Genomic DNA, 288,358 nt, shown 5'->3' on the forward strand with positions numbered 1-288,358 from the left:
CTCAGGGGCACTGTGGGGTTAATGGCAATTCCCCAGGCTCAGTTCAACTCCCATGTGCATCACCACATCACCCAATACAATAAGGATAAGGGAGGGGCTGAAACACAAATCCAGTCCCTACAGGTACAACTTTTGAAACTACAATTGAAAGAGGCCCAGAAAGGAGAGAAACCCAAGAAACAGATGGTGGCTGAAGACCAACGAGAAATCTCACAAATTATTGAAAAAACTGTTTCCCGAATGATACAGCAACAACAACTACCCATCTTCACCCAGCAGGGACCACCTATACACCCACCCCAGGAGCAGCCATTCCAACTGCCGTATGCCTACCCGCTTCAGCCATACCCTTCGTCGGAACCACCACTACAACCCTACTACCCACTACCACAATCAAACTATTCACCCACATGGGGACAGCCCCAGAGGTACTCTGGATCTTATGGAAGCTGTCATAATTGTAAACAAGCTGGGCATATGGTGCGACAGTGTCAGCACCCAATAACCCCGGCCCAAAGCCAGTTTCTGGCCAAAAGGGGACGAGGATACGCCCCTAGACCAAGGGGGAGTCAGGCCAATGATGTATCAACCATGTGCGGCCCTTCAACCCGCATACAATCACCCCAATCCAGACCCGAATCAGCAATCACCTCCCCCTTTTCAGGGCATGGCTGACGAATATGCCCCATGGCCCTGAAGCTGCTCACCACTAACCTACACTCATCATTGACCTGGACTACTGAAGCATCAAAGGCTTTTGCACTCTTGAAAACAGATCTCTAAGTGGCAGTAGCCCTAACAGCACCTGACTAAAAAAAAACAAGTTCCATCTGGATGTTTCTGAAAAAGAAGGATTTACATCATCCATCCTTTTCCAGAACCTAGAGGGGGAGAGTAGAGTGTTGAGGTATCACTCCTCCAAACTGGACCACATTGAAGAAGGGCAAACCACATGCTCCAGGTATGTGGCTGCAGTGGCAAAAGCTATTGGAAAAACAGCCCACATGATAATGTGCCATCCATTGGAAATCCACACCCACCATGGGGTTGCAGCATATCTGATGAGCAAAGAATTCACGTTCAGCGCTGAAAGGAAAACGAAAATCCAGAATAAATGCACACAATCACACATCACATTTGTCAACACTGACAAAAACATGGCAGACGCACTCAATGCTGAAGGTCTACCCCACTCCTGTGCAGAAAGAGCTGCACAGGAACTGAAACGGAGACCTGACCTGGGGAACGAACCACTCACCAACACACACAGATATGGGGAAAGACAATGTGACAAATGGAAAAAGGTACCTGTTAGTTATGGTAGACAGGTTCTCTAAATGGGTTGAGGCAATACCAACAGCAAGGGAGGATGCAAAATAGGTCATTAAGTGGCTGCAAACCGAACTCATGTGTATTGTTTAATGACAAACGCTCCATGTACCAATAGGGTCGGATGTGTAAATGTCAACTGATTGTTGTTTAATGATGGGGTTAGTGTACAGGCCACAATCTCATAAGTCTCGTGGAACGCGCCAATCAAATGTATGTGCAGGTTTGAAGTTGATTTGGGTTGAAGTCCTGCCCCTGGCGTTGCTGGCCATGAGAGCCTCTCCAGGTGCAGGCACCCATCTCTCTCCTCATGAGACAATGGCTGGAGGAGTCATGCTTGGTCCACCAAGGAAGGGAGGTCATATGCCCGCCCTTGATGTACAACAAATTGTAATGTCTGATAATTGACGGAACTTTCTGCAGCTCTCTTCACACAGATTCACAAGGTCCAACAGGGAAGCTGACGAGAGATCCGGCACCACTGAGGGAAAATTGGTGACTGGGTGGGGTTAATGTCCACAAGAGAAAGTGGCTAGAACCCAGGTGGACTGGACTGTACGAAGTGAGGGAGGTTACTTCACACTCAGTCCAGGTCAAAGGTAAATCAGGCGCACCTTGGCACCACCTCACACATTGCACTCCAGCCCCAATCCCTTCTAGAACACTGACAGAAGTCAGAGCTGATTTAAACAGCTTAAATTCGATTCCAAATGAAGACATTTCTGACTCAGGTGATGCGGAATCAAACTCCGCCTCCCCTGATAAAGGAACCTCGCCCAGTTAGAGGGATATTTCTCCCTCCCTGGGCAAGGCTAGGGATATCTGGCCCCTTATTTGTGATATTCCTACTGATATTTGGGGTGTCCCTGGGCACTTTCACATGGTTAATAGAATAACTATAACCGGATCCCCATGGATGTATGTCACGGACACTCTAGTCTAACTAGATAATAATAGATTTAAAAAATTAAAAAAATTAAAAATTTGGAAAACAATAGTCAAAATAAGGAACTAACATTGCTCAAATTGAGAAGGTTGAATAAGAGTGGGTGGAGAGCTGTGCAGAGAATGGACAGAAGATGGCAGTATTGCAGCACCCAATGGTCTCCCAGCCGACGGGGGGGGCCTGGTTGAATGCTGGTGACATAATTTTGTTTTTTGGAGTAAACATTAAGGTTAAGGGTTTCCGTGTACCCAGAGATAAGATATCTTAAAAGAATACACTCATATGGGAATAGGAGTTTTACTTTCTGAGTGTTATTTAGGCAAGGGACTTTGAGAAGATAAAGGGTTCTTTTGGTATGTCTAGATATGGAACACGAATGTAGGGGTAACATTTTGACCTGTTTTCTGTTTCCATTGCATTTTCCGGCGACTTGATCACTCGCGGGGAAATGTAGTGAGAATAATGAGATTGTGTCATTTGGGATACTAGTTTTGAGGTAAATTGATTATAATAGAGTTTATAACTCTTGACCATAAGGTAAGCATTTGTATTGGCCATTAGAAGATAGAGATAGGTTAATTAAGGTTATGTTAGGACTTTAAAGATTGACACTATAAGACCTGTTGTTATTTTTAAATCCATGCAGATAAAGTCAAAACAGTGAGACACTTAGTTAATATTGTAAAGGAACATATAGAAAAAGGCAGACAGATGGGTCTACCCCGCACTGTTGAGACCTTGAAGGTTTGAGAGCAGGTTAGGGAGGGTGGACCAGGAAATGAGCAAGGTAGGCTGTGAAATAAGATAGGAGAGAAAAGGGTTAACATATATAAGCAGCACAGATACATTTCAAAGTAGATAAGTCACTTGACAGAGAATTGGAAAAGAATAGATATGAATGTACGCCCAAGGGAGAATTGGATATGCGGGGAATAAAAGGGACATTCTTATAATATGATGTACTAAGTCATTATTTAGAGTAGGTAAGGTTGATACCTGGCCAGAGCCAGGTATCAAACGAAGGAGGGTACATTGTGGTCTAGGAAAGGATGGGGCCTATTGGATAATAAACGTATTTAAAATTAAACATTTCTAGTTAACCAAACCTGTATGTCCAAGAGTTTATGCATTGCAGGTGAATTAAGGGAGAAGGTGAATCACTCGACCTGGGGGCATATCGCACTTGGAGGGTGAGACACACTGACACTGCCGAATGATCACAGAGTTAAGGAGAAGAACCGTTGCTAATAGAGCTCGGGGATCAACTCCTTAATGAAGAATCCCTGACCCCGACCTTTCCTCACTGTGTTCGTTCATAGAAGTGAAAGTGTTGCTTGATCTCTGGCTGATGATGTGTTCTCTGGGAGAGGGTGGGGTTTTACAGGACTGCTTGTAGTCCTGAGCTGTCTGATCAGGATACGATGGGGATGTTACCATCGCAGTGCTGCCAGAACCACCACCAGTTCCAACGGACCAGGGTTCAGCCGGCCTCCTCCACCACTTCAAGACCAAGTCCCACGCCATCACCTAAGCTCTCCAATCTGGTACAGATAATAAATATAAAAGACATCTCAGATAGTGAACATTTGGGGACTGAAACTGGTTATGAGGAAAGGGAGAATATGTGGTTGGCCTACAAAACACTTAATAGAAAGGACTGTGTCGTATGTGGACATGCCAGACCTATTCTGGCTGCTCACCCATTTGTCCTAAGTAATGGGGAAGGTTGGATGTGCATATTGGAAAAGTTCAAGCCAAATTCAACCCTGTGTAAAACTCCGAGTCTTGTGTTCCCAGTGGTCCCTCCCCAGAAGGTACCGTGGGGAGTTAAGGCATATGGGGGATATAACAGCTGTATCACTGGTACAGGTAGAGGTATAGACTATGGAAGGCTCCCTGCTACTACCTGCATCACTAATACCACTAGGAACTAGAGGTGTTGCTGATGTATGGTGGATGTGTGGACCTGCCAGGCGGTTGACCCCATTTTTGAAAGGAAATTGTCGTTGCTCATGTGTTTTGGCCAGTCTGATACCACCATTGCCTATTATTATAGCTAATCAACTTCTGGGAGCTACACAGGACACAGAGGCTTGGGACCAACCCAGGAGACGGCAGAAACGTGACGCTCCTTGGTCCGAGGGTACAGATAACATGCACACCAACCTGTTGGGGGTCCCAATAGGGGTCCCCCACGAATTCCAGACATTAACCAGGAATGATGGCCTGTGGCATCTGATGCCCATCATTGGCCCAGCTATTGTTGATGCTAAAACAAAAGGTCTGGATCAATTATATCTACTATAATTAATGATGATTTGTTAAACACACCCACACAGGACTTACAGGGATGGCTGAACAATTGGATGCTACCTCACAAACCAGTAGACACAATAGACTAACACTGGACATAAGTCTGGCCAACTAGGGAGGTGTAACAGTGTTGCACGTTTGTTCCTAACAATACTAGTCCGGATGGGAGCATTTCAAAAGCTCTGAGTGGGTTGGCAAGGTTATCAGTGGAGATGAAGGGTCTTGCAGGTGTGGAGGAGAGTGGACTGTTCCCCTGGCTGGGTGGTTGTTTTGGTAAGTACACTGCAATGATGATTACTGGATTTCTGACACTAGTTGTTGTTTTTCATTTCTGTGTAGCCTGTATCGTACCTTGTTTGAAGAAGTTTGTTACAGATGTGTAAGGGGCCTCTGGTATGATGCCGCTGCTTGATGCTCCAGTTGGAGAGGCTGATACGAAAACGAGCTTCCGCAGGAGAGTGGGCTGACAGAGGAGGACCCTTGGTTTGCTGTAGATGATGTTGTTGAATGAATAAAAAGTGATGTTTGTCCTCCCTGTTGTGAAGGTTTGAAGTTCCCGGGTGGCGACGAGCCCACCTGGTACAGGTTGTATAGAGGGATGGACCGGAGGGTTTAACATATTCTCGTTTTTTGGTTTACTAATGTGTGGTTGGCCACTCCAGGTGTAGTTATTGGAGTGGTCTCCTTTTTGGTCCTTGCTCAGTTACGACTCAACTTACATTGATGCTATTGGTGTCCCTAGGGGGTGCCAGATGAATATAAACTGGTGGACCAAGTGACAGCTGGGTTTGAATCATCATTTTGTTGGTGGTGTACAGTTAATAAAAATGTGGACAGAATTAACTACATTCATTTTAATGTCCAGAAACTGGGCAATTGGACTCAACAAGGCTTCGAGGCGGTCCATGGACAATTGGCAGCTACGTCCCTGATGGCATTTCAAAATAGAATCGCGGTTGATATGTTATTGGCTGAACGGGGGGGGGGTCTGTGCAATGTTTGGTGAACAGTGTTGTACTTTCATTCCCAATAACACAGCTACGGATGGGAGTCTGACTGTAGCATTGGAGGGACTTCGTACCCTTAATGGTAAGATGAAGCAGCATTCTGGAGTGGACACTACTATGTGGGACTCATGGATGGATGCTTTTGGTAAATATAAGACGCTGGTTTCCTCCATCCTAGTATCAATTTCTGTTTTTGCGGCCATTCTTGTACTTTGTGGATGCTGTTGTATTCCATGTGCGCGCACGCTTGCTAGTCGTGTTATAACTGCCGCTATAGACCCTAATCAGGAAAGGGCCCAAATGTTCCCATTGCTTGATGATGGGGAAGCTGGACCTGTCTATCTATTTGAGGACTAAGATACTTTTATGTCACGTCTCTTGTGAGACGTGAAGAGAGGGAATTAAAAATTTGTCTTCTGACAAATTTTATCCTTTAGTTTTGTCTTTTTATACTTTTATGTCACGTCTCTTGTGAGACGTGAAGAGAGGGAATTAAAAATTTGTCTTCTGACAAATTTTATCTTTTAGTTTTGTCTTTTTATATACTTTTATGTCACGTCTCTTGTGAGACGTGAAGAGGGGGATTTGTAAGAAATTGTATTAGATATTGGTAACTTGTTTTAACAACTTCTCAACATTAGCTATAGTTGACACAACATACACACCCCCTCTTTTTCTTGGACATATGCTGGACTCATTAGACATATACACGATACCCACAACTCCCCTCCCCCATGACAATCACACAGACACACACAACTCATGCTTGGAGCTCAGGACAAAGAACTATCTCAGGAACCAATGGAACGTGGACACCAGGCCTGTTCAGGACTACCCAAGACCCAGATCGACCAATCGGAAGGCCAGACTCGCAGATCTACCTACTTTGCTTGTTGTCTATATAATACTGTACGGTTCTTGGAACTACCTCTTTTCCCGGACGATTCAATAGGAATCAGACAGAAAGAGCCTTGCTGCAAGATTTTACTAAGATATCTTTACATGTGATTAAACGGCCTTATTATAAAATTATCCACCTCGTCCTATTGTCTCCTCTTGTTCTCCTGTCAACAGTAAACGTTTTACTAACAGTACCCAAAATCATACCATCTTTTGTGGTTAATTGTTCATCTGACGATCTCTCCATTTCTTTCCTTTTGGTTCTGGTCGTGGAAGTTTCCATGTACGTTCGACAAGCTAGTTTTTGAGCTAGCTGGCTATCTAGTGTTGTCGCATACTTAGTTTTAGAGGTGAATAACTTGCAGAAAGTAATCAATTACTTTGGTAAATAAACTAAACCATACTCATACGGGGTTTTATGACCGTAGAAATAATCCAATGGTCATAATTGGGTAAGGAAATCCAATAATTCCTTCAGCTACCAAAACAAATTAACTGCATCTCCCTCTGTCATTGTTTTGTCTCAAGATTCACACCATTAATGGTGTTTTCTATTCCATTCCGGGTTATGAGCACCATTAGACCAAGAGCATATGCTCATACTTCACCTGGGTTAAGCTTGATTAGGTTCTCATTTAGGCTTACTTACCTTACTCCAGGACTCCATAGTCTCCGACTAACTAAACCAAATTTAAGCCACGTTCATGAAAGCTACTTAAAATGTCCTAGTTTAACTAGTACACATTAAGGCCTACTCCTGGCTTAATCTAAGCCCTGTCTGCTCAAAATTTGAGAAATTACTTTCTCTCCTCCCAACTATTCCCACATAATGTGATCGTATACAAATGTCAGCAAGGTTTGAAATTGCTTTAGTCAAACATATTTGTTTGGGCTTCTTGAGGTCAATTTGTAGTCTACAAATTATTTGTAATTATGTTCCGGCCCCCGACCATCCGCTCAAGAAAAAAATTGGCCCACGACTGAATCTAGTTGATTATCCCTGGCCTACATGATGAGATTATTATGGACAAAAGAGCAAAACAATTTGTATTTGTCAAAGGGCAGCCAAGCATTGATGATCATGTCACCAGAATAAGACCCTCAATATTTATTGGAAAGGAGCATCAAGCTCATTACCTTGAATTTCACCCACCCTGTGAAGTTCATCATAACTTATTTTCATCTGAAGCCTAATAAACTGCATTCTTACCTGACAAGTCATAGTGGCAGGACCACACATGTCATCGCGTGACTCTAAAAGTCCTTCGATATGGTTATTATATCAATATTTGCGCATAAAAGCATCTGACATTTATTGCATAATACATTTTACCGATATAAAAAGGCCCCACCTGGTCGAAATTTCTGTTTATCAGGCCTGTCATGACATTTATCTGACGTACTTTACGCACATAAAGTTTGGATGGAAACCTGGTTAATGATATAAAAATCTTTGTCATAGATGAATAGTGTATACAATTAATTATATTTGCCGACACGGTTTAATTTTGGCACCAGTAGAGTAGCTATCAAGCTATATAAACCACGACCCCTCCGCAAACACTCCAATGTTGGTTACAAGGTGGTACTCATTTAAATTAAGCGAATATCATGCTACCATTGGTGCATTAAAATAAGCGTTAGGGTGATGTCATCCTATCCCCTTAATAATCCCGCCTCCTTAATCCAAGTGTTTGGCATGGCATACTTTGGTCATCACACTTTAATCTGGTTTCATCCAATTTCATGAAAAACATGATTTTGACTGTTCATGACCTTTAAGTTTAGCAACCACCATTGCTGTTAGTATGACAAGCATATGCAACGTATGATAAGGAAACAGGATGGGTGAAGAGCAATGATTATTATATTTATATTTCCTGACCCTGTTTCACCTTTAATTCACAGCTCTTCTGATGAGAGCCATGTTATTGGTTACTCTCTGAGGCTCTGACAAAACTGTCCAATCGCATTAACCTTGAGTTTATTGCGTTTGAGCTCGCTGCAAAATAGAGTTGTTTGGTAAAGAAATGAAATGCAAACAGGGTTAAAGTAATACATATGAAAATAGTAAATGTTGACTTCAAAAGGTTTTATAGTTTGCTGTGTTTTAGTGACTGGAAATGCAATTTCTTCCACACAGGTTCAGTGAACTTGTAATAGGGTGACACATAGTAGACCCTCTCATTTATCTGGCTTCCTTACTTGTTTGCACTATTTCAATATGTAAATAATATTACTGAGAACAACCAGATTCAATAAAGTAGATTATGTTGCAACGTTGAGGTGTGTACAGTACTTCCTTCTCAAGCCTTCACATGACAGCTGGATAATGTTATGGAAGATATTAGTAGATCAGTGTTTTGTTTCCCAACCCTCTAAGGTCAGAAATTCATAAGATCAAAAAACAGGCGTTACTACAGAATGACAATGACTTGATGTAAGATTTGGTTTGTCTTTGGTAAAAAAAAAAAAAGTTGGGAGCCACTGCATTAGATGACTGGAGCAGGAGATCAATGGATACTGTGACTTTATTAGCCTGAAGGCCATAATGTACTCAAATACAGCAGCAACACAAATTAACTACAGTATGAGACGCTTGAATACAGCATTAACAGTGACTGATTCTCAATGAAAAACAAGTCAAATAAAAAACAAACAACTTGACTCCAGCTGTGCTACATTATATGGTTAGTCTAAAGACCTGCTTGAAAAGTTTTATCATGCCCACAAATTGACATTAGGCAGTGGGGGAGACACAACTGACCAAAAAATAAAGTTCAATGCCACTTGCTGAGTAGCCTGTCCAGTGCTGCCTCTAGCCTTTTAGAACAGTTGCAGTTTCAAAGGTAATATCCTGGAATTCTACACAGTTCACCATGAGGTGGAGAGGACATATTTCAGTTACATTTTGCCATGACTTATGCCATGTTCATATGATACACTATATGACCAAAAGTATGTGGACACCTGCTCGTCAAACATCTCATTCCAAAATCAGGGGTATTAATATGGAGTTGGTTCCCCCATTGCTGCTATCACAACCTCCACTCTTCTGGGAAGGCTTTCCACTAGATTTTGGAACATTGCTGCAGAGACTTGCTACCAGTCGGCCACAAGAGCATTTGTGAGGTCAGGCACTGATGTTGGGTGATTAGGCCTGGCGTACCAATTAATTCCGAAGGTGTTCGATGGGGTTGAGGTCAGGGCTCTGCAGGCCAATCAAGTTCTTCCAAACCATTTTTGTATGGACCTTGCTTTGTGCACAGGGGCATTGTCATGTTCAAACAGGAAAGGACCTTCCCCAAACTGTTGCCACGAAGTTAGAAGCACAGAATCATCTAGAATGTCATTGTATGCTGTAGTGTTAAGATTTCCCTTCACTGGAACTAAGGGGCCTAGCCCTAACCATGTAAAAAACAGCCCAAGGCCATTATTCCCCCACCACCAAACTTGACACAAAGCATTGGGGCAGGTAGCATTCTCCTGGCATCCGCCAAACCTAGATTCGTCCGTCGGACTGCCAGATGGTGAAGCATGATTCAGTACTCCAGAAAAACGCCTTTTCAATGCTCCAGAGTTTAATTGCGGCGAGCTTCACACCACTCCAGCCGACGCTTGGCATTGCACATGGTGATCTTAGGCTTGTGTGCAGCTGCTCGTTCATGGAAACCCATTTCATGACGCTCCCGACAAACAGTTCTTGTGCGGACGTTCCTTCCAGGGGCAGTTTGGAACTCGGTAGTGAGTGTTGCAACAGCGAACAGACGATCTTTCCGCTCTACAGCACTCGGCGGTCCCGTTCTGTGAGCTTGTGTGGCCTACCACTTCACAGCTGAGCTGTTGTTTCTCCAAGACATTTCCACTTCACAATAACAGCAATTACAGTTGACCGAGTAGCTCTAGACGAACTGACTTGTTGGAGAATGTGGAATCCTATGACAGTGCCCCGTTGAAAGTAACTGAGCTCTTCAGTAAGCCCATTCTACTGCCAATGTTTGTCTATGGAGATTGCATGGCTGTGTGCTCAATTTTATACCTGTCAGCAACGGGTGTGGCTGAAATAGCCAAATCCACATACACAAAGTTATCTGTAAAAGAGTGACAAAAATCAATGGAGGCCCCCCTGGGAGGTCAGGGCCCCTGGCTCAACTACCTTACCTAGCAATCTTAACATGTTTTGCTGACATGGGCTCATTGAGCGACTGTCATAAGTGGGAAACTGCTGATACACAACAAAATCTCAAAATTGCACGTGGTGTATTCTTTTTTTTTAAGGAACTGTCGGGTCTCAACTCACTTTTGAAAAATAGAAAAGTGCAGCGCGTAGTCTGCCTATAGGAAGAGGCGGCTCTGAGTCTGTCGTATCTGCTACACATAAACATTTTTGGGGAATAATCTTCAAATTAACACTAATAATTCAATAAATCTACTCAGTTAAGCCAATGTAAAGGTGTGTGAACCAAAGTCAAAATATAACACTGGCCAAAGCTGTTGTCACACTGAAATAAACCCAACTTTGAGGCAAGCACACATGGCAAGTGTGAAAAACATTTGAAAATAAAACTGTTTACTTTAACAAGTGCTGTGTTTCTGAACCTTCTGAACTTATTCAGCTCTGCTTCCCTCAGCTGGTCGAACTGAAAACTAATACAGCGACTCCTTCTGGACAGTTCTGGAAAGATCCATGTTGAACCCCTAATTGATCCCCCTTAATTGTGTAAAATAAACCTTAGGTTATATTTACATTCAGATTTTTTTTTGCATTAACCAAAATATTTGTTGTTGAAAAATTGATTATTTTCCTTCTTCATAATGTCTAAGTAGTTGGTCGCTGATGCAGCGTTTCACAAACTGAGTTCATAATATTATCAAATTTAGCCAGTGTTCAACGTGTTGTCTATTTATCCATCTCAGCTCCATCTTGACTCGACGGCAGCAGACAAACAACTTAAAACAAACAAGTCTTGTATAAATCAGAATCGGGAACAGAATTGAATCGTTGACAGTTGTATGATGTCATGAAATCACGTTGACAGGGAAAGTACCTAAAATCAGCACTTATACAATGGATGGGATTCTGTTGGTTTAAGACAGCTATAAAAACAATAGACCACAGTGTATAAAACAAATGCACAAAACACCTGTCTATTTAAAACAACAAACTGTCTAAAGTGCCACAAATAACTATCCTGGTGGATTTATGTATGATGTGTGGTAGTTAGACCCAGGGAGGTCCTGGTCCTGGAGGTGCCCAGGGACTCCGGGCAGGGCTGTGGCCCAAGTAGGCTCCTCTGTAGTGGGGAGGGCTGTGGGGGGAAGTCTGGGCCGTGCCGGGGGGACAGAAACCCTCCATGTCCTGGAAAGAAGGGCTGGGGGTGGCAGGGTCTAGACACCATAACAAATGGGGGGCTGGGGAGCCTTCTGTACTCCTGTGGCTGCACGCCCCCGATCTTCATGGGAAAGGGACCAGAGTGGGGATGGGGTCCAATCCCCTGGGGCAGTGTATTGTGGGGGTACGGGAGGACCTGGGGTGTAAACTCGTCAGGGTTAGAGTGAACAAAGTGCGGACCAGGGGTGGTTCTAAACCAATCAGAAACCACTTGGTAGGGGTCACAGTTCATTCTGTGGCCCTCTGGGAATGGCAGGTAGTGGCCAGGGTCAGTCTCGTACCCCTGCGGACCTGATCTATAGGTGTCTGGGGTCAGCTGTGTGCCTCCGTAGGCCCATGCTTCTCTGTACTCAGCCTCACATAACTGCACCTGCTGCATGGCTGCTATGTCACCCATACAACTGCTCATCTCTTCTCGGTGAAGGGCTGGCCCTGCCTGATCTCTATGAAGGGCTATGTCATGTCTGAGATCTGCTGTGTCAACCATATGAAGCCCTACGGCGCCCCTATGAGTTCCTGTGAACCCCTGCGCCTGGTGCCGTTGTGGAGGCTGGCCTTGCAAATACTGTTGGCAGTAAAAGTCTGAGTTCTCCTCCCTCTCTCCATCCTTTCCTCCCCATCTCTCCCCCTCCTCCACCATGACCTCCACGATGAGCCCAACTCCATTCTGAATTTCAGCTCTGCATTGCTCCTCTTCCTCCATCAACTGACGGTCAGTTAGCTCCTCTCCTGTAGCATACCAACGGTCAGTTGTCACTTCTGTTGTAAAAGACTGATTGTCAGTTGATCGTTCTCCTGTTTGGTACATTTTGTCAGTTGACCTGCTTCCTGTGGAAAACCCACTGTCAGTTATCCTCTCTCCAGTAGAGTACAGACTGTCAGTTGTCCTGTCATCCTCTGCAAGCCTCTGTGCCCCAGAATGACACTCATTCCCCCTCTCCTCCTCCTGTTCTTCTTCCATTAGAGGAGTGTCTGTCAAGCTCTCCTTCGAGAGACGGCCAGTAGTAAAGAGAATCGGCCCGGCAACAGACGCTGTGTCAGTGATGTCTCTGGCACAGGCTAGACCGGGGTAAATACTGCCTTGTCGGTTGTTCTGCCCCACTCGGAAATGGAACTTTGTGTCAGTGAGTCGGTTATTTTCTGAATACAGATGGGCAGTTCGGTCCTGCTCTCTCCTGAGATAAACCATGTCAGTACTGTTTTGCTCGTTGACTGAGTAGAGACCGTCAGTTGTGTTTTTCTCTCTGCCATAGTACAAAGCATAGTCAGTGAACCTCTGTTCCCCTCCGAGATACAGACGGTCTGTGTCGGTGTCCTCGTCTCCCATAGTCAGCTGCTGATCAGGTATGGCTGGGCCCAGTCTCATAGTCGAAGTGAGTACATGTCCCGGAGTGTGTGTCCGTCCCGGAGTGTGTGTCCGTCCTGGAGTGTGTGTATTTTCATGCGTGTTTCCGAGTCTTGCGGCAACTGAGTTTCCCGGCTGGCCAAGCAATCGTGAGGGAGCGGGAGAGGGTTGGAGTGAGGCATTTACGGTGGGGGAGTGAAGGGGTGAGGCGTGTCTGAGGGAGGAGGGGGAGGTTTCCAGGCTGAAGGAGTTCCTCTCCAACAGCCAGGGGCCGTCCGTCATAGACAGACTGACCTTGAACACCGGCTCACAGCGAATCAGCTTTGCAGGAACTCCCTGTAGTCCCGCCCCCTTGCCCTCAGGCCCGCCCAGAGACGTCTGACTTCCAGCTGTGACATTTGGGGTTGGGGAAAGAGAGGGGTCATGCTGCCATGATGAGGCAGGACGCTTCAGTGAAGAACCTTAAGTGAGAGACAAAAGGAGACGAAGAGAGCGAGGGAGAGAGAAAAAGAGGCGACGAGAGAAAGACACTCACAAAGAAGAGGAGTGATAAATGTCAGTAAAAAGTGAGATTATTTTTCTATGGGCAAAATAAAGAAAACACACACCACAACGTGTGTAGCAGGGAATGATTCAGAGGACGCAAATACTAAAAAATGAATTAAAGGGCCAGTGCAGTCAAAAATGTGACTTTCCTGTGTTTTATGTACATTTCCACACTAGGAGTTGGAATACTACTGTGAAAATTATGATAATGCCCTTTTAGTGCCTGGTGACGTCACCATCCGGTAAATTAGTTAATAGACCAATAAGAAAGAGTTCCAAACCAGTCTGCCAATAACAGCTAGTTTTCGTTTTTCCCCTCCCCCACTTAAACCACTCCCAGACAGTCCTAGCAAAATGACTGCTCTTGCTTGAGAAATTGCTCTTGCTAAGAAGCTGTTTTTGTATGTTTTTTCAATTTTGATTGAAAACAAATCACAGTGAGGTACTTAATTGTTATCCAGAAATTTGACATGGGGATGAAAACAGCTGCATTGTGCCTTTAAACAAACTGTCAAAAGGGTATTTCCAACACAGTGGTACCCAATGTCTTTAACCACCCATTAACAAAGTTGGCGCATCATCCCATGAGGTCATACACTCACCAATCAGTGGCTTGCTTCCATGGAGAAACCCCTCCTCCTCCCACGAACTAAGCCGTGATTGGATAGAGACACTCTGCTGCAACACAGGGGACTTCTCAGATTGGCTAGATGAGTTCCGACTCTGGGTGGTCGGACTCCTCCATAGGACGGTTCGGTTGTCAAGCTGGACAACAGGCTTCTCTGGTTGGATGGAGAACCTCCGAGGCGATATCACGGTTCTCTGTGACTGGATGGTAAGATACTCCGACTGGACTGATTGCTTCACTGATTGGCTCTGAAGATCTCTCTGCTCCCTCCCAGTCCTGATGGCATGCAAGAGGATGAGAGCTGGAGGAGAGACAGAACGATAAGTCGGGGGGGCGGACAGCGTGAGTGACACCGACTGGTACAAAGAAAGAAAAAAACTGATGGATGAAGGAGAAGAGAGAATATGGACTGACCATCGCTCTCGCTGTGTGTTGTCATATCGTCATACATGGCAGCATCCAACTTCAGCACCTAACAGAAAGACAGAACAGAGGAGATTTGCACACACACACACTCACATCACCCCAGCATGCACAGACACACACATACCTGTACGTCCCCGGTTCCTTCTCTCTTCTCTAGTATTTGAGCCATCTCCATAAGAGGCCGGGCCAGCTTGGACAGGTCAGGAGGACTCTGCTTCCACTCTGACACAAAATGAGGGTGATGGACTTTCTATACAACAACAGCCACAGGAGAGAGGAAACACACAAGTGGTATGTATACATGCAGCTGTATTAGGCTAGTTGTAGGTCAGTGATTGTGTAAAGCAGTGTTTCGCAATCCTGGTGCTAAGGCCCCAATGGGGTGCGTATTTTTGTTTTTGTCCTTGCACTAACACACCAGACTTTAAAAATACTCATCAAGCCTTTGATAAGAATGTGGTGTGTTAATGCTAGGGCACAAAAAAAAAGCACCCCTTTGGGTCCCTGGGACCAGGATTGAGAAACCCTGGTGTAAAGAGGTGTGGTTTAACTGTACAGGTATTACAATAACACATCAGAATCATTAAGTAGCTTGTGAGTAAAGAGCACAGATCCAGAAACACACGTCTCACTCTCACAATGTAGTTGTATCTGTGGAGACTCCCCATGATGTGGCTCCTGACATCAGCCTTACTGAGACGACACACACACACCTCACACAGGTACACCGCCTCAGAGTCCCTGCCGAGTGTCACACACTCTGTCACGCAGCCCAGACCTAAAACACACACACGCACACGTGAAGTACACACAGGTCTAAAGTACACACATTGGTCAAAAACACAGACGTATCATTTACAAAAACACAGAGTTGTTCCTGACCGATTATGGGCTGAAGTCTGTTCTTGTTGTTCAGATACACCCTAAGGGAGTTGGACAGCAGGCTCTGGCCACACACAGCTACATGAGGATGAGAGAATGAATGAATGACAATGAAAGGAAGAAAGAGAGGATGCTGAATGGATGAATAAAGAGCTGATAACCCATTGCCTACCATTGTGTGCTCCTCCAGGCTGCATAGTGACAGACCTCAGGAGTCAAACACCCTAACAACTGAGAAAGACTGAGAAAGAAAGAGCGACAGAGAGTAGATAGAGAAACAGAGAGGGAGGCAGGGGGGGAAAACACACTGTGTGCAAACACCACAGGGTGGCACAACAACACCAGTCACTGCAAATATGGGGCTGCAAGGGAGAGATAATGCATTAGCTAGCTGCCATACCACACTCTACATCTGTCAGTTTGACTTTACAGCACCCATTTGAGTCAAGACTCAAGCTCATCTTGCCATGCTCGATTGACAATTGGCATTGATCCCAATCAATTCCATAAACTAGACTCCTGCTCACGTTTAATGGTGCAAAATTTCACAATATCATATTTCACATACTGTTTGACCATACAAATATATTGCCAAATCCATTCTTACCAACAGAACACTATAAAAGGAAGCCGACTATCAGTCACACCATTCGTCTTTGTTGATGATGCACGAGCATGTGAAAGGTGATGTAGCTGATTGACTGGCGTCACCGAGGTGTGCTGATAAAAAGTAAAATATAACTCAACTACAGGACTCGATCTATATTTGCTAGATAGAACATACAAATCCTTAATGTAGATATAATAATTTATATCGGCAGGAACAGAGCGCATGTGTTAAAATTGAAAAAACGAAAGTGGCTAGCCAATAGCCAAGAAACGAAACTGAAATGTCAGGATAAAAACATTCGACAAGCTACCAAGTCAAGGCTCGTATGAAAACTGAAGTATAAATGTCACTCTCGCCAAGCTATCGTTAACAATCAAATGTGTGCTAATGAAACTCTTAACAGAACGTTTGAGTTGCTGTGGAGATAGCCAAATTACATTAATGCTAGCTAGCCAGCAACTACCTAGTAAAAAAAAAAGTTATCCATATGGCTAATTAACATATAACAATAGAATGTCCTACCGGTCTGTACTCCACGTCGGGGGAAATGGTGTGTTTGATCTGTCTGTCTGAAATAAATTGTTAAAAGAGATTACTGACACGGATTATCAACTCGACGACCGCACTGCGTAAAGCACGAGGTCAGATACAGCGGGGGAAACTCAAGAGTGCGGAACTAAAGAGGGGTGAGGAATTTATTACAGCCTGTTAATCACACGTCTTCCTTTCCTAAATCAGAGTTTGAGCGGTGATAAAATGATTATAATTGAATGGGTCAAACTGATCCACAATAAAATAGATGATCTAGTTTACTTTCATCTCCACAGGAAATCTTTGAAGAACAATGTGAGAGCTCAAAAAGTGTACATTATATTGTCCTGCATGACATGACGTTGTCTATGAAACACTAAAGAACAAAACAGCCATAAAGATAGTGTTGCTGTATGAAGAGTTCCTGGTCTGTGTAATGTCACCATCAACTGAACATACAAAACCCTCTGCCAGTCAAACGTGGACTGCCATGTGAAAAGATGCCTTCCAAGTTACCATCCTCAGTGAGCTGTCTGCCATTCTCTGTCTCCTGCAGTGATAGCAGACATGCTCTCTCTGGCTTTACTCAGGAGCTAATGAATCTTGAACAGCTTCCTTTTCTCACCTCCACAGTCTTAATCTTTTATCCTGTTCAAGAGTTATACATTTGTCTATTGACATAGTGTTTTCATTTTATTCAATGTATGGTAATTGATTGTATTCATCATACTACATCTATTATAATGAGGGTGTGTATTGTTAGTGTCCTTTTAGAGTCTCAGAGAATTCGATTTAAATATGTTTAGGTAATTTTGAAGGTGTGGGCGTAAAGAGGAGTTATGGGTTGTAGAAATGCACATAAGAGATGGGAACAAAGAGGGTGTACAGAAGGATGTTATGTGGAGAGATCCCCCAAGGGTGTATAGATACATATGATGTTGCTTGAAATTTAGTTGTAGTCTTGTCTCTGCTTATAATGAGAAGAGAAACAAAATAAAAACTTTAGGACTGGTAGACTTGTGCCAGCAGTATTATGAGAATAGGCTACTATCAGTATCATGTGTGAAGGTTGTTGGGAAATGTTGATAGGAATTATAATTTGATTTAAAATTGCAGATATTAAATACACCTTGTGTTAAGGGAAATGTGAATACTTTTGGTAAAGGGTCTGTTGTTGCAACAGGAAATGTGGTGGAAAATCATCTTAGAATTATAACACTTACAAGAACTTGTGGCTTTTAATACAAAATATCAGAAGCCATGCTGGTCCGCGGAACAACCAACTTCCCTGAGCACTGGCTCTGCTTTTATACACATACAGCATATGAGTCCATCCTACATGCAAATGAAGTTACTTCCCTCAGTTCATCTGCCACCATTATCTTTTAGTTTAAGCTTCCTGTTTGTTCATGCCCAATAACGCCCATATCTGCTTTCGGTTAGGTAATAATGGTGGCGGGACCCTTTCATGTCCTAAAAATAACATATGTCCAGCTGTCCTATGGGCCTATGTCTTTGGCCTTTGTACTTATGTTTAGCTTGGTGTGCTCTTTGGTATGTTGCCCTTATTAGGAGTAGTAGATTGTGTGTTCCTCTGACATTGGTATGTCCAGCTTATCCTAAGCACTTATGGCCTTGGCCATTATACTTATGTTTGTTCCGCTCCATCTAATCTTTGGTATGCTGCCCTTTCCAGAATAGCAAATGCACTTAAGTGTCGCCTTCTCCTCCTGTGGTCTGATGTACACATGTCCTTGCTACTTTTAGTATTACATCTGTCCCTATATGTAACATTAACTCCCACAGAAATCACACTTACCTTTCTCTCTCCCTCAAGATGAAAAAGCTCTCAGAGCTAAGGAAAAATCCCTAGAAACGACTCAAAAACTATCAATAAGGTAACCTTTAAAAGTTATTTTTATACAAAAATAGAAAAGTTAAACAGTCCAATTTAAACAGTAATACAAAATCTAAAAACTACTTTAAAATAAAAAGGCTCAAAAGCATTATAGCAAAACAGGGTTTCCCAACTAGCGGCCCGCGGGAGGTTTTATTTAGCCCCCCCAAGCTTTCTGAGCAATTTTTTAAAAACGATTATTATTGTTGGGCATAATAGCACCAGAATAAACACCAGAAAAAAGTTGATTGTTTATTATTGTTTGAACTGTATCGATTTTATATAGGACTATTGAAATTTGTCCAAGAAGAATTTTGGACATTTTAAGTCCTTTTTTTGTTTTTCGTTTATACACACATCTTCGTGCCCTACTCACTCCTCCACTGGGAGGGAATACAGATGATTGCAAATCCTTTAATGTTGATGACTGGGTTCTTTGTTGTCAGATGTTTCTTTTGAAGTTGCCACGGAGTTGCTCGTCATTATTATTGTATGAGGTATTATTGATTGGTTTTCCCGTGCTGTGACTTTTATTCATATGTTGTGTGTTAAAACTTAGGGATAGCCCCCTTTTTTCAATTTTCGCCTAAAATGACATATCCAAAACTAACTGCCTGTAGCTCAGGCCCTGAAGCAAGGATATGCATATTCTTGGTATCATTTGAAAGGAAACACTTTGAAGTTTGTGGAAATGTGAATTGAATGTAGGAGAATATAACACAATGGATCTGGTAGAAGAAAATACAAAGAAAAAGTATTGAGATAAACTTTTGTTATTGACCAAATACTTATTTTCCACCATAATTTGCTAATAAATTCATTAAAAATCCTACAATGTGATTTTCTGGATTTTTTTTTCTCATTTTTGTCTGTCATAGTTGAAGTGTACCTATGTACAGGCCTCTCTCATATTTTTAAGTGGGAGAACTTGCACAATTGGTGGCTGACTAAATACTTTTTTGCCCCACTGTATATTACCACATTTACCTTTGTGATTCACAATCATTCCTTTATCAAATTTACTAACTCCTGCAGTTTCTAACACACAAATAGTTTATTCAATTAACTATAGTGTTTCCCACATCCATCCCATTATCTCCATAGCTGTAGAAACATTCATATTCGCTTTTTACAATAGTAAACCTATCATTATGAGGATCATTCAATTCAGTTCTTATTTTTGTACATTCATATTTTCCCAACATATTTTTATTTATTCACTTCTGCCTTTAGTGTTACCTAATGCCAACCTGCATCCATGTGACACAAAGGAATGTAGTATTTTCTCTGAATACATTGAACATTTTACATTTAACACATTCTTCAAATGATGCAAGTTCAGGTACTATCAAAAGATCAGACAAAGGTGATTTTCTACACAAAATACAATTGTCCATTCTGTGTTTGTTTGCCGTATACTTAGCCCATTCGTACCACTCGTTTTTCACTACTTCTTCTTGTGTGCTGTCCTTGAGTGTTTCTGATTCTGAGATATCTGTCGCTTTTACAATGTTTTTTGTCTTGAGGTAGATCATTAGAGTTTGTCAAAAAGTTCCAAATGTCAGTAAAAAACCCTTCTGGTTCTATTGTCTCAGGTTTCTTTGTGGGTACAGTGGACTGCTTGGTAAGGGCAGTTGATGTTATCTTAGTGGTAGCTACTGTAGTCTTCACAGCAGCTGCCACCGTTGTTGTTGTCGTTGTTCTAGTTGTCACAGGTTCTTCCTGTTCAGGTGCAGGGGTGGGTTCAATCTTAATGACCGTGGTGCTACTCCCTTCGGTCACTGTTGTTCTTGTTATTTCAATTATATGTTCTTCACTTTCCACTGGTTCAATCTTGTTCATGATGAGCACCCACTCGTCTTTTTCTTTGGTTAATGTCAGGTCACATCCTTTTGGGTCCCAACGACTTCTCCCTTTGTCTGGTGATGTGTCCATCCACAGAGTGCAATCTCCGGTAAGGGTTTGATCCTTATGATTGAGATAGACTTCAGTTCTCCTGCTTCTGTTTTGAGGTGGAACAGAGATTCTAACTTTGTCCGTTTTTTTTTTTTTAGGATTGTTCGGCTGGTTCCTCTCTTCTCTTCCTGTTTCCACCATACATCTTGATTGTGCGTGAGTCTGTTGTTTCTATACTAGCGTTCACTGTTACTTTCTGTTATGTCAATGTCATTATTATTTTGTTGTTCTAACTTCAATTGTCTGTTAAGGGGACCATTCAAGAGTTGAAAAGTCAATTGTGGGGAAATCCCCATTTTCTTCAGCTTGCGGGACTTTTCCTCCTCTTTCTTCCCCTGAGGCTCCCTCCTCAGGCCGGACTGGGCTTCCATCTGGAAGGGTGTCAATTTTAGGGAAGTGATGTTCTCATTCTGTAGGTGGTACTTCGGAGTCCCTCTGTGGGCTTCCTTCAAGGAGGTCTGCCACAACAGGTATGTCATCAAGAGTAGCAGGCAGGTTACTTCCTCCCATCCCTGGACTCTCTGGCCCCATAGGAGAGAATACTGGTTGTTTGCAGGTTCTCTCTCCAGTGTTGTCTCTCCTTCGTCTTCTTCTGGGTGCCTTAGGTGATGCACCTGTCGTATTTCGGCTTTCACTAGGTCTGCTGTTCTTTTGGCTCCTCCCTGGCGTCTCGATTGTTTTCGCTGTTCCTGCTCCTTCCGGGCTCCTGCCTGGTGAATCAGCATCCTCTGTGTCCTCATCTCTATATGGCTGTGTCCTTGTCTCTGTTGGGACTCAGGTGCAGTGGTTCAGATGGTACCACGTCTGGCTTCCTTTCACTTGGACGGCCGTTCTTGTTGCTTTGGCCACCTCATAGGGTCCTTCTCTCCTCGGTTGATCCCACTTCCTCCGGAACACTCGAACGCAGACTAGATCTCCTGGTATCACTGGGAGAGGTCCTTCTGTTTCCCTTGGATCATCAGACGCGGAACCTCTTGTCCTGGTTCAGGTTTCTGCCTTCTTTCTGTGAGGCATTCAGACTTAGAGACTTATGGCCTCTGTTCTATGATTACACCATACATCCTCTTACTTCCATCACTCATCACACAACAAACTGACATTCCAGCTGAAGCTGGCGAACCCCTCTCCTTCTGGTTTCCTAAACATAAGACTTGGAAAGCAAAAACAAAACATAACAGTATTGACAATGTTATGTGTTATGCATAAATATATTCATGAAAACTGAAATCTGAGACCATGACAATTCCCACTCTCTCTTCACCTGACTCTATGCCTCCAGGATACTTTTCTGCTGGACTCCACAAAAATAAAAGCCCTAAAAAGCTTCCTCATGCTTCCACCCAGTCTTCCCCTTTCGGCCCCAGGTTCTGAGAGGTGTTCCCAAATCATGTCATTTTTTACTTAGTTTCCCATCTGCTCCATTTCAACTGATAATCACGTGCATAACCTTAATCAACATTATCTCTTCTTGAAGTAATACAACACTGTATATGCTTTCACATCAATCCCTTCAACATGTTGTTTAGAGTACAATTACCCTAACATCTATCCTTTTTCACATGATGCATTAACAAATAAAACAAGTAGCCCCCAAACTCAACCCAGTATGTCTACAGTGGAATCTAGTCTTTCTCTCTCTCTCTCTCTCCACGTCCTCTGTCATGGTGTTTTCAAGCTCACCCATTATTCAGCTGGACCTTACTTCTTGTGAGAATTATGCACCCACCACAGAGAGACATGACGATTTTTACCACTGCAGGTGCTGTAAGAAGTATACCCCCAGCCTGGTGTATCTTGATGTACACTCAGTCTCCAGAATTCAGCCCAAGCCCTTCCATTTCTGGCTTATGTGCTGTTTTTTTCCTGAGGACATACACACTAACACATGGGTTATTTCCTGACAACAGACTTTCTTCTTATAGCAAGATCACTCAATTTTAATTTTTAAATAACAGCCCTATGTAAACATTCTGTCTCAAATACCTGGCCTCCTGCCACAGAAATATTCATAATGATAGCCAAAAGATGGTCCCTACAGCAACTGCTGTAAGAATAACATGTAATCAGTCAAGTGTCTTCCAGTTGGAAGAATATCCAATCCTAACAAAACTAAGTCATAAGTTTCTTAAACTTTTGCTCTAGTGTTCAAAATGCCACCACTTATTACTTTTACCATAATCTAGGTATGTGTAATGTTCTATTTACTTTAGAATTGTCCCTATTTTTTATATCCCTATATTTTACAAGGCTAACTGTCCTTCCTTTTCTGTGAGTTCTCTTCTAATATTATACATCGTTTCTAGAAATAACACCCCTTCACTACCATAAACTTCATTTATGAGCCCCCTCATATCCCCAATGTAGTCACAGTTTTTCTAACCCATTTCACACGAGTCACTACTCCTAATTTCCTTCCATAGTTTGATACATACTTAAATATTCTCAAATCAATTTTAGTCAATTTATATCATTCCCTCCTCAGGAACAATATACAACCTTATGTTCCTCAAAACAAAAAATAAATTGACCAAACAAGAAAAAATAGAAAAATAAATTATAATAACTGCATATTTGCAATAAATTACCACTATTTGTAATGTAATTAAACCTGGGGAAAACGTCCATCCGTTTCATTCTATGCCCATGTTATGTTGGTGTCATCGCACAACAGACTATACCTTTTTATTCAATTACTTATATTATTACAATTTATCATTACAATTCCAATGACATTATAAAACAAAAGAAACAAAAACCTTTAATCTAATATTCTGTAAGTTTTGTCAACCACCCTGTCTCAGGATTAGTTTCCAGAGCTTCCCTAGGCCTAGTAAATTTAAACAGTTCTATATCCAAATCATAACTAAACGTTGTTTATAAATTGTCCAACCCAATATTCAGGATAACAGTCCTTAGTGCTTACTTTAACTCAAATTTGACCTTATCTATTCAATACACATCATCCCTTTAATAATTAACATTTATACTAAAAACTTTTAGTACCAGTAATATCTATTTTCCAATTAGCCCTTTTGTCTCAGTTTTTCTCTCATGAGTGGCCTGGTAATAAAAGGTCAGTACCCCAATCCCCTTTAGTCTTTCTCCTCCCTGGCACATATCATTCCAGCATGTCTATTTTTAGATACAGTTCACAGGTCATCAGCCACAGTTGTCCCTCACTATTCAGCCGGTTAGGGTGGGTTTGAGCTCCACACACACTTGTTGTGGTGATAATGTCTCCCATGCATTAAAGCATTCTGACGTCACCTTCCATGATAACTCCCTTATTGTACTGGTGATCTCTCAGACGAGTTACAGATGATGTAGTTATCAACATAACCCTCGCAGAGACCCACACTCCAATAAACCCTTTGGAGTAACTTTCATCCCTTTTTAACATATATTTCCCTTTTATATGCAGAATGAACAAAGCCCATTTGTGTATTTACCCAAAGACCATAACCCCAGGGAACTGATAATTTTACCTATGAACCCATGTTAAATCAAAAAATAAACCTATTTGAGTAACTAGTCATTTTAAGCTTACAACTCTTCATAGTTTTCCCAGGGAAATAATAGATTTTCAAAGTAATTATACACTTTGAATAGAGACTGGTGTTTCTTAATCATTTTATAATTAAATCCCACCTGTTCCAACAATTTCTAGTGAAGGTGATCAGTCTTTCACGGGAAATTCTTAAGATTCAGGGCATTTTGACACCATTAAAATGTTTCCACTCCCCTTTCTTTAGAAACAACTTAAATACATTTTTTCAAAAACATTTACATCCTTCTGCATACCCAATTTGGCCTCACTTATCCGGAACTCCATTTTTTTAGCCTTATCCAGATATTTTTATTTTTAAAGCGGCTGACTTTAACTAACTGCTTTCCCCAGTATCGCAGTCTCCAATGACATTTTGACCAGAGAAGATTAAACCCCTTTTTTCTGGAAAAGAAAGTGTACATATCGTTAATATTCACAATGTTACCTTTTAATCAGCAAACCAATAGTATTACTTATACATTGATTTTATTCTATAAGCGTCTTAGCAGTTTCAGAGAATGACGGTATAGAATGTCCAATACAATTAAAATCCCATCGGTACTCTACTAGAAGTCAGGTAAAACGTGATCTAATACTTCTTTCATCACATATAAACTGTAATCTCTATGAACCACTCATTGATCGATCAGAGACTATACACCGCTAGGTGAAAATTCTATTCTTACTAACCTCAAAACGATTAGTTGTTTGTTCTTTTGACAAAGATGCAAACTCTTGTATAGCGGCATTTCCTGCCACCGCACTACGTTCCAGTGTCACCTGACACTCATTTTTCCCATACCCGATATTCCCATATCCAAAACAGGGAGTCATCTTCTTATGCTTTAGATATTTTCTATAGCCCTGCTAACCACTCGCACGTCTGCGAGGATGAGCAGAATCATATTTGTCCTTCATCGTAATGTATTTTCTGATGATAGAATGTTGACATCAGAACGCCTGCAAATCGAGCTTCCCATTATGGTCCCATGCGACTGTTCCAATTCCCAATTGCCTCCCTGAATTGTTTATTTTATTTATCCTGTTTACCGGGTAATGGCGTCCTCCATTATCCAGTTTTTTTCATATTCAATCCGAATTTGGTAGAATTAATGTGCGCTTCTTTCAGTGACTCCATGGCTTTATTAAATCCCTCATCTCTCTATGCTAGGGAGAAACAGTCATTTTGTTTTCATGCCACTATTTATTTATTTTTCCCTAAACACTCCCATCGTATTATACACCTTTTATTTACTATTTTCCAAGGTAGAGCTAATCCCCCTTTCCCAGATAATAATTCATTAGTTACATCACTTAATTTATCCTATCAAAGCCTCTTTATAATGTCTGTACTATATTTCTGAATACTACAGATGACTTAATGTCTTATTCTAGTACAGTACCTCAAATATCGCTGTGTTTTTTCCCTTTACAGACATCATTACTATTCATTTTATTAGTTCGCTAATTCTTTAACTTTATTCAGTGTATTAAATCCAATTTAATACATTTTTCCTTCTAATTCAGCTATTTATAATGTCTACACTTTCTTATCTCTTTATTTATCCGCTTGCTATATTCTCTTTTAGCCTATTTTACTGTTTAATTCCTGATTCACGGTTTTAGTGAAACAATGTCTCTCCTGTCCTTCAGGCTATTTTTAAACTGCAGCCTCTGTTGCTACAGAGTGCCTGGTCGCCTGCTGTTTTCCTCCTATTTCGTTACAGGGCTCGTGATATTATAATATGTGTTCTAGACTTCTGTTATGGTGTTTCTTGTGTATTTTTTTCACTATTTATTCTAGACAGCCTAGATTTATTTTAACCTCATAGTATAATTTCAGTTTATTTTTAAATTCTTTCTTTCTACTTCGCTTATATACTATTCGTGCCTTGTTTAATACCTCTTTAACACCTATTGTATTTTTACAATGGTCTTTTAACACATTATCACGTCAATTTTTAAAAAATCCTTATTTATAACTTATTTTGCCCAATTTCTATCGATTTCGTTCCCTTTGTCTCAGTGAGAGTTAAATGCACTCTCCTTCTCACATTACTCTCAGTTAACTGTCAGAGAGGCTTGCGCATTCCTCTTCCTACCAGTTGGTCACAGACACACAGCCTGTTCTTCCTCTTTTTTCTAATCTGCTCATTCATCACAAAGAATTGTCATTCATTAGTTTATTTTTCATTCATTCGTTCATACACACCCTTTGTTTTACCTAAAACAACCTATAGTTGTTCCTACTAACTTATTTCACCTCCTCAACATAAACCGGAATTATACTATAGGATTTTTCACGATATGACGAGACTACTGCCTAAACGGGTCAGCCTGTCTTCATACCCTATTCACCCACCCAATACTGGCCTCTATTCCGTATTAGAGCAATATCGTGGCGTGACCTACCGATTTACAGACCCCCGTTTAGCTATACGGAGCGTTTTTTTATCCGCAGGATTTATTTTGCAGTTGAACGCCGCCAAATCGGGCCAGCGTTCTTCCACGTCCTATATATTCACCCGAACAGACCCTCCTGTCGTGAATATCCCACCCAAGCAGACCCCTTTCTATTTTTAAAGGGCGGTATCGTGGGCTTTCTAACTACTTATTTATGCAGTCCTCTATTCTTTAGAGCTGTATTCATAAGTAACCTGTCCAAGCTTTCCTTCTACTAATTTTATCGAAGAGGTAATACAGGATTTTCTACCTACTTTATCTGTTTTGACCGTATGGGCAGACAGCCACAGCCCCTACTCACTTAGTCCCTACACATGCACATATATATTTACATTTCACAACCCCCAAAATCTCACATGCATGCAATTTCATTGAATTCAAAAGTTCTTAGCATTTACTGGGTTTTTAGGAAATTTAAAGAGAGACATACGTGACGCCCTTCTCGCTGAGACAGGATCTCTGAAGCAATCTATACAAACATTTCAACTACGTAAGAACAAGCTTACCTTTTTATAGTTGTGTGGCCACATTTGTTTGCAAGATTGTCCAAAGAAACTATCACCAGCCTGGAACATCACTCCGTAGTCCCTGTCCCTCCTGGCAAAGCTCGCCAAGTTATGTCGTGGATAATCGTCTCAGAAATATAACACTCTTACAAGAACTTGTGAATTCAATATAGGCTTTTAATACAAAATATCAGAAGCCGTGTCAGTCCGCGGAAAAGACCAACTTCCATAAGCACTGGCTCTGTTCTTATACAAATACATCAAATGAGTCCATCCCACATGCAAATGAAGTTCCTTCCCTTAGTCCGTCTGTCACCATTATCTTTCATTTCAAACTTCCTGCTTGTTCATGCCCAATAACGCCTGTATCCGCTCTTGATTAAATTACAATGGTGCCAGGACCCTCTCGTGTCCTAAAATGAATATGTATTATGCCTATAGTCCATCTGTTGGTCATTTGGCTGGCACCCTCTTTTGTGTGTCTCTCTGACCTCGGTATGTCCAGCTATCCTATGCACTCATGGCCTTGCTTTAGTTTCCTGTCCTCTACAATAGACAATGTACTTTACGTGTCGCCTCTTCCTTTTTACCCTAAGCCTTTATGCTTTTTATGGCTTTGGCCATTATGTCTGTTATGTCTTAGTTTCCTGTTTTTACCAGAATGGCAAATGAAAATTGCTCCCAAGGATGAACCAGACTTGTGGAGGTCTACAAATCTTTTTCTGAGGTCTTGGCTGATTTCTTTTGATTTTCCCATGATGTCAAGCAAAGAGGCACTGAGTTTGAAGGTAGGCCTTGAAATACATCCACAGGTACACCTCCAATTGACTCAAATTATGTCAATTAGTCTATCAGAAGCTTCTAAAGCATGACATCATTTTCTGGAATTTTCCAAGCTGTTTAAAGGCACAATCAACTTAGTGTATGTAAACTTTTGACCCACTTGAATTGTGATACAGTGAATTATAAGTGAAATGATCTGTCTCTAAACAATTGTTGGAAAAATTACTTGTGTCATGCACAAAGTAGATGTCCTAACCGACTTGCCAAAATTATAGTTTGTTAACAAGAAATTTGTGGAGTGGTTGAAAAATTTGTTTTAATGACTTCAACCTAAGTGTATGTAAACTTCTGACATCAACTGTACATAAAGTGGAGTGAGTATGTATGTTATGTAAGGGGAAAACTATATAGAAGGAGAGTGCTGAGACTGGAAAGATCAGTTGGTCTCTGGGCCAGCTCGGTTTGTTACTTTGTAATAAAGTCTATTTGAATTCACAAGTTCCGGTATCTGAGAAATATTATTGGCCGAATATTTCCATGACAGCAGTTACCTAATGGAAACACTTGAGTAAATTAGGGTTCTGGTGGCTCCGTTATGGTGAGGGGTGCATTGTCCTGGCATGGTTTAGTTCCTCTCAACCCCTTAAACAACAAAAAATACACAGCCATTCTGAGTGATCACCTTCAACCTATGGTGAATCATTTCTATCCTAATGGGAGTGGTCTCTTCCACTATGAAAATGCCCCATTCACAGCGCACGAGTGGTCAATGAATGGTTTGATGAGCATGAAAATTATGTATGCTATATGAATGGCTGTCTCAGTCACCAGATCTCAACCCAATTGAACACTTATGGGAGATTCTGGAGCGGTGTCTGAGACACAATCTGATTTGTGTTTTTTTAATAAAATGTTTACTCAATCTCATTGCCAATGAAATATGAAATATTGTACATATTCAAAGACATTTCTGGGTATTCACATTAAAAACTAGTCATATTTCTTTACAAAAACCGTGTGCCCGAGCATGCATTTCTCATTACCATAGCATTTCTTCAAGTTCCTGTACAAAGTACAGTGTTTTCTTTCAATCTTTGTTTCAACAGACCAGATAATCTTTTCTCATGGTCTGAGAGTCCTTTAGGTGCCTTTTGGCAAACTTCAAGCGGGCTGTCATGTGCCTTTTACTGAGGAGTGGCTTCTGTCTGGCCACTCTACCATAAATGTCTGATTGGTGGAGTGCTGCAGAGATGGTTGTCCTTCTGGAAGATTCTCCCATCTCCACAGAGGAACTCTGGAGCTCTGTCAGAGTGACCATCGGGTTCTTGGTCACCTCCCTGACCGAGGCCCTTCTTTCCGATTGCTCAGTTTGGCCAGGGGGCCAACTCTAGGAAAAGTCTTGGTGGTTCAAAACTTCTTCCATTTAAGAATGATGGAGGCCACTGTGTTCTTGGGGACCTTCAATGCTGCAGACGTTTTTTGTTACCCTTCCCCAGATCTGTGCCTCGACACAATCCTGTAGAAATACAAGCCTTTGGTCATTAATATGGTCAAATCCGGAAACTATCATTTCGAAAACAAAACATTTATGTAACGTCTGCGTCCAACTCACACTCCCAAACACTTAGATCCCCGGAACGCAGCCCACTTTCCAGCTCTCTCTCCAGATCCCAATCACCGGAATTCTCATCACCTGTTCACACACCTGCATGTCATCATCCCACACTATTTAGTTCAGTTCCTTGCACCCCATCACTGTGAGGTATTGTTTGTTTTGAGACACTTTTTCGGAGCTCTGTTTTTTCCCGTCCTTCTCTCCTCCTGTGTATGATAGTTTTTGCCTGCCTCACTCACCACTTTTGGACCTACCGTGTATGACCTTATGCCTGCCCCTGGACCCAGCTACCTGCCTCCTCCTATGGTCCCTTTCATTAAACACCTGCTGCGCTCTGCACTTGAAACCAGCTCTCTGTCTCCCTCGTGTTCACTACAGTTTATTCTTTCAGTGAAATACGGAACCGTTCTGTATTTTATCGAACGGGTGGCAACCCCAAGTCTAAATATTGCTGTTACATTGCACAACCTTCAATGTTATGTCATAATTTTGTAAAATTATGGCAAATTAATTACGGTCTTTGTTAGGAAGAAATGGTCTTCACACAGTTCGCAACTAGCCAGGCAGCCCAATCTGCTGCATATACCCTGACTCTGCTTGCACATAATGCAAGAGAAGTGACACAATTTCTCTTGTTAATATTGCCTGCTAACATGAATTTATTTTAACTAATTATGCAGGATTAAAAAATATATACTTCTGTGTATTGATTTTAAGAAAGGCATTGATGTTTATGGTTAAGTACATTTGTGCAACGATTGTGCTTTTTTCGAGAATGCACATTTGTTAAATCATCACCTGTTTGGCGAAGTTGAAGTAGGCTGTGTATCAATGATAAATTAACATTCACAGCTTTGATTATATGCAACGCAGGACAAGCTAGTTAACCTAGTAATATCATCAACCATGTGTAGTTAATTAGTGATTATGTGAAGATTGATTGTTTTTATAAGATAAGTTTAATGCTAGCTAGCAACTTACCTTGGCTCTTTATGTCGTAGAAATATTTGCTCAATAATATTTCTTAGACACCGGAACTTGTGAATTCAAATAGACTTTATTGCAAAGTAACAAGCCGAGCTGGCCCATGGACCAACTGTCTTCACAGGTTTGGACACACTCTTTTTACACAGTTTTCATCCTTACGTCACACACATAGTATCTCCTCTTTATGTTAATGATTCATCCCCATTGGTTTTAGCCACCATTATCTTTTTGCCTTGCACTAATTTTAGCTTAGTTTCCATTTTCTTATTGGCACAGACATTAGGGCATAGATTCTATTGGTGGTGTAAACATAGCAATGACACAAAAATTAACAGACATGCACACTCCTAATGCAGGTGCATGTCTAATGGTGCTTAAAACTTCTTATGGCTGGGGGGGCAGTATTGAGTAGCTTGGATGAACAAGGTGCCCAGAGTAAACTGCCTGCTACTCAGGCCCAGAAGCTAAGATATGCATATTATTAGTAGATTTGGATAGAAAACACTCTGAAGTTTCTAAAACGGTTTGAATGATGTCTGTGAGTATAACAGAACTCATATGGCAGGCAAAAACCTGAGAAAAAATCTAAACCAGGAAGTGAGAAATCTGAGGTTTGTAGGTTTTCGAGTCTTTGCCTATCCAATACACAGTGTAAAATTTGGTCCGATTGCACTTCCTAAGGCTTCCACTACATGTCAACAGTCTTTAGAACCTTGTTTCAGGCTTCTACTCTGAAGGGGGAGAGAATAAGAGCTGATTTACTAAGAGGTCTGGCAGAATGCCATGAGCTCAATCTCGCGCGCGCCCGTGAGAGTTAGCTGCGTTCCATTGCATTTCTAAAGACAAAGGAATTCTCCGGTTGGAACATTATTGAAGATTTATGTTAAAAACATCCTAAAGATTGATTCTATACATCGTTTGAGATGTTTCTACGAACTGTAACGGAACTTTTTTACTCTTCGTCTGGACCTAGTGCTCGCGCCTCCTGAGTTTGGATTTGTGAACTAAACGCGCGAACAAAAATGAGGCATTTGGACATAAATGATGGACTTTATCGAACAAAACAAACATTTATTGTGGAACTGGGATTCCTGGGAGTGCATTCTGATGAAGATCATCAAAGGTAAGTGAATATTTATAATGCTATTTCTGACTTCTGTTGATGTAAGGACTGGGTGTCGGAGTGCGAAGTCAGGCGCAGGAAGACAGAGGATTCAATGATAACGTTCATTTAATGAACCACGGAGAAACAACGGCCACCCCACTTGACACTGGGTGCTCACAATAAACTGCCCCAGACACGGGGAACGAAAACAGTTCAGAAATGTACTCCAACATACACAAACACAAAACAGGTGTAACCAATGAACACATAAGGAGGGGGAGAAAAGGATCAGTGGCAGCTAATAGGCCGGTGACGACGACCGCCGAGCGCCACCCGAACGGGAAGGAGAGCCTGCCTCGGTCAGAGTCGTGACAGTTGACATGATGGGTATCTGAATTGCTTGTTTTGGTCTCTGAGCGCTGTACTCAGATTATTGCATGGTGTGCTTTTTCCGTAAAGCTTTTTTGAAATCTGACACAGCGGTGGCATTAAGGAGAAGTTTATCTATAATTCCATGCATTACACTTGTATCCTTTATCAATGTTTATTATGAGTTTCTGTAAATTGATGTGGCTCTCTGCAAAATCACCGGATGTTTTGGAAGCAAAACATTACTGAACATAATGCGCCAATGTAAACTGAGATTTTTGGATATAAATATGAACTTTATCGAACAAAACATACATGTATTGTGTAACATGAAGTCCTATGAGTGTCATCTGATAAAGATCATCAAAGATTAGTGATTCATTTTATCTCTATTTCTGCTTTTTGTGACTCCTCTCTTTGGCTGGAAAAATAGCTATGTTTTTCTGTGACTAGGTGCTGACCTAACATAATCGCATGGTATGCTTTCGTCGTAAAGCCTCTTTGAAATCGAACACTGTGGTGGGATTAACAAGCATCTTTAAAATTGTGTATAATACTTGTATGTTTGAGGAATTTGAATTATGAGATTTCTGTTGTTTGAATTTGGCGCCCTGCACTTTCACTGGCTGTTGTCATATCGATCCCGTTAACGGGATTTCAGCCGTTAAGTAATAAGTAATACAAACCTATGCTCCTAATGCACGTACATGTCTTATGGTGCCTATAAATGATTCACTAATGTGTTTGTACAATGGCCTTCACAAGACCAGGCATGACCCAGAATGGTTAGGCCTGTGTTGATCCAGCTTTGCACATTCACATGGATTCTGCTTCCATTCTACTTACACATGTCTAATGGTTAACCCTATATTGATTCTGCATACCAGCTTTGGACATTCACATGGATTCTGCTTACTATTCTAAGATGCATAACACATGTACTGGAAAATCCCCAATACTTGCAGCCACAAGGTCCTTTTGATGCTGCACTCGCATAACAGGTGGTCTGCCTGCCACGCAGTCTCCTCGAGGATTGCAATGTAATCGGCCATAATCGGCATCCAAAAAGGCCTGTTACCGATTGTTATGAAAACTTGAAATCTGCCCTAATTAATTGGCCATGCCGATTAATCGGTCAACCTCTAATATAGACAGATGTGTGCCTTTCCAAATCATGTCAAATCAATTGAATTTACCACAGGTGGACTACAATCAAGTTGTAGAAACATCTCAAGGATGATCAATGGAAACAGGATGCACCTGAGCTCAATTTCGAGTCTCATAGCAAAGGGTCTGAATACTTATGTAAATAAGGTATTTCTAAAACCTGTTTTCACTTTGTCTTTATGGGGTATTGTGTGTAGATTGATGAGGGAATAAAAATGATTTAATCCATTTTAGAATAAGGATGTAACGAAATGTGGAAAAAGGGAAGGGATCTGAATACTTTCCGAATGCACTGGTAGGTTGGTTGGTAGGTTACGCTATATTTAGATACTTCAAATACTGCCTGAGACACCTTTGCTATTTGACTCTGTACTCAATAAATGGTGAAACAATATTTGTGATGGTGTTCTTTGCTCATATGCATATGCATGAAACGTACATTATGGAAAACATGTCTCACACTAGGGCTGGGCAATATGGCAAATAAATTATCACGATATCTATATATTTGTTCAGATGTTGAAAAAGGTTTGTCGTATTACCAGACTTCGTACCCACCTGTCTACGGCACAATTTGCACTGAACATTGCTCTGCTCTTTGTCGGACTTCAAAAAGCCAAATCACTTCTAAATTACTGAAACAGTTTAACCCTTTTCATCAATAATTTCTTCGTTGGACGCTGCTCCTTCTCAGCGGCTATCACTGCCACTGTTTTCGCCTACATCACTTATTTTTCGTGGTTAATAGTGGCTACTCTATCACTCGAGGTACTAAATGGTTTTTAGTGGGCGTATACCTCTCCACGTGCATATTGTCACTTCTCCGCACGTTCCTGCTGCGTCAGAGGTGAAATGGACTGCTGTACCTAATTATTCTATATCGACATTATCGAAAATGAATCTAAAAGTTTTTGTATCGTTATTGAGGGAAGTAATTACCTCGATAATTATTGATATTGATTTATCGCCCAGCCCTATCTCACAGCCAGTCATAGTTAGTAAAATAATTAATGGATTGGCACTGTTAACTTTTAGAAGGTAGTAGTGTTAGATTCTAATTATCAGAGTAAGAACTCGACGGACACTATAAAAGCATAAACCAAGTTTATTCTTCCCAGAGGATCGAACAGCTGAATCAACAAAGACATGGTTCCACCCGTGGCAGTATACATACCCAGCTTTGGGTGGAGTTTCCTACTTATCGCTAAACATTGCATGTTTAATGCTAGGCAGGAAGCTAAGTGATTTGGGCAATAAACGGTTCCTCCCCTTATCAGTACTGCCACGTGACTGTTTTTCCCTGCACTCAGCCCATCCCAAGCTTCATTATGGCACCCCTCATTTCTCTATTATAACTTATGTGGGTGAAAAATCCAGCTCTTTGGTAATTTTCCAGTACCCATGATGGAGAGTCTCTGGTCGCCTAGTAATTTTCCAGTGCCCATACTATTTCCTTTGGAAGTAGGAAGAAGAAGCAGTATAAGGTTAAACATAAGACAAATGTAAACAGAATGAAGGTGGAAAGACTATGGAAGCGCAGGAGTGGTCCAACACAGAGTTAAGCATTAGACATAAAGAAACAGAACTAAGTGGTATCTATGTGAATATGCTAAGATGAGCCAACAAAGACCAGACTGTTTGGAGCCATATAGAATCTAGTCAAGGCAACCACAGGGTACATGGGTTAATCATTTCCAAGTGACACAGACCTGAACTGGTGTGGGACAGTGACTATGCATTTTTACCAACCAATAGAGGAGCCACAACCTATGTATATGTATTGGGAAGACATGGTTGTGTTCATTCAAATCTATTTGAAATGTACTTATAATGGGAACATATATATGTAATACATTTATTATTTTTTATAGTGAACCTGTTGTTGCACCACCAATATAATCTAACCTGAGCCAGATGTGGGCGTACACAAGCCATAATTAAGTCATAAAGATAATAGTGGCGCATGGCCAAGGGGAGTTAATCGTCTACATAGAAGGGAGGGAACATGTCTGGTGGAAATGTATAAATACTGATGTTCTGAACAAGAAGAGTCATTTCTTCCATGGAATTGCTCAGCTTTGTTACTGTTTGTAAAAAAGTCTATTTGAATTCACAAGCTCCGGTATCTGAGAAATATTTGATTCAGTATTTCCACGACACTAATGATTAATAATATAACTAATGATTAATAATAGTTAAAGCTCAGAAATCCAAACCCATCAGTAGGAAAGTTTATAATTTAAACCACCTACATATTCTCACATTCATTGAACATTTAGTATTTGAAACTCAAACATTCCTTTCCCAAATACTTTTTATTTAATCCTACAGTCTCTTTATCATTCTCCATACCTTATATTGTCGTGGAAATATTTGGTCAATCATATTTCACAAATACCGGAGCATGTGAGTTCAAATATACTTTTTATTATTTCATAATAAAAGCAGAGCTGGATGATGAAAACAACTGCCTTCCAGTCTTGGCACACACATTTTATACACTTGTCCTCCTTACGTCACATTCATAGTAACTGCTCATCACCTCTGGCATTTAGCCACTGTTATCATATTGCCTTCATATTAGGACATGCAACCTGTAGAGTCACAGAAATAGTTTCATGCATGTAGGACCATAGCAACAGACCTTGGCACTCTACAGGAATAACCAATACATGACATCCTGCTGACTCCACTGAAAGGGGAACCCCTGTTCTGGAAAAGACCCAAGAGGTGTAACCATAGTTGGCCAAAACAGCTACAAGAATAACCGACAGGTGCATATCTAATGGTGTCCAATGACCTAGAGCACATATAGAGTACTAGTTTTGCTGACTCCTTCTGAAATAAATAATTGCCACATATGTACTGAAAAATTCACAATAATATTCCACTGCATCCAACATCATGCATGCCCACCATGGTATTGGGGAGCTGCTGTTTGAGAACTCATCTGGTTGAGAAATCATACTCTGGTTATATTATTGCAGAGCACATTGTACAACTGTTTTTAGCAGTAGCAGTGCGTGGGTAATATCACCAGGGAAGCCAAGCCCCCCCCCCCCCCCCCCCACGTGTTGTGATAATTGCGTTGTTTGCTCTATAACCTGTCTTGCGACCGTGATATATAGGCCTAAAGGCAGAGTGTCGTGGAAAATTGTCTCAGAAATATAACACTCTTACAAGAACTTGTTAGTTCAATATAGACTTTAATACAGAGTAGCAAAGCCAAGCCCTTCCATGGAAGGACCCTATTACACACGTAACAGAGCCGAGCCCTTCCATGAAAAATACTAAATTCTCATATTACAGAGTCCTGCCTTTATAGGATTCTGTCTTTGCATAACGTATAGAGTCACCTCCCTCTATATGAAAATAGCTTCCCTTGACCTTTCTCCATTATTATCTTTTCATCTCAGAGCTTGCTTGTTAACGCCCACATCTGACAGCTGTATAGGCTATAATGGTGGCGGGACCCTTTTCACGTCCTAAAAATAATGCATGCATTGCATGCTTATGTTTCACCTATTGGTCATCAGTAATTTTGCTTCCATCCTCCTTCCTGTATCCTTCTGACCATAGTATGTCCAGCTGTCATAAATGTACGTATGGCCTTGGTTAATGTACTCTTTGGCATGTTACCCTTTCAGAAATAGAGAATGGCCTGGGTGTCATCTTCTCTTAATCTCTTAACGTGCGTGTCCTTGCTACTTCAGCATGGCAACTACACCTATTTATATTTAATGCTTAGCTCCCACAAGAGACATTAAGAAGACACAGTGGCAGAAATAAATTCAACCACACCTTTGTTTAATCACAAAACCGGATAGCAACCTCTGTCCAGAAAGTCCACAAAGCATATTGCATGTACAGTAACAGACAGTTACTATGGCTAACCCATGTATCAATATTACTGAGTTATCAAATATCGTTCTTCTAAATGCTCCTAACTTTTCCCATTTTGAAATCTCTTTCACTGGTGCTCTTAGACTGACAATCTTTCAATATAGTTATGTCTATGTTTAACTTCCTCTTTTAACAACTGCTGCTTTAATGGCTGTGGTTTAAAACCGGCCTTTTTCGCTTCCGCATCTGCTTCCTGTTGCCGCAGCTAATACTGTCAGTGCCCTTAGTGTGGGTGTCACGTTCCTGACCTTATTTCCTTTGTTTAGTCTTGTTTAGTTGGTCAGGACGTGAGCTGGGTGGGCATTCTATGTTATGTGTTTCTATGTTTGGTTTAGGGTTGTCAACTAGCCTGATATGGTTCTCAATCAGGGGCAGGTGTTTTACGTTTCCTCTGATTGAGAACCATATTAAGGTAGGCTGTTCTCACTGTTTGTTTGTGGGTGATTGTTGCTGTGTCTGTGTTTGTTCGCCACACGGTACTGTTTCGTTTCGTTCGTTCGTTCCTTCCTGTTCGTGCGTTCATGTTTTATGTTCTCAAGTTCAGGTCTGTTCACGTCGTTTTGTTATTTTGTATTTTGTCAGTGTTCTGTTTTGTTGGATATCATTAAAATTCGACATCATGAACATTCACCACGCTGTGCCTTGCTCCTCCTCAGACGAGGAGGAAGACGAACGTTACAGTGGGCCTCACACTTACAAATAGACTTACAAATAGCTAACTTTTCTAGCCAATTCCTTAATGGGGGCTCTAAGCCGACTTTCCTTCAGTATCTCTGTATCAATACTAACTTCCTCCTTTTAAGTGTGAGTCTGTGTGTGAGTGTGGTTTTCCACCATCTCTCTTAGCTTCCTCATCTGCCCGTCTATTACCAATGCTGACGCTGTCCGTGCCTTTAGTATGTACTTCGCATTTACAAATTGCTACCTTTTTGGTAATAAAACTGCCTCTAGTAAATTCAAGATGAGCTACGCATGGGTAATGGGTTTACCCGCTGTGGTAACCATGCCCCTGTTTCTCCACTGAGCTGCAAATACATGGACTGTGTTAAAAGCATAAGCACTATCAGTATGTATCGTAATGCATTTACCCTTTCCCAACTCACAAGCCCTGGTAAGGGCAACAATTTCAGCTTGTTGAGCAGAGTAATCTTTTTTTTTAAAGCTTCAGCTTCCAATACCTCAGTGAGAGTCACTACTGCATAACCAGTGGCATTTGAGCCATCTGGGTTCTTTCTGGAAGACCCATCTACAAACATAGTTATTTCAGCATCTGGCAAAGGCAAATCAGTTTGATCTGGTCAGGGGAAAACTACTTTCTCCATCTCTCTTGTTCATACAATTTTGTATTTTTCTGTCATAGCCTTACCATAGATCAAATCACTAAGTGACCCTGTATACAATGCAAAGTGTGGGACCCACGCCCTACACGAGATAATCATTCCCAAGAAACTCATCATCTGCTTTTTGTTAAGTGGTTTGGGTGCTTCTAGAATGGCTGTCTTTCTGGTCCAATAAGTTAGTTATATTGTATCCTAAATAGATAACTTGTTCCTGCCAGAGCTGTCCTCTTATTAACTTTGTGACCTTGGTCTGCTAAAAAGAGGAAATAAGCAAGAGTATCAACTTTACAGCCCTCCTGTGAGGGATTTGACAACAGAATATCATCCACATATATAAAAATTTTGCTTACACATGGAAGATCAAATTTAATTTTCTTTCCCATTACTGTCAATACCAGATATGGTTTCTGTTTCCAAATATTGACTAACTGTCTCACTGTCTCCCTGTTTGCACTAATGAATTTTATAGAACTCAACATTTCTATGTAGTAATCTATAAGATAATTATATAGTTCAACTTAATTATCCCGATACTCTCAATGATCCTGGATCACAACAGATGCCATATATCCTTGTCATCTTTCTACTATTTAAATACAAATCTTCAAATGATTAGATAAAGCCAAAATACTGCTAAACATTGCATATGTTTTCTGTACTAATGAAATCTCTCCTTCGGGAGTCCACTGTATTTTATCTAACAATAACCTGGGTTAATCTTAAATCAGTCTCATCAATAATTTAATATATGTTGCATAGTATGGGATCCATTATCTACAGTAATTTACCATCCCTAAGAACTGCAACATATTTATTTTCATAATTAAATTTAACGCTTATAAAATCACAATTTTTCTACCTTCATCTTTTTTCCTGCCCTGTTGGTTTAAAATATGTCCTAAATACTTAACATGAGTCTACCATAATTAAAACGTATCCTAACTAATTTTCTCACCGTATTCATCTAAGAAAATATAATAACACTATAATATTAATTTCACCGCCTTGTTGTATTAAATTACCTTAAGCTCAGTATTACCAATGACCTTAGATTCTCTATCCAAATGGCTTTCCAATGAGGCTGATCAGACCACAATGGAAAGTTATGATAGAAGTCATAAGTCATACCACCACTTCAAAGAAGTGTTCCTTACTATATATTAAACACTTTTTTTAGTCAAACATTTTCTGCATGTTGTATCCCAGGTTCCCAGAACATCCTTTATCAAAAGAATTCCTGTATTTAATTTAAACTCAGAAAATAAAAACTTCAAAAAGTCCATGTAACTCACTCACTCTCTGCTCTCGCTCTCGTTGCCTCTGTCTCTCTCTTTACACTTGCCTTCCTGCTGCTACTACTTCTCTCCTGCTTTCTCCTTCTTACCTCCGTTCCCTTTTCTGTCTTTGTCTACTATTCCTTGGCGGGACCTTACAATCCTCTGCCATGTGTCCTGTTTTATTGCCGTTGTAGCATTTTCTGTCCTCTGGTTCTATGCACTTTCTTTTTAAAATCTTTCCTGCTCTTTCCTGCAATTTCCCCCAGAGTAGCAATCAAATATTTGACTCCTCTCTATCTACAGCCCACTGTAAAACAACCGTTGCCCCCTGTCCTGGGGTCCAGTCTCCTTTTACAGCCACCCAATCCTTTCCTACTACCTGTCTGACCTTTTTCTGTCTCATCTCCATATCTTTGTCCCCAGACAACCACACCCTAGCGGTGTTCAGCCCCTCTACCCGCTGCTTCCCTATACTATCTCTGCATGCCTTATGTATCAACTTTATCATTAATTCTAATTTCTCTACATCTAGACTTCTCTCAAATTTGTACATCTTTCTCCATTTTGGGCATTAGATTTACCTCTCATCCCCGGTTAATTCCGGGACCTCCTTTGGGGATTTACTACCCATGTTTGATAAATCCTTGCAGTTACTATGGTATTTATCACTATCTATGTGTATGTATTTCTATGGTCTATGTATGTACTATTTAAAACTCTGATCTCTTCTCACACTCTATGGTGTGTGTATCTATGACTGGCCTCTATGATCGATGTGTGTGCTAGAAAGAGGAACAGACCTTCCTACTGTTATCTGATTACTATAGCTATGTTCTATGGTATTTTCTACACACTCTATGTGTATGTAATGTTTAATGTGTGTTTCTCCTTTCTAGAAACTTTATCTATAGCGTTGACTGTCGATCGGACATAGGGTCTTACCTATACAACCATAAGTTATTACCTAGGAGTCATAAATCCCTAGTTAACCTCTTATTTCGGGTTGTGTCCGAGGGCTTTTAAAGTACACCAATATCTCGTATCTCATTCCGCTACTTTAGGCTTCTCTCTCCGCCTTTTTTGGACTTTATTTCAGTACTGCCTGTTGAATCGGACCGATGGTCAATTCACCGCCCTATCTCACAGCACCTATTTAATATCCCCGCTATAGGCACCGTGCTATGCGGTGGAGCGCACGGTGTCTCCAGTACGTGTTCATAGCCCGGTGCGTTACATCACAGCTCCTCGCATCTGCCGGGCTAGAGTGGGCATCGAGCCAGGAGGGATGATGCCGGCTCAGCGCATCATCGCCAGCTTTGCGCACTGTGTCTCCAGTGCGTCTGCACAGCCCAGTGCGTCCTGTGCCTGCACCCCGCAGGTGCAGGGCCAAAGTCACCATACAGCCAGGACGGGTTGTGCAGGCTTTTTTCTCGAGACCTCCAGTGCGCCTCCATGGCCCAGTGTATCCGGTGCCTCGGCCAAGGACGAGGCCTCCTGCATGTCTCCCCAGCCTGGTGAGTCATGTGCCTTCTCCCAGAGTCAAGCCTCCAGTGATGATACATGGCACGAAGCCTCCAGTGATGATCCATGGCACGAAGCCTCCAGTGATGATCCATGGCAAGAAGCCTCCAGTGAGGATCCATGGCACGAAGCCTCCAGTGAGGATCCATGGCACGAAGCCTCCAGTGAGGATCCATGGCACGAAGACTCCAGTGATGATCCATGGCAAGAAGCCTCCAGTGATGATCCATGGCAAGAAGCCTCCAGTGATGATCCATGGCACGAAGCCTCCAGTGATGATCCATGGCACGAAGCCTCCAGTGAGGATCCATGGCACGAAGCCTCCAGGGAGGATCCATGGCACGAAACCTCCAGTGAGGATCCATGGCACGAAGCCTCCAGTGAGGATCAATGGCACGAAACCTCCAGTGAGGAGTTATGGCACCAGGCCCCCAAGGAAGGACGCTAGTACGGAGCCTCCAGCGACACCCTCTAGTACGGAGCCTCCAGCGACGCCCTCTAGTCCGGAGCCTCCAGCGACGCCCTCTAGTCCGGAGCCTCCAGCGACGCCCTCTAGTCCGGAGCCTCCAGCGACGGGCTTCAGTCAGGAGCAGCCAGAGTCTCCCTCCTGTCCGGAGCAGCCAGAGTCTCCCTCCTGTCCGGAGCAGCCAGAGTCTCCCTCCTGTCTGGAGCAGCCAGAGTCGCCCTCCTGTCCGGGGCCCGCTGCGAGGGTCCCCGGTCCGGGGTCGGCGGTAAGGGTCCCCGCTCCAGAGGCGCCACCTAAGTGGGCGCCACCAGAGCCGCCACCGCGGTGAAATGTCCACCCAGACCCTCCCCTATAGGTTCAGGTTTTGCGGCCGGAGTCCGCACCTTTGGGGGGGGGGGGGTACTCTCACGCAGGGCGTGAGTTTGGGTGGGCATTCTATCTATGTCTGGTGTTCTATGTTGTCCTAGTTTTGTATTACTGTGTGTTTGGCCTGGTATGGTTCTCAATCAGAGGCAGCTGTCTATCGTTGTTTCTGATTGAGAATCATACTTAGGTAGCCTGTTCCCACCTGTCTTTGTGGGTGGTTGTTTTCTGTTTAGTGTATGTCACCTTGCAGAACTGTTCGTTTATCGTTTTTGTTGTTTTGTTCTAGTATTCGTATTCATTAAAAGGAATTATGAATACTTACCACGCTGCACCTTGGTCTTCTCCTTCTCCTCTATACGACGATCGTTACAGCTCTCAATGGGATTTGATAGGAGTGACGCCAAAATCCAAGCTGACTTCCCTTGACACTTTTTTCTGGTGCTCCAGGACCATTCACAGTTGAGCTCGCTCAGTTTAACTCAATGCTGATTGGCTAATTTTGCACACTTTTTTTGTCAAGAGGCCAGATGCTCTAGTATTCGTATTCATTAAAAGGAATTATGAATACTTACCACGCTGCACCTTGGTCTTCTCCTTCTCCTCTATACGACGATCGTTACAGCTCTCAATGGGATTTGATAGGAGTGACGCCAAAATCCAAGCTGACTTCCCTTGACACTTTTTTCTGGTGCTCCAGGACCATTCACAGTTGAGCTCGCTCAGTTTAACTCAATGCTGATTGGCTAATTTTGCACACTTTTTTTGTCAGGAGGCCAGATGCTCTCCCTTGTCTTCAATGCTTTGCGGCAACAATGTCATACTCGTTTGAACCAGACAGCATCAGATAGATGGCCTACCCGTAGAGAGACAGAGGGGCGCTGTTTCGCTCGCTCGGATGTTTTCTCCTGTGAGATACATTCAGACTCTTGGGAATTTAAGGAAAAGTATGAAACACAGAGAGACGAAAGATAAGTTATATATTTATTATTATTATTTTTTACATTTGGCATCCATGAATACATCCCCACTGGTTTTTAGAGAAGATTGCATTGCAAGGTATGCTATATGTGTAGGCTATGCCATACAGTATGTATTGGCTAATATGCATATGCAGCTGTCGTTTTTAAACCTACATTCTAGCAACATGACACATCTTTCTATGTATTTACATGCTTTTATTTGCGAGTTTGCATTGACAAAGAAGAAAACCGAGTTTACCAAAAATCTTTACAAAAATAAATGAATCTTCGGTGCTGCTCGTGGCAACGTCATGTCGTCAAGTCTACCGTTAAGAACATTTAATCATGTGACAATTTTTGTTTCAGATGTGACAAAGTCCAAAATCCATTGTCTTGATTTTGATGGTAAATTAATATACTTGTAACGTTCGTCTTGTGGTGAATGAACGGACCAAGGCGCAGCGGGTGATGAATACATCATATAGACGAAGAACGCACGAACAGGAACAGACTACCTAAAACGAACGAACAAACGAAACAGTCCCATGTGGTATACACAGACACAGGAACAATCACCCACAAACAAACAGTGAGAACAACCTACCGTAATATGGTTCTCAATCAGAGGAAACGTCAAACACCTGCCTCTAATTGAGAACCATACCAGGCAACACATTAACCCAACATAGAAAACACATAACATAGACTACCCACCCCAACTCACGCCCTGACCAACTAAACACATACAAAACAACAGAAAACAGGTCAGGAACGTGACAGAACCCCCCCCTCAAGGTGCGAACTCCGGGCGCACCCCTAAAACTCAAGGGGAGGGTCTGGGTGGGCATCTGTCCGCGGTGGCGGCTCCGGCGGTGGACGAGGACACCACTCCACCACTGTCTTTGTCCCCCTCCTTAGCGTCCCTTGAGTGGCGACCCTCGCCCCCGACCATGGTCCAGGAACCTTCACCAACGCCCCTCCTAAATAGAGGAGACAACTCAGGACAGAGAGGTAGCTCAGGACAAAGAGGTAGCTCAGGACAGAGGGGTAGCTCAGGACAGAGGGGTAGCTCAGGACAGAGAGATCGCTCCGGACAGAGAGGTAGCTTAGGACAGAGGGACAACTCTGGACTACTGGCAGCTCCGGACTGAGTGGCAGCTCCGGACTGAGTGGCAGCTCCGGACTGTAGGGCAGCTCCGGACTGTAGGGCAGCTCCGGACTGTAGGGCAGCTCATGACTGGAGGGCAGCTCATGACTGAAGGGCAGCTCATGACTGGAGGGCAGCTCATGACTGAAGGGCAGCTCATGACTGGCGGGCAGCTCATGACTGGCGGGCAGCTCATGACTGGAGGGCAGCTCATGACTGGAGGGCAGCTCATGACTGGAGGGCAGCTCATGACTGGAGGGCAGCTCATGACTGGAGGGCAGCTCATGACTGGAGGGCGGCTCTGGCAGCTCCTGACTGGCTGGCGGCTCTGGCAGCTCCTGACTGGCTGGCGGCTCTGGCAGCTCCTGACTGGCTGGCGGCTCTGGCAGCTCCTGACTGGCTGGCGGCTCTGGCAGCTCCTGACTGGCTGGCGGCTCTGGCAGCTCCTGACTGGCTGGCGGCTCTGGCAGCTCCTGACTGACGGACGGCTCTAGCGGCTCCTGACTGACGGACGGCTCTAGCGGCTCCTGACTGACGGACGGCTCTAATGCTCGGGACAGACGGGCGGCTCTAATGGCTCGTGGCAGACGGATGGCTCTAATGGCTCGTGGCAGACGGATGGCTCAGAAGGCGCTGGGCAGACGGATGGCTCAGACGGCGCTGGGCAGACGGATGGCGCAGACGGATGGCTCAGACGGCGCTGGGCAGACGGATGGCTCAGACGGCGCTGGGCAGACAGATGGCTCAGACGGCGCTGGGCAGACGAGCAGTGCAGGCAGCTCAGACGGCGCTGGGCAGACGAGCAGTGCAGACGGCGTTGGGCAGACGGCCGACTCTGACCTGCTGAGGCGCACAGTAGGCCTGGTGCGTGGTGCCGGAACTGGTGGTACCGGACTGAGGGCACGCACCTCAGGGCGAGTGCGGGGAGAAGGAACAGTGCGTACAGGGCTCTGGAGAAGCACAGGAGGCTTGGTGCGTGGTGCCGGAACTGGTGGTACCGGACTGAGGGCACGCACCTCAGGGCGAGTGCGGGGAGAAGGAACAGTGCGTACAGGGCTCTGGAGACGCACAGGAGGCTTGATGCGTGGTGCCGGAACTGGAGGCACTGGGCTGGAGACACGCACCACAGGGAGAGTGCGTGGAGGAGGAACAGGGCTCTGGAGACGCACTGGAAGCCTGGTGCGTGGTGTAGGCTCTGGTGGTAATGGGCAGGAGACACGCACCATAGGGCTAGTGCGTGGAGCAGTAACAGGACGCACAGGACTCTGGAGAACCACAGGAGGCTTGGTGCGTGATGTAGGCACTGTCTTAACCAGACGGCTAGCACGCACCTCAGGACGAGTATGGAGAGCTGTTCCCGGTGACATCAACTCACCGACACGTTCAGTTGGACGGATGCCGTGCCTCATGCACCAAACCAGTACATCCCTCATAACTCTCTCCTCCAATTTCCCCATTAACTCCTTCACTGTCTCTGTGTCACTCACCTCCAATACCGCCCTCACCGGCTCCTTACGGTAAGCAGGGGGAGTTGGCTCAAGTCTACAACTTGACCCAGCTACACTCCCTTTTAGCCCCCCCCCAAGAAATTTTTGGGTGAGCCTCTCGGGCTTCCAGCCGCTCTGCCTTGCTAGCGCCTCATAATGCCGCCTCTCCGCTTTCGCTGCCTCCAGCTCCGCTTTGGGGCGGCGACACTCCTCTGGCTCTGCCCAGGGTCCTTCTCCGTCCAGAATCTCCTCCCATGTCCATTCCTCCTTGTACCACTGCTGCCCGTTAACCCGCTGCTTGATCCGGGTTTGGTGGGTGATTCTGTAACGTTCGTCTTGTGGTGAATGAACGGACCAAGGCGCAGCGGGTGATGAATACATAATATAGACGAAGAACGCACGAACAGGAACAGACTACCTAAAACGAACGAACAAACGAAACAGTCCCATGTGGTATACACAGACACAGGAACAATCACCCACAAACAAACAGTGAGAACAACCTACCTTAATATGGTTCTCAAACAGAGGAAACGTCAAACACCTGCCTCTAATTGAGAACCATACCAGGCAACACATTAACCCAACATAGAAAACACATAACATAGACTACCCACCCCAACTCACGCCCTGACCAACTAAACACATACAAAACAACAGAAAACAGGTCAGGAACGTGACAATACTTTTACATATAAGACAAAATAAATGTATAATCTCAACAAACATGATGCTTGAGACAATTGATTTTGAGTATATTAATTAAAGAGCCACTGAACACGTCGATTGGCACGTGTTTTTCTATTGCTCATATATTTTTGGAGGTGTGTTTCCTGACAGATTTGGCGTTTGGTTAATGATGTTCATCCCCCATGAGACACTGTTGACGCGGAAGCCTATTTCACTTCCTCAAAGTCCCCAGAATGAATCTAAGAAATCTGTATATAATTTGGTCATTTTTGCCGTGGATGTTTTCAAACTTTATTTGTCACATGCGCCGTATACAACAAGTGTAGACCTTACCGTGAAATGCTTACTTACAAGCCCATAACCAACAGTGCAGTTCAAGAAGAGTTCAGAAAATATTTACCAAATAAACTAAAGTAAAAAATTATAAAAAAGAACACAATAAAAGAACAATAACGAGGCTATATACAAGGGGTACCGAGTCAATGTGCAGGGCTACAGGTTAGTCGAGGTAATTTGTACATGTATGTAGGGGTGAAGTGACTATGCATAGATAATAAACAGCGAGTAGCTGCAGTGTACAAAACAAATGGAGGGGGCGGGGGTGTCAATGTAAATAGTCTGGTGGCCATTTGACTAATTGTTCAGCAGTCTTATGGCTTGGGGGTAGAAGCTGTTAAGGAGCCTTTTGGTCCTAGACTTGACGCTCCGGTACCGCTTGCCGTGCGGTAGCAGAGAAAACAGTCTATTTGTATTTGTATTTATTATGGACCCCCATTAGTTGCTGCCAAAGCAGCAGCTACTCTTCTTGGGGTCCAGCAAAATTAAGGCTGTTTATACAATTTTAAAACATTACAATACACTCACAACACAATGTGTGCCCTCTGGCCCCTACAACACCACTACCACATAGCTACAGTACTAAATCCATGTGCATGTATAGTGTGTGTGTGTGTGTGTGTGTGTGTGTGTGTGTGTGTGTGTGTGTGTGTGTGTGTGTGTGTGTGTGTGTGTGTGTGTGTGTGTGTGTGTGTGTGTGTGTATGCATGTCTCTGTGCCAATGTTTGTGTTGCTTCACAGTCCCCGCTGTTCCATAAGGTGTTTTTTTATCTGTTTTTTAAATCTAATTTTACTGCTTGCGTCAGTTACTTGATGTGGAATAGTTCCATGTAATCATGGCTCTATGTAGTACTGTGTGCCTCCCATAGTCTGTTCTGGACTTGGGGAATGTGAAGAGACCTCTTGTGGCATGTCTTATGGGGTATGCATGGGTGTCCGAGCTGTGTGCCAGTAGTTTAGACAGACAGCTCGGTGCATTCAACATGTCAATACCTCTCATAAATAAAAGTAGTAATGAAGTCAATCTCTCCTCCACTTTCAGCCAGGAGAGATTGGCATGCATATTATTAATATTAGCTCTCTGTGTACATCCAAGGGCCAGCCATGCTGCCCTGCTCTGAGCCAAATGCAATTTTTCTAAGTCCTTTTTTGTGGCACCTGACCACACAACTGAACAGTAGTCAAGGTGCGACAAAACTAGGGCCTGTAGGACCTGTCTTGTTATTAGTGTTGTTAAGAAGGCAGAGCATCGCTTTATTATAGACAGACTTCTCCTCATCTTAGCTAATACTGCATCAATATGTTTTGACCATGACAGTTTACAATCTAGTGTTACTCCAAGCAGTTTAGTCATCTCAACTTGCTCAATTTCCACATTATTTATTACAAGATTTAGTTGAGGTTTAGGGTTTAGTGAGTGTTTTGTTCCAAATACAATGCTTTTAGTTTTAGCCCTAAATATTTCTAACTTATTCCTTGCCACCCACTCTGAAACTAACTGCAGTTATTTGTTGAGTGTTGCAGTAATTTCAGTCACTGTAGTAGCTGACATGTATAGTGTTGAGTCATCCGCATACATAGAAACTCTGGCTTTACTCAAAGTCAGTGGCATGTCGTTAGTAAAAATGTAAAAAAGGAATCAAATCAAAATCAAATCAAGTTTATTTTATATAGCCCTTCGTACATCAGCTAATATCTCGAAGTGCTGTACAGAAACCCAGCCTAAAACCCCAAACAGCAAGCAATGCCGGTGTAGAAGCACGGTGGCTAGGAAAAACTCCCTAGAAAGGCCAAAACCTAGGAAGAAACCTAGAGAGGAACCAGGCTATGAGGGGTGGCCAGTCCTCTTCTGGCTGTGCCGGGTGGAGATTATAACAGAACATGGCCAAGATGTTCAAAATGTTCATAAGTGACAAGCATGGTCAAATAATAATCAGGAATAAATGTCAGTTGGCTTTTCATAGCCGGTCATTAAGAGTTGAAAACAGCAGGTCTGGGACAGGTAGGGGTTCCATAACCGCAGGCAGAACAGTTGAAACTGGAATAGCAGCAAGGCCAGGTGGACTGGGGACAGCAAGGAATCATCATGCACGGTAGTCCTGACGTATGGTCCTAGGGCTCAGGTCCTCCGAGAGAGAGAAAGAAAGAGAGAAGGGGAGAATTAGAGAGAGCCAAGATTTTCTAAATGTTCATAAATGACAAGCATGGTCAAATAATAATCAGGAATAAATGTCAGTTGGATTTTCATAGCCGATCATTAAGAGTTGAAAGCAGCAGGTCTGGGACAGGTAGGGGTTCCATAACCGCAGGCAGAACAGTTGAAACTGGAACAGCAGCAAGGCCAGGTGAACTGGGGACAGCAAGGAGTCATCATGCCCGGTAGTCCTGACGTATGGTCCTAGGGCTCAGGTTCTCCGAGAGAGAGAAAGAAAGAGAGAAGGAGAGAATTAGAGAGAGCATACTTAAATTCACACAGGATACTGGATAAGACAGGAGAGGTACTCCAGATATAACCAACTGACCCTGTTTAGGAAGGGGCCTAAACAGCTACCCTGGGGAATTCCTGATTCTAACTGGATTATATTTGATAGGCTTCCATTAAAGAACACCCTCTGTGTTCTGTTAGACAAGTAACTCTTTATCCACATTATAGCAGGGGGTGTAAAGCCATAACAAGTTTTTCCAGCAGCAGACTATGATCAATAATGTCAAAAGCTGCACTGAAGTCTAACAAGACAGACCCCACAATCATTTTATCATCAATTTATTTCAACAAATCAGTCATTTGTGTAAGTGCTGTGCTTGTTGAGTGTCCTTCCTTATAAGCATGCTGAAATTCTGTTGTCAATTTGTTTTCTGTAAAATAGCATTATATCTGATCAAACACAATTTTTTCCAGAAGTTTACTAAGGGTTGGTAACAGGCTGATTGGTGGGCTATTTGAACCAGTAAAGGAGGCTTTACTATTCTTGGGTAGCGGAATGACTTTTGCTTCCCTTCAGACCTGAGGGCAAACGCTCTTTAGTAGGCTTAAATTGAAGATGTGGGAAATACGAGTGGCAATATCGTCTGCTATTATCCTCAGTAATTTTCCATCTAGATTGTCAGACCCTGGTAGCTTGTCATTGTTGATAGACAACAATAATTTTGTCACCTGTTCCACACTGACTTTATGGAATTCAAAAGTACAATTCTTGTCTTTCATAATTTGGTCCGTTATACTTGGATGTGTAGTGTCAGCGTTTGTTGCTGGCATGTCATCCCTAAGTTTGCTTATCTTGCCAATGAAAAAGTCATTAAAGTACACTGCTCAAAAAAATAAAGGGAACACTTAAACAACACAATGTAACTCCAAGTCAATCACACTTCTGTGAAATCAAACTGTCCACTTAGGAAGCAACAGTGATTGACAATAAATTTCACATGCTGTTGTGCAAATGGAATAGACAAAAGGTGGAAATTATAGGCAATTAGCAAGACACCCCCAAAAAAGGAGTGATTCTGCAGGTGGTGACCACAGACCACTTCTCAGTTCCTATGCTTCCTGGCTGATGTTTTGGTCACTTTTGAATGCTGGCGGTGCTCTCACTCTAGTGGTAGCATGAGACGGAGTCTGCAACCCACACAAGTGGCTCAGGTAGTGCAGTTCATCCAGGATGGCACATCAATGCGAGCTGTGGCAAAAAGGTTTGCTGTGTCTGTCAGCGTAGTGTCCAGAGCATGGAGGCGCTACCAGGAGACAGGCCAGTACATCAGGAGACGTGGAGGCGGCCGTAGGAGGGCAACAACCCAGCAGCAGGACCGCTACCTCCGCCTTTGTGCAAGGAGGTGCACTGCCAGAGCCCTGCAAAATGACCTCCAGCAGGCCACAAATGTGCATGTGTCAGCATATGGTCTCACAAGGGGTCTGAGGATCTCATCTCGGTACCTAATGGCAGTCAGGCTACCTCTGGCGAGCACATGGAGGGCTGTGCGGCCCCACAAAGAAATGCCATCCCACACCATGACTGACCCATCGCCAAACCGGTCATGCTGGAGGATGTTGCAGGCAGCAGAACGTTCTCCACGGCGTCTCCAGACTCTGTCACGTCTGTCACATGTGCTCATGTGCTCAGTGTGAACCTGCTTTCATCTGTGAAGAGCACAGGGCGCCAGTGGCGAATTTGCCAATCTTGGTGTTCTTTGGCAAATGCCAAACGTCCTGCACGGTGTTGGGCTGTAAGCACAACCCCCACCTGTGGACGTCGGGCCCTCATACCACCCTCATGGAGTCTGTTTCTGACCGTTTGAGCAGACACATGCACATTTGTGGCCTGCTGGAGGTCATTTTACAGGGCTCTGGCAGTGCACCTCCTTGCACAAAGGCGGAGGTAGCGGTCCTGCTGCTGGGTTGTTGCCCTCCTACGGCCGCCTCCACGTCTCCTGATGTACTGGCCTGTCTCCTGGTAGCGCCTCCATGCTCTGGACACTACGCTGACAGACACAGCAAACCTTTTTGCCACAGCTCGCATTGATGTGCCATCCTGGATGAACTGCACTACCTGAGCCACTTGTGTGGGTTGCAGACTCCGTCTCATGCTACCACTAGAGTGAGAGCACCGCCAGCATTCAAAAGTGACCAAAACATCAGCCAGGAAGCATAGGAACTGAGAAGTGGTCTGTGGTCACCACCTGCAGAATCACTCCTTTTTTGGGGGTGTCTTGCTAATTGCCTATAATTTCCACCTTTTGTCTATTCCATTTGCACAACAGCATGTGAAATTTATTGTCAATCACTGTTGCTTCCTAAGTGGACAGTTTGATTTCACAGAAGTGTGATTGACTTGGAGTTACATTGTGTTGTTTAAGTGTTCCCTTTATTTTTTTGAGCAGTGTAGTTTGCAATATCAGTGGGATTTGTGATGAATGAGCCATCTGATTCCATAAATGAAGGAGCCGAGTTGGCTTTTTCCCCAAAAAATTTCATTTAAGGTGCCCCAAAGCTTTTTACTATCATTCTTTATATTATTTATCTTTGTATCATAGTGTAGGTTCTTTTTTCTTTATTTTATTCACATGATTTCTTAATTTGCGGTACATTTGCCAATCAGTTGGGCTGCCAGACTTAATTGCCATACCTTTTGCCTTGTCCTTCTCAACCATACAATTTTTGAATTCCTCATCAATCCATCATTGAACAGTTTTTACAGTCATTTTCTTAATGGGTGCGTGCTTATTAGTAACTGGAATAAGTAGTTTCATAAATGCGTCAAGTGCAGCGTCTGGTTGCTCCTCATTACACACCACAGACCAGCAAATATTTTTTACAACATCAACATATGAATCACTACAAAACTTATTGTATGACGTCTTATACACTATATTAGGCCCAGCCTTTGGAACTTTGGTTTTCCTAGATATGGCTATTATATTGTGATCTCTACATCCTGTGGATTTGGATACTGCTTTAAAGCAAATATCTGCAGCGTTAGTAAAAATGTGATCAATACATGTTGATGATTTAATTCCTGTGCTCTTCGTAACTACCCTGATAGGTTGACTGACAACCTGATCCAGGTTGCAGGCACTGGTTACAGTTTGAAGTTTTTTCTTGAGTGGGCAGCTTGATGATAGCCAGTCAATATTTAAAATCACCCAGAAAATATACTTCTCTGTTGATATCACATACATTATCAAGCATTTCCCAAATATAGCAGCTTCCCACAAGAATGGGCTTTAGGTGAGGCAGATGAACCTGTAGCCATATTACTTCAACAGTATTTAACATTAGATTGTCTCTCAGCTTTACAGGAATGTGGTTCTGAATAAAGACCGCAACACCGCCTCCGCATTTCTGTCTTTTTGGTAGATGTTATAACCATGTATTGCTACCACTGTATCATCAAAAGTATTATCTGAGTGAGTTTCAGAGATAGTCAGAATATGAATGCCATCTGTTACAAGCAAGTTATTGACTTCAATGACCTTGTTTCTTAGGCTACATATGCTCATATGGGCTATTTTTAGCACTTTTCTGTTTCGCTTGATTGTTTTTAATGCTTTACTGGGAAGCTTATCATTAACTGAGCTGGTCTTGGATCATTTGCCAGTCATTCTTTCAACGCAACCTTGAAATGCGTGGACAGAGTCCAGGAGCCAAGATGATTTGGATGGACTCCGTCATTCCTGTAGAGTATCTTCTGTTTCCAGAAGGTGTCAAAGTTATCAATAAAAGTGACTCCAGCAGAGCTATAGTAGTCTTTTAGCCAGATGTGTAATGCCAGCAGTCTGCTGAATCTTTCACACCCGTGGCCCAAAGATGGTACTGGACCTGAAATTATTGGCTGTTTTTTGGAGTCTTTTAATGCTAAAATCAGTTCTTTAAAATCCATTTTTAAATGTTCCGAGCTAGCCCTCCTGATGTCGTTTGACCCCACATGGACTACGACAGTGTCAGCTCCAGGCATCTGTGGTAGAACAGTCGGAAGCAGCCTTGTTATGTCCTGTACTCGTGCTCCTGGGTAGCACAGGGTTTTTGCCTTGGGGACTGAGATGTTTCTCACCACCTATGATGACAGCTGGTGATGTTGAATGGGCCGGTCTCTCAGGCAGCCTCTATGACTTGGCTTACTGGAGTGTCTGACAATTGAGAGTCTCTGGGCTTTACTCTGACACCGCCTATTATATAGGTCCTGGATGGTGTCAGGATTTACCTAGGGGTCATGATTGGGGCTGTAAAAATGTTTGGTGTATTAGAATAATTGATAATGCTTATGTTATATTAATAGAAGGGGAGGGGTTATAAGACCCCTCCCTCCTTACATTTATAGGGTCATAGACTACAGATTAACAATACAAATTCATTGTAGAGGTTTACTATTCCACAATTATTTTTAGTTCTCTCTCTATTTCATTATTGTCACGTTCTGACCTTAGTTCCTTTTTTATGTCTTTATTTTAGTTTGGTCAGGGCGTGAGTTGGGGTGGGCATTCTATGTTGTTTTTCTATGTTTTGTTCTATACGTTATATTTCTATGTGTTTGGCCTAGTATGGTTCTCAATCAGAGGCAGGTGTCGATCGTTGTCTCTGATTGAGAATCATACTTAGGTAGCCTGTTTTCCCACTATGGGTTGTGGGTAGTTGTTTTCCGTTTGAGTGTTTTCACCATTCGGGACTGTTTCGGTTTTCATTTTGATTCTCTTGTTCTTTTTGTATTTTGTATTCGTTCTCATTAAAAGTTATTATGGATACGTAGCACGCTGCATTTTGGTCCTCCTCTCCTTCCACCAACGAAAGCCGTTACAATTATGAAGAGGCCCCTCTGAGTAATGTGTGACTGTGAAGAAGGAGCTCTGCAGGGTAGTGGAGGAGATAAGACTAGTCAAACATTCCACAATAAATCAGCTTTGGGGAGTGGACGTTTACTGCTAAGTTTAAGATAACACTAAAAGCCATTGTTTATATAGGGTTTTGGTCTCAGAAGTAAAAAGGTAATGACTAGTTAGTGACATCACTAAGGCGGGACTTCGGTTTAATAAAACAACTTGAGACCTTTTGTTTGATGCAGAACTTACTCAGAAACATGCGTGCTATGTTCCTGTTTGTCAACTTCTGTCTGCAATTGCATTAATAAAGGTTTTTGAATGATTTAATTAAAGATAGTCATAATGCTAATTTCACCAATGAACCAATGATTGACAAAGAAGGACGTAAAGAACGAACCCTAACAATGGCAGGAAGCTTGTGGGTGATGCAACCGGTCAGGATGCTCTCGATGATGCAGCTGAAGAACTTTTTGAGGATCTGCGGACCCATGCCAAAACTTTTCAGTCTCCTGAGGGGGAAAAGGTTTTGTCGTGCCCTCTTCACAACTGTCTTGGTGTGTTTGGACCATGATAGTTCGATGGTGATGTGGACACCAAGGAACTTGAAACTCTCAACCCGCTCCACTACAGCCCCGTCAATGTTAATGGGGGCCTGTTCGGCCCGCATTTTCCTGTAGTCCATGATCAGCTCCTTTGTCTTGCTCACATTGAGGGAGAGGTTGTTGTCCTGGCACCACACTGTCCAGGTGGGAAAGGAAGGAAAGGGTAGTGTGGAGTGCGACTGAGATTGCATCATCTGTGGATCTGTTGGGGCGGAATGCGAAATGGAGTGGGTCTAGGATATCTGGGAGGATGCTGTTGATGTGAGCCATGACTAGCCTTTCAAAGCACTTCATAGCTACCAACGTGAGTGCTACGGGGCAGTAATCATTTAGGCAGGTTACCTTCGCTTCCTTGGGCACAGGGACTATGGTGGTCTGCTTGAAACATGTAGGTATTACAGACTCGGTCAGGGAGATGTTGAAAATGTCAGTGAAAACACTTGCCAGTTGGTCCGCGCATGCTTTGAGTACACGTCCTAGTAATCCGTCTGGCCCCACAGCTTTGTGAATGTTGACCTGTTTAAAGGTCTTGCTTACATCGGCTACCAAGAGCATTATCACACAGTCGTCCAGAACAGCTGGTGCTCTTGTGCATGCTTCAGTGTTGCTTGCCTCCAAGCGAGCATAAAAGGTATCTAGCTCGTCTGGTGGGATCGCATCACTGTGCAGCTCGCGTCTGGGTTTCCCTTTGTAGTCGGTGTAGTAGGAGTCAATCTTAATCCTGTATTGACGCGTTGCTTGTTTGATGGTTCTTCTGAGGACATAGCGGGATTTCTTATAAGCGTCCAGATTAGTGTCCTGCTCCTTGAAAGCGGCAGCTCTAGCCTTTAGTTCGATGCGGATGTTACTTGTAATCCTTGGCTTCTGGTTTGGATATGTACGTATGGTCACTATGGGGACAACGTCGTCGATGCACTTATTGATGAAGTCGATGACTGAGGTGGTATACTCCTCAATGCCATTGGATGAATCCCGGAACATATTCCAGTCTGTGCTAGCAAAACAGTCCTGTAGCGTAGCATCCGCATCATCTGACCACTTCCGTATTGAGCGAGTCACTGGCACTTCCTGCTTTACATGCTGACCACATCCCTCATGTCGCGTGCGCGAACATTGCAAAATAAATTTAAACATACATGTTATTCAACTGTTGCAACAACACTGCTTGTGCGCGCCAACGAGCGTCTGCGTTGCCAAGCGCTAAAATAGAAGTCAGTTCTATTTGTGATGCTGAACTCGCTGAAAGTCTTGCCTCTCCCATCTCCTCATTGGTTTATAGAAGCAGATACCCATGTGCCATTTCCTCATTGGTTATACCCATGTGGGTGAATGAAAGATGAACTGAGTTTGTTCGGTCGTCATGGTAACTATGAAAGTTAGATGCCAATCGCCATATAAAGTCCAAAGAAGAAAAAGCCTGGAAGGAGGAGAGATGACGAGAAACGATTTGATTGACCGTTTTATTGTGGATTAATTGTGAGTAGAGGACCTTGTGCATTAAAGGTAAAATAACAACTCAACGTTTATATCCCAGGACAAATTAGCTAGCAACAACAAGCTAGCTAAATAGGACAAATTAGCTAGCAACTGCAAGCTAGCTAGCTACATTTCCATAAATGTTTAATGCTTTTCGACCTGTCCCCAAATTAATACAATTGGTTCAGAGTTTGTTTTGATATTTCAACCTGCGTGTCGTGATCGCGTTTGGTGTGGGGGTACAAAAAAATTATGGCGCACGTGCGTGGCCGGTGTGGGTTCGGTTTTTGCTTGTAAGCAGGAATCAGGATGATATAATTATGGTCAGATTTGCTAAATGGAGGGCAGGGGAGAGCTTTGTATGCATCTCTGTCTGTGGAGTAAAGGTGGTCTAGAGTTTTTTTCTCTTCTGGTTGCACATGTGACATGCTGGTAGAAATGAGGTAAAACAGATTTAAGTTTGCCTGCATTAAAGTCCCCGGCCACTAGGAGCGCCGCTTCTGGATGAGCATTTTCTTGTTTGCTTATGGCCTTATAGAGTAGGTTGTGTGCGGTCTTAGTGCCAGCATCGGTTTGTGGTGGTAAATAAACGGCTACGAATAATTTAGATGAGAACTCTCTTGGTAGATAGTGTGGTCTACAGCTTATCATAAGGTACTCTACCTAAGGCGAGAAATACCTCAAGACTTCTTTAATATTAGACATTATACATTGCACACCAGCTGTTATTGACAAACAGACACACACCCCCACCCCTCGTCTTACCAGACGTAGCTTCTCTGTTCTGCCGGTGCATGGAAAATCCCGCCAGCTCTATATTATCTGTGTCGTCGTTCAGCCACGACTCAGTGAAACATAAGATATTACAGTTTTTAATGTCCCGTTGGTAGGATAATCTTGATCGTAGGTCATCAATTTTATTTTCCAATTATTGCACGTTGGCCAATAGAACGGATTGCAGTGGGAGTTTACTCGCTCACCTACGAATTCTCAGAAGGCAGTCCGACCTCTGCCCCCTTTTTCTCCATATTTTTTTCATGCAAATGATGGGGATTTGGGCCTGTTCCCGGGAAAGCAGTGTATCCTTCGCGTCTATAGAATAACTATCTTCAAAGTAATGACTCGGGACGTCGGGTTTGATATGAAAGCTTCTTTTAGTAATAATACTTCTCGTTACATTTAACAACTTTAGATTCTATAGAGTAATGCAAGCAAGATGCTAGCGGAAAGGTCAGTTTAACTTCTACTTCATCACAATCCCGGATCCGGGAGCACCCCCATCAGTAAAAAAGCTGACTAGCATAGCCTAGCATAGCGTCACAAGTAAATACTAGCATCTAAATATCATTAAATCACAAGTCCAAGACACCAGATGAAAGATACACATCTTGTGAATCCAGCCATCATTTCTGATTTTTAAAATGTTTTACAGGGAAGACACAATATGTAAATCTATTAGCTAACCACGATAGCAAAAGACACAACTTTTTTTTCCCACCATTTTATTCCTGCATAGGTAGCTATCACAATTTCGACCAAATAAAGATATAAATAGCCACTAACCAAGAAACAACTTCATCAGATGACAGTCTGATAACATATTTATTGTATAGCATATGTTTTGTTACAAAAATGTGCATATTTCAGGTATAAATCATAGTTTACCATTGCAGCCACCATCACAACTCTCACCAAAGCAACTAGAATAACTACAGAGACCAACGTGAATTACCTAAATACTCATCATAAAACATTTCTGAAAAATACACAGCGTACAGCAAATGAAAGACAAAGATCTTGTGAATCCAGCCAATATTTCAGATTTTTTAAGTGTTTTACAGCGAAAACACAATATAGCATTATATTAGCTTACTACAATAGCCAACCACACAACAGCATTGATTCAAGCCAACAATAGCGATAACGTATAAACCAGCAAAAGATATTATTTTTTTCACTAACCTTCTCAGAATTCTTCAGATGACAGTCCTATAACATCATATTACACAATACATAGAGTTTGTTCGAAAATGTGCATATTTAGCGGCACAAATCGTGGTTATACAATGAGAATAGTAGCCAAGCGGCCAACAATATGTCGGGAGAAATCTTGGGAGAGGCACCTATTCTAATCAGTAACTAATCATAAACTTGACTAAAAAATACAGGTTGGACAGCAAATGAAAGATATATTAGTTCTTAATGCAACCGCTGTGTTAGATTTTTAAAATTAACGTTACTACGACATACAGCGTGCGTTAAAGCGAGACCGTACCGAAATGAATGGCGGAATATGAGTTTTACATTTTTCAACAGAACAACGAATTAACATCATAAATAGTTCTTACTTTTTGATGAACTCCCATCAGAATCTTGGGCAAGTTGTCCTTTGTCCAAAAGAATCGTTGCTCGGTTGTAGATTGTCGCCTTCAACTTTGGAATTAGCAGTAAACATTAGCCATGTGGGCAAGACGTACCCAACTCCCTAGAACGCAGCACAAATAAATACCCGAAAATCGCAATATACTGATATAAACTGATATAACTTGGTTTAAAATAACAACATTATGATGTCTTTAACACCTATATCGAATAAAAACAGAGCCGGATATATCTAAGGGCTATAACCGGAGCTTTCTAGAACGACATCCTGAGGTCCTTTTTGCGTCATGGCGAAGAGAAGAAAGGGAGGACACCACGTTGCCAGCCTATTTATAAGCCCTCAGATCTGCCTAGCAACTCCATTTCAATTCTCACTATTCACTGACATCCAGGGGAAGGCGTATGCAGTGCATCTCAACCAATAGAATACATGCAAATTAATAAACCGACCTCAGAACAGCTTGCAGATTTCAGCATTCTCACATCCTCATAGGAAAATTGCTCCAACTCGAGTTCTGTTTTACTCACAGATATAATTCAAACGGTTTTAGAAACTAGAGAGTGTTTTCTATCCAATAGTAATAATAATATGCATATTGTACGAGCAAGAATTGATTACGAGGCAGTTTAATTTGGGAATGAAATTATTACAAAGTGCAAACAGCACTTGCACATAACTATCTCTCTCATTCCTGTCGCAAGGCATTCTGGAACTTGCAGTCAAAAGCGTAATTCAATACTAACCAATACAATTACATATGTAAATAACTGTAAAGAAATATCTTTAGATACAGCTCAATGAATTAACTTAAACATTAACTCTGTAACACATTAAAGTTACAACAGCGTCGGACTCGTTAAAGGAAAAAGCTTCTTCCAGTTCGAGGTGAGTAATCGCTGTTCTGATGTCCAGAAGTTATTTTCGGTCATAAGAGACGGTAGCAGCAACATGTAACTAAAGCCTTGTTCACATTACCCATAAGCACTCTGTTACGTTGCAGCGAATGTCATGCATTTCAATAGGGATGTCCACAACGGAGTGAAATCGTAATGCCTCCTTGCGGTTGAAGTTAGTTGCGAGGTGGACGCAGCATACTTTGACATTTTCCAAACTTTGCTTCGTCTTCAGTCCATCCAGAGTCCTTCGAAGAACAGGAAGTTACCAAACCACAGAAGATGAAAATAATATGTGGTTTTCGGTGATGGCTTTATGGGATAGCTAGCAACTTGTAAACAACAATTACCCATTCCTATAAGTGAGTTAATATTTCAATAGTAATGTTAAATAATACACATTGGCTGTTAAGCCAATTATATTATTACTGTTGCCTCCCGTTTAAGTTTATTGTGATGGTAATGATGTTTGTTTTTGATTATAATTATTAGGTCACTACACTGGTATCTTCAAGCTAGCCTAGCTTTTAGCTAAGTTAGCTAGCTGCTCTGCAGGGAAAGCTAGCTTGACTTGCTATAAAGTTAGAGAAACAAGTTGAGGAAAAAGTAACTAAACAAAACATGTTTTATTATCACCTGAAACAATATATTTATCCTGTTTTGAATGAAAAGGTCATATTTATTTTGTGAAACTGCAAAATAAGAACTCAATGAGAGACAGGCTCTCCTCCATCTTGCATTAGAAACACTACAATTGTCCTTTCAGTAGCAGGACTCCGTGAAGATGACGTATAGCGTAATGAAATACGTCAGGATGTGTATGGGCATAATACTGCGTTCAAAACAACTGGGAACCCAGAAAAATATGAGGCCAAATCATGACGCCAGTGATTTTCAGCTCGGAAAGTCAGAACTATATAGAGGCTCGAGTTCCCGAGCTGGAATTCCGCGTCGGATGACCGTTCAAATTATTTTCCCAGTCTGAGCTCATTCCCAGTTGATTTGAACGCACTGAAGTCAGAAGTCGGAGATTTCAGCATTTCCAGCGCCCAGTTTTTTTTGAACGAGGCATAAGGTGTTTGATGCAGTATTTCGCAAGTAACAAAATGTGCGACGTGTTATACACAAAGTCCGGCTTCTGAGCAGGTCTGTCTCACTGTTTATGCTATTGGATAGAGAGCACAAACCACATCGGTTAACCCTGTGTTAGTGAGCAGATGTACATCATCAAATCAAAACCTGCACTTCATTTACATGTTGTGACGCACGGATGTTCCAAACTCCGTTTTAGACAAGACCAAAATTATCCTATTTACCTTTGTTGCCATTTTTGACACTAGAATAATGCCATGTTCCAAACAACTCGGAACTCTCCGACTTCAGTGCTTTCAAGGCCACTGGGAACTCGAAAAAAATGTTATGAACTGTCCTCCAACTCAAAATTCAAATTTGCGAACTCGGACATCTTTCAAGAGCTCCGACATTCTGACCTGAAGATATGGGTAATTTTCCAGTAACATGTTATGAAGTATTAAGATGGCAAAACAGAATCATTAAGAATTTCAAGTAAATCTGTAAACACACCTATATACTGTAGTATGAGAAAAACAGGCATACAAAGAAAAAACACACCTTGTAATCCAGATGCATGTCTGGATGCCTAATAACATTTGATTTGATAGTTGTATCATAATCACTGTAGTGAATATACTCATGATTGTAACTAAGTATGTGTTCATATAATTTTTTAAAGAAACAGTCACTGTCACGCCACCAATATAATTGGTTCAAGGAATTAGAGGGGAGGGGAAACCTCGCCTAGAGCAAAGAGTTTAGATTTGGGAATAATAGTGGCGTAAAGCCACAAGGAGTTGGCTATTAGCATAAAAGAGGAGGGACTGTGAAACGGTGTAAAAACGAAACAGTATATATGATGATGCCGAGGCTGAATTCAGCAGTTGCTCCATGGACCAGCTCGGCTTGTTACTTTCTAATAAAGTATATTTTGAATTCACAAGCTCTGGTGTCTAAGATATATTTTTAAGGAGTATTTCCACAACAAAGATCACTGACGTCATGATTTGACCTCGTATTTTCCGAGTTCCCAGTTATCTTGAACGCACCATAACTGTTTCCGACTCATGTCGCTGATTCAGGCGGTTTTCAAAGGGATTCGTTAAAGGTAGTCGCTGTTTAAACTGGAGAAGTCATTTGCGCAACTGCAGTGAAGACTTCGCGCGCCGTTTCGCATAAATTGTTGAGACACACCTCTAAACAAAAGAACGGAAAGTTTTCAGCTCTTCACGGTCGAAGACGGGATGTTTTAGCAGAAATATTCTAGGTAAAATTAGGCTATTTTGTGGAGGATGGTTAGTCATTTTTTTTATCGATTGTGCATGGTGTAGAAGGCATCACATTCCACAGCGAATTTCGCTGCTAAGCAAATCACGTCTCATTTTATAGCTTCGTTTGACCGTTATTAGTTGGCTTGAAGTTTGTAGGTATTGCAAAGTTAACCTCCATGCGACCATCCTTCTAGCTAACCGTATATTCTTAATAACAGAAAGTGCTGCTTTTTGTTTGGGGCAATGACTGTTTGGTTGGGGGTCTAATATGATGCTTCAACTTATCTCACGTTTTCGTCTACCACGCTGCAGAGGCAACTTCTTTACCATCAAGATCAAACATTTTCTCCTAGCCGGAAATGTACAGCTTCCATTGTGTTGCGTTACAGATTCACACGGCAGAGAACACAGCAATTTTGACGGACTGGGTTGAGGAAAAGAAACGCAAACCAAGCAAGATAAATGTTGCCTTATCGGCTCGCTTGTCAGGTGGGTTTGTCTTGCTGGGTTTGTCATGCCACAACTGTTGAATGGTCGGGGTGTATGGAGGATGATCAGTGCCTGTTTTAAAATTGCAACACTTAAATGCTCAATTAAAATGCTAAAATGCATGTATATTTTCATATCAGTGTGCATGATTCATGCCACAATGAAATTGCAATGTTAAAATGAAAATAGCTGATTGGAAAAGGTAAATAGTAATTCTATATGAAAATGGATAACAGACTTTTATAAATGGAAAGTGGCTTTTTTATTTTACAACTTCCCAATTTAGCATTTTCTCTAGTGTATGCATTGATTTTTAGACTACTGTAACTGACAGGGTTCAAACTGCTCTCCTATACACCAGAATAGCATCTTAACCTGCTAAACCTAGGCAATTTAGCTTAGGGAGCCAATGCATTTTTTCTGGTCTCAGGCATAGTGACACAACACTAGTCAAACTTACTCATCTCCTATGCGTGTTTAGTTGTTTGCATGACGAGTAACCACTCTGACACCTGAAGAGTTGCATTGGCTATATAGCTTTGGTTTCGTGGGCTAATGTGCTCTTCTGATGTGCAGAAGACTCTTGTTTGAACCCTGTCAGTCATTTGTGCCATGGCTCAGATTGGTATCAAATCACATTTTGTTGGTCACATACACATGGTTAGCAGATGTTTTTGCAAGTGTAGCAAAATGCTTGTGCTTCTAGTTATGACAGTGCAGCAATATCTAACATGTAATCTAACAATTCTGCAACAACTACCTAATACACACAAATCTAAGTAAGGAATAAAATAAGAATATATATGAATGAGCAATGGCAGAGTGATATGCAAAATGCAATAGATGGCGGAGGTCAAATGATGTTTAATTGTAACTGAGGTGGTTCAGTTACAACATATTCATGATGAGTAGGGGTTTAAATGAAATTGGGAGCCCTAATTTTAAGTCAAATCCCTAGCTGAAAAACCTATTTTTATAATGTAGATCCATAAAGTAAACGACATAGTTGTTACGGAAACTGACGCATTAAGAGCGTTGAAGCACAGGGCTCAACTTCTCTGCTGTTTTGGTGCCCTTTGGCCTCATTTAAAACTGTTGTGTAAATTTTACACTGAATATATGTGTGCCATTTCTGAAACGACTGTGCACACAAATATTCAGATTTATAAACTTGGCACACATACTCATATTTCTCATTTTATAAATCAGACCAGTCATAACTGTTTGTGAATAACTCTGCCTAAACACTTTTTATGGCAACAATAACGCCCTTTATTTGTTGTATAATTTGGAACTATTGACATTAGGCCATGGCATGTGAAAGATTTCAATATTTTAGTTTATCAATAGATCATTGGGATTCAATGTCCTGCCTTTGTATAGGCTCAGAGATTAAATAGGCAATGATGTCGCACTGGTATTGCACAGCAATACTGTAGCCTAAGCCTAAACATACTGTGAAATATTTTACATAAGCTACCAGTCTATTTACTGTGTTGGCAAGATGTTTTAATCTTTAGCAGTAATTTATGCTGTATCTGGAAAAGGACTGTCAGTTTCTGAAAGAGAACAGTGGCAAATTATTGTGAACGTGTCAGCAGAACGTTTTAATTCAACAATGTTTTGCATCAACTATGATTGATTACCAGCGAATTCTGAAACATTGTCTAAGGCAGGCTACAAAAAATGCAATTATAGTACTTACACTAGGTCCTACTTCAATGTCAAATATAAACTGTTCGCTTGTTAAACTCGACTATATACCGGTATAATAACTCACGCTGCCTATGATATTGCGAAACTTGAAATACATATAGCCTATATTTACTAGCCTACTAGGTCCAATTAAACGAGATGCGCATTATCAATTGTTGTATGGCTCCTTCAGGAATATGAACCCGGTCTTCTGATTTTCGCTCTACTCACTAACACATGGTCTAAAGTTTGCGGGGAGGTGAGCCCATTCTCAAACTTAAAAAAAATAAATAACTTTTTAAAAGCCAACTTTTGCGTGAACGGGCGCACGCACATTTTGGGGTATATTTTGTACATTCGCGCGGTTTATACATTTTTTGGGAGTCGACTCGCCACCACTACGTCATTGTCGTTAACAGTTGAAAAATAGCAGAGAAAGGCTAGCGAAGAAACAGCAGCGAAGTCCTGAATGGCAGTACCTTGAGAACGAAATGCAAACTTTGCAATTTGGAATTGAGATACAATATTTGTGGTTGTGGTACATGGTTAACCATCTGAAAGGGATGCTCAGTGAGACCCAAACTGTTGCTGGCAGCAGCACCGCTGCATTGTGAATTCACGTGGCATTAGATCTCTCTATGCAAAAAAAAAAAACTAGATAATTTGTAAAAATCCATTGTAAAGGGTTTAAACACCGTTTCCCATGCTTGTTTAATGAACCATAAACAATTAATGAACATCCACCTGTGGAACGGTCGTTAAGACACTAACAGCCTACAGGGGCGGCAGGGTAGCCTAGTGGTTAGAGCGTTGGACTAGTAACCGAAAGGTTGCAAGTTCAAATCCCCGAGCTGACAAGGTACAAATCTGTCGTTCTGCCCCTGAACAGGCAGTTAACCCACTGTTCCTAGGCCGTCATTGAAAAATAAGAATTTGTTCTTAACTGACTTGCCTAGTTAAATATAAAAAGGTAAATTTGTAAGTCGCTCTGGATAAGAGCGTCTGCTAAATGACTTAAATGTAAATGTACAGACGGTAGGCAATTAAGGTCACAGTTATGAAAACTTAGGACACTAAAGAGGCCTTTCTACTGGCTCTGAAAAGCACGAAAAGAAAGATGCCCAGGGTCCCTGCTCATCTGTGTGAACGTGCCTTTGGCGTGCTGCAAGGAGGCATGAGGACTGCCGATGTGGCCAGCGCAATAAATTGCAATGTCCGTACTGTGAGACGCTTAAGACAGCGCTACAGGGAGACATGACGGACAGCTGATCGTCCTCGCAGTGGCAGGCCACGTGTAACACCTGCACAGGATCGGTACTTCTGAACATCACACCTGCGGGACAGGTACAGGATGGCAACAACGACTGCCCGAATTACACCAGGAACGCACAATCACTGCTCAGACTGTCCGCAATAGGCTGAGAGAGGCTGGACTGAGGGCCTGTTGTAAGGCAGGTCCTCACCAGACATCACCGGCAACGACGTCGCCTATGGGCACAAACCCACCGTCGCTGGCGAGTCGCGGTTTGGTCTCACCGGGGGTGATGGTTGGAGTTGCGTTTATCGTCGAAGGAATGAGCGTTACACTGAGGCCTGTACTCTGGAGCGGGTTCGATGTGGAGGGTCCATCATGGTCTGGGGCGGTGTGTCACAGCATCATCGGACTGAACTTGTTGTCATTGCAGGCAATCTCAACGCTGTGCGTTACAGGGAAGACATCCTCCTCCCTCATGTGGTACCCTTCCTGCAGGCTCATCCTGACATGACCCTCCAGCATGACAATGCCAACAGCCATACAGCTCTTTCTGTGCGTGATTTCCTGCAAGTCAGTGTTCTGCCATGGCCAGCGAAGAGCCCGGATCTCAATCCCATTGAGCACGTCTGGGACCTGTTGGATCGGAGGGTGAGGGATAGGGCCATTCCCCCCCCCCCCCCCCCCCCCAGAAGTGTCCGGGAACTTGCATGTGCCTTGGTGGAAGAGTGGGGTAACATCTCACAGCAAGAACTGGCAAATCTGGTGCAGTCCATGAGGAGGAGATGCACTGCAGTACTTAATGCAGCTGGTGGCCACACCAGATACTGACTGTTACTTTTGATTTTGACCCCCCCCCCCCCCTTTTGTTCAGGGACACAGTATTCAATTTCTGTTAGTCACATGTCTGTGGAACTTGTTCAGTATGTCTCAGTTGTTGAATCTTGTTATGTTCATACAAATATTTACACATGTTAAATTTGCTGAAAATAAACGCAGTCGACAGTGAGGATGTTTTTTATTTTATTTTTGCAGTTTTTTAATTGATTTAATTAAAAAATATATTTTATTCATTTTAAAAGGCAGTTTTAAACGTAAAGAGAAATTGTCCATTTGGTACATCCTGTAATGATGAGTAGGCCTATCCTTGCCTGAGACCTGAATAGTTGCATTTGTTCCCGAGTCAATTTCCATACACTGAAAATGAACATGGAAGTTGTTACGTGATAATGTTTAATTGGTTATTTGAAAAATGAAAACGTTCACTTTGCATTTAGGATTTTCTGTTTACCATTTGGTTTCTTCCAATGACCATTTAGAATTTCTGAACCATTTTCTAGTTTTATTTAAACTTTGTAATTTAATTGTGGTATGAATCATGCACACTGATAGAAGAATGCATTTATAATTTTCACATTCCTATTTAGTATTGCATTTTCAAACGGGCCCTGATCACGCTCCATATGGGTGACTGGTGTCTGAAATGTGAATGTGTTTTGACACATTTTTTGTCATGGCGGTTAGGTGATTATTCTATCCATATATGACTTGTATGCAGTTCTTGTAAGTCATGGCTATGATAAATTATGATTTTCGGCTGTAGGACTGTGGTGTGAAGTTTGACACCATCGGCAGCTTCAAGCAGCATGTCCGCAGGAAGCAACATCAACAGGTGGGATGTCATGCAGCTCATAATTGTTCAAGATGTGTTTTGTACAAACTGCATTTCTAAGCCATGGCAGGCCAACCCTCCTAGAGCGCTACTGGGGGTGCTGACTTTTGCTCCAGTCCTGCTTTAATACACCTGTTTCAGTTCATAATGGCCCCATGGAGCAGGATATTTATCTTGTGTACTAGTGCAGGGCTGGAGCAATAGCCAGTAGCTCTGCAGGAAGACTGTTTGCTGCCCCTGCCATAGGAACACTGCCTGTACAAACCACAGCAGGAAATCAAGGTCTTGTGATAAGAGGACTGAAACTCGGTGCACCTTTTGTTCAAGGATGTGCTTAAGTTTGAGACATTAGTATTTTCATATTGCTGTGTTTTTAAATTGGCATTAAAACCACTACATGTTTTGTCTGTCCCATCAACTACAGCAAGTGGCAGAGCTCTTCCAGACAGGTAGGGTGTGTCTATTGGTCTCTTGTTGCAGAATGCTTGGAATAGTTTTGATAGATTTTTATCCAAAATGTGAAAAACGGATATAGAAAGGTTGCAGTATAACACAAAGTAACAGTCCAGTGAAAATCTCACTTTTAAAAAGTTCATATTTTTACAGATACTGAAGATGTTGACTCGCCCTATACTTGTATTTGTTGCCAAAGCATTATTCGGAGAAAAACACTTAAACCTCAAACTTGTATCTCATGCGGACCGTTTAAAAAATGCTTGTTGTTTCCTCATCGAACATGTTATCTCCTTGAGGATGAGCTGGCCAATCAACGAGCTACTTGTGTGAATCTTTTTTAATTACCGGTATACGCCCACACCATTCCAGCACAGAAAAGCTTCCTTTTAGCAAATATGATTACAATTTCTTGGAAGGATAACTATTTCACTGTTATTGTAAGTAATTATAGATCATATTTCATATAAATCTGGAAACACTGGGTAGTTTAAGTGCCTTGCTGAAGGACACATCGGCAGATTTTTCACCTTGTTGTTTAGGGGATTCGAACTACCGACCTATTGGTTACCAGCCCAACGCTCAAACCGCTAGAGTACCTCGGGTATGGTCTGTGCACTGTGCCAGGTTACCAGCATTGGGTTGCTTTCTGTCAACCCAGTCAGTATTCTGTGTCTCTGAGACAACTCTTAAATCTTAATTTAAAAAGTAACAGTTTGGGAGAAGGGCTAACTGTTTTCCCTTTTATCTCTATGGGGGTTTTCTATTAGGAGAATGTGTTTCTTGTTAAAAGGCTGAATGGCACTAAAGGAAGTAAGCAAAGGCAATATGTGTAATCCTGGGATTAAGTGGATTTATTGGTGTAATTCTATAATGGCCTATAGTTATCTGTAATTAATCCTATAATGGCCCGTAGTAATATTATGGTCCGATAATGGCATATAGCAATCTTATAATTGCCTATAGTAATCTGTACTTATTAGTTTTTGGAAATTATTTATAGGCCAATATAATTGATCCAAGGAACTAGAGGGAGGGGAAACTCACGCTGGTATAAAGGATTTGGAGACAGACATAAGAATACTTAATTGGGGTTTAATACACCCAAAACAAACACAAAAACACTTGGATGTACCCAAACAAAAGAGCGAGGGTAAACCTTGTTGAACGACACGGGACGATAGACATGTGAACAATGACGGAGGGAACAGAGGGCACATGTGTATGATACTAATCAGGGGAAATGGGAACCAGGTGTGTGTCATCAGACAAGACAGTCCCAGGGTTGACGATGATGAGTCCTGTTCAGTGAAGCATAGAAAGCCGGTGACGTAGACCTCCAGAACTGGTGGACAGAATGTGCAGCAGTACCGGGGGGATCCGTGACAGAAACCCCGCCTAGAGGGAAGAACTTAGATTTGGAAACAATGGTGGAGTAAAGCTGAGGGGATATGGTTATTAGCATAACGTGGAGGGACTATGAAACTTGTATAAAAGGATTGGACTGAGACTGAGTCCGGCAGTTGCTCCATGAACCAACTCGGCTTGTTACTTTGTAATAAAGTCTATTTGAATTCACAGTATCTGAGATGTTATTTAACCAATATTTCCTACTTCCACGACATCTCTCACTCTCCCACTTTATCTCTCCCTCCGCTCCCACTTTCTCTTCCCCTCTCTCTCTCAGATGAGTACAAAGGTCAAGGTAAGCCAATTCTGCTGTCTTCAGTTAACAAAGTAGTTAACAGTGGACTTTAAGTGTAAACACTGGTAGACAAGTCTGAATCTGTTCTGTTATGGCCCTATTCCATTTCGATCCCTAGCCCGTTCTCCTAGCCCCTACCTCTTCAATGTTCACAATGTGAATGGACTAGATTGATCTCTCTCGCTCTCTGCTCTTTTTTGTTGTTGTGTAGTCTACTTTGCCGCTATCTCGGTTCTGGAGCATCTGGCCAGGAAACCCACAAACACCCAATATCCCATCATCGGTAAGTGTGTGTTTCTTTCTGACTTCTTCATTTGTGTCTGTGCCTGGTGACGTGTGTTTCTTTCTGACTTCTTCATTTGTGTATGTCCCAGGTATGTGCCTGGTGACATTGTGTGTGTGTCCAGAGGGGAGGGATACTTTCTACCTTTGTCACAGTTGTGAGGAGAAGTGTGGCCCAGGACAGATCATAGACCACCTCCTCTCCGCTGACCACCTCTCCAACTACTATGTAAATACACACACACACACAAATGAAACAAAACAAATGACAGACTACACTGGCTGCAGTTTAATTGAAGTGTGTGTGTGTGTGTGTGTATCAGAGCTACACAGACCCTGATGTGTTGAGTTTCTCCTGGATGCCTAACATGGATATGTTGAACCTCATACGGCCGCTAGCTGTCAAAGAGATGGACAAGAATGGACCTGGAGTGCTACGGGTAACTGTACTGGTTTTCTCATTGTGATGGGTGTGTGTGCCGTGTCGGGCCTACTCACGTGTGTGTGTTTGTGTGTAGGTGCTGGACATGCCTAAGAGTGTGTTTGTGAAGTTGAAGAGAAGTGGCTACTCTAAAGGTACAACTGTCACATTACTGCTATTCATTGGTACAGTAAGAAGTTATATTCCACACGATTAACTAACTTTCTCTCTGTCTCTCAGTCATGCAGGCCCTGACTCAGACTGACAGGCTGGCTGAGTGTATCAGAGGTGAGTGAGCATGTCCTTTTCTCTTCAATCACTACTTTATCTCTTAGTCAACACATCCATGTTAAACTAATCTCTCCCTTTTTTCCTCTCACTCCATCCCTCTTCCTCTCTAGCTGACAGACCAGAGAGGATGACTATACAAGAGTACCACAGAGACCCCAACAGGAAACACCCTCTGCTGGGTAGGAACCATTACCATCAACACTGTAGCAGGGGGGAAGAGGAAGGCTGTGACACAGTATGTCAGTGACCTCAAAATGGCATGTGCACATCGCAGTAGGCTCTGGTTCTAGAGACCCATAACCACTAGTATTGCACGGTGTACTGAGACTTTTTCTATACTCTAACGTGAAAAACGGTTCACTATTAGCATTTGTTACTTTGTCAAATGTGTCGCATGTTTGAAAAGAAACTAAATGTATTGAACCTGTTAAATGTATTCATTTGCCCAAGCTTATCGTTAGACATGAGCAGAAGGCATCAGTGATTTTGTATTCCCAGCAACTTTCTGAAGGAATGCCCCTGTCTGTGTGTGCCGTGCGTGTTTATCTAACAATTTGTGTAGCCGTTAGTGATGCTAATAGGGTGGCGCAGAATTGGCCCAGCGTCGTCCGGGTTATGGGAGGGTTTGGCCGGGGTAGGCCGTCATTGTAAATATATATATATTTTTCTTAACTGACTTGCCTAGTTAAATAATAAGTATTCAGGTAGATGGAAAGGCTTTCCCAAAAACCTTTTAAATTAGCCTATGCCTACCTGGCAAAATAATTATTTTTTGCATCAATCCAGTGGGCATTTGTTTTGCATACTCCATCACATGTGCGCTACAGAAACACTGCTAACCAAACAGTGCTAGGCTCATGCCACTTAAATTTAAAGGTAACTACACTCAAACATAATTTTATTTATTTTTTCCCCCAGAAGTCTCCTGATGTGGTTTAACCTCTCTTGGGTACGTGAGACGTTAGTGTCCCACCTCTTCAACAGCCAGTGAAACTGCTGGGCGCCAAATTCAAATACAGAAATACTCATTATAAAAATTCAGAAAACAAAAATATTTTACATAGGTTTAAAGATGAACTTCTTGTGAATCCAACCACGGTGTCAGATTTAAAAAATACTTTACGGCGAAAGCATACCCTACAATTATTTGAGAACATAGCCCAGTAGACAAATCATTACAAACAGTAACCAGCCAAGTAGAAGAGTTACACAAGTCAGAAATAGAGATAAAATTAATCCCTTACCGTTGATCTTCATATGGTTGCACTCAGCAGACATTCATTTACTCAATAAATGTACCTTTTGTTCGATAAAGTCTCTTTATATCCAAAAACCTCCGTTTTGTTCGCGTTTTCTTCCGTAATCCACAGGCTCAAACGCAATCAAAACAGGTAGACAAAAAATCTAAATTGTATCCGTAAAGTTCATAGAAACATGTCAAACTGTTTTTTTTCAATCCTCAGGTTGTTTTTAGCCTAAATAATCGATAATATTTCAACCGGACAATAACGTCGTCAATATAAAAGGTAAACAAGAAAGGCACTCTCTCGGTCACGCGCATGAAAAAGCTCTGTGACACTTTAGGGTCCACTCATTCAGACTGCTCTTACTTCCTAATTTTTCAGAATACAAGCCTGAAACAATTTCTAAAGACTGTTGACATCTAGTGGAAGGCATAGGAACTGTAATGGCATTGAATAGAAAACTACAAAACCCCCCCTACAAAACTACTTCCCGACTGGATTTCTCAGGTTTTCGACTGCCAAATCAGTTCTGTTATACTCAGACACTATTTTAACATTTTGGAAACTTTAGAGTGTTTTCTATCCAAATCTACCAGTTATATGCATATCATATCTTCTGGGCCCGAGAAGCAGGCAGTTTAATTTGGGCATGCTTTTCATCCAAAATTCCAAATGCTGCCCCCTACCCTAGAGAAGTTAAGCGTTGTTGTGGACATAACACATTTATTGTTTTTTCTATAAAAAATAAATAAATAATTGAGGGAAAACCTAAAAGAAGTGAGAAAAATCTGTCATTTCTGCAGTGGTATCATGATACTAAATATTTTGTAGGGTTGTGATGGTAATTAAAATATTGAACAAGTTTACGACAAATGCTTGAATCCAATTAGTTTTTATTTACCAAACCTAAGTTTTACATCTCCTTATATACTGTCAACTTACACATGTACATTCTCATTGGTCAGCACAGAAACATCAGGTCAGTTATATGATCCCTTTGTGACTTTATCAGCATAGCTTCTAGATAATGACGGTCATGCATGTTGTCGTCTTTGTTTTCCATGACCAGTGCAACGAGGCTTGTAATTCCCGAGAAGAGTTGCCTAACACCCACACAATGAACATAATACTATATGATGTGCCCAAACAGATATTTGAGGGAGAAGTGTTTTTTTTTTTTTTGTTACAGAGATGCACATATAGTGAAACTGTCACTAGATTTTCTATCTCAATGTTTTAACTGAACTATTTTAGAACTATCTGTATCCTGGAGGTTGTAAGGCTCCAGTTTTAAGAAACAGACTGAGTCCCAGCATACAATGATCAGTTCTTTATTCAGAGAGCGCTCTGCCCCTCTAGTGCAGAGTCAATCTTTTTATACACACACATGCAAGTTAGGCTACTCCCTTCTCAGGCAGGCAGTATTTTTCCTCTACACCCATACATAGTTATCACATTTCACCACACTCTACAAGCCTATTTGTTTCTCCACTCCCTGGATGGGGACAAAATTTCCTTTATTGGTTTCACAACTGCTCCCTGCTTACATAGCTAAAAGGAACACAATGTTCTAATTCTGACTAAACTACACATCAGCTTAGTCTTATGATTCTAATACATTTCACACAGTTATACAGTTTCGGGGTGGAATACTTTAGTCATTATTTTAAACATTCAAATTCTTCTATCAGAAACCTAGTCAGTTCCCATCAACCTGGTATCGATGTAAACATTCTGGTATAGTGACAACACTAATAACCACTGCTACATAGTGTAGGAAATGGCCATCCCCCAGCTATTGGGTTGCCAAATGGAGATAAAGGATCAGTCGACGACTTCCTAGTTTAGTTCAGAAGTCTCTTTATTCACAGCACACTAACACGGCCTCTGCACATATCAGCATGGCTAGAACATGTTCGAACCCAGTCAAAACAAGTCATACTATTGTTTCATTTTCATAACATCAAATACAATAACTATTGATGTAAACATGATTGATAACATCTCAGATTGACATCAATAAAGTAGTGAGTGTCCGACGCAGGTTAGCGTTTTTCGTCATGAATCTTGTTCTGGAGGCAGCTCACTAGCTGGTACAGCCAGAGTCATAAAATCAGATTTTAAACCTAAACTTAACCACACTCCTAACCTTGAATTAAACATATTTTTGTTTTCATGAATGTTTACAGTGTAGACAATTTTGACTTTGCAGCTGGCATTTCTAAGGGGAAATCCCTCAGTTCTACCTCCAGGACAAGACTCATTACACTAAATGTCAACCTGCATCCAAGACTCCCCTATTTATGTCAATTCTAGAGTAGTTCTAGTACATTCTGGTTCTGGAACATTCTGAACAACATGTTTACAAATCTAAACATTACATCAGCATTATATACTTAAAGTTCTGTTACTCCTAACGAGTAGGCTTTCTTCCTTCTCTATCAAAACAAACAAGCAGGGGTGAGATGGCACTCTGACCTCGCCAGGTGCCTTTGCTTACGTCATGCTGACAAAGGCTCACAGGCTTGAGTATAATTACAGTATACATTTTTTAATTCACAGTGCAAATAAGTGACATTTCATCTCTCTGGTTCCCGTCAATATCCATAGAAAATGTTGGTTCCACTTTTCTGGGCTCAGTTATTTAATTAACAAATAAGGAATACTCAATGTGCACTTATTAATAAAAATACAGCTGTAGACAGAAGTCAAAGATCAAACATACAACTGATGTCTCTCCTGAGTTCTGCCCCGAACAAAAGACAGGATCTTATATATCTGAGATAAGGTGTGATCTATGTCAAAACCTGCATGTGCAGCTAAAATAGCAAATTATTCTTAACACAAGGTTTCTGAGAACCTGTCTCAGCGGTATGCAAATCTGCCCTTGTTTCAGAGAAAAACAGACGCTGTCTCGCTATCACCCACAGTCCCTTTTCTCACAGACGTGGGGCTGCTGGTTTTGGCAGAGAGCTAGACACAGAGGCCTCAATATTCAGCTATACAGTGAGCATAAGTACAATGGCACGTAAGCAAATTAATAACAACATAATCAATGGTGGGGACCACCAAAATCAACTTTAACCTTTCACTTGGCAGAGCATAAACCTGGGGCGAGTTCAAAAAAAATTCTGTTTGCAGTGAACATGTAGCCAGAGTAACAATTTCAGTTGAACGATTTTTGAATGGACATTCTGAAATGTTACAGTGAAACATCAAACAGCTACATTTTCTAAGGATTACTGTTGCTTTTTAGCGACAATATTCAAACTGACAACTACTTCGCTAAAAATCTACATGGCCACTTGATTATTTTTAGTGGTAGTTTAGACCCGAAACAGATACGTTCGCCGTACAGTATCTTCTCCGACTGTTAGCTAACGTTAGCCAATATTCACAAACTATTTCCCTTGTTGAACGCACCTGTGTGTCAGTGACTCCCCCTAACTTCTGACCCTTTACCTGTGACCTGTAGGTCTACAGCACCTGGTGGAGTACTGCTGTGAAGGGCATGGCCAAAGGAGATCCTACCTCTGTCAGCTCTGTCGCCTCCCCGTCCCCTCACGGAGGGTCATCCAACACACACTCAGCTTCGACCACCTCTACTGGTACTTCGTAAGTAACTGTGTTGTGTGTATCCGGGGACTCACACTTGGTAAGATAATCTGCTACCAGCAACCAGTCATTTTCAATGGAAGGAGATGAGGACAGACGCATATCGACTTAAAACTCGACCACAAGAGAGCCAGCAACCAATATTCTGCATTTCCAATGTTATGCAAATTGCAGAGAAGCGACCGCACAATAGCCAATCGGAAGAGGGCAAGCTCTTGCAAGCAAGCTTCGACGTTAGCTAACCACAATCTCTTTTCATACATGCTTTTTGAAGGATACACCCGTGAGGTGGTGTATCACCTACTTCATCGCTCATTACCTCTCCAAGTGTGAGTCTGGCGTGTGTGTTACACCCTCTACTGGTATTTCTTGACTATCTCTGTATGTGTAGAAGGTGTGTCACCCCTTCACCCTCCTGATGAAGGACTGTTATAAAGAGTACAGCTGCAGGTTCATCTCCATGATCCTGGACCTGGCCAATCAGGCGCAAGACATCAGTCAGTCAGCCAATAAGGAGATACAGGTGAACAATACCACACCCCTATCTGTTGACTGCACCCCCAAACCAATAATTTAATAATTCTGACTGATAACCTGGTCTGTCTGTTTGTTACAGCAAGTTGTGTTGGAACCAGCAGTGTTCTCCTCAGTTGAGTTTTCTGTCTACACAGAGGGTGAGTAGACACGCATACAAACACACTCTTTAAAATAATTAATAGATGTGGTCTAGAGGTCTAAGCCTCTGCCTCCGGAACACGTATACTGCTGCAGCATGGAGTTGAATCCAGCCAACTGCTATTTCAGCAACTGTTTCAGCAACCCACACCTTTTGAGAAAATTTAAATCATACATACATATTTTGATTCTCAAATGTGTGTACACACTGCAGGGTCTCTATCTCACACACACACACACACACACACACACACACACACACTAACATGTGTTTGATGTGTGTAGCTCTGAGGAAGTTGCAGACCATTAGAAGAGATCATGAGGGCAGCCTTAAGACCAGCATTACACCTGGAGACAAACTGGGTACGTACTGGGAAGGAATGGTTTCACATGCTGCCTTGTTGAAAAGCACATCTCGAACTCTGTTCCATTTCTATTCCTCCCTCTGTTTGGATAACTTCTGCCTCTTGCTCAGTCACCCTCAAATCAAAGTTTATTGGTCACGTACACAGTTTTGCAGATGTTATTGCAGGTCCAATTCAGTACACACATAATCTAAAAATAAAACAAAAAGAACAACAAATTTTAAGACCTATCAGAACGAGCAATGACTGAGTCCAGAATATAAATGTATACACTACATGACCACATACTTTTGGCCATCTGCTTGCCGAACATTTGTAAATAAGAATTTGCATTAATATGGATGAGTCGTCCCCCCCCCCTCTTTGCTGCTGTAACAGCCTCCTCTCTTCTGGGAAGGCTTTCCACTAGATGTTGGAACGTTGCTGTGGGGACTTGCTTCCATTCATCCACAAGCATTAGTGAGGTCGGGCACTGATGTTGGACGATTATGCCTGGCTCAAAGTTGCCATTCTAATTCATCCCAAAGGTGTTCGATGGGGTTGAAGTCAGGGCTCTGTGCAGGCCAGTCAAGTTCTTCCACACCAATCTCAACAAACTATTTCTTTATGCATCTTGCTTTATGCATGGGGCATTGTCATGCTAAAACAGGAAGGTCCTTCCACAAACTGTTGGCAAAAAACGGAAGCACAGAATTGTCTAAAATCCAATGGCGGCAAGCTTTACACCACTCCAGCCTACGCATGGCATTGCGCATGGTGACCTTAGGCTTGTATGCTGTAGCGTTAAGATTTCCCTTCACTGGAACTAAGGGCCCTAGCCCGAACCATATAAATTATCCCCAGACCATTATTCATACCCACCAAACTTTACAGTTGGCACAATGCATTGGGGCAAGTTGCGTTCTCCTGGCATCCGCCAAACCCAGATTCGTCCATCGGACTATCAGATGGTGAAGCGTGATTCATAATCTCCAGAGAACGCGTTTCCACTGCTCCAGGGTCCAATGCTGGCAAGCTTTACACCACTCCAGCCGACGCTTGGCATTGCGCATGGTGATCTGCGGCTGCTTGGCCATGGAAACCCATTTCATGATGCTCCCGACAAACAGTTCTTGTGCTGACGTTGCTACCAGAGGCAGTTTGAAACTCGATAGTGAGTGTTGCAACCGAGGACATACGATTGTTACGCGGTTCAGCACTCGGTGGTCCCATTTCTGTGAGCTTGTGTGGCCTACCACTTCGCGGTTGTTGCTCCTAGACATTTCCACTTCACAATAACAACACTTACAGTTGACTGGGGAAGCTCTAGCAGGGCAGAAATTTGATGACCTGACTTGTTGGAAAGGTGGCATCCTATAACTGTGCCACGTTGAAAGTCACTGAGCTCATCAGTACGGGCCATTATACTGCCAATGTTTGTCTATGGCGATTTGCATGGCTGTGTGCTCGGTTTTATACACCTGTCAGCAACAGGGGTGGCTGAAATAGCCTAATCCGCTAATTTGAAGGGTTGTCCACATACTTTTGGCCATGTAGTATATGAATATAAAAGGTGTAACTATGCCTTTTTCAAAAGGTAGAAGCACAGAATCGTCAGAACCCCCTTGACTTTTCCCCAATTTTTGTACAGCCTGAATTTTTAAAAATTGATTAAATTGATTGTCACTGGCCTACACACTACCCCATAATATTAAAGTGGAATTAGGTTTTTTGAAACTTTTACAAATTTAATTAAATGAGAAGCTGAAATGTCTTGAGTCAATAAGTATTCAAACCCTTTTGTTATGCAAGCCTAAATAAGTTCAGGAGTAAAAATGTGCTTAATTTTTGAAAAAATATTTAACCTTTTATTTAACTAGGCAAGTCTGTTAAGAACAAATTCTTATTTACAACGAAGGCCTAGGAACAGTGGGTTAACTGCCTTATTCAGGGGCAGAACTTTACCTTGTCAGCTCTGGGATTCTATCTAGCAACCTTTCGGTTACTGGCCCAACCACTAGGCTACCTGCTGCCCCACTTAACTTTACAAGTCAAATAAGTTGCATGGACTCTGTGCAATAATAGGGTTTACATTTTTTTTTTTTTATTGCCAGCTCATCTCTGTACCCCACATGTACATTTATCTGTAAGGTCCCTCAGTTGAGCAGTGAATTTTAAACACATATTCAACCACAAAGACCAGGGAGGTTTTCCAATGCCTCGCAAAGAAGGGCAGCTATTGTTAGATGCGTAAAAATTGAAAAAAGCAGACGTTGAATATCCCTTTGAGATGAAGCTATTAATTACACTTTTGATAGTGTATCAATACACACCCAGTCACTACAAAGATACAGGCGTCCTTTCTAACGCTGTTGATGGAGAGGAAGAAAACCGCTCAGGGATTTTTATCATGATGCCAATGGTGACTTTAAAACAGTTAGTTTAATGGCTTTGATAGACTTGAGGAAGGATCAACAACATTATAGTTACTCTACAATACTAACCTAATTGAGAGTGAAAAGAAGGAAGCATGTACAGATAAAACATTTTCTGAAACATGCATTCTGTTTGCAACAAGGTACTAAAGTAATACTGCAAAAAATGTGGCAAAGCAATTCACTTTTTGTCCTGACTACTAAGTGTTATGTTTGGGGATAATCCAATACAACACATTACTGAGTACCACTCTCCATATTTTTAAGCATAGTGGTGGTTTTCAAAGTACAGAGATCCTTGGTGAAAACCTGCTCCAGAGTGCTCAGGACCTCAGACGGGGGCGAAGGTTCACCTTCCAATAGGACAATGACCTTAAGCACACAGCCAAGACAACACAGAAGTGGTTTCTGGACAAGTCTTTGAATGTCCCAGCCAGAGCCCGGAGTTGAACCTGATCTAACATCTGGAGAGACCTGAAAATAGCTGTGCAGCAATGCTCCCCATCCAACCTGACAGAGCTTGAGAGGATCTGCAGAGAAGAATGGGAGAAACTCCCAAAATACAGGTGTGCCAAGCTTGTAGCGTCATACCCAAGAATACTCGAGGCTGTAATCGCTGCCGTAGGTGCTTCAACAAAGTACTGAGTAAAGGGTCTGAATATTTATGTAATTAAAAAAATATATATATATATACACTTGCAAAAATTTCTAAACCTGTTTTTGCTTTGTCTTTATGGGGTATTGTGTGTAGATTGAGAAACTTTTTTTGTAACGAAATGTGGAAAAAGTAATTGGGTCTGAAGAATTTCCGAATGCACTGTTTAAACGGTTCGTAAACATTTTGTTAAAGTGACCAGTGTACAATGACTATGTACATAGAGCAGCAGTCTAAGGTTCAGGGCAGGGTACCGGGTGGTAGGTGGTAGGTGGTAGAGGTCGACCGATTAATCGGAATGGCCGATTTTAATTAGGGAAGATTTCAAGTTTTCATAACAATCGGAAATCGGTATTTTTGGACACCGATTTAAGAAAGAAAAAAAAAGAATTACACCTTTATTTAATCTTTAACTAGGCAAGTCCGTTAAGAACACATTCTTATTTTCAATGACGGCCTAGGAATGGTGGGTTAACTGCCTCGTTCAGGGGCAGAACGACAGATTTTTACCTTGTCAGCTCGGGGGATTCAATCTTGCAACCTTACAGTTAACTAGTCCAATGCTCTAACCACCTGATTACATTGCACTCCACGAGGAGCCTGCCTGTTACGCGAATGCAGTAGAAGCCAGGGTAAGTTGCTAGCTAGCATTAAACTTATCTTATAAAAAACAATCAATCATAATCACTAGTTAACTACACATGGTTGATGATATTACTAGTTTATCTAGCGTGTCCTGCGTTGCATATAATCGATGCGGTGCGTATCGTTGCTCCAATGTGTACCTAACCATAAACATCAATGCCTTTCTTAAAATCAATACACAGAAGTATATATTTTTAAACATGCATATTTAGCTAAAAGAAATCCAGGTTAGCAGGCACTATTAACCAGGTGAAATTGTGTCACTTCTCTTGCGTTCATTGCACGCAGAGTCAGTGTATATGCAACAGTTTGTGCCGCCTAATTTGCCAGAATTTTACGTAATAATGACATAACATTGAAGGTTGTGCAATGTAACAGGAATATTTAGACTTAAGGATGCCACCCGTTAGATAAAATACGGAACGGTTCCGTATTTCACTGAAAGAATAAACGTCTTGTTTTCGAGATGATAATTTCCGGTTTCGACCATATTAATGGTCACGTATTTCTGTGTGATATGTTATAACTAAGTCTATGATTTGATAGAGCAGTCTGACTGAGCGGTGGTAGGCAGCAGCAGGCTCGTAAGCATTCATTCAAACAGCACTTTCCTGCGTTTTGCTAGAAGCTCTTCGCTGTGCTTCAAGCCTATCAACTCCCGAGATTAGGCTGGTGTAACCGATGTGAAATGGCTAGCTAGTTAGCGGGGTGCGCCCTAATAGCGTTTCATACGTCACTCGCTCAGACTTGGAGTAGTTGTTCCCCTTGCTCTGCATGGGTAACGCTGCTTCGAGGGTGGCTGTTGTCGATGTGTTCCTGGTTCGAGCCCAGGTAGGAGCGAGGAGAGGGATGGAAGCTATACTGTTACACTGGCAATACTAAAGTGCCTATAAGAACATCCAATAGTCAAAGGTTAATGAAATACAAATGGTATAGAGGGAAATAGTCCTATAATTCCTATAATAACTACAACCTAAAACTTCTTACCTGAGAATATTGAAGACTCATGTTAAAAGGAACCACCAGCTTTCATATGTTCTGAGCAAGGAACTGAAACGTTAGCTTTCTTACATAGCACATATTGCACTTTTACTTTCTTCTCCAACACTTTTTTGCATTATTTAAACCAAATTGAACATGTTTCATTATTTTATTTGAGGCTAAATTGATTTTATTGATGTATTATGTTAAGTTAAAATAAGTGTTCATTCAGTATTGTTGTAATTGTCATTATTACAAATACATTTCAAAATTGTCAGATGTATCGGCTTTTTTGGTCCTCCAATAAATAATCGGTATCAGTATCGGCGTTGAAAAATCATAATCGGTCGACATTTAGTAGGTGGGTCATGGCACTGTCTAAGGTTCATGGCAGGGTACTGTGCGAATGCTGACTAGTGATGACTGTTTAACAGTCTGATGGCCTGGGGATGGAAGCTGTTTATTAGTCTCTCACACCCTGGGGTGTATTCAGGATCTTTGGATGTTACTGGAGTGCTTTGTAAACAAAGTTCTGCTAAATTTGCTGGGTTGCAGAAGGTAGTCGTGGTGTTATCTAACTAGTCTCTGTTAATGGTATTCCATAACTTGTCTCTCCCCCTGACGTTGGCCTCAATGTATTTTCAACCCTTTACGTGGCATCTAAAAGCACTATGAAACATAAATAAGGCTTTAGGTTTTAACTACCTGCAGAGTACTATGTCACAGGATCTCCTGTGAGCTGGTTCAGGGTACGTGGCTCTGGACGAATGTGCCGTACACACTACCTGACTAGCTCACTGGGCGAGAAGAGGAACAGCTCCAAAATAACTTTTCCAATTGAAAGCTGCCTATGTGGCATCTATAGTAGTCATATACATAAATGATAGTTCAATCGAGTACAGGCTTATATGACAACCGAATGACAACCGAGACAGAATATAATAAGACATTTTATTTAATAGTTTGGGGTAGACCTCGTCTCTGAGGATTGCTAGTCATAGCCAGATGCTGATGACTTGTGTGGTAACAATTCTATAGGAAGAGAGACTGCAGTTTCTTTCAAACACTTATAAGATTTGCCAAAAAAGCTCAACGAACAGTGTTCTCTGCTTTTATAGAGAAGCACAGCCTTTTTGTATACGTGGCAGTCAGCAGATGGTGTGTAAAAAGGCAATTCGTTGTCCGTGCAGATTTAAGATAGATGGTTGAGCCCTCGGGCTAACTGCATTCACAACAGCAAAACACTATAGTGCTCCTTTCTGCAAGTTTCCATACATGTGACTTTCTGTAGATAGTAAACACACGGGATGTCACATGCTGCGGTCGCACCGAAGTGGACCTTACCTATACGCCCAGTCTAATGACCCAGTCCCACAAAGACAAGTTTGTATTAAGTTAGAAAAAACTCTAGCATATAACGAGACAATTCTTTAAACAGTAAAACATGGGATAGCATGACTAATTATGTAATTTTCCAAGTATTTTATCAAACGGGTGGCAACCCTAAGTCTAAATATTGCTGTTACATTGCAAAACCTTCAATGTTATATCATAATTATGTAAAATTCTGGCAAATTAGTTCGCAACGAGCCAGGCGGCCCAAACTGTTGCATATACCCTGACTCTGCGTGCAATGAATGCAAGAGAAGTGACACAATTTCACCTGGTTAATATTGCCTGCTAACCTGGATTTCTTTTAGCTAAATATGCAGGATTAAAAATATATACTTCTGTGTATTGATTTTTAAGAAAGGCATTGATGTTTATGGTTAGGTACATTCGTGTAACAATTGAGCATTTTTTTTTTTTTCAGCGAATGCGCTTTTGTTAAATCATCCCCCGTTTGGCGAAGTAGGCTGTGATTCAATGATAAATTAACAGGCACCGTATTGATTATATGCAACGCAGGACAAGCTAGTTAATCTAGTAACATCATCAACCATGTGTAGTTAACTAGTGATTATGTGAAGATTGATTTTATTTTTTTATAAGATTAGTTTAATGCAAGCTAGCAACTTACCTTGACTCCTTGCTGCACTCGCGTAGCAGGTGGTCAGCCTGCCACAGTTTCCTCATGGAATGCAATGTAATCGGCCTCCAAAAATGCAGATTACCGATTTTGTTATGAAAACTTGAAATTGGCCCTAATTAATCGGCCATGCCGATTTTATTCGGTTGACCTCTAATCTAAACCAGATGTTCCCTGCCTATATAAGCTAAACTGTAATTGTGTCTAAGAGTCCAATGCTGGCTGCGTCCAGAAAAGGTCTCCCCTGCGCAGGTCACTTAAGCAATAAGGCACGAGGGAGTGTGGTGTATATGGCCAATATACTACGGCTAAGGGTTGTTCTTACGCACAATGCAACATGGAGTGCCTGGATACAGCCCTTAGCCGTGGTATATTGGTCATATACTACTAACCCCCGAGGTGCATTATTGCTATTATAAACTGGTTACCAATGTAGTTAGAGCAGGAAAAATACATATTTTGTCATACCCGTGGTTTATGGTCTGATAAACCACGGCTGTCAGCCAATCATCAGCATTCAGGGCTCGAACGACCCAGTTTATAATATTGAATAAACCCTGGGTGAATGCTTAAGTTTTCTCTCAGAGCTCACACCGACCGTGGTAACGTTGGATATTCAACAGAAATGCAGCTCTATTGGTCTAGTTGGGGACCGTCAATAACTAACACAATGTAAATGGGACAATATTTTCTAAATTCGTTAGCGCCAAATTTCACTTACTTAGAAACCTCACCAACTGTAAATTGTATAAATTAGTAATCAAATATTGAAATAATTTCATTAGAACTGAAAGGTGTGAAAATATTGTCCCATGTACATTGTGTAATTGATTGATGGTCCCTAACTATCCTCCAATAGAGCTGCAAGTCTGAATATTCAACCTCTAACTTTATTGCGGTCGCACATCGGAAGCTCCGGTTAGTGGTTAGAGCGTTGGGCCAGTAACCAGAAGGCTGCTGGATCGAATCCCCGAGCTGACAAGGTAAAAATCTGTCATTCTGAGAGAGGCTGTTAACCCACTGTTCCCCGTGCACCGAAGACGTGGATGTTGATTTAAGGCACCTCTGATTCAGAGGGGTTGGGTTAAATGCGGAAGACACATTTCAGTTGAATCCATTGTTGGACAACTGACTAGGTATCTCCCTTTCCCTAAAGAGTAGCGGTCTGATCTCACCTCAGTCAAGCACTGACGCTAATTGGCTAAAGTTGGCTAAAAGTGAGGCGAAATCAGCCCGTACAACCCCTCTTTAAGACTTCCCAGACACAACACACTCACATCCTATCTGAATACCTGGTTTACTTAAGGCTGAGGCTTAAAGCACCCCAGGTTTGCTAGAGCAGAGGTCATCGGAGTGGTCCTATACAGGACATGCCATGTATAGCAGAATGAGTTGGAGGTGGTTTCCATATCTGGAAGGGGGCATGTGGAGGAGTTTATGGAGAGTGGAATGTGCTGATGTAGAATAGTCAAAGTAAAGTATGATGCTGTATAGAAAATAAGGTATTGCCCTCAATCAGTTTAAGTGACTGTTTCAGATTGGCAGGACTCCTGATCCTCTCTCTCCCTCTGTTCTTACTTCTGCTCTGAGATCACTTGGCCAAACACCAACCACAATGTCCCCTCTCCCACTTCGGTAACACTTTATTTGGATAGTCCAGCTAACCCTTATCCTAACCGTATACTTAACGCTTAGCCTAGCCCTAACCCTTATTCTTAACTGTAACCTTACCAGGCAGTTGCTTATCAACAGATTGTTTGTTGATAGTAAGTCCATCTAGATGCTCTGCAGATGGCCAATCAGGACTATCCAAATCAAGTGTTACCCCCTTTCTCTCTGTTTAGAGTTGTGCCAGTCAGGGACTCTGGAACTCTCTCTGATGATCTCTGTCTGGATCTTCTTTAGTTCCTTTCTCAGAAGGGTCAAAGATTACCAAAGATGTTACCATGACTACCGTTGCTGAGGCTGTTCCTATGGAGACCAAGTCAAGCCCAGAGAAGACCAATGTCACACCTACAGCTGTTGAGACTGTAGCTACAGCAAGTACTGCTCCAGTTGTTACCACAGCTACTAGCCAGAGAGGGACCTGTCGACTGCACTGTCAGGTGAGGAATACTGTTCCTCACACCACACTGTAGCCACCATTTCTAATTTTCCTGGGGTTAAGTGCCATTCAGTACTTAATCCCAGGTAAAGGTCCTGCTCCAGCACTGGTGACATGCCTCCTCTCTAATGTTGGCATGGTGGCTGCTCAACATGCTTACTTTACATCTCTACATCTGGAAATACTTAAACCCTCTCCCACACACTCTGAGGAACAGGAGGCTCATCAATTGTGTGTGTGCATCCCTGTCATCTCTGTATCCACTTCAGGACTGCAACGTGGTATGTGAGTCTGTGTCGCAGTACAAGTTACATGTGCGTCACTGGGAACACAAGAAGATGCTAGGAGATATCTTTGGACCAGGTACTAGTGATGTTGACCACCAACCATAAAAAATCAACTACTGCATCGTTTCCCCATCATACGATACATCTTTTGAGAGTTACATTGTTTATAAAACATAAGAGTGACTAGATGAACTAACTTTTTCTCTTTTTTTCTTCTTTCTCAGGGGACGAGGACAGTAAAGGTGAGTTTTCTGACTCCAATGAAAAGTATATGTTTAATACGTTCATCTCATTGTCCAGTTCTACTGGCCATCAAGATCACTGACAACATTCTTACTTCCCTTCTCTCTGCTGTTGGTATAGCCTGCATCCCATCGTTTACCTTGTATGAGTACCTCCGGAACCCAGAAAGAACCGAACCAATTATTGGTAAAGGGGTGCCCTCTTTTCAGAAAAATATCAGATGTTAATATTATTATGCTGTTTTGTCCCAGTTGCGCTACCATACATACTGTACTCTGACGGACTCAATTTCCTAGGTGTCTATCTGTTGGTGATGTGTGTGAGTACTGAGTGTTGGAAAATGCCCTTCTACCTGTGTCACACCTGTCAGGAGATAATCCCCGCCAATCTCGTCATGACTCACCTCACCTCCACACTCCACCTTCGAAGCACTCTGGTCAGTGTGTATGTGTGTTGCTTTTTATATCACCCTTTATGGCTATGGCTGCTTCAAAATGATTTTTCAAACATCTATGTTTGAAGCATTATGAATGTTTTCTAAAGTCTGTATACATTGTAGTTAGTTGAAAGTGGGTGCCCTATCTCTCTATCAGATGTACCAGAGTCCGCAGTGTCTGCCATTCGGGTGGGGGACAGAGATGGGCCTGGAGGTCCTGAAGACTCTGGCCTGTGAGGAGGAGAGAGTCCGAGGAGAGAGAGAAAATGTACTGAAGGTAGGGAAGTATGGGGGGAGAAGGGGAAGTTGCTCTGGAGATGTGAAGGTTTATGGTCTCATGCCTTTTCTTGCCCTCTCTCCCCCAGGTGTTTGATATTCCTGACAGTGTTTTCCACAGCATTAAGATGTCCTCCTACTCCTCTGGTAAGTCATCTCCCCACTAAAAATAATAATAGATTTATTTTATATAGCGCATTTCATTACAAAGGGAATCTCAGACACTTTTAAAAACATGTAGGGTTGTGGCAGGTTCAGTCTTAGGTGCTGGTCTTCCACAGCTTATAATGTTGATGCTCATAGCGTTGATGCAGTTAAGAGTTGTAGTGGAGGGTGCGTAGACGGTACAGGGAGGGAGAAGTGTCAGTCGGATAGATAGGCCCGACGCTCTTCATTGGGCACCTCGCAGTCTCTTCCTCCGTAGGTAGGCTGGATCATCAACTGCCGAAAGTCTAGCACCCCCTGCATTCATGTCCTCTGTCTGTTCTCTCTTGCGCTCGTCTCACTCTCATCCTCAAGCCATGAAGAGACTCAAGAACTTCCATCGTTATCTAAAAGGTTAGTAGACGTTCATCATAAAGTTTCTCTGGTGTCATAAGAGGAGCAATCAGGGCTCTAAGAATGTTTCTGTGTGTTATCCTGTAGTTGACAGGCCACTGACGTTTTCCGCCCATCTGAAAAACAAAGACCGGAGGATTCCTTTGCTGGGTGAGTGCAGACCAAATGAAAACAGAATCGAAAGAGTAGCAGACAGAAAGCAGGCATACAAAAATTAGACAAAGTGGACATATAGGAAGTGGACATACAGAAGCACAAATGCTATACAAACAGTAAGTGTTTATTGTGGAGGTTCTTACCTTACCCTCTGATGGGTATTAACCACTATAGCTTTGTGGAAATATCCGTTTTACCATCTGTGCCTCTGTATCCTTTTTGTGTTACTGATGTATGTAACAATAAGGCCTCTGAATCCTCTTGGACCACTCACATACTGCACAGTACAGTCTGTCCTCTGAATGACTTCAGTGTTAGAACATCCTGTGTCCAAGGGAATATGTGGTTTACATATGCATTTAGTTTCCTTACCTTTTTATATGGTGCTCTGTCCCTTAGATGTATTAGTATTAATTGCATGGATTCCATAGGTTGAGGACACTCAGTTTGTATGCTACTTCTATACTACTCTTCCTGGCTGGCCATTAAGAAAATCTTGAATTGGATTCAAGTGTTTGTCGTTTTGTTCTCGGTATCTGAGTCTTGATGGTTATGAAGATACCGAGAACAAACGACAAACACTATTCGAGACTACTTAAAGACGCATACACATAGCATATAACTTCGACATCTCAAACACCCTTTTATACGTTAAAGAGAGGGGAGTCTCTTTTGTCCTAAACCTATGGAATACAAACAACAGTGTTCATAATAAATCATGTTCCAAAAAGATAGTAAATACATTATGGAAACCAGTTGTCCATTGGAAGAGATTTTCTAATCACAAGTCTTAAACCATATTTATTATTTAATTACTTAAGCCATTAACAAGACCATGACACCCTCTATTTAAGCATAAAACAAAGGGGAAGCATGTTTTACCCGTGTTAGAGATACACAGTTAGCCCTAGAGAAAAGTAGTTCCCATCAGAAATACCCCTCACCTCTGTTCAGGTCAATAACTCTATTTTTATTTCTCTCTCAGGTCTGCAGTTCCTGGTTCAGTACAGCGTTACTAGGGCCGGGGCCTCGTCTCCAGGCTGGGGTTTCATGTGTTTGCTGTGTGAGAGGAAGTTGTCAGACGGACTCAGCATCGCTCACATACACAGCCATGAACACGTCACCACGTTCCTGGTAAATATACACACAAAGATTTACCAATTTGTTGCTCCAACACAATATCAAAAAAGCCTATTACAGCCCTCTTATACAAGTCTGTGTGTGTGTAGGAGCGTGCCCATCCAGGCTCTGTGAAAGAGGTAAAGGAGTCTGATGAGAGGAGGAGCGAAATACTGCTGGACCTGGCACAACAGGCTGAGAAAATACATGCCATGGGGCGTCTACAGGTATCACACACACACACACTCCACCAGACGTGTCCAGGTAAAACACTCCAAACCACCACAAAAAACCCACAGTTATACCCTGTAGTGATGCATTGTCCTCATCCCTCTTCCCTCGCTCTCTCTCTATCTCTTTAAGTTCATGATGTTGCAACGCTACATCAGGGAGTCAGTCAGCTACGAGAGAGGTGTGTGTGTGTGTGTGTGTGTGTGTGTGTGTGTGTGTCTACATTTGTTTGGTCACCTTTGTTAGTGTGAGTGTTTAACTCTGTATTCTGTAGCCTTAGTGATCTTGAAGGCGATCAAGAAGAGATTGAACATGGGAGAACTGATGCCCCTGCTACCACCTGGCAAGAAACTGGGTGAGTTAGAGGGGAGGGAGAGGTGGGAGGGAGAGGGTAACACATCAACTAGACATTTAACATTGGAGGCAGTGATGAAGGTGGTGATGATGTTGCTGTTTCTTAGTTCCCACCAGTTCGATCAGAGACCAGAGCCAGACTACCCCAGAACCTGCCCCTGCATCTGTAGGAGAGGAGAAACAGACCAGGAAAGAGACTGACAATGAGACCGAGATGGACAGGGAGGACACCCCAGAAACCATTCAAATGACTCAGGAGACTGGGGTGGAAGTGGACAAACGCATTGGCAAAGAAACCTGCAGTGACCCCAGTAAAGACACTGGCAGAGAGACCAGTAAAGACACTGGCAGAGAGACCAGTAAAGACACTGGCAGAGAGACCAGTAAAGACACTGGCAGAGAGACCAGTAAAGACACTGGCAGAGAGACCAGTAAAGACACTGGCAGAGAGACCAGTAAAGACACTGGCAGAGAGACCAGTAAAGACACTGGCAGAGAGACCAGTAAAGACACTGGCAGAGAGACCAGTAAAGACACTGGCAGAGAGACCAGTAAAGACACTGGCAGAGAGACCAGTAAAGACACTGGCAGAGAGACCAGTAAAGACACTGGCAGAGAGACCAGTAAAGACACTGGCAGAGAGACCAGTAAAGACACTGGCAGAGAGACCAGTAAAGACACTGGCAGAGAGACCAGTAAAGACACTGGCAGAGGCACAATAACTAAAGCTAGTCAAGAAACCAGAAAGGACAGCAGGAGCAGAGGGAAAGATGAGGCAGAAAAGATAATCAAGGAGAAAGAGATGGAGAGAAATGTTGAGAAAGAGACTGACAAAAAAGAGACCAGTACAGAGACTGTCAAAAAGTTAGGGAGTAAGACTAGAAACATGACAGTCCATGAGACCAGCAAAGAGACTGGGAAAACGACCAGTACAGAGACTGTTAAGGAGACTGAGAGAGAGACCTGTAGAGCTGTTAGTATAGTGGCCAGTAGAGCCAGCAATAGAGAGACTAAAAGAAAGCATGCTAAAAAGCCAGAGACTTGTAAAACACCTGAAAAGAAGACCTATACTCAGACTGTGAAAGAAAAAACTAAAGGTGTGTTCATGTTTTGAGTTTGTGGTACATGTGAGTGTGTGTGTGGCGTAGTCGGTAGTTTTCAGTGTTTATTTGGATCCTTGTTTGCTGTTACAATTAGCTGTGTATGTTTGTGCATACTCGCAATGAGTGCGAGGTAAGTGGCATAGTCAGCATTGTTGACTCTGTTTGTCTTCTAGTGACTCCTCCCCCCATCTCCCTTCCAACCACTGATCTGTGGGATTTCCTGAAGAAGCAGAACCGAGAGGCTGTGATTGGTCAGTATCTCTGCAGTGTGTTTTAATGTATTCTGACACATTATTGTTTAGCTGAACAGATGTATTATTTGACCTAAGCAGGGCTGATTTGAGATGAGCAAAATCCAAGTCAGTCCTATCCAACGAAGAGATAATGAGCAATGACACGCTATCAGACTGAGTATTGTGTTGAACTAGCCAGAGAGCAAATTATCTGGTGGAGGTCCTAGCCTCTCACCCACACCATTCAGTTAGCAGATCAACCTGGGTTTGGAGCTCATTGTCACTGATAAAAAAAAATAGGTTTGAGAATGAGGTCAATGGAAGACTTGTGTGAAAATGTGTGGTGATCTCAAGTCTGAATACCACACTTAGTGTAGGCGTGAAGACACTGCCTGTTTACTAATGTGAATGGGATGGAGTTTGTGGATATGTGAAGGTCCGATGAGCTCTTAGTCGTGCCAATTTTACATCTAACTAAGATGTTTGGTGTAGTATTTATCAGGTGAAAAGTGTTCATGAACAAACATTTAATTGAAGAATCCTTAGTGCTAACCGAATACGTCATAAAATGTCGTAATATATGCACAAACTCTTCCGACCAGTTTCGGATGGGAAGCATGCGGAAGCCTTTAGTCTGACGTGGCAAGTCTTCCCAAAATCCTGTCTCGTTCACTCGACTAATGAAAGTCTGGCAGAGTTGATGTTTGTATTTATAGTTTGAACGGTCACAGAGGCGTTGGCATTCAGCACTCGTATTTTATTGGCTCTGAGTAGAAATTATATTTCCTTGATTGTTCCTTGTACGATTTGGGCAAATCTAATAGAATGTTTTTTTTTTATACCAAATATTGTGATTTGCAATTTTACTTGTGATATAGGTCAAAACACTTGGGTGAACTGTTGGAATCATGGGAATATAATTATTATTCAAATTCTTTGGTTGGAATGCAGTGGGAACTTTGAATACTGTGTTTGGATTTATTTATTTTTTTTAAGCCAGGGAGGAGTTATTGTGACGGGGGGAGCCAAAGGGTTGGTCAGTGACGTCGAATAGATGTTACATTTTTCTCTAATGTCTCTGATTCATGTAACATATTCATGCTTAGCCTATTTCTCTCTGATGAATAACATGCATACTGTTGCACAAACAACATGCTGATCTAGGCCTACAGCACCAGTGGTATCAGACTGTATTAGATAGCTTAGCTATGTTTCCTCTGGCTCAGGGTATTTGGCTAACTAGCAATTACCATTTAGTGACTATTCTTGTGCCACAACTTGCTAATAAAATGCTGACTAACTAGATATTTACAGAGGGTAAAATGCACAAACTAGCCTAATAGTGTAATTATAGAGTGTATGTGGATTTATATTAAGAAGCAAAGTGGAAAGCAGCATTGTCACCAACATCTGTTGCATTGACAATGCAATGACCATGCAGAGCGAACTTGGAACTGCAAGTCTGCGCTCCTTGAGTGACGGGGCGGGGCTTGTTTGTGGGAAGCAGTGTGCCGAGAGGGACAACTCAAGTAGCAAATGAAGTCAACTATATAAAGTGGAGTTTCAAAATATTGCAGATTTGCAGACTGTTGTCAATTTGTAAAGCATACTTCAGCATATGGAGATGTTCTCCAAAATCTAAGTTATCATGCCCTTTTTATACTTTTAAAACTGGGGAGGTCCCTAAGAGATCCTCCCTCTGCTGCCATACCAGATTGTTACTTGATTGGTTGATATAGCTAGCGCTGACAAGTTATTATGCACAGAACGGTGGGTATGCAATATATCAAATGAAATTGTATTTGTCACGTGCACCGAATACAACAGGTGTAGACCTTACAGTGAAATGCTTAATTACAGGCTCTAACCAATAGTTCAAAAAAGGTATTTGGTGAACAATGGGTAGGTAGAGAAATAAAACAACAGTAAAAAGACAGGCTATATACAGTAGCGAGGTTACATACAGATACCGGTTAGTCAAGATGATTGAGGTAGTATGTACATGAATGTATAGTTATAATGACTATGCATATATGATAAACCGAGAGTAGCAGCAGCGTAAAAAGGGGGGGTTGGGGGGGCACACAACGCAAATAGTCCGGGTAGCCATTTGATTACCTGTTCAGGAGTCTCATGGCTTGGGGGTAAACACTGTTGAGAAGCCTTTTTGTCCTAGACTTGGCACTCCGGTACCGCTTGCCATGTGGTAGTAGAGAGAACAGTCTGTGGCTGGGGTCTTTGACAATTTTCAGGGCCTTCCTCTGACACTGCCTGGTGTAGAGCTCCTGGATGGAAAGCAGTTTAGCCCCAGTGATGTACTGGGCCGTACGCACTACTCTCTGTAGTGCCTTGCGGTCAGAGGCCGAGCAAATGCCGTACCAGGCAGTGATGCAACCAGTCAGGATGCTCTCGATGTTGCAGCTGTAGAACCTTTTGAGGATCTCAGGACCCATGCCAAATCTTTTTAGTTTCCTGAGGGAGAATAGGCTTTGTTGTGCCCTCTTCACGACTGTCTTGGTGTGTTTTGGACCATTCTAGTTTGTTGGTGATGTGGACACCAAGGAACTTGAAGCTCTCAACCTGCTCAACTACAGCCCCGTCGATGAGATTGGGGGCGTACTCGGTCCTCCTTTTCCTCTAGTCCACAATCATCTCCTTAGTCTTGGTTACGTTGAGTGATAGATTATTATTCTGGCACCACCCGGCCAGGTCTCTGACCTCCTCCCTATAGGCTGTCTCGTCGTTGATCAGGCCTACCACTGTGTCGTCTGCAAACTTAATGATGGTGTTGGAGTCGTGCATGCGTGTTTGTGTAAGCCTGTTTTGTGTAAGCATGTACAAAATATGACAAAGGGTCAAAGGAAAGCCAAAATTCCCTCTTCCTTTAGTTTGGCTGTCCTGACAGTTTTGATAGTTGAAAAAATAATCTGAATTTACCTTTGTTTTAGTCTTCCCTTTTCTTAAAACCTCAGCTGTGACCTTCTCATGTTAATAGGCTGAACCCTTCACTAGTTTCCATCTAGACTTTAACAAACTCCACCTTGCAGACTATTTTCTCTGAGGCGTTACTTCCCCAGGCACTCAAACTACTGTTAGGAGCCTGGGTTTCCGAGGCTACAGCAGACTAGAGGAATATCCTGCTGAAATAGGTAGAAGAAGCAGTGATATTGTTGACGTCAGTGAAGGATCTACTAACATGAAGTCATCTTCTGACCTGAGCGGATAAAGAGTCCTGACGAAAGAAGAACGAAACATAAGAAAACAGAGATGAGAGGATGGGAAGGATGATGTCAACATGCAGAGTTACAGACCTTAACCAGGGATCACCTTAGTTTGAGTCTGCCTGATGCAACCTGTGTGTTCCATCTTTTAGATACTTTATTGGCATAGCGTTATTGGGATCATATCTGTGTATCATATCTGTAATCTAACAAGGCAATCAAATACAGAACGTTGTCAGGTCAAAAGCATTGTAGTGTGTGAATGTGATGTATGCAATTGATATTGTGTGGATTAATGTTTTTATGTTAACCTGTATGAAAACTGCACAAATGTTCTGAGTGTATAGAGATACTCTTAGTCTAGAGCAGAAATAATCTTGACATGACGGGGGGTTTTGTGATTACTTTTTGGGGGGGGGGTCTTTAAAAAATATATTGTGGTGGATTACAGGTACAATATAGAAAATCATATTTCAGATTTAGTTTATATTCACCTGTGGGCTGCCACTCAAAAGTAACAAACATTTGAGAAAAGGTACATGAATAAAGTATTGATCATTGTGATCATATTACAGAGTTAAAAAATAATATAAAATGTAGTATGTAAAGGAAAATAAATTAAAGTGAGTGAGCCCCCACCCACAACCTCCCATCCCATTTCCCCAACCCCACCCATCCAAAATGTCTCTGTCTAACCACCTCCCATTTAGGCCTGGCTCGTGGTCAGCGTTCCAATTCATCCCAAATGTGTTCGATGGGGTTGTGCTCTGTGCAGGCCAGTCAAGTTCTTCCACACCGATCTCGACAAACCATTTATGTATGAACCTCGACTTGTGCACGGGGGCATTGTCATGCTGAAACAGGAAAGGGCCTTCCTCAAACTGTTGCCACAAAGTTGGAAGCACAGAATCATCTAGAATGTCATTGTATGCTGTAGCGTTTAGATTTCTCTTCGCTGGAACTAAGGGGCCTACCCGACCCATTATTCCTCCTCCACCAAACTTTACAGTTGGCACTATGCATTGGGGCAGGTAGCGTTCTCCTGGCATCCATTGGAAAACCTCCCTGTTCTTTGTGATTGTGTTTGAAATTCACTGCGCAACTGCGGGACCTTACAGATAGATAATTGTGTGGGGTACAGAGATCATGTTAATGTACAAAATCATGTTAAACACTATTGCACACAGTGAGTCCGTGCAACTTGATTAACAACTGTGACTTGTTTACTTAGGCTTAACAAAGAGGTTGAATAATTCTTGACTCAGTACATTTCAGCTTTTCAGTTTTTAATTAATTAGATTTTTTTCCAAAAACATAATTCCACTTGGACATTATGGGGTATTATTGTGTGTAGGCCAGTGACAAAAAAATCTCAATTTAATACATTTTAATTTCAGGCTGTAACACCACAATGTGGACAAAGTCAATGGGTGTGAATACTTTCTGAAGGCACTGTATATGTTTTGGATGTATGTGTTGGGCTTTATAGGTTGTTTATTGGTATGAGTTGGGCTTTCGCTGAGATTATTTCTTTACAAAGTCAAGTGTATTTGTCCAGGCCTCAATTGCTCCTTCGCTAGTACCATTCATTATCGCTGTCGATTTAATTCTAACTTTATCACTTGGAATAGTAACTGTATCTGCAGGTGAATTGGAAGAGTGACGTAATTGCCATCTAAGAGCCAACATATGTTTGATAGTCTCTGATTTAAATTAGCTGTAATTGTCTCTAATTAATTGAGAGATTTGAGGAGCTATCATTGTTAAGTAACATAGTAGATGTTAGTAACATAGTAAATTAATTTTGTAACTTTGTCCCAAAAGCATTTAGTTGCAGGGCAGTTCATCATCTGAAAGAATGTGTCTAACTGATTTTGGGGATAAAGTTGGGAGTTGTGGGCCAAAACATTTCCTTGGTATTTAATACAGTCTGAACGAATTTAAAAATCTATAAATTGATGGTTTGGATTACGGGATGCCAGGGTCATATTGTTTAGTATTCTGTTCCAATTAAAGGGTTGTTACGATTCACTTAGATCTGTAGACCATATTTTTTTAATGGCTAGCTCAGAATATGAGCTTTCCAAAAGTTGTTTATATATTATAGAGATCAGTCCTTTCAGGAGCCAAAATAATGTATTTCTAAACTCCATCATTGGATGGTTCAGTAGGTGAGTTTCCAAAGGGACTCCATAGGCCAGTATAGCTGACCCAAATTGTAAATATTGAAAAAGGGAGTTGTAAAATTCAAACCATTACTGTCCATGATTTCGGCAAGGGTACAGATTCCACATTTGGGCCATTGCGGGGATGCAAAAAGCCACCCTCCAGATCACAAGGCATTATTGTGACATATTGGTATATGAGCATGCCATTTTGATTCCCATTTACATTGTTTTTCAATTTTGTACCAAATAGAGATTGTGTGAGCAGTAATAGGACCAAGGTGTAGTTTACATTTGTTTATAGGATATATCAGTAAAGACCACCTCTTCCAGGGCAATAGGAGACACCATATTTCTCTTTTAAAGTAATAAATAATCCTACGTCTTTCTCTCTTTTGTAAGTTTGAAACCGCACTATTTTATCCCAATGGCCAGGAGGAGGACACATGGGAAGCATTGAACTACAGAAATGTCACCGTGGCAATTTATTCATTTTGACAATGGGTATTCTGCTGGTTAAAGCAACTGGGATGTTAGTCCATCTACTGAGGTCAGATTTAACCTCTTGAGCCTATGGGGGCGCCATTTTGACTTTGTTAAAATGAGTTCCCAAATTAAACTGCCTCGTACTCAATTCTTGCTCGTACAATATGCATATTATTATTACTATTGGATAGAAAACACTCTCTAGTTTCTAAAACCGTTTGAATTATTTCTCTGAGTGAAACAGAACTCATTCTGCAGCACATTTCCTGTCAGGGAGTGAGATTTCAGAAATCGAGGTCCCTGTTCTGAGGTCAGTTTATAAGTCCCCATGTAAGCCATCGGGCTACATGCACTGCATACGTCTTCCTCTAGATGTCAGTATGCGGGGAGAATTTGAATGGAGTGGATTGCGCAATCTGGGACCTTATATAAGACCGTGGAACGGAAGTACCGTCCTTTTCAACGGTGCGCCTGGCGCAAGAAGACATCACAATGGCGTCCAGGGCAAACGCTTTCGGTTTAGTAGTTCTATATCTCCGGTCATGTTTTTATTCGTTATAGGTGTTAAAGACATCATAAGGTAGTTAATTTAAACCGACTTATAGCAGTTTATAGCAGTTTATTGCGATTTTTCTGGGATTTCTTTGTCATGCGCTTTCACGAGTTGGACACGTCTCCAGTGGGTGGCTATCGTTAGCTGCTATTTCGACAGGAGAAGAGGACATCTTTCAACCCAAAGACGATTGTTCTGGAGAAAGGACACCTTGCCCAAGATTCTGATGGAAGCTCAGCTAATAGTAAGCAGTCTTTATGCTGTTAATTCGTACTTATGTTGACAAATGTAAGATAATAATTCCGCCATGAATTATGGTGCGGTCTCGCTTTGTCGCACGCTGTATTGCGCAGTAACGTTAATTTTAAAAATCTAACACAGCGATTGCATTAAGAACTAATTTATCTTTCATTTGCTGTCCAACTTGTATTTTTTAGTCAAGTTTATGAATAGTTTTCGATTAGAATAGGTGCCTCTTCAAGATGGCGCCGGACAGATTGCTTGAGGTTTTGGACACTATTCTCATTGTATAAGCACGATTTGTGCCGCTAAATATGCACATTTTCGAACAAACTCTATATGCATTGTGTAATATGATGTTATAGGTCTGTCATCTGAAGAATTCTGAGAAGGTTAGGGAAAAAATTAATATATTTTGGTGGTTTATACGTTATCGCTATTTTTGCCTTGAATCAATGCTGTTGTGATGTTTGCTATTGTGGTAAGCTAATATAACGCTATATTGTGTTTTCGCTGTAAAACACATAGAAAATCTGAAATATTGTCTGGATTCACAAGATCTGTGTCTTTCAATTGCTGTACGCTGTGTATTTTTAAGAAATGTTTTATGATGAGTAATTAGGTAATACACGTTGCTCTCTGTAGTTATTCTAGTCGCTTTGGTGAGAGTTGTGATGGTGGCTGCAATGGTAAACTATGATTTATACCTGAAATATGCACATTTTTCTAACAAAACATATGCTATACAATAAATATGTTATCAGACTGTCATCTGATGAAGTTGTTTCTTGGTTAGTGGCTATTTATATCTTTATTTGGTCGAATTTGTGATAGCTACTGATGGAGTAAAAAAATGGTGGAGTAAGAAAGTGGTGTCTTTTGCTAACGTGGTTAGCTAATAGATTTACATATTGTGTCTTCCCTGTAAAACATTTAAAAAATCAGAAATGATGGCTGGATTCACAAGATGTGTATCTTTCATCTGGTGTCTTGGACTTGTGATTTAATGATATTTAGATGCTAGTATTTACTTGTGACGCTATGCTAGGCTATGCTAGTCAGCTTTTTTACTGATGGGGGTGCTCCCGGATCCGGGTTTGGGAGGAACTAGAAGTTAATTGAGTTGAGCGTTCTGTTAAAGTTTCTGCCATTGGTTTTATAATTGGAAATATATCTACTCCCAAATATTTAAGACGAGAAACGATTGGGATTCCATAAGTAGAGATGGAGTCCTCCATCTGGGTCTTGAGAGGCAGTAGTGTTGATTTGGTTAGATTCATTTTATAACATGATATTAAACTGAATTGATCTATGGCAGGGGTGATCAGACTTTAGTTACATAGGATCTATTTTTTCCACCCTCTTCCTAATGTGGTCTACCCCCCGCCAATATTAAATAACATTTCAACTTATTGATTGGATGAATTGCACTGCATGCTGAAAGCTACGTTTTGAATGGCAAATCAGATACAAATATTTTGAATTTATTGTGGTGAAAAAATAATCTTCCTCCCACTCACTGTGAAAGTGGTAGATTTTTGGTTTGCTGCTTGGTCCAGCAGTCATTAAAAACATAAACACAACTTCATTAAAAAAAACTACCACTGGAACAATGAAGAATATTCTGGTACAGGTCTGTTACAGGTCTCGCAAGCATGGAAATGTAAATGTACTAACTGCAGACGGTTGCTATGGTAGTGACAGTTTGGAAAATAAATGTAGCAACTATAGTGCCACGGGTTGGTTCAATTTTATGTAAATCAAGCAGTTTTTTAAAATATAGTTTGGCTACGCAGAAATATTCGAGAGAAAAAAGCTAACCTGTAAGCAAAACATACGGTGCTTCAGAACTGTGGACCTCATTATTTTTAAGCGGACTCGATGGCAATGCTTTGAATACATTTTGAAAACTACTAGACCCTATTGGTCCTGGGCACCAATGATTTATGGTCTTCAATGCGATTGAGATACATTGTCTAGATATAGTAAAATATTGTCTGTGTATAATGAGATGAAGTGTTCAATAGATATAAGGGAAATTGGTTTTATTTCCTTTGATGGGTTCCATGGATAATAAAAAATGCAAAGGAGAAATCGGATCGCCTTGTCTACTACTTCTAGTGATTCTGAAAGGAGCAGAGAAAATATTTCCTGTTATAACTATGACTGAGGGATTGGCATATCGTATTTGAATCATATTAACCTGTCTAGTACAGAGGTTCCGCTACCGGCACCCCGTTCCGCTAGCGGCACCCCTCGCCAACAGCCAATGAAATAGCAGGGCGCCAAATACTGATTTCAAAAATGCTTTACAGCGAAAGCTCCACAAACAATTGTTAGGTCACCACCAAGTCACAGAAAAACCCAGCCATTTTTCCCGCCAAAGAGATGAGTCACAAAAAGCACAAATAGAGAGAAAATGAATCACTAACCTTTGATCTTCATCAGATGACACTCATAGGACTTCATGTTACACAATACATTTATGTTTTGTTCGGTAAAGTTCATATTTATATCCAAAAGTCTTATTTTACATTGGCGTGTTACGTTCAGTCGTTCCAAAACACGCAGTGATATTGCAGAGAGCCACATGAATTCACAGAAATACTCATAATAAATGTTGATGAAAATACAACTATTATACATGGAACTTTAGATACACTTCTCCTTATTGAAATTGGAGCCAATTCCCTTATGTTCCAAGACCGACCATAGATATGACCGTTGTAGTCTATCAAACGTTTTTTTTATGCATCGAAAGATAAAACAGCCCAAGGAGCTGTTGTTTCTGATGAAGCATTTAAGATATGTAATAGTCCACGGAGGTTATCCAAGGATTTTTTTTTAAATAAATTAACAAGCCCATTTGTTGCATGTGGACCAATTTGGGTAAGTAAATCTCGAGGCGGGATGACAACATTTTGGAAAACTGTTTATCAAAGATAGGGGGCGATAGTGAGAACACTGGGTAGCACCCTTAATTTTTTTAATAAAAGCTAAATTAGTGCTATGTGTTATTCATTTTGAGCAATAGCAAAAGTTTGCCTAAATGATTTCAACATTTTAAATACCTTCCCACCCATGTGATTTGCCTTTATTCATGCTATCCAATGCTCTTTTGAGTTCATTGATAGAGCTTTGGGTTCCCAGTGAGGCGGCTTCCTCTTGAGAGAGAATTTGTTCTTAATTCCTTTACAAAGGACTTAGTCTGGCTTGCTTTAGATTTAGAATGGTGTAAAGTTCTTTATAGAAGCGGGAGAATCTTTGATTTAATTTGGGTTCTGATAGTAATTCCTCTGTTTCTATTTCAGCTAATTGATCATTACTGTGTAGCTTGTTGGTCAACAAATGACTGAGACGATTACCATGGAAGTAATGGTTGAGTCTAACTCGATGAATGGCCAGTTCTGCTCTCTGTCTTATCAATAAATTAAGTTCTGTCTTGACTTTGGAAAAGTTTATTTATTCATTTAACCTTTATTTAGAATAAATGTCACACTAGAATGTGACAGAAATTAGGAAATTATACAAAATTGTAGCTGCTTTCTAATGAAGTTTGAATATGAATCTTCCAGCTGCTTTCTGTGACAACACCATTAGTGTTGTGGCTGTATCTATATGGTTTAATCCCAACAGGACAGATGGTGGCCCTCCCTTCAGACAGACGTAAGGAGCTCTGGGTCCCTGGGACTCAAATCCCAGCATGTGTAGACAGGACAACTTCAACGATATTCCAAGATGGCAGCATGTCAAGTCGTTTGTCTGTGACTAGTACATTTTAACCTACTAATAACCTATTTATTTATGGTTGCGTAACTTCGTTGTTGTGTAGTGCAAACTATTTTATTTTTGCTGGTGTAAAGATCACGGGTCCTCCTCAACTCGGCACTTCATTACTTGAAGTTTACCAAAGTAACCCTATCTCTGGCTGGCCTGAGTTCCTCCTTCGTCCGCGGAGTGTCTTGTCCAAGCTGCTCCTTTTTGCTCTTCGCCTGGCTGTCAGTGGCAGCTCAACAATCCCCAACCCGTTCTCTCTATCGCCCTCAACACCCAATCTACTCACACGCGCAAACACTCACATTGACTCACATACACGCTGTCCCTCTCTCCCCTTACCTTCGTTGGCCTCTTATTTTTTTGTCAGAGAAAATGTCAATTTACGTAGTATTGCTTTGTGCACTGACTACTGAACTCTGGAGAAAACGAACATTGTCGCAGGGTGAGTACATCTGACAATGTGCTCCCGTCCAATAGACATTTTGTCTGCAGGAACTCGCTCTTTTTTACTCGGTCCACTCGTCCAAGTGCCGATGCATTTGGGGCATGATGTGAACAGTACGAATTTGTGTCACTACCAAAGTCTAATGGTTTTAAATGACTGTTTTGTATTGTCTGGAAACTCACTTGTAGAATTCGCTTGCAGTAGGTCTCTTAAAAAAGAGAAGCCGTGCAAGGTTATTAAACAGAGGTGCCTAGTTATTCTTCTGTTGTTGATATCAGGTAACGTGCAACCTAACCCTGGCCCTGATATGCAATGTCTCCAAACCCCCTCTGATTTTAAATCAAGATCTGGTTTTGGTATTTTTCATTTAAATGTGCGCAGCCTGTTGTCAAAAATTGATGGGGTTAGGATTTGGGCCAAATCAACGGATGCTGATGTAATTGTGTTTTCTGAAACCTGGCTCAGCAAGTCTATTTTTGATAAGGATATTTGTATAAGTGGTTACAATGTTTATCGCACTGATCGGGTTAAGAAAGGTGGGGGTGTGGCTATATATGTAAAATCTAAATTCCATGTAAGTGTGGCAAAGTCTGAAACTATTTGTAAACAGTTGGAATTTCTTGCTTTGAATATTGAGGTTTCAAAGGGCCTCTATAACTGTGATTGGCTGTTATAGACCCCCCTCTGCTCTCGGTGATGCATTTTCTTCTTTGACGCACCTTATGACTAAACTTCTTTACAGTGAAATGATCTTGATTGGTGATCTCAACTGGTGTTGGTTAAAGCCGGTGTCTGATGATTTAAAAATGTTTTGTAATTCTATGAATCTTACCCAGTTGATTAACTCACCCACTCGCCCAAATCTTAAATGCCCAGATAAATCTACCCTGATTGATTTGATATTGACAAATGTTCCACATAAATATTCTGCGGTTGGTGTTTTTTGTAATGATTTAAGTGACCATTGTGCTGTTGTTGCTGTTAGAAATACTAAGGTTCCAAAGACAAATCCACGTTTTATTCGTAAGAGAAATTTGAAGTGTTTTAATGAGCAGGCTTTCTTTCATGATTTGTTTTATTTTGACTGGAGCAAGATTGAGCTTATCCCTGATGTGGAAACTGCCTGGATATTCTTTCATGATGTTTTTTTCCAAATAGTAAACAAACATGCCCCATTCCGCAGGTTCAGGGTTAAAGGGCGGGATAATCCATGGTTTTCTTCTGAGCTGTCTTGTATTATTCACGACCGTAATCTAGCCTGGGCTAAAGCAAGGAAATCTTGTTCTGATGCTGATTGGCTTATTTTTAGGCAGTTAAGAAACAAGTGTTCTTTTCTTCTCAGGAAGGCCAAGTCTGAATATTTTATGTCTGTTACCACTGATCATCAAATCAAATTTATTTTATATAGCCCTTCGTACATCAGCTAATATCTCGAAGTGCTGTACAGAAACCCAGCCTAAAACCCCAAACAGCAAGCAATGCAGGTGTAGAAGCACGGTGGCTAGGAAAAACTCCCTAGAAAAGCCAAAACCTAGGAAGAAACCTAGAGAGGAACCAGGCTATGAGGGGTGGCCAGTCCTCTTCTGGCTGTGGAGATTATAACAGAACATGGCCAAGATGTTCAAATGTTCATAAATGACCAGCATGGTCAAATAATAATAATCACAGAAGTTAGAGGGTGTAGCAAGTCAGCACCTCAGGAGTAAATGTCAGTTGGCTTTTCATAGCCGATCATTAAGAGTATTTCTACCGTTCCTGCGGTCTCTAGAGAGTTGAAAACAGCAGGCCTGGGACAGGTAGCTCGTCCGGTGGACAGGTCAGGGTTCCATAGCCGCAGGCAGAACAGTTGAAACTGGAACAGCAGCAAGGCCAGGTGGACTGGGGACAGCAAGGAGTCATCATGCCCGGTAGTCCTGACACATGGTCCTAGGGCTCAGGTCCTCCGAGAGAGAGAAAGAAGGAGAGAATTAGAGAGAGCATACTTAAATTCACACAGGACACCGGATAAGACAGGAGAAGTACTCCAGATATAACAAACTGACCCTAGCCCCCCGACACATAAACTACTGCAGCATAAATACTGGAGGCTGAGACAGGAGGGGTCAGGAGACACTGTGGCCCTATCCGATGATACCCCCGGACAGGGCCAAACAGGAAGGATGTAACCCCACCCACTTTGCCAAAGCACAGCCCCCGCACCACTAGAGGGATATCTTCAACCACCAACTTACAATCCTGAGACAAGGCCGAGTATAGTCCACAAAGATCTCCGCCACGGCACAAACCAAGGGGGGGGCTCCAACCCAGACAGGAAGATCACGTCAGTGACTCAACCCACTCAAGTGATGCACCCCTCCTAGGGACGGCATGAAAGAGCACCAGTAAGCCAGTGACTCAGCCCCTGTAAGAGGCAGAGAATCCCAGTGGAGAGAGGGGAACCGGCCAGGCAGAGACAGCAGGGGCGGTTCGTTGTTCCAGAGCCTTTCCGTTCACCTTTACACTCCTGGGCCAGACTACACTCAATCATATGACCTACTGAAGAGATGAGTCTTCAGTAAAGACTTAAAAGTTGAGACAGAGTCTGCGTCTCTCACATGGGTAGGCAGACCATTCCATAAAAATGGAGCTCTATAGGAGAAAGCCCTGCCTCCAGCTGTTTGCTTAGAAATTCTAGGGACAATTAGGAGGCCTGCGTCTTGTGACCGTAGCGTACGTGTAGGTATGTACGGCAGGACTAACTCGGAAAGATAGGTAGGAGCAAGCCCATGTAACGCTTTGTAGGTTAACAGTAAAACCTTGAAATCAGCCCTTGCCTCAACAGGAAGCCAGTGTAGGGAAGCTAGCACTGGAGTAATATGATCAAATTTTTGGGGTCTAGTCAGGATTCTAGCAGCTGTATTTAGCACTAACTGAAGTTTATTTAGTGCTTTAGCCGGAAAGTAGAGCATTGCAGTAGTCTAACCTAGAAGTAACAAAAGCATGGATACATTTTTCTGCATCATTTTTGGACAGAAAATTTCAGATTTTTGCAATGTTACGTAGATGGAAATAAGCTGTCCTTGAAACAGTCTTGATATGTTCGTCAAAAGAGAGATCAGGGTCCAGAGTAACGCCGAGGTCCTTCACAGTTTTGTTTGAGACGACTTTACAACCATCAAGATTAATTGTCAGATTTAACAGAAGATCTCTTTGTTTCTTGGGACCTAGAACAAGCATCTCTGTTTTGTCCGAGTTTAAAAGTAGAAAGTTTTCAGCCATCCACTTCCTTATGTCTGAAACACAGGCTTCTAGCGAGGGCAATTTTGGGGCTTCACCATGTTTCATTGAAATGTATAGCTGTGTGTCGTCCGCATAGCAGTGAAAGTTAACATTATGTTTTCGAATGACATCCCCAAGAGGTAAAATATATAGTGAAAACAATAGTGGTCCTAAAACGGAACCTTGAGGAACACTGAAATATACAGTTGATTTGTCAGAGGACAAACCATTCACAGAGACAAACTGATATCTTTCCGACAGATAAGATCTAAACCAGGCCAGAACTTGTCCGTGTAGACCAATTTGGGTTTCCAATCTCTCCAAAAGAATGTGGTGATCGATGGTATCAAAGGCAGCACTAAGGTCTAGTAGCACGAGGACAGATGCAGAGCCTCGGTCTGACGCCATTAAAAGGTAATTTACCACCTTCACAAGTGCAGTCTCAGTGCTATGATGGGGTCTAAAACCAGACTGAAGCATTTTGTATACATTGTTTGTCTTCAGGAAGGCAGTGAGTTGCTGCGCAACAGCTTTTTCTAAAAAATTTGAGAGGAATGGAAGATTTGATATAGGCCGATAGTTTTTTTTATATTTTCTGGGTCAAGGTTTGGCTTTTTCAAGAGAGGCTTTATTACTGCCACTTTTAGTGAGTTTGGTACACATCCGGTGGATAGAGAGCCGTTTATTATGTTCAACATAGGAGGGCCAAGCACATGAAGCAGCTCTTTCAGTAGTTTAGTTGGAACAGGATCCAGTATGCAGCTTGAAGGTTTAGAGGCCATGATTATTTTCATCATTGTGTCAAGAGATATAGTACTAAAACACTTAAGTGTCTCTCTTGATCCTAGGTCCTGGCAGAGTTGTGCAGACTCAGGACAGCTGAGCTTTGGAGGAATACGCAGATTTAAAGAGGAGTCCGTAATTTGCTTTCTAATGATCATGATCTTTTCCTCAAAGAAGTTCGTAAATTTATTACTGCTGAAGTGAAAGCCATCCTCACTTGGGGAATGCTGCTTTTTAGTTAGCTTTGCGACAGTATCAAAAATACATTTTGGATTGTTCTTATTTTCCTCAATTAAGTTGGAAAAGTAGGATGATCGAGCAGCAGTGAGGGCTCTTCGATACTGCACGGTACTGTCTTTCCAAGCTAGTCGGAAGACTTCCAGTTCGGTGTGGCGCCATTACCGTTCCAATTTTCTGGAAGCTTGCTTCAGAGCCCGGGTATTTTCTGTATACCAGGGAGCTAGTTTCTTATGACAAATGTTTTTAGTTTTTAGGGGTGCAACTGCATCTAGGGTATTGCGCAAGGTTAAATTGAGTTCCTCAGTTAGGTGGTTAACTGATTTTTGTCCTCTGACGTCCTTGGGTAGGCAGAAGGAGTCTGGAAGGGCATCAAGGAATCTTTGTGTTGTCTGAGAATTTTGATGCTCCTTGGTTGGGGTCTGAGCAGATTATTTGTTGCGATTGCAAACGTAATAAAATGGTGGTCCGATAGTCCAGGATTATGAGGAAAAACATTAAGATCTACAACATTTATTCCATGGGACAAAACTACACTGCTCAAAAAAATAAAGGGAACACTTAAACAACACAATGTAACTCCAAGTCGATCACACTTCTGTGAAATCAAACTGTCCACTTAGGAAGCAACACTGATTGACAATACATTTCACATGCTGTTGTGCAAATGGAATAGACAAAAGGTGGAAATTATAGGCAATTAGCAAGACACCCCCAAAAAAGGAGTGATTCTGCAGTTGGTGACCACAGACCACTTCTCAGTTCCTATGCTTCCTGGCTGATGTTTTGGTCACTTTTGAATGCTGGCGGTGCTTTTACTCTAGTGGTAGCATGAGACGGAGTCTACAACCCACACAAGTGGCTCAGGTAGTGCAGCTCATCCAGGATGGCACATCAATGCGAGCTGTGGCAAGAAGGTTTGCTGTGTCTGTCAGCGTAGTGTCCAGAGCATGGAGGCGCTACCAGGAGACAGGCCAGTACATCAGGAGACGTGGAGGAGGCCGTAGGAGGGCAACAACCCAGCAGCAGGACCGCTACCTCCGCCTTTGTGCAAGGAGGAGGAGGAGCACTGCCAGAGCCCTGCAAAATGACCTCCAGCAGGCCACAAATGTGCATGTGTCTGCTCAAACAGTCAGAAACAGACTCCATGAGGGTGGTATGAGGGCCCGACGTCCACAGGTGGGGGTTGTGCTTACAGCCCAACACCGTGCAGGACGTTTGGCATTTGCCAGAGAACACCAAGATTGGCAAATTCGCCACTGGCGCCCTGTGCTCTTCACAGATGAAAGCTGGTTCACACTGAGCACATGTGACAGACGTGACAGAGTCTGGAGACGCCGTGGAGAACGTTCTGCTGCCTGCAACATCCTCCAGCATGACCGGTTTGGCGGTGGGTCAGTCATGGTGTGGGGTGGCATTTCTTTGGGGGGCCGCACAGCCCTCCATGTGCTTGCCAGAGGTAGCCTGACTGCCATTAGGTACCGAGATGAGATCCTCAGACCCCTTGTGAGACCATATGCTGATGCGGTTGGCCCTGGGTTCCTCCTAATGCAAGACAATGCTAGACCTCATGTGGCTGGAGTGTCAGCAGTTCCTGCAAGAGGAAGGCATGCTATGGACTGGCCCGCCCGTTCCCCAGACCTGAATCCAATTGATCACATCTGGGACATCATGTCTCGCTCCATCCACCAACGCCACGTTGCACCACAGACTGTCCAGGAGTTGGCGGATGCTTTAGTCCAGGTCTGGGAGGAGATCCCTCAGGAGACCATCCGGCACCTCATCAGGAGCATACCCAGGCGTTGTAGGGAGGTCATACAGGCACGTGGAGGCCACACACACTACTGAGCCTCATTTGGACTTGTTTTAAGGACATTACATCAAAGTTGGATCAGCCTGTAGTGTGGTTTTCCACTTTAATTTTGAGTGTGACTCCAAATCCAGACCTCCATGGGTTGATAAATTTGATTTCCATTGATAATTTTTGTGTGATTTTGTTGTCAGCACATTCAACTATGTAAAGAAAAAAGTATTTAATAAAAATATTTCATTCATTCAGATCTAGGATGTGTTATTTTAGTGTTCCCTTTATTTTTTTGAGCAGTGTAGGTCCAGAGTATGACTGTGGCAGTGAGTAGGTCCAGAGACATGTTGGACAAAACCCACTGAGTCGATGATGGCTCCAAAAGCCTTTTGGAGTGGGTCTGTGGACTTTTCCATGTGAATATTAAAATCACCAAAAATTAGAATATTATCTGCTATGACTACAAGGTCCGATAGGAATTCAGGGAACTCAGTGAGGAACGCTGTATATGGCCCAGGAGGCCTGTAAACAGTAGCTATACAAAGTGATTGAGTAGGCTGCATAGATTTCATGACTAGAAGATCAAAAGACGAAAACGTCATTTTTTGGGGGGATAAATTGAAATTTGCTATCGTAAATGTTAGCAACACCTCCGCCTTTGCGGGATGCACGGGGGATATGGTCACTAGTGTAACCAGGAGGTGAGGCCTCATTTAACACAGTAAATTCATCAGGCTTAAGCCATGTTTCAGTCAGGCCAATCACATCAAGATTATGATCAGTGATTAGTTCATTGACTATAACTGCCTTTGAAGTGAGGGATCTAACATTAAGTAGCCCTATTTTGAGATGTGAGGTATCACAATCTTTTTCAATAATGGCAGGAATGGAGGAGGTCTTTATCCTAGTGAGATTGCTAAGGCGAACACCGCCATGTTTAGTTTTGCCCAACCTAGGTCGAGGCACAGACACAGTCTCAATGGGGATAGCTGAGCTGACTACACTGACTATGCTAGTGGCAGACTCCACTAAGCTGGCAGGCTGGCTAACAGCCTGCTGCCTGGCCTGCACCCTATTTCATTGTGGAGCTAGAGGAGTTAGAGCCCTGTCTATGTTGGTAGATAAGATGAGAGCACCCCTCCAGCTAGGATGGAGTCCATCACTCCTCAGCAGGTCAGGCTTGGTCCTGTTTGTGGGTGAGTCCAAGAAAGAGGGCCAATTATCTACAAATTCAATCTTTTGGGAGGGTCAGAAAACAGTTTTCAACCAGCGATTGAGTTGTGAGACTCTGCTGTAGAGCTCATCACTCCCCCTAACTGGGAGGGGGCCAGAGACAATTACTCAATGCCGACACATCTTTCTAGCTGATTTACACGCTGAAGCTATGTTGCGTTTGGTGACCTCTGACTGTTTCATCTTAACATCGTTTGTGCCGACGTGGATAACAATATCTCTATACTCTCTACACTCGCCAGTTTTAGCTTTAGCCAGCACCATCTTCAGATTAGCCTTAACGTCGGTAGCCCTGCCCCCTAGTAAACAGTGTATGATCACTGGGTGATTCGTTTTAAGTCTAATACTGCGGGTAATGGAGTCGCCAATGACTAGGGTTTTCAATTTGTCAGAGCTAATGGTGGGAAGCTTCGGCGTCTCTGACCCCGTAACGGGAGGAGTAGAGACAAGAGAAGACTCGGCCTCAGACTCCGACTCGCTACTTAATGGGGAAAACCGGTTGAAAGTTTCTGTCGGCTGAATGAGCGACACCAGTTGAGCATTCCTACAGCATTTCCCTCCAGAAGCCATGAGAAAGTTGTCCGGCTGCGGGGACCGTGCGGGGGGATTTATACTACTATCTGTACTTACTGGTGGCACAGACGCTGTTTCATCCTTTCCTACACTGAAATTACCCTTGCCTAACGATTGCGTCTGAAGCTGGGCTTGCAGCACAGCTATCCTCGCCGTAAGGCGATCGTTCTCCTGTATATTATGAGTACAGCGACTGCAATTAGAAGGCATCATGTTAATGTTACTACTTAGCTTCGGCTGTTGAAGGTGCTGACGAACCATGTCCAGATAAAGCGTCCGGAGTGAAAAAGTTGAATGAGGGAAAAACTAAAAATATAAACGGTAATTAAAAAGTAAAAACCGTGAAGTTGTCAGCTAGCAACAAAACGCACAGCAACACGTCTGCAAGTTCAAACTGATAACCTGAATGACCCTAGAAAGTTTTGGAATGCTATTAAGTCTATGTCTGGTAACAGTAATGTTAATGAATTACCGTCATGTGTTTTGAAGGACTCTGTTGCTATATATGACAAAACTGAAATGCTGAATTGTTTCAATGAGCACTTTGTATCATCTGGTAGGCTGTTTGATTCAGTGTCCTCTGTCTCTGTACAACCCTGTGTGGATGAACCAGTGTCCTCTGTCTCTGTACAACCCTGTGTGGATGAACCAGTGAGAGCTGGTCAAACTTTTAGCTTTTTGCCATTTTCAGTGCAGGTGGTACATAAAGCCCTGAAATCCTTAGTTCAAAGAAAGCCTGCAGGTCCTGATCTTTTGGATCCCTGCTTTTTAAATCTGGCAGCTGATTTCATTGCTGAACCACTTACATATCTGTTCAATCTAACCCTGGAATGTAATGAAATTCCAAAGATCTGGAAATCAGCATTTGTCCTACCACTTTTAAAAGGGGAAGATCCAACTCTTTTAAATAATTATAGGCCAATCTCAAAGCTGTCACCCCTGGTGAAAATACTTGAAACCCTTGTAAGTGAACAGCTAAAAGAGTTTTTATTTACTAACTCTATTTTATCAATGTACCAATCGGGCTTCAGGAAGAAGCATAGCACAATTACAGCAGCCATGAAGGTTTTAAATGATATCACTGAGCCCTTGACAAAAAACAGCACTGTGTCTCACTTTTTATTGATCTCTCTAAGGCTTTTGATACAGTTGATCATGCTATACTAAGGCAGAGATTGTTGAGTGTCGGTCTTTCGGAGCATGCAGTTGCATGGTTTGCTAACTATCTGTCTGATAGAACTCAGTGCACTCAATTTGATGGGCTTATGTCTGTTAAATTGTCTGTCCTGAATGGTGTGCCCCAAGGCTCTGTACTTGGTCCTCTCTTATTCACTATTTATATAAATGATTTAGACAAAAATGTCCAAAATGCACAACTTCATTTTTATGCTGATGATACTGTTATTTACTGTTGTGCCTCGTCTCTTACAAAAGCTTTCCAGAACTTGCAAACTGCTTTTTATACTGTTCAACATACCTTGTGTCAATTGAAGTTTATCCTCAATACTGACAACTAAACTAATGGTGTTTTCTACTGCAAGAAATAGACCTCTGAACCTTTCACCTATTACTACCTGTCAGGGCAAGGAGATTGAGGTTGTAACCTCATATAAATATCTTGGAATTCTAATTGATGACGGCCTCTCTTTTAAATTGCATATTCAACAACTTACAAAAAAATTGAAGCTGAAATTGGGTTTTTATTTTAGGAATAAGGCCTGTTTTTCTTTTGAAGCCAGAAGGAGGCTAGTATCAGCTACATTTATGCCTTTACTAGACTATGGGGATATTTTATATATGAATGCTTCCGCTCAGTGTTTGAGATCAATTGACACTCTTTACCATGGCACTTTGAGATTTATTTTAAACTGCAAAACCCTTACGCACCACTGCACTTTGTATACCAGGGTTGGCTGGCCTTCTCTAGTCACTCGTAGGCTCAGTCACTGGTATACTTTTATTTACAAAGCCATTTTGGGTTTACTACCTTTTTATTTGGGCATTTTTATTGTTCAGAAATGTGGTGGGTACTCTCTTCGTTCGCTAGACTTTATCCTGCTAACTGTTCCAAATGTCCGAACTGAATTTGGTAAAAGGTATTTTATGTACTCTGCGCCATCGTCTTGGAAAAATATTAAAATAATTTTAAACTGGAAGAACTTGTCCCGATTGGTGTTTTTAAATCACTGATGAAGGATTTTGAGGCTGATTCCCTGACCTGTCAATGTTTTTAATTTGCTGTTTTTGATTTTGTTATACTCTTGTGAATTCAATGGTTTTTACTAGATTACTTGTAGTTTTTCATGTCTGTCTGTAATTTTTGTAATGACTTGGTGCTGCCTATCTTGGCCAGGACACTCTTGAAATAGAGATTTTAAATCTCAATGAGCCCTTCCTGGTTAAATAAAGGTTAAATTTAACTAGGCAAGTCAGTTAAGAACAAATTCTTATTTACAATGACGGCCTACCAAAAGGCAAAAGGCCTCCTGCGGGGACGGGGGCCTGGGATTTAAAAAAATAAATACAATCTAAATATAGGACAAAACACACGTCACAACAAGAGAGACACAACACTACATAAAGAGAAACCTAAGACAACACCATAACAAGGCAGCAACACATGACAACACAGCATGGTAGCAACACAACATGGTAGCAACACAAAAACATGGTACAAACATTATTGGGCAAAGTCAACAGTACAAAGGTCAAGAAGGTAGAGACAACATTACATCATACAAAGCAGCCACAACTGTCAGTGAGTGTCCATGATTGAGTCTTTGAATGAAGATATTGAGATGTCCAGTTTGAGTGTTTGTTGCAACTCGTTCCAGTCGCTAGCTGCAGCGAACTGAAAAGAGGAGCGACCCATGGATGTGTGTGCTAATAGCTACCTGGTATGAAAAAAGTGTTTGTTGAGAAAGCTCTAACGCAGTTAAGATTTCCAATTCTGATTATTTTCTTTTTAATTGTGATTTATTCAACCCAGATGCAAATGCGGTTGCATTATTTTTTATCAAACCTTTGGTGGCCTCCCATACAATCTGGGGGTCATCGACGGAATTTGTATTGATCAGTATAAATGTATTTAGTTCTATTTCAAATTGATCACAGAATGTAGGATTTTGTAGAAATGTAAACGTTGAAACGCAATCTTGTGGCTCTTTTAGGAGATTCTGACATTTTGTAATTGGTGGTAGTAGTAGGCGTGGTGATCGGACAAGTTCATATGTCAAATTTCATTTTTTTTTTTGTTGAGAAAATAGAGGTGTAGATAATATAAAATCGATGCAGGAGAATGTTTTAAGCCTATTTGAGTAGAAAGTGTATTCGTTTGCTTTTGGATTATGTGCTCGCCAGGCATCAATGAGGTTGTAATCAGAGGGTATATGTTGGAGAGCCTGGATTGTAGTTGGTTATATTAGATTTGTCCCGCGTGTTCAAAATGGCATTCCTGTCTGTCCCAATATCCAGATGGAATTCAGTTAATTCTAACATTATGCTGTTCAGAGAATGAAAATAAATAGGATCATATGAATTTGGAGCATACACAGTACAGTAATAAAGTCAGTTTCTGCTTTCTAGGTCTTCACCTTAACCCAATATGGTGATTTTGAGCTTCTTATTCATCATTATGATTACACAATCAGTTTTGTTTGGGGCTGATGAAAAAGCAGTCATTTTGTACAAATGGTTCTGCTTTCTATCTGCGTCCTAATGGAGCAGGTCCTAATCGTCCTAATGGAGCAGGTGTGTTTTTGGAGCATTGCTATATCAATATAGTTTCTTGCTTGGATGTCACGACAGTGGTAGGACAATTTAGGCCTTTCAAATTCCAAAAGAGAACAGCTAGTGTTGCCATTGTTTTTCAGAAAGAAATGTTATATTAATGATATAATTGTTATCTTTAGTGTTGATAAGCCCATGGATGTGTAACAAAAAGCAGGACCCACAGGGAAACTCACCCATTGGTCTTTCCCACCCAGAAAACCGTCCCTGTAAACCCCCCCCCTCCCTAACCTCCCCAGTTCCCCCTGCCCTATCATTACACAGTTACTGCATGTGGCAGCCTTACACATGGAGTCTCTTAACGGGATTGCAGCCATAAGAAGTTGACGGGATGATATGACAACAGCCAGTGAAAGTGCAGGGTGCCAAATTCAAAAAACAGAAATCTCATAATTAAAATTCCTCAGACATACATGTGTCTTATACCATTTTAAAGGTAATCTTGTTAACTTCGTATGGCTGCAGGGGCAGTATTGAGTAGCTTGGATGAAAGGTGCACAGAGGTGCCCATATTAAACGGCCTGCTCCTCAGTCCCAGTTGCTAATATATGCATAGTATTATTCATATTGGATAGAAAACACTCTGAAGTTTCTAAAACTGTTTGAATTATGTCTGTGAGTATAACAGAACTCATATGGCAGGCAAAAACCGGAGAAAAAATCCGAAGTGGAAATTCTGAGGCTGGTCGAGTTTCATCCAAGATCCCATTGAAATCACAGCGAGATATGAATGAGTATTCACTTCCTACGGCTTCCACTTCCTACGGCTTCCACTAGATGTCAACAGTCTATCACCTGTGGGTCTGAAAAGATGCTTCTCTTCCCCAAAAGTGTGCTGTGAATTCTACTACATTGAAAGCCAAAAGGAGTTTAACATCCTGTCATTTTTAAGCATATCCCCCCAAAAAAATCCCGATCCCAGGCTGTGTCATTACCGGCCGTGACCGGGAGTCCCATAGGGTGATACACAATTGGCCCAGTGTCGTCCGGGTTAGGGGATGGTTTGGCCGTGGGGGTTTACTTAGCTCATTGCGCTATAGCGACTCCTTGTGGCGGGCCAGGCGCCTGCAGGCTGACTCCGGTCGTCAGTTGAACGGTGTTTCCTCCGACACATCAGTGCAGCTGGTTAAGCAAGCGGGTGTTAAGAAGCACAGTTTGGCAGGTCATGTTTCGGAGGACGCATGACTCGACCTTTGCCTGTCCCTATCCTGTTTGGGAGTTGCAGCAATAAGACAATCGTAGTCACGAAATTGAGGATAAAAAGGGGCAAAAGAAATTACAAAAAAATATATATTTTAAAAAAGTAACTCTTGCAGACGTGTTTAGAAAATATACTAGAACGATTAGTGGAAGCAGGGTGGTAGCTCCACTCCCCTTTCTTTGCAAGTTACGGGCAAGTCTATTGGCCAAATGTCCCCTCACCTTCTGAAATTCGAAAGATCGAACACCTATGAAATTGTGATTTATCCATCCGAAGTTGACAAAAGTTGTGACAAAAGCTGCAGACCGGAACAATGTTCCTCGTTAGTGGTCGCATCCCACAGTCTGTTGAAAGATGCTACGATACCAGTTATGTTACATGCGTACATCCACGAGAGTAATATATGCTAGTCAGCCTGATTACCAAATAAAAACAACTGTACGATGGTACATTTTGAACACTCCAACCTGATGTCCTTCTAAATATTTTTGTAAAGTTGTGGTTTTTGTCTTGCCTTGTCTCATTAGCTGATACTGTTTGGTCTGGACTGTCCTTTGAGATTCAGAGTTGACTATAAAGGTGTTGTCCTACAGATTGTCCTGTACCTTCTTCCCAGAGATAAACGTTATGGTTAAAGCCCTGTGAAATATGAAATCTATAAGCCTTGTGGTGACACTGTTAGTTCTCCCTCCACCCCCAGGTCTGAGTGCAATCATCGAGTGCCACAGTCACGGCCAGCCCCCCCTCTACCTCTGCCAGGTGTGTGGGTGTAAAGTCTTCCAGAACTGCATCATCGTCCATGTAACCACAGACTGCCACCGACTTTCCTACCTGGTAAGTAACAAGGAACCATCATATGGAGTACCACATAACTAGTATTGGGAATTTTCCAGTACATGTGGGCACATTATACATCTAAGCAGAATAAGTGCACTCTATATGTGTGTCTAGGTCATTAGGCTAAGGGAAGCCATTACCTAGTCCAGTGAGGTTCATTAGACGTACATTAGGAGCATAGGTTTGTATTACTTAACCTCTCTGGGATATGTGGGACGGTAGCGTCCCACGTGGCCAACATCCAGTGAAAATGCAGAGCGCCAAATTCAAATGAATTGCTATAAAAATTCAACTTTCATGAAATCACACATTCAATATACCAAATTAAAGCTAGACTTGTTGTGAATCCAGCCAACGTGTCAGATTTCAAAAATGCTTTACGGCGAAAGCAAACAATGCTATTATCTGAGGATAGCACCCCAGCAAACAATCACAGACCATCATATTTCAACCCTCCCGGCGCGTCACAAAACGCAGAAATAAAGATATAATTCATGCCTTACATTTGACAAGCTTCTTCTGTTGGCACTCCAATATGTCCCATAAACATCACAAATTGTCCTTTTTGTTCGATTAATTCCTTCTATATATATCCAAAATGTCCATTTATTTGGCGTGTTTGATCCAGTAAAAAAAACCTTGTCCAACTACTACAAAAGTTACCTGTAAGCTTTGTCCAAACATTTCAAACTACTGTAATACAACTTTAGGTATTTTTTAACGTAAATAATCGATAAAATTGAAGACGGGATGATCTGTGTTCAATACCGGAGGAAAACAATGTGTAGCATGCTTTCTGGTCACGCGCCTCTAACAAACAGTACACTTCACTGGAGCCTCATTCTGAACATGGCTACTTCTTCATTTCTCAAAGGAAAAACTCAACCAATTTCTAAAGACTGTTGACATCCAGTGGAAGCGATAGGAACTGCCAGAAGGTCCCTTAGAAATCTGGATTCCCAATGAAAACCCATTGAAAAGAGAGTGACCTCAAAACAAAAAAATTCTGAATGGTTAATATGAATAATAATATGCATATATTAGCATCTGGGACTGAGTAGGAGGCAGTTTACTCTGGGCACGCTTTTCATCCAAATGTGAAAATGCTACCCCCTAATCCATAAGAAGTTTTAAGCACCATTAGACATGCACCTGCCTTGGGAGTGTGCATGTCTGTTTATTTTGGTACCATTGCTATGGCCTAATGTTTACTGTTGTACCATTTGCTATGGTACTAAGTGTTGTGACTCTTTACTCAATACTTTTGTTGAAGCACGTTTGGCAGTGATTACAGCCTCAAGTATTCTTGGGTATGACACTACAAGCTTGGCAAACCTGTATTTGGGGAGCTGCTCACATTCTTCTCTGCAGATCCTCTCAAGCTCTATCAGGTTGGATGGGGAGCGTCACTGCACAGCTATTTTCAGGTCTCTCCAGAGATGTTCGATCGGGTCAAGTCCGGGCTCTGGCTGGGCCACTCAAGGACATTCAGAGTCTTGTCCTTGAAGCCACTCCTGCGTTGACTTAGCGGTGTGCTTAGGGTTGTTGTCCTGTTGGAAGGTGAACCTTTCACCCAAGTCTGAGGTCCTGAGCACTGTGGAGCAGGTTTTCATCAATGATCCCTCTGTACTTGGCTCTATTCATCTTTCCCTCGATCCTGACTAGTCTCCCAGTACCTGTCGCCCCCGATTGCTCCGTTTGGCCAGGTGGCCAGCTCTAGGAAGAATCTTGGTGGTTCCAAACTTCTTCCATTTAAGAGTGATGGAGGCCACTGTGTTTTTGGGGACCTTCAATGTTGGTACCCTTCCTCAGATCTGTGCCTCGACACAATCCTGTATCGGAGCTCTACGAACAAATCCTTTCGACCTCATGGCTTGGTATTTGGTCTGACATGCACTGTCAACTGTGGGACAGGTGTGTGCCTTTCCAAATCTTGTCCAATCAATTGAATTTACCACAGGTGGACTCCAATCAAGATGTAGAAACATCTCAAGGATGATCAATGGAAATGGGATGCACCGGAGGTCAATTTCAAGTCTCATAGCAAAGGGTCTGAATACTTTTGTAAATAAGGTATTTGTTAGGTTTAGACATTTTTCAAATGTATTAAAAACAGTTATCGCTTTGTCATTATGAGGTATTGTGTGTAGATTGATGAGGGAAAAAATATAGACATTTTAGAATTAGGCTGTAATTTAACAATCACGAGGTTCGTGATTCTGAAAGGACAGCAACCGTAATACCAGCGCACTTATGTATGAGAGTACACTTTTTGTAAAACACAAAGGTCCAGTGCTCTAGTGGAGGGTATTCGCAGGTATAAGCCATATACCCACTTTTTTTTTTTCAATGGGCATTGCGTATACTCACTTCTTAATCCCCACTGATGCGTATCAAAGTAGTGTAGTGGAGGTGTACGACTTATCAATTATGTAGTACAATAGAGAAATCATCCATAAAGTAGCCAACACAATTGCAAAGCACGTGAAATGTATTGACATGGGTGCCGCACACACAGCCAAGTTTCAGCGGAATATAATTTGCAGGCAGCAAGAACGCTCAGCTCAACTGGTTTTGACATGGAGCAGCTCACAGAATAATGACTTCGGTAGCCGGTAGGGTAGGAAATACTTTTCAACTTACGCTGTCTACCAGTAAATGCTAATTAAGGTAACAATGGGTATGCAAACCAGCTATTGAAAAAGTTTGGTCCAAAGTGTTGGTTAGTAGGCTATTTGTGATAACCAATTCGGTCTGTTTGCATCAGAGGCGTAGGCATGGGTGGGCCTGGGTGGACACAGGTGTGATTTTGAGAGTGAAAAAAAACTGGATTTTTCAAACAGGGTGCCTTTTCTTCGCTGGGTGGGCCATTTTTGGGTATTTTTGGCAAAATTAGAGTTTACTCACTTCTCCAGACACCACTGCATAGGGCTGATGGAAAGACCACAGTCACGCACTGCATGATGTTAAAGGATAAACAGTCCATTCACATTAACATAATAAGCCAGTAGGTCCCAATCATAAGAATACAAAAACACAACCAATAGGCTAAGCATTTCCCAATCGAAATGTACAACTATTACTTCCCATTGCAAAAAAACCCATTTTATTCAAAGTAACCGGTGACCTAAAGTTTAAATGCAACAATGTTTCACACACAAGTTATTTTCAAAGAGATGGCTAACAGCAGGCGATCTGCAATAAAAAATTCTCAGTTACACTCACCAGTTGATCATTTGAAACTTAACCTTTGCCTTCTATCTAGCATCTGATGGCCTAGCTAATGGCTGACTTAGATAGCTAGATTTTATCTCCCCAGAGACCAGCAAAGAAAAATCCTAATTAGATTTATTTTTTATTCTTTCCTTTCCAACAAAAACTGAAGAGATTAAATCAGAACATAATATGAAAAAATATAATTATTATAATTATTTTATAAATCCTGAGCCTTTCTCTGAAGGTGTAGAAGGCCCATTGCTCCTACTGTGTTTGGGTTAGTAATAATTTGTACAGTGGCTCTATTTTCCCTCAGCATTTTTTCACTATTCTGAATGTCTAAAGAATCCATATGTTCTTTTAAAATATGAACACAAAAATACTGGACATTTGGAGCTCTTATCATGGTCTTGAATTGGATTTGCATTTTTCTGGTCTCGGTCTTGACTGTGTCTCAGTCCCCTTGTCCCCCTCCTCGGTCTTGACTTGGACTCAATTTGCTCCGGTCTCGCTTTAGCTGGTCTCGAACACAACACTGGTAGTAGGTGAATAGTCAATCAGATTATATAAATACCAGAGCCCGGTTGCATAAAACATCTTAAAAGTTGAGGAATAATATTCCCTTACCTAAGGGAATTGTTTAAAGGTGTAGCCTAGAGCCCCTCAAATATTTCCTTAGGTAAAGGCATAGTTAAGGGGCTTTACGGTAGTTTGAAGGCATGTATGACAGAAAGAGTATCTGGTTACCATGGAGACGGCCTGATTCACTTACTAAACGTCTCATCAAAGAGATCCCTTTAATTTTGTGAGATAGCCAAATAAAACTTCTACAATCAAGACAGGATAACCAAATTGCTTCAGAAGATAAAAAACATGTTTCTTGCAGAGGATTGTGCCATGGATTGTGCACCTTCCATCGTTTAGCTAAATAGCTAGCTGGTTGATGTTTTCCTTTTGTAACCCGAGCAGATGAATCAATGTATTTATAAAGCCCTTCTTACATCAGCCTAAAACCTCAAACAGCAAGCAATGCTGGTGTGGAAGCATGGTTGCTAGGAAAAACTCCCTAGAAAGGCAGGAACCTAGGAAGAAACCTTGAGAGGAACCAGGCTATGAGGGGTGGCCAGTCCTCTTCTGGCTGGGCTGGGTGGAGATTATAACAGAACATGGCCAAGATGTTCAAACGTTCATGTAATCACAGTGGTTGTAGAGGGTGCAACAGGTCAGCATTTGAGGAGTAAATGTCAGTTGGCTTTTCATAGAGATACTCTGAATGATCGGCTACCACACCTGCTGTCTTGAGAGAGAGAACTTAAATTCACACAGGAGAAATACTCCAAAGAGAGTACTTAAATTCACACAGGACACTGAATAAGACAGGAGAAATACTGCAGATAAAACAGACTGACCCTAGCCCCCTGACACAAACTATTGCAGCATAAATACTGGAGGCTGAGACAGGAGGGGTTGAGACACTGGCCCCGTCCGACGATACCCCCAGACAGGGCCAAACAGGCAGGATATAACCCCACCCACTTTGCCAAAGCACAGCCCCCACACCACTAGAGGGAGATAAACAGACCACCAACTAACTACCCTGAGACAAGGCTCCACCACCGCACAAGCCTGATGGGGCGCAAAACCAGACAGGAAGATCACGTCAGTGACTCAACCCACTCAAGTGACGAACCCCTCCTAGGGACGGCATGGAAGAGCACTAGTAAGCCAGTGACTCAGCCCCCGTAATAGGGTTTGAGGCAGAGAATCCCAGTGGAGAGAGGGGAACCGGCCAGGCAGAGACAGCAAGGGCGGTTTGTTGCTCCAGTGCCTTTCCGTTCACCTTCACACTGCTGGGCCAGACTACACTCAATAATAGGACCTACTGAAGAGATGAGTCTTCAATAAAGACTTATAGGTCGAGAACGAGTCTGTGTTTCTCACATGGATAGGCAGACCATTCCATAAAAATTGAGCTCTATAGGAGAAAGCCCTGCCTCCAGCTGTTTGCTTAGAAATTCTAAGGACAGTAAGGAGGCCTGCGTCTTGTGACCATAGCGTACGTGTAGGTATGTACGGCAGGACCAAATCAGAAAGATGGGTAATAGCAAGCCCATGTAATGCTTCGTAGGCTAGCAGTAAAACCTTAACAGGAAGCCAGTGTAGAGAGGCTAGCACTGGAGTAATATGATCAAATTTTGGGGTTATAGTCAAGATTCTAGCAGCCGTGTTTAGCACTAACCGAAGTTCATTTAGTGCTTTATCTGGGTAGCCAGAAAGTAGAGCATTGCAGTAGTCTAACCTAGAAGTGACAAAAGCATGGATTATTTTTTCTCAATTTTTGGACAGAAAGTTTCAGATTTTTGCAATGTTACGTAGATGGAAAAAAGCTGTCCTTGAAACAGTCTTGATATGTTCGTCAAAAGAAAGATCAGGGTCCAGACTAACGCCGAGGTCCTTCACAGTTTTATTTGAGATGACTGTACAACCATCAAGATTCAACAGAAGATCTCTTTGTTTCTTGGGACCTAGAACTAGCATCTCTGTTTTGTCTGAGTTTAAAGTTAGAACATTTGCCGCCATCCACTTCCTTATGTTTGAAACACAGGCTTCCAGGGAGGGCAATTTTGGGGCTTCACCATGTTTCATTGAAATGTATAGCTGTGTGTCGTCCGCATAGCAGTGAAAGTTAACATTATGTTTCTGAAGGACATCACCAAGAGGTAAAATATATAGGGAAAACAATAGTGGTCCTAAAACAGAGCCTTGAGGAACACCGAAATTTACAGTTGATTTGTCAGAGGACAAACCATCTACTTAAACAAACTGATATCTTTCCGACAGATAAGATCTAAACCAGGCCAGAACTTGTCCGTGTAGACCAATTTGGGTTTCCAATCTCCAAAAGAATGTGATGATCGATGGTATCAAAAGCAGCACTAAGGTCTAGGAGCATGAGGACAGATAAAGAGCCTCGGTCTGACACCATTAAAAAGTAATTTACAACCTTCACAAGTGCAGTCTCGGTACTATGATGGGGTCTAAAACCAGACTGAAGCATTTCGTATACATTGTTTGTCTTCAGGAAGGCAGTGAGTTGCTGCGCAACAGCTTTTCTAACAGTTTTGAGAGAAATGGGAGATTCGATATAGGCCGATTTTTAGTTTTTTATATTTTCTGGTTCAAGGTTTGGCTTTTTCAAGAAAGGCTTTATTTCTGCCACTTTTTTAGTGAGTTTAGTACACATCCGGTGGATAGGGAGCCATTTATTATGTTCAACATAGGAGGGCCAAGCACAGGAAGCAGCTCTTTCAGTAGTTCCATTGGAATAGGGTGAATGACACATTCACCTTCACAAATGCTGTTTACATTGATATCCATACTAAATGAAGCAGTTAAGGGATGTTATGGCCACCCTTAACCTTTCACTTAATTTAAGGGTGAAATTCACCTTCAAATGTTTTGTGCAACTGACTTAAAGTTAAGGAAACCTTAAGGGAAAATATGAGGGGAAAACCAGGCCCAGGTGACTAGTCACGCTGAGTATGTAGAGTAGTAGGTGAATAGTCACTTCGACTATATAGAATACCAGATGACTAATCAATCAGTGTATATAGTAACATGTAACTACTGTAGTCACTCAGGGTATATAGGACCAGGTGACTAGCCATTTAGGCTCTATAGTGGCGGTTTCCCAGACACTGATTAACCCTAGTCCTGGACATAAACGCAAGATTAATGAAGAATCTCCAGTACAAGTTGATTAGTCACTCAGAGTATAATGGAGTACCAGATGACTAGCCACTTAAGGTATGTAGATTACCAGGTGATTTATCACTCAGATTATATAGAGTACTATGTAACTCGTCATTCATAGTGATACGTTTTATTCAATATGCAATGAACTTGTTTACCAGGAGTCAACTCAGAGTGAAGTTAAATTGTTTAATACTAAAAGATGCAACAGCTGAATACGTGCCTTTCGAGTGGCGCAGCACTCTTATATCCAAGCAAATCTCCCCCCGCCTATACAGTGATACAGTATACTTCAGTAGTTTTCCACTAACATGACACAGCACTTTCCACTGACCCTTATTAAGACAGGTTAATCTGCAAACCATGACCCAGGAGTTGTGACAGTCTCAACCGCTGTTGGCGCCACTTCCTCTTATCATCCTGCTGTTAGGCCATGGAGCATCCCTGTGGTTTCCAGTCACAAGCTTTCTAACGGACAGTTCCCCAAAACCACACATACCCTAGTATGCAATAACCTTTTTCTCTACTTTCACTGTAACTCTAACGGTGTCCCGTGTGGCTCAGTTGGTACAGCATGGTGCTTGCAATGCCAGGGTTGTGTGTTCGATTCCCATCGGGAACCATTGCGAAAAAGGATAAGAGAGTCTGCTAAAATGTCAATGTAAACTCTATACAAAAGTATCCCAGAAACTTAACGCCTCATTCTACTTCTCCTTAATCACACAAAGCTATTATGTACAATCTATCAAGAGGCATAGTCACAATCTTACACTCTGACTTCTGTTCAGAGGTTAATTACGTCACATTGAAATCAGTCAGTCACATTGGCAGGTAGGATATTTAGACTTACTCCACATTTTGTTACCGCCTGATTTCAAAATTGATTTTGACCCATATACACACACAATACCCCATAATGGCAAAGTGAAAATGTGTTTTTCGAAATTTTTGCAAATGTATAAAAAATGATATACAGAAAACTTTGAACTGAATTCAAATGTAACCGAGTTAAGGAAGATGTGGAGTGAACCCGAAGAAGGGCCTCTTCCCACCAGTCATCGTCAGTTCAAGTTCTCTTCCCGAGTCAGTCTTTATTTTGTTGATGGGATAGGTTTCAGAGGAGAGCATAACATTGTATAGGCCCGAGATCAGACCTCCCCAAATCTGCGGGAGCGACAGGATTCCTGCTAATAGTCTGTCAGGAGGTGATTGAGGAAAGGTAGGAAACTGAGAACGAACCAAATTTTGAGCTTGGAAATAGCGGAAAAGATTTGATTGAGGCCAATTACATTTAGCTACAAGGTAGTTCAAACTGGCAAAGGTCCCATCAAAAAATAAATTTTTGAAACATACCACTTTCTCTCCCGCCACAAACAATAGCCTGGTCAAGCTTGGAGGGTATAAATAGATGGTTGTTACAAATGGGGCTTAAAAGAGAACGTGCAGAAATTGTAAAATGCTGACAGTTGTTTCCAGATATTCAGAGTAGAGAGCACAATGGGATTTCAAATCAAATGTTATTTGTCACATGAGCCGAATACAACAGGTGTAGTAGACCTTACAGTGAAATGCTTACTTACAAGCCTTTAACCAACAATGCCGTTTTAGGGGAAAAAAAGTGTTAAAGTATTTACTAAAATAAACTGAATGTAAATTATAATTTTTTAAATAACAAATACTTAAGGAGCATCAATAAAATAACAGGAGCGAGGCTATATACAGGGGGTACCGGTACAGAGTCAATGGGCGGGGCGACCGGTTAGTCGAGGTAATTGAGGTAATACAGTGCCTTGCAAGAGTTCATCTCCCTTGTCGTTTTTCCTATTTTGTTGCATTACAACCTGTAATTTAAATAGATTTTTATTTGGATTTCATGCAATGGACATGCACAAAAGAGTCCAAATTGGTGAAGTGAAATGAAAAAATGTACTTGTTTCAAAAAATTCTGAAAAATAAAAAACATAAAAGTGGTGCGTGCTTAAATGTTGTTTAAAATGGCGGCGGAAGAAATGGCAGCAGTTTTTACCGGTGCCCAACCAATTGTGAGATTATATGGTTTTTTTTCGCGTTATTTGTAACTTATTTTGTACATAATGTTTCTGCAACCGTATCTTACGGCAAAAAATAGCTTCTGGATATCAGGACAGCGATCACTCACCTCGGATTAGACCAAACAAAATCTACAACAATAAAACATTCTCCAAACACTCCACAGGGCCGACATCCGGTTATTTGCAAGAGGAAGCGACGCAGGTACAGAGGACAAAGAGCCGGGTGCCTGGTCAGGACCCGGAGAAGGCGACAGGGAAAGCTGCCATTACCGTCAATACTACTCGCCAATGTGCAATCATTGGACAATAAATTAGACATGGTACGATCACGAATATCCTACCAACGGGACATCAAAAACTGTAATATCCTATGTTTCACGGAATCGTGGCTGAATGACGGCATGGATATTCAGCTAGCGGGATACACGCTGCACCTGTGCATATTTGTAAACAGCTGGTACACAAAATCTAAGAAAGTCTCTAGATTTTGCTCGCCTGAAGTAGAGTATATTGTGATAAATTGCAGGCCACACTACTTGACTAGAGAGTTTTCAGCTATACTTTTCGTGGCTGTTTATTTACCACCACAGACAGATGCTGGCACTAAGACCGCACTCAGTCAGCTGTATAAGGAAATAAGCAAACAGGAAACCACTCACCCAGAGTCGGCACTCCTAGTGGCCGGAGACTTTCATGCAGGGAAACTTAAATCAGTTATACCAAATTTCTATCAACATGTTAAATGTGCAACCAGAGGGGAAAAAATTCTAGATCACCTTTACTCCACACACCGAGATGCGAACAAAGCTCTCCCTCGCCCTCCATTTGGTAAATCCGACCATAACTCTATCATCCTGATTCCTGCTTACAACCTAAAATTAAAGCAGGAAGCACCAGTGACTCGGTCTATAAAAAAGTGGTCAGATGTAGCAGATGCTAAATTACAGGACTGTTTTGCTATCACAGACTGGAACATGTTCCGGGATTCTTCCGATGGCATTGAGCAGTACACCACATCAGTCACTGGCTTTATCAATAAGTGCATTGAGGACGTCGTCCCCACAGTGACTGAATGTACATTCCCCAACCAGAAGCCATGGATTACAGGCAACATTCGCACTGAGCTAAAGGTGCGGGACTCTAACCCGGAAGCTTACAAGAAATCCTGCTATGCCCTGCGACGAACCATCAAACAAGCAAAGCGTCAATACAGGGCTAAGATTGAATCATACTACACCGGCTCTGATGCTTGTTTTATGTGGCAAGGCTTGCAAACTATTACAGACTACAAAGGGAAGCACAGCCGAGAGCTGCCCAGTGACAGGAGCCTACCAGACGAGCTAAATCACTTCTATGCTCGCTTCGAGACAAGCAACACTAAGGCATGCATGAGAGCATCAGCTGTTCTGGACGACTGTGTGATCACGCTTTCCGTAGCCGACGTGAGTAAGACCTTTAAACAGGTCAACATACACAAGGCTGCGTGGCCAGACGGTTTACCAGGACGTGTGCTCCGGGCATGTGCTGACCAACTGGCAGGTGTCTTCACTGACTTTTTTAACATGTCCCTGATTGAGTCTGTAATACAAAGCAGTTTCAAGCAGACCACCATAGTCCCTGTGCCCAAGAACACCAAGGCAACCTGCCTAAATGACTACCGACCTGTAGCACTCACGTCCGTAGCCATGAAGTGCTTTGAAAGGTTGGTAATGGCTCACATCAACACCATTATCCCAGAAACCCTAGACCCACTCCAATTTGCATACCGCCCAAACAGATCCACAGACGATGCAATTTCTATTGCACTCCACACTGCCCTTTCCCCTCTGGACAAAAGGAACACTTATGTGAGAATGCTATTCATTGACTACAGCTCAGCATTCAACACCATAGAACCCTCAGATTAAGGAGACAAATCCATTGTTATGCTAGCATCTGGGGTTTTAATTTTGTGGATGGTACATTCCTCCTTTTTCTTAATTTGCCAAGCAAGCATTTTCCCTGCACTTTTATCTTGCTCAGCATAATGTTGTTTGGATTTCAGGGCAGCTGTCTCTGCAGAGGGGGTGTTTATTATGTTCTATTCAAGATTGAAAGTGTTCAGCTGTTGAAGGGTGTCAACATTTCTATCTAAACTGTGTTTTCATTCTAAGTTGTGGATTTAGAATGTTCTAGTATTTCTAATTCTGTATTGGTCTTTTTCTTATGTGAAGAATAAGACATGATACAACCTCTCATAAATTCTTTAAGAGCTTCCCAGACAGTTGGGCGTACTTCATTATCTACATTTATTTCCAAAAACATGTCTATCTGTGTGTTGAATCACCATGTCTTTGTTATTGGCATAGGAGGTTTAAGCTTATACATGAAGGACAATGGGTTATGGTCTGTAATTATTCCAGGAAGGCATTCACATTCAGAAACAGTCAATTAAATAAAACAGTTCATTCTTAAATATGAGTTGTGGACATGTGAGTAATAAGAATATTATATTTCAGTTTGATGTTGTATTTTTTTAAATGAAGCAACCAAATGTTGGCCTTTTACCAGGTCGGAATGTTTTCGCATGAATTGTTTATTTTCATACATTTGGTAGCCTATGCAACAACAACAAAATATTCTGCCCATATGAACACATTTATTTTAGGCCATAACCTAAAGAACAGCTACATGATTTAATGAAAAGCAGCAAATAGACACAAAATTGTTTCACATTCTTTTTAATAAAAAACAGAATCAGGCAATGGCCTACACCTTCAGTTTCCCCTCCAAATAGGCCTACAAGGAAACTCGGGGTCTGTATGCAGTGTAGTACCTTCCACAATAAGTTTTAATACATGTAAGCCATAAAACCAGATTACAATCAACTGGTTTCTAACAACCAGATACAGAGGTCTTTTTTCATGACATCACGGGAAAGACGTCATATTTTGGTTGTCATCTGGTTAGACATTTTTCTGGTTGCTAAAACGATGCTGACAAAACGTATTTTCAAAGTCATTGCAACCAGTTTTGCTCTCTGTGTAGTCATAACCTATGAGAAAACACTACTCTAACAGTATTGTTATTTGTTTGTAGAGTAAGAAACCTTTTCCAATGATATGAACACCAGTCGCATTTACCTATGTATATTATATGTGTGCAAGGATGTCATGTTTTGTGCACCTTTTGTGTAATGTTGATTAATTGTGAATGCTTGTGGGTCGTTTCGTGTCAATTCCGCAAACATCACACCCACCATCTCAGATTGTTCTGAAATCTCTTCTGTAGTTAGAAACAGATAAGATTAGCATTCCTGCGACATTATTTTGTTTAAATTACATTTGATCTCTGAGAAATTACACTAATTGATTGCACCCAAATTGGCCATTTTAATTTATAGGATTCCTATAATATTCAATAAATATAGTACCTAACATCCTATTTTGACCAAACTTCTTCCTAAAAATGAGTAAAACATGAGGAATAAAAACAATTGTCAATGCCACCCACATACCCCCCCCCACACTCCGTGCCAATCCCACCCCAACAACCAGTATACAGTATCAGTTTTCTGTTTGACAAGTAGTATGGAGTTGTAGCTCTGAGTATTGTTTCTTCATACTATAATGTATTCCCAGTGAATTTGGTGATGTTTAAATAAATTAGTCGTTGGAGTTGTTAGTACATTCTGATATTACCAGGTTCTGACTACTAGAGGGTGCTGTTTCTGCTATTAGGTTTTGAAAAGTGTGAAGGATCCTCCCCTCTCAATGTTAAAGGGATAGTTCACCAAAAATCCTAAAGGACGTATTGGTTTCCGTTCCGGTATAAAAAAAATTGCCCTTCATATCCAAATAATTTAGGATGATTTGTAAATGAAGCGTAAAAATTCTAATATAGGTTGACTGATTGACTGATATTAGATTTGTGCCACAAATGCAAAAAAGGTAGCGTTTTTAAACAATGGGCAGGTAAACAAAACCAACGCATGGATTGCTGTCATAACTTTTCCATAGACAGCACCATCTAGTGGTCAGAATCTGGTCATATCAGGATGTATGATGGGACATAAACCTAATAACTACAATGACAAATTTCTCTGAACGGGGAAAATAACTATGACCAAATACTGGGATGAATAAATTAATATTATGAATTTAATAAGTATGAATAAACAATAGTGCGAGTCGCAGCTCTATATTTATTTCTTCTATTTTTTATTTAACTAGGCAAGTCAGTTAAGAACAAATTCTTATTTACAATGACGGCCTAGGAACAGTGGGTTAACTGCCTTGTTCAGGGGCAGAACGGCACCTTTCGGTTACTGGCCCAACGCTCTAACCACTTGGCTAAATGCCGCCCGTATACTACTTGTCAGACAAGGAAAATTATACCGTATACTGGTTTTTGGTGTGGGGGGTCCGTGAGTGGCTTTATAACATTTTTGGGGATTCCTCATGTCTTACTCATTGTTAAGTACTATATTTATTGAATATTCTATGAATATTTGGGTGCAATCAATTAGCATAATTGATCATAGATCTAATTATATTTCAACAAAATAATGTTGCAGGAATGCAAATCTTATCAGTTTCTAACTACAGAAACAATTTCAGAACAATCTGAGATGGTGGGTGTCAATCCTCTTTCTTGTACTTTTGAGTTGGAATGACCGATGTGGCGCGAGTATATACAATATATGGACTTATGTTAATGTGCATGAGTGTCATCATTTAAGTGTGTGTGTGGTCTGCCTGTGTAATGTGTGTGTTGTGTGGGCATGTAGCCTGCTTGAGTAACGTGTTTGTGCCCGTGTGTCCATTGACAGAGGTCGCTGAAGACAGTGATTGTCCCCAAAGGGAACCAGCTCCATAGGAAGTTGAGGAGAGCTGCCTTGAAGCTGGAGAAGACCATGGGATATGGAGAGGCTGAGGTTTGTGTGTGTGCGTGCGTGCGGGGGGGATGACGGAATATACAGTGCATTGGGAAAGTATTCAGACCCCTTCACTTTTTCCACATTTTGCCTTATTCTAAAATCGATTCAAAAAAAATACTCATCAATCTACACAACAATACCCCATAATGACAAAGTGAAAACGGTTATCTTTGGAAAATTTTGCAAATGAAAAAAAAATACATACCTTATTTACATAAGTATTCAAACCCTTTGCTATGAGACTTGAAATTGAGCTCCGGTGAATCCTGTTTCCATTGGTCATCCTTGAGATGTTTCTACAACTTGATTGGAGTCCACCTGTGGTAAATTCAATTGATTGGACATGATTTGGAAGGGAAACATCTGTTTGTATAAGGTCCCACAGTTGACCGTGCATTTCAGAGCAAAAACCAAGCCATGAGGTCTAAGGAATTGTCCGTAGAGCTCCGAGACAGGATTGTGTCAAGGCACAAATCTGGGGAAGGGTACCAAAAATGTCTGCAGCATTGATGGTACACACAGTGGCCATCATTGTTCTTAAATGGAAGAAGTTTGGAACCACCAAGACTTCCTAAAGCTGACTGCACTGCCAAACTGAGCAATCGGGGGAGAAGGGCCTTGGTCAGGGAGGTGACCAAAAACAATAGTGCGAGTCACTGTGACCGACTGATGTGTAGACTGATGAGAAAAACAAAATGTGGAAAAGCTGAAGGGGAATGTATAGTATGTACAGTTGAAGTCAGAAGTTTATATACACCTTAGCCAAATACATTTAAAATACATTTAAACTCAGTTTTTCACAATTCCTGACATTTAATCCTAGTAAAAACTCCCTGTCTTAGGGCAGTTAGGATCACCGGTTTATTTTAAGTATGTGAAATGGCAGAATAATAGTAGAGTGATTTATTTCAGATTTTATTTCTTTAATCACATTCCCAGTGGGTCAGAAGTTTACATACACTCAATTAGTATTTGGTAGCATTGCCTTTAAATTGTTTAACGTGGGTAAAATGTTTCAGGTAGCCTTCCACAAGCTTCCCACAATAAGTTAGGTGAATTTTGGCCCATTCCTCCTGACAGAGCTGGTGTAACTGAGTCAGGTTGTAGGCCTCCTTGCTCCCACATGCTTTTTCAGTTCTGCCCACAAATTGTCTATACGATTGAGGTCAGGGCTTTGTGGCCACTCCACATACCTTGACGGCCACTCCTTGATGGCCACTCCAATACCTTGACTTTGTTGTCCTTAAGCCATTTTGCCACAACTTTGGAATTATGCTTGGGGTCATTGTCCATTTGGAAGACCTACAGTGGGGAGAACAAGTATTTGATACACTGCCGATTTTGCAGGTTTTCCTACTTACAAAGCATGTAGAGGTCTGTAATTTTTTATCATAGGGACACTTCAACTGTGAGACGGAATCTAAAACAAAAATCCAGAAAATCACATTGTATGATTTTTAAGTAATTAATTTGCATTTTATTGCATGACATAAGTATTTGATACATCAGAAAAGCAGAACTTAATATTTGGTACAGAAACCTTTGTTTGCAATTACAGAGATCATACGTTTCCTGTAGTTCTTGACCAGGTTTGCACACTGCAGCAGGGATTTTAGATTCCGTCTCTCACAGTTGAAGTGTACCTATGATAAAAATTACAGACCTCTACATGCTTTGTAAGTAGGAAAACCTGCAAAATCGGCAGTGTATCAAATACTTGTTCTCCCCACTGTATGTAGATGTACAGTAGAGGTCGACCGATTAATTTTTTTCAATACCGATACCGATTTATTGGAGGACCAAAAAAGCCGATACCGATTAATCGGCCAATTTTTTATTTTATTTGTATTATATTTGTAATAATGACAATTACAACAATACTGAATGAACACTTATTTTAACTTAATATAATACATACATTTAGCCTCAAGTAAATAATGAAACATGTTCAATTTGGTTTAAATAATGCAAAAACAAAGTGTTGGAGAAGAAAGTAAAAGTGCAATATGTGCTATGTAAGAAAGCTAACGTTTCAGTTCCTTGCTCAGAACATGAGAACATATGAAAGCTGGTGGTTCCTTTTAACATGAGTCTTCAATATTCCCAGGTAAGAAGTTTTAGGTTGTAGTTATTATAGGAATTATAGGACTATTTCCCTCTATACCATTTGTATTTCATTAACCTTTGACTATTGGATGTTCTTATAGGCACTTTAGTATTGCAAGTGTAACAGTATAGCTTCCGTCCCTCTCCTTGCTCCTCCCTGGGCTCGAACCAGCAACACAACGACAACAGCCACCATCGAAGCAGCGTTACCCATGCAGAGCAAGGGGACCAACTACTAGAAGGCTCAGAGCGAGTGATGTTTGAAACGCTATTAGCGTGCACTAACTAGCTAGCCATTTCACTTCGGTTACACCAGCCTCATCTTGGGAGTTGATAGGCTTGAAGTCATAAACAGCGCAATGCTTGACGCACAACGAAGAGCTGCTGGCAAAACGCACGAAAGTGCTGTTTGAATGAATGTTGCCTGCTTCTGCCTACCACCGCTCAGTCAGATACTTAGATACTTGTATGCTTGTATGCTCAGTCAGATTATATGCAACGCAGGACACGCTAGATAATATCTAGTAATATCATCAACCATGTGTAGTTAACTAGTGGTTATGATTGATTGTTTTTTATAAGATAAGTTTAATGCTAGCTAGCAACTTACCTTGGCTTACTGCATTCGCGTAACAGGCATTCTCCTTGTGGAGTGCAACGAGAGAGAGGCAGGTCGTTATTGCGTTGGACTAGTTAACTGTAAGGTTGCAAAATTGGATCCCCCGAGCTGACAAGGTGAAAATCTGTCGTTCTGCCCTGAACAAGGTAGTTAACCCACCGTTCATAGGCCGTCATTGAAGATAAGAATGTGTTCTTAACTGACTTGCCTAGTTAAATAAAAGTGTAAAAAAAAAAAAAACGCCACCCAAAAATACCGATTTCCAATTGTTATGAAAACTTTAAATCGGCCTTAATTAATCGGCCATTCCGATTAATCGGTCGACCTGTAATGTACAGTATATATATGTATGTATATATTATATATGTATGTGTTTCTGCACATCTTTCCGACATTTTGATAGGCTATTTGATAGTCAACTTGTCTATAATTAAATACATACAACTTCTCTTCTGTCATATGTTGCCCTAGAACACTAATAAACCCTTGCTCACCAGAATAATGTCAGAAATCAATAGAATGAATGCTTTGATCTAGTTGACATCGGTAAAGTTCTCTGTCATCTTTTTTCGCGATGCAAAGACACGAATGCAAAGGCACCGGGGAGAAAATGCAATAACAAAAAAAAAAACGATTTTCTGTGCAAAATGTCCAAATGACATCAGTTTGACCGGTGGTAAGGAAATAGAAAGCTGTGAAAGCGACCCAACATGTTTCTGATAAGATTTCAGTTTGGATGATTATTTCATGTGGATGAAATACTATCAGCTTTTATGATGCTGATCAAGATAGCACCTCTACAGACGGTATATAACTGAGCATTCACATTCTCTCACGATGCTGAAAGGAACTCCTGTTTCTGAGTCAAAATGTTGCCTACATTGTAGCATTTTAATGTTAAGATTATGTGAGTGGTTATAGACCTACAGTCAGTGTCCAGATTTCAGTTTCCATTTAACCCATCTGAACAGTAGGCTACAGTTCCCTTGACTGTAGGCCATAAGCCTATTTGAAGTCCCCGTCTTGTGACTGTCGAATTTGTATAGCGCCTCACACTCATCACACAATCATTCTCCTTTACAACTTCACCAAAACTTTTCTGGCCCAATCTTCTCTTTATTTTCAACACTCCTTTCACAGCTTTTCTCTTATTGAATTAAACTCCGACATTGTCTCACTCCGCCATTGTCCTTTTTGCCTCCGTGGATTGACGTAAACTTATTCTGCCCGTTCCCGAAAGCCTTTGGTGATTAGCATGTAGGCTGTTTGGCGTGTACACAGTTAGGCCCTAAAGCATAGGCTTATGCACTAATGAGGCAAAGAGAGAGATGATAAACACTCACTAATTTCTCATCAAAAGGTAGCTATGTGCACATTAAACAATAATACACTCAGGTAGCCTAGTAGTTAAGAGTGTTGGGCAGTAACTGAAAGGTTGCTGGTTTGAACCCCTGAGCTGACTTGGTGAAAAATCTGTCAATGTGCCCTTGAGCAAGGCACTTAACCCTAATTGCTCCTGTAAGTCTCTCTGGAGAAGAGCGTCTGCTAAATGACAAAAATGTAAATTATACATTCATGGATTTTTTAAGCTATTGTTTTCTGCTTATTCAACCCGCCCTTTATCCATACAATATTTAATTACCCTAAACCCGTCCGCCCCGCGGTTATACGGCGGCTTATGTGTCAACCCGTGCATCACTAATGTGTGTGCATGCTTGTGTTGGCGCTTACCTGTGTGTGTGTGTGTGTGTGTGTGTGTGTGTGTGTGTGTGTGTGTGTGTGTGTGTGTGTGTGTGTGTGTGTGTGTGTGTGTGTGTGTAGGTAATGGAGTTGGATGCACACACATACAATTTTGTTGCAGAAAGATCCTTTCCCATTGGTGAGTCAATAATAATGCTACCGGTACTTTTTATAACTACTTGCCTATAACTACTGTCTGTGAATAATTTAATATTTTCAACTGTGTGTTGGTTCGTCTCTCCAGGCCTGAACATTGTAATGAAGGTCATAAATGGTGACCCTTCACCTGACCCCCGACTGTTGGTCAGCCCTGACCCCTCACCCAAGGTCAGCCCTGACCCCTCACCCCAGGTGTCAGAGGTCAGCAACCCCACAATGACCTCTACAGCTCTGTTGTCCTACCTGAATGCCTCCACCAGGACACAGCCTGTCATCGGTAAGTGTGTGTGTGTGTGTGTGTGTGTGTGTGTGTGTGTGTGTGTGTGTGTGTGTGTGTGTGTGTGTGTGTGTGTGTGTGTGTGTGTGTGTGTGTGTGTGTGTGTGTGTGTGTGTGTGTGTGTGTTATTGTTTAATGTGCACTTCATAGTTAACTTTTGATGAGAAATTAGTACCTGTGTTTCTCATCTCTTTGCCTCCCTCCTCTCTCCCCGTCTCCTCCAGGTGTCAGTATGTTGACAGAGTTGCCAGACAGACATGGTGACTACTTCCTCTGCCGCTGCTGTTCTCACAGGATGTTTACTTCATCCCTCATTGGACACCTAATCTCTGCTCGACACCGCTACCACTACATAGTGGGTTACAGACTGCACACAGCCACACACACTACATACACACACTACATACACACTACATATACGCACATGCACACACACACTACAACACACTACATACACACGCACACACACACCATAACTACATTGTGTCCAGACCTGAGTCAAATACACTATATATACTAAAGTATGTGGACAACCCTTCAAATTAGTGTATTCGGCCATTTCAGCCACACCCGTTGCTGACAGGTATATAAAATCAAGCACACAGCCATGCAATCTCCATAGACAAACATTGGCAGTAGAATGGCCTTACTCAGTGACTTTCAACGTGGCACCGTCATAGGATGCCACCTTTCCAACAAGTCAGTTCATCAAATTTCTGCCCTGCTAGAGCTGCCCCAGTCAACTGCAAGTGCTGTTATTGTGAAGTGGAAACGTCTAGGAGCAGCAATGACTCATCCGCGAAGTGGTAGGCCACACAAGCTCACAGAACGGGACAGACGAGTGCTGAAGGTGCGTAGTGCGTAAAAATCGTCTGTCCTCGGTTGCAACACTCACTACTGACGATTGATTCTGTGCTTCCAACTTTGTGGCAAGAGTTTGGGGAAGGCTCTTTCCTGTTTCAGCATGATAATGCCAACTTTGCACAAAGCAAGGTCCATACAGAAATGGTTTGTTGAGATCAGTGTGGAGAACTTGACTGGTCTGCACAGAGCCCTGACCTCAACCCCATCGAAAACCTTTGGGATGAATTGGAACGCCGACTGCGAGCCAGGCCTTATCACCAAACATCTGTGCCTGACCTCACTAATGCTCTTGTGGCTGAATGGTAGCAAGTCTCCGCAGCAATGTTCCAACATCTAGTGGAAAGCCTTCACAGAAGAGTGGAGGTTGTTATGGCAGCAAAGCGGGGACCAACTCCATAATAATGCCCATGATTTTGGAATGAGATGTTCCACGAGCAGGTGTCCACTTACTTTTGGTCATGTAGTGTACTTTCAACAACTGGAGCTGATTTTTGACCCAGGTCTGATTTGTGTTTCATGTTCAAGCTCCATACATACTGAACTCGGTAAGTGACATTTCCCACTGGACTGTGTTGTCATAGAAACTAGTGTACCCTGAGCTGGCTGCTGATTGGCCAGTGAGCCCAGAGCTGACGGTGAAGGCGGGGCCTCTTCATGAGGAGCTGAGAGTGAGAGCTGCAGAACTGGAGGCACAGGAGGGACTAGGACAGCCCACGGTAATTGATAACCTATAATCATCTAATCAATATCTGTTTGATCACTGCCCTTATCAATACACTGAACTGAAAACACCAAAGGGAACGGGACAACCCATGATAAACTACAACCTATAATCATCTAATTGTAGGGTTCTGAGTCTTGACGGTTTTTAAGATATTGAGAACAACAAACACTTGAATAAAAAGGTATTTTAATAAAGCCAGGAAGCATACAAACAATACACGTCAACAAACCCAAACAGCAGTGTATATAGGAGAGTCTCTGCCTCCCTGCATCCTGTGGAATCTATGCATAAACAATCATAAATCTCGATGGACCAACCAAATGTAAATGAATACCAGATGTTTCTTTCCGTATTGGGGGAAGGGGGTCAGTCATTCTAACTTTGACGGTCCCCCAGATAACAACTTGGACCGTAACGTATGGTGGTCTAACAGGCTCACAAGGCCTTGCAGTTACATTGCAAAGGGCCCTAGGCTCTTTAGGGTTGACTGGTGTGCCTCTAACATACTGGGTAACCCACAATGATTTAAAGGTACATCTGGTGTGTAAACTGCATTATGGTTAAAACATACTATGTTTTTTTTTTTTTACAGACTATATGGTTTAAACAGACTATGTGGTTAAAGGGCCAATCCATAGCTGAAACAATAACGAAGTAGTTCACCGCACCAATGTTTTGGTAAAAAGCTGAGGGGTGGCGCTTGAGAAATGTACCCACTCTCAAATTCATAGACAAGGACTGACCATCCATGATATCAAAAGTTATGGTTTTGGGCCTCCCGGGTGGCGCAGTGGTCTAGGGCACTGCATCGCAGTGCTAACTGCGCCACCAGAGTCTCTGGGTTCGCGCCCAGGCTCTGTCGCAGCCGGCCGCGACCGGGAGGTCCATGGGGCGACGCACAATTGGGCTAGCGTCGTCCGGGTTAGGGAGGGTTTGGCCGGTAGGGATATCCTTGTCTCATCGCGCTCCAGCGACTCCTGTGGCGGGCCGGGCGCAGTGCGCGCTAACCAAGTGGGCCAGGTGCACGGTGTTTCCTCCGACACATTGGTGCGGCTGGCTTCCGGGTTGGAGGCGCGCTGTGTTAAAGAAGCAGTGCGGCTTGGTTGGGTTGTGCTTCGGAGGACGCATGGCTTTCGACCTTCGTCTCTCCCGAGCCCGTACGGGAGTTGTAGCGATGAGACAAGATAGTAATTACTAGCGATTGGATACCACGAAAATTGGGGAGAAAAGGGGATAAAAATTAAAATAAAAAATAATTAAAAAAAAATGGTTTTAATCATGTTTGTTTACTTTATTTTGCTTAAAAACATTGGAGTACGTGCTGACCAGACCGCTCACGCATGTTGATTTTGTCCACCTACACCAGACGCGATCAGGACATGCAGGTTGAAATATCAAAATGAACTCTGAACCAACTACATTCATTTGGGGACAGGTCAAAAAGCATTAAACATTTATGGACATTTAGCTAGCTAGCTTGCTGTTTCTAGCTAATTTCTCCTGGGATATAAACATTGGGTTGTTATTTGACCTGAAATGCACAAGGTCCTCTACTTCGACAATTAATCCACAGATAAAAAGGTAAACCGAGTTTGTTTCTAGTAATCTCTCCTCCTTCAGGCTTCTTCTTCTTTGGACTTTATATGGCGTTTGGAAACCAACTTTAAGGTGCATTACCGCCACCAACTGGGCTGGAGTGTGGATCTCAGTTCAGCTTTCAATCACCCACGTGGGCATATGCTCCTAAAAACCAATGAGGAGATGGGAGAGGCGGGACTTGCACCGCGTCAAGCGTCACAAATAGAACCAAATTCTATTTTAGCACCTGGCTACAGGTGTGGGTGCAATGATTGAATAATATTTGTGTACATTTATTTTGTGACGTGAGCGGTGTGGTCAGCATGTTAGAGTTTGGGTTCTGATGGGTACAGCAGTTGTTTATGAGTTCTATTCTTCAAGAATCATACATTTTTAAGTCCAAAAATGGATGTAGTGTAGCAACTGCAGATTGCTCCTTTAACAGACTATATGGTTAAAACCCTTCAAAATCAATATCTGTCTGATCACTGCCCTTATCAATACAATGAACTGGAGACACGGGAGGGAATGGGACAACCCACAGCAAACTCCTCCACCAAATAATGAATTAATCAATCTCTCAATAAACCAATCAATCAAAAGTACATCAATCATATGATCTGTTCTGTTATGAAGGTGGTAAAGAGAGAACCTGTTGCTGGAGACACAACCACTACCAATACTGAAGGTAAGATGCACGCACACACACAAACACACACATGCACACACAAACATACACACACTCACCTCCTGTGAATGGTTTTGTGTGTGTTTCAGGGACTGCCCAGCAGAGCCAGAACAGCTCACCTCCTCTCACTGTGAAAGAGGAACCGGTTGACTCCACAGTACCGTCCCAGCCCCCTAGAGGAGAGAAGAGGAACAAGAGGAGGAGCAACCCTGTGGTTGGTCAGTATTCCTGTTATCAAGGCTGCCATTGGTTGGTTCATCAGTCTCTCAGTTTGGACAGTATCTCAAGTTTGGACCGTAATACTATTTTGAAGTGACCTGTGCGTGGGTGTTGATGTGTGTGTGTGTGTGTGTGTGTAGGTGTGAACTTCCTGGTCCAGGTGTCCCACAGGAGAAGGAAACAGTACTACTGTCAGCTATGTTCTGTCAGGATGAAACACGCTATTGCTGATCACATGACCAGCCTCAGCCACCGACACAACTATGTGGTGCGTGTGTTTTTAAGTCTATCTTTTTTTTTAGTAAGATGTGCATCATTACAGGGATGTCAATCGATAACCATTTATTTGGGGGATATTTGACATGCATTAAATTCCACTTGTTGTCTTTTGTAGAGGTTGAAGTACCCTGGTTGGACCTCCAGCCCGGTAGAGATGGAGAAGAAGCTGTTCAAAATGGCCGTTCACCTGGAGAAGGTCGACAGAGACGCAGGAATGGGCATGCAGGTCAACACACACACTGAAAGTTTACAATTGTCGGGGTGGAAGGTGTCTGTGCTTCGTTCGTTGGGGCCTGCTTCCTGCGTCAGTCAGGTTGTCTCTGTCACAAAGCATGATGAACCCTGTTGACTGTTGCGTACTGTTACAGGAAAATTGTGTGCCTCTTTCCTGTAAATTAAACTCAAACTATTTTAGGCCCCACAGACACACACAAACTCACACTAGCACCAAACACACACTCTCTACTAGCACCAAACTCACACGCTCTACTAGCACCAAACTCACACGCTCTACTAGCACCAAACTCACACCCTACTAGCACCAAACTCACACGCTCTACTAGCACCAAACTCACACGCTCTACTAGCACCAAACTCACACTCTACTAGCACCAAACTCACACCCTACTAGCACCAAACTCACACGCTCTACTAGCACCAAACTCACACGCTCTACTAGCACCAAACTCACACGCTCTACTAGCACCAAACTCACACGCTCTACTAGCACCAAACTCACACCCTACTAGCACCAAACTCACACCCTACTAGCACCAAACTCACACGCTCTACTAGCACCAAACTCACACGCTCTACTAGCACCAAACTCACACTCTACTAGCACCAAACTCACACCCTACTAGCACCAAACTCACACGCTCTACTAGCACCAAACTCACACGCTCTACTAGCACCAAACTCACACGCTCTACTAGCACCAAACTCACACCCTACTAGCACCAAACTCACACGCTCTACTAGCACCAAACTCACACGCTCTACTAGCACCAAACTCACACCCTACTAGCACCAAACTCACACGCTCTACTAGCACCAAACTCACACGCTCTACTAGCACCAAACTCACACGCTCTACTAGCACCAAACTCACACGCTCTACTAGCACCAAACTCACACGCTCTACTAGCACCAAACTCACACGCTCTACTAGCACCAAACTCACACGCTCTACTAGCACCAAACTCACACGCTCTACTAGCACCAAACTCACACGCTCTACTAGCACCAAACTCACACGCTCTACTAGCACCAAACTCACACCCTACTAGCACCAAACTCACACTAGCACCAAACTCACACCCTACTAGCACCAAACTCACACGCTCTACTAGCACCAAACTCACACGCTCTACTAGCACCAAACTCACACGCTCTACTAGCACCAAACTCACACGCTCTACTAGCACCAAACTCACACGCTCTACTAGCACCAAACTCACACGCTCTACTAGCACCAAACTCACACGCTCTACTAGCACCAAACTCACACGCTCTACTAGCACCAAACTCACACGCTCTACTAGCACCAAACTCACACGCTCTACTAGCACCAAACTCACACGCTCTACTAGCACCAAACTCACACGCTCTACTAGCACCAAACTCACACCCTACTAGCACCAAACTCACACGCTCTACTAGCACCAAACTCACACCCTCTACTAGCACCAAACTCACACGCTCTACTAGCACCAAACTCACACGCTCTACTAGCACCAAACTCACACGCTCTACTAGCACCAAACTCACACGCTCTACTAGCACCAAACTCACACCCTACTAGCACCAAACACACGCTCTACTAGCACCAAACACACGCTCTACTAGCACCAAACTCACACGCTACTAGCACCAAACTCACACGCTCTACTAGCACCAAACTCACACGCTCTACTAGCACCAAACTCACACCCTACTAGCACCAAACTCACACGCTCTACTAGCACCAAACACACACGCTCTACTAGCACCAAACTCACACCCTACTAGCACCAAACTCACACGCTCTACTAGCACCAAACTCACACGCTCTACTAGCACCAAACTCACACGCTACTAGCACCAAACTCACACGCTACTAGCACCAAACTCACACTAGCACCAAACACACGCTCTACTAGCACCAAACACACACGCTCTACTAGCACCAAACACACACGCTCTACTAGCACCAAACACACACGCTCTACTAGCACCAAACTCACACGCTCTACTAGCACCAAACTCACACCCTCTACTAGCACCAAACTCACACGCTCTACTAGCACCAAACTCACACGCTCTACTAGCACCAAACTCACACGCTCTACTAGCACCAAACTCACACCCTCTACTAGCACCAAACTCACACCCTACTAGCACCAAACTCACACGCTCTACTAGCACCAAACTCACACGCTCTACTAGCACCAAACTCACACGCTCTACTAGCACCAAACTCACACCCTACTAGCACCAAACTCACACGCTCTACTAGCACCAAACTCACACGCTCTACTAGCACCAAACTCACACCCTACTAGCACCAAACTCACACGCTCTACTAGCACCAAACTCACACGCTCTACTAGCACCAAACTCACACGCTCTACTAGCACCAAACTCACACGCTCTACTAGCACCAAACTCACACGCTCTACTAGCACCAAACTCACACGCTCTACTAGCACCAAACTCACACGCTCTACTAGCACCAAACTCACACGCTCTACTAGCACCAAACTCACACGCTCTACTAGCACCAAACTCACACGCTCTACTAGCACCAAACTCACACCCTACTAGCACCAAACTCACACTAGCACCAAACTCACACCCTACTAGCACCAAACTCACACGCTCTACTAGCACCAAACTCACACGCTCTACTAGCACCAAACTCACACGCTCTACTAGCACCAAACTCACACGCTCTACTAGCACCAAACTCACACGCTCTACTAGCACCAAACTCACACGCTCTACTAGCACCAAACTCACACGCTCTACTAGCACCAAACTCACACGCTCTACTAGCACCAAACTCACACGCTCTACTAGCACCAAACTCACACGCTCTACTAGCACCAAACTCACACGCTCTACTAGCACCAAACTCACACGCTCTACTAGCACCAAACTCACACCCTACTAGCACCAAACTCACACGCTCTACTAGCACCAAACTCACACCCTCTACTAGCACCAAACTCACACGCTCTACTAGCACCAAACTCACACGCTCTACTAGCACCAAACTCACACGCTCTACTAGCACCAAACTCACACGCTCTACTAGCACCAAACTCACACCCTACTAGCACCAAACACACGCTCTACTAGCACCAAACACACGCTCTACTAGCACCAAACTCACACGCTACTAGCACCAAACTCACACGCTCTACTAGCACCAAACTCACACGCTCTACTAGCACCAAACTCACACCCTACTAGCACCAAACTCACACGCTCTACTAGCACCAAACACACACGCTCTACTAGCACCAAACTCACACCCTACTAGCACCAAACTCACACGCTCTACTAGCACCAAACTCACACGCTCTACTAGCACCAAACTCACACGCTACTAGCACCAAACTCACACGCTACTAGCACCAAACTCACACTAGCACCAAACACACGCTCTACTAGCACCAAACACACACGCTCTACTAGCACCAAACACACACGCTCTACTAGCACCAAACACACACGCTCTACTAGCACCAAACTCACACGCTCTACTAGCACCAAACTCACACCCTCTACTAGCACCAAACTCACACGCTCTACTAGCACCAAACTCACACGCTCTACTAGCACCAAACTCACACGCTCTACTAGCACCAAACTCACACGCTACTAGCACCAAACTCACACGCTACTAGCACCAAACTCACACTAGCACCAAACACACGCTCTACTAGCACCAAACTCACACGCTCTACTAGCACCAAACACACACGCTCTACTAGCACCAAACTCACACGCTCTACTAGCACCAAACTCACACCCTCTACTAGCACCAAACTCACACCCTACTAGCACCAAACTCACACGCTCTACTAGCACCAAACTCACACCCTACTAGCACCAAACTCACACGCTCTACTAGCACCAAACTCACACGCTACTAGCACCAAACTCACACGCTCTACTAGCACCAAACTCACACCCTACTAGCACCAAACTCACACGCTCTACTAGCACCAAACTCACACGCTCTACTAGCACCAAACTCACACGCGCTACTAGCACCAAACTCACACGCTCTACTAGCACCAAACTCACACCCTACTAGCACCAAACTCACACGCTCTACTAGCACCAAACTCACACCCTACTAGCACCAAACTCACACGCTCTACTAGCACCAAACTCACACACCCTACTAGCACCAAACTCACACGCTCTACTAGCACCAAACTCACACGCTACTAGCACCAAACTCACACGCTACTAGCACCAAACTCACACTAGCACCAAACACACGCTCTACTAGCACCAAACTCACACGCTCTACTAGCACCAAACACACACGCTCTACTAGCACCAAACTCACACCCTCTACTAGCACCAAACTCACACCCTCTACTAGCACCAAACTCACACCCTCTACTAGCACCAAACTCACACGCTCTACTAGCACCAAACTCACACGCTCTACTAGCACCAAACTCACACCCTACTAGCACCAAACTCACACGCTCTACTAGCACCAAACTCACACGCTCTACTAGCACCAAACTCACACGCTCTACTAGCACCAAACTCACACGCTCTACTAGCACCAAACTCACACCCTACTAGCACCAAACTCACACGCTACTAGCACCAAACTCACACGCTCTACTAGCACCAAACTCACACGCTCTACTAGCACCAAACTCACACCCTACTAGCACCAAACTCACACGCTCTACTAGCACCAAACACACACGCTCTACTAGCACCAAACTCACACCCTACTAGCACCAAACTCACACGCTCTACTAGCACCAAACTCACACGCTCTACTAGCACCAAACTCACACGCTCTACTAGCACCAAACTCACACTAGCACCAAACTCACACTAGCACCAAACTCACACTAGCACCAAACTCACACTAGCACCAAACTCACACGCTCTACTAGCACCAAACTCACACGCTCTACTAGCACCAAACTCACACGCTCTACTAGCACCAAACTCACACCCTCTACTAGCACCAAACTCACACGCTCTACTAGCACCAAACTCACACGCTCTACTAGCACCAAACACACGCTCTACTAGCACCAAACTCACACGCTCTACTAGCACCAAAATCATACTAGCTCCAAACTCACACGCTCTACTAGCACCAAATTTACACTAGCACCAAACACATTTGCTGATGTTCTCTCTCTGTGTAACAGAAGGTAGAAGTGGAAGCTGATGAGTACAAAGAGCTGTTGTCCTTTCCTGTGGAGGAAGGTAAGCTTGTACAAAGGAAAAATCCACCCATTTTGAATGTTATAATGTTTTTTGTGCATTTCTGGGCGATGTTGTGTCGGTTTTCAGGGGTCATGTTTTCAAATGTATCTGGGCTATTGCCTTTCAAGCAGACAGAAATACAGCCGGTATGACGAGTTATATTTCTGCATGCGTGAACTGCAATAGCTCGGATACACATGAAATGACCCCAGGAATCGATAGAACATCGCTCAGATATGCACAAAATAACATTCTAAATGGGTTAATCTTTCTTTTAATTACTGTGGTTGATATATGATTGTTATTGTGGTCTTGATCCACAGCTGTCAGTAAACTGCAAGCCATCATCAGACGGCAACAAGAGCCATGCGATCTGAGACACACAGCTCCCTCGACCAATCACAACCCAGAGGATCTGAGACAGACAGCTCCCTTGTCCAATTCCGATGCAGCCCAAGGTCCAGCTCAAGGTAAGTATAAGCCATCTGAGGCTAGAGTTTCAGCAGAACGCGTAATATCTGACTCCTTAGAGGAAAAACTGAGGTCAATCACCTGAAGTTGGATTCCTGTTGTTGAAACTGTTCTTTAGCTGAAACTGTTGTACTAAAACTGTGGGGGGGCAGCACTAGGGTGTGTGGGTGTTGGAATGAGATACACAAAGTAGAACCAACCAGTAAAAGCACAGCCCCTTTATTCTCTACGAATCGTGCCGAGAACATAAAATGGGGTTCACAGATTCTGGTGTCAACTTTTGTTGTGACTTGACTTAAATTAATCTGATGACTGTTAGTGGCCGGGGACTATAATGCAGGCAAACTTAAATCAGTTTTACCAAATTTTTACCAGCATGGCACGTGCAACCAAAGAAAAAAAATCCTAGACCACCTTTACTCCACACACAGAGATGCATACAAAGCTCTCCACCGCCCTCCATTTTGACAAATCTGACCATAATTCTATCCTCCTGATTCCTGCTTACAAGCAAAAACTAAAGCAGGAAGTACCAGTGACTCGCTCAATAGGGAAGTGGTCAGATGACGCGGATGCTACGCTACATGACTGTTTTGCTAGCACAGACTGGAATATGTTCCGGGATTCATCCAATGGCATTGAGGAGTACACCACCTCAGTCATCGGCTTCATCAATAAGTGCATCAACGACGTTGTCCCCACAGTGACTGTACGTACATATCCCATGGATTACAGGCAACATCCGCATCGAGCTAAAGGCTAGAACTGCCGCTGTAAAGGAGCGGGAGACTAATCCGGGCGCTTAAAAATAATCCTGCTATGCCCACGACAAACCATCAAACAAGCAAAGCGTCAATACAGGATTAAGATTGAATCCTACTACACCGGCTCTGACGCTTGTCGGGTTGTGGCAGGGCTTGAAAACTATTACAGACTACAAAGGAAAACCCACGCGCAAGCTGCCCAGTAACGTGAGCAACCAGATAAGCTAAATGCCTTTTATGCTCGCTTCAAGGAAAGCAACACTGAAGCATGTACGAGAGCACCAGCTGTCCTAGATGACTGTGTGATAACACTCTTGGTAGCCGATGTGAACAAAACCTTTAAACAGGTCAACATTCACAAAGCCGCTGGGCCAGATGGATTACCAGGACGTGTACTCAAAGCATGCGCGGACCAACTGGCAAGTGTCTTCACTGACATTTTCAACATCTCCCTAGCCGAGTCTGTAATATCTACATGTTTCAAGCAGACCACCATAGTCCCCGTGCCCAAGGACACGAAGGTAACCTGCCTAAATGATTACTGCCCCTTGGCACTCACGTCGGTAGCCATGAAGTGCTTTGAAAGGCTAGTCATGGCTCACATCAACAGCATCCTCCCAGACACCCTAGACCCATTCCAATTCGCATACCGCCCCAACAGATCCACAGATGATGCAATCTCAATCGCACTCCACACTGCCCTTTCTCACCTGGACAAAAGGAACACCTATGTGAGAATGCTGTTCATTGACTACAGCTCAGCGTTCAACACCATAGTGCCCACAAAGCTCATCACTAAGCTAAGGACTCTGGGACTAAACACCGCCCTCTGGATCCTGGACTTCCTGACGGGCCGTCCCCAGGTGGTAAGAGTAGGCAACAACACGTCTGCCACGCTGATCCTTAACACTAGGGCCAATCAGGGGTGTGTACTTACTCCCCTCCTGTATTCCTTGATCACCCACAACTGTGTGGCCAAACACGACTCGAACACCATCATTAAGTTTGCTGACGACACGATAGTGGTAGGCCTGATCACCGACAACAATGAGACGGCCTATAGGGAGAAGGTCAGAGAAGTGGGCAGTGTGGTGCCAGGACAACAACCTCTCCCTCAATGTGAGCAAGACTAAGGAGCTGATCGTGGACTACAGGAAAAGGTGGGCCGAACAGGCTCCCATTAACTTATGGCTGCAATCCCGTTAACGGGATGATATGACAACAGCCAGTGAAAGTGCAGGGCGCAAAATTCAAACAGAAATCTCATAATTAAAATTCCTCGAACATACATGTATCTTGTACCATTTTAAAGGTAATCTTGTTGTTAATCCCAAAAAAGTGTCCGATTTTCAAATAGGCTTTAGAGCGAAAGCACCACAAACGATTGTTAGGTCACCGCAAAATCACAGACAAACACAGTCATTTTCCCAGCCAAAGACAGGAGTCACAAAAAGCAGAAATAGAGATAAAATTCATCACTAACCGTTGATGATCTTCATCAGATGACACTCATAGGACTTCATGTTACACAATACATATATGTTTTGTTCGATAAAGTTAATATTTATATCCAAAAACCTCAGTTTACATTGGCGCCATGTTCAGAAATGCCTCCAAAATATCCGGAGAAATTGCAGAGAGCCACGTCAAATAACATAAATACTCATCATAAACTTTGATGAAAGATACATGTTTTACATAGAATTAAAGGTAAACTTGTTCTTAATGCAACCGCTGTGTCAGATTTCAAAAAGCTTTACGGCAAAAGCACAATATTCAATAATCTGAGAACAGGGTTCAGCCACAAAAGGAAACCATACAGTTACCCGCCAAATTGTGCAGTCAACAAAACTCATAAAAAGCATTATAAATCTTCACTTTGCTGATCTTTGTCGGAATGCACTCCCAGGACTCCCACTTCCACAAGAAATGTTCGTTTTGTTCGGTAATGTCCATCATTTATGTCCAAATAGCTATTTTTGTTAGTGTGTTTGGTAAACAAATCCAAAGTCAGGAAGCGCGTTCATGAAAGCAGACGAAATGTCAAAAAGTTCCGTAACAGTCAGTAGAAACATGTCAAACGATGTATTGAATCAATCTTTAGAATGTTTTTAACATAAATCTTCAGTAACGTTCCAACCGGAGAATTACATTGACTTCAGATGTGCGATGGAACAGAGCTCCCTCTCATGTGAACACGCATGATCAGAGCATGGTCAGGTCATGATAGACCTTACTCAATCCCCTCTCATTCGGCCCCCCTTCACAGTAGAGGCATCAGACAAGGTTCTACAGACTGTTGACATCTAGTGGAAGCCGTAGGAAGTGCAAACTCATCCATATCTCACTGTGAATTCAATAGGGTCTTGGTTGAAAATCGACCAGCCTCAGAATTCCCACTTCCTGTTTGGATTTTTTCTCAGGTTTTTGCCTGCCATATGAGTTCTGTTATACTCACAGACATCATTCAAACAGTTTTAGAAACTTCAGGGTGTTTTCTATCCAATACGAATAATAATATGCGTATATTAGCAATTGGGACTGAGGAGCAGGCAGTTTACTATGGGCACCCCTGGGCACCTTTCATCCAAGCTACTCTATACTGCCACTGCAGCCATAAGAAGTTAACAAAAATATTATCTTCATCCTTTATATTTCCTACACAATGTAAAGGATGTAAACTTGACATACACAGTGTGTAATCTCTTCAAGTTACAACATTTTAGTTATACAATTGTCACAAAATAGACATTAATGTTCCATAGACCAACTCTCATCATTCCCCACATCCGGATGTTTAGAAATATTGTCCCAGTGTTAATTTTTGGACGTTAGAGTTTTTGGGCTGCAAAATGTCTCTGTAACAGAGAAACATTCCAATCACCAAAAAGAGTTCCCTGCTGAATACAATTTACGATTGGCGTGAGGTGTCATAAATCCCCCACATCAATCCCTACTCCCCTCTGCGGGTGAGAGGGGTCTAGTGGATATTGATCCATTGTAACCTGATCTTTGGATCCTCACAGGAGAGTCGTGACACTTTTATTTAGCTGAAACTGTTCTTTGGCTGAAACTGTTCTTAACTGAAGTTAAAGCATCTGCTGTGTATCCACTCATCGTTTCATCTCTCTCAGGTATGTGTGGGGCAGAGTCACGTGAGACCGAGGGAGTGTGTCCTCTCCCTGTCAGTCTATCAGAGGAGGAGAATGACCAGACGCCCCAGAGGCTCCTGGTTCAGATCTCAGGTGAGCCACAGAAATATCTCTATCTGTCCATGGGGGAGTGGTTCTTTACCTGAATGCCATGCTATAACGTTGCTCTTTCTCTCCACCCTTCTCTCTCTCTCTCCCAGTGTTTTTGGGAGAAGACCAGGAACCCCTACAAGTACCTTCCCCATTCCTCCAGGATCAGCCATCCCTTACTTCCATCCCTCTCCCCCTCTCTTCCTCAATCCCCCTTTCTACCTCTCTTTCCACAGTTGTCCTATCTACCTCACCCTCCCTCTCTTCCTCCATACCATCCCACACGCCCTCTTTGTCCACAGAGAATACGACACACCCCTCCCCTGTCTCTGTCCCTGTTCCTGCACCTCTCTCAGCTCTGAGGAGCTCAACACATTTGAAGGACTGGGAGACTTCCCTGAGTCCAGAGTGGTGGGAGAGGAAGAGCCCAGAATGCAGAGAGACACAGATGCTTCTAGAAATACCAGACAGACACACTCTTCTGGAATACTCGGACAGAGACAGACAGGCTCATCTGGAATACTCTGAGAGAGTCAGACGGACAGACTACTCAGAGAGAGACAGACAGGCGGACTACTCCGAGCGAGACAGACAGGCGGACTACTCCGAGCGAGACAGACAGGCGGACTACTCCGAGCGAGACAGACAGGCGGACTACTCTGAGCGAGACAGACAGGCGGACTACTCTGAGCGAGACAGACAGGCGGACTACTCTGAGCGAGACAGACAGGCGGACTACTCCGAGCGAGACAGACAGGCGGACTACTCCGAGCGAGACAGACAGGCGGACTACTCCGAGCGAGACAGACAGGCGGACTACTCCGAGCGAGACAGACAGGCGGACTACCCCGAGCGAGACAGACAGGCGGACTACCCCGAGCGAGACAGACAGGCGGACTACCCCGAGCGAGACAGACAGGCGGACTACTCCGAGCGAGACACACAGGCGGACTACTCCGAGCGAGACACACAGGCGGACTACTCCGAGCGAGACAGACAGGCGGACTACTCCGAGCGAGACAGACAGGCGGACTACTCCGAGCGAGACAGACAGGCGGACTACTCCGAGCGAGACAGACAGGCGGACTACTCCGAGCGAGACAGACAGGCGGACTACTCCGAGCGAGACAGACAGGCGGACTACTCCGAGCGAGACAGACAGGCGGACTACTCCGAGCGAGACAGACAGGCGGACTACTCCGAGCGAGACAGACAGGCGGGCTACTCCGAGCGAGACAGACAGGCGGACTACTCCGAGCGAGACAGACATGCGGACTACTCCGAGAGAGACAGACATGCGGACTACTCCGAGAGAGGCAGACAGGCGGACTACTCCGAGAGAGGCAGACAGGCGGACTACTTAAGGGGAAACAGACAGACGGAATACCTGGCATCTCAGAGCTTACATCAGACTACAGAGCACTGGGTGACAGGGCAAGGTAAGTGTCTGTGTCTGTGTCTTTGTCTTTGTCTGTGGTGACTGTTTCAAACAGCTTTCCTCTCTCTCTTCAGTGACCTCCATGGACACAATGCTGTACAGTACTCCAACAGAACCGGACGAAGACCAAGAACACACACATCATCACAGTGAACACACACATCAGCACGGTGAACACGCACACTTTGAGCAGGCCCCAGCAAGCTGGCTCAGTGTTCCACAGGTGTATCTGCTGCCGGACACACCCGCAGGTGAGAGAAGGCTTCTTGTGACAATGGATGTATTGATTGACTGTGTTTTTCTGAGGAATACTTGGTGTTTATAGGCTGAATGATGTGTCACTCTAATAATACTTGGTGTTGATTGATTGTCTGGTGTGTCACTCACAGCAAAGAGGGTTGTCGGCCCCAGCCACCTGTCCAAGTACCTGAAAGTGAAGGGCCTTCACAACACAGAACCGATCATAGGTCAGTTGTATGTGCACGTGTGTGTGTGTGTGCGTGCGTGCTCCAGATCTAAGATGTTTGGTAGAATGTAGAGCGATCTCTCCGATTGTGTGTTAGGGTTTAATAGGGAACCAGGTTTAATAGGGAACCAGATTTTCCGCCCCAAACCCACTACAGTTTCCCTGGATAAATAACTGCGAGAAACCGGTATATTATTCGTGCGTCAAAGCAGGGACCGAGAGACTGAAAAACAGCTTCTATCTCAAGGCCATCAGACTGTTAAACAGCCACCACTAACATTGAGTGGCTGCTGCCAACATACTGACTCAACTCCAGCCACTTTAATAATGGGAATTGATGGAAATTATGTAAAAATGTACCACTAGCCACTTTAAACAATGCCACTTAATATAATGTTTACATACCCTACATTACTCATCTCATATGTATATGTATATACTGTACTCTATATCATCTACTGCATCTTGCCATCTTTATGTAAGACATGTATCACTAGCCACTTTAAACTATACCACTTTATGTTTACATACCCTACATTACTCATCTCATATGTATATACTGTACTCTATACCATCTACTGCATCTTGCCTATGCCGTTCTGTACCATCACTCATTCATATATCTTTATGTACATATTCTTTATCCCTTTACACTTGTGTGTATAAGGTAGTAGTTGTGGAATTGTTAGATTACTTGTTGGTTATTACTGCATTGTCAGAACTAGAAGCACAAGCATTTCGCTACACTCGCATTAACATCTGCTAACCATGTGTATGTGACAAATAAAATTTGATTTGATTTATAATAAATGATTTCTATGAACAGGATGACGTAAAATGGAACTGTTATATGCAATGTCACAATCTGTCTTCTCACGGCCTTCTCTGCTTTGCTATCTGCATGATCAATCAACGCTCAGTGTGTGTGAGATTATTGTGCTGTTGTAAAGGCCTATTGTATTGTTTATGCATATTGTTTATGCTGAAACTGTACACGCAGTTTCAACCTTGAAATGCAGTTAGTAGGCCTACGGTAACAAAATAGGCTACAACTTTTGAGCTTCCAGTAGGGTAACTACTTTTATTAATTCAGAAAATGTCAGATGTGTAGCAGAGCTTCACTAAAACGAATGCCACCGAGGCAGAATGCTAAATCTGCAAAGGGAGAGTAAAGTGTAGCCTACAGGCGGTTCGACAAGTAGATTGATCTGACATGCAGGCCTACACCCCGAACACATGCGAGACAAGTGCAGAGAGAGTAGTGGGGGCTTCAGTAAGTGCAGTCTTACCTCAAGCCAATGCAAGCACTGGATGAAATTCTTGCAGAAATGGTTGCGAGCATCACGTTCTCCTACATACCATTGCAACAGTGCCAGCTCCAGGCATAAGCAACATAAGCAGTCGCTAGGGACCCATCAATCAATCAGTCAAATGTATTTATAAAGCCCATTTTACATCAGCCGATGCCAAAGTGCTATACAGAAACCCAGCCTAAAACCCCAAACAGCAAGCAATGCAGATGGAGAAGCACGGTGGCTAGGGAAACTCCTTAGAAAGGCAGAAACCTAGATAGGAACCAGGCTCTAAAGGGTGGCCAGTCCTCTTCTGGAGATTAAAAGAGTACATTGCCATTAAGGCCAGATTGTTCTTCAAGATGTTGAAGAACCCTCCCTCTCAAATAACATAATGTTGAGCGTTAGAATAGTAAAATACAAATGGGTCAATTTCGAAATTTGTTTGAGCATCTGTTTATTTTTTCAGCCAGTAAGGTTTCCATCCAATTGGCGACAGATTTTTTTTGCTAAAGTTTTCATGTACCGACTAAAAATCAAAAGTTCAATGTGTTTCCATCGCATTTTCAACTTTACCAATAGTTTTGTCACAAACTGTTTGTATTTGTATTTATTAAGGATCCCAATTAGCTGTTGCCATGCAGCAGCTACTCTTCCTGGGGGCCAAACACATTAAGGCACTTGACATTACATATAAAACATTACATCATATAACATTATTACACCACTACATATCCACAATACAAAATGTTCAATACCACCATACAACAATATCACAATGTACACTACCATTCAAAAGTTTGGGATCACTTAGAAATGTCCTTGTTTTTGAAAGAAAAGCAAAAGAAATTGTCCATTAAATAACATAAAATTTATCAGAAATACAGTGTAGACATTGTTAATGTTGTAAATGACTATTGTAGCTGGAAACGGCTGATTTTTAATGGAATATCTACATAGGCTTCAGAGTCCCATTATCAGCAACCATCACTCCTGTGTTCCAATGGCACGTTGTGTTAGCTAATCCAAGTTTATCATTTTAAAAGGCTATTTGATCATTAGAAAACCCTTTTGCAATTATGTTAGCACAGCTGAAAACTGTTGTGCTGAATTAAGAAGCAATAAAACTAGCCTTCTTTAGACTAGTTGAGTATCTGGAGCATCGGCATTTGTGGGTTCGATTACAGGCTCAAAATTGCTAGAAACAAAGAACTTTCTTCTGAAACTCGTCAGTTTATTCTTGTTCTGAGAAATGAAGGCTATTCCATGCGAGAAATTGCCAAGAAACTTTTTTTATCTGATTCTATTGCTTGCATCAGTTACCTGATGTGGAATAGAGTTCCATGTAGTCATGGCTCTATGTAGTACTGTGTGCCTCTCATAGTCTGTTTTGGACTTGGGCACAGTGAAGAGACCTCTGATGGCATGTCTTGTGGGGTATGCATGGGTGTCTGAACTGTGTGCTAGTCGTTTAAACAGACAGCTCGGGGCATCCAAGCGGTCTAAGGCACTGCATCCTAATGCTTGAGGTGTCACTACAGATCTGGGTTCGATCCCAGGCTGTGTCAAAAGGCCGTGACCGGAGTCCCATAGTGTGCTGTATAATTGGCCCAGCGTCGTCCGTGTTAGTGGAGGGTTTGGCCGGGGGGGCTTTACTTGGCTCATTGCACTCTAGCGACTCCTTGTGGCGGGCCGGGCGCCTGCAGGCTAACTTCGGTCGTCAGTTGAAAGGTGTTTCCTCCGACACATTGGTGCGCCTGGCGTCCGGGTTAAGCGGGCGGGTGTTAAGAAGCGCGTTTTGTTGGGTCGTGTTTCGGAGGACTTATGACTCGACCTTCGCCTTTCCCAAACCCGTTGGGGAGTTGCAGTGATGAGACACGATCGAAATTGGCGAGAACAAGTGGGTCAAATACAACAAATAATAATAATAATAAGCCTGGAGCAGGACCTGCATTGCAAACAGCATTGTGTGCTACATACAATAGACTGTGCTACAGTCCAATTTTATCTTGAGCTCTTACTTAAACTCTACCCCCACGTAGCCTGCCCCTGTAGCTCGTCATCACTGGCCCGACTTCCGAAAGTGATGCGCAATCTTCGTCACTTTCTCCACTATGCTGCGCAGCTCCCCTCAGCAGCTCCCCTCAGCAGCTCCCCTCAACTCGTATCCTACTGGTTGTCTGTTTCGTCGTGCTCCCCATCTTCAGCATAAACACCACGTTTATGTAGGCAGAGGACTCACATTTCATTTATTTTATGCTGTGGCTATATTTGGATGTGATGTAGGCTAGCCTATGTGTTTTGACCATCATTTTGTTTTGTGAAAAGCCCGATTCATTATTGTCGTACTGTATGTCGGGTGCTGATATAACATTCCTATGAATAGCCTATGCCTACGTTAACAAAGAAGGCCCAGATATACCTTAAATTTGTTTTATTAAGTGGTTTGTTCATTTGAACTAGTTCGGGGTGTTTCAAACCCCAATGACATAAATAAACATTTAAAACACGACCTTGCGAGATTATCAATTACTTTATTTGTAAGCTAACGAATGGTAACGAATGCAATTTTTTTGTATAATACACCTTAGAATGGCACATTATTCTGTCCGACGGTTTTATATGCTTTAGAATGACACTTCTGGTTTTGGTGGGAAATACAGGGTTACCCTGGAGATAAATGATTTATTCTAGAGATGGAATGTATTGTGTGTGTGTGTGTGTGTTCCAGGTCTGGGCAGTGTGGTGGAGTGTAGAGGTATATCCCAGGCTACGTTTTTCATATGTGTGAGCTGTGCTGAGACTCTCTCCAGTACACACATCTGTGAACACATCATCAGTGCGCAACACCAGCAGTGCTACATGGTGAGTGACATCACTAGCAACTACGAAAGTGTGTGTGTGTGTGTGTGTGTAATATGTGAATGTGTTCTTAACAGTTTTCCCAGTATAGTCCTATGCGCTGTGATTGGTTGAGAGAGCAGCAGCAGCCTCCGAGTCCACAGCTCCTCAGGAAGGTCGCTTCAGCACTGTCACAACTGGAGGTGGATCTAGATGCACAGGTAAACATGGAAACCTTTGGGTTCAGGGGTCAGTGCCTGGTCAACACAGGGTCATTGAATGATTTAGGGTGTAGATGGGGTCAAGGTTAAGGCTTATTTATACCCTACGCAGAACGCAACATAAGAACTACAATTAGCTACGCAAAATGGAGATCATTTTGCGTATCTTACGTACATAAGGTATACATTAGGCTTTAGAGGTTAGGGGTCAGGGATAAGGTTATTTGTAAGCATACTGTTGGTTTTGGTGGTAGTCAAGCCTCTATCCGTTTGTGTAAGAAAAGACCGAACAACAGGATTTTCTAACCACACTTGTCTGTCGATCTGTGATGCCACAGCAGACTGGAATGGGACTCATAGATCATAATGTACCTGTCTCTGTTGTGTTGCCTAGGTGATGCTGCTGGATCAGATGTGGTATAACCTTGTGCAGTCAGCTCCATTCTACGAAGGTGTGTGTGTGCCTATGTCTGTGCGTCGGTGGGTTCGTGCCGTGTATTTGATTGTATTGTATTTGATGATCTGCTGACTGATTTTTGTGTGTGTAGCCATGAACATGCTGCAGGAACAGAATCAGAATGCCCTGTGTCTACACACAGCAAGCAGACACCAGCTTTATCCTCCACTTGGTCCTGACCCAGCACCGGAGCAGGGCTTTGACCAGAACCACAGAGTGATGGATAAACTGACCATGGATCAGATTGAGCCCCATCATCCCCTGCAGACAGCAGATACAGTGGCTGGTAAACTGACTGGAGATCAGCTGGAGTCAGGCCAGTGCATACAGACCGCAGACAGATGGCCAGATAATCAGAACCCGGATCAGCCCCAGTTGAGCCAGAGCTCAGAGAGAACAGAGCCAATCAGAGACCAGACACCACAGAATCATAATTCTGAGCCAATCAGAGACCAGACACCACAGAACATTGAGCCAATCAGAGCCCAGATGCCAAAGAATTCTGACCCAATAAAATCCCAGACACCACAGAACACTGAGCCAAAAAGAGCCTGGATGCCACAGAACTCCTCAGAACCACATCTGGACCAAGACAACACAGGTGAGAGGAGGAGGGATGAGATTGTTTACACTTGTTCAACATGGTACTCTTACTTGGATTGGTGACTACTGTATTGGTCAGAGTTTACAGTGATTTAAAGTATGTCATTATTGTATTGGTTAGAGCAATAGAGGTCAGTGAGGTTTCAACCTCTCTTCCTCTCCCTTCAGTCATTATCAAACAGGAGCCTGTGGACCCCAAGATGGAACCTCAGACCCATCCTCAGACCCAGCCTGAGGTGGACCCCTTAAAGGGTAGGAAGCATGAGTTTCTACTGACCAATGTAACAACACAGTGTGGTCATAGACATAGTAACTTAGTTGTAATTACAAGCTGGTACAAACATAGTTATGTTTTTGGGTTGTTACGTATTTATTAACCGCTGTAGTCCTCTCCTCTGTCAGATTCCCTGTATGGACACAGAGTCCAGTTCTCCCCAGATGTACAGAACCTGGCTGGTGAGACTGAGATCGAGAGACACACACAGAATTGACTGCAATGGTGACAGAAGTAGATGATTGTATGTGTGTGTTCTCTCAGGTGTGTGTGAGGTGGAGTACCCGGGTACCGTCCTAGGACACAGCCAAGAGGTGACACGTATAGGAGGGGCCACAGAGAACTCCCTTCACTCCACCAAGAACCTGAGAGACTCCGTCAACAACAGCCTGCCTCTGGTCGGTCAGTGTCTCAGGAGTGTGTTCAGATAACAGTGTTTAAACCTGAGCGACTCCGTCAACAACAGCCTGCCTCTGGTCGGTCAGTGTCTCAGGAGTGTGTTCAGATAACAGTGTTTAAACCTGAGCGACTCCGTCAACAACAGCCTGCCTCTGGTCGGTCAGTGTCTCAGGAGTGTGTTCAGATAACAGTGTTTAAACCTGAGCGACTCCGTCAACAACAGCCTGCCTCTGGTCGGTCAGTGTCTCAGGAGTGTGTTCAGATAACAGTGTTTAAACCTGAGCGACTCCGTCAACAACAGCCTGCCTCTGGTCGGTCAGTGTCTCAGGAGTGTGTTCAGATAAGTGTTTAGTACCTTTGTCTTTCTACCTCTGTGAGTCTGTATTCACTGGTGTGTACCACAGTACTGTAAGGGCTTTGTCATTCTCTCTGTGTGTGTGTGTGTGTGTGTGTGTGTGTGTGTGTGTGTGTGTGTGTGTGTGTGTGTGTGTGTGTGTGTGTGTGTGTGTGTGTGTGTGTGTGTGTGTGTGTGTGTGTGTGTGTGTGTGTGTAGGTCTCAGTGCAGTGATAGAGTGTTGCAGTGAGGGCCAGGTGTCCTTCTACCTGTGTGTGTCGTGTGGCAGCAAAATTGAAAAAACTCTACTCATCAGCCACGTCCTCAAATACAGACACCGACAGATATACCTGGTGAGGCACACACACGTACACACCTCTTACTCAACCATTACACACACTAGATACTCATGTAAATGGTGATTGTAGAACAATGACACAACTAAAAAGAAATATAATTAAAATAATCTATGTCATGGAAAGTTTGACATATGCCTTAAGACAAACTTTTTTTGAAAGAAAATGGGGAAAATGGAAAGCTTTCACAAACCAGGTATTAAGTATACCCTGGTGAAAGCCAATATCATAATTGCTTTCATATATTGTACTGTTCCTACCTTATGGCATGAGTTATTTTTTGCTTTTGTTTCTGCATTTCTGTTTAATGCTCTGTTTTATATTGAAAAAGTGAAATAAAATCCAAGTTAAAAAAATATATAAAAATTAATATTTAAGGTGCACTCACCACACATCAGCTAATCTCCGCTAGTCTCTCCCCACCACGCCCAGACAATGAGGTACCCGTGGTATTTCCTTGGTGTGGTACCAGCCCGAGGGTTGGCAGAACAGTCCAGACTGATGCAGATTGCTAAGGAGGTGGAGGAGCAGAACCATGATGAGCCTGGCACGCTACAGGAGGTGATTCTGGCCCCTGCTGACTTTGACGAGATCAAACGGATGCTGTTTGATAAAGGTGGGTGATTGTTGATAGACTTCTGGGTGATCTGGGACTAGTGTGATTATCTGCATGTTGCTTCGGAACCTGTAGATTTAAATCTCTCACTCACTCACTTCTCTTCCTTTTTTTTAAGGGGGTAGATCAGCTTTAATATTGTGGCTTCCATCAATGTAATTGTCTGCATCATTTCCAATCTCCAATATATATTTTTTGCATGTCTAACAGTACAGCCAAAAGTTTGAACACACCTACTCATTCCAGGGTTTTTATTTTATTTTTGCTATTTTCTACATTGTAGTATAATAGTGAAGACATCAACATTAGGAAATAACACATGGAATCATGTAGTAACCAAATAAGTGTTAAACAAATCAAAATGTATTTTATATTTGAGATTCTTCCAAGTAGCCAGCCTTTGCCTTGATGACAGCTTTGCAAACTCTTGGCATTCTCTCAACCAGCTTCATGAGGTAGTCACCTGGAATGCCTTTCAATTAATACGTGTGCTTTATAAAAAGTAAATTTGTGGAATTTGTTTCCTTCCTAATGCGTTTGAGACAATTAGTGGTGTTGTGACATGGTAGGGGTGGTATACAGAAGATGGCCCTATTTGGTAAAAGACCAAGTCCATATTATGGCAAGAACAGCTCAAATAAGCAAAGAGAAATGACAGTCCGTCATTACTTTAAGACATGAAGGTCAGTCAATACGGAAAATGTCAAGAACTTTGAAAGTTTCTTCAAGTGCAGTCGCAAAAACCATCAAGCGCTATGATTAAACTGGTTCTCATAAGGACCGCCACAGGAAAGGAAGACCCAGAGTTACCTCTGCTGCAGAGGATAAGTTCATGATTGTGTCACGAGAATTTTAAATCCCAATGATGATAATTAAACAGTTATTTAAGCTTTGACCAGTCCCCGAGGTTTGTAAGACCCTGGGTTTAATAATAATTAGGCAAAGACTCAGCTTCTGCAAAAGGTCCGTAAGGTTTATTCAGAGAACGTTCTAAAGTCAAAAATGCAAAGACATGTCATTTTATAACCCTCCCCCCCCCACCTACTTACACGCACACACACACACAAACAGTAGGTGGGCTGTATCTTTCCCCACAGTCCTACTTAAACGCACACACAGACACACAAACAGTAGGTGGGCTGTATCTTTCCCCACAGTCCTACTTACACGCGCACACAGACACACAAACAGTAGGTGGGCTGTATCTTTCCCCACAGTCCTACTTACACGCGCACACAGACACACAAACAGTAGGTGGGCTGTATCTTTCCCCACAGTCCTACTTACACGCGCACACAGACACACAAACAGTAGGTGGGCTGTATCTTTCCCCACAGTTCTACTTACACGCGCACACAGACACACAAACAGTAGGTGGGCTGTATCTTTCCCCACAGTTCTACTTACACGCGCACACAGACACACAAACAGTAGGTGTGCTGTATCTTTCCCCACAGTCCACATTCCTCGTTTATCACTACCAAGCTGGCAGTTCCATGCCGTTCCCTCCCTCCCTAGATTAGAGGGACCTTGGAAGGAGCCTCTGTCCTGTTGTCCTTTGTTCTCTCAACTCTCACACCACTACACAGCAACACCATGGTCTAGTCACACATATTATGGAATTATGACTACTAACACATTTCATACAATTATATGATTTCAGGATGGAATCCTTTAGTCATTACTTTAAACATATAAATTCCCTTATCATAGAGTTACCAGCCTCAGAAATTGCAGCCCAAATAAATGCTTCACAGAGTTCAAGTAATAGACACATCTCAACATCAGCTGTTCACAGGAGACTGTGTTAATCAGGCCTTCATGGTTGAATTGCTGTAAAGAAACCACAACTAAAGGACACCAATAAGAATGGACTTGCATGGGCCAAGAAACATGAGCAATGGACATTAGACCGGTGGAAAGTCCACATTTTTGATTTTTGGTTCCAACCTCTGTATCTTTGAGAGACGCAGAGTAGGTGAACGGATGATCTCCACATGTGTGGTTCCCACCGTGAAGCATGGAGGAGGAGGTGTGATGGTGTGTATATACACTGCTCAAAAAAATAAAGGGAACACTTAAACAACACAATGTAACTCCAAGTCAATCACAGTTCTGTGAAATCAAACTGTCCACTTAGGAAGCAACACTGATTGACAATAAATTTCACATGCTGTTGTGCAAATGGAATAGACAAAAGGTGGAAATTATAGGCAATTAGCAAGACACCCCCAAAAAAGGAGTGATTCTGCAGGTGGTAATCACAGACCACTTCTCAGTTCCTATGCTTCCTGGCTGATGTTTTGGTCACTTTTGAATGCTGGCGGTGCTCTCACTCTAGTGGTAGCATGAGACGGAGTCTACAACCCACACAAGTGGCTCAGGTAGTGCAGTTCATCCAGGATGGCACATAAATGCGAGCTGTGGCAAAAAGGTTTGCTGTGTCTGTCAGCGTAGTGTCCAGAGCATGGAGGCGCTACCAGGAGACAGGCCAGTACATCAGGAGACGTGGAGGAGGCCGTAGGAGGGCAACAACCCAGCAGCAGGACCGCTACCTCCGCCTTTGTGCAAGGAGGTGCACTGCCAGCGCCCTGCAAAATGACCTCCAGCAGGCCACAAATGTGCATGTGTCTGCTCAAACAGTCAGAAACAGACTCCATGAGGGTGGTATGAGGGCCCGACGTCCACAGGTGGGGGTTGTGCTTACAGCCCAACACCGTGCAGGACGTTTGGCATTTGCCAGAGAACACCAAGATTGGCAAATTCGCCACTGGCGCCCTGTGCTCTTCACAGATGAAAGCAGGTTCACACTGAGCACATGAGCACATGTGACAGACGTGACAGAGTCTGGAGACGCCGTGGAGAACGTTCTGCTGCCTGCAACATCCTCCAGCATGACCGGTTTGGCGATGGGTCAGTCATGGTGTGGGGTGGCATTTCTGTGTGGGGCCGCACAGCCCTCCATGTGCTCGCCAGAGGTAGCCTGACTGCCAATAGGTACCGAGATGAGATCCTCAGACCCCTTGTGAGACCATATGCTGACACATGCACATTTGTGGCCTGCTGGAGGTCATTTTGCAGGGCTCTGGCAGTGCACCTCCTTGCACAAAGGCGGCGGTAGCGGTCCTGCTGCTGGGTTGTTGCCCTCCTACGGCCTCCTCCACGTCTCCTGATGTACTGGCCTGTCTCCTGGTAGCGCCTCCATGCTCTGGACACTACGCTGACAGACACAGCAAACCTTTTTGCCACAGCTCGCATTGATGTGCCATCCTGGATGAACTGCACTACCTGAGCCACTTGTGTGGGTTGTAGACTCCGTCTCATGCTACCACTAGAGTGAGAGCACTGCCAGCATTCAAAAGTGACCAAAACATCAGCCAGGAAGCATAGGAACTGAGAAGTGGTCTGTGGTCACCACCTGCAGAATCACTCCTTTTTTGGGGGTGTCTTGCTAATTGCCTATAATTTCCACCTTTTGTCTATTCCATTTGCACAACAGCATGTGAAATTTATTGTCAATCAGTGTTGCTTCCTAAGTGGACAGTTTGATTTCACAGAAGTGTGATTTACTTGGAGTTACATTGTGTTGTTTAAGTGTTCCCTTTATTTTTTTGAGCAGTGTATATATATATGTGTATATATTTTTTTTGATATATTTATATATATATCTTTTTTATTATTATTTACCAAAACATTTCTGCAGCATTGAAGGTCCCCAAGAACACAGTGGCCTCCATCAATCTTAAATGGAAGAAGTTTGGAACCACCAAGACTCTTCCTAGAGCTGGCTGCCAGGCCAAACTGAGCAATCGGGGGGGGGGCGCTGAGAAGGGCCTTGGTCAGGGAGGTGACCAAGAACCCGATGGCCACTCTGACAAAGTTCCAGAGTTCCTCTGTGGAGATGGGAGACCCGTCCAGAAGGACAATCATCTCTGCAGCACTCCACCAATCAGGCCTTTATGGTAGAGTGGCCTGAATGCCAAGCGTCATGTCTAGAGGAAACCTGGCACCATCCCTACGGTGAAGCATGGTGGTGGCAGAATCATGCTGTGGGGATGTTTTTCAGCGGCAGGGACTGGGAGACTAGTTAGGATCGAGGCAAAGATACAGAGAGAGCAAAGTACAAAGAGATCCTTGATGAAAACCTGCTCCAGAGTGCTCAGGTCCTCATACTGGGGAGAAGGTCCACCTTCTAACATAACTACCCCAAGCACACAGCCAAGACAACGTAGGAGTGGCTTCAGGACAGGTCTCTGAATGTCCTTGCGTGGCCCAGCCAGAGTCCGGACTTGAACCTGATTGAACATCAGTGTAATCACTGCCAAAGGTGCTTCAACAAAGTACTGAGTAAAAGGTCTGAAAACTTATGTAAATGTGATATTTGCAAACATTTCTAAAAAACAGTTTTTGCTTTGTCGTTATGGGGTATTGTGTGTAGATTGATGAGGGGGGAAAAAATATTTAGTACATTTTAGATTAAGGCTGTAACATAACAAAATGTGGGAAAAATCATGGAGTCTGAATATGTTCCGAATGCACTGTATATCCACTATCCAGTATATCCAATATATTCATGATTTCCTTAAGTGCATTCGGGTGATAGTTTGTAGTGTTTTCTTTACGGTGCATTGAAGTATTTAAAACTGAATTATAATCTCCCACCATAATAATAGAATATTGTATTGCTTGTAGGCTTGATAAATTATTATATATATTTTCAAAGAAGCGTGGATCATCGTTATTTGGACCGACTAGATTAATGAGCCAAATATGTTTATGGTCCAATGACATATTTAAAGAAATCCATCTACCTTGCAGAATCTGTTTGGACAATTTGCCCATTCGGGTAAAAATTATTGCTAATTAATATCACCACCGCTTTTAAGTTTCTTTGCCCATGGGATAAGTATATTTCGCAAGCCCACCGCCCCAACCACACAATCCTTTTTCCACACAACTTAATTTAAAATTGTTAAATGACTTTCCTGTAAACAATATATATTATATTCCTTCTCTTTCAGCCAGGTAAATATTGATACTGTTTTTTCTTATTGTCTGCTTAGCCATTACAATTATAACTGGCTATACTTATTTGACCATTTACCATAATGAGATACAAGTTTCAACTCTGTTTATCATAATATATGTTTGTAAACCTCTCTCCCTCCCTCCCTCTCCAGCTGTATCCCGTTTGCAGGAGATCTGTAGAGAGCAGAACCAGACTGAACTCCTCACCATGGTCACCAGCAAACCTGAACCAATAGTGGTCAAGCAGGAGATTGTGGAGTGCCAGGTGGTCTCCCATCAGGCCTTGGGGCAATTCCTACCGACACAGAGATGTAGGAGAAACACTGGTGAATTGAATACTATCTTACTGTTAAGCTACAAAAAAATTATCATAATACTGTAATTATAAACTGGGTGGTTCGAGCCCTGAATGTTGATTGGCTGACAGCCTTGGTATATCATACCGTATACCATGGGTATGGCATAGCAAATATTTGTACTGTTGTAATTATGTTGGTAACCAGTTTATAAGGCACTTCGGGGGTTTGTGGTATATGGCCAATATTCCACAGCTAAGGGCTGAATCCGGGCACTACGTGTGGCGTCGTGCATAAGAACAGCCCTTAGCCGTGGTATATTAGCCATATACCACACTTTGGGCCTTATTAAGTATATCTCTCACTCTCTATTAAATTAAAATAGATCTCTCTCTTTCTCCCTCCCTCCTTCTCTGTCTCTCAGGAAAGCGTTGTTCTAACGTTGAGGGGTCAGAGGTGAGGGGTCAGCAGCAGGTGAAGAAGAGAAAGGTGTCTAGCCCCCCTGAGGGTCACACTGCCCCTGTCATCTGTCTGTCATCTCCTGAAGTCACCAAGTCTTCTGACACACACACTGTCAACCAGACACACACCATCACACCCTCACCCACACAATCCAACACAAAGCCAAAACTCACACCCTCATGCACACACTCTGACTCTCAAACTAAACTTAAACCTTCACGCACACACCCCAAACCCAATTCAACCGCCCCAGAATATACTAGACCCAAACTCATTCCCCATTCTGCCACCAAGCCCTCCGGTATCCCTGCCGACAGCCTGACTGTTGCCAAAGAGTCCTCTAGCAAGAAACCCACTCACACACTGTGCAAACCCACACACACACTATCCAATCCCCCAAAAACACTCTTCACCAGTAGCCAGAAGCTCACTGACAAACATTCGGACAAGAATGAGTCTCAGAAACATACTGAAAAGGCTAAACCTACTCGCACACAAAGTGAACGCACACACAGAAACCGCACACACACTCGCAAACACAGTGACCTCACATGCACTGACAAAGCCAAAGACAGACACAGTGACAGGACCAAACGCAGACACAGTGACCGCAAACACACTAACAGACATTCTGACCACTCACGCTCTCACACCCTCTCTAAGAGACATAATCATAGCTCCAGCCGTTCCTCCAAAGCCTCCCCCATAGCTAGTCCCTCTGAGCCCCCCCTGCTCTCCCCCTACTCCCCCGCTGCATTCTCCCCCACCAGAGCCACTTCTGCAGCGAGCCTAAGCCAGGTCAAACCCAGCCAACCATCCTGCCTACTCAACAAACAATTACCCAAACAGTCCAGCCAACCAACCAAGAGACCCCCAAACCCAACCTCAGCAGTCAGACCTCTCCAGACCCAGGCCAACCCTCCCAACAACACCTCTTACCCCCACCTGCACCCAGCAAGAACCGGACCCAGTACCCCCCCACCCGGACCCATGACCCCCCAACCCCCGGCCATCCCTCCCTGCCTCACTCCTCCACCCCAGCCAGACCCTGTCTACGCCTCTGGGGTTAAGAAGAAGACTTCCATCGTAGACTGTGATCAATTTGTGGAATACTTTGTCTCTTTGTTGCGCTCCCCCCACTTTCCTCCTGCCCTAACCACCCCAGAGAGGGCAGAGAGTGCTGAGGCTCATACCAGGGCAACAGGCCCTAACCCTGGAGGGGAGGAGATGAGGGGTGACTCAAAAGGTCATGCCATCGCCATAGTGGCGGCATTACCCAACCTGCTAAAAAGGAAGCTATCCCTACAGGAACCCGAGGACAGAGACCCCTGGAACTACGAGAGCCGACAGTTCACCCCCAACTCCAAACCTAACCCCAACTTCCAGAACCCGAACTCCAAACCTAACCCCAACTTCCAGAACCCTAACTCTAACCCCAACTTCCAGAACCCTAACTCGAACCCCAACTTCCAGAACCCTAACCCCAACTTCCAGAACCGTAACTCTAACCCCAACTTCCAGAACCGTAACTCTAACCCCAACTTCCAGAACCGTAACTCTAACCCCAACTTCCAGAACCCTAACTCGAACCCCAACTTCCAGAACCCTAACTCGAACCCCAACTTCCAGAACCCTAACTCCAACTCGAACCCCAACTTCCAGAACCCTAACTCCAACTCGAACCCCAACTTCCAGAGTTCTACCCCCACTGCTAATGCCACACTAGCCCAGGGGGGTTACACTGGAGGGGTTACAGTTTCCTCTAGCCCTAACCCCACTGGCCCACAGCCCCCAGAGATTCTACCTGGTTACACCTACCCTGGTTACACCTACCCTGGTTACACCTACCCTGGTTACACCTACCCTGGTTACACCTACCCTGGTTCAGGTTACGCTGGAGTTGTCAGTGTTAGTCAGTTCACTTCCAACTCCCCCATTAACCCTATCCCCAGCCCCAGTAACACACAGCCACAGGCAATGTGGTCTGGGGGCAACTGGGGAACAGGCTACCCAGAGGCAGGCTACCCAGGGGCAGGCTATGTTACAACGGGTCAGGCTGGTACTTCCTACCCTGGAGCTGTCTCTTCTGGAAGTGGAGCAGGCTACCCTGGAGTTCTGCTCTACCCAGAGATGGGCTACTCAGACATGAACTGCCGTGGACAGGCTTACCCTAGGTCTGGGACTGGACTCGGCTCTGCTGGGACCACACCATCTCCAGCCAACCCCAGCTATTTGGCCTTGACCCAGCCATCACTTGACCCAGCCAGCTACTCCGCCAGGTCTGCTACTGTCACCGGGGTTGCCATTGAAACCAGCACAGCAGGTACTATTTTTGGTGGTTGGTACCCATGGGCCAACTTCTTCCTCAGACCCCCTACCTATTATGTTCTGCCTCAGCCAGCACGGAAGTGGGCACGCTACTGCAGCAATGTCATCAAGACCAAAAACAACCAGCCTGCTAAAGCTACGGCTAATGCTACGGCTTATACTACTGCTAATGCTACCTCTCCTCTTACGGCTACCCCATCTCCCTCGGCTAGCACTGTCACTGCAGCTACCACTTTTCTCCCTTTTGCTTCTCTTAGCGCGATGGCTAACAGCTAGCACCTCTGCTACAGATTTAACTAAAGCTGCTTCACCCACTACTGATGCCAATGTTACGGCTACTATTGCTATGCTAAGCGATGCTATGGCGATGCCTGCCCCTCCCCCTCCCAGCATGGAGGAAGGGTCCTGCCCTCTGTGGCCATATTAAGACAGAGACTGTCCCAGTGTTGTAGTGCTGGGTGATGAGTGCTCTGTCTATTGCTTTACAATATCTTTGCTGTAACACTGTAATGCACTTGTCTTTTTCTACTAACACTGACTTTGCTGATAACTACTTTGTTGAGGGAAAATGTACTTGCTACAATTGCGATATGTTGTCTCACCTAGCTATCTTAAGATGAATGCACCAATGTAAGCCACTCTGGATAAGAGCATCTTCTAAATTACTAAAATGTGATAATGTATTTGCTGTACTGTATAACTAAACTCAGCGAAAAAAGAAACATCCTCTCAGTGTCAACTGCGTTTATTTTCAGCAAACTTAAAATGTGTAAATATTTGTATGAACATAAGATTCAACAACTGAGACATAAACTGAACAAGTTTCACAGACACGTGACTAACATAAATGGAATAATGTGTCCCTGAACAAAGGAGGGGGGGTCAAAATCAAAAGTAACAGTCAGTATCTGGTGTGGCCACCAGCTGCATTAAGTACTGCAGTGCATCTCCTCCTCATGGACTGCACCAGATTTGCCAGTTCTTGCTGTGAGATGTTACCCCTCTCTTCCACCAAGGTACCTGCAAGTTCCCGGACATTTCTGGGGGGGGGGTGGCCCTAGCCCTCACCCTCTGATCCGACCCTCCACCTCCAAATCGATCCCGCTCCAGAGTACAGGCCTCGGTGTAACACTCATTCCTTCGACGAAAAACATGAATCCGACCATCACTCCTGGTGAGACCAAACCGCAACTCGTCTGTGAAGAGCACTTTTTGCCAGTCCTGTGGTCCAGCGACGGTTCGTGCCCATAGGCGACGTTGTTGCCGGTGATGTCTGGTGAGGATCTGTCTTACAACAGGCCTACAAGCCCTCAGTCCAGTCTCTCTCAGCCTATTGCGGACAGTCTGAGCACTGATATAGGGATTGTGCGTTCCTGGTGTAACTCGGGCAGTTGTTGTTGCCATCCTGTACCTGTCCCGCAGGTGTGATGTTCGGATGTATTGTTTCTGTGCAGGTGTTGTTACACGTGGCCTGCCACTGTGAGGACGATCAGCTGTCCGTCCTATCTCCCTGTAGCGCTGTCTTAGGCGTCTCACAGTACGGATATTGCAATTTATTTCCCTGGCCACATCTGCAGTCCTCAATCCTCGCAGCATGCCTAAGGCACGTTCATGCAGATGAGCAGGGACCCTGGGCATCTTTCTTTTGTTTTTCAGAGTCAGTAGAAAGGCCTCTTCAGTGTCCTAAGTTTTCATAACTGTGACCTTAACTGCCTACCGTCTGTAAGCTGTTAGTGTCTTAACGACCGTTCCACAGGTGCATGTTCATTAATTGTTTATGGTTCATTGAACAAGCATGGGAAACAGTGTTTAAACCCTTTACAATGGATTTTTATGAATTATCTTTGAAAGACAGGGTCCTGAAAAAAGGACGTTTTTTTGTTGTTGCTGAGTTTACCAGTAATTTATCTTGTATGTGTGTGTCTGTTTCTACAGAGTATCTGCCACGCCCTCAGTGAGGACCACGCCAGCCTAGATTTACTTAACGTGAGTTAAAGCTCTGCTACCCGATCCCGGCAGGCCCCAACATTATACATTGGGTTAAGGCCGGGTACGGCCCGTTTTTTCATCAGTGTACGGGCAGTGCTCGAGTATCACTAAACATTTTGAAGCTGAGCCATTTGCTCCTGCTCTGCTGCCAGTACAGTCATATCTGACTGAGATCATAACATTGTGTCAAAGTGCTTAAGAAATTAGGGAACTGACCAGAGTGTGTGTGCATGTGTTCCAGGTGAAGCACTGACTGCTGGACAATCGCTGGACTTGGAGGAGACGCACACACATACACACACACACACAGATTGATAAAGTAACATTTTGTTACCGAATGTCAGTTTTAAAATGAACGATTCTTGGTTTTCCTCTATTTTGTATTACTTAAAGGTAACCCTCTTGCCAGAGCTTGGTGGCTCAGCATAAGTAGTTACAGCCCTGTGGGAGGGGCCGACTCTTGTCAGAACAAACTCCCATCCAATCACTTGAAAGCTGTTTAATTTCCATGACTACTTATTGTGGCATAAGAGGAGCAAACAATATTTTTTTATGTTTACTACTATTTTTTTACATTTACTTTTTTAAAGATACAAGACAGTATATTTTAATGGCAAACCAAGCGAATGTTATACTCAAGCAATGTTCACCATTTAAATAAGTTGATGTTGATGTTTTCTTGAATGTGGATTATTATGTTTAATGTGAATATTATTTTTGTATCTTATACGTTGGTAATCCTTTAGACTCGTACCTGCATACAGGTTAAAAATGGCAGATTTGGGGCACTAATAAGCTCCTAAATTGGAATGTAGTGGCTGTTCAGTAACATGCTATACATGACGTCAGAGCTCTGGCTTTGTGCCTCCCAGCTCTGTATGGGTTTTGACTGACAGCCGTTCTGAACTTGAGCACCGTGCGCAACAAGAAGTTGCCCCCATCCCTCCCGGTAACTGGCCAACTTTTGAAATGTTTTTGTTGTCTGAGTGAGCGAAATGCTATAAATTGAGATCACTTGTATTTTGAAAGATGAGAATTTGAGGATTATAATAAATACCGCTTTGATGTCATACAAGCAAGCTAAACACCTATGAGTCCAAATGTGCACTTCACATTCCCGAATCATAAAACTCATGTTTACTACAGTACCACCGTGTTTTATGTAGTTACAAGATGACATGACATCATACCCTGGGTTGTTCTGAACAGAGTGAGCCTATGTTTCTTTATTGTGACGAAAACTAGAGGCTCCACACGCACCGAATGCACTCATGACTCCTTTCTATGGCCCCAACATGACCATCTGTTTCTCTGAACTGCCTTGTGAAAGCATAACACTATAAAATTGTATTTTATGACTCATTTTGGCATTAAAACAAGAATAGAATAGCAATAGAACAAGCTTTCAAATCATGCCCACCCTACCCACATTGTGATTTATAATGGACTGTTTTTGGGTTGCGTAAACAACAGCAGTAATTCTGTGATGGCGGGAATGCAGGGTTGTGTTCCAAATGAAACAAGTGTGCTTGCTCTAGTTCCTCAACGGCACAGCTAGGAGAGATCAAAAAATACTTTCTAGTTGAAGACTCTTCTTTGAGTCATAGAAGTGCATTGAAATTATTTAGGAACTGTGCACACTTTGGAGAGGTGTGTGGCCACTTGGAGACACCAGTTAGTCCTCTCACTCAAACTCTTGTCATTTTTTTGTTTTATGTTGCACCTTTTCCAGGAATAGTCTTGTCATGTTACTGAATATATCCAGAGTGTCAACAAATGCTGCGGAAAATACAGTAAATGTCAAATGCACATTTAATCAACAGTGTGATGTTTGGAATCAGTCTTGTGTCAGATGAACTGTTGGACTCACCTTTGGTCTAATAATTTTCACATCTCCAAACTTTTCCCTTTCAATTGCTACCATGGTTATGCATATGCTTTTCATATTTCTTCTGTAAGAAACATTTACATTTAGCCCTAACCATATAAGCCAATAAAACAATTCTATGCCTCGGCCAGAAACTGTGTGCAGGGGCAGGCAGGCTTGCGCTAAAGACTCCATGGTTATACATTCCAAACTTAGAAAACAACTGTTTCTGTTCTGGTGTCCTTGTTTCATATCTTCACTTCAAACCGGCACTTTTTTCCCCTCTCCCTCTTTCTTTATCTCATTACTCCTACTTTCTCCCTACATTCCTGTCGCTCCCTGGCTGTTTTTATTCTGGCTGCGCAGTTCCCACCATATGCAAGCCACACACATTGCAGCTAAAGAGAGACAGACAGGTCTTGTAAAGGGGTTGGAATGTGCATTTATTTAAATGCACCTTAGAAACGAAACATTTACAGCATCATTATCACTCATTACTCTCACCAAACAGAGGAATCAGATATAAAACAAACTCAACTGTTGCGTACACACCTCACACACTTTGCCAAATTAGGTGTGATGTGTGTGTGTGCAGAGCATAGCATAATTATAACACAATCTATTGGGGGGGGAAAACAATGAACTACCTGATAGTGGCACTAACATTTAGGTAAATGTTGCATAGGAGACAGTGTTGTGAGTGGGCAGCTGAATGACTAGATGTGTAGTACTGTACTTGATTAGCTTAGACAGCAGAGAATACAGGAAGCGTTTGTACACATGACAACAAGGAATAGAAACAAAGTTTTAGCACCTGACTCATCGGCAAACCTTTACTAAAACACACACGTTAGCTGGATGGTACTGTAGAATAAATTCTGCAATCACCTAACTGCATCCATGGTGTTAATACAATAAATAACAATTTTATAGTACTGTAATTGTGCTCTATAAGATATGTTGGTAAAGAGTTATGGCAGTTTGTGATGTTGGTGGGACAGAAGATTTGAAATTGAAACAGTTTGACCCACAGACCATGACTAACTATTAAACATGAGGGATAGAAGATCCACAGATCATCTTCAGAAAGTGGAGAGTTTGTCACTAAATAATTGTCAGGCACTTATTCTCTCACAGATGAGAAACGTATAAAAAAGGCAACACCAAAAAAAAAATGTAAAACACCATCTGAACAGTAACTCAATAATAAAATAAACACATCAGTGATGCCAGAGCAGGTGAACAAAGGTACATCATCATCATCAACAATAGAAACACGTCAAGCTCCTCTAATACAATGTTTCCCAACTCCAGTCCTCCAGTAACGTTACCCTCAACAGCACACGTTTTGTTGTAGCCCCAGATAAACTCACCATATTAAACTCATCCAGGGCTTGATGATTAGTTGACACATTGTATCAGACGAGTTTGTCCAAGGCTTCAAAGAAAATGTGTGCTGTTGGGGGTACTTAAGGGCTGGATTTGGGAAACTGCTCTACTAACAAAAACGTGGGCCTTTGTCCTAATGCTCTTACATTGCTCATCTCCTCAAAATGTATTCCTCCTGCTTTCCTACTCTCCTCTCTCATTCCCTCCCCATGCCAACACCAGACTGCTCTGGTCACAGAAGACTGGACAGGTCAAAGCTAACTAAAGCACCATTTGATACTCAGCCCATTACTCGGAATACACCCTGCCTCTCTCTTTGGTTTTCTCTAGACATCTGACCAACTCTAATTCTATACATCTGACCCTTTGCCATCTCACCCCGCCACCCTCCAACAATATAATCCCTCTCACACACACACAAACACACCCTCCTTGTCTTATATTGCATTCATATAAGCCCCCACACACACACACACACACACACACACACACACTGCACCCCTATCTTATAGCTCATCGTGTGTGGTCTCGTCGGCCTTCAGTTTGAACTCGTCCTCTGTGATCTTTCCGTCTCCATTACGGTCCTGGTTAGAAAACATGTTCTCAATGATGCGATATGCGTCGAACCCAGGGGCCAGACGTCCTTTACCCTCGTTCACCTGACGCAGAATGTAGTCTGAGAACTGGACAGAGGGATGGGGGAGGGTGTGTGGAGAGAGAGAGAGGGAGGGAGAATTGTGAATTGGTTAGCCAGTTGTCTCGGTTAATCAACTTGATTGTCTACTCTCTTCCTGAACTGATCAAAATTAACTGGATGGGTGAAATACAAAACATATTCTTTCTGTAGGCTTCTCTTCCACCATATTTGCTTTCACTTGTCTTGTGTTTACAGATCAGTGCAGATGAAGGAGAGGAGACAATGAGAGGAGGCTATTTAAGACTACTGAGATGCAGCCATACGCTGTCCAGTTGTCTTCAATCAGAGCAGATAAAGGATAGGAGGTGAGATGCATGAGGACCCACAGTGTCATGTGTATGTCTATTAGTGTGTAGCTGAGGGTGGGGTTTAGCTGTGATGCGTACCTCTGAAGCCAACACCTGTAAGTCCTTATCTGCGTCCATCTCAGTGAAGAGGTCAGCTGATACGTCCTCGTTCCAGATGAACATGTAGCCATCAGGAAGTCCCGCCTCCATCTCAATCATCTCGATGTCGAAGATCAGGACAGCACTGGCCGGCACTTCACCATCTATAACACACCAATGGACATGAATGGGTTAATAACAGCACGTGGACTAGTTTGTGTGTCTTTTTCTGTGCCCGTGTTTGTGTGTGGAGCGTGTGTGTAACTCACCTACTCCCCTCTCTCCATAGCCCAGATGAGGAGGTATGACCAGGTGTCTTCTCTCTCCAACACACATCTCCTTCAGCCCCTCCTCCATCCCTGGAACCACCTGGTTGGCTCCCAGCACAATGTTATACGTCTTCCCATAGTTATACCTGGAGAGAGCGATTGTTAGAAGCATGTGTGTGTGGTGTGTGCGTGCGTGTCCAAGTGTATCTTTTTACTCACGTGGAGTCGATGAAGGATCCATCCATGAGCGAAGCGTTATAGTGGTATTTAACAAAGTCTCCTTTCTTAGCCAGCGTCTCACACACCACTGGTTTATAGTTGGTAGTGATCACCACTGTGTCTGATGGGTTGTGGAAGTCTATGATATGGATATCAAACACCAAGACAGCAGAACCTGGGATCTTAGTACCTGGTGGGGGAGAGAGGGGGCAATGATGAAATCACCTTTCTATAAACGATGGTACACTGAAAACCTCCACACACACACAACACACACACAAATACACTATTTTATACATACCTGTGCCCTCCTCTCCGTATCCGAGGTGAGGTGGGATAATGATGCGTCTTTTCTCTCCGATGCAGACTCCGATCAGACCCTCGTCCATCCCACCAATCACATAGCCCTTACCCACGTAGGTGTCATATGTACGGTTACGGGAGTAGCTGAGAGGACAATAATCATATGTACAGAATGAAACACGTGACAAACAGCTGCCAACACAAAACATTTGCCTACATTTCTAAATCTAAGAAACTCTAAGTTGTAGATTCTAAATTCTACACCCTATTCAGTCTGAACTTAAATTTACTTGTTTTCTTGTAAGATAAAAGTGCCATTTTTATTCTACTGGTTGGATTCATTCAGTAAATCTTGAACTAATTTGTCTATCTAGTTTAGTTTAAGGTTACTGCCACCGTGAGGACAAAAGAAGAATTACATATAAAGGGAAATCAATGCCCAAAGGCAATTAGGGAGCATTTTTTTCATACACATTTATGAAGTCACACACACTCTCTTTCTCACCTGGAGTCGAAGAAGGTCCCGTCCAGTAGTGATCCGTTATAGTGGTATCTGATGAAGTCCCCAGCAACACTCTTCCTGTGGCAGGGTTGAGGTATGTCCTGGTTGATGATACTGACGCCGTCTTTAGGGTTATGGAGGTCTAGGAGGACTACATCAAAAACCAGGGAGGCCTGCTGTGGGATATCACTACCTAGAGAGGGATGGGATGGAGGAATGGATGGATGGAAAGAAAGGGGAGGAGAGATAGGAGGGTTACACTAGGGTTATGTAAGTTCAGTAGGACCACGTCAAACACCAGGGATATCACTACCTAGAGAGAGGGGGAGGGATGGAGAGAGAGAAAGAGAGAGATCAAAGGAGAGACGGTTACACTGATGATGCCATCTCTGGTCCAATAGTACTAGAGAGGCCTGAACTGGGATAACACTCAGAAACAACTCCATTACCCAGCAGCACCTACTAACCATCACCGTTTGACCCGTATCCTAGCGACGGGGGCATGGTGATGATGCGTTTCTCCCCGACACACATGCCCAGAAGCCCCTGATCCATGCCAGCGATCAGCCAGCCAATCCCCACATAGGTGTCATAGGTACGCATACGGGTGTGGCTACAGGGAGAGGGGAGGGAAATGGGGAGAGAATGAGAAAATACTTATTAGAAGACCACAAACACAGCAGACATTTATTTATTGGAAATCCTCCAAATGTAACCCTCCTCTCTATCATCTCCTTCCTTGCAGGGCCTCTCTTCATTCCTCTCCCTGTGTGTGTAGATTTCTTAGTAGTGTGTGTTAGTAGTGTGTAGTGTGTGTTAGTAGTGTGTAGTGTGTGTTAGTAGTGTGTAGTGTGTGTTAGTAGTGTGTGTTAATAGTTGTAGTGTGTGTTAGTAGCGTGACGTGCGTGTTAGTAGTGTTTTGTCGTCGACAACTTATCTCGTGTCTCACCTGGAGTCGAACAGTGTTCCGTCCAGCAGTGTTCCGTTGTAATGGTAACGTACGTAGTCCGACACCTCTACCTTCCTAGAGCAGTTCTCAGGGGTGTAGTACGTCTTCATCTGAACCACATCATCAGGGTTCCACACGTCCAACAACAGAACATCAAAATGGAGGATCGCGTCTGAAGGGATTACATCACCTGGAGGAGTAAGGGAGGATGACATTAGTTACTCGTTCTTTCTCTCATTCTGTCTTTCCACTTTCTCTCTTTCTTTCTCTCATTGTTAAACTAGACAGATGAACATGGAATTATCTCTTTGAAGAAGGCAATTAATCAGAGATTATAAACCATATAGGCCACAGACATTGTTATGAGGGAGGGAAGATGAGAGGAGGGGAAGAGGAAGGGAGGAGGCGAGAAGACGGGGTAGGGAAGTTGAGGATGGCTGTGATTAAATCCATACTGGTGAGTTGGCAGTTGTTCTCTCTGCTGGCAGAGACTGTGGCCATGTCCGAATAACCCATACTAGTGTACTACATACTTAAACTGCATATTAGTGTACTACATACTTAAACTGCATACGCTAAAATGAGTTTGATCTAGTAGAATTCACTCTTTCTGACTCAGGTGTTTGTCAACAGCTGACAATTAGATAAATTGGTGGGCTGTGCCAAAATGAAAGAATGGCGGAAGTCAACGCAATCACGTATTAGGTAACGCATTCAGAGAACTATTTTAGACATTTCACATACTATAACACTATATTTTTATTGTATGCTAGTATGGGTATACGGATACGGCCTGTTTCTCCCTCCAACTCCCTGACTCGCGCCTCCTTTTCTCCCTCTATAAAGTAGACACCTACATTTATCTCTCCATACATGCCACCCCATCTTCCTTTCTCTCTCTTTATCTCACTTGCTCTCTCTCTCTCTCTTTACCAGTCCCTACATTCCAAGTAAGGCCACACATTTCTGTTTTAATCTCTCCTCATGCAAAATCAACCAGTCCGCTTGGTGACCTCTTTATTCACGCAAACACACACTAATACACACACATACACACACTAATACACACACATACACACATACTAATAGCACAAACACACTCCTAATGCTGTGCATGTAACTGTGGGTAATGCCGGCGAAGCCACCGGTCTGGGCTGTGTTGTCTGTCTCACTGTGAATGAAGGGCACTCCTACAACACTAAAGCAGAGTTCACCTCTATGTGTCAGTTCAAGAGGGTCAGCAGATTAATCTGTCTACAATAAGGGTTTGTTCATGTCAAATGCGGTGACCTCACCTGGTTTAATTGATGTCTCTAGAGACAATACCTCTCTCATCGTCACTCAATGCCTAGATTTACCTCCACTGTATTCACATCCTACCATACCGTTGTCTGTACATTATACATTGAATCTATTCTACCGCGCCCAGAAACCTGCTCCTCTTACTCTTTGTCCCGAACGTACTAGACAACCAGTTCTTATAGGCCTTAGCTGTACCCTTATCCTACTCCTCCTCTGTTGCTCTGGTGATGTAGAGGTTAACCCAGGCCTTGCAGTGCCTAGCTCCACTCCCATCCCCAGGCGCTCTCTTTTGATGACTTCTGTAACTGTAAAAGCCTTGGTTTCATGCATGTTAACATTAGAAGCCTCCTCTCTAAGTTTGTTTTATTCACTGCTTTAGCACACTCTGCCAACCCAGATGTCCTAGCCGTGTCTTAATCCTGGTGTAGGAAGGCCAACAAAAACCCAGAAGTTTCCATCCCTAACTATAACATTTTCCGACAAGATAGAACTGCCAAAGGGGGCGGAGTTGCAATCTACTGTTGAGATAGCCTGCAGAGTTCTGTCTTACTATCCAGGTCTGTGCCCAAACAATTTGAGCTTCTACTTTTAAAAATACACCTTTCCAGAAACAAGTCTCTCACCGTTGCCGCTTGATATAGACCACCCTCTGCCCCCAGCTGTGCCCTGGACACCATATGTGAATTGATTTCCCCCCATCTATCTTCAGAGCTCGTGCTGTTAGGTGACCTAAACTGGGACATGCTTAACACCGCGGCCATTCTACAATCTAAGCTTGATGCCCTCAATCTCACACAAATTATCAATGAACCTACCAGGTACAACCCCAAATCCGTAAACAGAGGTACCCTCATAGATATCATCCTAACCAACCTGCCCTCCAAATACACCTCTGCTGTCTTCAACCAGGATCTCAGCAATCACTGCCTCATTGCTTGCGTTCGTAATGGGTCTGCGGTCAAACGACCACCCCTCATCACTGTCAAATGCTCCCTAAAACAATTTAGGGAGCGTTTGATTAGGCCTTCCTAATCGACCTGGCCCGGGTATCCTGGAAGTATATAGACCTCATTCCGTCAGTAGAAGATGCCTGGTTATCCTTTAAAAGTGCTTTCCTCACAATCTTAAATAAGCATGCCCCATTCAAAAAATTTAGAACCAGGAACAGATATAGCCCGTGGTTCACTCCAGACCTGACTGCCCATGACCAGCACAAAAACATACTGTGGCGTACAGAATTAGCATCAAATAGCCCCTGCGATATGCAACTTTTCAGGGAAGTTAGGAACCAATATACAAAGGCAGTTAGGAAAGCAAAGGCTAGCTTTTTCAAACAGAAATTTGCATCCTGCAGCACAAACTCCAAAAAGTTCTGCGACACTGTAAAATCCATGGAGAATAAGAGCACCTCCTCCCAGCTGCCCACTGCACTGAGGCTAGGAAACACTGTCACCACCGATAAATCCACAATAATTGAGAATTTCAATAAGCATTTTTCTACGGCTGGCCATGCTTTCCACCTAGCCACCCCTACCCTGGTCAGCACCCCCCACAACAACTTTTTTTTTTTTTAATTTTATGTATTTTTTTTATTTATTTTTTTTTATTTTTTTTTAGTCATTTAGCAGACGCTCTTATCCAGAGCGACTTACAGTAGAGTGCATACATTTTATTACATTTTTACATTACATTACATTTTACATACTGAGACAAGGATATCCCTACCGGCCAAACCCTCCCTAACCCGGACGACGCTATGCCAATTGTGCGTCGCCCCACGGACCTCCCGGTTGCGGCCGGCTGCGACAGAGCCTGGGCGCGAACCCAGCCCAGCCTGGGCGCGAACCCAGAGACTCTGGTGGCGCAGCTAGCACTGCGATGCAGTGCCCTAGACCACTGCGCCACCCGGGAGGTTAAGTTGCCCAAGCCTCCCCCATTTCTCCTTCACCCAAATCCAGATAGCTGATGTTCTGAAAGAGCTGCAAAATCTGGACCCCTACAAATGATCACGGCTAGCAAATCTGGACCCTCTCTTTCTAAAATTATCAGCCAAAATTGTTACAACCCCTATTACTAGCCTGTTCAACCTCTCTTTCGCATTGTCTGAGATCCCCAAAGATTGGAAAGCTGCCGCGGTCATCCCCCTCTTCAAAGGGGGAGACACTCTAGACCCAAACTGCTACAGACCTATATCTACCCTACCCTGCCTTTCTAAGGTCTTCGAAAGCCAAGTTAACAAGCAGATCACCGACCATTTCGAATCCCACCGTACCTTCTCCGCTATGAAATCTGGTTTCCGAGCTGGTCATGGGTGCACCTCAGCCACGCTCAAGGTCCTGAACGATATCATAACCGCCATCGATAAGAGACAATACTGTGCAGCTTTATTCATCAACCTGGCCAAGGCTGTTAATCACCACATTTTTATCGGCAGACTCAACAGCCTTGGTTTCTCAAATGACTGCCTCGCCTGGTTCACCAACTACTTCTCAGACAGAGTTCAGTGTGTGAAATCGGAGGGCCTGTTGTCCGGACCTCTGGCAGTCTCTATGGGGGTGCCACATGGTTCAATTCTCGGGCCGACTCTTTTCTCTGTATACATCAATGATGTCGCTCTTGCTGCTCGTGATTCTCTGATCCACCTCTATGCAGACGACACCATTCTGTATACTTCTGGCCCTTATTTGGACACTGTGTTAACTAACCTCCAGACGAGCTTCAATGCCATACAACTCTCCTTCCGTGGCCTACAACTGCTCTTAAATGCAAGTAAAACTAAATGCATGCTCTTCAACCAATCGCTGCCCGCACCTGCTCGCCCATCCAGCATCACTACTCTGGACGGTTCTGACTTAGAATATGTGGACAACTACAAATACCTAGGTGTCTGGTTAGACTGTAAACTCTCCTTCCAGACTCACATTAACCTCTTTGGGCTAGGGGGCAGTATTTTGACGTCTGGATGACAAGCATGCCCAAAGTAAACTGCCTGTTACTTAGGACCAGAAGCTAGGATATGCATATAATTGGTAGATTTGGATAGAAAACACTCAGTTTCTAAAACTGTTAAAATAATGTCTGTGAGTTTAACAGAACTTATATGGCAGGCGAAACCCTGAGGACAAACCATCCAGAAAAAAAAAATTCAGCCCACCATTGATTCCTATGGCTGTCATTTCTAATATGAAGGGAAAACCTCCCAGATTGCAGTTCCTAGGGCTTCCACTAGATGTCAACAGTCTTTAGAAAGAGTTTCAGGCTTGTTTTTGGAAAAATTTGCTAGAATTTGTTGTTTGTAATTTGTAGTGGCTCCCATTTTGGCTGTAGTGTTTGTTACGCGTTCTGGTGAATGCGCGTACTTTGTTGTTTATCTCCGGTAATGACAATAACGATTCTCCGTCTTAAATTTGATTGTTTATTTACGTATTAGGGTACCTGAGGTTTGATTTTATACGTTGTTTGACTTGTTTGGAGAAGTTTATTGATAACGTTTGGGATTCATTTTGTATGCATTTTGAAGGAGGGAAACCGGTGGATTATTGAATGAAGCGCGCCAGCTAAACTGAGGTTTTGGGGATATAATGAAGGACTTTATCGAACAAAACAACCATTTGTGATGTAGCTGGGACCTTTTGGAGTGCCAACAGAAGAAGATCTTCTTATTTTAGCGCTATTTCTGGCTTTCGTGGCGCATCTGCCTGGTTGGAAAATGTTTTTAATGCTTTTGTGTGCTGGGCGCTGTCCTCAGATAATCGCATGGTGTGCTTTCGCCGTAAAAGCCTTTTTGAAATCTGACACAGCGGCTGGATTAACAAGAAGTTAAGCTTTTAACTGATGTATGACACTTGTATTTTCATGAATGTTAAATATGACTATTTCTGTCATTTGAATTTCGCGCTCTGCAATTTCACCAGAAGTTGTCGAGATGGGACGCTAGCGTCCCACTTATCCGCAAGAAGTTTTAAGCATCTCCAATCCAAAATTAAATCTAGAATCGGCTTCCTATTTCGCAACAAAGCATTCTTCACTCATACTGCCAAACATACCCTCGTAAAACTGACTATCCTGCCGATCCTTGACTTCGGCTATGTCATTTACAAAATAGCCTCCAACACTCTACTCAGCAAATTGGATGCAGTCTATCACAGTGCCATCCGTTCTGTCACCAAAGCCTCATATACTACCCACCACTGCGACCTGTATGCTCTCGTTGGCTGGCCCTCGCTTCATATTCGTCGCCAAACCCACTGGCTCCAGGTCATCTATAAGTCTTTGCTAGGTAAAGCCCCGCCTTATCTCAGCTCAATGTTTGTTTATTCCATGTGTTGCACTGCTTTGCTTTATCTTGGCCAGGTCGCAGTTGTAAATGAGAACTTGTTCAACTAGCCTACCTGGTTAAATAAAGGTGGGAGAAAAAAAAATGTAAAAAAAAATCTCAGGCCACCATGCAGCGTACAGTAACATTAACAAGCAGCACTTCCTGGTCTGTGATGTCACTTTGACCCAATTCAACATGGACCACCCACTTCCTGTCAAGCTTGCATTAATGCTTGGTGTTTATGAATACCTCCGAACAGTAAACACCAGCTTCTACACACACACACACACACACACACACAAACCTAAAAACACACAAAACACAGATCCAACCACCCACACACACTGCTACCTGTGCAGCTGCACTATTAATCAAACAGACAAGAGACAACAATGTCTATAACCATGTTATAAGCTATATTATCAACTAAGTTATTTGCTATGTTTTATGTTACACGCAAAACACACAGGTTACAGGTAGAACAGGTAAGTATAAATATAGTTATTGATTGGTTATAGGGGAGGAGTTGAGATGTCTTTGCTCCCAAACCTCAATTATATGCTAAAACTCCATTATATGATGTATATTAATGTTAAAATCTATATTATGAACTTACCGTATCCTTCCTTCCCGTAGGCCAGTTGTGGGGGAATCTTGACCAGTCGTCTCTCGTTGACACACATCCCTACCAGAGCTCTGTCCATCCCTTCAATCAGCTGCTTCTTACCCACATACACATTGTAGGTGCTACTGCGGTCATAGCTGCAACACACACACGTTATGGGAGCTGCCAACATCTCAAACAAAAAGACAGAAAGAAAGACAAGAAACAAGGGAAAAATGTCCATTCGTTCATGTATTCAATCATGTATTCATTCACTCACTTACTTCACTGATTCACTCACTCAGTCATTCGGTCATGTATCTCTCTGTCCAGACAATAGTACTTGGTTGGCTGTGGTGAGACTGTGGTTAACATGTCGTATCACTAGGCCTAGCCTACTACACTGGCCAACTGTATCTCAATTCTGCCACGCACATTACTTGTTGGGCCTACTGGTCTCTTTCTGCCCAAGGGTTTACATTAATGAATGAATTAATATTTGTAGTATTTTTTTAATTTTACATGATCACTCTGCTGGCCATACGTGACATACACTCACACACCAGTAGACTATATGCTACCTGTGTGTGCATGCTCTAGAGTAGGCCAGGAAGGCCTACATGTGTACTTCCTTGCAGTTGGTTAATGAACCATATATTATCACCCGGTGTATTTAGTAGCAGAATATAGTTGTTTTCTCTGGAGTGAAAATATAGTTTCACTAATTATTTAGCTCAGACTTGGAGACTGCATGAAGAGTCTCCCTCTCTCTCAGTGAATGGGTGCTCTCGTTCTCTCTGCCTGCGTGGCTGTTTGGTCCGACCCGTTAATGAAACGCACGCTTGAGTTTATTGACGTGCACGCTACTCTGCAACGTGAACTGCGTGCAGGAACTGCAGGAGTGGAGAAGAGTGGAAAATAAAAACTTTTTTACCTGGAGTCAAATTTCTTTCCATCGGGGAACATGCCGTTATAATGGTAACGAACATAATCCCCTACTTTCACAGCGCGCACGCACTGCTCCGGCACGAACGTTTTCTCAATCACGATGTCATCTAACGGTACCGGAGGGGCGTCACAGGCGGCAAACGCCACCAGAACCGCCAGATATATCATCCCGTGCACGCACTGGTTCATCTTTACACGCCTCTCCTTTACCGACAAAAAGTAGGGTGGATAACCGTGACTTGTAACGGTTGTTATCGCTCTCTTTCTCTTTCTCTTTTCCCCCGATTGTTCCGATTCCTCTGGTCTTCTGCTTCCAGTTCTTGTCTTCTTCCCTTGATCCCTGTCCGGGATTGAATTGAATGGGAGGATTTGGGTACCACGTATGACGCAGGCGCAGTAGCGCACAGCAGATATGTAGACGTGGAAACGCCAAACGGTGGGCCTATAGTCACAGCTAGAGACCAAATAAACTACATCCCCAACGCAAGACCAACAAACACAAACTACTACTGTAGAATAGGCCTCGTTTACATTCATTCACACATGTACAGTCTATAGGGCTATTACGCAAGGCTTGGCTATGGAGTGGCGGTGGAACAGTGTCTGAGTTTTTCAGGGGGTGTTTCTGTGTGTGACCCTCTCTCTCTCTCTGGAATGTCTCGACGTGGCAGGGGAGGGGGAAGTCTGTAGGCTACAGAGACAACCCTAATTAGTGGGTGATAGGCCTATACAAGAATATACACGTTTTATATAACATAACCAACACGTTTATAAAACATACATAGCCGAACATAAATATAAAAATAGACAGGTAGATATAGATAGGTATAGGCAGCAGACTCTCTCCAAAGTCTACTACTGAACAAGCCGTTTCACTAGGCTACTTCTCATTGTCGCTGCGTCAGATTAATCACATTACATTGTGTAGCCATTTGGCATCTAGTCTAGAGGGCCACAAATGGAAATCACTCCTTAACTTGATCTGTAACTTTTGCAATCGTTTACATGTAGTTTGATGTAAAATAGTGCAGTGTAAACTAGTGCAGTGGTCTGATTTTCCCAACCCATGTTACTCCCAGATCTCTCTAGAACAGCACTGATTTAGGGGGAGGTGCATGGAGCCCCGGTGGTTCGCCACCCCTCACCCCGTCACCCTGCCCAGAGCAGCCAGGGGAGGGAGAGTTGTATCCGGATACGTGGTGGGGGTAGAGGCGGTCCCTGTCCCACCCTCGCACGGCACAGAGAGCAGAATAGAGTAGAGACGTAGCCCAGCCGTCCCACCTCTACACAAAAACTAAAGATGGCAACCTCCAGCACTCCGCTAATCTCTCTGCTTCTATTCGCGGTTTCCGTTACAATAGTCTTCTGTCAATACGAGAAATACAGCTTCAGGAGTTTTCCGCGTCATGAACTAATGCCGCTAGACTCCGCGTATAAATACGCGCTGGACCAGTACACCGGAGAGAAATGGCAGGAGACAGTTGACTATCTCGAGGTCTCTCTTCGGTTGTACCGGCTGCTCAGGGACAGCGAGGCCTTCTGCAACCTCAACTGCAGCTCCGTGCGGCTGGACAACGAGGAGAAGTTTACCGACTTCCCGGAGCTGCGTGTGTTCGGTAACGTTATGAAGAGGGCGCAGTGTCTCAAGCGGTGCAAACAGGGGCTGCCCGCCTTCAGACAGACCATGCCCAGCCGGGACACCGTGGAGGAGTTCGAGAAACGGGAACCATATAAATACCTGCAGTTCGCCTACTTCAAAGTGAGTGAAATCACTTTGAGAGAGAATGAAATCAGTGCGGCTCTCTGCAGTATATATTTTGTATTTAATTTGTATTTTCTATGGAGCAGGAGAGGGTTAATTTAAATCTGTGGACGAGCTGCCTGTTTCTCAAAACTAATATAACTGAATGCATTTGGTATTTACTTTCTAAGTTGTATTTTATATCAAACAAATTGTGTGTTTTCAATAACTTTTAGAACTGTGTAGTTTACAAGCACTCTGCACTCTGTTATGCTACTGTACTCTATTGAGTAATGTGTTCTCTCGCGAGGATGTGATGTCATTATACGTGCCACGACATGCACGGGGAAGGGGGAGGCTAAACTAAGGAAGAGGGTCCTGTGCTTTTGTTCACTTTATATGAGTAGCCTGTGTGTGTGTGTATGTACAGTGGGGAGAACAAGTATTTGAGACACTGCCGATTTTGCAGGTTTTCCTACTTACAAAGCATGTAGAGGTCTGTAATTTTTATCATAGGTACACTTCAACTGTGAGAGACGGAATCTAAAACAAAAATCCAGAAAATCACATTGTATGATTTTTAAGTAATTAATTTGCATTTTATTGCATGACATAAGTATTTGATCACCTACCAACCAGTAAGAATTCCGGCTCTCACAGACCTGTTAGTTTTTCTTTAAGAAGCCCTCCTGTTCTCCACTCATTACCTGTATTAACTGCATCTGTTTGAACTCGTTACCTGTATAAAAGACACCTGTCCACACACTCAAACAGACTCCAACCTCTCCACAATGGCCAAGACCAGAGAGCTGTGTAAGGACATCAGGGATAAAATTGTAGACCTGCACAAGGCTGGGATGGGCTACAGGACAATAGGCAAGCAGCTTGGTGAGAAGGCAACAACTGTTGGCGCAATTATTAGAAAATGGAAGAAGTTCAAGATGACGGTCAATCACCCTCGGTCTGGGGCTCCATGCAAGATCTCACCTCGTGGGGCATCAATGATCATAAGGAATGTGAGGGATCAGCCCAGAACTACACGGCAGGACCTGGTCAATGACCTGAAGAGAGCTGGGACCACAGTCTCAAAGAAAACCATTAGTAACACACTACGCCGTCATGGATTAAAATCATGCAGCGCACGCAAGGTCCCCCTGCTCAAGCCAGCGCATGTCCAGGCCCGTCTGAAGTTTGCCAATGACCATCTGGATGATCCAGAGGAGGAATGGGAGAAGGTCATGTGGTCTGATGAGACAAAAATAGAGCTTTTTGGTCGAAACTACACTCGCCGTGTTTGGAGGAAGAAGAAGGATGAGTACAACCCCAAGAACACCATCCCAACCGTGAAGCATGGAGGTGGAAACATCATTCTTTTGGGATGCTTTTCTGCAAAGGGGAGGACGACTGCACCGTATTGAGGGGAGGATGGATGGGGCCATGTATTGCGAGATCTTGGCCAACAACCTCCTTCCCTCAGTAAGAGCATTGAAGATGGGTCGTGGCTGGGTCTTCCAGCATGACAAAGACCCGAAACACACAGCCAGGGCAACTAAGGAGTGGCTCCGTAAGAAGCATCTCAAGGTCCTGGAGTGGCCTAGCCAGTCCAGGACCTTGAGATGCTTCTTACGGAGCTGAAGGGAGCTGAAAGTCCGTATTGCCCAGCGACAGCCCCGAAACCTGAAGGATCTGGAGAAGGTCTGTATGGAGGTGTGGGCCAAAATCCCTGCTGCAGTGTGTGCAAACCTGGTCAAGAACTACAGGAAACGTATGATCTCTGTAATTGCAAACAAAGGTTTCTGTACCAAATATTAAGTTCTGCTTTTCTGATGTATCAAATACTTATGTCATGCAATAAAATGCAAATTAATTACTTAAAAACATACAATGTGATTTTCTGGGGTTTTGTTTTAGATTCCGTCTCTCACAGTTGAAGTGTCCCTATGATAAAAATTACAGACCTCTACATGCTTTGTAAGTAGGAAAACCTGCAAAATCGGCAGTGTATCAAAACTTGTTCTCCCCACTGTATATGCCTGCCTCAGTTTGTGTGTGTGTGTGCGCGTATAACTGTCTCCTCTCTCCCCCAGTCTGATAACCTGGCCAAGGCAGTGTCTGCTGCCCACACCTTCCTCCTGAAGCACCCTGATGATGAGATGATGCAGAGGAACATGGCCTACTATAGGACTCTACCTGGAGCTGAGGAACACCTCACAGACCTGGAGACCAAGTCCTACGAGGTACACACACACGCATACACATGGATGCACACACACATGCAAACACGCACGTATACTTCTCTCCATGGCTGGGGTTAGAGGTGGTTAGGGGACCAGACTGAAGTCACAGGGGGATGTAACGGCTTTCAGAGCTCTAAGACTAAACATGGACCGTAGCCACTTTCTCTTTAGGACAATTGTCGGAGGTCTCAGTTGGGCTGGTTTAGGGAGCTATGTAGTGTTGCACAGACGCAGGTTGTGCTCTGGTGAATAAAATCTGGTCATTGTATTTATTTATTTAACCTTTATTTAACTAGGCAAGTCATGTAGAACAAATTCTTATTTACAATGACGGCCTACCCCGGCCAAACCCGGACGATGCTGGGCCAATTGTGCGCCGCCCTATGGGAATCCCAATCACGGCCGATTGTGATACAGCCTGGAATCGAACCAGGGTCTGTAGCACTGAGATGCAGTGCCTTAGACCGCTGCACCACTCAGGAGCCCTGGGCTAATCTGAGCCCTGAGCCCTGGTCTAATCTAGTTCAATAGTTCAAATTAACTTGTCGTAATGTTGTGTATCTGTATCAATGTGTGTGTGTTGTTGTTCCAGATGTTGTTTGTGCGAGCAGTGCGGGCGTATAACGGTGATAACTACCGTACCTCAGTGTCAGACATGGAGCTGGCTCTAAGGGATTTCTTCAAGGTCTATGATGAATGTCTGGCTGCTTCAGAAGGAGCCAGGGAGGTCAAAGACTTCAAAGACTTCTACCCCTCCATTGCTGGTCAGTCTATCTTTCTTTCTACCTCTCCATCTCAGGCCAGCCTATCCCTCCATGTCTTTCACCAGTCCAACACGGATATATTTACCTGTCCAAAGGTTGATTTAGACAAATGGATTTATGATTTCTCTTGATCATCTTGAACAGGTCACTCATGATGATAACCCCCCCCCCCTCCACCTCTTCTATCTCTCTCCCATTCCCTCCCTCCCAGACCACTACACAGAGGTGTTGGAGAGGAAGGTGAGGTGTGAGGCCGAGCTGACTCCTGTGGTTGGAGGATTCATCGTAGAGAAGTTTGTAGCAACCATGTACCACTACCTACAGTTCGCCTATTACAAACGTGAGTGTCATATTACTGTATTATTACAAATAGAACTGTTATAACTGTTATTACTACACATGCATGTGTTATAGCAGTCTTATGACACAAGTGAGTATGTTACTACATTATTATTACAAACATGTACATTTAGGACTTCTGTGTTCTGTGTGGTTATACACGCACACACACACACACACACACACACACACACACACACACACACTGACTCTGTCATTGCCCCCCAAGTGAATGACCTGAAGAACGCGGTTCCGTGTGTGACCAGCTACATGTTGTTTGACCCCAGTGATGAGGTGATGAAGAACAACGTGGTGTATTACCAGTACCACAGAGACAAATACGGACTCAGCGATGAAGATTTCCTACCTAGATCGGTAAGACACACACACATATTATACAGACATTTTTCAGCACACGCGCGCACACACAAACCGCATGCATTTCCACTATCTCCATATGCAGGTTATTTGGCCCCTGTCATCGATTTTTGTTTTAACCGGTTCACTGAATGCTGAGGTCTTCATTTGGGTTTGTTTATCGATGTTGATTTGACTTGTGTGTGTTTTGTGTGTGTGTTTTAGGAGGCAGTACGGTACTTGAACCAGACCACCATGCAGCTAGAGATGCTTGAGTTCTCCAGACAACACCTAGCGAGCGATGACGAGGTACGTGTGTGAGAGAGAGAGAGAGAGAGAGTCTCCATTTGTGTCTCTAATGTCACAATTGTTGAGTCAGACAGTATATGTGTCCAGAAGTGGGTCTTGGTTTTAGCAGGGCTCTCTATGTAATCTTTCTGTAAACTAGCGATAAACTACAGATTCCTCTCAGATCACATGACCTGTGTCCAAGCAGTACAATGTGACTAGTGTTTACCAGACTGCTGTATCTGACCTCACCACAGGGTGGCGCTGATCACTCACACACTGCTCACTCACAACAATAAAGGCATGTCTAATAATAACCCATAGATGTTGTGCCAGAGTTGTTAACTTGGGGGCAGCATGACTCGCCTATAGATAAGAGTGGCCAATCCTCCTCCTGGAGAGCCACCCTACTGCAGGATTTTGCGCCAGCCCATCTCTAACACATGTAGATAAGGCAACCAGCTGTTCATCAGGACCTTGATTAGCCGAATAAGGTGTGTTAGAGCAGTTCTGGAACTGAAGCCTGTACACCCAGTAGTTCCCCAGGACTGGAACTGGAGACCCAATTGGAGGCTCTGTCTGATCAGAGTGTAGTTAGTCCTTATTTACACTGCATATCCATCAGGAAACCGTAGAGAATGGTTACAATCTTCAGGTTCAATACTAACTCTGTGATGTGTGTGTGTGTGTACAGGGGGAAGTGATGGAGTTTCTAGATGAGTTCCTGGATGCTTAGGATCAGTAGCACACGCTGGACGCACTGAAAATAAAGAAGGAAAGAAAGATATAGAGAAAGTTCAGCCTTTTCTTTCTAAATGACAGAAACGAGCGACGGCAGGTTTTCCCAGAATGCCGCCGGGCCTTGGTTCCTCCCACTGGGTCGTATTTATTCTGAGGTTCCGGAGGTTCTGATTGGCTCAAATTGGTTAGAGTTTTTTTATGTGCGTATATGACCTTTTAAATCATGTTTTTTTAATAGTTCTGGATCATGTGCACTAACATGTACAGTGCAGAGGTACGGACAGTGAGTGATATTGTGGTATTAAATTGGTGATGATAATGATATGTGGCCATTCTCTGTTATGTATGTTCACTCCCCTCTGTCTATTGTCCATGTTTTAAATCAAACTGTTCACTGTCTTACAAGGAAAGATATAAAGATATTCACATGGTTCGTTAATAATAAAACCACATGGTAAAACCAAGCCCTCTTTAGTGATCGTTGCTTTCTGGTTAGTATGATGTTATGGGATCGGTGTCCCTATACTGGGACCGTTGAGCTAACGTGCGCTAATGTGATTAGCATGACTGTTGTAAGTAACAGCAAACTTTCCAGGACATAGATATGTCTTATATGGGCAGAACGCTTACATTCTTGTTAATCTAACTGCACTGTCCAATTTACAGTAGCTATTACAGTGAAATAATACCATGCTATTGTTTGAGGAGAAAGCACAACAACAAAACTTATCACGGCAACTGGTTTGATACATTCACCTCTGAAGGTAATTAATGTACTTATAGTCAGGAATCTTGCTCTGATTTGTCATCCTGAGGGTCCCAGAGATAAAAATGTATTATAGTTTTGTTTTATAAAATAAATGTTTATGTTCAAATGTAGGAACTGGGTTCTACAGTTTGAACCACTGCTGTCTCTGGCTCCACACCCACCCCGCCCGGCCATCTAGATGTGTGAATGTTCATGTATAAGCTAATGATCCATCATGTATGACATTCCTGGGAGTGTGTAAACTTATATTTTGTATCACCATATCATTTTGTATGTTTTCTATAGTTATATACTTGAAAATGTATCAATTGACCAATTTGGCACATTTGGGCAGACTGATACAAAATATTGTCCAGTATTGCCATGCTTCACTGGATTCATCTGAAACTTTGCACACACACTGCTCTAAAATCTAAATTGCGCCTATATTGCAATATTATATGATGGCCTTTCTCTTGCATTTCAAAGATAAAACAAAATAGAAACGCATGTTTTTTTGTTTGTATTATCTTTAACCAGATCTAATGTGTTATATTCTCCTACATTCATTTCAGGTCCTGAGCTACAGGCAGTTAGATTTGGGCATGTCATTTTAAGTGGAAAATTTCAAAAAAAGGGTCTGATCCACAGAGAATAGAGTAGAATATAAATCTTGACTACACAAACACACAAATGTAATCTGTTACTATTTACCTGTCCAAAATTGTAATCAGTAATGACATTTTTGGATTATCCAAACTCAGTAACATAATCGGATTATTTTACGTTACTTTTGGATTACTTTCCCATTAAGAGGCATTAGAAGAAGACAAAAATAATCTATCAAACACATTTGGTGTGTCATAATAGTGGTCTCTGACTTGTGGTGAGACTCGCTCAAGTGAAACACTTAAAACTTGCTACCTTTTCAATGCGGAATTGAATGTCATTGAAAAAACAGAAAGGTATATCTGAATGTATAAGTAATCATTCCGTTTTAATCTGATTACAAAAAAACATCTGATAACGTAACTGATTAGAGTTCAAGTTTTGTAATCAGTTACTCCACAACCCTGCACACACAGACACATACACACACAGACACACACCTGAAGGATTTGAGTAATGTGCAGTCCAGTTGGTTTAGAATTGTGAATTTAATTTTAAGGCAACAGTCAATCTGAAACCTCTCCATTGCTAATAAATTGACCTATTGTATGAATTATCTTCCAAATCAGTTAATAAACAAGGAAGTTATTTTCATTCCCTCAATTTGAGGGAGTGGGTGTGTCAGGATATGAAAGCATAGGTGTTGATACCTTCATGAAGTTCACCTGAGGTGACTGAAGATATTTTGCTATACAAGGAAGCACTAAATCATCTCTGTCAGACGTGTCTGGCTGTTTCAAAAGGAGCCAGGGAAGTCAACAACTTCTACCTCTTTATCGCTGGTGAGTCTATCTTTCTTTTTACCTCTCCATCTCAGGCCATCCTATCCTTCCATGTTTTTTTACCAGTCCAACACAGGTGAACTTTCCTTTCCAAAGGTTGATTTAGACCAGTGATTTTTAGTTTGAGCCGTTTTAGAGTACTAGTGGGAGTCGACTCCAAAATAATAGATTCCTCGACTCCTTGCCAGTAGACTCCCGGTGTCGACTCACATTTCTGGGTGTCAAGCTTCAACCTATCGACTCCTAAGATTCAATATTTTTGTAACGGAGGAAACTATTTGCCATAGTCTACTTCGAGAACACAAACTCTCACATATTACACAGCAAAGACAGAGCGAGCTAGCAGGAGAGAGAGATGGGAGGGGCACAGCCATGCATAGGTAATAGGTAGGCATGTCGGCCTCAAGGCAGACAGTCAGAACCGTGCATCGGTAATCAAAAGATATAGGCTATCGCAATGCTGTATTTCTTGGCTTGCAATGTCTTGTGCAAGTTCACTAAAGTAGGGGCTATCAATGAGTAGGCTGAGCTATTCTACACGCAACAGACCGAAGACCAAACGCACACTCGTGTTTTTCATTGCAAAGAAAAAGAGGAGCTGGCGAGGTTGCAAAGAGGAGCAGGTGAGCCAGCGAGGGAGAGAGAGGATCGGGGCAGGCAATCAGTATTTATATAAAAACAATCTGATATATCACATGCCTTACTTTTATTTTCCTGCATAAGTAAAAGCAGGAAATGCATCACCTATGCCTCTACTGCCATTCATTACAATCAGCCTTGTGCCCAGCCCTCAGCCCTCAACCCAACACCCAGCCCTCAACCCAACGCCCAGCCTTGTGCCCAGCCCTCAGCCCTCAACCCAACACCCAGCCTTGTGCCCAGCCCTCAACCCAACACCCAGCCTTGTGCCCAGCCCTCAACCCAACACCCAGCCTTGTGCCCAGCCCTCAACCCAACACCCAGCCTTGTGCCCAGCCCTCAACCCAACGCCCAGCCTTGTGCCCAGCCCTCAACCCAACACCCAGCCTTGTGCCCAGCCCTCAGCCCTCAACCCAACACCCAGCCTTGTGCCCAGCCCTCAACCCAACGCCCAGCCTTGTGCCCAGCCCTCAACCCAATACCCAGCCTTGTGCCCAGCCCTCAACCCAACACCCAGCCTTGTGCCCAGCCCTCAACCCAACGCCCAGCCTTGTGCCCAGCCCTCAGCCCTCAACCCAACACCCAGCCTTGTGCCCAGCCCTCAACCCAATACCCAGCCTTGTGCCCAGCCCTCAACCCAACACCCAGCCTTGTGCCCAGCCCTCAACCCAACGCCCAGCCTTGTGCCCAGCCCTCAACCCAATACCCAGCCTTGTGCCCAGCCCTCAACCCAACACCCAGCCTTGTGCCCAGCCCTCAACCCAACGCCCAGCCTTGTGCCCAGCCCTCAGCCCTCAACCCAACACCCAGCCTTGTGCCCAGCCCTCAACCCAATACCCAGCCTTGTGCCCAGCCCTCAACCCAACACCCAGCCTTGTGCCCAGCCCTCAACCCAACGCCCAGCCTTGTGCCCAGCCCTCAGCCCTCAACCCAACGCCCAGCCTTGTGCCCAGCCCTCAACCCAACACTCAGCCCTGTGCCAGTCCTGCTGCTCCTGCAGTGTAATGCATAGGCAACAGAGCATCATAGTAGTTGTGAAGCATAATAGGAGTTGTTTGAGCTCCAATAATGTTTCTAATAATCTGTATTGTTTTGATCAAACTATGTATTTTAGATTTTTTCCTTGTTGCTCCTGTTGTCACCTTCTCACTGATCTTGTGAAGGAAAAACCTGCAATGCTTTGTTTTACTGTACATTAAATTGAATGTTTTATTCTTTGTAACAAAGGTGGGTCATGGCACACATATAGCCTGACAGAGCTGTCCCATAGAGGTCTTTCTACTGGACAGGAGGGGAGAGGATGAGATGGTGCGGGTCCATTTGATGAAACCGGATCGGGCCTGGGCCAAAGCAGATCGGAGGGAGAGGGAGAGAGAAACCTGAGTGGAGGAAGGGAGAGAAAGAGAGAGAGTGGAGGAAGCAGGAGAGAGACAGAGAGAGAGCTAAGCGTAGGAGAGGATAGCAGCCAGAGAAAACAGTCATGTTTGAACATGGAGTCTCAGTGCCATTTATCACCCAGTGGTGAGAAAAACCCACTGGGGAACATTCTCTCTCTCACCCTTACTCTGTCACTCTCTCTCTATTATCCCCCTCTCTTTCTCTGTCTTCATCCTCCTCTTTCTGTCTCTTTTCCTCTGTCCCTCCCTGTCTCTCTCTCTTTTCCTGCCCTCCTGCCTCTTTCTCTAACTTTTTCTAAAGAAAATTTGCAGACGTCGAAGCGGTGGGTGTACAGACATCAGAGAGCCAGCTAGAGGTCAGAGTTCATAGTCCAGACCAGGTCACTGTTAAATTCTGATTGTGAGGAGTCGTAGGTTGTAGATCGTAGCTCACAGAGAGACCATTGGATGTGAGAGACACTCATACTTACGTAGAGTCAACCACAAATACACACACACACACATACGCAAGATGAAAAGATGAGAAAGTAAGTGACCTTCTCATTATCAAGAGGCAGCCACGGTCGAGAAGAGCAAGGAAAAAACTCCAAACTTAGTCAACAGTGACTGAGAGTTGATATGAACTATTTGAAAATCATTGTCTTTATGTTGGAAAACTAGCCATGTACATATTGTCTCGTTCCTTTCCATTATGTTTGAAAAGTGCCCGCACGCACGCAATCACACACACACACACCGCTTAGCATCACAAAATTATAGATTTATGAGTTTATTATTAGAACACACACAAACACACTTCATCCTAACACTGTTGTTCAATGGAACCAATATCTAGAAACGGATGGACCAGACAGAGATGATGTCATAAAGAGACCAGGAAGCAGTAGAGTTCACCCTGTGAGGACATCTGAGCAGTTTCTGTCAATAATAATTATATTACAAAACCATATGGGCTGGGCACCTGTGTGGGTAAGGAACTGAATTTATCAATCAATCAATCATTGACTCAAATACTGTCGTGAAGGTACAGAGAGTGTGGTATTTGGCTATTTTACTCTTACAGAACAGCACATAACATTGATAGATAGCCTCATTACAGAAAAACACAATTGTTTTACATAACCCCCATCTTCACCACCAACATCACTCTTCAAAACAGTTTACAAAAAACAAGACATTTAATACTGAATAGTATACAGATACTTTTTACAACTATAGAACACTATGGCCATCATTTCCCCCACAAACAATGAAAAGAACCATAACATTGATAGATGGGTTGGTATGGCAATATTATGTATGTATTATGCTACATGTGTTTTGTGCTGTTAGTTTATTTAAACTCCAGTCAAATAAATTGTCTCTTTCTGTCATGGACATGGTTAAAGAAGCTACAACAAATCCTAAATCACACTGCGGTATAAACTTTTATAATAATTTCACACGTGTATTAGAAATGTATTTTTTGTGGGTTTTGCATATCCCAACTCTCCCTGAGACACCCTCGGAGAGTGGGGTCACAGCCAGGGTCTGCCAATATCAACGGCAACCCTGGAGCAATTTGGATTAAGTGCCTTGCCCAAGGGCTCATCGACAGATTTTGCACCTTTTCGGCACAGGATTCAAACTAGTGACCTTTCAGTTTCTGTCCCAACGCTCAAACCGCTAGGCTACCTGCAGCCCAATAAATATAGTAGTGAGTTTTACAATGTTGTGCTGTTGTGTGTGAGGAAAATGGAACCATGTACGATATGTTATTAGTCCATCTCTGTAGTCTTTGTCATCTGAAACATTTATTACATTATAAACATTTATTATTCATCTGAAACATTTATTCTTATGAATAAAAAAGTTAACATATTAATCAAGGCCACATGCTAACGTATGCAGATACCCTTGTATATTAGTTCACACAACATCCTCCATTTCAACTCTGCATTGATAAAGATTTTAGAAGTTTCTGACTAACTTAGTACATTTATTTTAATTGACCCAAATATAGAGATCAAAATGGGGGAAAAAACACTTCTGTGTGTAGCAGGTCTTTGTCTGTCTGTCTGACTGTCTGTCTGCCTGTGTTGTCATGGTAGCGTCAGTTCGTCTGATGTTCTGATCACTCGGCGGCATCTCCCAATGCAGTCTGGAAACCTTCAAACACGTCACACCGCTGACCAGCAGATCACACCGGTATGATACACACATATACACACGCACACAAACATGCACGTACACACACAGACACCAGATTATGCCCCTAGCCCCCCGTCTCTGTCTCTGAACTGAGTCTGCAGTCTGGACTCCTACTCTAAATCTCTCTCCAGCCGTCTCTGTCAAAACCAACACTTACACGCACACATGTGCACAAATGTTTTACATTTTAGTCATTTAGCAGACACACACACTCCATCTAGACAAGTCTCTATATGTTTGATTCCCCCCTCTCCCTTTACCTCTACTCCCCTCTCCCCACGTTCCTCTCCTCTCTACCTTGCACTGACTGTCTGATAATATATCTCACCTCTTGTTAACCCCCAGAAATGTACAAACTTCCATCCATACAAAAATGTACATTTTATACACACCATAATATGGTGCCGATCTAAAGCCTTGTTCACATTGGCAGTTTGAAGTGACTTTGCATATCCGATTTGAATCTGTTATTTTTCCTGCAGTCAAGTCACATTTCAAACAACCTTTGTAGGTGGTTTGAAGTCAGATACAAATCTGTCGCCATGCGACTTGTGTCTGAACAGTCAAATCTGATTCATTTGCCCTCAAATAGTTTTTAGAATGTGATTTGGCATATCTTGTTGTTTGCTAGCTACTCTGCTGACAGTTTGACAAGAACAACTTCACATTCATCATCTCCAGCACCACCTCTACATCAACATACTGTATGTGAAAATGTCTATGTTTAGTAGTAAAAAAACATAGAGGAAAATAAGTGTTTCCAATGACATCATCGGTGTGGCAATACCTACTCATCATTGTAACCATAATTGGTTAAAATCACATGATGCACACTGATGATGTCATTAGAAACACTTATCTTCCACTATCTTTTTTGCTACAAAACATAGAAACGAGCCACTTTCGTATATGTTGATGTTGTGGTGGTGCTGGAGATGAATTTGAAGTAAAAAATATTTTTTCTCCCTTTAATTGTTTACAAACAAATTAGTGAATGTGCTACAAAAGCTAAACAGCTACCTATCTAGCTAGTTGACTGCTGTGGCTTGACAAAAAGGACTCCTTTCGAGGCTTTAAAAGTGTTTTATCACTATGATTTTGAACATTCAAAGAGACTGGGAAACATCCATGGCAGGCATTGTTGTCACCATAGCTTTCTACATAACTTCTGAGTGATAAGAAGCACGAGCACCACCACCAATCAGCCTACACCACTGCACACTCACCCGTCATAACTATGACAACTAGCGTAGCCATGTCAGCAAATGACTGCTGTCTGAACACACACAAATCCCATATGGTCACTTGTAACTTGCTGTTTGGCAGTGGTGTAAAGTACTTAAGTAAAAATACTTGAAAGTACTACTTAAGTAGCTTTTTGGGGTATCTGTACTTTACTTTTTAAAACTCTGACAACTTTTACTTTTACTTCATTACATTCTTAAAGAAAATAATGTACTTTTTACTCCATACATTTTCCCTGACACCCAAAAGTACTCGTTACATTTTTGAATACTTAGCAGGACAGGACAATTGTCAAATTCATGCACTTATCAAGAGAACATCCCTACTGCCTCTGATCAGACGGACTCACGACACACACATGCTTTGTTTGTAAATTATGTCTGAGTGTTGGAGTGTGCCCTGGCTATCCGTAAATAAATAAAAAAAAACAAGAAATGGTGGTGTCTGGTTGATTAATATAAGGAATTTTAAATTATTAATAGTTTTTTGATACTTTTTGAGTTTTACTCAAGTAGTGTTTTACTCTATGAAGGTATCTTTACTTTTACTCAAGTATGACATTTGGGTACTTTTTCCACCACTGCTGTTTGGATCGATAGTCAGTATTCCAAAGCGGTTGTGAAAACATAACTGATTTCAGCATTAAGGCCTGCAGTGTGAACAAGGCTTTAGCGTTCCCTTACATACAAAAATGGTTAATTCTATGGTTTATTCGTTTGAATTCTAAAACTATATCTGTAATGTCTATTCTATTATTTTCTACTTCCTGTCTTTAGGCTAGGTTGAAGATACCCAGGTTCGGAAAACGAAATAATCAGATTTATGCCGCGTTTAAATGGTACAAGGTAGACGGTTGATGGCAAACTGGTGTGATTGTTTTCAATGAGAGCAAATCGTTCAACTTTAGCCGTCTGCGGTAGCGTTGTTTTCTACTGGATGTTGTTTGCACTGATTGTTTACTGAAATCACCATAGAAACTCATACCGTTGTTTTTCCCGTCGCCATCTTTTTTGCTTTCTTGTCCCGCTATGCCGACATGTAATAACGGTTTTTGCGTCCCTCGTCTAAACGCAGCATTACTGGACCAGAGCCGTTGATAACTAGCATCGCTGGTCCCTTAGTTTAAAAATCTTCCACATTTATGCAGAGTTATGGGATATTAGAATCCTCTTGTTTTAACCTTGGTTATCTTCAACCAAGTCTTTAGGTAGTGTCAGAGGAGGTATGGACGTTGGAACATCTACTTGGTTGTATTCAATAGAGCACACTGTAGGAAGAACGTTTTGTAATGGAAAACGAAAACTAGCGTTTCTTATGGGACAAGTTCAGGTAATTCCCTGTTTCAGTCAATTTTTTTTCCATTTGGTGCCTAATGAATAGGACCCTGAATGCATCCACTCAAATCAGGGTGCCAACTCTGACAGCAATTTCAAATGCTGATGTCATCGTGAGAAACAAGGAATCCTTACAATCATGCACAATGTTACACAACTACATAGTAACGTAGAGCCCTAATAATACAACATAACACAGTTCAATTGTCTCACACAAGAACAATGAAATCAAAATAACATCAAAGACAGTAATAACATGGTAATAACACAGTAACAACATGGTAATTACACAATAATAACAGTAATGAACAGGTATGATTCTGAACCACAATGTCCGAGAGCTCTGGAGGAGGAGTCCCTTCTCGTTCGTCGCCAGAGTTGAAAACTCCTGCTAGCATTAGCATAGCATAGCCACTCATCTCATTCCCTCGTCCCTCTACCCAACCCTAACCACCAACCCTCAACACTTCCTCAGCCCCAACCCTCACTGTTCAAATACCCTTACCCTCAACCCTCACCCCTTCCTCACCCGTCAACTCATTCTTCTGTGTCTGCAGGTGTAGTGTGTGGCTGTTCAACTCACACCCCCCAAATACCCCAACCCACATCGCCTCACCCTCCTCAAGCCTCCCTCCACTCTCTGCAGCCGCACTGTCTCTCTCTTTCTCTCTCGCTCTTAGACCTTCTGTTGCATCTCTATCTGTTGTCCATGTCTGCTGTGACTCTGACCCTTCCCGTTCATCTCGTACATCGAGCTCTTCTGCTGTTTCCGCCGGTAACACCACGCACCGACGGCGGCTGCCAGGGCAACCGTGCACACAGCAATGACAATGGCCGCCACCGTGGGCCCCCTGCCGGAGGAGGGAGGAGGGGGAGGAGGGCAGTCCTCCTCACCTCCGGTACACCCTGCCTCCCCTGTCTTGCCTTCCCTCTCCCCTTCCTCCCCCTCCCTCTCCCCGCTGTGTCGAGTCAGGTTGTGCTCGGCTCCACGTTCCTCCTCGTCAATGACATCATCAGTCCATGCCGTGGGGGCGGGGCCGTGCTCCAGGAAGTGGTGCACATGATCCGTAGTTTCCCAGGAGTCTGTGGGAGAAGGCCTGGCTGCGTTTCTGGGGGTGACGTCATCCAGTGACGATGTCAGAGAGGGCGTGGTGTAGTCGGCTGAATAGGAATCTGAGGATGTGGCCTCAGGGGAGAGGGGTAAGTCGGGTGAGGCTGCAGGGCTGAGTCCTCCCACCTGGTCCTGATCCTGCTCCACAGGGTCCGCCTCCTGCGTGGGGGACAGGGGGACCTGAGGGACGCCCGTGAATGGGATGGGACGACTCATCTCCACCTCATTGGGCCGGTCTGTCACCCCGACAACCACAAGACCCTCCTCTTCCTCCCCTTGCACCTCAGGCTCCACCCCTTCCTCTGTGGAGCCGCCTCCCACTTTTTCAGTGCCGGTCTCCTCCTGACTGACAGGGTAGCCGTCCAACCAGGTCTCGTCTGTGCTGGCTGTGGGTTCTCCTCCCACCGCCTCCTGGGTTACATTCTGAGGCTCGCCTGTTGTCATTCCAATGGGAGGGACTAAATGGCCATCTTCATGGTCGTCGTGGTCATGGTCATCATGGCCATGATCATCTTGATCGTCATGGTCTTGGTCTTCATGGTCATCAAGGTGATCATGGTCGTGGACATGGTCTTGGTCTTCATGGTCATCGTGGTGATCGCTAGGATCTGAGTGGTCATGATCATCATCGTCATGGTGATCCGTTACATCATCGTGGTCATGGTCTTCATGATCATCATGTTCACCGTGGCTGTGATATTGAATGCGGTCATCCTCCTCGTGTTCACCCATGTTGTAATGCTCGTCGTGTCCGTTATCATACCGACCCCCCTTCTCATGGTCATCCTCCTTGTGTTCTCCTTGGTCCTCACGGTGGGCCTCTTCACTATCATAACTTTCATGGTTGTCATGTTCATGGCCATCATGGGTATCAGGATCATCGTGGTCAAGGTGTTCAATGACATGGTCTTCACCATCAAAAACTTGTTCAGAACTTTCATCGTGGTCAGGATCTGTTTGATCATCATGATCATATTCACGGTCAATATGTTCATGGTCAACATCATCTTCGTGGTCATCATGGTCATTGTGGTCAATTGGTTGTTGGAATTGACCCTCATGGCTGTCATGATCCTTTGTCTCCTCTGGTTGGCTGTTGTCTTCCTTGCTCTCCTCTGATTCGCTGCCGGAGGCCCTGACACGGTTGTCTCCCTCAGGGGGTGTGTCCTGTGTGACTGGCGGGTGGGTGGGTTCCACATGTCCCGCCTCCTGGAAGGCCTCTGAGGGGAACCAGAACAGGTGCTTCTGGGAAAGCAGGGAGACGGGCGCCTCAGTCGCCTCCGACATACCCATCCCCTCCTCCTGCTCCTCCTGCTTCTCCTCATCGACGGGATGGTCTGTCGAGTCTTCCAGCTCCTCCTCCTTTCTTCCAGTCACCAGTCCTTCCCCCACGTCCTCCTCCTGCTGCTCCTCCTCTCCCACAGACAGCTCCTCTCCTCCCTGCGCTTCCTCCTCTCCTCCCGTCTCCACATCCTGCTCCTCTACTTCCGCCATGCTGAAGCTGGCCTCCTGCTGCTCCTGATCCCTGTGCCCCTCTTCTCCTGTGTCCTCCTCCACATTTACATATGCCGTCTCCTCTTGCACCTCCTCTTCTACCGGTTCCTCCTGTGTGTCCTCCTCAGTAGGGGTGTCGTAGGAGAGGTGGTGATCGTCATCAGTGAACTTATCTTCATAGTCAATGTGGGCCTCTGTCTTGTCTGTAGATACAGAGAGAGAAAAAGAGAAAGAGGGTGGGGGGGGGGAGAAAACACAGAATCAGCCACAAGCACACACATACCCAGAATGCAGCGTGCGCACACACAGTATAGAGACTCGTAATCAACGTGGACTTGGCATTCTGTCTCCTAGTCCAGGCTAGCTAGCTGTCTTCCGGCCCTCTCCTCTCCCCCTTCCTTCCCTCCTCCCCCTCTTCTCCTACTCCACATGCCTAGTGATGGCATCTATCACAGAGGTGTCATGACACCCGTTTATATCTCTCGCTCACAACTGGGATGCTGTTTTGTAACAGGCATAAATCAGACCCTAGGCCTAGGGCATATCTAAAATGGCGCCCTATTCCGTATGTAGTGCATTGACTTGAGCAAAAAGTATTGCACTTCACATGAAAATATAATTATAGAAAAGTATGGAACTGAAGTGATGACTGGTTTTTTTTCTTGTTTTTTTTCTTTCAGATCATTTATTGTCTTTTTAAAATGTGTATTATTAATATTATTATTACTGTCACGATCGTCATGGGAAGAAGTGGACCAAAGCGCAGCGTCGTACATGTGCTCATTCTATTTATTTTATAATGAACACCGACAACAACAAAACAAAATACGAACGTGACGTTCTGCAGGGCAAAATAACAACCAGTGCAAAAATAAGAACCCACAAATGAAAGAGGGAAAAAGGACTGCCTAAGTAGGATTCCCAATCAGAGACAATGATAGACAGCTGCCTCTGATTGGGAACCACACTCGGCTAAAAACAAAGAAATAGAAAACATAGAAATAAAGAAACTAGAATGCCCACCCTAATCACACCCTGGCCTAACCAAAATAGAGAATAAAAACCTTTTTATATCTTTTTCTAAAAGTACATTTGTCACGCCCTGGCCTTAGTTATCTTTGTTTTCTGTATTATTTTAGTTAGGTCAGGGTGTGACATGGGGGATGTTTGTGTGTATTTGTCTCATCTTGGGTGGTTGTATTGTATTAGGGGGTTTTGGTAGAGTTTATGGGGTTGTGTTCAGTGTAGGTGTCTAGGTAGGTCTATGGTTGCCTGAGTGGTTCTCAATCAGAGACAGCTGTCTTTCATTGTCTCTGATTGGGAGCCATATTTAAGGCAGCCATAGGCATTAGACAGGTTGTGGGTAATTGTCTATGTCTAAACGTTAGTAGCTTGTGTCTGCACTTTCGTTTTGTAGCTTCACGGTCGTTTGTTGTTTTGTATAGTTTGTCAGTGTTCTTCGTTTTCGTTAAAATAAAAGATGTATTCACTTCACGCTGCGCCTTGGTCCACTCTCTCACCGAAAGACGATTGTGACAGAATTACCCACCATACCAGGACCAAGCAGCGTGATACAAGGCAGCAGCAGCGAACGCACGACTATAGGAATTGGGAGGAAATTCTGGACAGCGGAGGACCCTGGGCACAACCGGGAGAATATCGCCGCCCTCGTGAAGAGCTGGAGGCAGCTAAAGCCGAGAGGCGGCGGTATGAGGAGGCAGCACGGAAGCAGGAGAAGGATCTGGGCTATACAATCTGGGAGGAGATCGACAGGTGGGCGATCGACCCAAGGAGAGTGCCGGAGCCTGCCTGGGATTCGATGGAGCAATGTGCGGAGGGATACCGGCGAATGGAGGCAGCACGACGACGCGGTACGAAGCCTGTAAGTCAAGCCCAAAAATTTCTTGGGGGGGGGGGGGGGGGCTAAAGGGTAGTGTGGCGAAGTCAGGTAGGAGACCTGCGCCAACTTCCCGATCTTACCGTGAAGAGCGAGAGTACGGGCAGACACCGTGTTATGCGGAAGAGCGCACAGTGTCTCCTGTACGTGTGCATAGCCCGGTTCGGTACATTCCAGCTCCACGTATCGGCCGGGCTAGATTGAGCATTGAGCCAGGTGCCATGAAGCCGGCTCAACGCATCTGGTCTCCAGTGCGTCTCCTCGGGCCGGCATACATGGCACCAGCCTTACGCATGGTGTCCCCGGTTCGCCAACACAGCCCAGTGCGGGTTATTCCACCTCCCCGCACTGGTCGGGCTACGGGGAGCATTCAACCAGGTATGGTTGGGCAGGCTCAGTGCTCAAGGGAGCCAGTACGCCTGCACGGTCCGGTATATCCGGCGCCACCTCCCCGCCCCAGCCCAGTACCACCAGTGCCAACACCACGCACCAGGCTTCCTGTGCGTCTCCAGAGCCCTGTTCCTCCTCCACACACTCTCCCTGTGGTGCGTGTCTCCAGCCCAGTACCTCCAGTTCCGGCACCACGCACCAAGCCTCCTGTGCATCTCCAGAGTCCTGTGCGTCCTGTTGCTGCTCCCCGCACTAGCCTTGAGGTGCGTGTCCTTAGCCCGGTACCTCCAGTTCCGGTACCACGCACCAGGCCTACTGTGCGCCTCAGCCGGCCAGAGTCTGCCGTCTGCCCAGCGCTATCTGAGCTGCCTGCCTGCCCAGCGTCGCCTGCACTGCCCGCCTGCCCAACGCCGTCTGAGCTGTCCGTCTGCCAAGCGCCGCCTGCGCTGCCCGTCTGCCCAGAGCCGCCTGAACTGCCCGTCTGTCCTGAGCCTTCAAAGCCGCCCGTCTGTCCTGAGCCGCTAGAGCCGTCCGTCAGTCAGGAGCTGCTAGAGCCGCCCGCCAGACAGGAGCAGCCAGAGCCGCCCGCCAGACAGGAGCAGCGAGAGCCGCCCGCCAGACAGGAGCAGCGAGAGCCGCCCGCCAGACAGGAGCAGTGAGAGCCGCCCGCCAGACAGGAGCAGCCAGAGCCGCCCGCCAGACAGGAGCAGCCAGAGCCGCCCGCCAGACAGGAGCAGCCAGAGCCGCCCGCCAGACAGGAGCAGCCAGAGCCGCCCGCCAGCCATGACCAGCCAGAGCCGCCCGCCAGCCATGACCAGCCAGAGCCGCCCGCCAGCCAGGATCTGCCAGAGCCGCCAGCCAGCCAGGATCTGCCAGAGCCGCCAGTCAGCCAGGATCTGCCAGAGCCGGCAGTCAGCCAGGATCTGCCAGAGCCGCCAGTCAGCCAGGATCTGCCAGAGCCGCCAGTCAGCCAGGATCTGCCAGAGCCGCCAGTCAGCCAGGTGGAACCTTGGTCTCATTCCGACGACAGCCGTAACAGGTTAACTAGTTGAACTAGTAAGCTAGGTAGCTAGTAAGGAAACCTGAGCTTAGAGAAAGAACTAGACTACCCTAAATCGAGGTAGTTGTGATCAATTTGATGAAACCGTATTCACATGTACGAACCTGGTGATATAAAATGGGATGAATGTAAAAATGACAACCGACTTATTACTCAAGAGCTAGCTAAATTACTCTTAACATTTTCATTTGACTTCGATTTCAATTCAATGTAGCTATATACCTGACCACAGTGTTGTCAAAACATTCAGTACTCTCATGACATTCACTTGACGTCATGGCAGTCGATCTTCTTGGACTCCTTGGCTTCTTTCCATACGACATCTCTGTAGATTATCATTGTGAACCGCATGATGGTTGTCCGCGGAGATCCGTCATATCTTAGTTTTCCCATCGACGACATCCGGGAGCTTGTCTTGAATCCTGGGTGCTACTTTCACCGAGGTTGTCAATGGTAACGCTCCGTATGTTCTCCCCGTCTTCTTCTCGCACCCCATGTAGTTTCAGGTTCCATCTCCGGCTGTGGCGCTGGACTTCCATGACATTCTGTCGCAGCTGGCGATTCACCTGTTGCAGTTTCTGTACTTTAGCTTCCATTGTTAGTATTTTTTTACTGTGGGTTGACACCTGGTTGAGGAGCTGCTGCACAGTGGCTGAGAGAAACTCCATTGATATGGGATTTGTCTCTGTTGTCTTTTCAATGATGGCCAGTTTTCAAAGATGGCCTTGAGAATGTCAGGGTTGCAGAACAATTTTTGACTGCCCTGAATTTGGTAGGAGGGCTCTTACTAGATGTAAGTGGCAGTGGGAAAAATAATATTTTGAGTTCTGGAAAGTCTTCACGTGGCCTACATGATTCTGTCTCGCTGCTGACATCTGAGCTTATTAGCATCTGTTCAGCCATGCCTTGCTTTTTCGGTTTCTTCTGCCCATGTAGTTGTGTGATCACCGTGTTTTCCAATCACCTTCTGTTACTTCAAGTAAGGGTCAGTTTACCAGAAATATTATTGATCATGATCTTCCTTGTTTATCGGGACGTATGTTCAAATACACCCGCTCAAAGTGACGCCATCTTGGACCGCAGCACTGTTCCCACTAAAGGGATGACTAATAACCAGGAAGGGAACAGAGTGAACTCATCACAGATTCCTGTGGTCAGAGGTCACAGCTCTGACGTGAGATGTCAGGGAAACATGAAACCAGGTGACGCACACACACACACACACACACACACACACACACACATTTACCTTTTACACAGAGCTGTACCAGTCCGTACCACTCTCCACAGCTGTCACACAGCAGGCTGAAGGCTGAGTGGCCGCTGGGCAACACATGACCAGGAAGACAGGAGTACAGCAGCTCGTCCCCCATCTCAAACCCTGTGTGGCCCTGGAGATGCGTGTTGGGGAACGCAGGGGGGTCTCCACATGGAACACCTGAAAGGTAATACATAATTAGGTTAGGTTCGATTATATCACAATTATGTTATGACACAGTTAGGTTATATACAACATTATAAGTAATAACATACAGTGGTAGGACATGCTTTTCTATCTGTCCTTCTCCTCAGTAGTGGAGACAAAGGCTGGTTGTCATGGATTGGTTGGCTTATAACATGGCGGATCTCTAATAAAGTGGGCACAGATTTAAATGTTTCTTCCCTTTTTACTCTTCTCTCTTTGCGGTGTTACAGCTCCCACAGTAACTCTCCTGTTCCTCAGTTAAAACCCAAACATCAGCCTTGGGTGTCGTCCAACAGGGGCCTGGTCCAAAAACAACTTCTAACCCCATCCTCTTCTATGTCCATTGGACTGGAGAGGTGTATGTGTAATGGAGGTGAACCACGCTCGGTTGATGGGTAAGCTGAGGCTTTAGCTCAGTGGGCTAACACAATCTTGTGGCACACAGATGACCCAGATTCAAACCCAGTTGAGAGAGAGAGAGATTGCACAAAAATCAACACACAAAAATAAAGTGATCTTTCTTCTCTTTCTTGTGATGTAAGTGTAGAGATGGTGCTTTAAATCTGCGACCAAGCTTTTCCGTTCTTATATAGATGCAACGGAAAGACAATGTATTCCATTGAGCCCATTTTAGCCATTACCAGTGTGTTTGACTGGTCATTACAAACGTTTCTGCGATCGTAACGTTAACGGGAAAAAACAAATGGCACAAGGAAGAGTGGGAAAGAATTGCCAGAGTAAATGAAAGCAATCAATCCAGCAAGATATAAGAGACAAGTAGATTTTGCACCCCTCAAACACAGGAAATAAATGGCTGACAAAGACAGATCCTCAGGTGGGCGGGGCATGCGCGTCGCTTGTGTGTGTGTGTATGTGTGCATGCATACGTGCATGTGTGCGTGAGTGTGTGTGTGCATGTCTGTGTGTGTCTGTGTGTACTGACCCTTGTCTTTGACACAGAAGACATCCAGGTGTGTGTTGTCCTCTGTAGTGTTCTCTATCTTCACATCCACTGCCTTCAGAGCACTGCCCACGTTACTACACACTGTAGTCCTGGAGAATAACACAAATGTTACTACACACTGTAGTCCTGGAGAATAACACAAATGTTACTACACACTGTAGTCCTGGAGAATAACACAAATGTTACTACACACTGTAGTCCTGGAGAATAACACAAACGTTACTACACACTGTAGTCCTGGAGAATAACACAAACGTTACTACACACTGTAGTCCTGGAGAATATCACAAACGTTACTACACACTGTAGTCCTGGAGAATAACACAAACGTTACTACACACTGTAGTCCTGGAGAATAACACAAACGTTACTACACACTGTAGTCCTGGAGAATATCACAAACGTTACTACACACTGTAGTCCTGGAGAATATCACAAACGTTACTACACACTGTAGTCCTGGAGAATAACACAAACGTTACTACACACTGTAGTCCTGGAGAATAACACAAACGTTACTACACACTGTTGTCCTGGAGAATAACACAAACGTTACTACACACTGTAGTCCTGGAGAATAACACAAACGTTACTACACACTGTTGTCCTGGAGAATAACACAAACGTTACTACACACTGTAGTCCTGGAGAATAACACAAATGTTACTACACACTGTTGTCCTGGAGAATAACACAAACGTTACTACACACTGTAGTCCTGGAGAATAACACAAACGTTACTACACACTGTAGTCCTGGAGAATAACACAAACGTTACTACACACTGTAGTCCTGGAGAATAACACAAACGTTACTACACACTGTAGTCCTGGAGAATAACACAAACGTTACTACACACTGTAGTCCTGGAGAATAACACAAACGTTACTACACACTGTTGTCCTGGAGAATAACACAAACGTTACTACACACTGTTGTCCTGGAGAATAACACAAACGTTACTACACACTGTAGTCCTGGAGAAAGAAAAATAAGGAGAGATGGAGAGAGAGACAATGTTTCTTTAGACCTATTGGACTAACACCTAAACCAGCTGGTTACAGCTTTTATCATGAGCCCAGTGAGAAAAAATTACATATGTATCAAACTGAACACACACACACACACACACACACACACACACACACACACACACACACACACACACACACACACACACACACACACACACACACACACACACACACACACTAATTGATTGTAATGTTATGATAGAGCGGTGAGTTCTGCATATAGCGGGGGAGGGGGGGAAGATTAGCCAGCCAAAGGGGATCCTTAAAATGGATGGTTATGACTGCACCTATTGACCTAAAGGTCAACACACACACGCACACATACACACACGCACACACATACACACAGTTTAATGTATGAGCACATGTGTACATGAGTATCACGTCGTTGATATATTCCAGTGTAAATCCTCAGAGTTTCTGCAGAATAACATCACACTGAATGGAGCTGCTCTGTCTCTCTCTAAGTTACATACTACAGTTCAGATATCACATGCGGCAGGTAGCCTAGTGGTTAGGGCATTGGACTAGTAACGCAAAGGTCGCTAGATTGAATCCCCTAGCTGACAAGGTAAAAATCTGTTGTTTTGCCCCTGAACAAGGCAGTTAACCCACTGTTCCTTGGCCGTCATTGTAAATATGAATTTGTTCTTCACTGACTTGCCTAGTTTAATAAAGGTAAAATGAAATAAAAAGATATCACACACACACAGCACGCTGCCCTCTCTTAGTCTCCACTTTAGTCAAATATTATTGCAGCGTGATTACAGCATAATCCAGAAACATACAGTACCAGTCAAAAGTTTGGACACACCTACTCATCTTTATTTTTACTATTTTCTACATTGTAGTATAATAGTGAAAACATAACTATGAAATAACACATATGGAATCAAGTAGTAACCAAAAAGTGTTAAACAAATGAAAATATATTTTATATTTGAGATTCTTCAAAGTAGCCACCCTTTGCCTTGATGATAGCTTTGCACACTCTTGGCATTCTCTCAACGAGCTTCATGAGGAATGCTTTTCCAACAGTATTGAAGGAGTTCCCACATATTCTGACAACTTGTTGGCTGGTTTTCCTTCACTCTGCGGTCCAACTCATCCCAAACCATCTCAATTGGGTTGAGGTCGGGTGATTATGGAGGCCAGGTCATCTGATGCAGCACTCCATCACTCTCCTTGGTCAAATAGCCCTTAGCCAGCCTGGAGGTTTGTTGGTTCATTGTCCTGTTGAAAAACAAATGATAGTCCTACTAAGCGCAAACCAGATGGGATGGCGTATCGTTGCAGAATGCTGTGGTAGCCATGCTGGTTAAGTGTGCCTTGAATTCTAAATAAATTGCTGACAGTGTCACCAGCAAAGCACCACCACACCATCACACCTCCTCCTCCATGCTTCATAGTGGGAACCACACTCTCACACCCTGATCTGTTTCACCTGTCTTTGTGATTGTCTCCACCCCCCTCCAGGTGTCGCCCATCTTCCCCATTATCCCTTGTGTATTTATATCTGTGTTGTCTGTTGGTCTGTTGCCAGTTCATCTTGTTTGTCAAGTCAACCAGCATTTTTGTGTCACAGCTCCTGCTTTTCCCAGTCTCTCTTTTTCTCGCCCTCCTGGTTTTGACCCTTGCCTGTCCTGACTCTGAGCCCGCCTGCCTGACCAATCTGCCTGACCCTGAGCCTGCCTGCCGACCTGTACCTTTGCCCCACCTCTGAATTATTTACCACTGCTTACCCTGACCCTGCCTGCCGTCCGGTACCGTTGCCCCACCTCTGGTTTACTGACCCATGCCAGCCTTGACCTGTCTAGCCTACCCCTGTTGGATTATTAAACCATTGTTAATTCGACGTTGTCTGCATCTGGGTCTTACCTTCATACCTGATACACACCTGTAGAGATGATCCTTTCACCTACTCTGCGTCTCACAAAGACACAGCGGTTGGAACCAAAAACGTGGGACTCATTAGACCAAAGGCCAGATTTCCACCGGTCTAATGTCCATTGCTCGTGTTTCTGGTGTCCTTTAGTTGTGGTTTCTTTGCAGCAATTTGACCATGAAGGTCTGATTCATACAGTCTCCTCTGAACAGTTGATGTTGAGATGTGTCTGTTACTTTTACATTTATTTGGGCTGCGATCTGAGGTGCAGTTAACTCTAATGAACGTATCCTCTGCAGCAGAGGTAACTCTGGGTCTTCCTTTCCTGTGGTGGTCCTCATGAGAGCCAGTTTTACCATAGAGCTTGATGGTTTTTCCAACTGCACTTGAAGAAACTTTCAAAGTTCTTGACATTTTCTGGATAGACTGACCTTCATGTCTTAAAGTAATGACGGACTGTCATTTCTCTTTGCTTATTTGAGCTGTTCTTGCCATAATATGGACTTGGTCTTTTAACAAATAGGGCTATTATCTGTATACCACCCCTTCCTTGTCACAACACAACTGATTCTCTCAAACGTATTAAGAAGGAAATAAATTCCACACATTAACTTTTAACAAGGCACACCTGTTAATTGAAATGCATTCCAGGTGACTACCTCATGAAGCTGGTTGAGAAAATGCCAAGAGTGTGCATAGCTGTCATCAAGGCAAAGGGTGGCTACTTTGAAGACTCCCAAATATAAATATATTTTGATTTGTTTAACACTTTTTCGGTTACTACATGTTTCCATGTCTGTTATTTCATAGTTTTGATGTTATCACTCTTACTCTACAACGTAGAATATAGTACTGTCACACCCTGGCCTTAGTTATCTTTGTTTTCATTATTATTTTAGTTAGGTCAGGGTGTGACATGGGGAAGTTTGTGTGTTTTTGTATTGTCTAGGGTGTTGTATGGTTTAGGGGGTTTAGTAGAGTGGATGGTTTAGTGTTCAGTGTAGGTGTCTAGGAAAGTCTATGGTTGCCTGAATTGGGTCTCAATTAGAGACAGCTGGTTATGGTTGTCTCTGATTGGGAGCCATATTTAAGGCAACCATAGGCTTTAGCTTTTTTGTGGGTAATTGTCTATGTCAGTGTGTAGTGGTCAGTGTCAGCACCATTTTGTTTATATAGCTTCACGGTCGTCTGTTTGTTGTTTCATTCGTTCTTTTATGTAGTCAGTTTTCCTGTTCATGCGTTCTTCGTGTTTCATGTAAGTTCGTCGTCCAGGTCTGTCTACGTCGTTTATTTGTTTTGTAGTTTGTTAAAGTGTTGTTGTGTTTTTCCGTTTTGTAAATAAATATTATGTCGAATTCAAACGCTGCATTTTGGTTCAATCCCTGCTCCTCCTCTTCGGAGGAAGAGGAGGAGGAACGCCGTTACAAGTACAAAGAAAGAAAAATCCAAGACTTTTTATTTAACCTTTATTTACTAGGAAAGTCAGTTAAGAACAAATTCTTATTTACAATGATGGCCTACCCCGGCCAAACCCTGACCCGGACGACGCTGGGCCAATTGCGTGCCACCCTATGCGACTCCCAATCACAGCCGGTTGTGATACAGCATGGAATCGAACCAGGGTCTGTAGTGACTCTGATATGCAGTGCCTTAGACCGCTGCGCCACTCGGGAGCCCCCCGAATGAGTAGGTGTGTCCAAACTTTTGACTGGTACTGTACATTATCAGCCAAACCTCCTATATATCCTGCTGTATCAGCAGCTGTGAAAGAGGTATGGGACACTACATCTAGACTTGATATACAGTGCATTCGGAAAGTATTCAGACCCCTTGACTTTTTCCACATTTAGTTACGTTACAAACTTATTCTAAGATGGATTAAATATTTTTTCTTCTTCTTCAATCTACACACTATACCTCATAATGACAAAGTGAAAACAGGTTTTTAGACATTTTAGCAAATGTACTAAAATTCAAAATACCTTATTGACATAAGTGTTCAGACCCTTTGCTATGAGACTCGAAATTGAGCTCAGGTGCATCCTGTTTCCATTGATTATCCTTAAGATGTTTCTACAACTTGTGGTTGATGATTTGGAAAGGCACACACCTGTCTATATAAGGTCCCACAGTTGACAGTGCATGTCAGAGCAAAAACCAAGCCATGAGGTCAAAGGAATTGTCCGTAGAGCTCCGAGACAGGATTGTGTCAAGGCACAGATCTGGGGAAGGGTACCAAAAACACAGTGGCCTCCATAATTCTTAAATGGAAGACATTTGGAACCACCAACACTCTTCCTAGAGCTGACCACCTGGCCAAACTGAGCAATTGGGGGAGAAGGGCCTTGGTCAGGGAGGTGACCAAGAATCCGATGGCCACTCTGACAGAGTTCCAGAGTTCCTCTGTGGAGATGGGAGAACCTTCCAGAAGGACAACCATCTCTGCAGCACTCCACCAATCAGGCCTTTATGGTAAAGTGGCCAGACGGAAGCCACTCCTCAGTAAAAGGCACGACAGCCCACTTGGAGTTTGCCAAAAGGCACCTAAAGGACTCTTAGACCATGAGAAACAAAATGATCTGGTCTGATGAAACCAAGATTGAACTATTTGCCTGAATGCCAAGTGTCATGTCTGGAGGAATCCTGGCACCATCCCTACGGTGAAGCATGGTGGTGGCAGCATCATGCTGTGGGGATGTTTTTCAGCTGCAATGGACTGGGAGACTAGTCAGGATCGAGGGAAAGATGAATGGAGCAAAGTACAGAGAGATCCTTGATGAAAACCTGCTCCAGAGCGCTCAGGACCTCAGACTGGGGCAAAGGTTCACCTTCCAACAGGACAACGCAGGAGTGGCTTCAGGACAAGTCTCTGAATATTCTGTGGCCCAGCCAGAACCCAATCGAACACCTCTGGAGAGACCTGAAAATAGCTGTGCAGCAATACTCCCTTTCCAACCTGACAGAGCATGAGAGGATTTGCAGAGAAGAATGGGAGAAACTCCCCAAATACATGTGTGCCAAGCTTGTAGTGTCATACCCAAGAAGACTTGAAGCTGTAATCGCTACCAAAGGTGCTTCATGAAAGTACTGAGTAAAGGGTCTGAATACTTATGTAAATGTGGCTGTAACATAACAAAGCGTGGAAAAAGTCAAGGGGTCTGAATCCTTCCCGAATGCACTGTATATCCTGCTATATCAGCAGCCCTGATAGAGGTATGGGACACTACATCTACAGATGTCGGATCTTTATTTTACACATTCGGTCGCAGGAGTAAAATAATCCTGGAGCAGGAGGATTTGAATATCTGAAGAAATATTTAGAATCGCCGCCAGGGGGCATCGTGCAGGCTACAGATCGAATCTCAGCTCAATGAAATCGTCTTTGGATAGGCGCAAATGCATAAACATCTTGACAGCTTTATGAAATGATATATTAAAGCCACACAATACATGCATCAAGGCATCAAACTGAAAGTACTTCAGCCGGCGCACAACTGCTTAGCAATGGAAATGTCACCTATGTAAGGGCCAACCACACTAAAGGAAACAACTATACTGACAGACCCTAACTATAAAACGTGGGCGAGCATCCACACTGGAGGAAAATGTATCATTCTACAGTAGGCCTACATCTGTCAATCAACTGATGGCCGAACTTAGCCAGGAAAAAGCTTTCCACACTTTCCATTATGTGACAATGGAAAGGCTAACGGGTAGCCTAGAGAATGCATTGGAATATAATAAAATAACAAGGAGCCTATTGCAACCATCGATGGCACTAGATTATCGCATCAATACGCGCTAAATTCACCCGCACAGCTCATCTCAATTGCAACCATTGTTGGTCACCTCATGACCTCATTATCGCTCCGGTGTTACCCTTCGTCCTGCTTGCAACCAAAGTCTTTCAAGTTTCGTTCGCCCTCTGGTTGGTTTTGTCATCGGAACAACTTCGTCCTTTTTGAACAGACTGAGGGCAATTTATCTTTTTAACAAGCATAAAATAAATAAGTTTATCATGGCAACTCTACTGTGGCACTTTGTATGAATGGAAACTAATGTTGGTGTAGCCTACTGTTGTTATTTTATTTGTTTCCTATTTATCTCATCCATTAAATACAACTGTCTTTAAAATAAAAGTGTCTGGTATCTTCATTTCTTATCAAGATCGGGGGTAAACTATGCCTGGAATGTCCATATTTGAAATGTGTAACTAAATCAAGTCAATTGAGGGAATTTTGTTATTGGTGCCAGAAGCGCTTGGGCAATAATCAAAGTCACGCCAGCAGGCCTATATGTGGTCAATGTGCTCGCTGAAGGCAGGGGCTAGAACCCTTAAGATGTCCTCTTTTTTGATAATATATACTGTAGATCTCAAAAATCATGGGTTGCATATTTTGGTTTCAAAATCAGAGTCGGTCTCTTTCATGCGCCATTGTGCTACCTAACTATTGTCAATTTAATCTTGTCTTTACATCTGATATTATAGGCCTGTGTGTGATTCATTTTGACAGGCTACAGTAGGCTAGCATTATGGTGTAGCCTACTGTACGTCTGCATTACGGATATATTTGACACTTGTATGTGGTAGGGAGACCAATATGTAATTTGTGTTATCAAGCTATATAAAACACTGGTTGTTGATGTGTATGGATGCATTTCAGATACATGTTTGTACATTTGAATGTTGCAGTAATATGACCTACAGACCAACAGTAGCAGTAGGACATTTATTCATAATCTGTCTGGTGCTTTTAGCGAGCGAGAGATGGCTGATAGTCTGGATGACTTGACTGTCTGGATAGTCTGGATGACTTGACTGTCTGGATAGTCTGGATGACTTGACTGCCCCTTCATGGAGAGAAGGAGAACTGCGGGTTTTCAATCTCATTTTAAGTTCCCGAAGTGCAGGAAACATTGCCGCAAAAAAATAGTGATTAAATAAAGATCCGACATCTGTAGACATAGGATATACATTAGTTGGGTGGGTTGGGAGTGGGACACATCAGTGTAAAACTTTTCCTCACTGGTAGTCAAATATCAACATATAGTATAACATGAAGTCCTACCCTGCTGATGATACTCAACAATCCAAACAGCGCAGAAAACATTATGGCTGCCAATTACCACAGAGACATGTTGGCCCCTCTCACCACATAACAATCACAAAATCAGCAGACGAAAAGAATCTGCTGGTGGTGGTGGTGGTGGTGGTGGTGTGTGTGTGTGTGTGTGTGTGTGTGTGGTGTGTGAGTGGTGTGTGAGTGGTGGGTGTGTGTGTGTGTGTGTGTGTGTGTGTGTGTGTGTGTGTGTGTGTGTGTGTGTGTGTGTGTGTGTGTGTGTGAGTGTGTGTGTGTGTGTGTGTGAGTGTGTGTGTGTGTGTGTGTGTGTGTGTGAGTGGTGTGTGTGTGTGGTGTGTGTGTTTGATGTGTGTGTGAGTGGTGTGTGTGTTGTATGTGTGCGTTTGATGTGTGTGATGTGTGTGTGTGTGATATGTGTGTGTGTGTGTGTGTGTGTGTGTGTGTGTGTGTGTGAGTGGTGTGTGTGTGTGTGTGTGTGTGTGTGTGTGTGTGTGTGTGTGTGTGTGTGTGTGTGTGTGTGTGTGTGTGTGTGTGTGTGTGTGTGTGTGTGTGTGTGTGTGTGAGAGTGGTGTGTGAGTGGTGTGTGAGTGGTGTGTGAGTGAGTGAGTGAGAGAGAGAGTCTCTGACTCATACTCTACTACCATCTTACTTTGGTCTCTCTATCAGCTTATAAGGACAAATGACCCAAAAGAGAAACACCCAGTCAGACAGACAGAAAACACTGAGAGACTGTTTTCAGACTAAACCCAACAGGGTCTGCGAAAAGACAAGACGCAAGGCTGTGTGCGTGCGTGTTTTGTGAATCTGTGGGAGTCTGTGTCCCCTGTTGCTGTGTCTACAGTCCTTCACAAGCCACCTTCACCTTAAATTACATAACATTACTGGAAAGAGACACAGGATTGTGTGTGTGCTTTCACTGTTTATGTGTGTGTGTGCAGTCTAAATTTGTCTCTGTGTTTTGTTTGGTCACCGTGGCAGCCAGATGTGTGAGTGACAGGTGGGAAGGAGGTGCAAAGGTAAGTGTGTGTGTGTGTGTGTGTGTGTGTGTGTGTGTGTGTGTGTGTGTGTGTGTGTGTGTGTGTGTGTGTGTGTGTGTGTGTGTGTGTGTGTGGTTACCCTTAGGAGTAGTCAGTAGATTATGTAACTATAGCAGAGGGTCTTAATGCCACAGGAACACAATTCGTAGAACGGACATCACTCTAAAATTAAGAGTTGACTAGGGGCTTATCGAATAACGTGTGTGTGTGTGTGTGTGTGTGTGTGTGTGTGTGTGTGTGTGTGTGTGTGTGTGTGTGTGTGTAAGGAATGAGGTGGAGGAAGGTGATGTCTACCTCCTGATTCTGACACCTTCCTGTTGATGATGACTCACGACACACAGAAAGTGACCTGTTTTGTCACCCTGTTGTGAAAAACCTTCTGAACTGAACATAGTAAACTCAGGTACACAGGGGGTTTAAGTTCTAAAAGCTAACGTACTGTACATGTAATTTAAGTGATTTAAACAGTTTACAATGAAAAAGGTTTTTATTTTACCAGTTTGCAGTGTTCTCTTATCAGTAAACCTTATCAGAAGAAGAGCACAATGAGATGTGTGCATTGCATTAAACATACATATAGTCCATACATCTAGTCCATACATACAGTCGATACATCTAGTCCATACATACAGTCCATACATCTAGTCCATACATACAGTTCATACATCTAGTCCATACATACAGTTCATACATCTAGTCCATACATACAGTCCATACATCTAGTCCATACATCCAGTCCATACATCTAGTCCATACATACAGTCCATACATCTAGTCGATACATCTAGTCCATACATCTAGTCCATACATCCAGTCCATACATACAGTCCATACATCTAGTCCATACATCCAGTTCATACATCTAGTTCATACATCTAGTCCATACATACAGTTCATACATCTAGTCCATACATCCAGTCCATACATCTAGTCCATACATCCAGTCCATACATCTAGTCCATACGTACAGTCCATACATACAGTCCATACATCCAGTCCATACATCTAGTCCATACATACAGTCCATACATCTAGTCGATACATCTAGTTCATACATCTAGTTCATACATCTAGTCCATACATACAGTTCATACATCTAGTCCATACATCCAGTCCATACATCTAGTCCATACATCCAGTCCATACATCTAGTCCATACGTACAGTCCATACATACAGTCCATAAATCCAGTCCATACATCTAGTCCATACATCTAGTCCATACATACAGTTCATACATCTAGTCCATACATACAGTCCATACATACAGTCCATACATATAGTCCATACACCCAGTCCATACATACAGTCCATACATCCAGTCCATACATCTAGTCCATACATACAGTCCATACATACAGTCCATACATACAGTCCATACATCTAGTTCATACATACAGTCGATCATCTAGTCCATACATCTAGTCCATACATACAGTCCATACATCTAGTCCATACATACAGTCCATACATACAGTCCATACATCCAGTCCATATATCTAGTCCATACATACAGTCCATATATACAGTCCATATATACAGTCCATACATCTAGTCCATACATCTAGTCCATACATCTAGTCCATACATACAGTTCATACATCTAGTCCATACATACAGTCCATACATACAGTCCATACATCTAGTCCATACATCCAGTCCTTACATCTAGTCCATACATACAGTCCATACATCTACTCCATACATACAGTCCATACATCCAGTCCATACATCCAGTCCATACATCTAGTCCATACATCCAGTCCATACATACAGTTCATACATCTAGTCCATACATATAGTCCATACATACAGTCCATATATCTAGTCCATACATACAGTCCATACATCTAGTCCATACATACAGTCCATACATCTAGTTCATACATACAGTCGATACATCTAGTCCATACATCTAGTCCACACATACAGTCCATACATCTAGTCCATACATACAGTCCATACATACAGTCCATCAATACAGTCCATATATACAGTCCATACATACAGTCCATCAATACAGTCCATACATACAGTCCGTACACCTAGTCCGTACACCTAGTCCGTACACCTAGTCCATACATACAGTCCATACATACAGTCCATACATACAGTCCATCAATACAGTCCATACATACAGTCCATACATACAGTCCATAAATCTAGTTCATACATCTAGTCCATACATACAGTCCATACATACGGTCCATACATCTAGTCCATACATCTAGTCCATACATCTAGTCCATACATGTAGTCCATACATAGAGTCCATAGATACAGTCCATACATCTAGTCCATACATACGGTCTATACATCTAGTCCATACATCTAGTCCATACATACAGTCCGTACATCTAGTCCATAAAGACAGTCCATACATCTAGTCCATACATCTAGTCCATACATGTAGTCCATACATAGAGTCCATAGATACAGTCCATACATCTAGTCCATACATACGGTCTATACATCTAGTCCATACATCTAGTCCATACATACAGTCCGTACATACAGTCCATACATACAGTCTGTACATCTAGTCCATACATCTAGTCCATAAACACAGTCCATACATCTAGTCCATACATACAGTCCATACATCTAGTCCATACATCTAGTCCATACATCTAGTTCATACATACAGTCCATACATCTATTCCATACATACAGTCCATACATCTGGTCCATACATACGGTCCATACATCTAGTCCATACACCTAGTCCATACATACAGTCCATACATCTAGTCCATACATCTAGTCCATACATCTAGTCTGTACATACAGTCCATACATCTAGTCCATACATACAGTCCATACATCTAGTTCATACATACAGTCCGTACATACAGTCCATACATACAGTCCGTACATCTAGTCCATATATCTAGTCCATACATACAGTCCATACATACAGTCCATACATCTAGTCCATACATCTAGTCCATACGTACAGTCCATACATCTAGTCCATACATACAGTCTAATACATCTAGTAAATACATATAGCCCATACATCTAGTCCATACATACATACATACTATACATCTAGTCCATACATCTAGTCCATATGTACAGTCCATACATCTAGTCCATACATCTAGTGCATACATCTGAGTGGTAGGCTACATTACATGATAACCTGTACTGTACACTAGAACTGGGTGGATATATGACATCACACAATGTAAGGGACAGTATATGAGTACTCACACATGCAAGTACATAGGCACACAAACACACACTTGAATTAGTCTCTCAAGACAGGGTGTTTCCCTTTCTGATATAAAGAAAATGTATCAAATTGTTTCCTACCTGCCTAGCTCTGTTGATAACTAGCACCTTAGTCCATAGTTTATATCCAAGTATATAGTCTGGTGTAAAGCTCTGTATTGGTGTGTTAGTGAGAAAAATGGTGGATAACAGTCAGTTCACTCAGGGGGAGAGAGGGATGAGAGAGAGAGGGAGAGGAGGAATAGGAGATGAATCCACATAAAGATGTAGAGAGATAGATGAGTGATAGATGATTGATAAGCTGTGAAACCTAGGAAGAGGGTGTGAACTGGTCAACGCAGAGAGATAGAAAGAGAGAGAGAGAATTAGACCCAACCAAATCATGAGAAAACAAAAAGAGAATTACTTGACACATTGGAAAGAATTTACAAAAGAACTGAGCAAACTAGAATGCTATTTGATGCTAAACAGAGTACACAGTGGCAGAATACCTGACCACTGTGACTGAACCAAAATTAAGGAAAGCTTTGACTATGTACAGACTCAGTGAGCATAGCCTTGCTATTGAGAAAGGCCGCCGAAGGCAGACCCGGCTCTCAAGAGAAGACAGGCTATGTGCACATTGCCCACAAAACGAGGTGGAAACTGAGCTGCACTTCCTAACCTCCTGCCAAATGTATGACCATATTAGAGACACATATTTCCCTCAGATTACACAGACCCACAAATAATTCCAAAACAAATCCAATTTTGATAAACTCCCATATATATTGGGTGAAATACCACAGTGTGCCATCACAGCAGCAATATTTGTGACCTGTTGCCACAAGAAAAGGGCAACCAGTGAAGAACAAACACCATTGTAAATACAACCTACATTTATGTTTATTTATTTTCCCTTTTGTACTTTAACTTTTTGCACATCATTGAAACAATGTATATATACATAATATGACCATTTGAAATGTCTTTATTCTTTTGTAACTTTTGTGAGTGTAATGTTTACTGTTAATTTTGTATTGTTTATTTCACTTTTGTTTATTATCTATTTCACTTGCTTTGGCAATGCAAACATATGTTTCCCATGCCAATAAAGCCCCTTAAATTGAAATTGAATTGAGAGAGAGAGAGAGACGTCTAGAGACGTCTTTCTCTCTCTCTCTAGACGTCTCTCTCTCCCTCTCCCTCTCTCTCTCTCTCTCTCTCTCCCTCTCTCTCTCTCTCTCTAGACCTCTCTCTCTCTCTCTCTCCCTCTCTCTCTCTAGACGTCTCTCTCTCCCTCTCCCTCTCCCTCTCTCTCTCTCTCTCTCTAGACGTCTCTCTCTCCCTCTCCCTCTCCCTCTCTCTCTCTCTCTCTCTCCCTCTCTCTCTCTAGACGTCTCTCTCTCCCTCTCCCTCTCCCTCTCTCTCTCTCCCTCTCTCTCTCTAGACGTCTCTCTCTCTCTCTCTCTCCCTCTCCCTCTCTCTCTCTCTCTCTCTCTCTCTCTCTCTCTCCCTCTCTCTCTCTAGACGTCTCTCTCTCTCTCTCTCTCTCTCTCCCTCTCTCTCTCTAGACGTCTCCCTCTCCCTCTCCCTCTCCCTCTCCCTCTCCCTCTCTCTCTCTCTCTCTCTAGACGTCTCTCTCTCCCTCTCCCTCTCCCTCTCTCTCTCTCTCTCTCTCTCCCTCTCTCTCTCTAGACGTCTCTCTCTCCCTCTCCCTCTCCCTCTCTCTCTCTCTCTCTCCCTCTCTCTCTCTAGACGTCTCTCTCTCTCTCTCTCCCTCTCCCTCTCTCTCTCTCTCTCTCTCTCTCTCTAGACGTCTCTCTCTCTCTCCCTCTCTCTGGGAGCTGTGTGTCATGTTGCTGTGGAGATAAATGTGTAAATGGAGGTGGCTGTCAGCATGACACCCTGGCTCAGAATTCCCTCCCCCTCTAGAGAAGAACAGAGGAGGCTTTCTCTGCCCTCCCTCCTTCTCTCTCCTTCTTTCCCCTGAATCTTTCTCCTCCCTCGCTTTTTCTTCTCTAAACGCGTGTCTTGTTTCACACACACAACTGTTTAGCCAAACACGCAGCACATATACATACACGGCCTGACAGTCCGGATACAGGCCACACCCAGACCCACCTAAAATATGTCAGTGTGTGTGTCTTACCCCATGCTGCCCCCGTTTAGCCATCCTCGTGTGCAGGCAGAGAAGGAACACTCCACCACGGCGTGACGCAGCTCCTCGGCTGACGCCAGACGGGCATCATGGGAAGCACACGCATGTTCCGCCTCAGCCAATCCCCCGGAGTCAGACGTGTTTCTCTGGTCCAATAGGAACACACGACCTGGGGAAAGAACACCTTTACAACAGGAACACAGCAATTACCTTGGTAACACTGTCTTTAAAGGTCATTTATGGACTGTTAATCAGTGTAGGAGGTAACGCCAAGTGTTACGTAATCAGATTACTTGTAAAAGAGTAAAGTAACGTGTTCATTATATTTCAGAATCATACCTCTACCAGGCACGTGTTTCCATGATCCGATCTCGAAATGTTTTGTAATTTAGTCTATAGAAATGTATAGAGGCCACACCTCCGATCTTTGCCATTGATCGATTCTGTGATAGAATAGCCCATAGAGGGCTTTCCTGTATAGTGGCAAGTGTGCCCTCTATACATCTCTATGGGTCTGTGTAAGTGAGGTCTATAACCAGAACTGGCTGCTTGAGAAAAAGATTTTGAATGAAAAGATAGGAAATCTGTAAGATTACAGTATATTTGACCAATTAAGCAGCCCATATGATAGCGTAGCACTTGTAGACTAGCACAGGAAAGCATCACCACAGATGAAAGGAGAAACTTGTGATCAAACCTGAGTTAGTAAGTAGACTATCTTCGTTAGAGCACACAGGCTAGCATTGCTCCTTCCAACAGATCATTTTTTCCCATGAAAGTAACACAAAGCAAAATAACTAGTGTTATAAACTGCGTTGTTCGCGCCCTGAATGCTGATTGGCTGGCATACCCGTATACCACGGGTATGACAAAACATGTATTTTTTCTGCTCTAATTATGTTGGTAACTAGTTTATAATAGCAATAAGGCACATCAGGGGTTTGTGGTATATGGCCAATATACTATGGCTAAGGGCTGTATCCAGGCACTTAGCGTTGCGTCGTACATAAAACAGCCCTAAGCCATGGTATATTGGCCAAATACCACACGGGCCTTATTGCTTAAATATAACATGTTACTTTCCACACAAAGTAATATTGTAAAGTAACTTTTATTAATTTTGTTCCCCCATCAAGATCTTTCCAAAGTAAAGAGTGATCATAACTACATTGGGAGGCAAACAGCAGGGCTGATCTTGGATCATACTGTACTATATCAGCAGCATATTAGGATTAGTGCCCCCTAGTGACATTATGGACAATAGAAGGAGGATTCGCTATACACACCCTGCAGTGACTATCCCTATACAGACCATCATCAATCATCATCATCATCATCATCAACAGCTTCACTATGACAGTTAGGCTATCCATGTTCAGATTTCAAAGAAATGTTATAATTAAATAAATAGGGCTACTTTGGCATGACACACAAAACATATCAAATAAACTTTACAACTAAAATGTCTTGAGATTTTTTCATTTCATAGAGAAATATTTACATCTTTACATCTTTACATTTCATCTTTTAGAATTCATAAGGCCAAAGAAAGCTGTGTGTGTCTGTATGAGCGAGTGCAGATAGACACACAAATCCTTCATATTTCACTGCAGAGAAGAGAGAGAGAGAGAGAGAGAGAGAGAGAGAGAGAGAGAGAGAGAGAGAGAGAGAGAGAGAGAGAGAGAGAGAGAGAGAGAGAGAGAGAGAGAGAGAGAGAGAGAGAGAGAGAGAGAGAGAGAGAGAGAGAGAGAGAGAGAAACTGACTGCCAGCCCAACACCAAGTCAGAATCCTGTTCACAAAGGTTTATCAAAGTAGCGTTCATGCGCAACAGGCTACCATACGAATAAGCTTTTGGTAGCGGCACTGTTCAATTTTATGCACCAGTTTTACTTTGAAAACCAGGTTGGAATAGTAGCATATGTTTCTGAATGTTGGTTGAAAAGTTTATCCTTGACCCAAAGTCCCAACCAGGTAGAGGTTCCACTCCCTCTTTGCTGTCCAGTTGGGCGCAAGACCCCAGATGTTGACAGGTCCGCGCCACAGGTATCCACCCGACACCGTTACAGTAGGACAGGGTGTCACAACTTATGTAGAAAAACTTACCGTCAGCGTGAACGACAGAAACCACCGTTAGCCAAACCAAGTATCCAAACATGGACAAGGAAACCAGGTTTCGGTCAATGCGGCGTGCCATCATTCTCTGCGCGCTCCGATTCGGGTTTTCACCGGTGTTTAAAGAAAATTCAAACGTTTAATGGAAATAAATCTCCTTTGGTGAGTTTGTGAAGCAGGAGAGAGCAGCGGTCCCGTTATTTCCCTCCCGGTGACAGACACAGACTAAGAGTCTGGAGGTGAACTTGTTGACGCAAAACGGTAAAACGGAAAGGAACGGGACGGTTGGTTCGGTTTATCTCCCCAAATAGTGCCTTCGCGAGCAAATAGAGCACCGGCGCGAAAACTCGCGTGTCCCTGTCAGTAAATACGTCACGGCTCCCAACCTGAAGGCTGGGCAGTGGCGCGAACTGAGCAACACCAACGGTCAAGGTTTGAGCAACAGCAACGGTCAAGCAAGCCGGCTGTGCGTCTTTACGCACGAATAGAGAGAGAGAGGGAGGAGGAGGAGAACAACGTTTCTCAGAGGGGGGTGTCTGGTGTGCGTGTCGCGAGGCTATTTGGAAATTATTCCATCCTCAAACACTCATGACCAAAAGTGTGCATGTTTTTGTCCCCACATCCTTAGGAAAACCGTTATTTAACGCTCACCCGATAGCCTAACTATTTGTATATGTTGGCATATTGGCATACTTGTCTTTATATGTACACGTTTTATATCTACAACTTGAAGAAGTAGCTGCAGTATGCCTCCACCGTTATGTTATGATGTGGGGAAATAGTAACCATGACACTGGCATCGCCATGTTTTTTCCACCACTGATATCCTCTGGCACTCTGGCCTGTTATAATTGAGGTCCCAGCTCTAGGCCCAGAGCTGTGTGTGTGTGTCCACTTTTACTGTCAGATAAAGATGGACGCCATTTCCCTGAGAGACCAGCACCCTGCACCCAGAGCATTGTCATGGTCTGAGTGGGCATGGAGATAACAAACACACACACACAGTCCCATACAAGCACAGATACTTGTAAAGTTTAAGAAGTACCTAGAATCAAACACCCTGAGCCTAACAAAATGCCTCTAAGCCATATAGAGTGCTGTGAATAGGGGTTTGATATGAAATGGGGTTGTATTCCCCAGTGAAGAGTTTGAGTGTGGACTGATAATGATATCATTTCAACCAGATTTCAACCTGTTTGTAATGACATTATTTCAACTAGAGTTAAATCTTTGATAATTATGTTATTTCAACCAGATTGAAAATGTGTAAAAAATTATGCGTCTTTAATAGGTCTGGTCTCTCTCTACCAGCTCTCACAGTCACACGTCAGACATTTTGAAGGTTAAGGGTAAGTTCAGGCATTAACTCCAAATGCTTAAGGTTAGGCATTAACTCTGAATGGTTAAGGTTAAGGTTAAGGTTTGGGATAGACTTTAAACAAAATATCAAAAACAACTTGCGATTGCTGGATTCGAACATGCAACCATTGGAATCAGAGGCAGATGGTGAGGGAGGGCTGAGGTCTCTCCTGTTCTCTCTCCACACCTGAAGAAAACTGATCTTACTGCTCCCTAGGTGGGAGAAGAGAGGGAGGGGAGAGGAGGGTAGACAAATATCTCAGAAATTTCAGAGGCAGATGCTTACGTCCACAACTCCCATCCCCGTTCACAACTCCCATCCCCGTCCACAACTCCCATCCCCGTCCACAACTCCCATCCCCGTCCACAACTCCCATCCCCGTCCACAACTCCCAATATGCGAACTCCTTCCGTTTGAGTTATGTTATAATGTTATAATCCCACCCCCATCCACAACTCCCATCCCCGTCCACAACTCCCATCTCTGTCCACAACTCCCATCCCCGTCCACAACTCCCATTCCTGTCCACAACTCCCAATATGTGAACTCCTTTCGTTTGAGTTATGTTATAATGTTATAATCCCATCCCTGTCCACAACTCCCATCCCCATCCACAACTCCCATTCCCGTCCACAACTCCCAATATGTGAACTCCTTTCGTTTGAGTTATGTTATAATGTTATAATCCCATCCCTGTCCACAACTCCCATCCCCATCCACAACTCCCATCCCCGTCCACAACTCCCAATATGTGAACTCCTTTCGTTTGAGTTATGTTATAATGTTATAATCCCATCCCCATCCACAACTCCCATCCTTGTTCACAACTCCCATCCCCGTCCACAACTCCCATCCCCGTCCACAACTCCCATCCCCGTCCACAACTCCCATCCCCGTTCACAACTCCCATCCCCGTCCACAACTCCCATCCCCGTCCACAACTCCCATCCCCGTCCACAACTCTCATCCCTGTCCACAACTCCCAATATGCGAACTCCTTCGGTTTGAGTTATGTTATAATGTTATAATCCCATCCCTGTCCACAACTCCCATCCCCGTCCACAACTCCCGTCCCCGTCCACAACTCCCATCCCCATCCACAACTCCCATCCCCGTTCACAACTCCCATCCTTGTCCACAACTCCCATCCCCGTCCACAACTCCCATCCCCGTTCACAACTCCCATCCCCGTCCACAACTCCCATCCCCGTCCACAACTCCCATCCCCGTCCACAACTCTCATCCCTGTCCACAACTCCCAATATGCGAACTCCTTCCGTTTGAGTTATGTTATAATGTTATAATCCCATCCCTGTCCACAACTCCCATCCCCATCCACAACTCCAATCTCTGTCCACAACTCCCATCCCCGTCCACAACTCCCATCCCCGTCCACAACTCCCAATATGCGAACTCCTTCCGTTTGAGTTATGTTATAATGTTATAATCCCGTCCCTGTCCACAACTCCCATCCCCATCCACAACTCCCATCCCCGTTCACAACTCTCATCCCTGTCCACAACTCCCATCCCCGTCCACAACTCCCATCCCCGTCCACAACTCCCATCCCCGTCCACAACTCTCATCCCTGTCCACAACTCCCAATATGCGAACTCCTTCCGTTTGAGTTATGTTATAATGTTATAATCCCATCCCCATCCACAACTCCCATCCTTGTCCACAACTCCAATCTCTGTCCACAACTCCCATCCCCGTTCACAACTCTCATCCCCGTCCACAACTCTCATCCCTGTCCACAACTCCCAATATGCGAACTCCTTCCGTTTGAGTTATGTTATAATGTTATAATCCCATCCCCGTCCACAACTCCCATCCTTGTCCAGAACTCCCATTCCCGTCCACAACTCCCATCCACGTTCACAACTCCCAAAATGCAAACTCCTTCCGTTTGAGTTTTGTTATATGGGAGTCCTGCTGTGAGGAGAGGGAGAGGCAGGGAAGGAGGGAGGGGAGGGAGGGCTGAGGTCTCTCCTGTTCTCTCTCCACACCTGAAGAAAACTGATCTTGCCCCTCCCTAGGGGGGAGAAGAGAGGGGTGGGGGAGTAGGGAATACAAATCTCTCTGAAATTTCTCATTGTCCTGAGAAATCACACCTATTCATCTCTCTCTCCCTCTCCCAGTTTCTCGTCCTTTCTCGTCCTCTCCCACACAATGTGGAGAGAAGGGAGGAGGTTAGTAAAAATTGTTACATTAAAATATATTCCCTCCTGTCTCTCCAGTCAAATTCAAGTTTCTTTCTCTCTTCCCTTTCTCTCTTGTCCTCTCTGATACCTGTTTCTGTGCTATTCCCCACTTTTTCTCTTACTTTCGCCCTCTCCATCTTTCTCTTCCGTTCTATCTCTCTTTCACACGTTTTCTGTTTGCCACCAATGGGACATTCTCTGAGGTCAGAGGTTAGATGAAGTGGGAGATAGGGAGGGAGTGGGAGAGAAGATTTACCACACTCAGAGGGGGACCCTCTGACACACACCTGGGCTATTTATGGAGAAAAAAGTGTTTGATGGAAAAGAGAGGGATGAGTGAGAGGTAGCATGGAGGAGAGAGACAATGATTCACACCTGTTATTTGACAAAAAGAGAGAGGGAGGGAGAGAAGGGGGAGGGAGAATGAGATGACTGAGAAATAGCAGGGAGTAGAGAGACAATGATTCACACCTGTGCTATCTGACAGAGGAGGGTGAGAATTATATTGCAAGTGTCCAGGGTCCAATACAGGACTGTTCCTATACCACAGCTATGTATATTAAACTCTCTCATTCACGCACATGTACACACATGCACACACATGGATTACTGATGTCAGTGGACAGAGAAAGACTCCATCATAGTGCTGTAATTCTATGTGTGTGTGTGTGTGTGTGTGTGTGTGTGTGTGTGTGTGTGTGTGTGTGTGTGTGTGTGTGTGTGTGTGTGTGTGTGTGTGTGTGTGTGTGTGTGTGTGTGACTGAGGCGGAGTTGCTGACCTTACAGGTCTCCTTGGTAACGGTCTCCTGAGCAGGTCTGGTGATTGGATGTGGGATTTCAGGGTGTGGCTCTAGCCTGGGCAGTGCAAGTTTGTGTATGCGTGTATTTCTGTGTGTGTGTATGCGTGTATTTGTGTGTGTGTATGCGTGTATTTGTGTGTGTGTATGCGTGTATTTGTGTGTGTGTGTGTGTGTGTGTGTGTGTGTGTGTGTGTGTGTGTGTGTGTGTGTGTGTGTGTGTGTGTGTGTGTGTGTGTGTGTGTGTGTGTGTGTGTGTGTGTGTGTGAGAGAGAGAGAGAGAGAGAACAAGCCACACAATATCTCTCTCCAAACTTTAGATTTATACTCTAAGAAAAACCAACACATTTGCAAATATATAAAATATAAGGTCCTTGTTCTAAATGAGAGGAGTCACTCAGACTACCAGAAGATATTCTACACCAGGCTGCTAGGTTGGCCAGGATTGGAGGAGAAGAGTTCTATTTAAAGAATTCAGTTAATTAATTTGACTTTTACTGAGACATTCTTAATTATCATAGAATGCAGAGAGAGTGGAGGGGGGACCAGGGCATACACCTGTATACGTGAACAGTGAACACACACACACACACACACACACACACACACACACACACACACACACACACACACACACACACACACACACACACACACACACACACACACACACACTGTCCCTATCAGTCCATCCATGGTGATAACCCCTCCTCCATGTTTGAGGGTGTGACTGTCGTACACTAGGCCGAGGCAGAGGGACTGGGGTGCTTGTGTAGGCTGGAGTCACTCCTAGAATAATACACACAGTGCAATTACTGCTGCCTATTAGGCCGCGCAAGATGTCACAGTGCTAAGAAAGTAGACCACAGTAAAGTAATAGTCGCAGTGTAAGTGCTCCCTCTAGTGAAGCTTTGGGAACAAGTGCCGAGAACCCAGTTTAATGCTTTTGTTTGAGATATTCAACTCCCTCTTACATCCACATTCAACCGTTTGACGTAGCAATTATAATAATCGTTGCTGTACACTCCTCATCCAAAGCCATCACGTCTCATTCGATTAAATACATTAGGCATACTATGCATGTACATATGATGCGATAAAATCAGGTATTAAATTATATGGAATTCCCTCGAATGTGTGTTTTTGTGTAAACGAGACGATACGAAAGGGATTAAGGAGTAGTATATCTGTGATCAACACTGGTAACAGATTCGGGGGTCCCTGTATACCAATGTTTTCGGATCCAAAACCGGACCGCGCACGTTTGACATGTTCAGCGACATACCTCACCGTTAACGGACCTGCGGATATTTGATGTTACGTGCCTGAACATCTCTGATGCGAAGAGAACTCGCAATCAAAACAAGTCCGCCACGCGTGCTTTTCCCGCAGAAATGACGTCATCACCACGGCCCTCCCCTTCCCATGTCCACGGTCGGCAACGACTACTAGAATAACAGAATAAACAGTTAAATGACGGGTTGTTCTTCCATCTATAAACTGATAAAATATATTTGATAATTTCTTCCACATTTTTGACGTTTCAAACCGCTCGAGCAAGAAGGAGGGATATTGAGGCCAGCTGATTTGGTCTGGGAGCCGCCGTCTGAGAGGCGGAAGTGAGGTCACCAGGAGCTCGTCCATGTTATTATTGTTATTTTGGTCGCTGGCAGTGTGATGAGACGGACTGGAGAGCCGTTGGGCTCCAAGACTAGGCTACTGCTCTTCCAGGCCGCCCCGGACTAAACCTCACAGCCACCCCCGAGAAAGGAGCACTGTCGCCAACAGGGGAGAGCGCCCAGCCCAGCCTCTTCGACCGACACAGGCGACAAAAACAATACAGTATTCGGCAAACCCAACGCTAGCCCCAGACTTGTTACCGCGACGTGCCTCCGCAGATATGAACGGCATCACCAAGGGCAGATTCGAGGTAAGAGCTGCGGAAACGGGCCGGAGAGTGTGTATGTAAACGGATATGAACGGTAGTAGGTTTTCCGTAGGGTGACACCGTGTGTGTGTGTGTGTGTGTGTGTGTGTGTGTGTGTGTGTGCGCGCGCGCGCGCGCGCGTGTTTCGGACCGTGCACTGTTCTAATTTTATATGCTGGAGGGAGCTGGGGCTTTGTTGATCAAGGGTAATCCGAAATCCTGTTATTGTCCAGACAGACGCCCCAGCTGACAGCGGCAACACCGAGCTCAGTCTGCGGGACAGGCTGGGGTGAAAGGCAGGGTTGGGTATTAGAAGACTAGTTGGGGCTGGCTGGGGCTTTTCTAAGGACAAGACTGGGGTAGCTGTAATCACAAGCCAATCATTGTTTACTCAGCTACAGTCATTATAGTTCTCTGGGAGTGATTTGGAGTCAGAACTACAATGTATGTGTAAGCAAACAATATGGTGTATAGGCGTATAGGTGGTGGGCCGGAGAGAGATGGGAACTAGATTGGACTGGTGCCGAGGTATAGGGCAGGAACTGGGACCAGGACTGGACCTTGACAGAAGGCTGGGGATTGGTTTGGGCTATAGGGCTGTGGATTGGTTTGGGCTATAGGGCTGTGGATTGGTTTGGGCTATAGGGCTGGGGATTGGTTTGGACTATAGGGCTGGGGATTGGTTTGGACTATAGGGCTGGGGATTGGTTTGGACTATAGGGCTGGGGATTGGTTTGGACTATAGGGCTGGGGATTGGTTTGGACTATAGGGCTGGGGATTGGTTTGGACTATAGGGCTGGGGATTGGTTTGGACTATAGGGCTGGGGATTGGTTTGGACTATAGGGCTGGGGATTGGTTTGGACTATAGGGCTGGGGATTGGTTTGGGCAATAGGGCTGGGGATTGGTTTGGGCAATAGGGCTGTGGCTGAGATGATTTAGCCAGATAGAGAAGCGCCTAGGGTCTCCCACCTCTCTGTCGGTAACAGACTCCTTGGGTTGGTCAAGCTATAGAACGGTCACGACAACATACATGTTATGTAGGCAGTGGCACCAGGCTCCAATTTCCTCCCACTGGGAACCAACCAGCCTGGTTGAGTTCAGACAGGAGGGTGCAGAACATTTTGCAGACAGAAATGTCATGATTAAAGCTAACATAATTCCCCACTTAACAAAGGTAGGCTATGTCTGTTCTACATAATATATTTCTATGTGAAGGGATTGTGCCTTACTGAACACAGTAGGTAGGGTAGCATGTGGTCTGTAATGGTTATCTTGCTGTGTTGACATTTCCTCAGTATGTCATGAACCAGCTCCTGTCTGATGGGTTAGCTTCCCCAGGCCTGTATGTGTGTGTCACTGTGTATAAATACCACAGATTCCTCATTAAACATCTGGGGTTGATGTGACAGCACTTGACCTTGTATAGGAGGCTCTTTTCTGCATAATAATATTGATGTGAGTGAGGGAGTGAGTGTGTGAGAGTGAGAGTGTGTGTGCAGAGAGGGTGGCAGTGTGTGTTTCCATCAGTGGATTTCTCAATTGTGCTGCACACTAACCATAACCATCTTAGAACCAGGCTGGAAACCATGCCTACATGGTTGAGTGTGAGGAGCTGCAGTTTTGGGAAAAATATTACCCACGGACCCAGCAGCATTCCCCGTTCTTGCTGGACATTCCCGACCGGCATGTAGCCAGAGGTCTGGGAGTGCCTGGAGACTGATCTGGGAGAGGAACTCCCCAGGTTGGAATGCTGCTCTGCCGGCTGTAGGAAGCATAGAGCTGGGGAACACTGGAACATTGAGATTCAAAAAATGTCATGAAAGGAAAAAAGAGACTTGAATTCTAAAGGGGCCCAACAAGTACAAATAAGCATTAGGCTCAAGGTTCCTCTGAGTCTAGGTTACTCCCTCTCCATAGCTAAAATGTTTTTTGTGTGTGTGTTTTGTAGGTTTTTGAGGTTGGTTTTGGTTCGATTATTTAAAAAATAATCACTGATTTCGGTTTTTCGCAAAATAAAATTGACATTAAATGCACTATGCATTGTTGGTTGAATGCTGTAACAGCACAGAATAAAATAATGAATAAAAGTCCCATGGTGGTAGTGACTGTCCATTACTGCTTATCACTTTATTAACCATCATTTATTCACTTAAATCACATTTGTTTTGATGGCTTTATTATTTCATTCCAAGTCATCATCTCATCTCTATAGAGCTGCTACCTGTGCTGTCTGACAACATCACTATTTTAGTAGTTCTTCAATGTACATAAGGCATACTTTTATGACTGCTGAATACCAACTATCAATCACTTAGATCATATTTTCAGGTAGAGATACCTCGTGAAGCAACGGCTTTCTATCCCTCTTGCGCGTTCTCTCTTTCGAGGGCTCTGCATCTGCTCTACATAGACCGGACAAGTAAGCGGGCAAATATGGTCATTGTAGTTAATTACCACATTTTCAGAGCTAAACTATGTAGAATATTGGCCTGTTGGAAACTACAACTCCCTACTCCATCACACAGTACGGGCTTGATCTGATTTATCTCTACAGAAACTGAGCATTGAGCTCACAGAAAAAAAAAATACAAAATGGAATTCAAATAATTGAACCGCTGTCAGTCAATTTATTTAAAAAAGGTAAAATAACCTACATTTCCTTTAATCGCTCATCACTAGTGTTGTGTGTGTGCAGGCCTGTGTGTGTATTCTATCTGGTGCTTGTTACCATGGCGACAGTGGTTCTGATGTGGATGTCTCTCTCCTCTTCAGGTGTTCTCCAACAGTGATGAAGCTCCCATTAACAAGAAGCTTCCCAAGGAGCTTCTGCTCAGGTGAGACACACACAACCACACACCTGAGTGCTCTCCCCAGGGCTTAAAGTGAGGGTCATTTATTAAACAAGGATATTGTCTGGAGTCCCTTAGCAGACTGTTAACCGTGTGTGTGTGTGTGTGTGTGTGTGTGTGTCGCCTTGGAAATGTATGTCTGCTAGTTATGCGACCTACAAAGCATCATAACGTCCTACAGCGGCTGTGTGTAATCCTACTAATCTAACTGAGATCAATGTCTAACATACACATTTAATCATATCCTGCTAATATAACTTGTGTGTGTACAGTATGTGCTATAAATAGCCTCTGTGTTGGTGGGGAATTCCGCAGTGCTCAGCTCCAGCTGTGTGAACTTCAGACAGACAGAACCCACCTACATAAACCATTATATCAGTGTGTGTGTGATTAAAGTAGACAGCCAATCAATGGCCTCCGCCGCGTTCATTAGCCAGTCATCAGAGAGACCATCGATCAGCGCTTGTCTGATTGGTCAGGTGCTCCATTAGCCACTGGGTGGGAGTGTGTGTACATGAGCTTGCATCAGTTAATTTCTGGACTCCTGACACATACATGTCAGACATACATGCCCCAACATGCCCTCGCTGACCACACAAACACACACCGCCTTTGTCTCTGTCCATGAGAGGGAACAATGGACAGTGCTAGTTTCCCGAGGGTGGGAGTGTGTGGGGTTAAAGGGAAACTACTGATATGAATAGGAGGAACTGTGTCTGTGTGTTTGACCTGACCCACTGGCTTACCCCTGTTGGCTAATAGCTTCAAGCTAATTCAATTGGCCTATTCCTCTGTAAGGCTACATGCTATTGCTAAATTCACTGGCCAGTCTCTCTGGAAGGCTACATGCTATTGCTAAATTCACTGGCCAGTTTCTCTGGAAGGCTACATGCTATTGCTAAATTCATGACCAGTCTCTCTGTAAGGCTACATGCTATTGATAAATTTACAACCAGTCCCTCTGCAAGGCTACATGCTAACCCCACTGTCCTGTCCCTAAGTACAACTAAAAAAAATGCTCTCTCTCTCTCTCTGTCTCTGTAGAATCTTCTCCTATCTTGATGTGATCACATTGTGCAGGTGTGCCCAGGTGTCCAAGGTAAGGCCCACCCCTACAGACATTGCAGTTGGTGGTTTTAGACTGACTGGTATCATGACTACTTAATGTAATTTGCAGATCATTCAGTCGTCAACGTTCCACAACATGCCCATTAGGGTTGGGTGATGTGCTTGACGTGGGCCGGACCTATCCAGAGCGCCATACCGGCACTTCTAATTTAGGGGGAATTGCGTACCGGCTCCTGTAGCCTATCGCCTGCCCAGATTCACACACAGAGACAAACAAAGGTTGATCAAAGCGGAATGAAGGCAGGATCTGCAATGGAGAGAGGGCATGCATTTCCTGATTCCGCTTTGTTCACGTTTATTTGTCTCTAGTCTGTGAAGCTGTGCGTGCCAGTAGGCTGTTTGAGGTTGAACATCAGTCAGCCTGAATGCGCATGGTGCGCTGTTCCAAATTGTCAAATGAGGGTTTGTAAGGTCATGGAAATTAGTTTTATCATTTTTGTTAATGTAATTCATAATGGCACACTTATGATCACAAATATGATCAATCACTTAAATCCACATATCAGCCATTATCGGAATGACCCTTCAGTGCCTGTCTGTTTGTGCCGCGTGTGTGCCAATGCAAGTGGGCGGTTGTCAGAGGAGAGAGAACGCGACATTTCAGCAGGTATAAAATGACAAACAGACTAACTAGATAACTGCTACACGTTGTTTTGAATTGGCTATCTCGCTAATTCACTATAGCTAAGCATTAATGTCTTTGCTGCCTTTCCACGGGCACTGCACGGTTGTAAAGCGGGGATTTCACTCTATTAAACAGTAGCCATATAATTGGAACAACATTAAAAAATATTATAAGAAAAGCCTAATTGACAAATAACTTGCTGTGCATAGATCTCTCCTGAAACATAAATATTTGAGCCTTTATATATAAACATGTCTAGTTAGATGCATTGCTTTGAAGTAGCCTACCTTATCCATTTGATCCCTGATTCTTTGAATGAGGGAATCATTTTATCAAGACATGCTATAATTATAGTCATGAAAATTTTGTGAAATATATGAACCTTTAACAGTGAATAATCAGAGGTCTATATAGCATAATGTCGTATGTGAATTTCGGTAAAAATAGTCTAATGGACCGATTTATCCCAAGTCAAGCATTGGCCATGTCTGGAATGGCACATCGTTCCGTCGACGGGTCCAAACATCGTTGATATATGATTTGATCAGCCCCGGGGCTGGGGAGGAGCGCGCGTTGTGGCGTTGCCTAGAGCCGCAGTAAACAATCTGTCACGCAGATTCTGTGTTATGCACTAACCACCCGATTAGAGTCTAATCATTAGACTACAATGTGAAAATCATCTTACCAATATTGTATTTTCTTGTGTCAAATTAAATACATATAAACCAATCATTTGGTTAAATGTGGTACCCGATACCTTTGAATGGTGATTTGGAACCACATGTCGTAGGTCTAATGTGTTTTATTTGATTTTGTTTAACCTTTATTTAACTAGGCAAGTCAGGTAAGAACATTCATATTTACAATGGCGGATACTAGACCCTTTCAATGGTGATTTAGGACAATTTCAACAGAGACCGAGTGCACGTGTTCACCATAGAAGACATCACTGGGCAGTTTTCTTGGGAGTGCGAAGCAAACAGTCACACTCGGCGCGCAACAGCCGCCCAGCGCAGAGCTCACATCCTACTTACTTGAAGATGTCTTCTCTTCAGAGGAGATGATGAACCACTGGCATGGTGAAGAGGGTATAAGGGGCGCTTTGCTCTCTTGGACAACGACGCCCGAAAATACCTCTGCCCACTGTGCGTTCCGTCTGAACGTGCTTTCAGTGAAGCAGGCAATAGGCCATTGTTACCCACAGTCTATTAAAGCCAGAAAAGGTGAACATGCCTGTGTTCAGAAACCTTTATGTAAGGTGTGATGAAAAGAAAAAAAAACCGAATGGTTCCTCATTGAACTTTGTATTTTTTACATTTTCAAAACCAATTCACAGATGCATCTTATTAGAAAGAACTGTATCCTGGGCCTAGTCTAAAAATATTATGTTAATTGTGCCGGTGTGTCTTTGAATACTACTTTTTTGCACTGTAATTTATTTGGTTAATTTCGTACATTTTGTTTACTTTATTTATTTTGTAATTTGTAGCCTATCCAAATGTGGGTTATTCTTTTTATAGGTGTATTTTTTTTGCATGCTTATTCGATAGGCAAAAATGCATAAGTTCAAAATGTGTTCGTTTTTATATAAGGTTTATTCGTTATTCAGGTGTTATAAACAAATGTTTTATTTGATTGTTGTTGGCTGTGAAATAAATGCACTATTCGTAATAACTATTCAAAATAAAGTTGATTGTGAGACTACCCTGACACTTCATGCATTTATTTTGTTGTTCCGGCTTTTTAAAGCGCTGCTGTGTGAGCTTATGTAGGCTAATGCCCGTTGCGCAATTGAAGGATATGAATAAACACTTCGACAATAATCTAAATGTTAGTTTCAGTGCTTGACTTGGGCAGGAGTTCACCAGAGCTGAGTACCGGCACCTCAAATGTTCTACTGCTTGACCTCCTCTTATAGAATATTAGCTCAAAAGTATTGTGGAGCTCCTGCACCTAAATATAAACAGTACCAGCACCAATTTCAGTCTATGTCAAGCACTGGTTAGTTTCTAAGTTTAACTTGTACAATTGACGTTTACTGCAACTTTTATTGCCCGTAGTAGTCTAGTATAAGCCTATATTTTGGGCTGTTTGGTTTGCAAGGATGGATTTTCCAGGAGCACACAATAGGAAAAAAAACTAAAGCTTTGGTCAGGTGGAGGCCAGAAACTTATGGTTCGTTTAAACTTCCCATTCGATTATTCTCTCTTATTGTTTCTCTCTCTCTCTCATTATGACCTTAAAATGTTTTTATTTAGGCCATTCAAAATAACATGACACTTTCTGTGAATGCTGTTACTGACCTCCTAAATTCATTCGATGGTTAATCATGAAAGAGTAGGCTATATGCTTAGGCCAACAAGTCACATTCAAATCTAATGGGGATAGGGAGAAAAGGGGAAATGAAGCTTTTAAAACAACAGGCCGGACACGTAGTGTCTGCTGCAAAAGGCCCATGATCATTCGATATTGGAGGAGTGAGAGAGAGCAATGTTATCTGACATTTTGTGCAGCTTTTGGCGCTCCCCGCTTTGTCTACAATCTGTTCTTGCATCATGTTAATAGTAGGCTGTCTATCTTCCTACTTACCACATATTTATTGAAATAGGCTATAATAAATAGGAATATGTAGGTCATTAGGTTATAATAAATAGGAATATGTAGGTCATTAGGCTATAATAAATAGGAATATGTAGGTCATTAGGCTATAATAAATAGGAATATGTAGGTCATTAGGCTATAATAAATAGGAATATGTAGGTCATTAGGCTATAATAAATAGGAATATGTAGGTCATTAGGCTATAATAAATAGGAATATGTAGGTCATTAGGCTATAATAAATAGGAATATGTAGGTAATTTGGCATGTCACCTGGCTGTGCGCTGCCCAACTCCGGCGGTGCCAGTCATGTAAAAAAATTAAATAACGAATACTCAAACTATTGTCTGTCACATCATAATGTTGTCTCCATCGATGTTGTCTGTCTAACTTCGTTGATCTTCAGTTATAAACTGGGTAGTTCGAGCCCTGAATGCTGATTGACTGACAGACGTGGTATATCAGACCGTATACCACGGGTATGACAAAACATTTATTTTTACTGTTCTTATTACGTTGGTAACCAGTTTATAATAGCAATAAGGCACCTCAGGGGTTTGTGATATATGGCCAATATACCCCGTTGCGTTGTGCATAAGAACAGCCCTTAGTCGTGGGTTATTGGCCATATAGCACACCCCCTCTGGCCCAACCTGTCCTACTGAACACAGCCCTGGTGTGTGTTGTAGGACTGATAACACCATCACTGTCTTCTCTGTCTCTCTCTCTTTCCTCTTTCTCGGTCTCTCTTATTTCCTGTCTCCCCCCTCTCAGGCGTGGAATGTCTTGGCCTTGGATGGTAGTAACTGGCAGAAGATTGACCTCTTCAACTTCCAGACAGACATAGAGGTGAGAGGTCAGGGTGAAGGGTGAGGGAGGTGAGCCTACATATACACATTCTGAAAGTGTATGCACCCACTCTACTGTAAGTCACTTTGGATAAAAGTGCCAGCTAAGTGGCATATATTATTATATTTAGCATTGTGTGTGTGAGTGTGAGCAGTATTATGAGGCTGCTCGCCCAGGGCTTAGTACTGTGTCAGTAGGCTTTGGTGAATGTCTGGTGACGTCACTGATCCTCTCTCTGAGTCACGTAGGTCACACCAGTCTCTCTCGATCTCTCTCTTTCTCCATCTCCCTCTCTCTCTCGATCTCCCTCTCTATCGCGCTCTCTGTCTCGATCTCCCACTCCATCTCCCTCTCTCTCTCGATCTCCCTCTCTATCGCGCTCTCTGTCTCGATCTCCCTCTCTATCGCTCTCTCTGTCTCGATCTCCCTCTCTATCGCTCTCTCTGTCTCGATCTCCCTCTCTATCGCTCTCTCTGTCTCGATCTCCCTCTCTATCACTCTCTCTGTCTCGATCTCCCTCTCTATCGCTCTCTCTGTCTCGATCTCCCTCTCTATCGCTCGCTCTGTCTCGATCTCCCTCTCTATCGCTCTCTCTGTCTCGATCTCCCTCTCTATCGCTCTCTCTGTCTCGATCTCTCTCTGTCTTGATCTCCCTCTCTCTCTGTCTCGATCTCCCACTCTATCCATCTCTCTGTCTCGATCTCCCACTCTATCCATCTCTCTGTCTCGATCTCCCACTCTATCCATCTCTCTCTCTTTCTCTGTCTCCATCTCCCTCTCTATTGCTCTCTCTGTCTCGATCTCCCACTCTATCCATCTCTCTTTCACTCTGTCTCTATCTCTCTTGTAATGTGTGTGTGTGTGTGTGTGTGTATGTGTAAGCTGAATTGTACAAATAAAGAATGGTAAAAAATTCTCCCCACTCTTCCCAGTAGCGGTGCATGGGTAAAATCACAGGGGAAGCCAAGCCAGGGGAAAAAAGCCATATTACATCCTATGTGTTGTGATAATTGCATTGTTTGCTCTATATTATAGAGCAAACAATGCAATTATCACAACACATAGGATGTAATATGTAATATGTTTGACAAACACTGTTTGCGACAGACAAAATGACATACGAATCAATAGGTTATAGAGTCTATAACCTATTGATTCGTATGTCATTTTGTCTGTCGCAAACAGTTACATGACCTACATACAGCATGGTCAAGCAAGTGAATGTTTCCGACATTTTCAAACTTCTAAACAACCATTGATTTAGAACCACGGAGAGTTACCGCAAGTCACAAAGAAAACAGGAGCTGCCTCCACTAATCCAGCACCATTTCAACTTCAACATCATCATATCACCTCTGCTTAGTCTAATACAGTGACAACTAAAAGATACCAAAAACGATTTAGTCCAACCAATGTAAGCTAAATATGATGTGGCTGTCCATGTTACTGGGGGGTGTGTGTGGAAAAACATGTTGACTTACCTTACTTGTATAGAAACACCAATGACATCCTCCTCTCTTTCATGTTGCCGAAACGGTCTATGACTGTCATACAGTACACTCTTTTAGTTTTTGTTGTCGTAGGCTACCTGGCTAAAATGCTTGCTTGCTAGCCTAACTTCCTTTCATGGGCAACGATGCGCCAGGCTAGCTAGTTAACATTAGCCTTCTACATCTAGCTACATATTGCACTTCCATCCTCTCAGGCCAGGGGCACAATGTATGAATTTATGGTTAGATCATAATTAAGTTAAACCACAAGTCCAAATCCCTATCTCCATCCATGGCTAGTTTAGGAAAGGCCACCTTAGGAAAATCTATTTTTTTCTCTAAATGACGTTCTGCTTTTGATGTGATGTGAATGGTGTGAAGCCAAATCCAAACTGGCTTCCCTTGACACTTTTTTTGGTGCACCAGGACCATTCAAAGTTGAGCTCACTCAGTTTAGCTCAACTTTGATTGACTATTATTATAATATTTTTTTTTATCAAGGGAGGCCAAATGCTCACTGACTTCGCAATGCTACGGGTGGCAACAATGTCATACTCTATTTGACCTGACAGCATCAGATAGATGGCTACACATACTGAGAAAGAGGGGCGATGTTTAAAAATACAAATAAATGAAATATAGGACAAAACAAACTTTTTGGGTTACTACATGATTCCATATGTGTTATTTCATAGTTTTGATGTCTTCACTATTATTCTACAATGTAGAAAATAGTAAAAAATAAAGAAAAACCCTTGAATGAGTAGGTATGTCATAACTTTTGACTGGTACATATATACATTTAATTTAATTTAATGGTCCGTTTCCTTGGCATCCATGAGTACACGCCACTGACTCCTCCTCCTCTCTCTCTCCAGGGTAGAGTAGTGGAGAACATCTCCAAGCGATGTGGAGGCTTCCTGAGGCAGCTGAGCTTGAGGGGTTGTCTCAGTGTGGGGGACGCATCCATGAAGTGAGTCCTTCTCCATAGGGCCTCTTACACTCTTAGTACAACCAATGTTGCTTTCCGTTCACATTTTCATCTTGGAATGTTATTTATCTCCCCGATTCAGTTACTTCTCCGTGACTCTATGATTTGATTGTCTATGATGACTGTGGTATTTGTCACTTGTCAGGACGTTTTCTCAGAACTGCCGTAACATTGAGGTGTTGAACCTGAACGGCTGCACTAAGATCACAGACAGCACCTGTCTCAGCCTCTCCAAGTTCTGCTGCAAACTCAAACAGCTGGACCTCACCTCCTGTGTGTCTGTTACCAACCACTCCCTCAAAGCGCTCAGGTAAGTGTCTGAAATGGCTCCCTATTCCCTATATAGTGCACTACTTCTGGCCAAGTGTTGCAGTTTATTTTACGGTACAGAAATGACAAAGTATTTACTGTAAGGGTAAAATGGTAATTGCATAATAATCACCAATAAATTACATGTTTGTTTCTTTGGAATTCATCACTACAAGCATCATTTAGTACCAGGTAACACAAATTACCCATTGTCACCATATAATTTTCTAGTGAGTCCCAGGGGCGCAGCCATGGTGGGCCTGGGAAGGCATTGGCCCACCCACTTGGGAGCCAGGCCCACCTACCGGGCAGCCAGGCAGAGCCAATCAGAATGAGTTTTTCCCACAAAAGGGCTTTATTACAGACAGAAATACTCCCAGTCCGAGTGGCTGTCCGAGTGGCTGGTCTCAGACGATCCCGCAGGTGAAGAAGCCGGATGTGGAGGTCCTGGGCTGGTGTGGTTACACGTGGTCTGAGGTTGTGAGGCCGGTTGGACGTATTGTCAAATTCTCTAAAAGGACATTGGAGGCGGGTTATGGTAGAGAAATGAACATTAAATTCTCTTGCAACAGCTCTGGTGGACATTCCTGCAGTCAGCATGCCAATTGCACTCTCCCTCAAAACTTGAGACATCTGTGGCATTGTGTTGTGTGACAAAACTGCACATTTTAGAGTGGCCTTTTATTGTCCCCAGCACAAGGTGCACCTGTGTAATGATCATGTTATGATCAACTTCTTCATGTGCCACACTTGTCAGGTGGATAGATTATCTTTGGAAAGGAGAAATGCTCACTATCAGGGTTGTAAACAAATTTGTGCACAAAATTGGAGAGAAATAAGCATTTTGTGCATATGGAAAATGTCTGGGATCTTTTGTTTCAGCTCATGAAACATGGGACCAACACTTTACATGTTGCGTTTATATTTTTGTTCAGTATAGTTAGAAAACAGGGTGTGAATCAGTGAAGGTTGCTGAGGGGAGGACGGCTCATAGTATTGGCTGGAATGGAGTCAATGGAATGGTATCAACCACATGGAAACCACGTTTGCTACCATTCCATTGACTCCATTGCAGCCATTTATAATGAGCCGTCCTCCCCTCAGCAGCCTCCACTGGTGAATATGTGTGTCTCCCTTTAGTGATGGCTGTCGTATGTTGGAGATGTTGAACCTGTCGTGGTGTGACCAGATCACCAGAGATGGCATCGAGGCTCTGGCCCGGGGCTGTAACAACCTACGAGCCCTGTTCCTACGCGGCTGCACACAGGTACACACACACACACATACAGTACACGCGCTTTGTATTGATTACAGTGGTAATTTTAGCATGTCAATCTTGGTGGGGCAACAAAACAAAAAGAGGTAGGATGCATGCCAGCGAAGCCACTACATATAAAAACATAGCTGATATGGCAGACTTGCTTAAACTAATGTGGTTTCTACTGATAATTGAGATGTACAAACTATGGCATAAGGGGACAACAAGCGGATAAGAGGCAATCCGTAATTTCGATTAAGACATTAATGAGAGAGCTAGGACGGACATAGTAAATATAACTATTTGTTCAGCACTTTTGAAATGTACAGCGACAGAATTCAGAACATGGGCCGTTCTTACAGTCAGAAACATATAAACAGACAATATTCAATGATTGCGTTTCTCTAAAACAGGTTATAGGCTATTTGTGCATCACCAAGTTAGAACAGTAGGTGAAATTAAGAGGTGAAAATAGACCAAATTATTAGGGTGAGGCCCATTGAACGCCGTTTGGGTCTTTGCGTGTCAAAAAAGATACATGTCATATAACACTATTTGACGCATTAAATAAGCTTTTAATTTGACACGTCAAATAACACAATTATATTATAGAATGTTGTGTGTGCTGAATTTGCACATGCAAGCCAAGCACCACAACTACTATCAGTAACACTGTCAAAGCTGTAGAAAACAGTAGCCAAACAAGCAGACACCGGGCCACGAACAATATGTTTACAATGCCACGTTGGTGAAAATAGACCACATTATTAGGGTGAGGCACATGGGCTACTAACGGCTTACTACACAACATACACTTAGTATTACTTTCTCAGCTATAGTATATACTCCCTTGCATATTACATAATTTATGCAGCAGCATACAAGAGTCTTTTTGGACCTATCTTGTGAAGTTGGCGCAGTGGTCCTTTGTTGACAAATTTTGTCATCAAAGTCTGGCATTCTCTGGATTTATGGTGGGAACTCAGGAAAAAAACATCCCCTCCATTGAATTGCAGGCTTACGTTAGTGCTTTCTTTGTAATGCCTGCAGTTAGCCACTGATTCCTTCCAAACTACTCATTGCTGAATTTGCGATTCCCAACTTGTTGTGTAATCTTTATGTACAATGGCCGATGAGCACCGATACGTTTTATCTAGAATTTCTCTTCATTATTTCTCTTCATATGACAAGGATTAAAAAGGATTTGCCAGTAGATTGTCAACTTGATGACAACTGATGATGACTGCTAGCTAGGACTTTGAAAGTAAGATGTTGACATGTCCAATCGAAGCTACTTTGATGTCATTCTATCTGTGGTCAATGATCTTGAGCCTTCTTGGATGGGCACTTCTAATATAACTCTATAGCAGAACCCAAGGGGCTACAATTTTCGAGCTCTAACCTTAGAATTGGGGATGACGTACTGTCCCATGAGTGACAAAAAACTGAGCCAATCATGACAGAAAACTGAGCCAATCAGGCGCAACGCTCTGTATTTTCTGCTGGCTAGCCCCCCCACCACAGAAAGCACTGAGCTAGGCTGAAACACCTGCATTTTGGAGCTGCTTTAATCAAGAAAGCATAAAAGAGACCATGTTTGTATGCAGCTTTCTTAACTCAATTACTTAAAAAAATATATATAAAATTGACATTGTTTGCAAACTGATATGTAACATGTATTAATGCCAAAATAACAAGCAAAACAGGCAATGCCCCACAAAAAAATAAATATATATATATAATATATATACACACAGTTGAAGTCAGAAGTTTACATACACCTTTGCCAAATACATTTAAACTCAGTTTTTCACAATTCCTGACATTTAATCCAAGTAAAAATTCCCTGTTTTAGGTCAGTTAGGATCACCACTTTATATAAAGAATGTGAAGTGTCAGAATAATATTAGAGAGAATGATTTATTTCAGCTTTTATTTCTTTCATCACATTCCCAGTGGGTCAGAATTTTACACACACTCAATTAGTATTTGGTAGCATTGCCTTTAAATTGTTTAACTTGGGTCAAACATTTCGGGTAGCCTTCCACAAGCTCCCCACAATAAGTTGGGTGAATTTTGGCCCATTCCTCCTGACAGAGCTGGTGTAACTGAGTCAGGTTTGTAGGCCTCCTTGCTCGCACACACTTTTTCAGTTCTGCCCACAAATCTTCTATAGGATTGAGGTCAGGGCTTTGTGATGGCCACTCCAATACCTTGACTTTGTTGTCCTTAAGCCATTTCACCACAACTTTGGAAGTATGCTTGTGGTCATTGTCCATTTGGAAGACCCATTTGTAACCAAGCATAAACTTCCTGACTGATGTCTTGAGATGTTGCTTCAATATGTACACATCTTCCTCATGATGCCATCTATTTTGTGAAGTGCACCAGTCCCTCCTGCAGCATAGCACCCCCACAACATGATGCTGCCACAGCTGTGCTTCACGGTTGGGATGGTGTTCTTCGGCTTGCAAACATCCCTCTTTTTCCTCCAAACAGTTTCATCAGACCAGAGGACATTTCTCCAAAAAGTATGATCATTGTCCCCATGTGCAGTTGCAAACTGTAGTCTGTCTTTTTTTTATGGCGGTTTTGGAGCAGTGGCTTCTTCCTTGCTGAGCGGCCTTTCAGGTTATGTGGTGTTTATACTTGCGTACTATTGTTTGTACAGATGAACTCGGTACCTTCAGGCATTTGGAAATTGCTCCCAAGGATGAACCAGACTTGTGGAGGTCTACAATTTGTATTCCTGAGGTCTTGGCTGATTTCTTCTGATTTTCCCATGATGTCAAGCAAAGAGGCACTGAGTTTGAAGATAGGACTTGAAATACATCCACATGTAAACCTCCAATTGACTCAAATGATGTCAAGTAGTCTATCAGAAGCTTCTAAAATCATGACATTATTTTCTGGAATTTTCCAAGCTGTTTAAAGGCACAGTCAACTTAGTGTATGTAAACTTCTGACCCACTGAAATTGTGACACAGTGAGTTATATGTGAAATAATCTGTATTTAAACATTTGTTGGAAAAATTACTTGTGTCATGCACAAAGTAGATGTCCTAACCGACTTGCCAAAACTATAGTTTGTTAACATGAAATTTGTGGAGTGGTTGATAAACGAGTTTTAATGACATCAACCTAAGTGTATGTAAACTTCCGACTTCAACTGTATATAGAATCTTATTTTTTTTTTTCTGAAGTGTGGTGCTGAAAACAGGTGGGGATGACGGGTCGCCACTGATTGATTATCAGTAGTGATTGGTTTCTTTGTGTTGTGTTCTCTACAGTTGGAGGATGGAGCACTGAAACCCCTCCAGAAACACTGTCCTGAACTAACCACTATCAACATGCAGTCCTGCTCAGTAAGACAGAGAGAAAGAGATGGAGAGAGTGTGTGTATTCATTAGTAGGGATTGAAAGACAGAAAATGTGTGTAACGTGTGTTATGTATAAGCAGGAGATTAACACCCCCTTGACTTTTTTTTTTCATTTAAAATGAATTAAATTGAGATTATAATGTCAAAGTGGAATTATGTTTTAAAAAATGATAAGATGAAATGTCTTGAGTCAAGCATTCAACCCCTTTACTATGGCAAGCCTAAATAAATTCCGGAGTAAAAATTTGCTTAACAAGTCACATAATAAGTTGCATGGACTCTGTGTGCAATAATAGTTTTAACAATTTTGAATGACTACCTCATCTCTGTACCCACCACATATCTGTAAGATCCCTCAGGCGAGCAGTAAATTTCAAACACCGATTCAACCACAAAGACCAGGGAGGTTTTCCATTGCCTCGCAAAGAAGGGCACCTATTGGTAGAAAAAAACAGACATTGAAAATCTCTTTGAGCATGATGAAGTTAATTAAACTTTGGATGGTGTATCAATATACCTAGTCACTACAAAGATACAGGCCTCTTTCCTAACTCCGTTGCCGGAGAGGAAGGAAACCGTTCAGGGATTTCACCATGAGTACAATGATGACTTTTAAACAGTTACAGAGTTTAATGGCAGTGATAGGAGAAAACGGAGGATGGATCAATAACAGTGTAGTTACTGATAGAAGGAAGCATGTACAGAATAAAAATATTCCAAAACATGCATCCTGTTTGCAATAAGGCACTAAAGAAAAACTGCAAAGAAATTAACTTTATATTCTGAATACAAAGTGTTATGTTTGGGGCAAATACAATACATCGCTGAGTACCACTCTTCATATTTTCAAGCATGGGGGTGGCTGCATCATGTTATGGGTATGCTTGTCATCTGCAAGGACTAGGGAGTTTTTTAGAATAAAAATAAACGGAATAGAGCGAAAGGACAACCTGGTTCAGTCTGCTTTCCAGCAGACACTGGGATAAAAATGACAATAACCTAAAACACAAGGCCAAATATACACTGGAGTTGTTTATCAAGATGACATTGAATGTTCCCGGACTGGCCTAGTTACAGTTTTGACTTAAATCGGCTTGAAAATCTATGGAAAGACTTGAAAATGCCTGTCTAGCAATTAAATATATTTTAGTCCCACCTTGTAACACAACAAAATGTGGAAGTCAAGGGGTGTGAATACTTTCTGAAGGCACTGTAAGTGATTGCAGAAACAGACAGAGACACAGACAGATATGCACGCGTAATGTGTGTTTGTTAACAGCAGATAACTGATGATGGCTTGGTCAGTCTGTGTCGGGGGTGCCACAAGCTGCAGGTCCTGTGTATCTCTGGCTGCAGTAACATTACAGACGCCTCTCTCACTGCTCTGGGTCTCAACTGTCCCCGACTGAAGTAAGAAATGGGAAATGTATCCCTTTCTTGTAATTGTGGATTAGGTCTACTGATAAACACCCCATACATACACTAAACCAATGCATAACCAATGCATAACCAATACATAACCAATGGTTGGGTGTGTGTGTCAGGATCTTGGAGGCTGCGCGATGTTCACAGGTTACAGACGCTGGGTTTACTGTACTGGCCAGGGTAAGTGCTTCTCTGTCTCCTTCGTCACTTTTATTCTATCTTGATCTGTGTATTTCGATCCCTGAAATGCTGACCTGATGTGTCTTTTGTTTCAACAGAATTGTCATGAGATGGAAAAAATGGATTTAGAAGAATGTATTTTGGTAAGATTTCATGGGGTTCTTTTCTCAGACTCAATCTACAGTTGCATTCAATCAGAGATTGATTGAGCCTGTCTGATTATATGTACTGTATCTGGGTTTGATTGAGTCTGTCTCCTCTCACAGGTGACTGACAACACACTAGTCCAGCTTGCTATTCACTGCCCTCGCCTGCAAGCACTGGTACTTATTGGTGTGTGTGTGTGTGTGTGTGTGTGTGTGTCTTCATTCATAACTCCCCCCTATCAAACTGTGTGTGTTTGTGTGCATGTGCGTGTGCGTGTGTGTACATTACAGTATGTAATATAGTTTCTACTGTCTATCCTCTCCACCAGTCTCTTTCCCACTGTGAGTTGATAACAGACGATGGTATCAGGGCGCTGAGCAGCAGTGTGTGTGGACAGGAGCGCCTCACAGTGGTGGAGTTGGATAACTGCCCTCTGATCACAGACGTGACTCTGGAGCACCTGAAGAACTGCCACCGTCTGGAGAGGATAGAACTCTACGACTGCCAGCAGGTCACCAGGGCCGGCATCAAACGCATACGGGTCAGTCATCACCATGACTCTCTTACTGCACTACATCTCCCAAGCTGCATCACTGTGGCTGTAATGTCAAAGCTCCTGCATGGCTCGGTGGGAGTTGTAGTTTACTGAGGCTGATGTTGCTCCTATAGAAATAATAGAATGACCTGCACACTGTTGTATTATATGCCAATATAGTTTATTGCAATGTTGCAGGCTGTCATATGAAATACATGGGAGAATATACAACCGTGTGAAATATTGTTGGATGTGTATGCTACATTGGGAATGACGTTGCTCCTCCATCTCCATACAGGCTCATCTCCCAGAGATAAAAGTCCACGCCTACTTTGCCCCGGTGACACCCCCTCCTTCGGTGCACGGCGGGGGCCAGAGGCTGTGTCGCTGCTGCATCATCCTCTGACAGTGGAGGGCCAGGGGGGGTCAGCTCTGTCTCCAGGTCCTACTGCTGTGACCCCCCCCCCCCCCCCCAACAATAACCCACCTGATCCCTGCAAGAGGATGGAACAGACCCTGAACCCCACCACAACACAACTACACCCTGAACCCCACCACAACACAACTACACCCCACCACTACACAACTACACCCTGAACCCCACCACAACTACACCACAATACCCTGAACCCCACCACTACACAACTACACCCTGAACCCCACCACAACACAACTACACCCTGAACCCCACCACAACTACACCACAATACCCTGAACCCCACCACTACACAACTACACCCTGAACCCCACCACAACACAACTACACCCTGAACCCCACCACAACACAACTACACCCCACCACTACACAACTACACCCTGAACCCCACCACAACTACACCACAATACCCTGAACCCCACCACTACACAACTACACCCTGAACCCCACCACAACATAACTACACCCCACCACTACACAACTACACCCTGAACCCCACCACAACTACACCACAATACCCTGAACCCCACCACTACACAACTACACCCTGAACCCCACCACAACACAACTACACCCTGAACCCCACCACAACTACACCACAATACCCTGAACCCCACCACAACACAACTACACCCTGAACCTCACCACAACACAACTACACCCTGAACCCCACCACAACTACACCACAATACCCTGAACCCCACCACTACACAACTACACCCTGAACCCCACTACTACACAACTACACCCTGAACCCCACCACTACACAACTACACCCGGAACCCCACTACTACACAACTACACCCTGAACCCCACCACTACACAACTACACCCTGAACCCCACCACAACACAACTACACCCCACCACTACACAACTACACCCTGAACCCCACCACAACTACACCACAATACCCTGAACCCCACCACTACACAACTACACCCTGAACCCCACCACAACACAACTACACCCTGAACCCCACCACAACTACACCACAATACCCTGAACCCCACCACTACACAACTACACCCTGAACCCCACCACAACTACACCACAATACCCTGAACCTCACCACAACACAACTACACCCTGAACCTCACCACAACACAACTACACCCTGAACCCCACCACAACTACACCACAATACCCTGAACCCCACCACAACTACACCACAATACCCTGAACCCCACCACTACACCACAACACCCTGAACCCCACCACTACACCACAATACCCTGAACCTCACCACAACACAACTACACCCTGAACCCCACCACAACTACACCACAATATCCTGAACCCCACCACAACACAACTACACCCTGAACCTCACCACAACACAACTACACCCTGAACCCCACCACAACTACACCACAATACCCTGAACCCCACCACTACACAACTACACCCTGAACCCCACTACTACACAACTACACCCTGAACCCCACCACTACACAACTACACCCTGAACCCCACTACTACACAACTACACCCTGAACCCCACCACTACACAACTACACCCTGAACCCCACTACTACACAACTACACCCTGAACCCCACTACTACACAACTACACCCTGAACCCCACCACTACACAACTACAACCGGAACCCCACCACAACACAACTACACCCTGAACCCCACCACAACTACACCCTGGACCCCACCACAACACAACTACACCCTGAACCCCACCACAACACAACTACACCCTGAACCCCACCACAACACAACTACACCCTGAACCCCACCACAACACAACTACACCACAACACCTTGGACCCCACCACAACTACACCACAACACCCTGAACCCCACCACAACTACACCACAACACCCTGGACCCCACCACTACACAACTACACCCTGAACCCCACCACTACACAACTACACCCTGAACCCCACCACAACACAACTACACCCTGGACCCCACCACTACACAACTACACCCTGAACCCCACCACTACACAACTACACCCTGGACCCCACCACTACACAACTACACCACAACACCTTGGACCCCACCACTACACAACTACACCCTGAACCCCACCACAACACAACTACACCCTGGACCCCACCACTACACAACTACACCCTGAACCCCACCACAACACAACTACACCCTGAACCCCACCACTACACAACTACACCCTGAACCCCACCACAACACAACTACACCCTGGACCCCACCACTACACAACTACACCCTGAACCCCACCACTACACAACTACACCCTGGACCCCACCACTACACAACTACACCCTGAACCCCACCACAACTACACCACAATACCCTGAACCCCACCATAACTACACCCCAACACCCTGAACCCCACCACAACTACACCACAATACCCTGAACCCCACCATAACTACACCCCAACACCCTGAACCCCACCACAACTACACCCTGAACCACACCACAACTACACCCTGAACCACACCACGACTACAACACAACACCCTGGACCCTATAACCACACGGTCTTGTTCAGTAGGCAGTAAACAGAAGAAGGTTATTCAAAAATGAGAGGTTCTGAATTTTTCCAATGATAAACAAAAAATATATAATTCTGTGGCAAACTGTTTTTCTACAGTCTGACTTCCTGAACACGACCCTGGTAAACACCCTGGACCTACTGGTCACTACAGGTCTCTGATCAATACAGACTGATTGATCACTACTGATAAATGATCAATTGATCAGTTGGACTCTTGCTGATCTGTACCGCAGTCTCCTACTCGGGTGGAGGGAGGGGAGTGTGAGGGGTCTTTTTTCTCTGACAGAACTCTGTGAGTCTAGCCTCCCTCCAACACTATCCTTCCCTTCCAGAACCCTCCTCTCCAACATTACCCTCCCCTTCCAGACCCCTCCTCTCCAACACTATCCTTCCCTTCCAGAACCCTCCTCTCCAACATTACCCTCCCCTTCCAGACCCCTCCTCTCCAACACTATCCTCCCCTTCCAGACCCATCCTCTCCAACACTATCCTCCCCTTCCAGAACCCTCCTCTCCAACATTACCCTCCCCTTCCAGACCCCTCCTCTCCAACACTATCCTTCCCTTCCAGACCCCTCCTCTCCAACACTATCCTTCCCTTCCAGACCCCTCCTCTCCAACACTATCCTTCCCTTCCAGACCCCTCCTCTCCAACATTACCCTTCCCTTCCAGACCCCTCCTCTCCAACATTACCCTTCCCTTCCAGACCCCTCCTCTCCAACATTACCCTTCCCTTCCAGACCCCTCCTCTCCAACATTACCCTTCCCTTCCAGACCCCTCCTCTCCAACATTACCCTCCCCTTCCAGACCCCTCCTCTCCAACATTACCCTCCCCTTCCAGACCCCTCCTCTCCAACATTACCCTCCCCTTCCAGACCCCTCCTCTCCAACATTACCCTCCCCTTCCAGACCCCTCCTCTCCAACATTACCCTTCCCTTCCAGACCCCTCCTCTCCAACATTACCCTCCCCTTCCAGAACCCTCCTCTCCAACATTACCCTCCCCTTCCAGACCCCTCCTCTCCAACACTATCCTTCCCTTCCAGAACCCTCCTCTCCAACATTACCCTCCCCTTCCAGACCCCTCCTCTCCAACACTATCCTCCCCTTCCAGACCCATCCTCTCCAACACTATCCTCCCCTTCCAGAACCCTCCTCTCCAACATTACCCTCCCCTTCCAGACCCCTCCTCTCCAACACTATCCTTCCCTTCCAGACCCCTCCTCTCCAACACTATCCTTCCCTTCCAGACCCCTCCTCTCCAACACTATCCTTCCCTTCCAGACCCCTCCTCTCCAACATTACCCTTCCCTTCCAGACCCCTCCTCTCCAACATTACCCTTCCCTTCCAGACCCCTCCTCTCCAACATTACCCTTCCCTTCCAGACCCCTCCTCTCCAACATTACCCTTCCCTTCCAGACCCCTCCTCTCCAACATTACCCTCCCCTTCCAGACCCCTCCTCTCCAACATTACCCTCCCCTTCCAGACCCCTCCTCTCCAACATTACCCTCCCCTTCCAGACCCCTCCTCTCCAACATTACCCTCCCCTTCCAGACCCCTCCTCTCCAACATTACCCTTCCCTTCCAGACCCCTCCTCTCCAACATTACCCTCCCCTTCCAGACCCCTCCTCTCCAACATTACCCTTCCCTTCCAGACCCCTCCTCTCCAACATTACCCTTCCCTTCCAGACACCTCCTCTCCAACATTACCCTTCCCTTCCAGACCCCTCCTCTCCAACATTACCCTCCCCTTCCAGACCCCTCCTCTCCAACATTACCCTCCCCTTCCAGACCCCTCCTCTCCAACATTACCCTCCCCTTCCAGACCCCTCCTCTCCAACATTACCCTCCCCTTCCAGACCCCTCCTCTCCAACATTACCCTCCCCTTCCAGACCCCTCCTCTCCAACACTTGGACTAGAGGATGAGCGGGGATGATCCTAAAGAGGCAGAAGTCTACAACCCACAAAATGTTGGACAGTGTTATTCAGGAAGGTGCAATGGTACAGAACGTGCACATAGGAGTACAGACGTGACAACGAGCATTGGTAATCATGTCAACTCCATACGTTACATTTCTATCTGCCAAGTTTTAACCGTCTTGCCCTTCTCACCACACCTCTGGACAACGCATCACTCTGGGTGGACTTCATCTCAACCAATCACCATCTCAACCAAACCACCTCTGTGTGACCGTGCTGTAAGTCAACCTGCTTCGACCAATGGACACCCAGCCTGTGAACGCCAAAAGGAGGATTCTGGCAAGTGTAGTGATTCTGGGTATGAGCAGAGAGGATGCTGGGATAGCTCTCTGAGACTCGTATCTACGGAGGGGACACCACTAAACCCCGCCCATCCAGGTGCAAACGGAAAACCAGTACAAAACTGAACATTTGATGTTTTTTCTGAGAACTTGCCATTTGAGACTCAGTTTTTGTTTGTAAAGAGAATGTTTTGCAATGATGGCAAAAAAAGAATTACAATATGGCAACTCCCCTTCGGATTGGAGTTGGCCAGTAACACATTTTTATTTTTATTTTATCTCTTTTTTCCAGTGCTTATTGTAATTGTCCATGCTTGTCTATCCAGAGAGGGAGATTAGATCTGTGTATCTCTCCTTTTGAAAATAATGAAAGCAAACTGTTACTGTTGGACAGAAATGGACTGTCTCTGTCAGAAGCACAGCATCTGATGACATCAAGTTGTTTTTGTATGCTACATCACTGGAACATGTGTACTCAGGGCCTCTTGTGCACTGTGTGACTGTGGAACACACAGGCCTGGTTCCAAGCTGACCACTAGCCCCTTGACCACTGAGCAACTCCTGAGTCCCCCTCAAAGAAATGAAAGCGAGAGGTTTGAGCCTAAGTGACGATCATGCGTCTTAAAAAATAAATACATCTGGAGCAGTGGAAACAAGTAACATGGCAGATACTTCACACAGTCTACAGGATGGAGATCGAGGGCAAGGTTACTGTTAATTACACTGTATTTTCAGATGTTCAAGGGAGAGTTAAGAAGTGGGCCTTGAGGTCTGGGGCTAATGGAAGAAGGTCAGTGCTAGAGATCAATTTGAGGGCAAGATATAGCTATGTTACTGCTATGTTACCTACCATGACCGTTCTTATCCCCGGTGTTCCCGGGGATAAGGGGTCAGGGCTAGGGGCCAGTGGTGGGTTTGGGATGAGGCCTGTCAGTGTGTAAAGTCTCAGACAGACAGAGGTGTATCATATATAATATGGGTGTTTGACTCAGATGCTGCTGGTGCTGAGTTGTGAAGCTGACTGACCTCCAGGGTTGGAGTCAATTCCTTCTCAAAAATGGAATTGATCCCAACCCTGCTGAACTCACTACATGGCAGTGATACTAACAGCCTCTCTTTGACAGATGGTCTAACAGGAGTTTTATGTTGAAGAAAATAAATAATGAATAAATAAATATAACATAAATAAAAGTAACATAGTAAATGTGCTCTGATTTTCTCTACAGTGGAATTTGTTCGTGTGTGTAATCCTCACCCTGACCAGCAGATGTCGCTGGCGAGCCGTGTAGGTTGATCAAGGTTTGAGATGCTCGCCCAAATCTGGACCCCATCAACAATATCTTATATATTCTTTATGTGCAGGTCATTTTACTTTGAGAAAATATAAGTATGATTATTTTCATCCAAGCTGCAATAAGGATCAAATGTATTAAAACCTCCAACTTCCATATATTTCCTTTTAAAATTAGGATATGGTTTAATATCCTTTACCAGTAAGTGGACAAATGATCAACTGTAAAATTATTACTTTAGGGATATACCTATGGGATAGACCTACCACAATCTGACCATCTCTATGAAATAGCCCTCAGCAGCAGTGATATTACCGCAGTTTCCACATTCAGATAAAGTGATGGAGGGGTTGTTATGTTACTTAGCTTGCCCTGGCATGGAGCATACTTCCCTCCTCAAATAAGATTCAACTTTTATAAAGCTATTCATATGTTTCGTTTCTGTCCAGATATTGCAGTTAATTGGTGATGTCTTCTCGCTTATGAATAAGTAACGGGACTGGGGATTTTCCGTCAGGCAGTAAACTGGATAGTTGTGCGCAGTGCTGAAAAAGCAGGGTTGCCAGTTTGGAGAAAATGTACATATGGGGGTAGAACGTGAGGGTCTTGGTATCCATGTTGGGGAATTTGATGAGATGGGAGATGTATATTTAAAGGTTGGATGTGTTCGATAAAGTAACACAAGGGCTGTAAGGGGAAAAAATTGCTAGGACGGTTTAATTTAAATTGCCTCTGGTGCAACTCAAATCTGCATGATAGTTGCAGTGGATGTACTGTGTGTGTGTGTGTGCTCAAGTGTCTTTTGCATGACAAGACTATGTTAGCCCGCTGATCTAAAGCCTAGGGAAATAAAACCTAATGCTGTTCAAATGCAATTTAAGCCAATGTATGCCCTTTGATTTTTGAAGAATATTGAATAATATTTAATGAGCTTACAATTTATTTATTTTTAAACTAAGCACCTATTGTTCCATTGGTAGCGTTTTTGTTGTCATATTAGACAATAAGCTACAACAAACAACAATTTTAAATATTTAATTACAAAAGTAAAACTCCTTGACCACAACAGAGTACTACTTAACATACACTATATATACAAAAGTATGTGGACACCCCTTCAAATTAGTGGTTTTGGCTATTTCTGCCACACCCGTTGCTGACAGGTGTATAAAATCGAGCACACAGCCATGCAATCTCCATAGACAAACATTGACAGTAGAATGGCCTTACTGAAGAGCTCAGTAACTTTCAACGTGGCACCGTCATAGGATGACACCTTTCTAACAAGTCAGTTTGGCTAGAGCTGCCCCAGTCAACTGTAATTGCTGTTATTGTGAAGTGGAAACGTCTAGGAGCAACAACGGCTCCACCGCGAAGTGGTAGGCCACACAAGCTCACAGAACGGGACCGCCAAGTGCTGAAGTTCGTAGTCTGTAAAAATCGTCTGTCCTCGGCTGCAACACTCACTCCCGAGTTCCAAACTGTCTCTGGAAGCAAAGTCAACACAATAACTGTTCGTAGGGAGCGTCATGAAATGGGTTTCCATGGCCGAGCAGCCGCACAAGCCTAAGATCACCATGCGCAATGCCAAACGTCTGCTGGAGTGGTGTAAAGCTATTGGACTATGGCGCAGTGGAAACATGTTCTCTGGAGTGATGAATCACTCTTCACCATCTGGCAGTCCAACGGACGAATATGGGTTTGATGGATGCCAGGAAAACGCTACCTGCCCCAAAGCATAGTGCCAACTGTAAAGTTTGGTGGAGGAATAAGGGTCTGGGGCTGTTTTTCATGGTTCAGACTAGACCCCTTAGTTCCAGTGAAGGGAAATCTTAACGCTACAGCATACAATGACATTCTAGACGATTCTGTGCTTCCAACTTTGTGGCAACAGTTTGGGGAAAACCCTTTCCTGTTTCAGCATGACAATGCCCCCGTGCACAAAGCGAGGTCCATACAGAAATGGTTTGTCGAGATCGGTGTGGAAGAACTTGACTGGCCTGCACAGAGCCCTGACCTCAACTCCATCGAACACCTTTGGGATGAATTGGAACGTAGACTGCGAGCCAGGCCTACTCGATCAACATCAGTCCCGAACTCACTAATGCTCTTGTGGCTGAATGGAAGCAAGTCCCTGAAGCAATGTAGGAACATCAAGTGGAAAGCCATCCCAGAGGAGTGGAGTCTGTTATAGCAGCAAAGGGGGGGGACCAACTCCATATTAATGCTCATGATTTTGGAATGAGATGTTTGTCATGTAGTGTAAGGTAGCTACTGCATGTGCACATTTTCCAGACTGCAGCTGAGTTAGCCCTTGGTCATGACTCTCAGGTCCATCACATTACACACGAGTTGTTGGAAGAAGGCGGCTTCTGTAGGGGGGGTTCTGTTAAGAGCCACAACGCTTGGTCTGAACATTAATATTCATTGCTTGTGGTGCGGTTTTGGAAGCACAAGGAACTTATCTTTCATATCAGTGAGAAATAATAATAATAATAAAAAAGGTTAAATTGATACACACCTTTTATAGTTTAACAGGCTCAAACAGTGTGTATTTAGCATCTTTGAAATGATTTTGATGTGATATAGTAAAGTATAAGCGTTTATGTTTCTATAGCCGTATCACAATTGAGAATCAATTCACGTTTAGTTGGAATATTTGGCTGTTTTGGCTTCCAGAACCAATTTGCCCTTTAAACAGAACATGTAAGGTCCTTGGACTAATTAACATTAGGCTCCATTAGTCCAGTATTGGGCTACACCTGAGTATGACATTTACATTTTAATGATGAGGAACATCTGAGAAAACAGCTTCAAATATTAATAATTTTCATGCAACACGTAGACAAAATTAAATATACAGCAGTTATTTTTTGTGCCAAGAAAGAGACATGAGAAATATTTCAAAGTAAACAGAGTAATGTGCAGAATAACAAATTCCTGGCAACCCTGCGAAGGACCCATCGGCCTTCGTCGTCTGCTCCTACTAGTCAACTGCAGTCACCGGCTTGGCGCTGGCTTTCAGCGGGGGAGGGTTTAGCTAGACAGTTTAGCAGGGGCGATTATTCCCGGATTAAAAGTAGGCAGGAACTGTGGGTGGAAGGCTGAAACACTGTTCTCGAAGTTTTGGCGCAACTTTATTTTCAAGGATTCGACAACACACCTCCCTGGAGAGGTTTTTCAACCCATGGAATACATAAATGAAGCGAAACTAGGCGTCAGGCCTGTGACCAACTAGCTAACTGTTAGTTTAGCTAACGTTGCTTTCCACATCTCGCTATCCACTAGGTGTTGCCATCGTGCGTGACTAACTTCGTTAGCTTAGCTACTAGTAGCTTTATTGTGTTGTGGATTGATACAGACCCGGTTAGTTTTACTGCAAATTTGTCTTATTTTTCAAAACTTTTAGAAAGTTATTGCTAACTAGTTATCCGAGAGCAACATTCTCTATCCTTCGCTGAAATCAAAGTTGAGCAGTGTGTGTTTTGGACAAAGTGATTGCGCTAGCCAAGCTAATTTGACAGGCGTTTGTTTTTTTGTTGATCAAACGTCAAATAGCGGTCACCCAAGCGTCCAGGCAACTGTCATCCGCTCAGAAGAAAGGGATCACCGACCGGAGCGAACCTTTTTCCACACCCAACCCACCAGGACCCCCTGTAGTCTGCGGCTGGCACCAGAAGGAGCTGGTCACACGGCACTGCCTGCCCAATGGAGGAACATGACAACATGGATTATTTTTACCAGCAGGTCCTGCAGAAAGACGTTACCCGCAGGCTGCAGATCGGGCAGGACCTCATAGACTACCTGAACGACCCGCAGAGGTCCTCCGATGTGGAGCAAGACAAACCACGGCTGGATAAAACTGTAGATGAGCTGACGGGATGGGTCAACTCCAGCAACTACAAGGTGAAAGACCGCAGCGCATTGTCCCCCAATCTATAATGTTGTTGGTCATCGTTGACTAACTAGTTACTTTGAGAGAAATGTTTGTGGTGATAGGATGTAGACAGGGAGTATATACTGTAGGGATGCCTAGCCAGGGGTGATTATCAGTGTGGGGACAATAGCTAGCTAGGAAGTTGGATAGTTACTCATTGGATAACGAACTGTCACCGCAGTCTCGCTGTAACGGATACAGGTAACTGCCAAAATAAAGGAAACGCCAACGTAGTGTCTTAATAGGGCGTTGGGCCACCAAGAGCCGCCGGAACAGTTTCAATGCGCCTGGACATAGATTCTACAAGTGTCTGGAATTATCCTCCATGATAATTTCCATCATTTGGTGTTTCGTTGACTGAGGCAACCCCCCCCCCTTCCCTATAAACCCCCTATAATCCTTTGAGATCTCTGCTCGTCATGGTAGCAAAATAATGGGCAACTGGGCATTTTTCCACATGACCCTGAGTATGATGGAATGTTAATTGCTTAATTATCTCAGGAACTACTCCTGCTTTCAATATAATTTGTATCCCTGATTTTCTCAAGTGTTTCCTTTATTTTGGCAGTTACCTGTATTTTCGAGCTGTAATTTTAACAAATTGAGCTGATCTTTATTTTGGCAGTTACCTGTATTTTCGAGCTGTAATTTTAACAAATTGAGCTGATCTGATTCAAACAGCCCACTAATGTCCTCCAAACTAGGCCTGAAGTTTAAAAGGGTTACATTTTCTTATCTTTTGAATGGAAAATAATAGCTAACTAGCTAACTGCTAACCATCCACGATTGTTCAGCCAGTTAGCTAGAATAAACAGCTAATAATCTAGTACTAATACATTTAATATAAGTGTTATGTTATCTTGTGACTCTCAATGTGATGGGATTGAGTTCGAGATCCTTCAGTTTTTGGTTGTTTTCCTAGCCCAGACAGACAGGTAGTAGTGGGCTGTGTGTATGCTTGGAGGAGGACCCCATTGTCAGAGGAGCACCCAGACTAGAGCAGAAGATGGGGGAGGGGTCAGGGCACCCATTGTGTGTGTCAATTGGAGAGTTCGTTTTGCATGGCCCACTGACCCGGGTGGGTGGAGTTTGAAAGTTTTAGACGTTTCCATTGGTCCTTAAGTTAGATCTCCATCCACCCGGGGCACCGGTCCATGCGAAACGAACTGGCTCAGTATGTCATATCGGTATCTGTGGAAAATGCTGGAATGTGGCCCATGTTTTCTTTGCTAAGTTATCTCCTAAACCCAGACAGTTATGTCTGAACCATGGAACGAATCCCTGCAGCAGACACAGAAGGTGATGTTTGTTACATTCAACTGCAGGGGAAACTAGTTCAGTATAGCTGATTCTTTACCTTCCCTGGTATAACACCAGAGTTTAAGCCCATGGAAAGTCTCAAGCTGGACCGGGCTGAGAAAGGTCACGACTTTCCAGAGGAGTCAGTGAAATAAAACTGAAATCAGCTCAAAGTATCGTATTATTTCCCTTAGGGTTATATATTTATTATAAGAGGATGACATAGTTTGACAGAAACACAGATGTGACATCAGCAGGATAATCACTTTGACCATAGTGTGATTGAGTTAGTTATATGAGCCTGGTCCAATTACAACTGAACTCCCTGTCCTCTAGCGAGCTCCTTCGGTGTGTACAGTACATGTCTATATTCACACAGCATCTCAAAGGAACACATCTAGAATCAGGTCCCACCTGTCCTTATATATCTTTTATTCATCATGATTTTACCCTGCTCTCCAAATTAGAGATCCTAATTGGCCGAGAGGAGAGAAGGGGAGCGGCCGGCTGCTGTGAAGATGCTGAGTTAGCCCAGATGAGCTAGATGGAGGGAGGACAGGAGAGAGAGACCGAGATTTAGATGGAGGGCGACTGCAGATAGGATTGGGATTCAGGAATAGCGAGTGCAGGAGACAGGGGGATTTGATGCAGAGTAAGAAAGGAGGAGAGGTTGGAGAGAGGGCAAGAGTGATGGAGTCAGAGACGGGATGTGGAAAGCCCCAGACAGACTGAGACTCACTCAGAGAGCTGCTGTACAGAGGAGAGTTGTAATGTTTTGTATTTAACTAGGCAGTTTAGAAGACATTTTTATTTACAATGACGGCCTCCTGCTGGGACGGGGACGGCGTTAAAAATATAGGACAAACACACACATCACGACAAGAGAGACAACACTACATAAAGAGAGACCTAAGACAACAACAGCATGGCAGCAACACATGAAAACATAGCTTGGTAGCAACACATGACAACAACACGGCAGCAGCACAAAACATGGTACAGACAACAGCACAAAACATGGTACAGACAACAGCACAAAACATGGTACAGACAACAGCACAAAACATGGTACAGACAACAGCACAAAACATGGTACAGACAACAGCACAAAACATGGTACAGACAACAGCACAAAACATGGTACAGACAACAGCACAAAACATGGTACAGACAACAGCACAAAACATGGTACAGACAACAGCACAAAACATGGTACAGACAACAGCACAAAACATGGTACAGACAACAGCACAAAACATGGTACAGACAACAGCACAAAGGGCAAGAAGGTAGAGACAATGTTGCTGGTTCTTCTTTTATTTATGGACTAAATATCTCCCTCTTTTCTCTCTCTTTCTCCCTCTTCCTCCCTCTTCCTCTCTCTCAAACACACTGCAGCAAATTCTCCTCATGCTCATTCACATAACAGTAAGGCCATTCCCTCTGCCACAGGCACGCTCCACAGCAGCCACATTAATATTGCAGACTGCCTTATCTGCGCTCTCTGAATGTTTTAGAGCTGCTCATCCACTGGCTTTGAACCCAGGTTATCTGCACTCTACTAAACTTACCCTGCTGAGCTAAAGCCTGGGATAGTGTTTAGGTCTCAGACAATGGGAGAATCTCAATTGTATACCCCTGGTGTCCCCTCTCCTCGCCTCCTTCTCAAAACCCATTGGAGGAGAAGGTCAGAGGGATCCCAGTCCTCTGAACATGGTCAGAAAGGGATTCCCCTTCTCAGATGGAGGCCGGGCTTTTCCTCTGGTTGGGACGGCTGGACTGACAGTTGACCAGGCAGTTTTGGTAAAGATGCTACTTCATCTTTATTGTGTGTTTCTGCGAGGTCAGCTAGACAACACAGTGAGTCATGAACCCAGGCTGAGGTTTGAGGTGTTGTTTTCAGTGTGTTAGTATCAGAGGGGCCTGAGAATACCTGAGTGGACATATGGTCCTCTCTTCCCCTCCTCTTCCTCCCTCTAGTCACAGTGAGTGTGTTCACTGCTCAGCTAGCCTGCTGACTTCCCCCACTGTCACCCCCAGGTAAACTCACACACATACACAGCCCCCTCAATCGCTCTCAACCCCTCCAGTGGAGCTGCCATATGGCTGGGAGGGAGGAGGGAGGGGGTGTCTTCTCTCTGTCCTTTGTCCTCCCTTCTCTCTCTTCTCTGTCCTCTCTTCTCTCCTCTGTCCTCTTTTCTCTGTCCTCTCTTCTCTCTCTCTACTCTCTCCTCTGTCCTCCCTACTCTCTCCTCTCTACTCTCTACTCTCTCCTCCCCCCTCCCCCCTCCCTACTCTGTCTTCTCTTCCCTCTCTTCTGTCTTCTCTTCCTTCTCTTCTGTCTCCTTTGTCCTCTCTTCTCTCTCCTTCTCTCTTCCCTGTCTTCTTCTCGCTCTCCTCTGTCCTCCCTTTTCTCTCTCTTCTGTCCTCTCTTCTCTGTCCTTTCTTCTCTCTCTTCTCTGTCCTCCTCCTCAGACCTCTGGACCTGGTCCAACATATGATGTCATGACGCCTTTGGTCTCAATACTTCGCAAGAGCATAAACTGAGACATATGATAGAACTCCCTCTTTCTCTCTCTCTCTCCCTCTTTCTCTATCTCTCTCCCTCTTTCTCTCTCTCCCTCATCCTCTCTCCCTCCCTCTTTCTCTCCCTCCCTCTTTCTCTCCCTCCCTCTTTCTCTCCCTCCCTCTTTCTCTCCCTCCCTCTTTCTCTCCCTCCCTCTTTCTCTCCCTCCCTCTTTCTCTCCCTCCCTCATCCTCTCGCTCCCTTTTTCTCTACCTCCCTCTTTCTCTCTCTCCCTCATCCTCTCTCCCTCCCTTTTTCTCTACCTCCCTCTTTCTCTCCCTCCCTCCCTCTGTCTGTAGTTACCTGGCTCCTCTCAATCTGTTTGACTAAAATAGGGAATAACAGCAGTCAGGATCTCTCTCTCTGGGACAGGGGGAATATTTTTACAGATTTTCTCTGGAATGTTGTGCTTCCATCGTGGTCTGCCAACATAAGCATTCCAGGCGCACAGCTCCCTCTGCATGAGATCAGATCCAAATCTCTCTCGCTCTCTCTCTCACAGACCCACACACTGGAAAACTAGACTACAGAGAGAGACACAACTCTAACTTTGATACTGTGTGTGTGTGTGTGTGTGTGTGTGTGTGTGTGTGTGTGTGTGTGTGTGTGTGTGTGTGTGTGTGTGTGTGTCACCCTGTGTTGACAGTATTGTGTTTGTCTGTCCTGTAGGTGGCGTTGTTGGGGATAGACATTGCCGGTGCGTTTGTCGATCGCTTGGGGGAGCGCTTCAGAGGATACCTGGGAACAGGTGAGATTCTTACATTCCTCTACCTCTTCTCTCTTTCTGTTTCTCTCCCCTGATTCATCCTCTTTTCTATATTTAGGCTGCAAATCGTCTGGCTTACTGTAGGACCAACCCACCTAACCCCCTCACACACACCCTACAGCCCTGATGGACTGCCCTGCTATCTGTCTTTGGTGTGTGGTGTACTTATATAACTCTGTCCTGTCAGACCACTGCCGCAGATGCCACCAGTTGTCATTGTCACCCAGGCTGGCCACACACACACACACAGTCTAGCTCTAGGAGGAGACAGGCTGTCAGACTCCAAAGGGAAAACGACCCTCTGTGATTTCGACTGAACCCAACTGAAAACACACACACTCCTCTCCTCTCTATGGTGTGTGTGTGTAATGTCCTTAATGGAAAAGTTTAGTCTAATATCTCTATTGGCGTTCAGGGCAAAAATATCCTCTAGACAAGCTCTATCGTCCTCTGGCTCTATCGTCCTCTGGCTCTATCGTCCTCTGGCTCTATCGTCCTCTGGCTCTATCGCCCTCTGGCTCTATCGCCCTCTGGCTCTATCGTCCTCTGGCTCTATCGTCCTCTGGCTCTATTGCCCTCTGGCTCTATCGCCCTCTGGCTCTATCGCCCTCTGGCTCTATCGCCCTCTGGCTCTATCGCCCTCTGGCTCTATCGCCCTCTGGCTCTAGTCCTCTCTCTACAAACACAGAGGAGAGTGAGATGAGATCATAGTGATTAATGAGGGACATTAGTGATCTACACAGAACTGACTCACTCCTCACTCGCTGTGTGTTGTGTATTCCTGTCTCTCGTTGATGATGGGCTGTGGCCATCTTGTCCAGCGTTGTGAGGAGTGTTTGTGTCCAGTGTTCAGAAGAAGTGAAACCTCAGTCCTCTAATGCAACAATTGCCTCAGTTTAAAGAGCTAAAATGACAATGAATGAAAGATGAGTTTTCTGGTGAATACCACATTGAACTCCCACATATATTCACTATGTGTGTGTTTGATGCTAACATCAGATGATGACGTGTGTCCGTCTCGGCAACAATGCCCCCTGACGCTGTGTGCTGGACCCGTATTGCCCCTGTTGCCTAGGAAACCAGCTGTGGTAGCAACAACCCACCACACACACACACACACACACACACACACAGGCATTCCTCCCAAAAAACATCAGCGGGGGAGTGACATGGTGATGTCATCCTACAGCAACCTTCCTCGCCCTCGGTTTGTGTGTGCGCGTGTGTTTGAGGTTCGAAGGGGAATCTGTGGATTGCATAAAACGGTAGCAGAGAAACTAGTGCCTCTAAGGAAAATCTGAACTCCATCTGGTCCAAGCTCTGTTTCCTCTCTGTCTGTCTGTCTGGTCCAAGCTCTGTTTCCTCTCTGTCTGTCTGTCTGGTCCAAGCTCTGTTTCCTCTCTGTCTGTCTGGTCCAAGCTCTGTTTCCTCTCTGTCTGTCTGTCTGGTCCAAGCTCTGTTTCCTCTCTGTCTGTCTGGTCCAAGCTCTGTTTCCTCTCTGTCTGTCTGTCTGGTCCAAGCTCTGTTTCCTCTCTGTCTGTCTGTCTGGTCCAAGCTCTGTTTCCTCTCTGTCTGTCTGTCTGGTCCAAGCTCTGTTTCCTCTCTGTCTGTCTGTCTGGTCCAAGCTCTGTTTCCTCTCTGTCTGTCTGTCTGGTCCAAGCTCTGTTTCCTCTCTGTCTGTCTGTCTGGTCCAAGCTCTGTTTCCTCTCTGTCTGTCTGTCTGGTCCAAGCTCTGTTTCCTCTCTGTCTGTCTGTCTGGTCCAAGCTCTGTTTCCTCTCTGTCTGTCTGTCTGGTCCAAGCTCTGTTTCCTCTCTGTCTGTCTGGTCCAAGCTCTGTTTCCTCTCTGTCTGTCTGTCTGGTCCAAGCTCTGTTTCCTCTCTGTCTGTCTGGTCCAAGCTCTGTTTCCTCTCTGTCTGTCTGTCTGTCTGGCCCAAGCTCTGTTTCCTCTCTGTCTGTCTGTCTGGTCCAAGCTCTGTTTCCTCTCTGTCTGTCTGTCTGGTCCAAGCTCTGTTTCCTCTCTGTCTGTCTGTCTGGTCCAAGCTCTGTTTCCTCTCTGTCTGTCTGTCTGGTCCAAGTTCTGTTTCCTCTCTGTCTGTCTGTCTGGTCCAAGCTCTGTTTCCTCTCTGTCTGTCTGTCTGGTCCAACCTCTGTTTCCTCTCTGTCTGTCTGTCTGGTCCAAGCTCTGTTTCCTCTCTGTCTGTCTGTCTGGTCCAAGTTCTGTTTCCTCTCTGTCTGTCTGTCTGGTCCAAGCTCTGTTTCCTCTCTGTCTGTCTGGTCCAAGCTCTGTTTCCTCTCTGTCTGTCTGTCTGGTCCAAGCTCTGTTTCCTCTCTGTCTGTCTGTCTGGTCCAAGCTCTGTTTCCTCTCTGTCTGTCTGTCTGGTCCAAGCTCTGTTTCCTCTCTGTCTGTCTGTCTGGTCCAAGCTCTGTTTCCTCTCTGTCTGTCTGTCTGGTCCAAGCTCTGTTTCCTCTCTGTCTGTCTGTCTGGTCCAAGTTCTGTTTCCTCTCTGTCTGTCTGTCTGGTCCAAGCTCTGTTTCCTCTCTGTCTGTCTGTCTGGTCCAACCTCTGTTTCCTCTCTGTCTGTCTGTCTGGTCCAAGCTCTGTTTCCTCTCTGTCTGTCTGTCTGGTCCAAGTTCTGTTTCCTCTCTGTCTGTCTGTCTGGTCCAAGCTCTGTTTCCTCTCTGTCTGTCTGGTCCAAGCTCTGTTTCCTCTCTGTCTGTCTGTCTGGTCCAAGCTCTGTTTCCTCTCTGTCTGTCTGTCTGGTCCAAGCTCTGTTTCCTCTCTGTCTGTCTGTCTGGTCCAAGCTCTGTTTCCTCTCTGTCTGTCTGTCTGGTCCAAGCTCTGTTTCCTCTCTGTCTGTCTGTCTGGTCCAAGCTCTGTTTCCTCTCTGTCTGTCTGTCTGGTCCAAGCTCTGTTTCCTCTCTGTCTGTCTGTCTGGTCCAAGCTCTGTTTCCTCTCTGTCTGTCTGTCTGGTCCAAGTTCTGTTTCCTCTCTGTCTGTCTGTCTGGTCCAAGCTCTGTTTCCTCTCTGTCTGTCTGTCTGGTCCAAGCTCTGTTTCCTCTCTGTCTGTCTGTCTGGTCCAAGCTCTGTTTCCTCTCTGTCTGTCTGTCTGGTCCAAGCTCTGTTTCCTCTCTGTCTGTCTGTCTGGTCCAAGCTCTGTTTCCTCTCTGTCTGTCTGTCTGGTCCAAGTTCTGTTTCCTCTCTGTCTGTCTGTCTGGTCCAAGCTCTGTTTCCTCTCTGTCTGTCTGTCTGGTCCAAGTTCTGTTTCCTCTCTGTCTGTCTGTCTGGTCCAAGCTCTGTTTCCTCTCTGTCTGTCTGTCTGGTCCAAGCTCTGTTTCCTCTCTGTCTGTCTGTCTGGTCCAAGCTCTGTTTCCTCTCTGTCTGTCTGTCTGGTCCAAGCTCTGTTTCCTCTCTGTCTGTCTGTCTGGTCCAAGTTCTGTTTCCTCTCTGTCTGTCTGTCTGGTCCAAGCTCTGTTTCCTCTCTGTCTGTCTGTCTGGTCCAAGCTCTGTTTCCTCTCTGTCTGTCTGTCTGGTCCAAGCTCTGTTTCCTCTCTGTCTGTCTGTCTGGTCCAAGCTCTGTTTCCTCTCTGTCTGTCTGTCTGGTCCAAGCTCTGTTTCCTCTCTGTCTGTCTGTCTGGTCCAAGTTCTGTTTCCTCTCTGTCTGTCTGTCTGGTCCAAGCTCTGTTTCCTCTCTGTCTGTCTGTCTGGTCCAAGTTCTGTTTCCTCTCTGTCTGTCTGTCTGGTCCAAGCTCTGTTTCCTCTCTGTCTGTCTGTCTGGTCCAAGCTCTGTTTCCTCTCTGTCTGTCTGTCTGGTCCAAGCTCTGTTTCCTCTCTGTCTGTCTGTCTGGTCCAAGCTCTGTTTCCTCTCTGTCTGTCTGTCTGGTCCAAGTTCTGTTTCCTCTCTGTCTGTCTGTCTGGTCCAAGCTCTGTTTCCTCTCTGTCTGTCTGTCTGGTCCAAGCTCTGTTTCCTCTCTGTCTGTCTGTCTGGTCCAAGCTCTGTTTCCTCTCTGTCTGTCTGTCTGGTCCAAGCTCTGTTTCCTCTCTGTCTGTCTGTCTGGTCCAAGTTCTGTTTCCTCTCTGTCTGTCTGTCTGGTCCAAGTTCTGTTTCCTCTCTGTCTGTCTGTCTGGTCCAAGCTCTGTTTCCTCTCTGTCTGTCTGTCTGTCTGGTCCAAGCTCTGTTTCCTCTCTGTCTGTCTGTCTGGTCCAAGTTCTGTTTCCTCTCTGTCTGTCTGTCTGGTCCAAGTTCTGTTTCCTCTCTGTCTGTCTGTCTGGTCCAAGCTCTGTTTCCTCTCTGTCTGTCTGTCTGGTCCAAGCTCTGTTTCCTCTCTGTCTGTCTGTCTGGTCCAAGTTCTGTTTCCTCTCTGTCTGTCTGTCTGGTCCAAGCTCTGTTTCCTCTCTGTCTGTCTGTCTGGTCCAAGTTCTGTTTCCTCTCTGTCTGTCTGTCTGGTCCAAGCTCTGTTTCCTCTCTGTCTGTCTGTCTGGTCCAAGCTCTGTTTCCTCTCTGTCTGTCTGTCTGGTCCAAACTCTGTTTCCTCTCTGTCTGTCTGTCTGGTCCAAACTCCGTTTCCTCTCTGTCTGTCTGTCTGGTCCAAACTCTGTTTCCTGTCTGTCTGTCTGGTCCAATCTCTGTTTCCTCTCTGTCTGTCTGTCTGTCTGTCTGTCTGTCTGTCTGTCTGTCTGTCTGTCTGTCTGTCTGTCTGTCTGGTCCAAGCTCTGTTTCCTCTCTGTCTGTCTGTCTGGTCCAATCTCCGTTTCCTCTCTGTCTGTCTGGTCCAAGCTCTGTTTCCTCTCTGTCTGTCTGTCTGGTCCAAGCTCTGTTTCCTCTCTGTCTGTCTGTCTGGTCCAATCTCTGTTTCCTCTCTGTCTGTCTGTCTGGTCCAAGCTCTGTTTCCTCTCTGTCTGTCTGGCCCAATCTCTGTTTCCTCTCTGTATGTCTGTCTGGTCCAAACTCTGTTTCCTCTCTGTCTGTCTGTCTGGTCCAAGCTCTGTTTCCTCTCTGTCTGTCTGTCTGGTCCAAGCTCTGTTTCCTCTCTGTCTGTCTGTCTGGTCCAAGCTCTGTTTCCTCTCTGTCTGTCTGTCTGGTCCAAACTCCGTTTCCTCTCTGTCTGTCTGTCTGTCTGGTCCAAGCTCTGTTTCCTCTCTGTCTGTCTGTCTGGTCCAAACTCCGTTTCCTCTCTGTCTGTCTGTCTGTCTGTCTGTCTGTCTGTCTGTCTGTCTGTCTGTCTGGTCCAAGCTCTGTTTCCTCTCTGTCTGTCTGTCTGTCTGTCTGGTCCAAGCCTCTGTTTCCTCTCTGTCTGTCTGTCTGGTCCAAACTCCGTTTCCTCTCTGTCTGTCTGTCTGTCTGGTCCAAGCTCTGTTTCCTCTCTGTCTGTCTGTCTGGTCCAAACTCCGTTTCCTCTCTGTCTGTCTGTCTGTCTGTCTGTCTGTCTGTCTGTCTGTCTGTCTGTCTGGTCCAAGCTCTGTTTCCTCTCTGTCTGTCTGGTCCAAGCTCTGTTTCCTCTCTGTCTGTCTGTCTGGTCCAAGCTCTGTTTCCTCTCTGTCTGTCTGGTCCAAGCTCTGTTTCCTCTCTGTCTGTCTGGTCCAAGCTCTGTTTCCTCTCTGTCTGTCTGGCCCAAGCTCTGTTTCCTCTCTGTCTGTTTGTCTGGTCCAATCTCTGTTTCCTCTCTGTCTGTCTGTCTGGTCCAAGCTCTGTTTCCTCTCTGTCTGTCTGTCTCTGTCTGTCTGTCTGTCTGTCTGTCTGGTCCAATCTCTGTTTCCTCTCTGTCTGTCTGTCTGGTCCAAACTCTGTTTCCTCTCTGTCTGTCTGTCTGTCTGGTCCAAACTCTGTTTCCTCTCTGTCTGTCTGTCTGTCTGTCTGGTCCAAGCTCTGTTTCCTCTCTGTCTGTCTGTCTGGTCCAAACTCCGTTTCCTCTCTGTCTGTCTGTCTGTCTGTCTGTCTGTCTGTCTGTCTGGTCCAATCTCTGTTTCCTCTCTGTCTGTCTGTCTGGTCCAAACTCTGTTTCCTCTCTGTCTGTCTGGTCCAAGCTCTGTTTCCTCTCTGTCTGTCTGTCTGGTCCAAGCTCTGTTTCCTCTCTGTCTGTCTGTCTGGTCCAAGCTCTGTTTCCTCTCTGTCTGTCTGTCTGGTCCAAGCTCTGTTTCCTCTCTGTCTGTCTGTCTGGTCCAATCTCTGTTTCCTCTCTGTCTGTCTGTCTGGTCAAAACTCCGTTTCCTCTCTGTCTGTCTGTCTGGTCCAAGCTCTGTTTCCTCTCTGTCTGTCTGTCTGGTCCAAACTCCGTTTCCTCTCTGTCTGTCTGTCTGGTCCAAACTCTGTTTCCTCTCTGTCTGTCTGGTCCAAACTCCGTTTCCTCTCTGTCTGTCTGTCTGGTCCAAACTCTGTTTCCTCTCTGTCTGTCTGTCTGTCTGGTCCAAACTCCGTTTCCTCTCTGTCTGTCTGTCTGTTCCAAACTCCGTTTCCTCTCTGTCTGTCTGTCTGGTCCAAACTCTGTTTCCTCTCTGTCTGTCTGTCTGTTCCAAACTCTGTTTCCTCTCTGTCTGTCTGTCTGGTCCAAACTCCGTTTCCTCTCTGTCTGTCTGGTCCAAACTCCGTTTCCTCTCTGTCTGTCTGTCTGTCTGGTCCAAACTCCGTTTCCTCTCTGTCTGTCTGTCTGTTCCAAACTCTGTTTCCTCTCTGTCTGTCTGTCTGGTCCAAACTCCGTTTCCTCTCTGTCTGTCTGGTCCAAACTCCGTTTCCTCTCTGTCTGTCTGTCTGGTCCAAACTCTGTTTCCTCTCTGTCTGTCTGGTCCAAACTCCGTTTCCTCTCTGTCTGTCTGTCTGGTCCAAACTCTGTTTCCTCTCTGTCTGTCTGGTCCAAACTCCGTTTCCTCTCTGTCTGTCTGTCTGGTCCAAACTCCGTTTCCTCTCTGTGTGTCTGTCTGTCTGTCTGGTCCAAACTCCGTTTCCTGTCTGTCTAAACTCCGTTTCCTCTCCGTCTCTCTGCTAGCAGACAACTGTGTGAACTCGACAGTAACCCTGTCCCATAGAGACCCACTGTCTAATTTATTCTGTCTAGTAGCCTCTGTACCCCCAATGTCTCATTATGGATTCAAGTCAAGTTTTCAAATATGACATTTGAATGTCTCTGTGTGAGTAAGTGTGTGTGATTGACCTGTGATTTGTGACATTGTTGTTTTCTTAAACAAGTCCACTAGGGGGCACTAAGGTCTGGTGTCTTTCTGTGTGTGTGTGTGTGTGTGTGTGTGTGTGTGCATAATAAAGGGTACATGGTTATGTATTATATTATGTGCTGACATCTCTACAGTGGTCCCTGCGTTAGTGGACCGGTTGGGGGACAGTAAGGACCAGGTCAGAGAACAGAGTCAGACTGTCATCCTCCGCTGTATGGAAGTCACAGCATCGCCTATGGTGAGACATGCACGTCATATACATACAGCATCGCCTATGGTGAGACATGCACGTCATATACATACAGCATCGCCTATGGTGAGACATGCACGTCATATACATACAGCATCTCCTATGGTGAGACCTGCACGTCATATACACACAGCATCGCCTATGGTGAGACATGCACGTCATATACACACAGCATCGCCTATGGTGAGACATGCACGTCATATACACACAGCATCGCCTATGGTGAGACCTGCACGTCATATACACACAGCATCGCCTATGGTGAGACATGCACGTCATATACACACAGCATCGCCTATGGTGAGACATGCACGTCATACATGTCTGGTCCAATCTCTGTTTCCTCTCTGTCTATCTGTCTGTCTGTCTGTCTGGTCCAAGCTCTGTTTCCTCTCTGTCTGTCTGTCTGGTCCAATCTCCGTTTCCTCTCTCTGTCTGTCTGGTCCAAACTCCGTTTCCTGTCTGTCTGTCTGTCTGGTCCAAGCTCTGTTTCCTCTCTGTCTGTCTGGTCCAAGCTCTGTTTCCTCTCTGTCTGTTTGTCTGGCCCAAGCTCTGTTTCCTCTCTGTCTGTCTGTCTGGTCCAAGCTCTGTTTCCTCTCTGTCTGTCTGTCTGGTCCAATCTCTGTTTCCTCTCTGTATGTCTGTCTGGTCGAAACTCTGTTTCCTCTCTGTCTGTTTGTCTGGTCCAATCTCTGTTTCCTCTCTGTCTGTCTGTCTGGTCCAAGCTCTGTTTCCTCTCTGTCTGTCTGTCTGTCTGTCTGTCTGTCTGTCTGTCTGTCTGGTCCAATCTCTGTTTCCTCTCTGTCTGTCTGGTCCATCTCTGTTTCCTCTCTGTCTGTCTGGTCCAAGCTCTGTTTCCTCTCTGTCTGTCTGGTCCAAGCTCTGTTTCCTCTCTGTCTGTCTGTCTGGTCCAAGCTCTGTTTCCTCTCTGTCTGTCTGTCTGGTCCAACCTCTGTTTCCTCTCTGTCTGTCTGTCTGGTCCAAGCTCTGTTTCCTCTCTGTCTGTCTGGTCCAAACTCCGTTTCCTCTCTGTCTGTCTGTCTGTCTGTCTGTCTGTCTGTCTGTCTGTCTGTCTGGTCCAAGCTCTGTTTCCTCTCTGTCTGTCTGTCTGTCTGTCTGGTCCAATCTCTGTTTCCTCTCTGTCTGTCTGTCTGTCTGTCTGGTCCAAGCTCTGTTTCCTCTCTGTCTGTCTGTCTGGTCCAAGCTCTGTTTCCTCTCTGTCTGTCTGTCTGGTCCAAGCTCTGTTTCCTCTCTGTCTGTCTGTCTGGTCCAAGCTCTGTTTCCTCTCTGTCTGTCTGTCTGGTCCAAGCTCTGTTTCCTCTCTGTCTGTCTGGCCCAAGCTCTGTTTCCTCTCTGTCTGTCTGTCTGGTCCAAACTCTGTTTCCTCTCTGTCTGTCTGTCTGGTCCAAGCTCTGTTTCCTCTCTGTCTGTCTGTCTGGTCCAAGCTCTGTTTCCTCTCTGTCTGTCTGTCTGGTCCAAGCTCTGTTTCCTCTCTGTCTGTCTGTCTGGTCCAATCTCTGTTTCCTCTCTGTCTGTCTGTCTGGTCCAAACTCCGTTTCCTCTCTGTCTGTCTGTCTGTCTGTCTGGTCCAAGCTCTGTTTCCTCTCTGTCTGTCTGTCTGGTCCAAGCTCTGTTTCCTCTCTGTCTGTCTGTCTGGTCCAAGCCTCTGTTTCCTCTCTGTCTGTCTGTCTGGTCCAAGCCTCTGTTTCCTCTCTGTCTGTCTGTCTGGTCCAAGCCTCTGTTTCCTCTCTGTCTGTCTGTCTGTCTGGTCCAAGCTCTGTTTCCTCTCTGTCTGTCTGGTCCAAGCTCTGTTTCCTCTCTGTCTGTCTGGTCCAAGCTCACAGCATCGCCTATGGTGAGACATGCACGTCATATACACACAGCATCGCCTATGGTGAGACATGCACGTCATATACATACAGCATCTCCTATGGTGAGACATGCACGTCATATACACACAGCATCGCCTATGGTGAGACCTGCACGTCATATACATACAGCATCGCCTATGGTGAGACATGCACGTCATATACACACAGCATCGCCTATGGTGAGACATGCATGTCATATACATACAGCATCTCCTATGGTGAGACATGCACGTCATATACACACAGCATCGCCTATGGTGAGACCTGCACGTCATATACACACAGCATCGCCTATGGTGAGACATGCACGTCATATACACACAGCATCGCCTATGGTGAGATATACACAAAAGGGAGAGAGAGGGGTAAAGACACACACTGCCACACGCCCTTGGTCAGACAGATCGTCCCCTCCCTGACTTCCTGTATTCCAGGAGCGTTACATGTCAGGCCTGGAGGTTTGCAGCTCCTGTAGATCACCTAGCAGAACATCATTACAGCCACATTACATTATAACCTGATTACAACTAACTGGCTTTAATCAGGATATTTTACCCAGCTTGGGCTGCTGTGTAGAGGAGTTCAGGCGCAGAACTGTGAGAAGCTCACCTCAGAGAGCGAGAGTTTACAGCAACCAAAGCCCAGTCTCTCTCTCCGATTCTATCATTAATACATCATTCACCAAAACTGCCTAGCTCTAGAATAACAGAGACAGTATCAGGACAGCAGCTCCCTCATCTGGACATAACCAGAACTGCATGGAAAATTACTTACACAGACAGACAGACTGTAAACTTCTTTATCAGTAATCTGCTGAGCCCCCTTCAGTTTGCCTCCCATAGACTCCTTCAATGTTAACTCTCTCTCTCTCTCTCTGTAGTATGTGTGGGAGAGGTTGCTTCCTGGTTTTAAACATAAGAACTTCCGCAGCAGAGAGGGGGTGTGTCTGGTTCTCTGCGCCACCCTCAACACGTGAGTACTTCCTCTTTCACCATCAATCACTTCCTGAGGTCACAGGTCATACGGAGAGGAAAGGAGAGAGAGGGTCATATACCACAGAACAGTATGAATCCCCCACTGCAGCTTACATGGGACATAGGCTTATTTTTTGTGTGAGAGTGAGGGATAAAGACCCACACAACCCACTCTCTCCAGAATGACTCCTCTTACCTGGGTGAGAGAGTGAGGGATAAAGACCCACACAACCCACTCTCTCCAGAATGACTCCTCTTACCTGGGTGAGAGAGTGAGGGATAAAGACCCACACAACCCACTCTCTCTCCAGAATGACTCCTCTTACATGGGTGTGAGAGTGAGGGATAAAGACCCACACAACCCACTCTCTCTCCAGAATGAATCCTCTTACCTGGGTGAGAGAGTGAGGGATAAAGACCCACACAACCCACTCTCTCCAGAATGAATCCTCTTACCTAGGTGAGAGAGTGATTAGAGGTCAGAGTTGGTGGCTCTATAGTGACCTACCCTGAGTCCCACTGTCCACTTCTTCACTCATCTCCCAATTTTTTTATTTAATCTTTATTTAACTGGGCAAGTCAGTTAAGAACAAAATCTTATTTACAATGACAGTCTAGGAACAGTGGGTTAACTGCCTTGTTCAGGGCAGAACGACAGAGTTTTACCTTGTTAGCTCGGGGATTTGATCTAGCAACCTTAAGGTTACTGGCTCAACGCTCTAACCACTAGGCTATCTGCCGCCCACTTAAAAGTATTGGACTGGTGTTAGGATTTAGGGAAGTGAAGTTGCACACTTCTGGAGAAAGTACTTGACTTGCAGGGTTAGTTTATGCTGCTAACACTACTCTAAGGCATGCACCACTCTCTAAAGCTAAAGCCTCTAGCATCTCCTCGCTAGTTGTAGCATCATCTCGCTAATAGCAACACTGTTGTGGTAAATTCTAAGCTGCTACGTAGCTAAAGGTCCCTCTATAGCCTACTGGTGAATGCTACTGAATGATGGTCGGTTACACAGCTAAACTCATACCATCTCTCTCTCTTCACCCCCCCTTAGGTATGGTGCTCAGCCTTTGAGTCTCAGTAAGATCGTTCCGTACCTCTGCACTCTGACAGGAGATCAGAACCCACAGGTAAGAGACGCTGCTTGAGGGTGAACCTGAATTGCTTTTTGTCCCCAGTCTCTGTCCCTGTCTGTATTTAAAGCCTAACATGTAGAGAGTGTTCAATCAAATGTATTTATAAAGCCCTTCTTACATCAGCTGATGTCTCAAAATGCTGTACAGAAACCCAGCCCAAACAGCAAGCAATGCAGGTGTAGAAGCACGGTGGCTAGGAAAAACTCCCTAGAAAGGCCAAAACCTAGGAAGAAACCTAGAGAGGAACCAGGCTATGAGGGGTGGCCAGTCCTCTTCTGGCAGTGTTAATGTAACATAGAGAGGAAGCCCTGTTACAGACCTGCTATAGGTTTGAGTTCCATTAAACACATTGTGGAGAACATAGAAGTTCTAATCATTGTGTTTCTATGGTGGAGTATACGGCAATGCAGGAATGCCAGTGTGCTGGAGTTCCTTATTCTAACCGTTCACCCTGTTATTAGCCAGTCAATGGGAGACTGTTAAATAGCTGGGTGAGAGAGAACCCTGGTTTCACCACTGAAACATGAGGCCCCAACCCCGTCTCACCCACAGAGGGATCAGTGTGTGTGTTTATTAAGGCTGGGAATTGCCAGGGACCTCACCATACGTTATCATCACGATACTTAGGTGCTGATACGATATGTATTGCAATTCTCAAGATTCTATATAAATTGCGATTCGATAACGTGATATTATTGCGAATCGATGTTCCTAACATATTGCTCAAAATATGTCTGCTGCAGAGGGACGAGAGAGCCATTACAACGAGTTCTGATCAGTCAGGAAAATAAAAGTGCTGAAAACATGTTGGCTCCCTATTTATTTATTTTTAAAGATGGAGAACAAGCTGCAGGTACAGCCAACTAGCGCAAAAATAATATTGCAGTATTGTCAAAACGATACGATTTATCATACATTTATATCCTGATATGTAACTATTGATTGATTTTGTTGTTGATTTTTTTCGTCCCACCCAATCATTAGTGTCTGGGTCTGTCCCAGGGTTGAAATCTGTGCCTGTCAGCTACCCAATCATTATCCTCCTACACTCTAGGGATGTGACAAACTGATAATTTTTAAACTGCCATTTCTTTTTTGGTTTTCCGTTAAAACGTTTAAAAATAAATCATAAAATTCCACGTCTATTCACAATGCAGAAAAATGGTTCTGTTACGTATGACCTCAAGGACTGGGGAATGAACTTTATATCCACCGCAGTCATATCCCCTTGAAAACACCTCAGCCACAGCATGGTTTGTCTGTAAGGGTACACTATGGATTTGTCTGTAAGGGTACACTATGGATTTGTCTGTAAGGGTACACTATGGATTTGTCTGTAAGGGTACACTATGGATTTGTCTGTAAGGGTACACTATGGATTTGTCTGTAAGGGTACACTATGGATTTGTCTGTAAGGGTACACTATGGATTTGTCTGTAAGGGTACACTATGGATTTGTCTGTAAGGGTACACTATGGATTTGTCTGTAAGGGTACACTATGGATTTGTCTGTAAGGGTACACTATGGATTTTTAAATGCCCACACAAACCTTCTCTGGAGATAGTTTCAAAGCGCCACTGAACGGGCATTTTACCTGTCCGTAAAGGAATGCCGCTTCCGAAGCGGGACTAACGTCCATCACTAGGCGACCAGAACTGTTAATCAAATACTCTGGAGCTGCCTGTGTATAGAACGTTTTCTCCTAAAGAAGTACTTTAAGTTCATTAAATACTGTGGCTTACCAAGACATTTAGTAGAAAGAACCCATCTTCCTCTTTGAATCGACTTAAGATTCAGTCTTTTTGGAACAGAGGAGACTTAGTTGCCGTACTTCCGAGAACACAAACATTTGCATCTTTCATAGCGAGCTAGCGAGGAACGGAGAGAGAGGGGAGGGGCACAGTCTAGGCAGGTCGGCCACCGGGCAGAAAGTCAGAACCGTGCACTAGGCCTATCTGTCGGCAATCAAAAGCTGTATCTCGCAATTTCTTGGCTTGCAACGTTTCACAACGTCAGTAAAGCAGGGCCTATCATCAATGAATAGGCTAGGATACTCTACTAGGAACAGACCGACGACTAAACCCACACTCGCATCATTAGTGAAGAGAAAGAGCAGGTGAGCCAGCTGCTTTAGTATTTTTTTATTTTGTGGGCAACGTGGCCCTTTTATCTACTTCCCCAGTGTCAGATCAACTCGTGGATATCATTTTTTTGTCACTGTCCAGTATGAAGGAAGTTGGAGGTAGTTTTTGAGCCAATGCTAACTAGCGTTTCCCATTGACTTCCAATTGCGCTGTCCGCTAGGATCCCAATTTCGTTAACTTTCACACCCCTATAACATGCTGTCCCGACCAATCACCATCCCCCATATTCCTTGGCAGTCCCGCCCACACACAAACCATTCTGACTCTGCTCTCAGCCAATCAGAATGTAACACTTGCAGTATTCAGCCAATCACAGCACCAAGCCAATCACGTCTCGAGCGCATGGCTCATATGTGTGTGTACCCCACCCGCAGTGTTTTAATCCCACTCAAAGAGGAGTGGACCTAATCTGTGTGTTTATGGAAAATCCCCCTTTTAGCACAGTGCTAACACACACACACACACACACTGGCACCATATGAATTTACCCTGCCAAGTCCTGCAAGCCCAGTGAGAATGAAGGTTGTAAAGTCACATCTCACTGGGGGGTAAGAGGTGTGTGTGTGTGTGTGGGGGGGGGGGGTTAATGGAAAGTTCATGCATTATCCTCTGCCAATCAGTTATCTGAGGTCACTCATCCTGTCTGTCCTGACCACACACACTCCTGATGGTGTGTGTGTGTGTGTGTGTGTGTGTGTGTGGTGTGGTGTGTGTGTGTGTGTGTGAAGGAAGTTGGAATTCTGATGGGCTGAGCACAGAGGCAGAATGGGTTGTGTGTGGGCGGGACTCAACAGCCTTGGTTTCTCTTATGACTGCCTCGCCTGGTTCACTAACTACTTCTCAGATAGAGTTCAGTGTGTCAAATCGGAGGGCCTATTGTCCGGGCCTCTGGCAGTCTCTATGGGGGTGCCACAGGGTTCAATTCTCAGGCCGACTCTCTTCTCTGTATACATCAATGATGTCGCTCTTGCTACAGGTGATTCTCTGATCCACCTCTACGCAGACGACACCATTCTGTATAAATCTGGCCCTTCTTTGGACACTGTGTTAACAAACCTCCAAACGAGCTTCACTGCCATACAACACTCCTTCCGTGGCCTCCAACTGTTCTTAAATGCTAGTAAAACTAAATACATGCTCTTCAACCGATCGCTGCCCGCACCCGCCCGCCCACCTAGCATCACCACTCTGGACGGTTCTGACTTAGAATATGTGGACAACTACAAATAACTAGGTGTCTGGTTAGACTGTAAAAACTCCTTCCAGACTCATATTAAGCATCTCCAATCCAAAATTAAATCTAGAATCAGCTTCCTATTTCGCAACAAAGCCTCCTTCACTCATGCTGCCAAACATACCCTCATAAAACGGACTATCCTACCGATCCTTGACTTTGGCAATGTCATTTACAAAATAGCCTCCAACACTCTACTCAGCAAATTGGATGTAGTCTCACAGTGCCATCCATTTTGTCACCAAAGCCCCTTATACTACCCACCACTGCGACCTGTATGCTCTCGTTGGCTGGTCCTCACTACATATTCGTCGCCAAACCCATTGGCTCCAGGTCATCTATAATTCTTTGCTAGGTAAGCTCCGCCTTATCAGCTCACTGGTCACCATAGCAACACCCACCCGCAGCACGCGCTCCAGCAGGTATATTTCATCTGGTCATCCCCAAAGCCAACACCCCCTTTGGCCGCCTTTCCTTCCAGTTCTCTGCTGCCAATCACTGGAACGAATTGCAAAAATGACTGAACCTGGAGACCCATATCTCCCTCACTAACTTTAAGCATCAGCTGAAAGTTAGTGAGTTAGTGAGAGCAGCTTATCGATCTCTGCAGCTGTACACAGCCCATCTGTAAATAGCCCATCCAACCAACTTCCTCCTTACTTCATTTGCACACACTGTATTACAGATTTTCGATTGTGTTATTGACTGTACGTTTGTTTATCCCATGTGTAACTCTGTTGTTTGTGTCGCACTGCTTTGCTTTATCTTGGCCAGGTCGCAGTTGTAAATGAGAACTTGTTCTCAACTAACCTACCTGGTTAAATAAAGGTGAAATAAAAAAAACGGTGACCTTAGTGGGAGAACTCACTGACTCTGAGTCCCTGGCTGTCTGTACTGTTAACTCCTCTGGCTACTGTCCACAGTTTGAGTTATGATGCTCCTGTTTAGAGTCAAGAGCCAATAGGATGCTTATGTTTAGAGTTAAGAGCCAATAGATGTTTAATGCTACAGTAATTCTTATCTCCATCTGCTATTTGACTAAAATGTGAATAATATGAAATATGATATTTAAGTGTTTAGATAATAATGATACTGGATAAATAAAGATAAAATCCAAAGATGAGATAATATTGTGGGATGTTGTGTGTCCTGTGTGCAGGTGCGTGAGGCTGCCACAGCATCGCTGGTGGATGTGTATCGCCACATAGGAGAGAGAGTCAGAGCCGACCTGGGAAAGAGAGGCCTGCCTGCCACACGGTGAGTGTTTGTCTGTGTGTGTGTGTGCTTGTGGTGTGTGTGTGCTTGTGGTGTGTGTATACCACAATATATTTTGTATGTGCCATGTATGGGTTGTCACTAGAGGTCGACCGATTATGATTTTTCAACACCGATACCGATTTATTGGAGGGCCAAAAAAGGCAGATGCCGATTTTTATTTATATATATATTTGTAATAATGACAATTACAACAAAATAAAAGTGTTCATTCAGTATTAACTTAATATAATACATAAATAAAATCAATTTAGTCTCAAATAAATAATGAAACATGCTAAATTTGGATTAAATAATGCAAAAACACAGTGTTGGAGAAGAAAGTGAAAGTGCAATATGTGTCATGTAAAAAAGCTAATGTTTAAGTTCCTTGCTCAGAACATATGAAAGCTGGTGGTTCAATATTCCCAGTTAAGAAGTTTTAGGTTGTAGTTATTATAGGAATTATGACGCGTCGACTATTTCTCTCTATACCATTTGTATTTCATGTACCCTTGACTATTGGATGTTCTAATAGTCACTTTAGTATTGCCACCCTAATCTCAGGAGTTGATAGGCTTGAAGTCATAAACAGCGCTGTGAAGCAAGCATTGCTAAGAGCTGCTGGCAAACGCAGTAAAGTTTGAATCCATGCTTACGAGCCTGCTGCCGCCTACCAACGCTGAGACAGACTGCTCTATCAAGTCATAGACTTAATTATAATATAATAAACACAGAAATACGAGCCGTTGGTCATTAATATGGTCAAATCCAGAAACTATCCTTTTGAAAACGAAACGTTTATTCTTTCAGTGAAATACGGTTCCGTATTTTATCGAATGGGCGGCAAACCCTAAGTCTAAATATTGCTGTTACATTGCACAACCTTCAATGTTCTGTCATCATTTTGTAAAATTCTGGCAAATTAGTTCGCAACGAGCCAGGCGGCCCAAACTGTTGCATATACCCTGACTCTGTGTGCAATGAACGCAAGAGAAGTGACACAATTTCCCTAGTTAATATCGCCTGCTAACATTAATTTCTTTTAACTAAATATGCAGGTTTAAAAAAATATACTTCTGTGTTTTGATTTTAAGAAAGCATTGATGTTTATGGTTAGGTACGTGCAACGATTGTGGGTTTTTTCGCGAATGCGCTTTTGTTAACTTCTTATGGCTGCAATCCCGGTAACGGGATGATATGACAACAGCCAGTGAAAGTGCAGGGCGCCAAATTCAAAACAACAGAAATCTCATAATTAAAATTCCTCAGACATACATGTGTCTTATACCATTTTAAAGGTAATCTTGTTGTTAATCCCACCAAAGTGTCCGATTTCAAATATGCTTTTCAGCGAAAGCACTACAAAAGATTATGTTAGGTCACACCAAAACACAATAAGCACAGCCATTTTTCCAGCGAAAGATAGCAGTCACAAAAAGCACAAATAGATATAAAATTAATTACTAACCTTTGATGATCTTCATCAGATGACACTCATAGGACTTCATGTTACACAATACATGTATGTTTGTCTGAGTTTACATTGGCGCGTTACATTCACTAGTTCCAAAAACATCCAGTGATAGTGCATAGCCACATCGTTTCAACAGAAATACTCATCATAAATGTAGATGATAATACAAGTTATACACATGGAATTATAGATATACCTCTCCTTAATGCAACCGCTGTGTCAGATTTCCAAAAAACTTTACGGAAAAAGCAAACCATGCAATAATCTGAGACGGAGCTCAGAACAAGAGTCAAATTAGCCGCCATGTTGGAGTCAACAGAAACCAGAAATTACATGATAAATATTCCCTTACCTTTGATGATCTTCATCAGAATGCACTCCCAGGAATCCCAGGTCCACAATAAATGCTTGATTTGTTCGATAATGTCCATTATTTATGTCCAATTAGCTAATTTGGTTAGCGCGTTTTGTAAACAATTCCAAAGTCACAAAGCGCGTTCACTAAAACATGACGAAATGTCCAAAAGTTCCGTAACAGTCAGTAGAAACATGTCAAACGATGTATTGAATCAATCTTTAGAATGTTGTTAAAATATATCTTCAATAACGTTCCAACCGGAGAATTACATTGACTTCAGATGAGCGATGGAACGGAGCTGCCTCATGTGAGCGCGCGTGGTCAAACAATGTTCACCTCATGGCAGTGGTGACTCATTCCTGTCTCCTTCGGCCCCCCTTCACAGTATAGTCATCAGACAAAGTTCTACAGACTGTTGACATCTAGTGGAAGCCGTAGGAAGTGAATACTCATTCATATCTCGCTGTGATTTCAATGGGATCTTGGTTGAAACTCGACCAGCCTCAGAATTTCCACTTCCTGTCTAGATTTTTTTCTCAGGTTTTTGCGTGCCATATGAGTTCTGTTATACTCCCAGACATAATTCAAACAGTTTTAGAAACTTCTGAGTGTTTTCTATCCAATACTAATAATAATATGCATATATTAGTAACTGGGACTGAGGAGCAGGCCGTTTACTTTGGGCACCTTTCATCCAAGCTACTCAATACTGCCCCTGCAGCCATAAGAAGTTAAATCATCCCCCGTTTGGCGAATGCCGATTACCGATTTGTTATGAAAACTTGAAATTGTCCCTAATTAATCGGCCATGTTGATTATTCGATCAACTTCTAGTTGTCACACCATTGTAGTTGACAGTTTTTGGAGAAACCTGTTGAATGCTGGCCTGTTTAAAAAACTTGCAGTTCTCTCTGGCTGGTCTCCGTGTGTTTTGTTGCCATGTACTTTATTAGTGAATGACGAGTGTCCAAAGTGGTTTTGACTGGGAATACTAAATGTGTTGGCTCGGTCTCTGTCCCAGTCCACACCATGCTCCACTCTGCCCCTCTGACAGTCACACACAGAGACACTTTATACTGGACAATACAAAGAGTGAGGGGGAGGAAAGGAAGAGAGGGAGAAAGGAAAAGGGGAGGAGAGACAGAGAAAGTGGGAGAGGGCACTGGACAATACAGAGAGGAAGAGAGGGAGAAGGGGAGGAGTGTGCAGTCTCTGAAGAGCTCCATTGAGGGACTTGCTCTGGTCACCGTGGTTACCATAATAAGGAGCCTGGAGTGTTGTCATTCTGAGCACAGTCTTCCCTCTCTCTCTTTCTCACTCTCCATCTCTCTTTCTCTCCTGTATGAATAAATAGCGTGTGTGTGTTGTCTGTCACATGTTGTGATGTTAACTGATACAAACACTGTCTGGGAGAGAACATTCTATTCAGTGAGAGCTTTGTCTGCTTAAGCCTGTTTTAGAGAAGTGTGTGTGTGTGTGTGCTAGTGGAATGGGGGTGCAGCCAGAGGCCTAGATGACCAGATCACATATCAGGAAAAGGTCAAAGAGAAGGGGGAGTGGGAGATGGACAGAGGGAGAGGCAGAGAGGAGGATGAGATATGTAGAGCTGGGATAAGAAAGAGGTGGAAAGGGAATGATTTTGAGAAAGAAAGATGATTGGGGGATCGGGTGAGAGAGAGAAGTCTTTACATGTGTGCGCTTTGGCCAGGAGTGGAGAGGGAAGGAGAAGACGAAGGGGTATCTATGATAAATGTGACAAACGAAAGGAGTGGGAAAAGGAAAGACTGGGAGGAAATGTGATGAGGGAGGGAGGGAGGGGCAGCTTTTCTCTCCCTGTGCTGGCAGTGCCAAAGCCCCTCCCCCTTTTGAAATCTGTGTGTGTTCTGTGTGGGAGGTTATGTGAAGGGGAACAGCATATCTGCGCTGTCACACAAACACTGCCCTGCTCCATGTCATACAAAACACACACAAAGCCTTTCCTTGAGATTGAACCTTTTCCGGTGGTGTATGTGTCTGAGAGATGATGGGTGGTGCTTCGTCGCGTGCCGCGTAATATGCGTTTGTCTCCTGCTGTTTCTTTCTTCCCCGTTCCTCCTCCCTACCTCTCTTGCCCCCTCCCTCTTTAATTTGCTCCCTCTCCCTCCTTCCGTCTCTGAGTCACTGCACCATGTTGGATACAAAGAGCAGAGGACTCCAGCGTGACAGTAGCACGGGAGCTACCGCTACGCTACGCAGCAACACACTGACCCATTAATCATCCCATATGGAAATTATATCGCTATGCTCATTTGGATAACGGCTAGGGTACACTACGCTATGCTAATTCGGAGCATAAATCAATATGGAAATGCTAATGTCGGCTAATTGTTGAGCGGTGCGGAAATGCTACGCAGCTGAGGAGCCTATCGCTAATCGTCAGTAATCAGGAGAGCTAAGCTGTCTGGGGGTTTGACTGCTAGAAGGACGGTGTGTATGCACACACACACAAACACACACACACGCACACTTTTGCTCTGGTCTTATCGTTATTAATCTCAACCTTATCCTTTGGGGAGGGTGTGTGTGTGTAAGTAATAATGTGTGTGTTTTGTTACAAACAGATGTACTGGTATGTGGTAGCTGACGTGACCAGAGTGTGTGTGTGTGTGTGTGTGTGTGTAGCAAATGTTACAGACGGTCTGTCTGTGACGTCGTAGACTTCGTTAGGATTCCTGCGGTGCTGTGTTATTGAGATTGTTCTGAGCTTCAGGCTGAGCATCACTGTCTTCTGTTCCTACTCCAACACTCTCATTAACCTCTCTGGGATATTCGGGATGCTAGCGTCCCACCTCAACAACAGCCAGTGAAATTGCAGGGCGCCAAATTCAAAACAACAGAAATCCCATAATTAAAATTCCTCAGACATATAAGTATTTTACACCATTTTAAAGATAAACTTGTTGTAAATCCAGCCACAGTGTCCGGTTTCAAAAAGGCTTTACGACAAAAGCACACCAAACGATTATGTTAGGTCAGCACCTAGTCACAAAAAACACAGCCATTTTTCCAGCCAAAGAGAGGAGTCACAAAAAGCAGAAATGGAGATAAAATTAATCACTAACCTTTGATGATCTTCATCAGATGACACTCATAGGACTTCATGTTACACAATACATGTATGTTTTGTTCAATAAAGTTCATATTTATATCCAAAAATCTTAGTTTACATTGGCGCGTTATGTTCAGTAATGTTTTGCCTCCAAAACATCCGGTGATTTTGTAGAGAGCCACATCAATTTACAGAAATACTCATAATAAACATTGCTAAAAGATACAATTGTTATGCGTGGAATTATAGATAAACTTGTCCTTAATGCAACCGCTGTGTCAGATTTCAAAAAAACTTTTCGGAAAAAGCACACCATGCAATAATCTGAGTACAGCGCTCAGACACAAAAACAAGCCATACAGATACCCGCCATGTTGTGGAGTCAACAGAAGTCAGAAATAGCATTATAAATATTCACTTACCTTTGATGATCTTCATCAGAATGCACTCCCAGGAATCCCAGTTCCACAATAAATGTTTGTTTTGTTTGATAAAGTCCATCATTTATGTCCAAATACCTCCTTTTTTGTTCGCGCGTTTAGTACACAAATCCAAACTCAGGAGGCGCGGGCAAGTCCAGGCGAAAGTTCAGACAAAGTCATATTACAGTTCGTAGAAACATGTCAAACGAAGTATAGAATCAATCTTTAGGATGTTTTTATCATAAATCTTTAATAAGGTTTCAACCGGAGAATTCCTTTGTCTGTGGAAGTGCAATGCAACACAGCTAACTCTCACGGGAGCGCGTGAGACTGAGCTCGTGGTACTCTGCCAGACCCCTGACTCAAACAGCTCTTATTCCCCCCTCCTTCACAGTAGAAGCATCAAACAAGGTTCTAAAGACTGTTGACATCTAGTGGAAGCCCTAGAAAGTGCAATATGACACCATAGACACTGTGTATTTGATAGGCAATGACTTGAAAAACTACAAACCTCAGATTTCCCACTTCCTGGTTGGATTTTTTCTCAGGTTTTTGCCTGCCATATGACTTCTGTTTTACTCACAGACATCATTCAAACAGTTTTAGAAACTTAAGAGTGTTTTCTATCCAAATCTACTAAGTATATGCATATTCTAGCTTTTAGGACTGAGTAGCAGGCAGTTTACTTGGGGCACCTTTTTATCCAAGCTACTCAATACTGCCCCCCTGTCCCAAAGAAGTTAATGGCAATGAGAAGATGTCTGGATGATCAGCATGCTGTCACTATTAATGTCCTCAATAGGAGTAGAGCTCTGTTTCCCCACAGTAATACTAGTCATGTCGGTGTGTTTGTGAGTTAGGGTCAGAGGTAGGTTCCGATGCTGATGCTTCACTTTTGCTTGGGAGAGTCATGTTAGTAGCATGTGAGACACACCCACCTTCAGACAACACGTGTTGCTGTATTCTCTCTCCTCTCACGCTACTCATATGTTGCTGTGTGTGTGTTCTGACCACCTTTCCCAACTCTTGCCTCCAGGTTACAGACAATATACGGGCGTTTTGATGAAGCGTTGAATTCTGGGAACATGGCGCTCAGCCCCAGTCACGGTGAGTCTCTCCCTCCCTCATTTTCATTGTTGCTTTTTTGTCTTTGTGCTGTTTGTCCCTCTTTGCCCCCCATGTGGGGCTAGTGCTGTGGTCTGGCTGATCTTGTGGCTGTGTGTGTCTAGAAAGTCTGTCAGAGGGTCCAATAGGATTACTAGTCTAATCTCTCAGGAGTTTCGTCTCCAGACTTTAGATATCTGGTGTCTGGTTGGACCAAATCCCTGCCTAGCAACACAAGAACTTCTGCTGTTACCAGGCAGTTGGAATGTTTTTTGGTTGTAAAATTGTAGTTAGGTTTAAGGTTGTAGTTTGGTCGTAAAGTTGTGCTTTTGTTGTATATTTGTAGTTTGGTTATATATTTAAGTAATAAGGCACGAGGGGGTGTGGTATATGACCATATATCACAAACCCCAGAGGTGCCTTATTGCTTTATAAACTGGTTACCAACATAATTACAACAGTACAAATATTTGCTGTGCCATACCCATGGTATACGGTCTGATATACCAAGGCTTTCAGCCAATCAGCATTCAGGGCTCAAACCACCCAGTTTCTAATTGTAGTTTGGTTGTATAGTGGTAGTGTGGTTGTATAGTGGTAGTGTGGTTGTATAGTGGTAGTGTGGTTGTATAGTGGTAGTGTGGTTGTATAGTGGTAGTGTGGTTGTATAGTGGTAGTGTGGTAGTGTGGTTGTAGTGTGGTTGTATAGTGGTAGTGTGGTTGTATAGTGGTAGTGTGGTTGTATAGTGGTAGTGTGGTTGTATAGTGGTAGTGTGGTTGTATAGTGGTAGTGTGGTTGTATGGTGGTAGTGTGGTGGTAGTGTGGTTGTAGTGTGGTTGTAGTGTGGTTGTAAAGTGGTAGTGTGGTTGTAAAGTGGTAGTGTGGCTGTACAGTGGTAGTGTGGTTGTAGTGTGGTTGTAGTGTGGTTGTATAGTGGTTGTATAGTGATAGTGGTTGTATAGTGGTTGTATAGTGGTAGTGTGGTTGTATAGTGGTAGTGTGGTTGTATAGTGGTTGTATAGTGGTAGTGTGGTTGTATAGTGGTCGTGTGGTTGTATAGTGGTTGTATAGTGGTTGTATAGTGGTAGTGTGGTTGTATAGTTGTATAGTGGTAGTGTGGTAGTGTGGTTAATTTGGTTTTGAATTTGGTTGTGGAGTTGTTGCTTTTTTGTTTATAAAGATTTGCAGTTGTAGTCTACAATTTGTCTAGTTGTATTGTACAGTTTTTTTGTGGAGTTGTAGTTTGGATGTAAAGTTGTAGTTTTCAGTTGTCTACAGTTTGTATTGTATTTGTTGTACTGTAATTTGTCTGTTCCTTAGTCAGTCTCTCTATACGCAGTCTGTTGAGGTACTTTTATCCTGAGGGGATCACAGAGGGGGTTAAGACATGGAGGGGTAAGGTTGCTATGATACCGTGTCCAGTGGCAGCATGGGGTGGTTAGGTTTAACCCCTGCACTCCCAGGGGTTTCAGTTCGGATCCCTTCAGAGAGGGCAGTGAGCTTTGGGCTCCTAGTCCACCTGCAAAGACACTGGAAGGTCAGTCCTAGCTCTCGTTCTGTCCCATTCTGATGTGGACTCTGTTTTCCCCCCCAAACAGTAAACCCAAAGCTCCAACTGGAGGACAGAACATACAATATCAGTCAAACACACACACACACACACCATCAGCCAAACACAGCACACACATTTAGAACACAGTAAAGCAAGAGGAAGCCAGACTGCATTGTCAGGGATGAAGAGCACACACACACTGACTGTGGGGCTGTTATTATTCTGAAGGCTCAACACAGCTGTTGCTGGGAGGCACAGGGGGAGCCACAGAGGGAAGGGGAAAGAGGGAGGCGAGAGAGAGGGATGGAGGGAAGGGGAAGAGAGAGAGAGACAGCTCTGCAGTTGTACAAGCCAGGGCCTCAGAGCTGTGCTTGTCACTGCTTTCCCTGATTCATCATGACAGAGGGAACGAGAGAGAGCAAGCAAATGAAGGAAAACTGAAGAGAGAGGAGAGAATTTCTCTACACACTTATTATGGCGGTCGGAGGCGAGGGATACTGTGTGTGTAATCTTTGGCTCTGGAGTGAAATCGGTTTAGGGAGTTACTCTGAGTTCCTTAAAATGTCTGGGGATAGTTTGAGTGTATGTGAGTGGGATTGAGTTCTCTTTGTCCCTCCCTACTCCCTCTTCTCCCCCAACTCTCTCCCTCCCTACTCCCTCTTCCCTCCCTACTCCCTCTTCTCTCCCTACTCCCTCTTCTCTCCCTACTCCCTCTTCTCTCCCTACTCCCTCTTCTCTCCCTACTCCCTCTTCTCTCCCTACTCCCTCTTCTCTCCCTACTCCCTCTTCTCTCCCTACTCCCTCTTCTCTCCCAACTCTCTCTCCTCTCCCAACTCTCTCTCTCCCTACTCCCTCTTCTCTCCCTACTCCCTCTTCTCTCCCTACTCCCTCTTCTCTCCCAACTCTCTCTCCCTCCCTCTTCTCTCCCAACTCTCTCTCCCTCCCTACTCCCTCTTCTCTCCCAACTCTCTCTCTAGTAGTTTGTAGGTCAGGTGTGTGTAGGTAGGACACTGGGTGTCTTTGGTGAGAGAGAGGTTTTATTTAAGACTGTTAGACTTTGGGACTGAAACTCACATTTAAGTTGTGTGTGTGTGTGAGAGAGAGGGTAATGTGTGTCACGGCTGCTGGCTTCTCTCTGTGCCTCACTGAAATGTAAGAACACACGCACTACACAGTAGTCCTAGTAGCCCAGAGTAATTGAGTGCACTGCAAACTGACCCTCAGTAGCTTCATCAGCTGCTTAGTGGTGCATTGTTGACACACACACACACACACACACACACACACACACACACACACACACACACACACACACACACACACACACACACACACAGACAAGCTCATTCTGCCTCGATGCCTCTCCGTCTCTGCAGAGGATAGCGTGACCCCGTTTCCAGGGTAGCCTGTTTCCACGGTTACGCTGCCATTTTATTATTATGCTCTATCCCTCTTCTTGACCTGGAAATGGAACGGTTTAGTGTCTGTGCTGCTCGTCTCCTTGTTTCCTTTCCTCATCTCCTTGTTTCATCTACTTGTTCAATTTGCTTGTTTCCTCATCTCCTTGTTTCATATCATTGCATCCTTGTTTCCTCTCCATCTCCTTGTTTCATATCCTAGTCTCCTCTCCTCATCTCCTTGTCTCCTAGTCTCACAGATTTCTATCGTATTGCGTCCATCTCCAAAACGAAGACAACCAAGGAGAATCATCCTTCGTCATAGTACTGTATTTAAACATACTGTTATGGCATTTTAGGGCAGTATTGCTATCAAGGCATGTCCAGCTCCACGGGTATTTATTGATATCCTCGTCACATACTATGTATTGGCTGTTCATATGTGGAACTGTGTTGGCATGTTTAGTCAGTCGGCTTGTGTGGATTGGATCTGTGTCTGTGTCACACGGGCCTGACTCCTGCCCGGGCGTGAAAATATGTTTATAACGTGTGCTTCTGCAGCTTAGAACAGATTACCATACACACACACACATGTGATGTTGGTACAGAAGGGCCTCGATGTACTAATCCTGTTCCTGAGTGTGTTGTGTTCCTAGCTAGCTAACCTTCTAGTTTCCAAACGAAAGTTCACTAGTTCGAATCCCCGAGCTGACAGTGAAAAATCTGTCTGTGTCCTTGAGCAAGGCACTCAACCCTAATTGCTCCTGGGTATAAGTTGATGGCGGACCCTGGCCTTGACCCCACTCTCCGAGGGTGTCTCAGGGAGAGTTGAGATAGGCAAAAAAACATTTCCAATTCACAAATGTGTACTAATACAATTAGTACATGAGGGAAATAGGACAAATATGAACACACACTGCCGTGTGCAGTCAGAGTGCTCTGTCTCTAGTTTAGTGTGAGTGATATAGCAACTGTCAGTCTTCCATCCAAGAGTCTTCTTCCTTTTGTTTTTGTTGTTTCACAGATAAAGGCTAGTGCTGCCCCCCTGTGGACACAAACACATTTTTGCAGAGCATTGACAAAATGCCTGTGTTTTGTGTGTATGTGTCTGTGAGATGGTTGTGTGTATGTGTCTGTGAGATGGTTGTGTGTGTGTGTCTGTGAGATGGTTGTGTGTCTGTGAGATGGTTGTGTGTCTGTGAGATGGTTGTGTGTCTGTGAGATGGTTGTGTGTGTGTGTGTCTGTGAGATGGTTGTGTGTGTGTGTGTGTCTGTGAGATGGTTGTGTGTGTGTGTGTGTGTCTGTGAGATGGTTGTGTGTGTGTGTGTCTGTGAGATGGTTGTGTGTGTGTGTGTGTCTGTGAGATGGTTGTGTCTGTGAGATGGTTGTGTGTGTGTCTGTGAGATGGTTGTGTGTGTGTGTGTCTGTGAGATGGTTGTGTGTGTCTGTGAGATGGTTGTGTGTGTCTGTGAGATGGTTGTGTGTGTCTGTGAGATGGTTGTGTGTGTGTGTGTCTGTGAGATGGTTGTGTGTGTGTGTGTCTGTGAGATGGTTGTGTGTGTGTCTGTGAGATGTGTGTGTGTGTGTGTGTGTGTGTGTCTGTGAGATGGTTGTGTGTGTGTGTGTGTGTGTCTGTGAGATGGTTGTGTGTGTCTGTGAGATGGTTGTGTGTGTGTGTCCGTGAGATGGTTGTGTGTGTGTGTGTGGTCTTGTTCTTCTATTCTAGTGGGTACCTAAAATCCCCCCCACCCACACACACACAAGGATTTTCGGTACACAAGGATAGTAAAACAATATTCTCCCTTGTGACTACATTTCTCACTTCCCCATGAGGACAAAGGCTATTTTAAGCTTTAGAGTTACAATTAGGGTTAGAGGTTAGGGGTTAGGTTAGTGAAAATAGGATTTTGAATGGAAATATATTTTATGTGTGTGCTCGCATGTAGTTATTTTACAATGCTCCACCAAATTTGTGTTGCTTGCTGTGTGGTTTTGTTACGGATGTATTTTTTGGCTGTGTGTGTGACGTTCTCAGAATGTGGATTATGTTTCCCCTCTTCCCTGCATGGGAATGACTCTGGGATCATTTTCACCTGGATTGGGGATTGGAGAGTGTGTGTTTGCCTCTGCATGTTTGGTTTGTTTATCTGAAACCCAAAAGTATTTTTTCAGATTGGGGACTGGGGAGTTTTAGTTCTGGTTTTAGTTCTGCCTGTAGCAGCCAGTAGATATGTGGATTATAATGGAGCATATCACCTCACTCACATTCTACACTGGGTGTTTAAAACATTAGGAACACCTGCTCTTTCCATGACAAATCAAATGTTATTAGTCAAATGCGCCGAATACAACAGGTGTAGACCTTACAGTGAAATGCTTATTTACAAGCCCCTAACCAACAATACAGTTAAAAAATATGAATAAGAAATAAAAGGAACAAGTAATTCAAGATCAGCAGTAAAATAGCAATAGCGAGACTCATATACAGGGGGGTACACGGTACAGACTCAATGTGCGGAGGCACCGGTTAGTTGAGGTAATATGTATATGAAGGTAGAGTTATTAAAGTGACTATGCATAGATGCTAACAATAGAGAGTAGCAGCGGTGTAAAGGAGGGGGTGGGCAATGCAAATAGTCTGGGTAGCCATTTGATTAGATGTTTAGGAGTCTTATGGCTTGGTGGTAGAAGCTGTTTAGAAGCCTATTGGACCTAGACTTGGCGCTCCGGTACCGCTTACTGTGCGGTAGCAGAGAGAACAGTCTATGACTGGGGTGGCTGGAGACTTTGACCATTTTTAAGGCCTTCCTCTGACAC

At 43.8% G+C, this 288,358-nt stretch overlaps 8 protein-coding genes across 21 annotated transcripts in view; 6 read left to right on the top strand and 2 right to left on the bottom strand.

Annotated features, from left to right (window-relative positions):
• Nucleotides 1-9,803: 9,803 nt before the first annotated feature.
• si:ch211-199g17.2 lies at nucleotides 9,804-17,004 on the bottom strand. 7 transcript variants are annotated; one of them, XM_038965930.1, is made up of 9 exons: nucleotides 16,847-17,004; nucleotides 16,322-16,434; nucleotides 15,887-16,076; nucleotides 15,715-15,792; nucleotides 15,546-15,610; nucleotides 14,957-15,082; nucleotides 14,821-14,878; nucleotides 14,381-14,707; nucleotides 9,804-13,693 (listed from the first exon to the last, which is right to left on the bottom strand). In XM_038965930.1, the coding sequence occupies exons 3-9, from the start codon at nucleotides 15,909-15,911 to the stop codon at nucleotides 11,697-11,699; spliced, it is 2,676 nt and encodes an 891-aa protein (XP_038821858.1). In that variant the 5' UTR covers nucleotides 15,912-16,076; nucleotides 16,322-16,434; nucleotides 16,847-17,004; the 3' UTR covers nucleotides 9,804-11,696. The 7 variants fall into 7 exon arrangements, with proteins under 7 accessions (XP_038821858.1, XP_038821857.1, XP_038821854.1 ...); XM_038965929.1 differs by having other exon boundaries at nucleotides 15,471-15,610; XM_038965926.1 differs by having other exon boundaries at nucleotides 15,465-15,610.
• A 44,654-nt stretch (nucleotides 17,005-61,658) lies between these two features.
• On the top strand, nucleotides 61,659-88,343 carry LOC120022088. Its single transcript, XM_038965903.1, has 26 exons — nucleotides 61,659-61,742; nucleotides 62,136-62,235; nucleotides 66,786-66,854; nucleotides 67,279-67,303; nucleotides 68,995-69,012; nucleotides 69,224-69,295; nucleotides 69,387-69,523; nucleotides 69,618-69,734; nucleotides 69,813-69,870; nucleotides 69,956-70,003; nucleotides 70,117-70,185; nucleotides 74,726-74,865; nucleotides 75,257-75,388; nucleotides 75,482-75,539; nucleotides 75,826-75,903; nucleotides 84,535-84,734; nucleotides 85,003-85,096; nucleotides 85,245-85,262; nucleotides 85,384-85,449; nucleotides 85,560-85,699; nucleotides 85,857-85,976; nucleotides 86,065-86,122; nucleotides 86,495-86,533; nucleotides 86,621-86,683; nucleotides 87,675-87,823; nucleotides 87,919-88,343. The coding sequence occupies exons 2-26, from the start codon at nucleotides 62,209-62,211 to the stop codon at nucleotides 88,168-88,170; spliced, it is 2,247 nt and encodes a 748-aa protein (XP_038821831.1). The 5' UTR covers nucleotides 61,659-61,742; nucleotides 62,136-62,208; the 3' UTR covers nucleotides 88,171-88,343.
• LOC120022087 lies at nucleotides 87,922-167,949 on the top strand. Its single transcript, XM_038965902.1, has 33 exons — nucleotides 87,922-88,035; nucleotides 88,314-88,394; nucleotides 88,501-89,490; nucleotides 89,670-89,747; nucleotides 114,195-114,328; nucleotides 128,162-128,266; nucleotides 132,816-132,873; nucleotides 132,979-133,170; nucleotides 133,395-133,525; nucleotides 134,616-134,750; nucleotides 136,973-137,024; nucleotides 137,114-137,242; nucleotides 137,384-137,511; nucleotides 137,638-137,748; nucleotides 142,928-142,985; nucleotides 143,309-143,455; nucleotides 147,355-147,465; nucleotides 147,573-148,901; nucleotides 148,975-149,151; nucleotides 149,290-149,367; nucleotides 153,390-153,523; nucleotides 153,598-153,720; nucleotides 154,115-154,172; nucleotides 154,269-154,778; nucleotides 154,949-155,032; nucleotides 155,183-155,236; nucleotides 155,319-155,456; nucleotides 156,007-156,140; nucleotides 156,576-156,759; nucleotides 161,940-162,113; nucleotides 162,508-164,868; nucleotides 166,809-166,859; nucleotides 167,104-167,949. The coding sequence occupies exons 2-32, from the start codon at nucleotides 88,352-88,354 to the stop codon at nucleotides 166,829-166,831; spliced, it is 8,163 nt and encodes a 2,720-aa protein (XP_038821830.1). The 5' UTR covers nucleotides 87,922-88,035; nucleotides 88,314-88,351; the 3' UTR covers nucleotides 166,832-166,859; nucleotides 167,104-167,949.
• A 1,202-nt stretch (nucleotides 167,950-169,151) lies between these two features.
• fkbp9 (FKBP prolyl isomerase 9) lies at nucleotides 169,152-181,232 on the bottom strand. 2 transcript variants are annotated; one of them, XM_038965906.1, is made up of 10 exons: nucleotides 180,602-181,232; nucleotides 179,680-179,825; nucleotides 173,444-173,633; nucleotides 172,968-173,107; nucleotides 172,498-172,687; nucleotides 171,991-172,136; nucleotides 171,690-171,879; nucleotides 171,471-171,616; nucleotides 171,202-171,365; nucleotides 169,152-170,801 (listed from the first exon to the last, which is right to left on the bottom strand). In XM_038965906.1, exons 1-10 carry the CDS (start codon nucleotides 181,150-181,152, stop codon nucleotides 170,625-170,627), a joined length of 2,040 nt encoding a protein of 679 aa, XP_038821834.1. In that variant the 5' UTR covers nucleotides 181,153-181,232; the 3' UTR covers nucleotides 169,152-170,624. The 2 variants fall into 2 exon arrangements, with proteins under 2 accessions (XP_038821834.1, XP_038821833.1); XM_038965905.1 differs by having other exon boundaries at nucleotides 172,962-173,107.
• Nucleotides 181,233-181,797: 565 nt separating this feature from the next.
• Nucleotides 181,798-187,546, top strand: LOC120022457 (cartilage associated protein). The gene is made up of 7 exons (XM_038966368.1): nucleotides 181,798-182,374; nucleotides 184,444-184,593; nucleotides 185,186-185,357; nucleotides 185,569-185,697; nucleotides 185,926-186,071; nucleotides 186,279-186,362; nucleotides 187,036-187,546. The coding sequence occupies exons 1-7, from the start codon at nucleotides 181,916-181,918 to the stop codon at nucleotides 187,075-187,077; spliced, it is 1,182 nt and encodes a 393-aa protein (XP_038822296.1). The 5' UTR covers nucleotides 181,798-181,915; the 3' UTR covers nucleotides 187,078-187,546.
• A 2,481-nt stretch (nucleotides 187,547-190,027) lies between these two features.
• LOC120022054 (vegetative cell wall protein gp1-like) lies at nucleotides 190,028-196,649 on the top strand. Its single transcript, XM_038965848.1, has 2 exons — nucleotides 190,028-190,921; nucleotides 196,644-196,649. Exons 1-2 carry the CDS (start codon nucleotides 190,028-190,030, stop codon nucleotides 196,647-196,649), a joined length of 900 nt encoding a protein of 299 aa, XP_038821776.1.
• A 30,263-nt stretch (nucleotides 196,650-226,912) lies between these two features.
• On the top strand, nucleotides 226,913-245,825 carry fbxl2 (F-box and leucine-rich repeat protein 2). The gene is made up of 14 exons (XM_038966684.1): nucleotides 226,913-227,284; nucleotides 230,057-230,118; nucleotides 231,178-231,232; nucleotides 235,261-235,335; nucleotides 237,704-237,798; nucleotides 237,962-238,126; nucleotides 239,266-239,392; nucleotides 242,674-242,748; nucleotides 244,043-244,173; nucleotides 244,308-244,368; nucleotides 244,467-244,511; nucleotides 244,635-244,691; nucleotides 244,844-245,056; nucleotides 245,349-245,825. The coding sequence occupies exons 1-14, from the start codon at nucleotides 227,255-227,257 to the stop codon at nucleotides 245,454-245,456; spliced, it is 1,299 nt and encodes a 432-aa protein (XP_038822612.1). The 5' UTR covers nucleotides 226,913-227,254; the 3' UTR covers nucleotides 245,457-245,825.
• An 8,725-nt stretch (nucleotides 245,826-254,550) lies between these two features.
• The window catches only part of clasp2 (cytoplasmic linker associated protein 2), a 102,792-nt gene continuing 68,984 nt past the window's right edge, over nucleotides 254,551-288,358 (top strand). For 4 of the 7 annotated variants that reach the window (XM_038965761.1, XM_038965762.1, XM_038965764.1 and 1 more), the window contains exons 1-7: nucleotides 254,552-255,451; nucleotides 260,017-260,095; nucleotides 267,411-267,514; nucleotides 270,278-270,369; nucleotides 271,427-271,502; nucleotides 276,047-276,144; nucleotides 282,523-282,593. In XM_038965761.1, the coding sequence (XP_038821689.1) occupies nucleotides 255,254-255,451; nucleotides 260,017-260,095; nucleotides 267,411-267,514; nucleotides 270,278-270,369; nucleotides 271,427-271,502; nucleotides 276,047-276,144; nucleotides 282,523-282,593 (718 nt within the window). In that variant the 5' untranslated portion in view covers nucleotides 254,552-255,253. Of the gene's footprint in view, nucleotides 255,452-260,016; nucleotides 260,096-267,410; nucleotides 267,515-270,277; nucleotides 270,370-271,426; nucleotides 271,503-276,046; nucleotides 276,145-282,522; nucleotides 282,594-288,358 lie in introns of all 7 variants that reach the window. The other 3 variants (XM_038965760.1, XM_038965763.1, XM_038965759.1) reach the window with 2 other exon arrangements.

The sequence above is a fragment of the Salvelinus namaycush genome, chromosome 27 (assembly GCF_016432855.1).
Source record: "Salvelinus namaycush isolate Seneca chromosome 27, SaNama_1.0, whole genome shotgun sequence".
Lineage (NCBI taxonomy): Eukaryota > Metazoa > Chordata > Actinopteri > Salmoniformes > Salmonidae > Salvelinus > Salvelinus namaycush.

Excerpts from the sequence above, each read along its gene's own strand:
- si:ch211-199g17.2 (XM_038965927.1), bottom strand. The coding sequence starts at position 15,911 with ATGCAGCCTGGAGGAGCACACAATG. Across the intron at positions 15,793-15,886 it reads GCCTGGAGGAGCACACAATG|CTGTGTGTGGCCAGAGCCTG; the intron begins GTAGGCAATGGG and ends ATCCTCATGTAG. Across the intron at positions 14,879-14,956 it reads AAGGAACCGGGGACGTACAG|GTGCTGAAGTTGGATGCTGC; the intron begins GTATGTGTGTGT and ends TCTTTCTGTTAG.
- LOC120022088 (XM_038965903.1), top strand. The coding sequence starts at position 62,209 with ATGTTGCCTTATCGGCTCGCTTGTCAG. Across the intron at positions 84,735-85,002 it reads CCTGTCGACTGCACTGTCAG|GACTGCAACGTGGTATGTGA; the intron begins GTGAGGAATACT and ends TATCCACTTCAG. Across the intron at positions 86,123-86,494 it reads GATGTCCTCCTACTCCTCTG|CCATGAAGAGACTCAAGAAC; the intron begins GTAAGTCATCTC and ends CTCATCCTCAAG.
- LOC120022087 (XM_038965902.1), top strand. The coding sequence starts at position 88,352 with ATGGGAGAACTGATGCCCCTGCTACCACCTGGCAAGAAACTGG. Across the intron at positions 149,152-149,289 it reads GCTGCCGGACACACCCGCAG|CAAAGAGGGTTGTCGGCCCC; the intron begins GTGAGAGAAGGC and ends TGTCACTCACAG. Across the intron at positions 162,114-162,507 it reads GAGATGTAGGAGAAACACTG|GAAAGCGTTGTTCTAACGTT; the intron begins GTGAATTGAATA and ends TCTGTCTCTCAG.
- fkbp9 (XM_038965905.1), bottom strand. The coding sequence starts at position 181,152 with ATGAATGTAAACGAGGCCTATTCTACAGTAGTAGTTTGTGTTTGTTGG. Across the intron at positions 179,826-180,601 it reads GGAAAGAAATTTGACTCCAG|CTATGACCGCAGTAGCACCT; the intron begins GTAAAAAAGTTT and ends TGTGTGTTGCAG. Across the intron at positions 170,802-171,201 it reads TACAGGTGTTGGCTTCAGAG|TTCTCAGACTACATTCTGCG; the intron begins GTACGCATCACA and ends CCCTCTGTCCAG.
- LOC120022457 (XM_038966368.1), top strand. The coding sequence starts at position 181,916 with ATGGCAACCTCCAGCACTCCGCTAATCTCTCTGCTTCTATTCGCGGTT. Across the intron at positions 182,375-184,443 it reads TGCAGTTCGCCTACTTCAAA|TCTGATAACCTGGCCAAGGC; the intron begins GTGAGTGAAATC and ends TCTCTCCCCCAG. Across the intron at positions 185,358-185,568 it reads CTTCTACCCCTCCATTGCTG|ACCACTACACAGAGGTGTTG; the intron begins GTCAGTCTATCT and ends CCTCCCTCCCAG.
- LOC120022054 (XM_038965848.1), top strand. The coding sequence starts at position 190,028 with ATGCCTCTACTGCCATTCATTACAATCAGCCTTGTGCCCAGCCCTCAG.
- fbxl2 (XM_038966684.1), top strand. The coding sequence starts at position 227,255 with ATGAACGGCATCACCAAGGGCAGATTCGAG. Across the intron at positions 231,233-235,260 it reads GGTGTGCCCAGGTGTCCAAG|GCGTGGAATGTCTTGGCCTT; the intron begins GTAAGGCCCACC and ends CCCCCCTCTCAG. Across the intron at positions 238,127-239,265 it reads CACTCCCTCAAAGCGCTCAG|TGATGGCTGTCGTATGTTGG; the intron begins GTAAGTGTCTGA and ends GTCTCCCTTTAG.